Source organism: Aquarana catesbeiana, linkage group LG03 (assembly GCF_042186555.1).
Source record: "Aquarana catesbeiana isolate 2022-GZ linkage group LG03, ASM4218655v1, whole genome shotgun sequence".
Classification (NCBI taxonomy): Eukaryota; Metazoa; Chordata; class Amphibia; order Anura; family Ranidae; genus Aquarana; species Aquarana catesbeiana.
This window is the reverse complement of record NC_133326.1, coordinates 486,312,472-486,600,829: the sequence shown is the minus strand read 5'-3', so window position 1 is coordinate 486,600,829 and position 288,358 is coordinate 486,312,472. Positions and strand designations below refer to the sequence as shown.

At 43.2% G+C, this 288,358-nt stretch overlaps 2 long non-coding RNA genes across 2 annotated transcripts; one reads left to right on the top strand and one right to left on the bottom strand.

Moving 5' to 3' along the window:
- Positions 1-119,781: 119,781 nt before the first annotated feature.
- On the top strand, positions 119,782-279,599 carry LOC141134597 (uncharacterized). Its single transcript, XR_012243228.1, has 4 exons — positions 119,782-119,862; positions 275,033-275,225; positions 278,022-278,118; positions 279,198-279,599. It is a non-coding gene; the product is annotated as an uncharacterized lncRNA (long non-coding RNA).
- Positions 192,319-218,388, bottom strand: LOC141134596 (uncharacterized). Its single transcript, XR_012243227.1, has 4 exons — positions 218,269-218,388; positions 218,110-218,161; positions 214,686-214,840; positions 192,319-192,470 (listed from the first exon to the last, which is right to left on the bottom strand). It is a non-coding gene; the product is annotated as an uncharacterized lncRNA (long non-coding RNA).
- Positions 279,600-288,358: the final 8,759 nt, after the last annotated feature.

Here is a 288,358-nt window from a genome sequence, read left to right as displayed (position 1 = left end):
GTATCCATTCAGGGACGAATGCCCTGAACAGTCACAGAGTATTTTAGTCAGTCATTGATTTTCACTGCCATACACTGCCCCTTGTTTCGGAAATATTTATACCTCACTTAAACGATTAACGATACAAATATAAGTGATTAAACCTTTGTCTATATAAGAATAAAAACGAGCGATAACAGGGAAAAAAGATAAACAATTACATTTATTTACACAGAAAAAGAAAGTTAGAATTAATTAGAATTTATCATATATCTCTAGTGATGGCATAAGTACAGTGTTTGCTCTAGGCTGCAAAGTTAATTTAGGCCGAACTCATAAATGTTTGCAATGGACATATACAAGATATACAAAGTCATAAGACAAATCCTAGGATACAAAAAGGTTAGAAAGAAAGATAGACATAGATTCCAATATACTTTACGCAGACAGCATATCCCTCAGATGTTCTCGGGCTGGACTCCTTGTAACATAGGTGTGCGCAGCCTATTGCATTAGGGTGTGCACCCCAAAGCTCAAATACATATGCATGTGTATATGTACTGATGGTGTCAGTAGGGCAGTGGACAGTGTCAGATGTTGTATTTTTATTCTTTTAAAATTATTTTATTTTGTAACATTTTTTTTTTGGATGAAATATCAGTGGTCTAAACAGGGGGGAATATGCACCACACAAGGCGATTAGGGTGTGCCCAGGCACACCTGGCACACCCTGTGCGCATGCCTATGCCTTGTAACCATTTAGCCCTCTCCCTTTTATATGCATTCTGCACCAATCAACAGATGCAACATATTGATTGGGTCAGAGATGTCTCAAAGTCTGGTTGGCTACATTTGAAGCCCCTTTGCAAATTCATGCTCGGACATTGCTGTTACATTGCAACCCCCTCGGTGCCTATCAGTCTATGAATTAATGAACAATCTCCTTTGATCTCCCAGCCCAAACAGTCCCGACAGTAGTATGTTAATGGCCCCCTGGTGAGTTGATTACCACCTAGGGGACCTTTCCTGGTTCCCACCAGTGTATTGGAAGCATGTTAATGGCCCCCTGAAGAATGAATGCCTTAAGGCAGGGGTCTCAAACTGGTGGCCCTCCAGCTGTTGCAAAACTACAATTCCCATGAGGCATTGCAAGGATGACAGTTACAAGCATGACTCCCACAGGCAGAGGCATGATGGGACTTGTAGTTTTGCAACATCTGGAGGGCCGCCAGTTTGAGACCCCTGCCTTAAGGTCTGCCAATACCCTTTGATCTAATCAACACCTGTAGGGCTTCTCGGGTTCACATCAAGGTAACTACATTCCTTAAGTTGAGCTACATTCTATCATGATATTAAGAAACATACCCATATATAAATATATATACCCACACATAGCTAGATATATATACACATATATATATATATGTATATATATATATATATATATATATATATATTTATATATATTTATACATACACACACATACATCCTATGGGGCAAGGCAGTTTAATTTGAGTCCTTGCAATGGTCCTCTTGAACCTCATTGATATAAATATGAAATTCAATATCTCCATCACATTTCCCCCTGAAGTTCATTCTTGAACTTATGTCCTCCTTCAATTATCTTGCACCCACCCACAACAGCCCAGAAGCCCCGACCCTTCCCCACCACCACTGCGGCCTCCTCTTCCTTTCTTGAACACGCCGGAACTCCTCAAGATAGGCTTAAGATAGCAAAGAAATCCTGGTGCTTTTGAGACTTCACATCCAAACCATGAGTGTCTGTACTGCAATGTTTCATCGCCCCTCTGCCTTGGAAGAGCGGAACTCCAACATTGATGGCGGGATCCTGGCATATCTAGTCCTGTATCTTTGTAAGACCATGTAACGGTTGCATCGATTGGATCGGACCGCGAGACAGCACTTTTCAGCTTGGTGAAGGAAAGTCCAGGAAAGTCTTATTCGTGACACACAAGAAATAACTTGGTTGTCGCTGCTTCTTCAGGTGGGTCGGGCGGGCCTCCAGACAGTCGTGCATGAATACAAAAAAAGAGAGGAGAACGTTAGTGTACAGATATTGGAGAAATGCTGGACAGGAGCAGAGTGTTGGCCATTAAGACTAAATACTCATAAAGGGTGTAATGTGGACGAGTAGAGTGGGTTCCCCACAGGGTACAGAGTCTGAGCAACAGCCAGTATCATCCACGGCCCTTGATGGTAGGGATAGACAATACTGTCTGTTATTGCCAGGTCCCTGGGTTCGCCACACCTGCTCACGGGGCTCAGGTTAAAGTAGTAGGTAGACCAGGGGAGGTGAAATTACATTAAGACATAAAACTGGATGTCCAGGGATACTTTAGTTAAAATATGGTACTTGCGGGCAGGCAAAGTCTTTTTTTAAACAAAAATGATATGACTGATGTCTTAGTTACATTATCTTGAGAAGATAGATGATAGAAATCAAAGGAAAAAAACTCAGAGAGCATAATATTAAAGAAGAAAAAGGAAGGGAAGAGAGGTGAGTAATGAAAATGAACAGGAAAAATAGTGGAAATGGAAAAAAAGAACAAAAAAACGAAAAAAACTACAGATTGAACGCTGCTCCAACCAAGACTGTTAAAGAGCCTTGAATCTGTATAAAAAAAATGAATACATTGGTTAAAAAAACATAATAAAAAAAAATAAAAAACAAAACAAATGCTTTTCTTAAAAAAAAAAAAACCTCCTCTCCCATTAACAGTATTTTTGCAGGTCAGGTACGCAGATATTAACAACAAAAGGGAGAGAAAAATAATTTAAAAAATAAAAATGATTAAAACTTTTGGAATTTAGGTAAACCTGACTGCACTTTATTACTAAAAATTGAAGAGGCTTATCCCTGGAACAAGAAAAATATAGTTCTAGGGTCCTCTCTTACATGCGCAACTTCTTAGTACTGGTCTGGATTGGATCTGGCTTCCTTAGAGATTTGTTGCTGAGTTAATGGCCTTTCTGTTCCTTGAGAGAAGATACCTTGTTGAGGTACACATTCTCATAGCTTTGGCATTCATTCTCCTGATAGTAAAGCACATTATTACCTGCATCATGAAAAGCAATAAGGCTGCACAGGTTAGGACAACAACAGGGTGGAGCAAAATGTTTAGGAAAGCTGTAGCGTTCGGACTATACCCAAATAAACTTTCCCACCAGGAAATCTTAGCGTCTGCGTCTAAAGCGTGGGATACTTGGATCAGTCTATTTTGATCATGGGTGAGTCGTATGGTGGCTTGTTTTTCAGCATCTCTTAGTACATTTAATATTTCATCCTGTTGTCCGAAATCCATCAGCCAAGCTTTTAACTCAGCCCTAAATCCCATAGGAAGTTTCTGTAGGTGTAAGGGGATGTCAGGTTTGCTATAAAACCTTTCTTCAGGGGTGATCAGGATACAACCCGGTGTTCCTGCTATATCCATGCCACGGGTCAGAGGAGGTGTACTATAGACTCCCCCAAGGTAGTGTATCCTGCTGAGTACCATTTAACCTGATGCTGAAAACAGTGCATCATTAGACATGTGATACCAGCACCAGTACCCTGGTCTCCAGTCTCAAGTAGTTTTAACTTTGTTTAGGACCAGTTAGGACACTACCCCGGCATCCATTAGACATGACCCCCCCCCCGTGCCAGCATTATTGCCTTTTCCCATAGCACAACCCCTACCTTCCTCTAGCACTCATCAGTACGAGTCATCTGAGGCTGTCCAGACTCAAACCATCAGAATAAGATGGACTCCAGGGTGTAACCCAGTAGAGTCTGATAGGATAGTACCCAGATTGACCGTGATATCTGCACAATGTTCCATCCCTGCCATTAGGGAGGAGAACAGTGCAAGTAAGATTTTAGATGATCCTGGAACTGAGTCATCCACCGATCTATTACGACTCATAGGCAACCTGGATACTATTCCCACCTGTCTGTCCCTGCAAAGTGATGCTGGACAGAGCAAGTTGGCTTTCCTAACCCCTTCCCTGATATGTAGCACAAGACCCCCCCCCTAATGTGATCCTGAGTATCTCTAGGTCCCTAGTGTTTTAAGGTACCCAGTGCCCCACCTCCAGCTCCAAAGACCGTCTCCATTAAGCCTCTCTTTCCTAAGGATGGGAAATAGTCAGAATACCCGGATTGAAAACCACCTGCCACCAGGTACACAAGTTTCTTTATAGAGGCTGCACACCTTATGGGGCACTGGTCTTCCTGTCATGCAGGACACAGACCACTAGTTAAGGTACGCAAGGAGTCTAGGACAGGAAGGACACCTATGGGTATCCACTGAGGAGAATACAGCGTGCCCACACAACTCCATCCCTGTGCCTGGATTTCAGAGACCATGCCCAGGGTATACAATGCACCTCTACCCATGGTTAGGTTCAAGGAACCCTCTAGTTCCCTGATTAACGTTACATTGGTATTCCTTAGGACACAGAAACAAACTTGTCTATGTCCCAAATAATACCCAGGTGCTTCCTTCCCAGCAATGACCTCTCCATCCAGAACACAGAGTGCAATATACACAATCTTCCTGCACAACTCTTCTCCAGGCTCTCCCAAAACTATACACTCTCAACTTGTATGCCATCAGGCAGGCCCTCATACTACACATCTGAAGGTAAATCTGAAGGAAATTGGAAAACAAAAATTGCATAATGTGTATCCAACTCGAAGAACTTCTGCTACCAAACACAACTGGCCAAAGGGCAAAGAAAAATCCCTTGCAGCACTGAGGCGCCGGGATCACTGAACAGTAGTGGGTACACGAGCCGACCGATGTGTCCTTTAAAGCCAGGAAACCCAATTATCGAATCTGAAGAATAAAACACCAATAAAATTTAGTAATAAATATTCCATTTTCCTCCTAGAAATAAAATAATCCAATGGTTATATACCTGTAACAAGACATTAGCATATGAAACACAAATATACATTACATTATATTACATAAACAGTGCACCCTTTTTTAAGATACCAAAAAATTGTTGAGCTCAACTTATCATTAATATGTATTACTTAATACACATTAATACCACGTGGATTTTTTTGTTTTATGGTATACCGATAATTCCCAAGAAAAAAAAAAAATGTATTCACCATGGTTGAAAAAAAAATTAGCAATCCGTAAAAAACCTTTTAGCAGTACCATTTGTCAACAGATCATAATACCTCACCACAAAGAACCTCTCCAGTACTGTTTTCCTGAAAAACAAAGTCATTTTAGTACATGTATCTTTCAATTTACTAGTACAGATAATTATCTTGGCTCAGGTCATTTGCATGTCAATACAGTTCGCTGTATCTTTTCACAGACCTGGTGAGAAAGAAGGGGGGTCATTTGGGTGGGCTGTCAGCAGCTGAGAACAAACGTCACACAACACAAAATATATTGCATACTCCACGCACACTCACACAATTGGCTAGGTTAAAGATGACCTCTAGACATCACACATATCAGCATGTTTTCTATAATACCCTGTACTTCTTCTTAAACCCATAACATCTGTTTGGTAAGGTTGAAATTCTTTCAGAGACCCATCCCATTTCTCAGCCTGTATGGATGCATTCTCAGGAGTTTGGAATGGGACCCCTGACCCAGGTGGTCCATACTTCCTACACCTAGGCCATGTGGCGAAGCGTGCAGAGTACACTTCAAAATCACATCTTGTGGTCCTATATGGATTATGCTTACCGACTTTTTGACTGGAACTGGATAGACAGAATCTCGCGATGTGACCCAGTAAACCGCATAAGTGGCATTTTATCTTATTTAAAGTGGTACAACATCTCTTAACGAAGGGCTTTGTTTTAGATGACTGTGGGATGGCCTTTTCTGGATTAGTAGCTTTTACCTGCGGCTTACAAAATATAGGGGCAATTTTTAGAGAGCTCTTACCTTCCTGGGATTTATTCTTGTTGATACATATATTAGGTGTGGAGGATGTCCCCCTGAATTCAGACCTACCCAAATCAGTTACTTGGTTATCTTCTCTATCTGAAAACTGAGCCAACGGCTCCTGGCAGCTGACAGATAATGGTTTCACCCCACCTTCTGCATCCTTCAGTCTTTTTCCCAACTGATGAACGTCCTCCTGTAATCTTTTGTTTTCTAGTACTAATTGCTGGTGGATAGCCTCAGAATTTAACATAGAAGCTTCTAAAGTACTGATGTTACCTTTGGTTATTTCTAGCGCTTCTTTTAGGGATGCGTTTTGCACTTTCAAATGTTCATACTGTTTCGCTAACCACCTGGCCGCAAAGATTAGCGGCGGTTTTCCCGTGCGCTTACTACAGCTTCTTTCAGTGACATTTAATTTCACATCCTCTCCAGTCAGCGGGACAGAAAGTGTCCCTTCTGCCTGGAGACCTTCCTCCCTTAATGCCAGCATGGCCATTTTGTCTCCTTGTCCTGCTACTCTGCCTTCTTCTTCCTGTACCTCCCAATCCCCCTGTAATCCACATTTTACTGAGGTATCAGACTTGTGTTGTGGCTCTACCTTTTTGTCCACCACTGAAAGGTGACAATTCATGTCAGCCCCTGAGCATTCAGCTGACCAGGACAGGGCAACTGCATAAGGCCCAAGTCCTGACAACTGCTCCTTGTCTCCCTGACAATCACTGTCACCCCTTGTTGTAGCTTGTGATGGTTTCCGCTTGTCCCTACGTTCAAGCATTGTTTGGAATGATTTCTCCTTAAATCCCATAGTAATAACATTCACTTCCTCTGTTTTATTTGCTGACTCCAGCATCCATATAAATAACGTATCTTTTTCATATGGTCGTGTCATCTTTCTGTGATGAGCACGGTACAGATCTTCCCAAGCTTTTGGTTTAAAAGTACCTCTTTTAAAATACTTCTTCCCAGTCCAACGATCCCAATCTTGCAAATATTTCACAACCCAAGGTCCATATTTATCTATCATCTCTTCCCTTGGGGTCATTTGATAGGGTTTACCCCATTCAGACCCCCTCTTTGAAGCGATTAGATTACCCATCCTTTACAGACTCCGGACCTTGAACTGATTCCCCCAACCTTTTTACAGGTTGCCTTTACTTCAGAGGTAGCTACTCTCTGACCAAGAATTGGGTTGACAGGTACCGCCCCTGTCATCCTTGCCGATTTTTTTTCACTACTTGTCAGGCCAATTCCCTGTCCTAGCTATAGTCCTTCAAAAAATTAGCCTGGAGATTTCCCAAACTACATAATAGTTTAATCCCCCCGTGTACTTTTCTGAAGTACTCTAAAAGAAATGCTTAACGAAAGGCTTTTACTTCTGTTATATCAAGAATTATTAGCATGAACTTGGATAATCAGGACCCTATGCGTGCTTGTAGTACAGGAGGTAGTTAACTGATGCACACCTAATTGCAATACAATTTGTAGGAGTTACAACATTACAGATCTAATCACAAAGCTTATGATCCCCAGTTAGTAGTTTACACAGAAAGATAGATACATACATCGAAGATCATTCAGTGTGTACTAGGCCCACAGGTGCAATTCGATCTCAAAGACCGGGAAGCGTCTTGACCTAGACTCATGCAAGGGTCAACCAGAAGCGCTTGTTGGCAGAAAGGCCCAGATCCTACTTCTTTCCACTGCCTTCAAGCGTCCAATCGGAGCCCCTTATCATTCACGCAGACACCCTCCTGCAGTGTTGGCCCAACCGAGCAGGATGCCTTCTCATACACTCTCAGTACAATTTTATTTCACTTATACTGTTCATATCAGTCTCATCAAAGTATTAGTACAGACAAAAGGTTATATATATATAAACAATGTTCAAAGAAGCTTGCTAGTTTGGGTGTTCATACAGGGGAGACAGACATACAAACAAAGACATAAAAATGCTTACCGTTTCTGGAGTTAGACTTGTCCTTCACCCGCAAAATCACTCAAACGTGAAGCTTCCTCACACGGGGCACCATATGTTTCGGAAATATTTATACCTCACTTAAACGATTAACGATACAAATATAAGTGATTAAACCTTTGTCTATATAAGAATAAAAACGAGCGATAACAGGGAAAAAAGATAAACAATTACATTTATTTACACAGAAAAAGAAAGTTAGAATTAATTAGAATTTATCATATATCTCTAGTGATGGCATAAGTACAGTGTTTGCTCTAGGCTGCAAAGTTAATTTAGGCCGAACTCATAAATGTTTGCAATGGACATATACAAGATATACAAAGTCATAAGACAAATCCTAGGATACAAAAAGGTTAGAAAGAAAGATAGACATAGATTCCAATATACTTTACGCAGACAGCATATCCCTCAGATGTTCTCGGGCTGGACTCCTTGTAACCATTTAGCCCTCTCCCTTTTATATGCATTCTCCACCAATCAACAGATGCAACATATTGATTGGGTCAGAGATGTCTCAAAGTCTGGTTGGCTACATTTGAAGCCCCTTTGCAAATTCATGCTCGGACATTGCTGTTACATTGCGACCCCCTCGGTGCCTATCAGTCTATGAATTAATGAACAATCTCCTTTGATCTCCCAGCCCAAACAGTCCCGACAGTAGTATGTTAATGGCCCCCTGGTGAGTTGATTACCACCTAGGGGACCTTTCCTGGTTCCCACCAGTGTATTGGAAGCATGTTAATGGCCCCCTGAAGAATGAATGCCTTAAGGTCTGCCAATACCCTTTGATCTAATCAACACCTGTAGGGCTTCTCGGGTTCACATCAAGTTAACTACATTCCTTAAGTTGAGCTATATTCTATCATGATATTAAGAAACATACCCATATATAAATATATATCCACACATAGCTAGATATATATATACACATATATATATATATATATATATATATATACATACACACACATACATCCTATGGGGCAAGGCAGTTTAATTTGAATTTGAGTCCTTGCAATGGTCCTCTTGAACCTCATTGATATAAATAAGAAATTCAATATCTCCATCACACCCTATGCCTACTCTGCACCAAAAACACTAATTTCTTCGGTTGCACAGGCCAAACTACCCATGCTCATGATCCCTTAAAGCCCAACTCTGAGAAACTTGAAAACTGTACCTTGCAGAGGGGCTGCATCTGCACTGCAAGGATTAATTGATTATTTAGGTCTAAGGGAAATGGAAAAAATATATTTACCTGATTCTCTGCATTGCAAGAATGGTCCCCACAGCATCTTCTCCCCCCATGCTACAACGGTCTATTGATCTATCAATCAACTTCAGTACAACTAACCTTCTGGGTTTTTTTTTTTATGTATGATCACTGTGGGCAGCTATAGCCACCAGCAGTGATCATTGTGTTTTGATGGCAGGGAAACCACCTGCTGCCAGAGTACAGTAGCACAGTGGGAGAGAAGGAAAGAAACTTGCATAATCTATGGCCAGCCTTATTTCATCTTTACCCCCCAAAAAAACTGCCTATGCAGATAGAGGCATCTGTAGATTAAAGCAAACCGTGAAGCTTTGACTAAAGTTGTATAATACCTATTGGTGCAGGCCAATTATGTACTTTATGAAGCCTAACTGGAATACTCCGAGGACGTTGCTAAGGACATTGCTACGAGAGGCCCAGCTGTTATTGTTCACCTTTGCCATCATAGAAGTGAGCTTCCAAACACTGAGCTGAATGATACTGGGGAGAGAAAGCACATGTGAGGTGGTTTGAATAATAGAAAGAGCTCACTCCTGTGATGGTGAAGGCGAATAGTAACAGGTGGGTCTCTCTTAGCCACTTCCTGGGAGTGTTCCAGTCAGGTTTCTCAACTTGTTTTTATCTACAGACATCCCTTATCTGCACAGGCAGTTTTTGTTAAAAGTGAACTATGCCTTTAAGGTTTGGTTTAAGCCAAAAATATTGTATATAGTTATATATTAAAAAGATGGTTTGCCAGTAAAGCATTGGAACATGCTGGTAGTAGTTTTAGGATATCCTCCATGGCCCTGTTTTGGGAACACTCTACACCTCTTGGCACCATATAGAAACTTTAATAAAGTGTCTATGAATAGCCCTCTTCTGCCCCAACAGGTTTGTTGTAATATGTTGGCCGATTTATGTAGGATATTATATTATTATATACGTGTACACATACAGTACAGTATTTAGGTATGTGAGGCATGGCCTGTTAATCTAATTACGCATTTCAAAGGGGACTTGTTGATCAAAGGGGATACTGACCAAACAACATTTACTCCACATATCAAAGGGGACAGATAGTGACTCTGTGCTATGTTGATGTTAATATGCAAGAATACAAATTAGGGCAGTTTATGACTGCAGCTGTTTACTGCAGGGGCCCCCCATGCAGCTGGGGCCCCTGGGCAGTGCCCAGGTGTGCCCTCTCATTAAGACAGCCATGCACATCGCTAGATATTGTTTGGTGGCTAATAATGATATGCAAAGGAAATCACACTACCCTAAAACTACACCAAGGCGTTATGAAGTTTATTCTGCGAGATGGTGTAGCAATCCAAGGCATAGAGGCCATTGTAATCAAACCCGTTTCCCTTTTAAGACCCAAATGCTGAGACTACAAACCTAAAATAGTCAAATAGTCAATGAAGACAGGAAAGGCATCACTATGTAGAACAGTTGCATAAACTCAAAATGGAGGTAGCCACATGTTCATTTAAATATAGTACGGGGGGAAATAATGTTAGCAGCCCTTAGTGAGCTGCATGGATGGTAAGAATTTTCTGGTTAATGTTTCTTTGCTATGAACACGTTTTAGATGTGAGTTTCAAAGATGTGCCCTTCATGTTTAGAATATTATAGAGGACCTTGATAAATGTTTAATATTTTCAAAGATAAGCCTCTGGATTTTTATTTTTTATTTTTTTCTATTATTATTATTTTTTTTTCTCTTATTTTTATTTAATTGTTTTTATTTTTATTTCTTTTTTCTTTTTTTTTAATTAGTTTCTTTTTTGTTATTTGTTTATTCATTCATGTTATTTTTGTTTTGTTCAGGTGGAAAAATTCCAAATTGTTAGGTTTAGTCCACCTGAAAGGGGGGGGGGGGTCATTGGATATGTCCTCAATTAGCAGCTGAATACATTTTGTTTAAGAGAAGAGTTGATAAAAAGCCATTTTAGCAGCTAGAGTTATTGTAGGTTTTTTTTTTCTTTGTCTTTATTTTCATTCAAGTGGAAAAAGATCCAAAAGGTTTAGGCTTTGTCCACCTGAAGAGGGAGTTAGTGCATAGGTCTTAAGGTACAGATAAATGCATTGGGTTTTTTTAGCTTTAAAATGAGAATTTTTGAGAAGCAACATCCATGTTCATTTTTTTAAATTTTTGCTCGTACCATGGGGATCCATTTTAGAGTGGGTTCATCCTAAAGAATTCATGGTTGTTTTGATAATTTGTTCAGAGTTGCAGAAGCCAGGAATGCTAAGTTCCGGGGTTTCAAGGAGGGAACTATAAGTAAACATAGCAAGCAAGTAGATACTGTGGAAAAGAATTTGATTCTGCTCTTGTTTTTCACTTCCAGAGTCCTGGTGGAGCGAGATTGGAGAGGTTTCTGGAACAGAGATGAAAAATGTTCATCTGGTTGGCAGTTTGTCTGTGCCATACCACACAGCAAATTTGTTCTGATAAACATTCAGGAGAGAAGGGACAAACGAAAAGATTCAGGTTAATACTTGCAATATAAGGTTTCTTTTTCTTATGGACAATTTTGTGCTAATGCTGAATCTGAAAGACTGTGTCCATCAACAAGACTTAGGAAACATTTTTGGTCCTCCTGCAATTTGATTGTGATGTGAAAGACACACATCACAATCAAATTGCAGGAGGACCAAGAGGCCAAAATTGTAAAGATAAGGGAGCCCATAATTTAGGTGGGATCTCTGCACCAATGATAAAGACCAGCTGCCAGCTCCACAGCCTTAGACTCATACAGCCCACACAAGAAACCTGCTACTTATCAGCTTATTACAGTGTCTCTATTCAGCAAGCAAGACCAGCAAGCAGCTTCTTTGGCAAATATGTTACGGCACCGGAGGGCTCCTTCCTCCCATTGATTGCATATCGATCCTGGATCAGTGTTCCCTGGGAGTCTGTTGCCTGACACTTCCTAGAAAGGCCCTGGCTGGGTTTAAGCTGCAAGCTTTCTTTTGCTTGCCTCTGGTAAGTGTGCATTTGCTTTGGTGTTCTAGCACTGGTGACAGAAGATTGCACTTTTGTACCTTGAATTCAGCACATCATATATTGTTTGGACTCTCTTGCCAATATTTTTCTTTTTCATAATTTTTGTGCACTTTATTATCATTATTATTTAATTGGTATATGTGTGTGGTATATTTTCACTCAGATCACTCTTTAGCGCAGCTGTTTTTTACCTATTTACAGTAAAGTGTTATAGGAGGTTGGAAGTGGGATGCGTCATTTGATGGGTCACATATATATGCATATATTATGGTAATCGGTTGATTTATGTTATAGTATAGTGGGTAGATGATTATTATTTAGCTATTATTGTAATGTGAGTAATTTCCCACAGCAACTCGATTCTTCCAGAGAGATGCATTTATTGAAACTTCAGACAGAACAAAGTCCATAAGATACAGTACTTGCAACAGATGACAAAATCCAACAGAGTAAATATGACAACGAACAGTAGTCTTCAGAGAACCCACTTCCTTCTGTCACCTTCATGGAAAATGAAAAAACTGATTGCCAGCTTATACACCTTATACACCGAAGGGCTGACCAATTTGATTGGCCATTTCCATTAGGCCTTTGATCCGCTTCTGTCTTTCAGATTGACAGATAATGACCCCTAGCCGTAAACAGCTGCAGTCATAAACTGCCCTAATTTGCATTCTTGCATATTAACATCAACATAGCACAGATTCACTATCTGTCCCCTTTGATATGTGGAGTAAATATTGTTTGGTCAGTATCCCCTTTGATCAATAAGTCCCCTTCGAAATGCGTAATTAGATTAAGAGGCCATGCCTCACATACCTAGGTACTGTAATGTATTGTACTGTATGTGTATACATACAGTATATAATAATATAATATGCTACATAAATCGGCCAACATATTACAAGGTTAATTAGTGCAGCATGATGGTAACCCTCTGAATATGGAAGCCAATAGTTTTATCATTGTTCCTACCAGAAGACTATCTGTTCTGCACATTAAAATGTATGTATAGCCAGAACAACTAGTGTTTGCTATGGGTACATTGTGGAAAGCTTAAAACGTGCCAGTTTGTTTTCCGTTTGTGTACTATTGGGGGAATTTTGCCTTTAAATTCCTGTCTCAGAAACACACCAGGAAGTCATAGTAAATTTCTATTATGTGAAAGGATTTCCTCTTTCAGACAGTTGTCACCAGAACAGGTGTCCCCCATTGGAAGATTTGCCCTCATCTTTTATTCTGGTGACAATTCCATTCAAAATTTCAATTTCCCCCTTACTTTCTGTTCCAGTGACAATAGTCACGCAGGAGAGTAAATCTAACTTGCAGGGACACAGAACTTCCCCACTCTATCCAAAATGTAAAAAAAAAAAAAAGTCACATACACTCAACATATCATACATTAACTGTGTCTGTGTTTATTAGAAAAAAAAAATCACACACATTGTAGCAGATGTACCTAATTACAACGAAGTTAATACATTAAAAGTATCCCCATAGTGGTATGTAAATTTATCGAACATAAAAAGATTCTGTGCTCTAAACCACCAAATGAGAATTAATTGAAACTGTTGCATCTATATCATAAATCAGTGCTAAAGAAGTGAAAGGCATAAATAGGCTTAAATCATTTATCCCAATAAAGATCAAATACCAATCAATATCATAAATATGCAACTCTGTTGAATAAATGTCATATGTAATGATAATATTCTAATTAATAAGTGCAGTGCATTAACATCCATCCGGCACTATTTGAAAAGGGTCTTCTTCAAACAATTAAAGTATAACTACAGACAAAACCTTTTGTTTAGAGTGGAGAGGGATTAGAACGCTTGTCAATTTTTTATTGCTGTCTGTGTCCCCGTTAAGGAGATTCTCCCTCTCTATTTACCTGTTTACCATTATTATTGAAAGTAAAAAGTAAAAGAAAATCCCAAATTTTGGGTTGTCCCCAGAAACTTAATAGAGGAAAATCTTCCAATGAGAAAACTGGTGACCTGGGGGTAATTCCCTTAATTTGCAGGGATTTCCCTTCACTTCCTGTTTTGGCTATGGGGACTGGAAGTGAAGAGAAATCTCCGCAATGGGACACAGATGGTGGTAAAAAAAAATCTGAAAATTGTTATAATTCTCCCTTGCTCTATTCAAAAGCCGGCTTTGTGTTTTTTACCTACAGGTAAGCCTATAATAAGGCTTACCTGTAGGCAAAATGAATATCTCCTAAACATGCACCATTTAAGAAATATTTACCCTAGATGCAGCCAGTGACATCACCGGTGCATGCACTCTGAAGGTCCAGCATACTGTGCTGGAACTAAGGGGCTCCCGTGCATGCACAGGAGTGACGTCATCGCGGCTCCGGCCACTCACGCCGCCGGAGCCTGCAAACCCCAAAAAAAGGCTGAGGGAAGATGTCAGCCCTATCAGCGGTGACCGCACGCCGCTGGATGGACTTCATTCTAAGGTAAGTATTTCATACTAGTATGAGACGCATATCAGCACATTATGCTCTACCTTACAGGTGTTTTTTTTTTTTTTTTTACTCTGCTGCGATTTACTACCACTTTAAATGCAATTTCCAAATGGTGCTGTAAAAGTAGCCACAAAGTTACTTTCAATAGTACTTAAAGTGCTGGACCCATCACTGCTACGATAACCTGTAAAGTGACCACATGCACTCACCAGATATAGATGACTCTTAGCAAAAAAAAAGCCTAAATGCGCTTGAACACGAAAACCCAGTAATGGAATGAATCCTTCCTTAAAATTAGATAGGAACAGCTACAGTATAATCTTACTACAAGCCCCAAGATGAATTTCATGTTATTAATGAGGATTAGACTGAAGTAGTACTGTTACACATGATCTTTAGGCCGGGTTCACATATATGCGGCTGCGGTTCCCAGCATGGGGTCCGATGCGTTTCTGTTCACCGGTTCAGGTGTGAATCAGGTCCAAAATTTTGCCTGAATTCGCACCTGAATTGGACCCAAACACGCACAGGATTTGATTTGGATCAGAATAAAAATCCGATATTATTATATCTACCCCTGATCAGATTGAATATAAAAGCATCAAGCATGCATGCTCAAGTAAACTCACACTGAGACTTAGTTCAGAGTCAAATTACTTTCTGTCTTTAATTTCCTCTTTTCCAGACTTCTATACAATTTTTGTTAAAGTTTAAGATACGTCAATAAGACTAGGGCATGCAAACCACAAAGCAACCACAAATATAAAATTACATGTAGTGACAAAGTATGTGACAAAGTTTTGGCTTTTAGTTGGGACGTCCACAAGGAAGTGGCCGTGTTCTTGCTTCTTTTTTAAACCGTTGGTATTATATTGTTATATTTTGAATGTATTCTCAGAAGCAAGCGCAAACTTATGTTAACTGTTGCAGTCAGTCCAGTTCCTAAGCAAGGGAAGGGTGAGCTTTGCATATGTCTAAGGCTTATTAAGCATAGAAGCTGAGATATATATATATATATATATATATATATATATATATATATGTTAGGTATATAAAGCATGTATTGGAATAGACAGTTCACCATGATTACATTTCTTAATCACATCCATTACAGTATATAGATATGTATATAGAGAAGAGCAGTGACTAATTCACTACCCCCCTCTATACAGCTTGGAGAGGGGCAGTCAGGTGCTGTCTGTCCCTGTAATCTTATGGCGTTGCATCTCGGGGGAAAGTGACTGTAACAGAGCGTAACACATAATCATCATCAAGTCTTACATAATGTTCATCATCATCATCTGGTATTTCCTGGTTCACAAACATGGGAGTAGATTGATCAACAGCTTTTTCTACACACTTCTTAAAGCAGGGAAGAACACAGCAGACCATGATGGCTAGGGTCACTAGAATTATCAGAATGGCTATTCCAATCTGTGTTAAAATTCCATGCCATCCTCCCTTGATCCAGGTGAAGTACTGATCCCAGGGGTCGGAGAGCCCTGAATTCTTCTTTAATTCTTTGGACAAATCCTCAAGTTTCTGGATGGCTAAAGTCACTTTACCATTTGGGCCTGTGTTATCTGGGATATAAGTACAGCATGTACTCGTTTCAGGTAACATCTTACACACACCCCCTTTTCAGCTAGGACCATGTCTAAGGCCCTATGGTTTTGGAAGGTCATATGTGAAGCGCCTTCTAGTTGTTCGGCTCAACCTCGGAGTGCATCTCTGGTGTAATTAACAAACCTTTGTTGGTTGTAGTAGATGTAGTTTATCCAGTCTACATTCTTGTTTACAGTGATGATGGGGATCAGAGATTCAAACCCTACTGCTACTTGGTCTCTTGCTTTGAACTCACCTGGGACCCCTCTAGGGACCCCTATGGCGTCTATGTATACATGAGGGTCAAAGCATCCTGCTGGGGCACTCCTACGCCTCCTGTTAGGCCTGGATGTGTTGTTTGCATTTGGCTTTGGGTTCTCCGAGAGAATATGTAGAGGCATTATGGCCTTGGCCAGTGCACATTCTCCTGTCTACTGTCCTGTCAATCTGCTTCTAATTTTCATGCCTCCGCAGATCCAGTACACGTCTCCCAAAGACTGGACTTGATTTTTCACCAGATCTGCAGACACCTTACTATAAGATTCACAGTAACACTTAGTGAAATTCCCAAGAGGTTTCCCCACTCCCTGATACTGTCCATAGCATGTGTATTTGCCAGGATATATGGTGATACCTTCTTCTGGCTTGGGGGTCTTGGTAACTATGGGATATTCCTTCTTCCAATGTTCACATAGGGAGTGGTCAGTGGTTGTGTTGATAAATAGGCTGAGGAAACATGTCTCATGTTCTAGAGGTATGTTTAAGGGTACCGTTCCTAAGTGTGGTCTAGCCCCCCCACATACATAGCAAATGGTCTTATTGTGTTTCCCTGCACTGTACCTCATCCACTCGAGCCACAAGTTAATCTCTGAGAACCTGGTTTCTGCAGCCATAGTATCCTCAAAGGTAGGATCTGTTATGGCCACCATGTCCTTAACGTCTGTATATGGGGCCTCAGGGGGTTTGAGCTAGATGTAGATTGGGGTACTCCCCACTCTGGGTTATTGGACATATCTTTCATTTGGAAAGGCTTTCTAAAACCAGGATAGTCACTTCCCCACCATAGGCCCAGAACATAGGTCCCGCTGTCTCCTGGGCTAGGATTCTCAATGGTCAACCTGAGCTCTTTGGTGTAATACAGATCTGTGTGCTTGTTGATTGTCATTCTAAGAGTGACTTCCCATTTTTGTCCTTTCTATTTTGGGCGGTTTCAGGTTTGTACCCCCAATTTGTACCCCCAGTGTTCCAACCCACTGCTCCCCAGGAATCACAGTTGTTACCCCAATAGGAATCAGTAATTCATACATACACAGTCATGGGCCTTACTGCTTCATCCCAGGACCGGATTTTGTACATAGTACCTGGAATTATCTGTTCATAAGAGGATATAAAAGTGGCAACATGTGTATTGGATGAATTATACCAGAATTGGGTTATACCATCTTTTTGTTTGATGGCTACCTCTTGTGCCTGAGCAATGATTATAATGAAAAGGATATACAGAATCATTTGGTCCCCTCGGCCTCTTCCTCAGGTACAGGGACTTTCTTGCAGTGGGAGGCGTGTATCTACGTGTTCTTCCCAGCCACTTTGACTGATGTGGCAGTTGTTGGGAGAACCTGGAAAGGACCATCATATCTGGGTTCAAGAGTGTGCTTTCTCACAATTGTCAAGTCAGGATTCTCAAGGGCTGTTTCACTGACTGTCGGTAGGTGTGATGTCTCCATCTTCATCACTTCGAAGCAGTCATGAGCGGTGAGATGAGGATCATTCTCCAAAGAGGTTCCCCCCTCGAGAAGAGAAAGCAGAGTGGATGGATTGAGGGTATCACATCGGAGGATGGTGATGTTATCGGGGAGAAGCAAGGCACACTGGAGTCTGAGGTGCCTCTGCGAGGACAGGTGTTTGGGCTATACTTGGTTTAGTATGGCAGTTATGTCATGAGGGGCAAGGAGGATCAAAGGATGGCCCAATAGGAGGTCATCAGTCTTGTCCAAGAGGGCTTGGGCTGCAAAGACGGCCCTGAGGCAAGAGGGTCCCCCCCTGGCCACTGAGTCCAGTTGACAGGAGTAAACCCCAATGGGTCTGAGCCTGTTGCCATGGGCCTGAGCAAAAACTCCTGTGGCATGTCCTTGTCTCTCTGAGGCAAACAATTTGAAAGTCTTTTCATAGTCTGGGAGGGCCAAAGCAGGGGCTGTTGAGAGGATCTCCTTCAGAGTTTCAAAATTGTCCACAGCTTCTGGAGAAAGCAGGAAAGGGTCAGATTTCAGGGCATCATAGAGGGGGTTGCATCAAGAGGGAGGCTTCTGGGATCCAAGAACGGCAGTAGGAGATTAATCCTAGAAAGGCGTGAAGGGGCTTTTGACCTTGAGGCAAAGGGATGGCCTTGATTGCAGCAACTCTTTCTTCAGTGAGATGTCGGGTGCCTTCGGAGATGCAGTGGCCTAGGAAGATCACCTTCTCTCTGCACCACTGGACCTTTTGCTTCGAGGCCTTGCATCCTTGCTCAGCCAGGTAGTGGAGAAGGCTTTCAGAGAAGATTGAGGCAACACCAAGGGTATCTGCACAAAGCAGGAGGTCATCTACATACTAAAAGGAGTACAATGTCTGGGTGTAACTTCATCCAGGTGTCCAGAATGAGGGCCATTGCCTTGGCGAATTGGGAGGGGGAGTTCTGAGCACCTTGTGGCATAACAGTGCAGGTGTAGCGGGCAGGTGACACAGGCTTGCCTGAATCCTAGCGGAGGAAGTCCATGTGATCCAGAGAGGAGTGGGGTGCCATGTTTCTGACACTGAGCGCTTTCATGTAGACCACAGCTGGGGCTTGGTTGACTGTGTGTGAATTTCTGAGGGCTTCGGCATTCCCTTCTGAAGTTGTAGCAGACATATGGAGTTTTTACTGGTGGGCGCAGATACGGTGTGTCAGAGGCCATCATGAGAGGAGCTAACTTCTTACTGCTCTGTGCAGATTCTAGGCCTTTTGCTACTAATAACAAAGTCTCAAGATCCATTACTCTATACTCTGGGCGTGATAGGATCAGACCCTTTCGGATTGACTCTTTAAGACCTGAGACCAATGCTGCAGCTAACATGTGTCTATGTGCTTTGGTCAGTGTGCTAAAACCCAAATCAGTGAACATTTGTGCTATTCTATTGTGATATTTCTCAACAGATTCGCCCTTTTCTTGTGTGACCTCTTGTATATTAGTCGCTTGGTCTGCCAAGCGCTCGAGCCCACTTTTTTAATTGATTCACAAAGTCACATCCTGAATCATAAGCATCGTCAAAGTGGTACTGATCAAAACATTTTTCCATCACCGGCCAATAGGCATCTCCTGCCTTTATCTCACACAGGCTCACCAAATCCCGCCACGCAGCCGCGTATGTCTTTTGGATTTGTGTGATCTTTCTGTAGAATGGCATGGGCTGTTTTTCGGGGTCTGGTAGGCTTGCAACAAGAGATGCAGCCTGAGAGGGGTTGAAATTTACGTACATCAGGGGAGCCCCTGGTGCCATAGGCATTCCTCTTGGTGATGAAAGGAAGGGGCCGTATTGGGGCCATTGTTTTTGGTGGTGTGAGGGTCCATGGGGAACCCATTCAAGGGGGGGTTTAGGGAGAGTACTGGGGGGTGGCTGCTGGATTTGTGAATTGGATTGCGAGGGGCGTAAGAGGGACTGTATGTGTGTCATTATCAAATAGGTGGTCAAGAAGTGGGTTGTTGGACGGTGGCACGAAGGAATCCATTGCCCCTGCAAATGATGAGTCATACAGGGGAATGCATCCAATGCGGGGTGTGCCTTGAAATGTAACAGTCTGTTGTTTTGGGATTGTACCTGTTCCGGCATGTCTGTCAGCTTGGAGCAGTGTCTACTTCCTGGGAGTGTCTGGCAGTGTCAGTGTCTACTTCCATTTTGATTAGTTTCTTGCTCTGTCCACCCCTCCTCATGAATAGCCTTTGCAACTTTGAACCAAGAGTCTGCTGCTCATAGCAGCCCGTGATCTGACAACAGACCTTTTTTATGTTTCAAAACAGTACGCCATTCATCTACCTGTAGCCTTCCGCCCAAATGCATATCAACCCCACACACTTTCGCCAACTTCTTTCCCTTTTTGACAGCACCCTCTCCTTCCCGCTCTAATACCAAGTCACAGGCCAAACTGCCCTCTTTGGACCTCACTAACTTTTGCCCCATCATTTCGTTAGCTATTGAAGAGTTTATGTGTCCGGGCTCAAGGTTTGTATGGCGGTTTTATGAAGCTGTCTTGGACTCAAGGGGTCTGACAATCCTCTGACTGCCACCTGTCCTCTTTTCGGACCCCCCTCCAATATATAATGCTACCTTGTGTTCTGTCTTGACAACTGGGATATTTATGTGTCTGCCCAGGATTTTCAGCTGGGTCACAAGGCTGTCCCGGACTCAAGGGTCCGACAATCCCTCTATCCGTCACCTGGTACCGGTGCAGACCATATCACAGTCTCAAGTTAACGAGAACAAGACAGATAGAGAGTGGGAGAGAGTGGGAGAGAGTGAGAGAGAGAGAGAGAGAGAAGGTGAGAGAGAAGGAGAGAGAGAGGGAGAAAGAGAGAGGGAGGAGAGAGAGAAGGAGAGAGAGAAGGAGAGAGAGAGGGAGAGCGAGAGAGAGAGAGAGAGAGAGAGAAGGAGAGAGAGAGAAGGAGAGAGAGAGAGAGAGAGAGAGAGAGGAACGTCTACAGTGTTCAGCTGCCAAGCAAGCCTCCTTCCAAAACGTAGACCAGTCACAGCCCCGTCCACCCCCGAGGTGGCCGCAGGTAGGGGAGATGAGTAATATGTGATCACTTATTACTCTCAACAAGACATTTAACAAAACAAATAAGGAGTACAGTAGTAATATTCAATGCACCACTTCAAATGTCATTTACATGTCCCAGAACCATGCCCAAATTCCTCACTCTATCTTTTTCTACCTCTTCAAGCCCTTCCGGTTGTTGATGTTGTAAGGGGCACCTTTCGACTGCATGTCCTGTTATCCTAGCCTGAGCCTCAATGATTTCCAATGATTTGCCAACCTCAAGTTTAACTGGGTAATGCACATTTAATCTGAATACCAATACATGTGTGGTCTCTGGGAACAGGGGTTTATAACCAAGAGACTCAGCCCTGTATCCTGGCTCTTCCACTTCAATCAGCCCCCAACCCTCTTCATGTATTCCAAATATCAGACCACAAACACACTTAGGACATGAGATTACCACCAACAACAAAATGTGACCAACAACCAACAACAAGTAACAAGATGTGTGACAACCGTAGAGGAATACAGGATTGTTCAGATCTCACGGGATCCCCATGCCACCACTGGGCGTATTCCTGACCCCCCCTCCTGGTTTTTCCATGCTTCCTTGCACCCGTGCTTTGCCGCACAATTATTTATTCCCCAGGAGGCGTTTAAACCATGTCAACTAATTTCATCCGTGACTATATAAGCAATCCCTCATTCCCAACAGCCACCACAAAACACAAGATCAATCAACAAAACAGAACAGAACACAACAGGCGGCTGATATAATTGCAGGTTCTTTATTATATCAACAGACTTGAGGCAAGAAATATACCTGTCTTTGAGGGCCACAGGAAGCTGATATGGACACAGAGGTTGACCAGCCACGGATACAGGATAAATAGTAGACTAGATATAAGAGATATCAGAAGTGTCTTACCGTTTTCAGAGGTGATCAGTCTCCATCCTGTCTCCGTGTTGGCTTGTCCCGGTCCCTTCTCGAACGGCTATCCCTTGGGACCCTAGCCTCGAGCCCCACGTTGGGCACCAAAATGATTTGGATCAGAATAAAAGTCTGATATTATTATATCTACCCCTGATCAGATTGAATATAAAAGCATGGAGCATGCATGCTCAAGTAAACTCAAGCTGAGTCTTAGTTCAGAGTCAGATTACTTTCTGTCTGTAATTTCCTCTTTTCCAGACTTTTATACAATTTTTGTTAAAGTTTAAGATATATCAATTAGACCACAAAGCAACCACAAATATAAAAATACATATAGTAACAAAGTATGTGACAAAGTTTTGGCTTTTAGCTGGGACGTCCACAAGGAAGTGGCCATGCTCTTGCTTCTTTTTTAAACCGTTGGTGTTATGTTGTTATATTTTGAATGTATTCTCAGAAGCAGGCACAAACTTATGTTAACTGTTGCAGTCAGTCCAGTTCTTAAGCAAGGGAAGGGTGAGCTTTACAAAATATCTGAATATGTCTTAAGGCTTATTAAGCGTAGAAGCTGATATATATATATATATATATATATATATATATATATATATATATATATAAATATGTTAGGTATATAAAGCATGTATATGTAAAGCGCTGCGTAAATTGACGGCGCTATATAAGTACCTGAAATAAATACAATAAATAAATAAAGCATGTATTGGAATAGACAGTTCACCATGATCACATTTCTTAATCACATCCATTACAGATTCTTTTAACCGCTTGCCGACCAGCCACCGTCACTTTACTACGGCAGGTCGGCACGATCCCTCGTGGGATCAGGATAGCAGGAGCGCGTGCACCGCTGGAACACACCGGGAACACAGTTAACCCCTTAATCGCCCCCTAGTGTTAACCCCTTCCCTTCCAGTGACATTTTTACAGTAATCAGTGCATTTTTATAGCACTGATCGCTGTATAAATTCTAATGGTCCCAAAAATGTGTCAAAAGTGTCCGATGTGTCCTTCATAATGTCGCTGCCATTACTAGTAAAAAAAAAAAATAAAAATGCTATAAATCTATCCCCTATTTTGTAGACGCTATAACTTTTGCGCAAACCAATCAATATACACTTATTGCAATTTTTTTTTACAAAGATATGTAGAATAATATATATCGGCCTAAACTGAGAAAAAAATTGCTTTTTTTTAAAAAAAAAAATGTGGATATTTATTATAGCAAAAAGTATAAAATATTGTTTTTTTTTCAAAATTGTCGCTCTTTTTTTGTTTATAGCGAAAAAAATAAAAACCGCAGAGGTAATCAAATACCACCAAAAGAAAGCTCTATATGTGGGAAAAAGGATGTCAATTGTGTCTGGGTACAGCGTCGCACGACTGCGCAATTCAGTTAAAGCGACGCAGTGCCGTATCGCAAAAAATGGCCCGGTCATTCAGCAGCCAAATCTTCCGGGGCTAAGTGGTTAAAATGCGCCTCAGACCTTTGTGAACCGCTTCATTGGGAGCCCGGTCACACTTGCAGTCATGCAAATTGGATGCATCAAATTCGCACATATGTGAAACCTGCCTTAGTCAAGGGAGTGTTATATTTTTTAATATTGATTTATATTTGATTTATCGGGATGCATATTTTCTATGCTCACTTATGCATTTCACTTTCTTTAGCACTGCATATGGTTTATTTCATATATAAATGTATGGTTTAAAGTTTGGAATACAACTTCTAGAGCATTTTTTATGAAGCCTAATAACACAATATATGTCTGTCTATACATCATCCTAATCTAATACGAGACAACGCTATTGTATTAGAAATTTAAAATCATTTAAAAAAATCGATGTGTTGAATGACTCACTGGAATTCAGTTACTTTTACTGAAGAAGGATGAGGCCTTGAGATGGTGGCATTCAGCTTAAAGTGGAACTACATCCATCGTTGAACTGTTTTTCATTACAATTAAGATGGCCAGTGGCCATACATGGTTCAGTTTTTCCCGTTCAGCCAGCGGGCTGAAGTTAATGTTTCCCCCCCATTCACACATTCAAGGTATTCTGACAGCTAGGGGTATTCCTCCACTGTCAGAATACACATATCAGCACTGCAGCCTTTTGTCTGAAGAGCTGATTGAGTGGCTTTTATTCCATAAGGCGGTTGAACAGAAGTTGGTAGATCGATTTCTGTTCAACTGCAGTGGCCACACATGCATTGAAACTCAGCCAGCCTCCACTGAACTGGCCACATTTCAATCAACCTATGACCAACTTTATATTTAAGCCATCCCAGATAGCAAGCAATTGAGCTGCAAGTTTGAAAAATGATTTGCTAAGCTATTGCTAGACTTGCCAGGCTTCACAAGTTTGTTGCACAATTGCAGCAAGTCCGCATTGCATGACTCCAGATCAACTTTCTTTGCAAGCATTTTGCAAGCCTGCTGCAAGTTCTGGTTCAGTTATGTTGTGCAATAGTCATCCCACCACAGGGGTCACTGTGACTTACAGAGCTCATGCTGAAGATTCACCTTTGCAACTTTGCTCTTGCTAGAGACTTGCCACACACATTTGCTACAAATTGGAAAAGTATCAACTAGAACTTTTGCTTTAAGTGCTCTGCAAGTGTACAACCTGCCAGTGAAAATGTGTACGTTAACAAGATTTACAATTCAACTCTGCCACAAATTTGTGGCAAGTTATCCTTGTTATCTGGGATGAGGGATGTATAATCATTTGGGGGAGGCCATATGCTAACTCTCTTGCCTCAGGCTCATTCGCTAATGTCTTCCTGTTTCTCCTCCTGGCCAATCAGGAAGCAGGTCCTGAGATCTGATTGGCCAGGAGTCCTATGACCCAATTGGCTGCAGGTCCTAAGTCCTGATTGGCTGGGAGGAGAAGCGATCACCGGGACTTGAGAGAAGATGCAGAAGGGTAAGCCACACCCTGGATGGGGCAAGTGCAGGGGCTGGCGGGGGCCTGACGGGTGATGGACGAGTGATACTATGACCGAGCGACATGGGGAAGCGATGACTGATCAAGCGAGCGCCGGGGGGGGGGGGGGGTGGTGGTTGTTTGGTCGGCTGTCTGGGGGGGTGGCTGGCTGGCTGGGGAGGCCACGGGCCGCCCCTCCCCCCTAAGAAAATTGAGCACCATCTGCCACTGCTCTTTACCATCAGTATACTTCTGTCAGCCTCTCCTAATCATGTATTTTCTCTCCTAAATATCTGCAATATCAGTATGTTATATTTCATTGCAGCACTATATAAAACACTGAGAAGGTTTCAGGTTTTTCACGTAGGAAGATAAGTAACCCCCAGAGTTCAAAAACATATTCGGAAACCAAACATTATCTTCCTCTGACATTTCCAACAAAAGGTATGTAATCTGCATACTAAGAAAAAATGCTATATATTTCTTAAAATTCTATAGTTTAAGTCTTTTATGAGTTCCATTGGAAAGATCTCTGCTCTGCTTTGATTTTCTCAGGTCTCCACTCCTGGTATGGAAATTACAAACCCATAGTAACATTCACTTTTTTGTGTGAGAAAGCCTTAACTATAAACTTCTATTTTCTCACTTTTGGTCTGTTAAATATATAATTGAAAGCATTTTGTTACATCTGCTTGAGTAAAATACCTGTTTTTATTCTGCAAGAAATATAATGCTATATTGTGTCCTGTGCACTCTGCAATGTTATCCACTTGCCGATAGCCTAACTGGAAAAATAAGTCATTTGTTTTAAGTCATGGAAAATACCAGTGGCAGCCCGTCCATAGGGGGCACCTGTGCGGTGCAGAGGCTGCTGCAATTTGGTGACACATACTGCTGCAATTTGGTGACACATACTGCTGCAATTTGGTGACACATACTGCTGCAATTAGGTGACACATGCTGCTGCAATTTGGTGACACATACTGCTGCAATTTGGTGACACATACTGCTGCAATTTGGTGACACATACTGCTGCAATTAGGTGACACATGCTGCTGCAATTTGGTGACACATACTGCTGCAATTTGGTGACACATACTGCTGCAATTTGGTGACACATGCTGCTGCAATTTGGTGACACATGCTGCTGCAATTTGGTGACACAGGCTTCTGCAATTTGGTGACACATGCTGCTGCAATTTGGTGGTGACACATGCTGCTGCAATTGGTGGTGACACATGCTGTTGCAATTGGTAGTGACACATGCTGCTGCAATTTGGTGGTGACACAGGCTGCTGCAATTTGGTGGTGACACAGGCTGCTGCAATTTGGTGGTGACACAGGCTGCTGCAATTGGTGGTGACACATGCTGCTGCATTTGGTGGGACACAGGCTGCATGTAAGGAGGTACTCCGCTGGGGACACCTGATGGCATCTGGTGGCAGGCGAGGTGGCTAGTGACACGCTCAGGGCTCCCACTGATTCTGCATTATGGTGATTTGGGCCTCTCTATGTGGCTAGGCTGTGAAAAAGTCCCACACATGTGGTATCATAATACTCAGGAGGAGTAGGAGAATGTATTTTGGGGTGTCATTTGTGGTATACACATGCCATGTTAGAGAAATAACCTATTACAATGACAATTTTGTGGAAAAAAAAAAGCCCTTAATTTTGCAAAGAATTGTGGGAAAAAATTACTACATCAAAAACCTCACCATGCATCTTACTAAATACCTTGGAATGTCTACTTTCAAAAAAGGGGTCATTTGGGGGGGTATTTGTACTTTCCTGGCTTGTTATGCCCTGTACACATGATAGGATTTTCCGATGGAAAATGTGTGATAGGACCTTGTTGTGTAGGCTCCATCACACATTTCCATAGGAATTTCTGACACACAAAGTTTGAGAGCTTGCTATAAAATTTTCCGACAACAAAATCCGTTGTCGGAAATTCCGATCGTGTGTACACAAATCCGACACACAAAGTGCCACGCATGCTCAGAATAAATTAAGAGATGAAAGCTATTAGCTACTGCCCCGTTTATAGTCCCGACGTACGTGTTTTACATCACCGCGTTCAGGACGATCGGATTTTCCGACAACTTTGTGTGACCGTGTGTATGCAAGACAAGTTTGAGCCAACATCCGTCGGAAAAAATCCATGGATTTTGTTGTCAGAATGTCCGATCAATGTCCGACCGTGTGTATGGGGCATTAGGGTCGCAAGAAATTAGATAGGCCATCAGTTCATCAGGTGTGATCAATTTTTTATGATTTGCACCACAGCTTGTAGACTTTCTAAAGCTGGCCATACACCTATAGATTATCTGCAAATTTTCTATGTTTAGATGGAAAAAGTGCAACAGATTTCTCCATGTTCGCTAAACTGTGTGGATGGAGGAATCTTTCACTTTTTCCATCTAACCATAGAAAATCTGCAGATAATCTATAGGTGTATGGCCAGCTTAACTTTCACAAAGACCAAATAATATACACTAATTTGGGTTATTTTTACCAAAGATATGTAGCAGTTTAAATTGTGGCCAAAATTTATGAAGAAAAATGAATAATTTGCAAAATTTTGTCACAGAAACAAAGAAAAATTTGTTTTTCTTCAAAATTTTCGGTCTTTTTTCATTTATAGCGCAAAAAAGAAAAAAACCCAGGGTGATCAAATACCTACAAAAGAAAGTTCTATTTGTATGAAAAAAAAGGACAAAAAATTCATTTGGGTACAGTATTACATGACTGAGTAATTGTCATTCAAAGTGTGAGAGCACACAAACATCAGAGCGAGAGCAATAATTCTAGCACTGGATTTCTTCTGTAACTCTAAACCAGTAACCTGTAGAAATTTTTAAAGCGTTGCCTATGGAGATTTTTAAGTATCGTAGTTTGGCGCCATTCCACGAGCATGCACAATTTTAAAGCATGAAATGTTAGGTATCTACTTACTCAGCATAACATCATCTTTCATATTTTACAAAAAATGGTGAATATATTGTGTTTTAATTTTTTGTTTTTATTCATTAAATTGTACTTTGTCCAAAAAAATGCATTTTGAAAAACCGCTGCGCAAAAAATGTGTGACATAAAAAATTGCAATGACCGCCATTTTATTCTCTAGGGCCTCTGCTTCTGCTAAAAAAAAAAAAAAAATAGATATTTATATATATATATATATATATATATATATATATATATATATATATATATATATATATATATATATACACACACAGTATCTCACAAAAGTGAGTACACCCCTTACATTTTAGTAAATGTTTTATTATATCTTTTCGTGTGACAACACTGGGGAAATGACACTTTGCTACAATGTAAAGTAGTGAGTGTACAGCTTGTATAGCAGTGTAAATTTGCTATCCCCTCAAAATAACTCAACACACAGCTATTAATGTCTTAACTGCTGGCAAGAAAAGTGAGAACACCCCTAAGTGAAAATGTCCAAATTTGCCATTTTCCCTCCCCGTTGTCATGTGACTCGTTAGTGTTACAAGGTCTCAGGTGTGAATGGAGAGGAGGGGGTGTTAATTTTGGTGTTATCGCTCTCACTCTCTCATACTGGTCACTGGAAGTTCAACATGGTACCTCATGGCAAAGAACTCTCTGAGGATCTGAAAAAAAAAAGAATTGCTGCTCTATATAAAGATGGCCTAGGTTATAAGAAGATTACCAAGACCCTGAAACTGAGCTGCAGCACGAGAGCCAAGACCAAACAGCGGTTTAACAGGACAGGTTCCACCCAAAACAAGCCAAGACCAAACAGCGGTTTAACAGGACAGGTTCCACCCAAAACAGACCTCGCCATGGTCGACCAAAGAAGTTGTGTGCACATGCTCAGCGCCATATCCAGAGGTTGTCTTTTGGAAATAGATGTATGAGTGCTGCCAGCATTCCAGCATTGCTGCAGAGGTTGAAGGGGTGGGGGGTCAGCCTGTCAGTGCTCAGACCATACACCGCACACTGCATCAAATTGGTCTGCATGGCTGTCGTCCCAGAAGGAAGCCTCTTCTAAAGATGATGCACAAGAAAGCCCGCAGTTTGCTGAAGACAAGCAGACTAAGGACATGGTTCCAGTAATTCATGTCCTGTGGTCTGATGAGACCATGATAAACTTATTGGTTCAGATGGTGTCAAGTGTGTGTGGCGGCAACCAGGTGAGCAGTACAAAGACAAGTGTGTCTTGCCTACAGTTAGGCATGGTGGTGGGAGTGTCATGGAAAGATATGATAAAACATTTACAAAAATGTGAGGGATGTACTCACTTTTGTGAGTTACTGTGTATATAGAATATATATATATATATATATATATATATATATATATATATATATATATAATGTTTGGGGGTTCTAAGTAATTTTTTAGCAAAAAATACAGATTTTTACTTGGAAACAAAAAGTGTCAGAAAAAGGCCTGGTTCTTTAAGTGATTATCTTAAAGTGGTTGTTAAGCCACTTCTATAAAAAGCTCCCATCCCCTCTGTAATATAACAATAAGTTCCTCTGTGTCTGTGTTATATAATAAATTTGCTTATCTGTACAGATAACACATTGACTCCCTGCGATCAGGTGCCTCCTCTCCTCTCTCCTGTCCTCTGCCTGGCTGACAGTTCCAGTGAGTGGGGCCGAGCACTGCCACTGATGTCAGCCAGGGAGGAGAGGAGAGAGAAGAGAGAGAGCCGAGGAGTCACATGATTGCAGGGAGCCACTGTGTTATCGGTACAGTAAGCATATTTATTATATAACACAGACACAGGGGAACTTATTTTTAGAAAAAACAGAGGGGATGGGAGCATTTTACATTAAAATTGAGAGCAGCAGGAGCGGAGGGGGCGGGCGCTGATACAAGCAGACAGCCAGGGAGGAGAGGATGGAGAAGCACACACAGGAGACAGAGAGCAGAGCTGCGGATAACGGAGGCAGGTAAACTGACCACGGTGTCAGGGCTCAGCAGCAATGATAAACCGTGGTCAGTTTACAGAGGAGAAGGCATAGCCAGGCAGGATCAGCCAGGTATTACAGGTGTTACGGGGGGCCAAATTACACAGCACAAGCACTGTGCTATATAACATGCTTTAGGGGAACAGGATCTGTTTTTTTTTTTTTTGGGTTAACAAACATTTTAAGCATTGTTATTAGGCTTTCCATTTCACTTCTGTGCACTACAGAACACCTTTTTTTTATGCTATAGAGATCAGGAGAGGGGTGATGTTCTGTAGACCTAACACACTTCTTGACAATCCTGAATAAATACAGCGAGTGAGCATTTTAACTCCTAAGACGGGATGTGTGTTACTGGCAGGATCACCAGGTGAAAATAAGGGAAAGCATGGCTGAAAACCTCCACTAATGCCTTGAGGTAGGTATATGTCATATGTGAACCTGAAACATTGTATGATAAATATGTGGCAATATCCCTGCTTTTGCTCAAAGCTGTATTGGATTACAGAAACCTAGAGATGGGTGAAACCATCTCCTGTGAGACTGGATTTGAACTGGTGATGTCATATAAATTAAACACAAGGTTAAAGGATAAGAATCCTTATTTTATAGTCCAACTGTTTTCCCATGCAGTGGGGCTGTGCTAGCACTGCATGGGTCAACTGCTCATTTAGTTTGGGGGAAGGAGAAAGCTGTATACTCACCCAATCCTCCACCTCATCAGTAAACGGCACTCCTCCACGATCCAGTGTTGGACATCAGAAACAGTCCACCACACTAGACTGCGGGGGTCAGGAGCCACAGGGATTGGTTTTGTGTGGAGAGTATTGGAGGATTAGGCAAGCATATCTCTGTTCCCCAACTCCCTATACAAAAACGAGTAGTTAACCCATGCAGTGCAGGTTTGTTTTGCCCAGAATTGGGCTTTAAATATTTGACAGTTGTTTTCAGCTGAGATTTGAAAATTACACTCATGGCTGAGAAAATAAATTCTTATCCTTGTGTTAAAACTGTAGAGGAAACGAAAATCTCTTTTTACAATATACCCCCAGCCCCAATGACTTAGCTAAAACTCCAGTCACATGACAGGCTGGATACCAGGTCTTCTTCCTTCTGGTTAGAAATGCTCAAGTTGCTTCTTTATGATGTGGATGCTGCCCATTGGATGTAGGAAGAGTCAATTACCCAGTTCTCACAGGGTCCTGAATACTTCATATATGGTCTGACATAAGACCACGCACCCAAGCAGCAGAGTGCACAGAGAGGAGCTTCTGATCAATGATAATAATTAATTGTCACCATGACTGGAAGAGGCACTATAAGGGAATAATGGACAATGGATTCAGATCCATATTTGGATTGAAAAGCTCTGGTGCCAACTTCAAAGCCAGAGCTACACCCCTGCTAACCTTAAAAATGTGTTACTATGAGTCTACCCTTTGTCTTCTTTCTTTTAAGCGGGTAGTTACCCATGTATAAATGTTCTCCCTTAATCTTTGTACCCTTCGTGAAAATGAAAAACAGTACTGAATGTTGTAGCAAAACACATATATTACATCAACAGAATTACCATCACCTAGATATAAAGTGGTTGCATACCTTCCGTGTGCTGCTCCACCCCCCCCCCCCCCCCCCCCATAGCCTCCTCCTAATACTTACCCGAGGCCCCTATCTATCCAGCAATGTGCATGGGAGCTTCGGCTGTCCCAGATCTCTCTCTCCTCATCGGCTGAGAAAGCAGTGGGAGCCATTGGCTCCTGCTGCTGTCAATCACAGCCAGTGAGCCAATGGGGAGAGCGCAGGAGGCAGGGCCGAGCCGCAGCTTTAAGTGTCTTATGGATGCATAGATCAGGGTTTGGGAGCGAGCACTCACTAGTGCCCCATAGCAAGCGGCACTTGTCAAGGGGGAGGAGCCAGGAGCATCGGCAGGGAATCCGAGAAGTGGAAGATTGGGGCTGTTCTGTGCAAAACCATTGCACAGAGCAAGTAAGTATGAAATGTTTAAAAAAAAAAAAAAACTGAGCCTTTAATATCAACTTTAAAGCCCAATTCTATTTTCAATGATTATCTAAAATATAAGTACTAGCATTTGTAAAAATAAAGACACAGCTTTTACTGCAAAATGCACCTTCTTTCGGACACTGTCCCTGGTAGGCTCACCCATCTGTGGTTCATCGCCGGACCTCTTATGATTTAAATCTTTTGAGACCCCAGAGTGCCGTGAACACACACCCAAAGTACAGTGTTGCAGACAGCAATACTGAGGTCATTACGTTAGTATTGCTCTTTGCTGCATTGAAGATCAACACTGCTGGAGGAGAAGAGGAAGGACCTTGAGATCGGACATTACCAGTGCAGCCAAAAGAAAGTTGGTGAGAGGTGGGTGACTGGAGTTGAACATTAAACCTACTACTCATAAATCACGTTCAGCCAAAAGGATTTAACTGAGAAACTCATTTTTTGGGGGATATGAGAACAGTGGCAAAGTAACAGTTGAAGTCCTAGTAAAGAATAAACGAACAAAAAAAAAGTAAATAATTTCAGGTTAGACAACTGTATATGTTAGCTTGTTTTTTTTTTTGTAAAATAAGATGGATGTTATAGTTCATCCAGTATTATTAGTGTATTGTAACCTTTATAAAATGACTTGAAATGTGGCTTTTGGATTTCATAGTTTTACAAAACGCCTCTGTAACCTCTAATATCAGTACATTCAACAGTTCGCTACATTACCGTTTTTATACCCAAGCATAAAAGTTTCTTATTTGTGATAGCTAAGGCACTTAAGAGCGATTCTCTACCTATACGCCATTTTTTGAAAGAGCAGTGAAAGGTAAGGAACTCAGAATCTGCTTAATCTTTGTTTTGCTACCTCAAATGTCTGCACTTTCATTTAAGGCTTAAATAGTGGTCTCTGATGTCCCATTCTAGACAAGTCAATGCTTACCTGAAATAGTTGCCTTTACATTTTTCTCTCTGTTGCTCCCTCTCCTCAACTTTATGATTGTTCATTTATGTAAGCACTGAGCATTCTCAACTAGCATTATCAGATCTAGCATGAACGCCCAGTGCAGATGCATTGCCCATCTTGCAACAACGGCAGGGCACTTCATGTGCCAACACTATTCATTGAAACTAGCTGACATTCACCAAACATATTTTATATATATGAGGATACATTTCAAGTTTCAATTTGTATAAATAAAGTATAATAAATTTCAAGTTGTGTGCAAATGAACATAAACGTTAAAGCAGTATTATTCCCAAACACAAACATTTAAAATTGTAGTTTACCAATCCTTAAAAGTGGTGGCTGCATTTGTTTTCTTTTTAGGCTTTTTTTTAACCTTGTGATTTGGCCAGTGTAACAATCCGGGGTGATTAAAGCAGGGTTCCACCCAAATTTTGAACAATATCTGTATGTATTCTCTTCCTTGCCTAGATGCTGACATGCCGCTGTAATTACCTTTTATTTTTCTATTCTTCTTTGCACTTCCTGGTTCTCCTCCCATGGGAGTAGGCGTGTTTCTAGCCTCTCACAGACTCCTGGGAGCTAGTCTCAGGCTTCCCAGGATGCCACTGAGCATGTGCGGGAACGAGCGGTGAATGCTGGGAGCACAGCATTCACCACATCCAGGAAATAAATGCTTGTGGGCTTCAAATGCCCGCAATGAAGATGGAAACCGCCTGCAGTGAATAATATAAGTTATTCTTTCCGACGAAATCTGACACAGGCGGACATATTACACACAATATGTGAGTATGTAATGCTGAGAAGAAAAGTTTGTGAATGAACTCAAAAAAAAAAAAATACGATAGATAGGTGGACCCCCGCTTTAAGCTCTAGTGGTGCACCTGAGTTGAAGACATCGCGTCAGTCCCGATTGCATTTTCAAGGGCATGGCAGCCCATTTTTATTCAAAAGAAACAAAGTTCAAAAATAAACATCAGATTCCCTCGCAGGGGTATTCAGCATTACAGTTCTGCTTCAGAACAACCAGCATTCAGCCTTCCTGGCTAAACACAGCACTCCTGCTCAGGCTTTACACCTTAGGCCTTGGTCTGTGTTCCCCAGACCTGATGTTTAGCACCTCTGAGCTTGCAGCTTCATGCTGCACTGGCTCCCTCCTGACTTCTAGGCCAGAACTCCTGTCTGCTGGGCGGCGTCCTCTCCTAGGATGAGCACTGACCTCTATTCCTGGGATGATTATGAAGCCAGCGCACAGGTGTGCAATTAGCAAACCTACCAAAATCAGGCATACACTGCTCATATGCACCTGTGACACGGTGTCGCATCTCCACACCAGTAACACATATCCTGTCTTATGGCCCGTACACACGATCCGAATATCGTATGAAAACGATTGTCCGAGGAAGGATCATACGATATTTGGATCGTGTGTACACTACTTTCGACAGCCGATCACGACCGTTCATCCGATATTATTCGATCGGACATACCCGGAAATTTTCCTTGTACGATTCCAGGTCGTGCGATTTTCGTTTAGTTAGTATAGTTGTCGTCCAAAAATACAATACAAATACACCACAACACATGACATCACTTCAGATTTTTTTTGTCTGTCGTACGAGAATTTTCGTGTCTTTATTTACCTATTCAATTTCTACTTGCGACTATTAAGCGAGAACGGTCGTACGATCGGTCGTACGATATTCGGATCGTGTGTACGGAGCATTAGACTGTCTACATTCAGGTGGAGGAACAATGGAGATAACCTTGTACAGCAACCTCTGGTGAGGGTAGTGTAGTATTACCCTCTCAGGTGCCGCTGGATTTTTGGGTACCCCTAACATCCACAGCCAGTCAACAGGAATTTTCCAGCATTTACTCAGTAGTCAAAAAACACTCCAGGGTGCGTTGTTTTGTTTTTAGTTTATTAGAGCATGAACTTGGATATGGATGGGAAGGTATGGGATGCCCAGAACTGTAATGTGATTCTGAACTGAGGATTTGCTAACCTTCTGGTTGCTAAAAGTCACTTTGTTGTCCAACAGTGGCATAAACATGAACATGAACTGATAAAAAAAATAATCCAAACACTGAATGCAGATGCACTCTTTCTGTAGAAAATGCAGAGGCACCTGGCTGCTCGTTAGATTCTCCATGCAAGAGGTGTAGGGTAGCTGTATTGGCTTCAAGTGGCTCTAAGCTGTACCTTGATAGTAAGCACGCTGGGTATTGCAACTGGCAACTTCTCCTCTAACAGGTTCTGGGGTGTAGTGGTTGAAGCTAATTACTCAGTCCCTTTGGTGGATCCTGAAGCACATGTGACTGCTGAACAGGTCGATGGCTCCCAGGATAGCTTCAGCTAAGCCTAGCTGAGGCTGAAAGGGTATGAGGCTTCAGCTGTTTCTCGCTCGCTCTCTCTTTCTCTGGCTCCTTCCTTCTGCCCAGGGGCAGAGCCCCACAGCACAGGGGTACCCTCCAGGCAACTGGACCCTGGACACTCCTCCCACATGGCCAGGCTTCTAAATATTTATGGCGTATCTCCCCACCTTCTGGGCGTTCCTCACACAGGGATTGGAGGAGACTCCACAAATATTCAGGCATAATCTCTGCGTAATCACACTGGTTTGGGTGCAGAGTGACTGTATCTGCGTTTTATACGTGGTTTTATGTGAGAATGCATGGTCTAATGGAAGTCAATGAGAGTGCACCTAAAAACCACATGTAAAACGCGTATAAATTGTGCTGCACCCAAACCGCAGCACACAATAGTGAACCTAGCCGTAGACTTTTATTATTTAGTATACACTCATATGATAGTCACATTGATTAGGAAAAAAAAAGGGGGTAAAAACTGCGCTAAATCATAGATTGTAAACCAAATGTACCTAGAAAATGTGATAATACATCAAAATGAATAAATATAGTAAAGAGAGCAGCAACTCTGATTATATGACACCCATATATCACTTAAATGTAGAAACAAAAAGAATCGCGCTAACCTGAAATTGAAATAAGAATGAATGTGTAAAGGTACATGACACAATAATAGGTGAGACCAATCTCAAATTGTGAAATAAACTAGAAACAATCAATAACTAATGGTCTCAATGTATGGCGGCATCCAGTGTTGACCACCCATGCAACATAAGAGTCAATAAATTGAATTATAGTCTCAATATATGGTGGCATCTGTGTGTGACCACCCGTGTGAAAAAAAAGTCCATATAAATAAATAATATTCACTCCGTGAAGTATAATCCACCACCAGGAATAGAAGGGGTTACTCCTTACCGGAAAGCCATGATCCCCCACCACAGGGGATCATAGCTAGCAAAACAGCTGAAACTTGAACCTTGCATCAATAACGATCTACGGGGTCTTCAGATCATCGCATGTTGTAGACCGACTCATGAGAGAAGTGTTAAACCTTTTTAAACTTTAATAAGATCACATAAAAAACACTTACAATATCCCTGATAAGTAAAAGCCTTAAGTTCGGTCTGTTGGCTGTACAGACTCGGAGAGACCCGTCCTGCTGGAGATACGAGCACAGATTGGAGGTGACGTCAGCGCGTCGTCCTGCTCCACCCTGCGTGTTTCGTGACAACATCACGTCTTCCAGGGGCACGGGCGGCGCACTACGTCACCTCCCTAAATAGCATAAGAACGTAACCAAGCCTCGCTTTGAGCCCCGGTCCATAAATAGACCAACAGCAACCACTGAATGAACCTGGACTTGCGGTTCATTCAGTGATGAGTCATTACTTGACTAACAAAAGGGTTAGTTCACCTTTACACTTTTGTAAATGGCCTGCACCTATAACAAGGGCACTATTCAACTTTAAGCCTCGTACACACGATCAGATTTTCTGACGGGAATTGTGTGATGACAGTTGGCGGAAAATCCGACCGTTTGTACGCTCCATCAGACAATTGTTGGCCAACTTTCCGTGTACAAATGTGGCAGGTTTGTAAATTTTCCACAGACAAATGTCTGTTGTCGGATTTTTCGAGCGTGTGTACACAAGTCCATCGGACAAAAGTCCAGAGTACAAAAACACATGCTCGGAACAAGGACAAGCCGTAAGTGGTCGGTCTTGTAAACTAGCGTTCGTAATGGAAAATTAACATTTGTGACGTGGCAAATTATGAAGTCTAGAAATGCAGTGCACAATTCTCTTCTTCTTTAATGGGATAATAATGAAGCTGCTTTGCTGTTGATACCGATAGAGTTCTGCCAAATGTATTTTCAAAGGCTTTTTTTTCTAGTTATATCAAGAATAATATTATTAAGCTTGTTATTTTTTATTTTTTTGGGCAAGTTACCACAACACCATTATCCCGTATTTTGTAAGATCAAAGATACAGCTATGTTGGTGTCCCTTGTTAATTTTACATTGTATTTTTTAAAATGTAACTGCCTACTCCCAAACTGTCATTTGAAGTAAAACACATAGCCAAGTATTATTCTCCATATTTTTTTTATTGTGCATTAAAAAAAAAACAAATAAAATTAGACATGCTATCTGCCAATAGAACTTAACCAAAAAGTGCATCCTATGCATCCAAAAATATAGAAAATTAGGGCTGTTACTGATTAAAATTTTCGTGTTTGATTAATAATTTTTTTTAGCTGATTTTGCACCATTGTTATGGCAACGGCCGAAGCCGGACATAGCGGGGCATGGCTAGGACGTCACACGTCATAATCTCAGCCTTACCGTGCCCATAATCTCAGCCTTAGCGTGCCCCTAATCGCAGCCTCACCATGCCCATAATCGCAGCGTTACCGTGCACATAATGCAGATTTACCTTGCCCATAACCACAGCCTTACTGTTCCCATAATGCAGTCTCACCGTGCCTACAATCGCAGCCTCACCATGCCCATAATTGCAGCCTCACCATGCCCATAATGCTGTCTCACCGTGCCCATAATCACAGCCTCGCCGTGCCTATAATCGCAGCCTCACCGTGCCCATAATGTTGTCTCACCGTGCCCATAATGCTGTCTCACCGTGCCCATAATCGCAGCCTCGCCGTGCCTATAATGGCAGCCTCACCGTGCCCATAATGCAGTCTCACCGTGCCCATAATGCAGTCTCACCGTGCCCATAATCGCAGCCTCACTGTAGTCAGTGCCTGTGCCTGGATTACACAGTCTCCCGCTGTGTGTCTCGGAGCTGAGTGTGAAAACTTTGGCCACGCTGTGAGAAAAGTCCCGCCCTCCTCCTAGATCAGCTCGTGTGGTAGACAGAACACTGCGTCTACCACACGAACTGATCTAGGAGGAGGGCGGGACTTTTCTCACAGCGCGGCCAAAGTTCTCACACTCAGCTCGGAGACACACAGCGGGAGATGCCCGCAGACTGTGTATGACATAGTAGAGGAAAAGGAGGAGGGAGCGGAGGGCTGCAGCCACAACTTGGACCAAAGCGGCCCCAGGGCAGGCAGCCTACTGATCAAAAAAATTTTGATCGGTCAAAAAAATGAACGATTAATCGAGGAATTAATCGTTAATTTCCGCAGCCCTATAGAAAATATACCAAATCAAATCATTATTCAACCAAAAAATAAAATAAAAGCCTCATGCATGTGTCCTGCTTCTTAATATAGGGGGTCAACAATGCCAAGAGTTGGTGAAAGCAGGGGTTCGTCATCCAGAGATAATTCCAAAAATCATCCGGATTATTCTTCCGGAGCTCCCGCAGCAAAGGCATATGACATAATTGGTCACGATTAATAAAGCAACCAGTTTTTGGACCAAGAAATCCTCCTCCTCCTGTTCCTGGACTGGGCTTGGGTCAAAGCAATAACGCCAAGGACAATAATAAATAACACGTTATCTCCTCCGATTCCTCAACATGTCTGGTTGACGAACGGCCGATCAGAAACGAACTGAAAAGCGCGAAATGAAAAGTGCAAAACAGCATTCACCAAACTTCTACTAACACGAAATTAGCAGTGGGAGCCCAAAGGATGGCACATGACTATTGAACTTCCTCTTTGTAGTCTCGTAGTACGTCACTACGTTCGTGTTTGTTGGCCGACAATTCCTTGCCGTTTGTATGCAAGACAAGTTCCTGGCCAACGCCCTTCGGATAAAAGTCTGACGTTTTGTCTGCGGAAAATCCAATCGTGTGTACGAGGCTTAAGTCAGAGCTGCCCAGATGTTTTTGTCTGCAGAGGCCCCTTATCTGCATAGGCAGCTTTTTGGTTAGGTGAACTTACCCTTTAAAGTTGAACTCCAGCTAACACTTTTTAAACTGTTACAGCAACAGTATTTTCCTTTTGAGATCAAGGTTTTACACAAATAAATAAAAGCTGATAATTGTAAGCACCCCTGTAAGTGGTATATGAGCTGTCTCAACCCTCTAACTGCCACTTTTGCTGGACAGCTTAGCCTGTAAAGGAAGTTGAAAAATAACAAACATACTTTTCACATCACCAGGTGCACCCTGCCCATCGCCGCTAAATGTCTGGCCCGTCACGCACGTGATGAATTCACATGCACACGGCCCGCGGACATTTTAACCCTGGTTGGCTTTCTTGTTATAACAACCGATGCGACCTAAGAAGCCGCTCGGCTGTTATCCCAAGCAGCGGGAGGGGACGCCCCCCCCCCCGCCCGCCGCCTTCCGTGGCTCACCCGGGCTCTCCTGTCCCACCGGGAGGCCCAAGCGACCAGCTGGAATCGGTTATGATCAGGTCTCAGATCTAGTAACCTAGAAGCGATGTCATGACATCCCTTCTGGTTTAGAAGACTTAAAAGTGCCAAATTTTAAAAAATTATAGTATTCAAAACAGCCAAACTTGGTGTTTTGAATGCTTTTAAGTGCAAAGGAGGGATTTGGGGTCTTATAGACCCCAGATCCCTCCATAAAGAGTACCTGTCACTGCCTGTTACTGTCACAAGGGACCAGCAATAAAAGTGATCAGTTTTTTTTAAAGGAACAGTGTAAAATGTAAAAAACTTAACTAAAATATAATAATAAAAAAAAAATTTAAAGCATCCCATCCATCCGTGCTTGCGCGCAGAAGCGAATGCATATGTAAGTTGCGACCGCAAATGTAAACAGTGTTATAACCACACATGTGAGGTATCGCCACGATCGTTAGAATGAGAGCAATAATTCTATCACAAGACCTCCTCTGTAAAGCTAAACTGGTAACCTGTAGAAAAATTTTAAAGCGTCGCCTATGGAGATTTTTAAGTATCGTAGTTTGTCGCTAGTCCATGAGTGTGCGCAATTTTAAAGCATAACATGGGTGGGGGAGGCTGTGTAACGTGCAGGGGGGGGGGGGCTGTGTAATGTACAGGTGTCCAGAGGTGTGGGGCTGTGTAATGTAATGTAAAGGGGTCCGGGTTATTATCTTCATTTATTAGCAAGTGAATGAGGCCCTCCATGCATTCACATATATTGAATCCAGCCCTTAACTGGAAAAAGGTTGCTGACCCCTGCTCTATGCCCTGGCCTACACTATTTTTTTATGTATTCTGTCATTTAATTCTTTAATTTACATTAACATTATTTAATGTAGGTTTTGGTCTTATTGTCTTCTTCTAAACATGCGACACAGGTTTTTGAACATTTTTACACCTCCTCCCCACCTATAGAACTGCTCTGCTCCCCTTGCCCAGTTCAGGAAACAAATACCTAAAGTTTGATACACATGTAAAAAACACCTGTAGTATGACTGAAAATACAATCTAAAAATCACAGGAATAAGCTTTTCTTATGCTCTACTCAGATGTGACAGCAGGCAAAGAATTTGTAAACCACAATATATTACATTTTTAGTTTTAGTTTTAATACTGCTTTACATTTCTTCTATCTGTAACATATTATATGGCATTCTTCTTTCTAAAAGTGTATATAAGCTAAATCACTAAAATCTCATATACTGTAAGATTTAACATGTTAATATAATCTTGAGTCATTTTAAACCTTTTTAAATGTGTAGCTACCTGGGATCCTGCCATGAAGGCCTTTATTTAAGCACTTCTTGCTATAGGGCGACAATACTCTGTCCCTGTCTCCTAATTGCTCTCCTGTGTTGTCACTCTGTCACATGCACTTCTATAGGAGACCATAAGGCAGGCATGTTCCATTGTCACTATCAGAAAGACCGACCTGAGAAATGGCATGCTGCTCCCCCAAGTACATGGAAGTTGCTATAAAAAAGGCTGGAATAGGTCAACAGCATCAAAATGCAACAAAGGAGCAACAAAGATAAAAAAAAATGGTATTTTCTTTAAAACACGGCATTTCGATACACAGTGCTTTAGAAAACAAAGTCAGTCACGTAAAGAACTCAGAGCTAGTAAGGGGAGAGAATGGTCTGGAATGTAAACAATAGTTACAAACATTCATGTCTCACAAGTGGATCTGACAATATACAGGATGTGCCTTGAAAATAACTATATCTTTATATACTGTATATATACAGTATACATAATAAAAGCATACAGTTATTTTCACAATACATCGCCTGCATTTAGTATATTGTCGGTAGGGTTGCCACTTTTTCTTCTAGCCAAACCCAAACATTTTAGTGGGCCACAGCAATCATTTTTTTAACTTATTTTTCGTATACACTATAGGATAACATACTTGGGACACCTTTAGGTGCTCCAAAGAGAATAGTAATGTGGCGCGCATAGTGCCCCCTCACCCTTCTGTCAGGCCCTGTTCCAAGCCACATTCCTGTCTTAATAATGTGTCTGGGTTTCAGGTGGTCTGAAACCCGAACACTTTGAAAGCCTGGACTGTCCAGGTGTCAGGGCTGGCTCAGCCCTTCCTTCTCTGAGCTGGCCACTCAGCTGTCGGCTAATTGCCAGCTCCTATCTCTCCACAGTTACTCAGCTGTTGATGATATCCTGCTCATCAGTCCGGCCTACTTAAGCCGTCCAGTCGAGAGGAGCTCTTCCTTCGCCTTGGTCACATCACAGAAATCTCCTGCGATCCTGTTCAAGACTTGCTTTGCTGACATCCCTTCTGCCTCCAAATCCTGCTTGCTGTTCCACTACATTGATCCCTGACTTCTGGCTTGGCTGACTATCCGTTCCAGTTACTGAGCTTTGGCTATGTTTTGACTACGTTTGTTCTTTTTACTTTTTTTATTAAACAAGTGTGATTTAATTGCACTTCTGTCTCGGCCTGATTTCATGGTTTCTGACACCGGGGGAATCCTGGACAGGTGGCAACCCTAATTGTCAGGCCAGCTACTGTGACCTTATGCAAACTGGACATTTTTCTATCTCCCCTAGACACCCTAGGTGCCTTTTCTCCCTGCAGCAGCATTTTGGCAGAAAACAGAAAAAGCTTGACGTTTGTAAACTTGTGTAACATGTTTACAGGTATATAGGGTTGTCAAGCGCTTGGGCGCTAATTCATTTCATTGGCTAGAATATTCATTCATTGCTGGCATCATCACGTACAATACAAGACCCACAGTCCACTGCAGGGGTAGCTTTTAAATGTAAGTTCACCTTTTATGAAAAAATAAAGGTGAACACCGTGCCATAACTTCCAACTACATACATTCTCAGCCTTCTGGCTAACAGTATGCCCCTCACATACAAAACTTTATCTTTCTCATTCAAATCATCTACTGGCTTTAAGGAGAAGGATGTAATGCTTGTCCCTCCCATTCCATCCAGGATATTTCAGGAACAGGCTCCCGAACAAAGCAAACAAAAAAAAACTGCAATAATAGAGCTGCTACAGCAACATCACAGGGACTGCCAGATCACTTTTACATTTAAATATCATCCATTTTAAAGTGGAACCCCAGGCAAATGTAAAAAAACACTGTTTTATGCAGAAATTTCTTAATTTAAAAATATTACTAATGTAAGTACCTGAAATAATTTTTATAAAAGCCTCATAATCAGTTGCAAATGAGAATGGAAAATGAAGCTGGTCACACATTAAAATCTAATTGAGAAATGTAAATTTATATTTGCCAACTATGCAGTGTGAGGTCCTGTTTAACTGGGTATAATTTGATGGACTGTATTTGTATGCTCTAAGGCTCGGTTCACACTGGGGCGACTTGGGATCCGACTTGTACGCCCTCAAGTCGCCCCAAGTCGCCCCAAGTCGCTTTGCATTTAGATTACAATTGTAGTGAATTGAACCGTCTTAACTGACACTACTGAAGTCGCTCCGACTTCAAAAAAGGTTCCTGTACTACTTCTATCCGACTTGTAGGCGACTTGTACCCATTCAACTCAATGTAAGTCGCCTGCAAGTCGGATCTCTCAAGCGACTTTGCAGAGAAAACCCCTCCCTCCCCCCTCCCTCCCAGAGAGGTGATTGGCCACAGGCGAAGTCGCCTGTCATGGAGGCGACTTCAAGTCGCCTCATAATTTGCCGAAGTCGCGCTGAAGTCGCGCTAAAGTCGCGCTGAAGCCGCGTTGAAGTCGCGGTACAAAGTCGCGCTAAAGTCGTGTTGCCCATGTGTGAACCGACCCTAACACTACATAGTTGTTGGTAAATCTACCAGAGATTGTACAGTGATGTTGCACTGTGACCATCATGATAGAAGGAGAATCTGCACTGTCACTGTTTGTTTTTATTTTCGCTTGTTGGGTCATTCTTTATGATCGCAATTCGGATATTCGTAAATTCGAAAAATTGTAAATCCGATAATAAGAAAGAAATTCCGAAAATTTGAAAAGAATAACTAATAATAACTAACTATTAAATTACAGGTATTGGAATTTCCTTTCAAATTTGTCTGTTAGTGAATGTAACTAATACAAATTTATCTGAAGTTACAAATTATCCGAAATAACGAATGCCGCATCTAAACAAATGGAACGGAACAAATTAATAAGAAATAATAATAATAATAATATGTTTTTATTATTGTTATTTATTAGAATTAATTCATTACATTCCATGTGGCATTCGTTATTTCAGATATTTCGCAACTTCGGATAAATTCTTATTCGTTATGTTCACTAACAGACAAATTTGAAAGTAAATTTGTTAAATGGGTTTTTGTTAATTCGAATATTTCCGAATTAACAAATTTGTCGAAATTCGTTAAGGAACTAAACAAATTGCACATGTCTACTGACTGGAAAGTATAAATTAAAGATGACATCATCAGTGTGTTACTGCTCTTTCATAGTCAAAACAGTAAGAGTAGGTGACCAAGGATGCCATTTTTTTTTAACCACTTGCCTACTGGGCACTTAACCCCCCCCCCAGACCAATTTTCAGCACTCTCACACTTTGAATGACAATTACTCAGTCATGTAATACTGTACCCAAATTCATTTTTTGTCCTTTTTTCATACAAATAGAGCTTTCTTTTGGTGGTATTTGATCACCTCTGGGTTTTTTATTTTTTGCGCTATAAATGAAAACAGACCTGACAATTAAAAAAAAAAAACAATTTTTCTTTGTTAATGTGATAAAATTTTGCAAAGTATTAATTTTTCTTCATAAATTTTGTCCACAATTTATACTGCTACATATCTTTGGTAAAAAATAACCCAAATTAGTGGATATTATTTGGTCTGTGTGAAAGTTAGAGAGTCTACAAGTTGTGGTGCAAATCATAAAAAAAATGATCACACCTGATGTACTGGTGGCCTATCTCATTTCTTGCGACCCGAACAAGCCAGAAAAGTACAAATACCCCCCAAATGACCCCTTTTTTTGAAAGTAGACATCCCAAGGTCTTTAGTAAGATGCATTGTGAGGTTTTTGATGTTGTAATTTTTTCCCACAATTCTTTGCAAAATGAAGATTTTTTCCCCCACAAAATTGTCATTGTAATAGGTTATTTCTCTCACATGGCATGTGTATACCACAAATGATGCCCCAAAATACATTCTGCTACTCCTCCTAAGTATGGTGATACCACATGTGTGGGACTTTTTCACTGCCTGGCCACATACAGAGGCCCAACATGCAGGGAGCATCATCAGGTGTTCCAGGAGCATAAATTACACATCTAACTTGTTGACTACCTATTACACTTTTGAAGGCCCTGGAGCACCAGGGCAATGGAAACGCCCACAAAATGACCCCATTTTGGAAAGCAAACACCCCAACGTATAATCTATGAGGCATAATGAGTCTTTTGAACGGTTCATTTTTTTCCAGTTTTTGGAAAATGTGGGGAAAAAAAATGAAAACGCATTTTTTTTACACAAAGTTGTCCATTTATAAGATATTTCCAACACACAGCATGTACATAGCAAAAATGATATCAGGTGGCACTGATTGGTGGCATTGATGGGCAGCACTGAAGGGCACTGATAGGTGGGACACAAGGGCACTGATAGGAGGCATTAATAGGCGGCACTGATAGGTGGCACCGATGGGCACTGGTAGGTGACACTGATAGGCAGCACTGATAGGTGGTACTGATGATGAGGCACTGATTGGCAGCACGGATGGGCACTGATAAGTGGCACTGGTGGACATTGATAGGTGGGCACTGCATAGCAGCAGTGGCTCTCCCTGTTCAGGACCGATGTCCCTCTGACAGAAGTTGGTAGTTGGCCAATTACGATCTTCTGTTTACATCACATGATCAGCTGTGGCATCAGGTGGCATTGATGGGCACTGATGTGTGGCATTGATGGGCAGCACTGATGGGCACTGATAAGAGGCACTAATATGCGGCACTGATGGGCACTGGTAGGTGACACTGATAGGTGGCCTGATGATGAGGCACTGATTGGCAGCACAGATGGGCACTGATAGGCAGCACTTATATGCACTGGTAGGTGGCACTGGTGGGCACTGCATAGCAGCATTGGCTCTCCCTGTTCGGGACCGATGTCCCTCTGACAGAAGTCGGTAGTCAGCCAATTACGATCTTCTGTTTACATCACATGATCAGCTGTCATTGGCTGACAGCTGATCACGTGGTAACGGGCCGGGTTCGACCCCTTACTCCGATCCATGATCAGCCGAGTCTTATTGACTCACTGATCACAGAGCATGCCGCGCGTGCCCCCACAGGCAGTGTGATCTCGGGAGGACGTACATGGGCGCCCTCCTGGAAATTAAGTCTCATGCTGTAGCCATCTTTCAGCTATAGCGTGGGCGGGAGGTGGTTAAACCTCCTGTGGATAAGGTAAATGAGAGAAAGGCACATTGGCATGGCTGGGCAAGAAATGGCATTGAAAAACACTTCTATGTAATATGAAAAGTGAAATTCTGCCTGAAAAGGTGAATATATCCTAGGACCGGAAGGATTTGCTCCCTTAATAACCAGACCATTTTTTGTGATACGGCACTGTGTCGCTTTACCTGACAATTGCGCGATCGTGCGTCGTTGTACCCAAACAAATTTTTTTTTCTCACAAAGCTTTCTTTTAGTGTTATTTGATCACCTCTGCGGTTTCTATTTGTTGTGCTATAAACCAAAAAAGAGCGACAATTTAAAAAAAATATATATATATTTTTTCTTTTTGCTATAATAAATATCCAAAATATCCGCGCTTAGTACATAAAAAAGCCAGCAGCTGAGCACTATAACCCAGATATCGGGCACAAAAATGTTTAAATAAAACATGCAGCGCTAGGGCAAAAAGTGCAATTCATGATGCGACTCACACAACACATGTGATGTGCATACATCCAAAAATGGTATAATAAAGTGCAATTGTGCAATAATTAATACAGTTTGAAATTAAATAAATCATAGCATATGTGCAATGTAATATCACAAGTTCAAACAAAAAAAAAAAAAGTTCATATGCAGCTGATTTTCATCAGAAGGAGTCCCATGAAGAGAGGTTGCATTGAAAGTGACGATCAAATGCTTGGCAGCGTGATACCCATCACCACAAATAAAATGAAGGCTTAGCTAAAAGCCAGCGACCCCCCCCCCCCCTCCCCCCTTATTCAGGGAGCTCACAAAGCACTTTGTTGAATCTGTGATCCACAGAAAAGATGTCCTGACGTCTCTCCCCAGTAGCGCATATGCGGGGAGGGGACAGACATGTACACACGCTACTGCGCATATGAGTTCGCTGTCTGGATTTTAAGGAAGTTTTAACAAATTGTTTGGATTGAGACATGCTCTCAGCTTGAACTTTTTGCTATCCTGTGTATATGCACTGCTACTAATAAACTGCTAAGAAGAGACAATGGGAGTTATTTACGAAAGGCAAATCCACTTTGCACTACAAGTACAAACTACAAGTGCAAAGTGCACTTGAAATTGCACTGAAAGTGCAGTCGCTGTAAATCTGAGGTGTAGATCTGAAATGAGGGGAAGCTCTGCAGATTTTATCATCCAATCATGTGCAAGCTAAAATGCTGTTTTTTATTTTCCTTGCATGTCCCCCTCAGATCTACAGCAACTGAACTTCCAAGTGCACTTTCAGTGCAATTTCAATTGCACTTTGCACTTGTAGTTTGCACTTGGAGTGCAAAGTGGATTTGCCTTTCGTAAATAACCCCCAATATTTTACTATGTGGAGTCTTTGTCTCTCTATATACTCCGACTCTGATGCTTTTCTAAAACACCACGCCCTGATTAGTGAAGTTCCTGGTGTGAATCTTCTGAGGGTAATGGGGAGAGACGTCAGGACATCTTTTCTGTGGATCACTAATCCAACAAAGTGCTTTGTGACCTCCCTGAATAGGGGGGGGGGTCGCTGGCTTTCTGGTAAGCCTTCATTTTATTTGTGGTGATGGGTATCACGCTGCCAAGCATTTGATCTTCATTTTCAATACACCCTCTCATCATGGGACTCCTGCTGCATAAGAACTTTTCTTTTTCTTTGTGTTTGCACTTGTGATATTGCATTGCACATATGCTATGATTTATTTCATTTCAAACTGTATTAATTATTGCACAATTGCACTTTATTATACCAGCCGCTCCGTGGTGTCCCCCAACAGCTAACAGCCGCTGCACCTCTCTCTCCATACTCCCATGATCTCCACCGAGCCTCGCCCCCTCCGCTGCACTCCCACAGACCCACAGGCTGCACCAGAGGGACAGGCTGGAGTAAAGGAGTCCCGAAGCGGCCTGTGTGAGGAGATGTGACAGCAGGGCACTCAGCGGGACACATCGGGAGATTGCTGGCATGCAGCGGTTGTGTTCCTGGGACAGCCGGCCCAGCACTGAACGGGGGCAGGCAATCAGCAGAGGAGAGCCAAGCTCACACACGCCTGGAGCTTCACCGGGACAGAGGCTGTGGCTGCGCCCTAGGTGGTAGTGCGCCTTAGGCGGCTGCCTACTTTGCCTAGTGCTAGCGCCGGCCCTGACCGCAGCTGATGTTTCCATCAGCTGTCAGGTGCTGCCGCCACCATTATGAGTGAGGGAACCCAGCAGTGTAGCATTACGGCTTCACGCTGGGTCCCTACTGCCCATGCGCTAGGCACCGATGCACTCTCCTACTGGCCCAGCTGTGGGGGAAGGAGGAGGAGGGAGCCGAGCCCCTGATGTAATATGGAAGTGGGGACAGAATACATGTCAAAGACAGGTATCCACCCCCCCGAAAGGTGCCAAATGTGGCACCGGAGGGGGGGAAGAGACAAATGAGTGGAAGTTCCATTTTTGAGTTGACCTCCGCTTAGCCCCTGGGTTCCCAATCCCTGCTAACTGCAGTCTGTCAGAGAAGGATTGGAAGAAAGTGCTGTGGTCAGATGAGACCAAAATTAAGCTCTTTGGCATAACTCGACTCGCTGTGTTTGGAGGAAGAAAAATGCTGACCATGACCCCAAGAACATCATTCCTACAGTCAAGCACAGAGGTGGAAACATTATGACTTTGCCCCATTGTAGGGCCAATGGACGGGGCCATGTATTGTAAAATCTTGGATGAGAACCTTCTTCCCTCAGCCCGAACACTGAAGATGGGTCATGGATGGGGCTTTCAGCATGACAATGACCCAAAACATACCACCACGGCAACAAAGGAGTGGCTCAAGAAGAAGCACATTAAGGTCATTGAGCGGCCTAGCCAGTTTCCAGATCTTAATCCTATAAAAAATTTATGGAGGGAGCTGAAACTTCAAGTTGCCAAGCAACAGCCAAAAAAAATGGATTTAGAGAAGATCTGTAAAGAAGAGTGGACCAAAAGCCCTCCTGAGATGTGTGTAAACCTGGCCACCAACTACAAGAAAAGTTTTACCTTACCTTGTGCTTGCCAACAAGGGTTTCTCCACCAAGTACTAAGTCATGTTTTACTTGGGGATCAAGTATTTATTTTACTCACTGAACTACAACTCAATTTATAACATTAGTATTATATGTTTTTTTCTGGATTTTTGGTTGATATTCTGTCTCTATCATTTAAAATACAACTATGATAAAAAAAAAAAAAATGATAGACCCTTCATTTCTTTGTAAGTGGGCAAACTTACAAAATCTGTAGGGGATAAAATAATGATTTTCCCCACTGTATTTGAGTCTTTCAGCCAGATTTGACAGACTGGAGGCAGAGGGGTTGGATACTGTTCCTGTGCCTCCTGGGCACACAACATCATTCTAATTGAATCCACAGGGGCTAAACCCCCAGTATGTATGTGGCCTTTAGCAATCTTATCTTCTTGGTAAGCTGCAATATATAACATTCATGTTTTTGAGTTCAGATATGCTTTAATGTCTCTGTTACCGTATATAGCACAAGCTGTGTTTTTTTATTTCTGGTTTACTATGTCGAATCTGTCTTTCCTGAGAATGACATAACCATCTTAGAAAACAAAGTCAATTGCATTATGAACTTCACACTCAAACTTCTGTGGCTTCCCAACTGCTACATCCTCAATTCCAATAATCCTTTGCTGCACGAAAGGTCAACTCTGGTTCCTAAAACCTATAGTACTTTGAAAAAAATTGCATACCGCATGCCCTTATGCTAGTTTGCATTAAATCCTCTAGATTCTATTACACGAGAAAACTGTTATCAGAAATGAAATTTCATTGTAATCGCCATAAAACCTTGAAGATAAATGCTTGTCTTGTAATAGAATCATTTTTACGGTGTCCCCATTTGTATTCATTCTCATTGTATCTCTTGGCTCTCCTCGATACGTTATTTTGAATACAAATGTAGCCAGTTTCTTGTCCAGTATGTGCTTTATACAACAAGATAATAGATGCATTGATAAACCGTGTGATTAAAATAACGCTATTGTTATTATTACTAAAGCTGTATAGTTACACGCGCTCCACTATTTCTCGATGACGGCAATATTAAGACTGATAACACAGAATGGAATCTGGCAGGAAATGTAAAACAGGAAATAAGTTTCTCTAAAAATGTCAAAATAATGTATGGATCCTACAGGCTGAATCAAAAGGAAACAAACCAACAAAGATAGCAAAAGTGGGGTGTAGTCTGCCAACTGCCACCATTCTCATTTTAGTGGAAAACTTCAGATTTTCTCGATATGAGCAAAATGGTTGTTCATTTTCAATATAGAAGGGAATAAAACACATTACACACATACACACATCATCTTACGGATCATTTGTTTGCAGCTTATAGATCAACCACTGCTCTGAACAAAGCATACATTATAGTGACAATATAGGTTCATTTAAGAAAATAATAATAACATACTGACCTGCTCTGTGCAGTGGATTTACACAGAGCAGCCCCAATCCTCCTCTTCTCGGGTCCTCCGCCGATGTTCCTGGGTCCTCCTCCTCAGCCATGTCCCCAATAGCAAGCCGCTTGCTCTGAAGGCACTGGTATGGGCTCGCTCCTAAGCTCCTCTCTATGTGTCCATAAGACACAGAGCTGCAGCTTGGCCCCATCCCCTGCAGCTCACACTTTATAATCAACTACAGGAAACAGTGTTTTTCCCTTTTGGGATAAAGGTTTTGCATGAAAAAATCTGATTTTAAAAGCATTTTATTCACCCCTGCCAGTGTTAGTGGTTTTTCTCATCCCTGTAAACTGATACATTCTGCTGGAGAGCTTGTGCTTTTGAAAAACTGTTTTGCTGGCTGGATCACCAGTTAAAAATTGAATGAAGCCCAAAAAAGGAAGTTAATACAGTCGTCATATCTAAGAATTGGTAAGCTGCGATATAATAAATGTTTGCTTTTGGGTTCAATACTGCTTTACCAATTAACTTCTGTTATGTACTCCCTTTTAGTCTGTTAACCAGTTCAGTACCAGGCACTTTCCCCCCTTCCTGCCCAGGACAATTTTCAGCTTCCAGTGCTGTCACACTTTGAATAACAATTGCGCGGTCATGCAACACTGTACCCAAACAAAATTTTTTAGTATTTTCTTCCAACAAATAGAGCTTTCTTTTGGTGGTATTTGATCACCTCTGGGGTTTTATTTTTTGCTAAACAAACTAAAAAAGACCAATTTTTTTGAAAAAAAAAAAGTTTATCTTTGTCTCTGTTAAAAAAAAATTGGGTTTTCTCCTTCACTGAAGGGCACTGATGAGGTGGCACTGATGGGCACTAATGAGTTGACATTGATAGGGTGGCACTGATATGTAGAATTGATGGGCACTGATAGGCGACACTGATATGCAGCACTGATGGGCACAGATAGGTTGCACTGATATGCAGCACTGATAGGCACTGACAGGCAGCATTTCTGGGCACTGATGGGCATTGAAAGGTGGCACTGATAGGCGGCACTGATAGGCAGCATTGGCACCGACAGGTGGCATTGATGGACACTATTGGGTGGCAGCACTGATTGGGCAGGTACTGACAGGTGTTAATGCTGGGCACTGATTGGCACTGTGATAGACACTGATTGGCACTATGGTGGCCACTAATTTGCACTGTGGTGGGCACTGATTGGGCAGGTACTGACAGGTGTTAATGCTGGGCACTGATTGGCACTGTGATGGACACTGATTGGCACTATGGTGGCCACTAATTTGCACTGTGGTGGGCACTGATCGGCACTTTATTGGGCACTGACAGGAGTTAATGATGGGGCACTGACTGGCAGCTGCTGGGCACTGATTGGCAGATAATGGGTACATTTGATGGGGGCTGTGCTGATAATCAATGTGCTGCACAGACCCCCCCCTCTGATAGGGAGAGCCGGCTCTCTCTGTCAGCGTGAACCGAGGAATGTCATTTACCGGCACTTCCTGGTTCACGCAATGATCATCTGTGATTGGTCACCTCCTTTAGAAGCTCCTTACCATGATCGGAGATGTGGCATGTCAGACTGACACGCCACACTCACGATCGCCGCGCTGCGCATCCCCCGTTATCCTGATGGACATCATATGACGCCCAGTCAGGATAACAGAACCACCGCCCGGCCGTCATTCTGCTATAGGCTGGGCGGGAAGTGGTTAAATATACCATTGGAAGTGTTTTGTTATATTTGTTCGAAAAGCGCAAAAAATACTTGTTGATCATGTCAGAAATTATTGTTATCGCAAAGGTAAAAGGTTTATCTCAGCCCTCTAACTGCTAACTCTGCAGGACAGCTTGTGCTGTTCAAAAACAACAGACTTACTGGCTAGGTCACCAGGTGAAATTAAAAGGAAGAAAAAAACATGCAATCATCACATCTTTGAATTGGAATTGGTAAGCTGCAATTTAATAAACATTAGCTTTTGGATTTAATACTGCTTTAAGGTTTAGAAGCAGGTTAAGAGTTAATGGCTCATTTTTGGGATTGGGTTAAGGCTGAACTGTGGTAATCTAGTGAAATGCGGCTGTTTTTGACAAGAGAACCCGTCCCAGGATTCTCCCCTTGCCTTGTAGCAGAGTTGTCACTGCTCTTCATCAAATATGACATTAGCTGGCTTCTGTTTCTATATCTGAAATCTCTGATATTATGTATTTGCTGATATTATTTGACAAGTAAAACAAGCTGCTTTTTTTATCAGCAATCCTATAAAGAGCAGACAAGAAATGTATGCTCACACATGGGAGGTCCCTTCACCTCCTAGACACCTGGAAGAGGGCTTCAACCGCTGCCCTCTTGCCCCATCTTACATGAATAATAGGCAGCTTGAGAGCCAAACTCATCATTTCCATTGCAGATCCAGCTGAGCTAGGAGTTGATAAAAGCTTTTCCAGCAGAGATGTGAGCATGTGGCCCACCCTGATTTATCACTGGCTTAATGTTCTATCCTTCTCCATTTATGTGTTGTTTATTTTTTTCAACAAAGACAAGATGGTAAAAAAATATACACATATTGTGGAGGACAGCATTGAATCTTGAACTGACAGAGCAGGAATCCTCCTAGATATAAGAAGACATCACTGGTCATAAAAAAACCAGATGCAGACTTTTATTTTGGAGCATTAAAAAAAAAAACTATGCACAATATAAATCCAGCTAATTTCAAGCCCTAAAACTAGCCATGTACGTGGCAATCTTCTGCCATTTTCAACCATTTTGAAAAAGTTTTTTTATTGCAAAATTAATTGAGTAGATTAAAGTAAGTCTATCCAGTTCAACCAATATAGAGGAAAAAAATAGAAAATCTCCATATACACTATCCAATACCGACAGTTTTATCAGAGGAATGCAAAAACCCCCAATAAAGCATCATCCAAATCTCTCCAGCAGGGGAAAAAATCCTTTTTGATCCCCCCAAAAAGGCAATCAGATATTGCCCGGATCAACGTTACCTATAAATTTTAGTATCCAGTCATATTGTGTGCATTTAAGAAAGAATCCAGGCCTTTCTTAAAATAATCTACTGAGCTGGCCAGAACTAGCTCTTAAAAGGAGTCTATTCCACATTTTTCACAGCTCTTACTGTGAAGAAGCCTTTCCATATTTGGAGATTACATCTCTCCAGACATAAATAGTGCCTCCAGATGAAACTTTTGATGGAGGGGTCCCATGATCCCTTTAGTCACATCAAGTGGGTTGAAAGTGTTAGAAAGTTGCTGTGTTTATGGCCAGCATTACAGCTAACCCATGCCTTTACAAGACAAAGCTACCCTTCCCAGCAGCACATACTCACCATTCTTTCTTTGCTCCCTTGCCAGCCCATTCAGCTTTAGAGAGAGAAGACAATAACTGCTAGAGCTGGGCTTGGGCATCCTCCAAACTCATCTCTAATGCCCTGTACACACGACCGGTTTTGCCGTCGGAATAAACTCGGAAGGTTTCTCAGACGGAATTCCATTCAAGCGGTCTTACCTACACACGGTCAAACCAAAGTCCGACCATCCAGAACTCTGTGACGTACAACACGTACGACGGGACTAGAAAAAGGAAGTTCAATAGCCAGTAGCCAATAGCTTCCGTCTCGTACTTGCTTCAGAGCATGCGTCGTTTTTGGGCTGTCGGACCAGCATACAGGCGAGCGGTTTCCACGATAGGAATTGGTTCCATCGGAAATATTTAGAACATGTTCCATTTCTAGGTCTGTCAGAATTTTCGAAAAACAAAAGTCCAAAGAGGCATACACACGATCAGAATAGACGATGTAAAGATTCCGTCTGACTTTTTCTGTCGGACATTCCGCTCGTGTGTACGCGGCTTTACTTGAACTTCAAACTAATTTTTGTATTCAGGCTGGGTAATTCTTGGCCCTGTAGGTTCAATGAGGCAGCGAGTGACCCAGCCCACAGCAGTTGGAGTGCAAAAAAAAGCGGCAGTTTGGAGTTCGGGTTAGAGATGGATTTGGAGGACACCTGAGCTCATATAGTGCTTTGAAAAAGTATTCACACCCCTTGAAATTTTCCACATTTTATCATGTTACAAACAAAATCATAAATGTATTTTATTGGGATTTTATGTGATAGACCAACAAAAATGTGAAGTGGAAGGAAAACAATAAATGGTTTTCAAAATCTTTTACAAATAAATATGTGAAAAGTGTGGCGTGCATTTGTATTCAGCCCCCCTGAGTCAATACTTTGTAGAACCACCTTTCGCTACAATTACAGCAGCGAGTCTTTTTGGAGCTGTCTCTACCAGCTTCTAGAGAGTGAAATAGTTGCCCATTCTTCTTTGCAAAATAGCTCAAGTTCTGTCAGATTGGATGGAGAGCATCCGTGAACAGCAATTTTTAGGTCTTGCCACAGATTCTCAATTGGAACTAGGTCTGGACTTTGACTGGGCCATTCTAACACATGAATATGCTTTGATCTAAGCCATTTCATTGTAGCTCTGGCTGTATGTTTAGGGTTGTTGTCCTGCTGGAAGGTGAACCTCTGCCCCAGTCTCAAGTCTTTCGCAGACTCAAATGCCACGTACACACGGGCGGACTTTTTGACCGGACTGGTCCGACTGACTTTCCGATGGACTTTCAACGGACTTTTGACGGACTTCCGACGGGGTTTTGAACGAATGGACTTGCCTATACACGATCACACCAAAGTCCGACGGATTCGTACGTGATGACGTACGACCGGACTAAAAAAAGGAAGTTAATAGCCGTTAGCCAATAGCTGCCCTAGCGTGGGTTTTCGTCCGTTGGACTAGCATACAGACGAGTAGATTTTTCGACCGGACTCTAGTCCGTTGGAAAGATTTGAAACATGTTTCAAATCTAAAGTCCGTCAAATTTTTGACCGAAAAAGTCTGCCGCAGGTCCGATGGAGCCCACACACGGTTGGACTGTCCGCCGGATTCGGTCCGTCGGACCAGTCTGGTTGAAAAGTCCGCCCGTGTGTACACGGCATAACAGGTTTTCTTCTAAGATTGCCCTGTATTTGGCTCCATCCATCTTCCCATGAACTCTGACCAGCTTTCCTGTCCCTGCTGAAGAAAAGTATTCCCACAACATGATGCTGATACCACCATGTTTCACGGCGGGGATGGTGTGGTCAGGGTGATGTGCAGTGTTTTCTCCACACATAGCGTTTTGCTTTAAGACCAAAAAGTTCAAGTTCATCTGACCAGCGCACCTTCTTCCAAATGTTTGCTGTGTCCCCCACACAGTTCTCGCAAACTGCAAATGGGACTTTTTATGGTTTTCTTTCAACAATGGCTTTCTTCTTGCCACTCTTCCATAAAGGCCAGATTTGTGGAGTGCACGACTAATAGTTGTCCCATGGGCTGATTCTCCCACCTGAGCTGTGGATCTCTGCAGCTCCTCCAGAGTTACGGTAACAAAATGTCCCACACTCCACTTGAGTGCTTTCATCATATACCGCTTCCTCCCAGTCTGAATATAGATATCAGTTATTCCAACCGCTGACACCAAACAAAACAAGACAATACTTGTTTGGTTGCTGAACATGGACTGATTTATTTGAGATGACACACAAATATATACAGCAGGATGACAATACAAACTCTAACAAGAAACCTAATTAACATGAGCTAGTTTACCAATTATTTACCCAGACTTGGTGACTCAAAGATATGACCTTTCAGGGTAGACTCGCCGTCTCCTCATTCACAACTTACAATACACATAACTATAAACACATCCCCCAATAGTTTGCTAGGAGACAAAGGTGTATTAATGAGCACAATAAACTATTGGGTGAAAGACCCGGGCTTTCTAGATCTCATTAATCAGCATTCCTTTCACATACATCTGTCCACTGAGTCCCAAGCTGGCAGAGACCATCATGGCCTCCTTAATAATGTCCTTTTGCATTATATAACAGAATATATCTTCCTAAATGCTTGTAGCTCCCTCACATGCCAGGGCCCATAGTCGGTAGGCAAGAGGCTAGCATTCAGTCTCCTCCAAAAGCCTCTGTCCCTGGTGAGTCTATCACAGTTACCATGTGCTTCTTGGCTGCTTCTCTGATTAATGTTCTCCTTGCTCGGCCTGTCAGTTTAGGTGGACGGTCATGTCTTGATAGGTTTGCAGTTGTGCCATACTCTTTCCATTTTCGAATGATGGATTGAACAGTGCTCCGTGAGATGTTCAAAGCTTGGGATATTTTTTTAACCTAACCCTGCTTTAAACTTTTCCACAACTTTATCCCTGACCTGTCTGGTGTGTTCCTTCGCCTTCATGATGCGGTTTGTTCACTAAGGTTCTCTAACAAACCTCTAAGGGCTTCAAAGAACAGCTGTAGTTATACTGAGATTAAATTACACACAGGTGCACTCTATTTACTAATCAGGTGACTTCTGAAAACAATTGGTTCCACAAAATTTTAGTTAGGGGTATCAGAGTAAAGGGGGCTGAATTCACATGCATGCCACACTTTCCAGGTTTTTATTTGTAAAAAAATTTGAAAACAATATATAATTTTTCTTCCACTTCACAATTATGTGCCACTTTGTGTTGGTCTATCACATAAAATCCCAATAAAATACATTCACGTTTTTTGTTGTAACATGACAAAATGTGGAAAATTTCAAGGAGTGTGAATAGTTTTTCAAAGCACTGTATCTGACAACTGTAATGTCCTAAAATGGAGGGCCAATCAGCAAACACCAATGTTGTCACAAGGATCCACAGCTCATTGAAATATATGACATGATAAATTAGAAATCAAAATAGGGTGGCTTCTCCACTGAGGAATGTAGGTGAGCCTGTTGCTTTAGCCTAGCCTTGTACAGATGACCAACATAAAAAGAATGCTGAGCAGTGCTTGCTGAAGGATACTTGTATTAAAAGAGATGACAGAAATATGTAGGCTGTCATAGCTGTTCTTCTGAAAATGCTACTTGCTTATTCCTCTCTGGTGTGACTGGAAAAATCCACAGGTGTTTTGTAGCAATCTGTCACCGTCCTGCTCTTACCTGGTTCAGTCCTGCCATCTTGCTCTCTGATGCCACGGGAGACAGCTATCACTTTCTGGTTCTTATAGCCAGCCCCCCGATGACGTGCATGCCAGGAAGAGACAAGCAGCCCCACACAGCAGTGCATATGCATTTTCGATTGCTAGCCCAAAGCCTCCTGGGATTCATGACATCAATATTCCTGGAGGTTATGGGAACTTGGTGGCTATGTAAATCTCACCTAGACGAGAAATCAAGAAGTGGAAGTCCACATGCAGAAAAGGGGTATTTACGTTTTTTGGGTTTTTTTAGGATTCCGCATAAGGATGGGGAAGGATTCATATTTGGGGAAGTAGGTGGGGGAGTGAACGTCCATTTTAAAATAAAAACTGACTGAAATCAGTGCTGCTTTCACCATTTAACTGAATCGCTTACCTAGCGCCAGGATGGGTGCTGAAACATTTAGCACAGGTGCTGGATGTACGCTGGCTGCAGGGACGTGCAGTCAGGGGAGGCAGCTATGGCAGAGCCATAAACATAAAAAAAAAAAAAGCGACCGAGCTTTGAGGGTCATAGCTTGGCGACCTGAAGTCCTACCCCACCACTGGTCAAAATTTGGGGCTCCTGCCACCTATAGTTCCGGAGATACCGGGCTTCTTGTGCAGCCTGTCAGAAGCTACAGTACATACAGAGCGGCCAGTTTAAATACAAGCTGGCACACTCTGTTTGCAGCAGACTGAGAGGATGAGCTTGTCAGAAGCACTGAGCTTAATGGACAGTTTGGAACCTTGAACCAATGGTAAAGCACCATTTAAACAAGCTGTCCAATAAAAATGCTGCAGTGGAGGCTGTCGTCTCACTGCAGTGCCATAGAAGGGGGCATGTGTCTAAAAGACAAGCCCTCTTAACTAGAAGGAAAAAATATGGGTTTATGGATATAAGATTTACCCATAATCCCATGTTTTTCTCACACAGTTAGTGCCGGTTCACACAGGGGCAACACGACTTACAGAGCGACTTTGCAAGGCGACTTCAGCATGACTTTGAGCGACTTACAACGCGACTTCAAGTCACCTCCAGGACAGGGGACTTTGCCTGTGGCCAATCAGAGCTAATCAGCTCTCGTGACATCATTGTTGTACCTGGGTAAATTCTTTTCTTCTTCCTTTTAAGTCGCTTCACTATAGACGAGGATCCGACTTCAAGGCAACTTCAATTGAAATCTATGGGTACAAGTCGCCTAGAAGTCGCCTTGAAGTAGTACAGGAACATTTTCTGAAGTCGGAGCGACTTCAGTAGTGTATATTAAGCCCTCATTAACTATAATGGAATTTCTGATGTCAAGCGACTTGGGGCAACTTGAGGTCTGACAAGTCGGATACCTAGTCGCTATAGTGTGAACCGACAGGGAGAATGAGAATCTGCTGCCTGCTGAAAAGGTACCGTTTTACAGTTTTTCTCCATTGTTTTGGCTCATTTCTTGAAACAGAAATGACATTCTCAAAACTCTAAGTTCATTTGGCAAAACAGTCTTACAGTTCAGCACAACTCTATAACTCACGTGCAAAAGCTCATATCTCTCCCAAAACTGTTCACTCATGGTTCAAAACCATATTCCTTTCCCATATAAAGAGTCAGTGCTACCAAAATGGCAAAGATTCTTCTCAATTGCTTTGGCTCATTTCTTGAAACAGACCAGACATTCTCAACTCTCTTGGTGCTTTTGCCAAAATAACCTGGATGGTTCAGCACAACACCATGGTTCACCTTCAAAAGCTCATATCTTTCCCAAAACAGTTCACTCATGTGTCAAAAATAAATTTCTTTCTCATTCAAATAGTCAGTGCCCCCAAAATGCTTCATCCCTTTGGCATTGTGTAAGCACTGCAAGTCAAAATGTTTAGATGTTTTGTCTCTAAGGCAGAGGACCATTGAAATATCCCTCATGTCCACCTTTCAGTCTTAGCCCAGTCCTTCATTGACAATGGTTACTGTACAGTTTTTGTCTAGCTAACTGAATACAATTGTGTATAAAACTGAAAAAAAAGAAAAGATTTTAGGGTAAGAGTAGCCTCCAAGGTTTTACATCACACATTGCACTCATACTGCCAAGGAAAAATTACTTTACAGTATTGTAACCATTATCATTCACACACAAAGTAACTTCCATACATCAGAGTAAAAAGAAAATGTATACAGCATAATATACGGAAATATAAACACACAAACAAAAAACAAGGAAAATTACATTTAGCCTACAATGCTGTAAATAAAGCTGGAGTTTCACAACTACTGTAACATCTCTTCACTGGCCACCGTCCTCACCCTCCTGCCCATCCACACGCTGCTGTCTGTCTGGCCACAGATTCTCATCAACATTGCAGTGTATATCCTCCCTTGCGTTGCAACGAGGGAAGAAGCTGCGTGCATGTCGCAACCATCCCCTACAAAAAACAAAGGGAAAGGTAATTCATCAAGGAGGAACATGCAATGGTCAAAACGTATATGAAATGCTTTTTATTGAAAGTACACTATAAACACCAATCAAATAATATACTGTAAAAACAGGTACCATCACCAATATAAAAATGACAATGTTGTCATTGACAGACACAGATGGCCACCACTCACATATACCACACACACAGGGGCGGACTGATAACTCATGGGGCCCCCGGGCAATAGGAGATTATGGGGCCCCCGGGCAATCAGAGATTATGGGGCCACACAGTATACACAGACAGATGTAAAAAAAACACAGATTTATACATACTGTCCCTGGTTTTACTGAGGCTGGCAACCCTGATGGGGCCCCCTAGTGGCCCAGGGCCTTTGGGCAGTGCCCGAGTGGCTCAATGGTCAGTCCGCCCCTGCACACACACCTCATGTGAATTCATTCAAGATAGATATACAAGAATGAATTCAGATTAGATACTAAATTTTCATCTGCTGGATAACTGAAAGTCCTGGTAAATCAAATGATAACAGCAGATGGTAAGTGAAAGGAGAGATATGTGGGGTTGTGGATGGTATTGCAGTAGCCCTAGATATCAGGTCCTCATAGATGTAGGAACAAGAAGAACCAGGGGGATAGGAGGGGAAGATGGGGGTACGGAAATGGGAAGACCCTGTACTGACTCAACAGTAGCGTGGTCACTGGATACTGCAGTCCTGGTCAGTTACTGTAAGATCACCCTGGGCCATCAATATTTCGCAGCGCTGATGACAGGGAATGGGAGTTCCTGTTTGCAGGATATGGTGAGCCGTAGCGGATTGAATCAGGCTGAGCAGTGTAACTCATTTAGTGAATCATACATACTGGGTGGATGCACTGATTGAGACAACTGTCCCCTGTCCAGGACACAAACAGATTAGATCTCACCCAGTGTTGACTCTGTGGTGCATCAGGACACATCACCGGACCGAGTTCAGGCTCATGCCGTCTCCAGCTGGCTAGTTGAGTTGTCTCTCATCCTCCGCCGGGTCCTCAGCTGTGCATATCCTTTGATGGCATACTGAGGGTAAGTAGAAGGTGTACGCCCAGGGAGATGCGGTGAATAAAGCAGGGTTTTCTAAAGCGTTCAGTCCTCCGCTCGTTCCGTTTCCCGGGAAGTTTCAAATGGCCATGTTACTGTAATTACAGGCCAGTGATGCCTGGGCTGGTGGGTGGATCTGGAGGTCTGTGGGAATGCTATGGGTAGCGTGATGGCATCATGCTGACGCGTTTCATCCGCCAATCGGATTTCATCAGAGCATCCCCTACACTGATCTCCTGTAATATCCTTACAGGCAGCATCCACTGAATGGAGCAGGGACCTCTGATCTTGAGCTCGATGCTCATACACTCTCCACCTCCAAGCGGAGAAAAACTCCTCAATAGGGTTGAGGAAAGGAGAGTAAGGTGGTAGGAACACCATATCCATCCTTGGATGAGCAGTGAACCAGGCCCTCATAAGCAGGCCACGGTGGAAATTCACATAGTCCCATACAATTATATATTGTGGTAGGTGAGGCCCTATGAGACCTCTCTTATTTTCAGGGATCAAATCCAAATGAAGGCGGTCCAAGAAGATAAGGAGCTTCTGTGTATTCTATGGGCCAAGACTGGGGATGTGAGTGGCCACACCATTCTCAGAAATGGCAGCACACATAGTTATATTGCCCCCTCGCTGGCCTGGGACATCCACCGTGGCCCGGTGGCCAATAAAATTTCGGCCACGTCTTCGGCCCTTGGCCAGGTTGAAGCCAGCCTCATCCACATACACGAGTATGTGAGAGGTCTCATTTCCTTCCAATGCCATTATTCTCTACAATAGAGTAAAAAAAGAAAACATCAAATCAGTCATACAGAAGAGTCATACACTACAGTTACAGACAGTTACATAGGAATGTTCTAAACAAGTTCAATATATTACTGGCCAGTATTCCAGTGGTTCCAAACCTGGGGTACATGTACCCTATGCAGAGGTACTACAGGGGGTATTTGACAGAAAGGAGAGGGGAAAAATTATCAATGAGTAGACTTACTGAAATGTTACAGTAAAACCCACAGTATTAGATAGATTTACATGGGAGGCACTACTGTAATTGCAGCTCTTTGGCCCTTTTTCTTACTGTATTGTATGTTATATTCTTCAAAATAAGGATTATAATGATAATTGCATCATACAGTAAGCTGCAGTTTTTAGACAAAATGTTTATAAATCAGATACGTAAATCAAATACTTTCATACCTGGATTACCTAGATTCAGAAATCAGGTAAAGTGGGTACTGAAACCAATACATTTTGGGAACCACTGCTTATGGTACTCGTAAAAAGGTTATCTTGATGGACAACCAGTGACTGACTTACATGTACATACTGGTACCGCAGCTCTTTCACTCTGTCAGATTTCCTCTCAAATGGTACCCTGTAAATTTGCTTCATTGTCATCTGATGCTTCTTCAATATGCGGGCTATTGTGGAGATGCTTATAGAGTGACATTTTGGAATATGGCTTTGTCTTGTAGGATTGCAGTGCGGATCTGTCTCAATGTGATGGCATTATTTGCCAACACCATGTTACAGATCTCTTGTTCTTGTTGTTCATTGAGAAGTTTTCCTCAGCCACCCGTGCCAGGTTGTCGTCCAATCCTAAACATAGAATTCAAAGGACAACACTCCATTCGTAATTTATACCTTATGTATTCCGTACAGAATGAGTTACCAATGTAATCGTATTGTTGTTTTACTTACAGTAACTTTACCACAATTCCAATGCATCACTGCACAGTGACTGGAATACTACTGTAAACTGTATCATCAATATTGTAGAAAATAAACTATTCCATACTATTCCATAGTTTATTTTCTACAATATTTTTCTTGTCATTGTTAGTATCATACGTAACATCCCACTGAGGTAAGATACTGTAATACTGTAGGCCTATCACACACACATACACACTAAATGAATACGTAAATGAGTAAATAAACATATTTGTTGCTCTATGCACAGTGTCCTGTCCTATACATTATATAATTCCATCATTGATTGACTACATACCTGTTTTCCCTGCGAAAGGTTTGGATGATAGAGAAGACTGTAGAGCGAGGCACATTAGGTTGCACTCGGCGACCTTCCTCCGCCATTGTGAGGCCATGGTTGATGACATGATCTATAATTGTGGCCCAAATTTCATCAGGGACAGCATGGTGTCTTCGTGCTCCTCTGCCTCTTCCCCCTATTCCACTGCCACTCACCCTTACTCCTCTTCCTCTTCTTCTTCCTCTTCCTCAAGCAGGCAGTTTCCCTTGTTCATTTACTTGGCCAGGTGCCTCCATGTTCAGAAATTGTACTGGTCCTGCATGGTCAAGCTCTATATCTACATGTTTGGCAGCATTTACAATCATGGACAGCACCTGTCAGGTAACTAAACATACTGTTTGATTGGTCATCTGAGACCAACTCCGACTCCTCCTTTGTTAGGCTCCTTTCACACTGGGGCGGGAGCGTTGTCGGCGGTAAAGCGTCGCTATTGTAAGCGGCAATTTACCGTCGGTATGCGGCCGCTAGCGGGGCGGTTTTACCCCTGCTAGCGGCCGAGAAAGGGTTAAAACCACCGCAGAGGCGCTTTCCCATTGATTGATTTCAATGGGCAGGAGCGGTAAAGGAGCGGTATACACACCGCTCCTTCACCGCTCCGAAGATGCTGCTGGCAGGACTTTTTTTACCGTCCTGCCAGCGCATCGAGGGCTTTCACACTGGAATGAAAGCAGCGGCACTTTAGGGTCGGTTTGCAGGCGCTATTATTAGCGCAATAGCGCCTGCAAACCGCCCCAGTGTGAAAGGACCCTTAGTCAAGTTCTAGTTGCACCTGACTGTCAATTGCTGTAATCATTTTATCAAATGTTCCAAGAGATTCATATATGGTATTCATGGTATTATGTTCCTGAATAATTTTGACAATTGAACAGACTATTGTGCATGTGATGACTTAAACAATGAAATGACGCTGACACGTTTTGGAGAGGACAACCATTAGACTGAGAATTGACAATCAGTTTAGATCAACAAGATCTATTCACTTGGAAATTGTGCTAAATGTAGGCTACTTGTACTTAATCATTTGAAAGATGTACTGAGACATTGAGACATGTACTGAGACATTTGCAATTTTGATGAAATGAGTGAGAAATTCAATTCAGTTGTGAACAATTGCCAAGTGGTTTGGAGATTTGTCCATGTTGTTTTGAGAATGTCATTTCTGTTTCAAGAAATGAGCCAAAACAATGGAGAAAAACTGTAATCAAGCTAAATCGTATATTATTATGCTATATGTCAGTGATGGCGAACCTTGGCACCCCGGATGTTTTGGAACTACATTTCCCACGATGCTCAACTACACTGCAGAGGGCATGAGCATCATGGAAAATGCAGTTCCAAAACATCTTAGTTTCACCATCACTGCTATATGTTATAACATAATAATTTATTATTTATCTATTTACTGTGAAATTACTGGTTTGAGTTATAACTTCAAACTTCAGTAATTTGTCCGTTAAGCCACCTGCTTGAGTACAGTTTTTGAAAATATAGTAAATTACCTTAAAAACAATATATAATAATTATTTGTATATTACTTACTTGGTTATTAACCAATTGCCACGCATGCCAATTCTGATACTTCTCTCCTATATGTAAAAATTATCATTTTACTCAGAACCCCCAAACATTATATATATTTTTTAAGCAGACACCCTAGGGAATAAAATGGTGATCGTTGCATTTTTCTAGCAATTTTTCTAACACGTTTTTGTTTTTTGTTTTTTAAACTTTCATGAATATAAAAAAAAAAACACTAAAGCTAGTCTGATTTTTTTGTATAATGTGAAAGATGATGTTACGCCAAGTAAATAGATACCTAACATGTCACGCTTTAAAATTGCGCACACTCGTGGAATGGCGCCAGCCTTCTGTACTTAAAAATCTCCATAGGTGACGCTTTAAAATTTTGTACAGGTTATATATTTAGAGTTACAGAGGAGGTCTAGTGCTAGAATTATTGCTCTCGCTCTAACGTTTGCGGCATATGTAACCTGTGTGTATCTGGCTCTGATGCTAGCCAGTGCCTCACCAGCCACTGACCTCACCATACGTCCCAGGCTGGCTGTACTTAGCCTTGCTAAACAGAAACTAATCCCTTGTATACCAGTGCCATAATACAGTACAGCCAAATGCAGCAATGTATGGCAACATGCTACACATAGATCAACAGCAAGACCCAGCTTCCATCACATCGTTCTGAATGTCGGGTGGGCTGCACAGCCTTGGTAACTTATGTTCTATTGCACCCCAGTAATTGGATTGTTAGTCCCGAAATGCTCATGGGCTTAAGACTATTGATCCTATTTTATTTTTACATAATCCAGACTCCAGGCATGCATAATGTGAATTCCTGTAGAGCACGTTCTTCACTTATCCTTTACTTTACTAATCTTCTGGAAGATTTCCCCTCCTTCCTGACCAGGCCATTTTTTGCGATACGGCACTGCATTACTTTAACTGACAATTGCGTGGTCATGCAACGCTGTACCCAAATAAAATGTGTATAATTTTTTCCCCACAAATAGATCTTTCTTTCGGAGGTATTTGATCACCACTGCGTTTTTTATTTTTTGCGCTAAAAATAAAAAAAGACTGACAATTTTGAAAACAAAACCAATATTTTTTACTTTCTGCTATAAAACATATCCAATAAAAACATTTGAAAAAATCTAATTTTCTTCTTAAATTTAGGTCAATATGTATTCTGCTACATATTTTTGGTAAAAAATCTCAATAAGTGTATATTAATTGGTTTGCGCAAAAGTTATAGCATTTACAAACTATGGTATATATACTGGATTTTTTTTTCTTTTATACTAGTAATGGCGGCGATCAGCAACTGATAGGGGGACTGCGATATTGTGGTGGACAGTCGGACCTAACTGACACTTTTGACACTTTGGGACACTGTGGGAACCAGTGACACTAATACACTGACCAGTGCTAAAAATATGCCCTGTCACTGTACTAATGACACTGGCTGGGAAGGAGTTACAAATCTAGGGCTGTCAAAGGATTAACTGTGTGCCTAGCCAGTGTTTTACTGTACTGTATGTGCTGCTTTTACTCAGGGAAGTGATGGATTTTATTCCCTGATTTGCAGAGACACAAAATTCATCCCTTCCTCCCTGTCAGATCAGAACAGAGATCTGCCTTGTTTACATCTCCATTCTGTGTCTCTGCCTGACTATCGGCGGTTGCCAGCAGACATCCAGTGCTGGACACCAGCAGATCGGCTTCTGCTGTAAGTCATCACAGCAGACGCAGGCTGCCGGCAGCGCGCATGCCCCCTAGGCAGAAGTGCAGAATCACATATATATATATATATATATATATATATATATATATATATATATATATATGTGATTCTGTACAGGAGGCCGCCCTTGTAGCAGTAAATGTGCTATAGGGCAGTCCTTAAGCGGTTAATAGCTGAAAGAGAAAAAATATCTTTCTGACCACAACCCTCCTTTTTCTAAGGATAGATAGAAAGATAGATAGATAGATAGATAGATAGATAGATAGATAGATAGATAGATAGATAGATAGATAGATAGATAGTTCAACGCTATATACTATGTGAATTTGAGGGTCACCCACTGATCAGATATCAATTGGTTCATCAGTAATGTTGGGTGAACAGTTTGGCCCAAACATCGCCTGTTTGCCCGTTCAGCGAACACTCGAATAGGTGTATATTTGCGTGCTTCACAATGCATTCTAGGACCCTAATTGCATCCACTCACACATTTCCAAGTTTCTATTAAATTTAGCTAACAAGCACCCCCATCATGTCTGGGAGGCAAACGTTACTATGCCACTATGAGGGGCCCAGCAGGATCTGTGTCCACAGGCAAAGGTGGACATGATCCGTCCTCAGGCAGGGCACATTTGTCTCTGTTTAGCGATGTTGCCTGTGCTATCCAGCCACAGCATGTAGAGGAGGTGGTGGACTGGCTTACTAAACCATCCTCATCCTCCTCATCCTCTATGACCCAAGCTGACACTAGTGTGCAGTCCACTGCAGCTGCCAGAGCGGCTTTTTCTGCCTTCTTGTCCACAGCTACTCCTACCATAGCCCCAGCATTATACATGGAGGAGTCAGCTGAATTATTTCAACACAGAGTCAGCCACTTGCTTCTTGAGGATGCACAGACATTACTTGATTCTGATGTTGGTTCTAAGGTTGAGGACGGGAGTAACATGAGCCTGCGTAGAGTGCAGAACACTGATAAACAAATTGGCTGTCATGTTCCCCTAGCCGCAGCGTATTGACAGATTGGCTACAGTGATGTTGAGGATGGAGGGGATGATGATGATGAGGTCACTGACGCAACTTGGGTTCCGGATAGAGCAGAGGAGGAAAGTTAGAGGGAGAAACAACCCCAACGTGGCAGGTTGTCCTCAAGAGGCAGCCATCATGGAAGAGTAGAGAGCAGCCACCCTATTCCATCAGATTGTGGAGCTGTTATCTCCCAGCACACTTCCCACAGCTCAGCTGTGTGGACCTTTTTTAGCACATGTGCAGTCGATCGCATTGTTGCAATTTTCAATCTTTGCCACAAGCAGGTCAAGCGTGGCAAAAACACCAGCCATTATGGGTATCACATGCCCAACATGGAATTTAACCTCCCACTACTCAGCCCATTGGCAAGAGCACCTGAAAGACACACACAAGGAACACAATTCTTCTCCTCTTCACTCTCCACCTTTCATGCCTACCCCCCGCTATATCTCATGACCTCTCAGCAGCCTCCACTAACAGGGACGATGGTGTAGCAAAGGGTGTCACAGGTCTTCCACCAAAATTGTTGGTTGAACAACAGCTGCAACCAACCAGGTACAGAGACTGTTCAGGTATTTTGACAACCAGCAGAACAAGCTGTTAAAAACAGCTGTAGAGTATAGCAGGCAAATTTGTCTGCCCCAGCTGCTGCAGTGGAAAATAAATAAATAAATACACTCCCTGACACCCACATCCCCAGCATTTAAATTCCAAATTGCTGGCTTTGCAACTCCTGCCTTTCCGTTTGGTACATTCTGCCCCTTCTGTGAATTTGCAGCATGTGCTGTTGCTATACCTTTTCATGTAAGGCCATTCCAGCTCTTGTCCATCTTATGTAAGGCAATGTTTTGGCATCATTGGGCAAGTCAGTCAGCCGCAAGGTCCATATTACTGCTGACACGTAGTCCAGCAAACATAGCCAGGGACGCCATATTACGTTCACAGCACACTGGGTAACTCTGCTTGCAACTAGGAAGAATGCAGGGCGGGGTTCAGTGCTGGAGCTTGTTTTGCCACCACATCTCCATACAGCTGATGGTAATAATGCAGGACCTGTCAGCTCCACCCACTCCTCCTCCTCCATGCCCTCCTTTGCTGGATTGTCCTATGAACCACCAGTACCCCTAAGCGTTCAAGGGGTCATTTAACAAGTCAGGCTAAAAGATGTCATGCAGTGCTTCAGCTGGTCTCTCTAGGGGACAGGAGCAACACCGGAGCAGAGATTCTTTCAGCTTTGCAGGGGCAGGTCCAGAGGTAGTTCATGCCACAGAAGCTTGAGTCAGGAATGGCGGTGTGTGATAATGACACTAACCTTCTGTCTGCCCTTTGACAGAAAAAGTTGACACGTGTGCCATGCCTGGCACATGTCCCCAATTTGGTGGTGTAGCGTTTCTTAAACAGGTACCCAGGTTTCCAAGATCTTCTAAAGCAGACCAGGAGAGTCTGTAGCCATTTCAGGTGGTCATACACAGCCAGTGTTCAGTTGGCTGAAATTTAGCAGGAATTCCACCTGCCCGTAAACCGCCTGATTTGCAACATGCCCACCAGGTGGAACTCACCTTTGGCAATGCTGCAGCGGCTGTACATGCAGCAGAGGGCCATCAACGAGTACCTGTGTGAGTATGGCACAAGGACAGGCTTGGGGCAGCTCTGCTTTTTTCCCCCAGGCCAATGGCTGCTGATAAAGGATGTATGCACTGTACTGTCACCATTTGAGGAGGCGACAAAGATGGTGAGCTAGGACAATGCATGCATCAGTGACACAATCCCTCTTGTGTTCCTGCTGGAGCATACTCTGCGCGGCATTATGAACAGGGCACTCTAGGCAAAACAGCAGGTGGAAGAGGAGGCCTTCCTTTTCTCTCAAGGCTCGCTTTATACAGACACCATTCTTGCAATGCCACAGAACATACAAGAGGAGAGAAGGGTTCTGGCAGTTTTGGAGGCATAGAAGCAGAGGAAGGTATACATCAAATCTTAAGAGTTTTTAGTCCCCAGAAACCTTCATAGTAGTACATGGCTGGGAGGAGGCAGTTCCAGATAGTGTAATCCTCAGTGACCTCAAAGACTCTGCTTCTCATGCCTCCACAAACTTGCATGCATGGGCTCCCTTATTCTTCAAACCCTGTGAAAGGACCAGAGAATTTGTGGCATCAAGGAGAAGGATCATTGTTGGTTGGCAACCCTCCTTGACCACCGTTACAGGTGGAAAGTCTCAGAACTCATCGTGCCCTCACAGAGGGAGCACAGGATGAAATATCTTGAGGACACTTTAAATAGGAGTTTATGTAATGCCTTTCCAGACTCTGGTAGGTTACTGTCTCATGGAAAAGCTAGTTTTGAGGCTTCTGTTGGTCAAAGGAGGAGCGTTGGAGATAGATGATGCATTTCAAAAATTTTTTAGTCCCCGGTGTCCAGGACTGTCAGATTCAAGATCCCATCAGCAGCGTCTACATCATATGGTGAAAGATTATCTATGGAGCAAAAACAGACACAGAAAGCTTTCCAGTAGACGATCCATTGGGTTTCTGGGTCATGAGAATAGACCACTGGGCAGAACTTGCCCAGTATGCAATTGAGCTGCTGGGTTGCCCTGCATCCAGCGTGCTTTCCAAACGGGCATTCAGTACTGCCGGAGGTTTTGTGACAGATAAAAGAGTGCGTCTGTCTTCGGAGTCCGTTGACCGGCTGACATTTATCAAAATGAATTAGTCCTGGATTAGTAGAAGCTATCAAGCCTTTGATGCCGATGTCGCTAATTAAGTGTTATTGTGATCTCAAATTTATGCAAGAATGTCTAGGCTGCCTAGCTTTGTGGGTGTTGATTTTATCTTGAAGTCATTTTTTGGTATAGGTTTCATGGGCACAATTAACACCCAAGGACCAATTTTTTTGCACCCGTTTGCCAGGTGCATCAAATTTCTGTTTTTTTACAACAAGGCCACTTCTTGCTTTCATCAAGAGTACCTCTAGAAGGTTACGGGGTGAAGGCACCACCAGCACCCAAATACCAATTTTTCCGCAACTGTGTGACAGGGACATCAAATTTCAATTATCTACAGCAAGGCCAATTCTTGCTTTCATCAAGAGTACCTCTATAGGGTTTATGGTGTAAAGGCACCACCAACACCCAAAGCCAAATTTGTCCGCACCTGTTACATCGATCCAAAGTCTGTGAAAGAGACACCAGACTTAAAAAAATAGTTAATCTTGGCCTGAGTGTACTATAATTTTGCTTCTTCACGTAAGGCTTGCTCACTGTGGTACAATTTGTTATTTCCATCCAAAGTTTGCCAAAGAGACACAAGAATATATCCAAAGAATCTCTAATCTTGTTCCGAGTGCATTAAATTGAGGCCTCATCACACAGACTGGCTCCCCAAGCCGTTGTTTACAAAATAAAGAAAGATTGCAGAGTAAATCAATTTAAATGTCTTTTATAAATGTCAGTTTTGCTTCAGCAGGTTTCTATACACAGTACAGATGCACCACTTTACTGGCAGACTAAGGGGTTCCCCAGGCACTATATTTAAATGAATTTTTCATTTTTATTGTTTCATTAAAATCACTGCTCCTTTAAAAACAATCTTTTTTTGCATTGGTACATGTGTCCCAGGGCAGTAGCCGGGACCCCATATCCTTTTTATGGCCAATAACTTGCATATAAGCCTTCAAAATAGGGACTTTAGATTTTTCAAGTTTGGGTCCCTTAGACTTCAATGGGGTTCGTTGTTCGAGAGTTCTGGCGCAAACTGAACCGGGGTGAGTTTGGCCCATCTCTATTCATCAGGAACTGGCTGAAATTTGATCAGTGGGTGATCCTGTCAGCCCCCTCCTGCCTAACACCCTTCGACTAAAGAATCAGGAAAGCTGGGAAATTGTTGGCTGAACAGCAGCTGCAACCAACCAGGTACAGAGGCTGTTCAGGTATTTTGACAACCAGCGGGGCAAGAGATAGATAGATAGATAGATAGATAGATAGATAGATAGATAGATAGATAGATAGATAGATAGATAGATAGATAGATAGATAGATAGATAGATAGATAGATAGATAGATAGATAGATAGATAGATAAGTGAAGTTAAACCATCAGCTTTTTCTTGCTGTGTATGTCCCCACTGGAGGGATCTATCCCAACTTTTTATCTTAGTAGAGTAGTGGGGATAGATTCCAGCCACTGAGGCTTTTATATCTATCTGTGCCTTCCTGTTTTAATGACAAGCATGTCCCCTCATTTCTTGTCCTGGTGTCATGGATAATATGAAGTGAGAAGAAATCTCCCCAGTGGGGGAGACTCAAACAGGACTTAGCAAGGATAAATTGGCCTGAAGTTTCATTTTAATGTGCTACCTTTCTACATTTATGCACTATTCCATTTTTTAGGAGAGGCAAGATATTAAAAAATCCATCATGGAGTAATGTATTAAATCTTAAACTGGTGGAGCAGGAATGGTTTCAGATATTGTGGCTTAAAGAATAACTGTTAGGCTCGGTTCACACATGGGCGGCACGACTTGCAGGTCGCCTCAGCGAGGCGACCTGCAAACGACTGCCGGGGCGACTTGCGAGACGACTTCTGCATAGAAGTCTATGCAAGTCGCCCCAAGTCGCCCCCAAAGTAATACAGGAACCTTTTTCTAAGTCGGAGCGACTTGCGTCGCTCCGATTAGAACGGTTCCATAGCACAGAACGGGAGGCGACTTGTCAGGCGACTAGGTCGCCTGACAAGTCGCCCCAGTGTGAACCGAGCCTAACTTTAAGTACAAGGTGTCTTTAGAGACATGCCCCCATCCCCCGCAGAGTTTAACTCACCTGGAAAAATGCTTACCTTCATCCTCAACCCAGTGATCTTCACTGTGAGACTACCTGGAGCTGTACAGCTCTGCTTCAGAAAGTATCCCTTTTCATCCTGTGCATGCACTGCAGCCCAATTCATTCCTATGGGAAGCCTTTTTTATGGAGGTCCTCAGCAATCTTGCAGAGGCTCTCCCCATAGGGATGACCATGGGTCACTTAGGCCCCATTCACACTAGCGCGTTTTTTGATGCATTTTGCATTTTGCAGAAATGCACGGGAATTTTTTAACATGGGTTCCTATGGAACATGTTCACATCAATGCTTTTTTGTATCTCTGCGTTTTTTGAAAGGGTCGGGGACTTTTTTTCATGCAAAAAGCAGCGTTTTGCATGTAATGGTTTTCAATGGACAAGCATCAAAAACGCAAGTGCACCGTTTTTGCAGCGTTTTTGATGCGTTTTTGGTGCGTTTTTGGTGCGTTTTTGCCGTTTTTTTTTTTTTTTTTTTTTAATTTTTTTTTTTTGTATTTTTTTTTTAAGACTGTAAAAAAAAAAGAAAAAAAAAAAAAAAAAACGCAAAACGCAAATCGCGGCAAAAACGCGGCAAAAACGCGGCTCAAAAACGTGCCAAGCATGAAAAAAAAACCTCCAAAAACGCTCAAAAGCAACGTGCATAGGTGTGAATCGAGCCTAACACAGGTTGAAGAAGACCTGGTGGGGATGCTTTCTGAAGCAAGGCTTTGTGGCTCTGGGCAGGGTGTTGAAGACCAAGATAAGTATGCACTTAGGGAAAGCTTCCCTTAATGCTGGGTTCACACTAGTGCAAATTGGATGCGGGTTTCCTGCATCCAATTCGTAATAGCATGAGATTGTGACCAGCTCTCTATGGAGCCGGGTCACATATCTGTATTGCGGCTCTGCTGCCAATTTGCATTGGGTCCTGTGCGTCTTTTAGTTTGTTTCAGGTCAAAATTCAGCCAAAAATTCGGGCAGAAATCGTCCCTGAAACGGTGAATGGGGACGCACCGGACCCCTGTTGTGAGCAGTATGCAGCTTAGATGTGAACCCAACCTAAAGGACAACCTGTACCAAGCTTGTGCTTTAACAAGACTTTGGTACTGAATGACAAATTTCAATGCAGAAATCTGTTTTTTTATGCATTTATCAGGTTGGAAGTAAAAACATTAAAAAAACATAAAATTTGGCATGTGCAAGCATTATGATTTTATTCCCATTTGTGTATGAATTTCCAAAATAATCTGAAAGGGGATATTGAAATGCATTTCCAGCAACCTTGCGTTATTTGTAGCATTGCAATTCAGTAGGCTGTTACTGTCTATACTTTGTCACTTTCCAGAAAAATGAATGTTTATTTTAGAAGGGAGGCAAAGCAAGTGAGTTATGTCTGCAGCACCTCCTGTGCATGAAATAAGTGAATGAGAATAAGGAACAGAACTTACAGTACATAAAGTTAGCTAAAGCATTGCACAGAGATCCAAAGGAAAAATAAACACTAGGATGAACATGAAGGCCATAAATGATCATGATAATTATTATAATAATAACCACAACAATTGTAATTAAGAATGCCATGCCACTGGACTTTATTAAAAAAGGAAAATGTGCTCTATTAGATTACCACTCCCTTTTATTTATTTGTTTTATTACAGGTTATTTAAATAGCACAGGCAATTTCCACAGCACTTTACCTATACAGTAACTCACAAAAGTGAGTACACTCCTCACATTTTTGTAAACATTTTATTATATCTTTTCATGTGACAACACTGAAGAAGTTACACTTTGCTACAATATAAAGTAGTGAGTGTACAGCTTGTATAACAGTGTAAATTTGCTGTCATCTCAAAATAACTCCACACACAGTCATTAATGTCTAAACCGCTGGCAACAAAAGTGAGTACACCCCTAAGTGAAAATGTCCAAATTGGGCCCAAAGTGTCAATATTTTGTGTGGCCACCATTATTTTCCAGCACTGCCTTAACCCTCTTGGGCATGGAGTTCACCAGAGCTTCACAGGTTGCCAATGGAGTCCTCTTCCACTCCTCCATGACGACATCACAGAGCTGTGGATGTTAGAGACCTTGTGCTCCTTCACCTTCCATTTGAGGATGCCCCACAGATGCTCAAAAGCGTTTAGGTCTGGGGACATGCTTGACCAGTCCATCACCTTTACCCTCATCTTTTTAGCAAGGAAGTGGTCATCTTGGAGGTGTGTTTGAGGTCATTACTATGTTGGAATACTGCCCTGTGTCCCAGTCTCCGAAGAGAGGGGATCATGCTCTGCTTCAGAGGCGGCTCTCTAATTAGACGAATTAGGCAGTAGCCTCAGGCCTCGCAGTCACAGGGGCCTCGCACAGCTGGCTAGTTTACCTAATTAGAGAGCCGCCTCTTCCAGCTGCAGAGATTTCCGCCATCACACAGTCCCGAGTCCCCTCGCTCTGCTACAGGGAGAGATAACAGGCTGCGAGTGAGACGTGTGATCAGAGCTCACGTACATCTCCGGATCACAGACAGGGAAAGCCGCTCAGTAGAGCCTGTTCTGACAGACCCCCCCCCCCCCTTCTGCCCGCACAGCCAGACAGAAGAGGAGAGAGAGCTTCTGCTCCTCCTCCTCCCACCCTCTTCTCCTGTGTCTGCCCCGCCCACTCTCCTTGGCTGTGTTCTCTGTTCTGCCTCAGAGAAGGGGATTCTTTCTTTCTTTCTTTCTTTCTTTCTTTCTTTCTTTCCATCCTTCTCTCTTTCTCTTTCTTTCTTTCCATTCTTTTTCTTTCTTTCTCTCCTTCCATCTTTTCTTTTTTTTTTTTTTCTTTCTTTCTTTCTTTCTTTCTTTCTTTCTTTCTTTCTTTCTTTCTTTCTTTCTTTCTTTCTTTCTTTCTTTCTTTCCATCTTTCCTTTTCTTTTTTTTTCTTTCTTTCCTTCCATCTTTCTTTCTCTCTCTTTCCTTCTTTCTCTATCCCTCTCTCTTTCTTTCTCTTTTTCTTTCTTTCCTTCCACCTTTTCTTTCTTTCTTTCTTTCTTTCTTTCTTTCTTTCTTTCTTTCTTTCTTTCTTTCTTTCTTTCTTTCTTTCTTTCTTTCTTTCTTTCTTTCTTTCTTTCTTCCTTTCTTTCTTCCTCTTTCTTTCCTTCTCTCTTTCTTTCTTTCCTTCCACCTTTTCTCTTTCTTTCTTTCTTTCTTTCTTTCTTTCTTTCTTTCTTTCTTTCTTTCTTTCTTTCTTTCTTTCTTTCTTTCTTTCTTTCTTTCTCCCTCTTTCTTTCTTTCTTTGTCCCTCTTTCTTTCTTTCTCTCTTTCTTTCTCTTTTTCTTTCTTTCCTTCCATCCTTCCTCTTTCTCTCCTTCCACCTTTTCTTTCTTTTTTTTCTTTCTTTCTTTCTTTCCATCTTTCCTTTTCTTTCTTTCTTTCCTTCCATCTTTCTTTCTCTCTCTTTCCTTCTTTCTCTATCCCTCTCTCTTTCTTTCTTTTTCTTTCTTTCCTTCCATCCTTCCTCTTTCTCTCCTTCCACCTTTTCTTTCTTTCTTTCTTTCTTTCTTTCTTTCTTTCTTTCTTTCTTTCTTTCTTTCTTTCTTTCTTTCTTTCTTTCTTTCTTTCTTTCTTTCTTTCTTTCTCCCTCTTTCTTTCCTTCTCTCTTTCTTTCTTTCTCTTTCTTTCTTTCCTTCCACCTTTTCTCTTTCTTTCTCTTTCTTTCTTTCTTTCTTTCTTTCTTTCTTTCTTTCTTTCTTTCTTTCTTTCTTTCTTTCTTTCTTTCTTTCTTTCTTTCTTTCTTTCTTTCTTTCTTTCTTTCTTTCCTTCTCTCTTTCCTTCTCTCTTTCTTTCTTTCCTTCTCTCTTTCTTTTTCTTCTTTCTTTCTTTCTTTCTTTCTTTCTTTCTTTCTTTCTTTCTTTCTTTCTTTCTTTCTCTTTCTTCTTTCTTTCTTTCTTTCTTTCTTTCTTTCTTTCTTTCTTTCTTTCTTTCTTTCCTTCTCTCTTTCTTTCTTTCTCCTTCTTTTTCTTTCTTTCTTTCTTTCTTTCTTTCCTTCCTTCCTTCCTTCCTTCCTTCCTTCCTTCCTTCCTTCCTTCCTTCCTTCCTTCCTTCCTTCCTTCCTTCCTTCCTTCCTTCCTTCCTTCCTTCCTTCCTTCCTTCCTTCCTTCCCCCTTTATTTCTCTCTTTGTGACAGCCTCCCAGAATAGGTAGGATCTGTGAGAGCAGCTTCCCTGTGCAGCTCTGCTTGAGGAAAATATATCTTTATTATGCCCACTTACCTACCCCCTGTACTGTCCACTCCCCTATACTGTACCCTCCTAATACAGTTCATTTTCATGCCTTGAATTATTTTTCCCATTATGGGAGTGAGTGGGGCATCATGTCTAAGTTTTGCCTAAGGCCTCACAAAGTCTAGAGCCGCCTCTGCTCTGCTTCAGTATGTCACAGTACATATTGGCATTCCTGGTTCCCTCAATGAACTGTAGCTCCCCAGTGCTGGCAGCACTCATGCAGCCCCAGACCATGACACTCCCACCACCATGCTTGACTGTAGGCAAGACACACTTGTCTTTGTATTCCTCACCTGGTTGCCGCCACACACGCTTGACACCATCTGAACCAAATAAGTTTATCTTGGTCTCAGCAGACCACAGGACATGGTTCCAGTAATCCATGTCCTTAATCTGCTTGTCTTCAGCAAACTGTCTGTGGGCTTTCTTGTGCATCATCTTTAGAAGAGGCTTCCTTCTGGAACGACAGCCATGCAGACCAATTTGATGCAGTGTGCAGCGTATGGTCTGAGCACTGATAGGCTGACTCCCCACCTTTTTAACTTCTGCAGCAAGGCTGGCAGCACTCATACGTCTATTTCCCAAAGACAATCTCTGGATATGACACTGAGCACGTGCACTCAACTTCTTTGGTCGACCATGGCGAGGCCTGTTCTGAGTGGAACCTGTCCTGTTAAACCACTGTATGGTCTTGGCCACCGTGCCTCAGCTCAGTTTCAAGGTCTTCGCAATCTTCTTATAGCCTAGGCCATCTTTATGTAGAGCAACAATTCTTTGCCATGAAGTGCCATGTTGAACTTTCAGTGACCAGTATGAGAGAGTGAGAGTGACAACACCAAATTTAACACACCTGCTCCCCAGTCACACCTGAGACCTTGTAACACTGAGTCACATGAGACCAGGGAGGGAAAATGGCCAATTGGACCCAATTTAGACATATTCACTTAGGGGTGTACTCACTTTTGTTGCCAGCTGTTTAGACATTAATGGCTGTGTGTTGAGTTATTTTGAGGGGACAGCAAATTTACACTGTTATACAAGCTGTACACTCACTACTTTACATTGTAGCAAAGTGTCGTTTATTCAGTGTTGTCACATGAAAAGATATAATAAAATATTTACAAAAATGTGAGGGGTGTACTCACTTTTGTGAGATACTGTATATTGTACATTAACATCAGTCTCTAAGGAGCTTACAATCTAAGGTCCTGATCTCACAATTATACATGCACATACTAGAGCCAATTTAGACAGGAGCCAATTAGCCTACCAGCATGTTTTTGGTGTGTGGCAGGAAACCAGAGTACCCGGAGGAAACCCACACAGGCACAGGTAGAACATGCAAACTCCAGGCAGATTGTGTTGTGGTTTGAAATCAAACCAATGACCCTTCAAGGCAGACGTGCTAACCACCAAGGGAGAGCCAAAAAGTTCAGCTTTAAGAAAATAAATGGTTCACTATTGGTAATCCTATAGTATAAAAATATTCCTGCGTAATGTGGATGGAAATATACTACTGTGTTCCAACTGTGTTTGGAAAAAAGAGGGGACCTCCTTGATGAAGGGATCAACCCAAAAAAACTGGTTTTGGCAGTTTTTCCAACACCCTGGTTTGCTATTGTGGGTGTTTCGTATGCTGTTAGCATGTACTGTATTGCATAAGCTAATATTACTCGGTATATGTACAGTATGATCTACAGACAGGAGTGAGTTTGGGTTCAATGCTACCATGGATTTGGGGAGAATCCTGTCAGTTCGACAATCTTGAGCCCAGCCAATTTATGTGCACATTCGCCTGGGAGAATTGTTGTTTTTTAAACCATCATGCAATGCATGGCTTTGAACTATAGCTATCAGGCCAACAAGAGGACTTAAAGTGGTTCTAAAGGCAGAAGGTTTTTTATCTTAATGCATTCTTTGCATTAAGAGAGAAAACCTTCTGTATGCAGCAGCTGCCTTCAGCCCCCCTAATACTTACCTGAGCCTTATCTTGATCCAGCGATGTTGCAGAAGAGACTCAGCTGTCCGGGACTCTCCCTCCTCATTGGCTGAGACAGCAGCGGGCGCCTTTGGCGCCCGCTGCTTTCAAAGTCAGTGAGCCGATAAGGGGAGAGAGAGAGAGTTGCTTGCTGTGGGGGCACTCGGCAGGAGGAAAGGACCAGGAGTGCTGGCGAGGGACCCAAGAAGAGGAGGATCTGGGCTGCTCTGTGCAAAACCATTACACAGAGCAGATAAGTATAACATGTTTGTTATTTTTAAACCAATAAAATGAGACTTTAGTATCACTTTAAGCCGTCTTGCTCATTATAAAAAAGCAGGCTGTGTCAATGAATTGGTAGCAGGGAAAGCTGGCAAACTGCATCAGGAGAGATTAGGGTCAGTTGAAAATTGTACTTCAACCGGCTGTGGACATCAAGAGTGCTTTACATGCCCAAAAAGGACCTCATCATAGTACCCAGGGTGTGTGTAGTATGTATTGTCCTTTGTCCCCTTGCACTTACCAGTAATTAAATTGATTGTAGTCAGAGGTTGTGACATCATCAGCCCACCTCTCTGACTCTCTGCCAATCAGAGGAAGCGTTGCATCCATTGATAAATAAATTGTTTTTTCTGAATGGCTCCGAGCCGATCAGATTCTATTGTGTTCCGGGTATGAGACAGGAAGCCTTGGCTTGAACCCTGAACAGTGTAATATGCTGTACATAGCCTCAGCTACTGTACATACAGTTTATACCTCACATCTAGCAGCCTAACATGTTAGTGGGGGACATAGTTTGTTTGGGCCAGCTTGGACCAAAAGAACTATGTAAAGTGTATCAAAAGCTGGAGTTCAGTTTTAACAACTGTCAAAATTATAGCTGGGACTTCCTATGTAAATACAGCAGCTGTAGAAGCTGCTGCCATCAGAAAAACAGACTGACACAGTGTTTTTAATAGTGAATTTGGGGTGGAGGAACTTGACTGGCCTGCACGGTGTCCTGACCTCAACTGTCACCAGCCCATCAAAGTACCTGTCACAGTCCATCTGAGTAACTTCACTCATCTGAGTACCCGAGTACCTGTCCCCAGCCCAGAGTACCTATCGACAGACCATTCCCCTCCCTTTGAAAACTGGGTCACAGGGCAGTATTCCAACCTAGTAATGACCTCAAACACACCTCCAAGATGACCACTTCCTTGCTAAAAAGAAGCGGGTAAAGGTGATGGACTGGTCAAGCATGTATTCAGACCTAAACCATTTTGAGAAGCTGTGGGGCATCCTCAAATAGAAGGTGGAGGAGCACACGGTCTCTAATATCCACAGCTCCGTGATGTCTTCATGGAGGAGTGGAAGTGGACTCCATTGGCAACCTGTGAAGCTCTGGTGAACTCCATGCCCAAGAGGGTTAAGACAGTGCTGGAAAATAATGGTGGCCACACAAAATATTGACACTTTGGGCCCAATTTGGACATTTTCACTTAGGGGTGTACTCACTTGTGTTGCCAGCGGTTTAGACATTAATGGCTGTGTATTGAGTGATTTTGAGGGGACAGCAAATTTACAACGTTATACAAGCTGTACACTCACTACTTCATATTGTAGCAAAGTGTAATTCCATCAGAATACCAGAGTACCTGTCTCCAGCCCAGAGTGCCCGAGTACCTATCTGCAGACCCCCAGAGTGACCGAGTACCTGTCTCCACCCAGAGTATCGAGTACCTATCTGCACCCCACCAGAGTACCCGAGTACCTGTCTCCAGCCCAGATTACCCGAGTACCTATCTGCAGCCCATCAGTGTACTCAAATACCTATCTGCAGCCCATCAGAGTACCCAAGTACCTATCTGCAGCCCATCAGAGTACCCGAGTACCTATCTGCAGCCCATCAGAGTACCAGAGTACCTGTCTGCAGCCCATTAGAGTACCTAAGTAGCTGTCTCCAGCCCAGAGTAACCAAGTACCTATCTCCAGCTCAGTGTACCCGAGTACTTATCTGCAGACCATTATAATACCCAAGTACCTATCTCCAGTCCAGAGTACCCAAATACCTGTCTCCAGCCCATTAGAGTACCCGAGGATCTATCCGGAACCCCATCAGAGTACCCAAGTATCTATCTGCAGCCCATGCCTCATAGAATATATGTTGGGGTGTTTGCTTTCAAAAATGGGGTCATTTTGTGGGTAATTTCATTGTCCTGGTGCTCTAGGGCCGTTTAAATGTGTAATGTATGCTCATAGAACACCTGATGGTGCTTCCTGCTAGGGATGGGCAAATGGTTTGGCCAGAGCATAAGTTCTGGCTGAACTTTCTTTGTTCAGAGGTTTGGCGAACATCCAAACAAACGGGTCGTCCGACCATTTGTTCTGCCCCCCGAACCGACCACAATGCATTTCAGCGCTGAACAGTGCATTGCAAGCCCTGATTGGCTGAAGCAGTGAAATCTTCAGCTAGTCAGGGCACAGAGCATTGTCAGAGTCACGATTGGACACTGTCATCATGACTTTATCCAATGATGGCTCATTCTTGCCCCACAGTATAAAAGTATTCTTTCAATGGCAGCCATTTTCAGTGTGATTTTGGCGTGGAGAGAGATAGAACAGGGCTTTGTTCAGTGCTATTAGTTTACTATACTGTGATATTTTGCTTCAATTGTCAGTGTAGAATATTAGTTTAGTGTCAGTCTAGGGATAGTGTGAGTGTAATGAGGAGGACCATCATTCAGCTTGCATAGTGTGCAGCTAAAGTAGGGACAACTCAGATAGTTTCACTGTAGTGTAGTGAGACCGTGTCATTCATACATACATACATTAGTGTAGAGTAGGGACAGCTCAGATAGTTTCAGTGTAGTATAGTGAGACCGTGTCAGTAATCTTTATATTAGTGTATAGTTAGAGTAGGGACAGTTCAGATAGCGTCAGTGTAGTGCCGGTTGAACACCTTCCATTTGATTGCGTTACTGCCAGTTTAACGCCATTTACTTCTGTATGTGTTACTGCCAGTTTATTGCCATATAGTTCTATGTGCGTTACTGCCAGTTTAACACCATATAGTTCTGTGTGCATTACTGCCAGTTTAACGTCATGTAGTTTTGTGCGTTACGGCCAGTTTAACGCCATTTATTTCTGTGTGCGTTATTGCCAGCTTAACGCCCTATAGTTCTGTGTGCGTTACTGCCAGTTTAATGCCATATCGTTCTGTGTGCGTTACTGCCAGTTTAACGCCATTTACTTCTGTGTGCATCACTGCCAGTTTAACGCTATATAGTTCTGTGCGTCATTCTATGTTTGGCGCACTATATTGCAGTATATTATAGTGTATCCGTGGAGTGTGTCTGTGGAGTGTGAGTACTCAAATGAAAGTGCACCAAACACCACTTTACATTGATTAAAGTGCAAGGTGGACGTGGTGGTCAGTCCGCAGGCAGGGCATCATTTCCTCTGTTTAGTGAGTTTGCCTGTGTTATCCAGCCACAGCATGCAGAGGAGGTGGTGGACTGGCTTACTAAACCTTCCTCATCCTCCTCATCCTCTGTCAAGCAAGCAGAGACATGTGTGCAGTCCCCTGCAGTTGCCAGAGTGGATAAACCTGCCTCCTTTTCCACATCTATTCCTGCCAAAGCCCCAACATCACATCATCCATTGAGGAGTCAGCTGAGTTATTTGACCACAGCGTCAGCCACTTTCCTTGATGATGCCCAGCCATTACTGGATTCAGATGTTGGTTCTGAGGTTGAGGATGACAGGAACATGAGCCTAGAGAGAGGGAGAAACACTGGTAGACAAATTGGCATTCATGTTCCCCAAGCCGCAGCAAATTGCCAAGTTGTCTCAAGTGGTAATGATGAAGAAGGAGGAGATGGAGATGATGATGATGATGAGGTCACTGATGCGACTCGGGTGCCAGATAGAGCAGAGGAGGAAACTGAAGTTGAGGCGGCACAACCCCAAGGAGGCCGACATCAAGAAAGAGTAGAGAGTAGTCACCCTATTCCATCACATTCTGCAGCTGTTATCTCCCGGCCCACTCCCCAAAGCTCAGCTGTCTGGGCCTTTTTCAGCACATCTGCAGCAGATCGCACTGTTTCTATCTGCAAACTGTGTCTCAGGCACATCAAACGTGGCAAAAACACCAGCCATTTGGGTAACAGATGCTTAACAAGGCATTTAACGTCCAACCACTCAGCCCGTTGGCAAGAGCACCTAAAAGACACACAAAAGGGGCACAAATCTGTCCCTCCTCCTCCTTACCCACTTCAGTCTGTCCCTGCTATACCGAGTCATTACCTCTCAGCAGTCTCCACTGACAGGGATGATGGCATAGCACAGGGTGTCCCAGGTCCTAGCAGCACATCTGCCACCAGCACACCACCAGCTGTAGACTGTAGCTGGCAAATTTCTGCCCCATCTGCTGCAGTGAAAAAAAAATACAGTCCCTGCCACCCACATGCCCAGCATCTAAATGCAAGCTTGTCAAAGCTGTTGGCTCCTGCCCCCTTCCGTGAATTCGCACAATGTACTGTACCATAATGACAGGTTTCCAGTCGCTACTACTTTTCACGTAAGGCGGTCATACACAGCCAGTGCTCAGTTGGCTGAAATTCAGCAGGAACTCCACCTGCCCGTAAACCGCCTGATTTGTGACGAGCCCATCAGGTGGAACTTGTCTTTGGCAATGCTGCAGCGGACATCAACGAGTACCTCTGCAAGTATGGCATGACGACAGGCTCAGGCCACCTCAGCTTCTGTTCCCCACGCCAATGGCTGATCATTAACCGATTCAGCCCTGGAAGATTTTACCCCCTTCCTGACCAGAGCACTTTTTACAATTTGGCACTGCGTCGCTTTAACTGACAATTGCGCTGTCGTTCAACGCTGTACCCAAACAAAATTTGCGTCCTTTTTTCCCCACAAATAGAGCTTTATTTTGGTGGCATTTGATCACCTCTGCATTTTTTATTTTGTACGCTATAAACAAAAAAAGAGCGTCAATTTTGAAAAAAAAAAACAATATTTTTTACTTTTTGCTATAAAAAATATCCTCAAAAAATATATATAAAAAAATGTCTTTCTCAGTTTAGGCCGATATGTATTCTACATATTTTTGCTAAAAAAAAAAAACAAAAAAAACCCAAAATCGCAATAAGCGTATATTGATTGGTTTGCGAAAAAGTTATAGTGTCTACAAAATAGGGGATAGATTTATGGCATTTTTTTTAATTCATTTTTTTATTAGTAATGGCGGCAATCTGCGATTTTTATCATGACTGCGACATTATGGCGGACACATCGGACACTTTTGACACTATTTGGGGACCATTGTCATTTATACAGCAATCAGTGCTATAAAAATGCATTGATTACTGTGTAAATGACACTGGCAGGGAAGGGGTTAAACACTAGGGGGGCAATCAAGGGGTTAAGTGTGTCCTAGGGAGTGATTCTAGCTGTAGAGGGATTGTTTCACTAGAACATGACAGAGATCACTGCTCCCGATGACAGGGAGCAGAAGATCTCTGTCATGTTGCTAGGCAGAACAGGGAAACGCCTTGTTTACATTTTCCTGTTCTGCTGCTCCGTAACACGATCGCAGTCCCCCGGCGGACATCGAGTCCATGGGACCCGTGGGCACACTCACAGAGTACGTGGCATGCGGGTGCCCACTATGCCGCGATTTAAAGGGGACATACCTGTATGCCCATTTGCCCAGCTGTGCCATTGTGCCGACGTACATCGTCACGCGCTGGTCGGCAGGGGGTTAAGGATGCATGCACTGTATTGTCACCATTTGAGGAGGCCACAAGGATGGTGAGCAGTGACAGTGCATGCATCAGTGACTCAACCCATATTGTGTTCCTGCTGGAGCAGACTTTGCGTGACATTACGGACAGGGCACTAGAGGCAGAGCAGCAGGAGGAAGAGGAGGACTTCCTTTCCTCTCAAGGCCCACTTTATCCATACACCATCATTCCTATGTCACAGAACACACAGGAGGAGACAGGTGTTTGACAGGTGCATATCATTGCGATTTTTTTTTGCCTTCATCAAGAGCACCTCTATAGGGTTACGGTGGGAAGGTGCCCATGACACCCAAAGAGTAATTTTTCTACACCTGTTTGACAGGTGCATATCATTGCAATTTTTTACAGCAAGGCCAATTCTTGCTTTCATCAAGAGTACCTCTATAGGGTTATGGTGGGAAGGCGCCCACCGACACCCGAAGACCAATTTTTACGCACCCATTACTTCTATCCAAAGTCAAAGTGACACCAGAATGTATCCAAAAAAATCTCTAATCTTGTTCACATTGCACTACATTGTGGCCTCATCATACACATTGGCTCCCCAGCTTTTGCTGAGCAAAATAAAGGCAGCTTGCAGGGAAAATGTCATTTTTTTGGCTTTATAAATGCAATTATTGCTGCAGAAGATTCTAAACATGGTACAGATCTGGCACTTTACAGGTAGAATAAGGGGACCCCCCAGGCACTATATTGGAAGGAATTTTTCATTTTTATGCTTTCACTTTAAAAATCAAAAAAATCACTGCTCATTTAAAAAATTAAGTTTTTCACAAACTTTTTTTTATTAATACATGTCCCTGACCCCTATAGCCATAAAAGTCTCACACATGTGATATCGCCATACTCGGGACGAGTAGCAGAATGTATTTTGGGGTGTAATTTTTGCTATCTACATGCTATGTGTTAGAAATATCTTATAAATGGACCACTTTGTGTAAAAATGAAATAGGTTTTCATTTTCTTTCCACATTTTTCAAAAACTTGTGGGAAAAATGACACGTTCAAAAGACTCATACTGTAATGCCTCATAGAATATATGTTGGGGTGTTTGCTTTCCAAAATGGGGTCATTTTGTGGGTAATTCCACTGTCCTGTTGCTCCAGGGCCTTCAAAAGTGTAATGGGTCGTTAGGAAATTTTATGTGTAATTTATGCTCCTAGAACGCCTGATGGTGCTCCCTGCATGTTGGACCTCTCTATGTGGCCAGGCTGTGAAAAAGTCTCACACATGTGGTATCACCATACTTAGGAGGAGTAGCAGAATGTATTTTGAGGTGTAATTGGAAGTATGCATATGCAAATGCTGTGTGTGAGAAATAACTTGTTATTATGACAATTTTTGTGTAATAAATAAATAATAATTTCCTAATTTTCCCAAGAATTGTGGGAAAAAATGACAACTTCAAAAAACTCTTGCCTCTTACTAAATACTTTGGACTGTCTACTTTTCAAAACGGGGTCATTTGGGGGGTATTGTCCTGACATTTCAGGACCTCAAGAAATGAGATAGGCCATCAGTGCATCAGGTGCATCAATTTTCAATGAGTGCCACCATAGTTTGTCAAATCTATAACTTTCAGACAAACTAAATAATATGCAGTAATTTGGCCCAAATTTATGAACAATAATTACTTATTTGCAAAATGTTATCATAGAAACTAAAAAAAAGTGGTTTTTTTTGCTCTTTTTTCACTTATTTCACAAAAAATAAAAAAACCCAGTGGTGATTAAATACCACCAAAAGAAAGCTCTATTTATGTGAAAAAAATTATAAAAATTTTGTTTGGGTACACTTAGTGTACTGAGTAATTGGCATTCAAAGTGCAAGAGCACTAAAATCTGAAAATTGGTCCGGGCAGGAAGGGGGTATAAGTGCCCTGTATTGAAGTGGTTAAAGTTCATGTGTGTGTAAAGGCAGGCGTCCCATTTTTTTTGACAATATAGTGTATCTCCTTATTAAACTTTAGTTTACTCTAATTAGCCCCAATTATCTTCTTCTTCCCCTTCGCCCCTTATTTTCCTGATGATTTGTTTAATGACTTCTATTTTTCAAACCATTAATATATAAGTCCCATTTTCACTTGTAAACAACTTTGCACTGCCATGTACCAGAGTCCTAACTTTAGTGTCATTTTAACCCCTTTCTGCCATCAGGTGCTGGCCCTTAAAGGGGATCCTAATGCCAGGCTTCCTAATTCAATGTGATTCAAGCATCCCATAGCAAATGTAAAAAACTATTCTGGTCCATGGGGGGTGTACATGTGTGAAACCCTTTGCTACCTGTTTATGGGAGCTTTTTGTGTTTCGTTAAATTGTGTGGTTGATTGGACATCAGCGGATACTTCTTGCTGCTCTCCGTAACAACGTTTTTTTTTCTGCAAGGCTTTTCTTTTGTTTCAGGGATGGCATTTTGAGATTTTCACTTCTTTTGCAGATTTTTTGTTGATCTGCATCAAGGGAAGAAAAAATAATTAAAGAACAGTATGCATCTAAACCACCTCACATTGACCACACCCACTCACATTCAACGCCCCACCCTCATCCTCATAGATAAAATAAAAGTTAGGCGTACAACATTAAGGCCTACTATCTCTAATTAAACATTGGCCCACTGGGGCAATTTTAAAAATTTTCACATACATGCTCCTAGAAAATGCCCAGACATTAAATATTATCTTAAAGCAGAGGGCCTGGAGAATAAAATGGTGGCTGTTGCAATTTTTATGTCACGCGGTATTTGTGCAGCTGTTTATCCAACTCAACTTTTCAGGAATAATAAACTTAAATGAATTTTGATGCACACAAACACAATATAATACTCAATTTTTGGTAAAATACAAAAGATGATGTTGTGTTGAGTAAATAGATACCAAACATGTCAAGATTTAAAATTGTGCACACCTGTGAAATGGCAACAAACTACAATGACAGAAATTCTCCATAGGTGATACTTTTAAAGCCTTTACAACTTAACACTCCTATTGCTATCACTCTGACATTTGTGGCGATTACTCACATGTGAGGTGCAATCACTTTATATATACATTATATATATATATATATATATATATATATATATATATATTACATATATGTGCCAGATCTATGTTTCAATTGCATTTGCGTGCAGTGACAGGTGCTCTTTATGGATAGATATGAGGGTCTATTAGACCTCTGATCCCTCCTCTACCCTCCAAGGCAGCCAATCAAACAGAGATCTGTTTGATCGGCTATCTCCCTGGCTGTACCAGCCAAGGAAACACAGCATCAAAACCAAAAGCGACAAAATCCTCATTGATTCCAGCTTTTATCATCACAGAGGATATGTGGAACAGATAATTCTCCATCTCCTCTGTGCGTCTGACCACTGACAGCAATCCCAGGCTCCCCAGTGGAACCGTGGTTTGGGGGGTTCTTAGTGCTATAAAATTTATTGGGTGGCTATATAGCCGCTTGGATTTCTTTTACAGTAAACCTGATCGCCGGCTCCAAAAAAAAAAAAACTAGGATCATCACTGCAACTACAGCTGATTTCTCAGCAAAATAAAACATGGAGACGCAGTTGGATGGGTGAGTTTGCTTTGAACACTAATAATGAATTAAATAGTGTTTTCCTTCTGTTGTGCTCAGGTACAGTTTCCTTTGGGTCAGTAACTCACAAATGCACATTAAAAACAGAAGTCACTTTTCTGCCCTGACATGTTCCCTCTGTGCCCTAACATGTTCCCCTTGAAGAGTGCCTGTGGCAATTAACCTTAATGATGGAAAGGAGGGAAGTGGGTGAGGTAGACACTGTGGCTGGTTGTTCCATTGAATAAAGTTTTAAAGTTAAGTTGTGAGCAAAGTGAGGGGTTTAAATTAAAGCTGACCTAAGCTGAAAAAAAAAATAAATTTGCTATGTTATACGGAACATCTAGAAGTGTAAATTGTGCGGGCTTTTTTGCCCATACTTCTCTTGTGGGTCACAGCTGTGCACTTACTTTTGCTCTCCTGTGACCCAGAATCAGACAACAGAAGGCTAAAACCCACTGTTAGCTGACATCACAGAGGCACTCCAGGCTCTGGAAAGATCCTAACAATAATGTCTGGATCCACTCAGATTCCTGATGGCAGCTGGCTCAGCTTCTCAACACACCACTTTGAGCCTGAGCCAGCCGCTCCCGCCCCCTCCCTAGCCGGGCACTCCAGTGAGCTGACAGTCACCTCTCTCTGCTCAGAACAGACCAAAAACTGAGCAATCAGCGATCATGTGATTGTTCAGTTCTCAGGCTTACAGCTGGTGGTGGAGGGACAGCTGTGGCATCACAGGGATGCTGCAGCATAAAGGTGGGTATGTGTGCTTGTTTTTTTTTTTTTATTCCCACACTTCTTTATTTCCTTCTAAAAAAAATAGTGCACTTTCTGTACCTAAGCACCCTTGTTCTGAAGCCCCATAGCTGTATATCTTGAGTGTGTGATCATCTATGGCATTGCCTTCTCTGACTGCTAGTGTCTTGAGATTTGGAGTGAGATTTGGTGATTAGCTGAACTACAATGCGGTTCACGTTTCCCTCTGCTGGAGGAGAAGCTGTACCTGAGGACCCACAGTACAAGGATTTTCATGCTTCTGGTTTATTCATTCTGTGAATCAGGTCTTCCTCCATCTCTGTTGCTGTTTCTTAATTATTCCTTGGAATAGTCATCAGCAGGGCAGATCTGTCGTGAAGAAGCAAACCCTTCCTCCACCAAGGTGGCCAGCTTCACACAAAGACACAGTACAGAACAAAGCATGGTGAGTCATAATTGGTGGAATGATCAGTTGCACAATATTGGTGACCAGTCCATTGCCCTCTGCTTGCCTTTTTTTTTGGGTGCAGCTTTCACAGTAAGGGTCCACTGCTCATACTCACCTTCCCAATATGAAGCTCACACAAGGCTTTTTCACGTCACTCCAGCAGTGAATAAGGAAGGTGGGCTGCATAGAGAATGAACTGCTGTACTTATGTATATGTAAAATGTCTTAAAAATGGCTGCCAAAAAAAACAAAACATGAGTACATGACTTTGGTAAGGGAGCAGAAAGCAGACTGGGGGAGTTATTTACTGAAGACAAATCCACTTTGCACTACAAGTGCAAACTACAAGTGCAAAGTGCACTTGAAATTGCACTGAAAGTGCGCCTGGAAGTGTAGTCACTGTAAATCCGAGGGGGACACGCAAGGAAAATAAAAAACAGAATTTTAGCTTGTACATGATTGGATGATAAAAATCAGCAGAGCTTCCCCTCATTTCAGATCTACCCCTCAGATTTACAGTGACTGAACTTCCAAGTGCACTTTGCACTTGTAGTTTGCACTTGTAGTGCAAAGTGGATTTGCCTTTTGTAAATAACCCCCATAGTCTGTGACATGCTCTCCTCAGCTACATCTGCGGTAATTCATAGCACAGGATATGACTTTGCTGCAAGTTATTAATATAGTTATTATTTCTATAATAAACAGAGCAGAAAAAGGAATCAATCATAATCAAACAGGGGGAGATCAATACCGCCTCTCAGAATCTGGCTGCCTCCAACGCTAATTTGTTTAGGAATAACATATTTGATTACATTTATAAAAAACTGATGGGCTGTAGGACAGAAGGGGGGGGGGGGCAGAGAAAAAGGGTTAAGGGGGCTCCGTAGCCCCTATAACCCACACGCAGTTGTTTTGTTGTTGCGCCTTGCTTTAAGTTTGCCGTGGTAAAAGCAGCTAACCCCTTGTATGCTGGGGAGTATTAGTGGTTTTAAACATAAGCAGATTAGGGGGAAAAAAAAGCTTAGTGCCGTAAGCAAGTCATAATGATTTAGATACTCAGACCCATTTTATTATTGTTATTTGGCATGGTTTATGTAGTAATTCTCTTCATGTAATCGTGTATTGTTTTTTGCAAAGCAATACAATATATTTAAACCCTCTAAGACATACTTAGAAATTAACATGCATAATGAGTTTTGTGCATCCTCACAGCTCCTATTCTCCCTAGTTAAATATACTCTAGTATCAAGTTTTCAGCACTAGGCAATGGATATAATGCATTTAATTGGTCAGATATGCTTTAATTTAGTAACAGTATTTTTTTTTTCAAGGTGAGATTTCCATGCCCTGATGTAATAAAAGTAATCATACTTAAAAAAAAATCCTTTATTGGTCAAATTAGGTGACGATTTGATGTTGTGTTGTCTTGCGCATGATTGCCAGTTCACTGCACTTTGGGGGAGCAATGGATGGGGCAGCTTATAAATCTTTCCTAATCACTATTGTCCCTCACTGTGATGAGTGATTCCATTTCTTGTTCCCTCTTCGTATAGCAACAAAAACATTGCTTTGCTGAGACGCTTATGTTTATGCACCCTGTGGCCCAGAGCGGTGCCTGAGTGCGATCAGATCATGTCTGTGCATCTAAAAAGCTTATGAAATCTATGGGCACTTTGAAATGACTCTTTCACCACAGTAAGTAAAACAAAAATCTAAATTCCAGCAGGTGGTTAGTTAAATCTTCACTCTTATAGAACTAACAATGCCACTGCTATCCAACTAAAACTTTGCGGTATGTTAGCTTTTCCCTGGCTGGGTGCTGTAGTTTCTCCCGCTGACCTCTTTTAAAGAACGGGGTCTGGCAGAAGGAACCAAAGCACCCAGCAGGGACACACTATCTGACAAACCCAAAAGTCTAGAATAGAAGTAACGCCAGTAGTTCTACAGGAACAAAGATTTAATGTAATGCCAGCCAGAAAGGTAAGTATTTAACAGTTTTTTTTTTCTAACACAGTGTCTCTGCTTTATTTATTTATGTACCTATTTTTTTTAGATACAGGGTCACTTTAACCGCTTCAGCCCCGGAAGATTTTACCCCCTTCCTGACCATTGCACTTTTTGGGTTTCGGCACTGCATCGCTTTAACTGACAATTGCACGGACGTGCAACATGGCACCCAAACAAAATTGACGTCCTTTTTTTCCCACAAATAGAGCTTTCTTTTGGTGGTATTTGATCACCTCCGCGGTTTTTATTCTTTGCGCCATAAACAAAATTTTAAAAAAAACTGAATATTTTTTACTTTTTGCTATAATAAATATCCCCAAAAAATATATTAAAAAACAATTTTTTTCCTCAGTTTAGGCCGATATGTATTCTTCTACATATTTTTGGTAAAAAAAAAAAAAAAAAAATCGCAATAAGCGTATATTGATTGATTTGCACAAAAGTTATAGCGTCTTCAAAATAGGGGATAGATTTATGGCATTTTTATTATTCTTTTTTTTTTTTTTACTAGCAATGGCGGCGATCTGCGATTTTTAACAGGACTGCGACATTATGGCAGACACATCGGACAATTTTGACACATTTTTGGGACCATTGGCATTTTTACAGCGATCAGTGCTATAAAAATGCATTGATTACTGTAAAAATGTCACTGGCATGGAAGGGGTTAACACTAGGGGGTGATCAAGGGGTTGACTGTGTTCCCTAGTGTGTGTGTTCTAACTGAATGGGGGAGGGGACTGTGTGGGGGAGGGGACTGTGTATGGAAAGAGATAGATCGCTGTTCATACTCTGTATGAACAGACGATCTGTCACTTCTCCTCTCAGAGAACCGGAAACTGTGTGTTTACACACACAGATCCCGGTTCTCCGTGTGCCCCGAGCGATCGCGGGAGCCCGGCGGTGATTGCGACCGCCGGGCACTCGCATCGGCTCCGTGGGCGAGCAGGGGGCGCGTGCGTGCCCCTAGTGGCCACAGGGCGAAGCGACGTTACATAACGTAATTTCGTCCAGCCGTGCTATTCTGCCGCAGTGCAACTGCGGCAGCTGGTCGGCAAGTGGTTAAAGTGTTAGTTCACCTTTACAGAAAAAAAAAATATGGGAACACCCTCCCCACCACGCCCCCCAGTCCCCACTGACCGGGTCAATTCTGATTGGTCAGCACCGTCACATTGACAGCACTGACCAATCAAAATCTATCTGGTCCGTCCCATCTTCTGTAGTAAAGGTGCCTGCACCTACCCCTGCAGGAGCAGCTGGATAACACTGATCCTTTCGTTCTGTGCCTCAATCTTCTCAAGAACCTCAATCCCTCTGACACACCTAGGTAAGTGTACAAACCAACGCCACAGAAACTCACTGAAAGTAGTAAATAGTACCCTGTGGTAATACTATACCAGGGAAACAGGCACCAAACTAGGTAGTAAAAGTAAACCTAATATATTATCACTCAATATGATTGCTAACAAAGCAAGCTTAACCACTTATGGAGCGCCCAACGTCGTTATACGTCGGTACTTTGAAGAGGAATATCGTTGTTATGGCAGCAGCTAGCTGCCATAACCCCAGTATCCTCTTTTTCAGCGGCGGTCCACTTCAAGATAAAAGTGGTCTCTTCGGCGGATTCACTGCGAGGTCACTTTTATCGAGGGTGGGAGAGGGGCCCCCCTCCCGCCGCCCTCCAATGCCCTCCTTCGCTTACCAGAGCCGATCTCTCCCTAGCCTGACATGGAAACGAGTGAGGGGAAGATGGCCCCCACCCATCTCCATATCATTTCTGGGGCAGAAGCGACGTCAAAACGTCGCTTAGCTCTTAAAGGCCATTTTTTTTTAAAGTGACAACATTTTTTTTTTTTTTTTATTGCATTTTAGTGTAAATCTGAGGTATTTTTGAACCCAGATCTCATATTTAAGAGGTACTGTCATGCTTTTTTTCTATTACAAGGGATGTTTACATTTTAAAGAACAGTGTAAAATAAAAAATAAAAGGTAAAATAAATAAGAATTTATTTTTTTTTTTTAAACGCGCCCCGTCCAGCTCGTGTGCAGAAGCGAACGTATACATGAGTAGCGCCCGCATATGAAAACGGTGTTAAAATAACACATGTGAGGTATTGCCGCAATCGTTAGAGTAAGAGCAATAATTCTAGCCCTAGACCTCCTCTGTAACTCAAAACATGCAACCTGTAGAATTTTTTTAAACGTCGCCTATGGAGATTTTTAAGGGTAAAAGTTTGTCACCATTCCACAAATGGGCGCAATTTTGAAGCGTGACATGTTGGGTATCAATTTACTCTGCGGAACACTTGGCTACATTTCCATGACAGGTTCTCTTTAAGTCTAGATCTTTAGTGACATTTATATCATTTTACGAAAGTAATAAGTGTAGTCACACTTTGATACACAGTTTAAAAGGCAATCTTTGTTCTTGTGAACGTTGGACAGAACAGTAATTTATTTCTGTTCTATAATACAGACCGCAAGCCACAGTGAGAAATACTACACTGACGTTCGACAAAATATATAAGTATTAAATGACTTTCTAAAGGTAGTTCATCAGTGCTTAATAAAGCAATCTAATACAAATGTGGATAGATAGGATCATACATTTTTGGACAGAAAGCGCTTTGCCTAGACTCCAGATACAATCAACTGGGAATCGTGGAGTCCCAAATCTTTTACTCGATCAGCATCTGCCTGTCTATAGTATGGCATCCTTCATGCCTAACTGATTAGGATTACATAGCCTAAAAATGCTGATACCATAACCAAAGACACTTACAAAAAGAAAGCAATTAACAAATATTGGAAATGCATTTGCTGTATTGTAAAGATACATAAACAATAAAGACAAAGGTCTTGAGAAATCAGATAAGGCATTAAATTATTTTAAACAATTACAATTACATGATAGAAGTCTTTACATACAGGACATGCATATAAATGTTTTAGGTCACTCTGACACAGGCAGTCATGTTGATAAACTCTAGGCTAGCAAAGAACAAAGCAATGTGTTGTCTTTTCTATGTTCACTGTATTACCAAAAGATTTGTGGACCTCCACACTTCGGGGAAGGTTTTCGTCAAAATATTGGAGTGTGTCTGTAGGAATCGATGCCCATTCAACCAAAAAGACATTTATAAGGGTCAGGTACTGATATTGGATAAAAAGACCTGGCTCATATTCAGAATGTAAATGGAGCTTCCACCAATTAGATGCTAGAAACCCAGCAGGGATTCCTGGCTCATGGAGCGATTACCCGCAAATGAGCAGCCCAAGATGCAGACATTCTGTGCTCTGGACTGATCATTTACAGGTATTTGATGCTTTAGCAATTACACATGAACAGTCGCAGTTAGCGGCAGGAGTCGTCAGCCTCCCATTGCTTTCAATGGAGCTTCTGCAAACCGCCCATCACCGGGAAACCCTACTGGGTCTTCCAAACCTAATTTCTGAAGCCCCATTAGCAAGTTTGAATGAGGCCCAAGGGAAATTGGAGCCCTAGGCAAGATAGCAGCTTTGATTGCATCTGCGACCTTTAGCTTTGATTGACATTGTTAAGAATTGTAACAGACTCAGAGAAGCCTCTCTGGCTGAGTTGTCAGTACTGGCATGGCCAAACCCGCCAGACACCATCTACATACAAGTGTATAGTCATTTGTGAAGTAGCAGAAGTGACCAGTATCACTATTTCTCTTGTTTACTGCAAGAGAATGAAGGCTGTAGCCAAGCCCCTGCACATCCAAGAAGCCCCAGGCTTCTGCCTAGGTTTTCTTGTGGATGATCTGGCTCTGTGCAGGCCACTCAGGTTCCTGCACACCAAACTCATCAAACCATTTCTAAATGGAGCTGGCTTGGACACAGAGGCACAGTAGTGCTAGAACAGAAAAGGGCATTCCAGAAATGATATGCTCATGGTTGGAATTAACAATTGAATACATCTTTGTATGCAGTAGCATTAATAGTACCCATTACCGTGTTAATGTTTTGTAATTTTATATGAATATGGGTCAGCCAGATTTGCTTATTACAAGTTTCAGCCAGATTTGCTTATTACAAGTTTGTATACCCATTGAGGGGATTTCCTCTCAATTTTTCCTGGTGACAGTGAGGCAAAAATCTAAAAATGTACAGATGTCACTGACCGTAAAGGGGAAATTTCCCACTGCAACCAATCCGGCTCTCAAAGGTGTGATTCCCCCCCACTTTGAGAAGATTTTCTTTCGCTTCCTGTTATGCCTCCATGACTCAAAGTAGATGTAAAGTGTACATCTAAAAGGTGCAAAGATGTGTAGTCCCAATTGGGACACATATAGCCAAAAAAATAAAACGGACAAAGTTTCTAATATCTCACCATGCTAGTGAAAAAGGCTTTTACTGGAGCTTAGGTTTAAATGCATATCTCATTCCTGTATTATTTCTCCATATACATTATTTTGTCCCTTTCTTTCACTTCACATAAGATTTACTAGTTATATATAAAAAAAAACATAGGTTTCCTATTTGATTTATTTTTTTCAATTATTAATTTAATATGTTGGGTCTGATTTGTAGCCCTGACGAAGGGGAGGCTCTATTGCCCCTAAAGCACGTTAGCTATTTTATTGGAATCAAATTTGAACAGATAATTTAATTTTTGGGTTTTGAGCCCGTACAACTGATTTAATGTTTTTTCTCTGGTGTCTGTAGACCATACAACAACATTCCCCGCTTTCCTTTCTTAGACTTTTGCAATTTATCTGTTGCTGTCACTGAGCATGCAAACTCCAGACAGTTACTGATGAAAAACATTATGGGGCTTAACATCAGACTGACATCTAAAAATGTATGGCAGTATGGTCTGTGATATGATGAGAAATCATAAAATGACCCTTGCAAATGACCAGAATCAGACAACTGATCTTGAAAATGTAGAACATATTAAAAAATATGTCTAAACGTGGAGTATTCTTTTTAAAAAAAAAGCTATTGAAAATACCCCGCGTTTCGTTTTCTGTGTGTGGCGTGTATGTTTTTTGTTTTTATTCCTGTTCAGGATCTCAGCAATATGTATATACTGTAAATAAATGTGAATCTTTCCTTAGCGTGGCTTATAATGGCTTCGAAGTAGCAGAAGGGAAATAAGTTGCAAGGGAAATGGGTAAGAACTTTAATCTGTTTTCTATCTACACAAGGAATATATTGAAGTCTGACATACGGGACTCGGCAATCTGTAGCCGTTAGTGAGTGGGTCCGCTCTGAGCACCAGCTGCCTATCACCGTCTTATAAAGAGTGGGATAGAATCTGAAGGAGATAAAGGAGAAAGTACATTACGGACTACTCTCCTCCCGAAGTTAAGAAAATCCAATTTCACTTGCAGTCAAGTGTGTGCGGAGATGCCCTAAGAAGTGATAGAATATGGAGTGAGATCTCAAGGCGCACAGGAAGAAAAATAACTCCGAGCCAGAGTGAGATTTAGACAGTCCAGTGGCTTAAGGCCAGTAGCTGTATAGCAATGCGTGGGATGTGAAATAAACATATATGAAAGCCGATATACTGAATTTTTCATTATTCCTTTAACAAGGCAGAAAACCCTATAAAATCCTGCATGCTATTTACAGGACAAAAACGTTATGTACAGCGTAAGCATTAAAACAAAGCACTGCGTTTGTTAAGTTTTCAGTTTTTTAATTTTGAATTGGGCAGCACATCGATGTATATCACATTTGCAGTGCCGCCATAATTAAGGGTTACACAAGTACGATACCAAAGATTATATAATCAAGTTATGTATTTATTAAAGTGTTTAAAACCACTTTTTTTTTTTAATACAGTAAGAAAAAATATCTGTTTTTTTTTTTTTTGTCTGCTTTGTTTGTCTCCTGCTAGAGAAATTACCCTTTACTTTGTCTTCTAGGGACGCAACAGGAAGTGGAAGAAAATATCCTCAAACCCCAGGGAGTTCACCTCCGGCATTTAGTTATTTGCTGTATTTAAACCACATTTTTGTTTTTAAATAGTTACATAGTAGGTGAGGTTGAAAAAAGACACAAGTCCATCAAGTCCAACCTATGTGTGTGAGTATATGTCACTATTACATTGTATATCCCTGTATGTTGCGGTCGTTCGGGTGCTTATCTAATAGTTTTTTGAAACTATTGATGCCGCTCTTACAGTAAAGAACCCTCTACGTAGTTTAAGGTTAAACCTCTTTTCTTCTAATTGTAATGAGTGGCCACATGTCTTGTTAAACTCCCTTCCGCAAATTTTTTTTTATCCCTATTGTGGGGTCACCAGTATGGTATTTGTAAATTGAAATCATATGCCCTCTCAAGCGTCTCTTCTCCAGAGAGAATAAGTTCAGTGCTCGCAACCTTTCCTCATAACCAATGTCCTCCAGACCCTTTATTATCTTTGTTCCCCTTAGTAAGAAATGGTTAAAGGAGTTGTAAAGGCAGAAGGTTTTTTATCTTAATGCATTCTATGCATTAAGATAAAAAAAACTTCTGTGTGTAGCAGCCTCCCCAGCACCCTCTAATTACCGTATTTATCGGCGTATAACGCGCACCGGCGTATAACACGCACCCCAAGTTTAGGAGGGAATTTTAAGGAAAAAAAACTTTTAGGAGGGAAGTTGAAGGGAAAAAAAACTTACATTTAAACGCCCATCATTGCAGCCTTCTCAGTGCAGCCTTGCCCCAGTGCAGCCATGTCAGTGCAGCCTTGTCAGTGCAGCCTCCCCAGTGCAGCCTTGTCAATGCAGCCTTCCCCAGTGCAGCCTTCCCCAGTGCAGCCTTCCCCAGTGCAGCCCTCCCCAGTGCAGCCTTGCCCCAGTGCAGCCTTGTCAGTGCAGCCTTCCCCAGTGCAGCCTTGCCCCAGTGCAGCCTTGTTAGTGCAGCCTTCCCCAGTGGAGCCTTCCCCAGTGCAGCCTTGCCCCAGTGCAGCCTTGCCCCAGTGCAGCCTTGCCCCAGTGCAGCCTTGTTAGTGCAGCCTTCCCCAGTGCAGTCTTGCCCCAGTGCAGCCTTGCCCCAGTGCAGCCTTCGATCCTGTGATCCCCTGCCATCCTGGGCTTCAAAATTGCCGACCGCGATTTGAAAATGGCGCCCCCGGCGCCGAAATACACAAAGCCGGTCCTCGGCTCTTCTCGACGGCTCTCGTTCACTTTCGGCTCCACTCGTAGTCCCGCCTGGGATGGACGTGACTGTGAGCGGAGCTATCCGAACCTAGCCGAGTACACTCGGCTAGGTTCGGGCGGCGCTCGAGTGAAGCCGAAAGTGGCCGAGAAGAGCCGAGGACCGGCTCTGTGTATTTCGGCGCCGGCGGCGCCATTTTCAAATCGCAGTCGACGATTTTGAAGATCTGGCAGCTCAGGATCGCAGGGGATCGGCGTATAACACGCACCCGCGATTTTCCCCTGATTTTAAGGGGAAAAAAGTGCGTGTTATACGCCGATAAATACGGTACTTACCTGAGCCCCTTTTCTCTCCAGCGATGTCCACAAATGTCTAAGCTGTCTGGGACCCTCCAACTGATTGGCTGAGACACAGCAGCGGCACCATTGTCAATCAAAGTCAGTTAGCCAATCAGTGGAGAGAGGGGGCGGGACTCCAAGAGGAGCTGAGAAAAGCCGACAGGAGCCGAGATACACAGGACCAGCTTGTATTTAAACTGCAGTGACACTGACAAGCCCGAAAGTGACTCAAGCCCAGGGGCCCCCACCACCCTAAGTCCTGCCCTGCCTCCAGCATTTTGTTATTTATTGTTTGCTTTCTGTGAACATGGGAAATAGAGTCCGTTTAGTTTCTCCAGATTATACAGATCAGCCTGTACTTCCACCACTGACCGGGGGGGGTCTAATCACAGACTGCTTTGTAAATGGCAAAACGCACTGTTGGGGTGGAGACATAACACTAGCATTGGAGTCGGTCATAGCAGTCTTGCAGATGTAAGCGGGGGTAAGTACACCCACTGTCTAGGTAACCTAAAAGGACTCTTTTCACTTGTGTGAAGAAAGCAAACCACAATAAACTAAAGGGAAGAGGTAAACCCGTAGGTAACACTTAAAAGCTATAAAAATCAAGGTGCTTGGAGCTGGGCTTTAAATTGGTGGATTGACATGATAAAGAAGGAGACAATGAGAACCTTCCTCAAAACACTTTTTCAGGTTAAGCTGTCAAGGAACTACAAGTCTCATCATGATCTACAGTTCTCTAACAGCCAGAGTGATGTAATTTGCTCAACTTTAGATTAGACGGCAAGTATCAAACTGGCTTAACCGGCTTTGTAATCAAGCTCTAAAGCTAAATTTTTTGGAGATCTTCCAAATTCATGCATTTATGTGTGTTAAATAATATAACTGCAGAGGAGGCAGAGAACAAAGCAGCAGTGAACTAAAGCTCTGTTTTTAACCATTTAAAGGACCATTGCTGCAAACAATATCGTATTGTGAGAATTGTATGCATGTTAGGAGAGTATTCAGTATACGGAATATTTTTTCACATGTATTTATTTAAAACCACTTGACCTCCGGAAGATTTACCCAACTTCCTGACCGGGCCATATTTTGACATACGGCCTTCACTTTAACTGACAATTGCGCGGTCATGCGACGCTGTACCCAAATATAATGTATGTTCTTTTTTTTTCCCCACAAATAGAGCTATGTGTTTTTTATTTTTTGCGCTATAAACAAAAAAAGACCGACAATTTAAAAAAAAAAATATTTTTTTTTCTTTACTGCTATAAAACATATCCAATAAAAGAAATGAGAAAATCAAGTTTCTTCATTAATTTAAGTCAATATGTATTCTGCTACATATTTTTGGTAAAACAAAAAAATCCCAATAAGTGTAGATTGATTGGTTTGCGCAAAAGTTATAGCTTCTATAAACTATGGAATATTTTTATTTTTTTACTAGTAATAGCGGAGAAAAGCGACTTATAGCGGGACTGCGATACTGCAACGGACATTCTAACACTAATTGACATCTTTTTTGGGAACCAGTGACACTAATACTGTGATTAGTGTTAAAAATATGCACTGTCACTGTACTAAGGACGCTGGATGGGAAAGGGTTAACATCAGGGGGATCAAAGGGTTAACTGTGTGCCTAGCTAGTGTTTTTGTGTGCTGTGGGAGGGTTTTTTTTTTAGGGGAAAGTATGGATTCATGTCCCTGCTTTGCAGGGATACGGGATCCATGGCTTCCCTACTGACAGAACGGCAATCTGCCTTGTTTACATAGGCAGACTGGCGTTCTGCCTGTGTAACGAATGATTGGCGTGTGCCGGCGGACATCGAGTCCGCTTCACTCGCTGATTGGCTCCCGCTGTGTATAATCACAGCCGGAGCAAGGCACCGGTGGTGTGCATCCTACCCGGAAGAGCCAAATCACGTTTATATGTGTGATCCGGCGCACACTTGCCACCCTGTAGTAGTAAAACTGCTATGGGGCGAACAGCAAATGGTTAATCTCTGTTTTCACGTGTAGCCCTAGCTGCCCAGCAAAAGTAACATGATGAGGTTGAGACAAATTATAACATTGCCATTGATTTTTTTTTTTTTTTTTTTTTACATTAATTTGACATTATCTATTTTAAATATATTTTTTTAAGTTACTGTACATTGTTAACTGTTGTGTATGTAAAGTAAAATGTGTAATTTTAACTTGCAGTTTTTACTAACAGTGGGAACTTCTATAATACCATCAATGTTTGGGGTGTAAATTATTCCTCCTATTCCTTCTGTATTAAACTGTATTGTAATTGTACTGTCCCCCCTTTGCGTAAACTGTCGGTGCTATATAAATCCTGTAATAATAATAATAATAATAATATTAGGGATATTATCCTTGCTTGAGGTCCCTTGCACCTGCAATTATCCTTATTTTTTTGTGAGCAGTGTGTGACATCTCCATTTACAAAGCTGCCAGAAAAGTGACAGTGCAGTGGTAGGAGAATAATTCAAAGTAAACTTGTAAGTACCATAAAAGTAAGTGAACAAAAACTTAAAAGAGAAGGTGTTCAATTACCCAGGTCATGGTATAACTAGTAGAAGTACTGCATGTCACAGCTGACCTTTTTGTGTGATATGGAAGACAGTTCACAACAAAGGCTTCCTCAGTTCAAAGTAACTTCAGGAGTATACCCTAGCCTTTTTACCCACATGGAGTCACTTTAACCCATGGGTGTCATGGGACTATGCATACGACCCCTGCTCTCCTCACCACCACTACTATTCCCACAACAGCAAAATCAGCAAAAACCAACTACATAAATATCTCTATGGGAAATGTGAATTTCATTAGCTTTTTTATTGGCTAGAAAATATAATACATATAAAAAAATCATAACCACCAGATGGCTTGAACTGCAGTGGGCTACCTTGCCCAATGCAATCCCAACACATAGGCAAGGCAAGAAGCCTTGTTCTTTATCATTGCAGCTCACACCAACCCGCTTAAAAAATAAGACATGCAGTACTTTTTTCAGTGTTGTGTGGCTTGACGCAATCCAGCATATCGCACCACACAGTGGCCCAAAGAACTTTGTGAATTTTCAATAAAGTTCTGAAAAAAGAAAGTTACTATGTGATGCACTCTTCAAAGCGCATTGACACCCCTGCCACCTGTGTGCTATTGGTGTGAATACAGCTATTAAGGCTCCTGCACACAGAGCTTGAAAGAATGCAGCTTTCACAGGTGTTGAACGTTTTGTTTTTCTTCAGCCTGTAAAAGCACCTCTATGTAAGCCTAATGCCGTGTACACACGAGCAGACTTTTCGACCGGACTGGTCCGACGGTCTATCCGACGGACTTTCGTCGGACTTCCGACGGACTTTCCCCAACGAACGGACTTGCCTACACACGATCACACCAAAGTCTGACAGATTCGTACATGATGACGTACGACCGGACTAAAATAAGGAAGTTGATAGCCAGTAGCCAATAGCTGCCCTAGCGTCGGTTTTCGTCCATCAGACTATCATACAGACGAGCGGACTTTTCGACTGGACTCGAGTCCATCGGAAAGATTTGAAACATGTTCCAAATCTAAAGTCCGTCAGATTTTCGACCAAAAAAGTCCGCTGCAGGTCCAATTGAGCCCACACAACGGTTGAATTGTCCGCTGGACTCGGTCCGTCGGACCAGTCCGGTTGAAAGGTCCACTCGTGTGTACCTTCATGTACACTGCTGCTGGTAAACGGTCATTCAGAGGCAGTTGGAATGCTTTTTTCAGTTGCCCCTGAACTCATCCAATGTTATCTTATGTGTACATGTACACAGGTTCATTTAATGTCATTTTTAGGCAGTTGAGTTTAGAGGCTTTTTTTGGAAAGCAAATCGCCAAACGCTTCTAAACGGGTCTAAACATGGCTAAACGCGGTAACTCGCGTTTAGCCGTGTTTCGTTTACAGGCGTTTTTCATTTTTGGCTATTTTGAAAGAAAAAATGTTTTTGTAAACACGGCAAAAAGAGTTGATTCACTAAAGGCAAATCAGCTGTGCACTATGCGAGTGCAGTTGCACTCATTTTCCCCAGAGCTTGGTAAATCCGGTCAAGCTTGGCTGATTTCGTCCGGCTGGTACAACATACCTCCGACATTGGGCGCACATGTCGCATGACATGTGTAAATCAATGGATCCCTATGAGAGCCATCTTAACTGGTTCGACACAAGTCAGTCCGATTTTGAAAAAGGTTCCTGCACTACTTTGGTCCGACTTCAGCCCTATTGAATATCATTGAAGTCGGATCCTTGTCCTAACCATCCGACTTGTGAAATCTGACATGGTGATTACTGCAGCAGTAAAAGGAATTCATGTCACTCTGGGATTGTTTTGATTGGTCAAAGGTCAAGTGGTACTATCTCAAAGTTGGAGCAAAATCTTATCTTGTTCATGCAAGTCAGATGGAAGCAGGACCAATGTAGGACAGATGTAGCAGGGCAAAGTAGGATGACAGTCATACAACAGTCATGTGGTACCAGTGTGAACCCAGCCTTCCAGCTGATTTCCAGCATCCAGTCATGGGCAAGCAAAAAAAATGTATTTTTTGATTGGGTATTCCTTACAAAATGAACCTTCACCCGCATTCTTTAAGCTCTGGGGAAAATGAGCGCAACTGTGCTTGCAAAGTGCACAGTCTGTTTGCCTTTAGTAAATCAACTCCTGTGTGACCATGCACACAGACATTAACAGGCATATTAGATGAGAAGCATTTATAAGCGGGGGAACGCCAAAAGTGCAGTCGGGAGAGAAGCTGAAGAGCAGAAAAAATGTGGAGCGCACTAACCGTGCATAAATGCTAGACATGTCTAGCATTACAGTGTTAATGCATTCCAATGGCCAGCATAAATTTTTGTTCTGGCCAATAGAATGCATTAGCGCTCAAATGCTACACACACCTAAACACGTGTGCAATACGCAGCTCTTTTGCAATTTTTAAACAGCAGTATTTTCCTGCCAGGAGTTCTGGCTTTCAGAGGGGCTTTTATAGATACCCTGTGTTCATGAGGCCTAAGCTCAGGGTTAACCATTAACATTTAAATAATTCCAAAACAGATGAATTGAAAAGCTAAGCTTCAACATTGTAACATATCCACCACTGTCCAAAATCATCAACTGTCTACCTACCAGTACCGGCCCGTCCATTAGGGGTGCATGGGTGCTGCTCCCCCTGTTCTGTCCACCAGATGTCTTGCTGATTATTTGTACCTGTGTTGTTAAATTTCCATGCAAAATGTGAAATTTTCTTAAGACAATCATATGTGGTGTGCAGGCTCCATCTAGTGTTCCTTTTTGGTATTGCTGCAGTTCTGTTTAATTGTTTACTATATGTGTAGTTAAGGAAGTTGTCAGCAAGCAGGGAATTCTGGGTAGAATCTTAATAGAAAGTGAACCAGTCACCATTCTTTTCAACACATTGCAGGAAGCAAGACATGTCTTTCTCAATCTATTGTCATCACCCCTTAGAGGATTTAAAAAGTATGTTTTTATTATCTCATCTTGTACTGTATATCGTTGTTTATGCAATGTATGCTGTATTGTATGCAATATTATACTTATTGAGGTCTATTTCTGTTATTTTGTATATTCACTTGGCTTGTTCTAATAAAACTGAGATTAAAGAAATATGGTATCTACAATCACTGGGATAAGAAGGTTTAGCTAGCAGTCCCAGAGACAGAACAGTGACATTTTTAAGCTGACCTCTGAAGGGAAGATAAGCCGACTTCGGAAGTCTGTATAGCCCGGGGCTACGCAGTATCAATACAGTCAGAAGCCTTAAAGATACAGGCCTGCGACAGGTGAAGCAAGCAGCCACGCTACATAGAGACGCACTCTGTCAAGCAGCAACGACACTAGAACAGTCTCTATACAGCAAGACAGCTTCTTCCTCGCAGCCATGTCTCACAGTGGAACATCTTCTTACAAAATACGTTCACGAGCAAGCTCATCTAAGTCATCTGTCGCAAATGCAGCAGCTATCGCCCGTTTGAAAGCCAAAGCAGTGAAAGCCAGGACCGCATTCGCAAACCAAGAGTTGCAGATGAAAAAAGAAAAGGCCCACCTTGATGCAGAAAAGGTGAGACAGGAACAAGAAAGAGCTCAGCAGGAGGCATCTCTGAAACTGCAGCAAGCTATTTTAGGAGCTAACATGGAGAAGCTGGTAGTGGAACGAGATACTGCCGCCGCCATTGCAGAAGCATTAGAAGCAGCCGTCTATGATGAGCCAAGAGTAGGCAGCAGCATACCGGGTCTAGAGGAGGACCAACAAGATTCTTCGCAACGCACGTCAGATTATGTCTACCAGCACTGTGACCCAAGCAGCATCCCACAGCAAGAAAATTCTGACAGAGATCCAGACTACCCAGTCCCAACCAAACCTTCTACTCCACGAGGTACCCAGCCTTCATACAAACAGCAAACACCTGTCTTCACTCCAAGAAGGTATGCAACAAACAGGTACGAACTGCCAACCTTATGGAAGTTTGAACCCAGCGCGCCAAAAGAAGAGACTTTTACCAGGTATGCCTTTTTACCGCACCACAATACACCAGCAGCTTATCCCAATGCCAATCAGGCTACTGTAGACTATGCCAAATTCCTGGCCAAAAGAGAGTTAGCTACCCAAGGACTTGTCAAATTTAGTGATCGTCCTCAACACTACAGGGCGTGGCAATCCGCTTTCCAGAGTGTCATTCAAAGTCTAGATCTATCCTGCAGGGAACAGATAGAACTCCTCGTAAAGTGGCTTGGCAATGATTCTGCTGAACATGCCAAAAGGATCAGAGACATTAATATAAACCACCCTGAGATAGGCCTTACAAACATCTGGAACTGACTGGATAGATGTTATGGCTCACCAGAGGCTATAGAGAGTACACTGTTTAAAAGAATAGAAGACTTCCCAAAAATACATAGCAGGGGTTACCAAAGACTCAGATAATTCAGTGACCTGTGTATGGAGTTACAAGTTGCTAAAGCAGAAGGAGACTTACCTGGCTTTTCTTATCTTGATTCTGCTAGAGGTATAAACTCCTTAGCAAAAAAACTTCCTTATGAGTTACATGAAAGATGGATTACTCATGGCTGTAACTACAAACGAAAACACAATGTGCCTTTTCCACCCTTTAGTGAGTTTGTGGATTTTGTAGACAGACAAGCAGGAATTAATTGATGACCCCAGCTTCATTTTTCCAGTGTCTTATACCATTTCTTCTGACCCTAAACAACTCAGAGCTCCAGTAGCAGTGCACAAAACTAACATTTCTTCCCACAGATTTGCAGAGTCTCAGCCAGAGGATCAAGACAGCGACCCTACTAAGTTCTGCCCTCTACATAAGATGCCACATCCTCTTCTGGAATGCAGAGCCTTCAGGACAAAGACCATCCAAGATCACAAAGCTTTCCTCAAAGAGAATAACATCTGTTACAAGTGCTGCTCTTCGTCCACACATTTCGCCAAGGACTGTAAGGTCAGTGTCAAATGTACAGATTGTGACAGCACAGAGCACAACACAGCTCTACACCCAAGGCCTACTCCAAGAACTTTCCCACCTGTACATAGGGACAAGGAGCAAGACGGGAAGACCAAAGACTCTAGCACAGACACCATAGCAATCACTTCACAGTGTACTGAAGTCTGCAAAGGAAGTACAGGTAGCAGGTCCTGCTCTAAAATCTGTCTCGTGAGAGTTTACCCAAAAGGACGCAGGGACAAAGCAGTCAAGCTCTATGTCATCTTGGATAATCAGAGTAACAAGTCACTAGCTAGATCTATGTTTTTTGACATTCTAGATAAAAAGTGCATTTTAAAGACATCTACAGGCATACCCCACTTTTAAGTACACAATGGTGTTTATTTACTAAAGCTGGAAAGTGCAAAATCAGGCTCACTTCTGCATAGAAACCAATGAGCTTCTAACCTCAGCTTGTTCAATTAAGCTTTGGTAATAAAACCTGGAAACTCATTGGTTTCTATGCATAAGTGAGCCTGATTTTGCACTTTTCAGCTTTAGTAAATAAACCCCATTGTGTACTTAAATGTGGGGTATGCCTGTATATGGATAAGACCAAAATGAGGGACAAATGAGGGGGAATGAGGGACAGAGCTCTTAAACAGGGACAGTTTGGGAGCTATGACACAATGTACCCTCCTTGATTTCATTCCTCTGACAAACCACAAACATGGTTAGACTATCTGCGTCAGTTATAATTGTATCCCCCCTGATAAACTGAAACCATCCACTACCTCTGTATCTCCCTTTCTGCTTTCTCAGCTGACATACAGTACGTTGTGGAGCATGTTTCATTGCTTGCCTTGGGCAAGTTTAGAATATGACTGTGTAAAGTCTATGGGAAACTTTACAGAAAGGCTATCTAAACCAAAACTGACCTATCTTTGTGCCCGGGCCCTCTCGAGATCTGCACTGCTGTGCTTTATCATTTACTCAAGGTAGTGTCCAGCAGAATGGAAATGCTGAGTACTAGGCTTCAGGGACACAAGTCACTGTAATTTAAAAGTGAATGCATACTTACCAACTGCCCCGGATTTCCCGGGACATTCCCAGGATTTGGACTCTTTTCCCGAGTTTATTGTTTCCCGGGAAATGTCCCGAGAAATCAGTTTTTTTACGAATTTTCGCCGCCGCCGCTAGAGGTCGGTGGCCGGCGGAGACATTGTCGCCATTTTTAAGGAGACCAGGAATGGCTGGGTGGCTGGACGAAGCTCCTGCGTCGCCACCCACCCTGCACCCCACTCCACCTTGCCCCGCCTACCCCCGGCTCCGCTGGGGACATCTGATGTAAGGTGGCTCCGCTGGGGACATCTGATGTAAGGGGGGCACCGCTGGGGACACCTGATGTTGGGGGGGCACCGCTGGGGACACTTGATGTTAGGGGGGGCACCGCTGGGGACATCTGATGTAAGGGGGGGCTCCGCTGGGGACATCTGATGTAAGGGGGGCTCCGCTCGGGACACCTGATGTAAGGGGGGGCTCCACTGGTGACACCTGATGTAAGGGGGGGCTCCGCTGGTGACACCTGATGTAAGGGGGGCACCGCTGGGGACATCTGATGTAAGGGGGGCTCCCCTGGTGACACCTGATGTAAGAAGGGCTCCACTGCTGACACCTGATGTAAGGGGGGCTCCGCTGGTGACACCTGATGTAAGGGGGGCTCCGCTGGGGACATCTGATGTAAGGGGGGGCTCCGCTGGGGACATCTGATGTAAGGTGGCTCCGCTGGGGACATCTGATGTAAGGGGGGCTCCGCTGGTGACACCTGATGTAAGGGGGGCTCCGCTGGAGACATCTAATGTAAGGGGGGCTCCGCTGGTGACACCTGATGTAAGGGGGGGCTCCGCTGGGGACATCTGATGTAAGGGGGGCTCCGCTAGGGACATCTGATGTAAGGGGGGCTCCGCTGGGGACACCTGATGTAAGGGGGGCTCCGCTGGGGACATCTGATGTAAGGGGGGGCTCCGCTGGGGACATCTGATGTAAGGGGGGGCTCCACTGGGGACATCTGATGCAAGGACGGACTCTGCTGGGACACGTGATGCAAGGACGGACTCTGCTGGGGGCACCTGATGCAAGGACGGACGGCTGGTGGCAGGTGACACGCTCAGGGATCCCACTGATTCGGCATTATGGTGAGTTGAATGATTTCATTTTATATTACAATGTAATAATAGAAATAATGCACTTCAATCATCCAGACACCATAACAACCGTGGTGCTGGGCTGATTGAAGCGCTAACACCAGGTGTTTGGAGTATCTTTATCTGCTGGTTGTTAAACTTTCTAGAATACACATATTTCCATTGTTGTGTAGGATCTGGGCCTGCTGTCCCTCCATCCCTCTCCCCCCCTTTCCCTCTCCATCCCTCATTCATCTCAGACTCTAACCACACCCCCTCTGAGTCACGCCCACTTAAGACAAGCCCACTATTTTGTGTAAACGACGCCTGTTTATGCCACACCTACAAACGCATGCCCCGCCCCCTAATTATAAGGCTCCGCCTGCAGCCAAAAAAGTGTCCCCAAAAATTTTTTTTCAATGTTGGCAACTATGTGAATGCATGTACACAGGCAGATGCATTCTCCAAGTGGGTGCTGTATTGGGTAACAATGCGATGCAGTACAGCACAACAAAGGCAAAACAATACCAGAAGCACTGTGCCTATGCAGCTCTACAATGCTGCTTGCTGTCTTACATACTGCTGCCCTACACTACTAGCTGCTGCTCTACTGCTTACAGTCTTTTGGTACAAGTCACTGCTCCACAGTATTGTTTGCAGAGGTACCTGCTGTCCTAACCTACTACCGGTAGCTTTTTACATCTGCTTACTGCTCTACACTCCAGTCTGCCATGGTACACTACTACCTGCAATCATGCACTACTGTCTGTGTTGCCCTCCAATACTACCCCACACCGAAACCTGGAGCCTTCAATTACTGCCTACTGCTCTACACTGTTGCAGGCCTATACTGTTGCCTGAAGTCCTGCATGACTATCTCTACACTGCTAGCTGCTATAAGGCCTGGTTCACACCTATTTTTTTTTTTTGGTGCTTTCACACCTATGCAGTTTGCTTTTGATCCGTTTCTGCAGTGGTTTTTGCTGTGTGTTTTGCATTTTTGCACACGTGATTATACCACGATTTTGCAGCGATTTGCATTTTTTATGCTTTTTTTTGTGCCAATTTGTTGTTGGGCAGTTTCTGGGAAAAATTGCTGTAAAATCATGGAGAAAACACACATTACATGCTTTTCTGCGGCTTTTCCATTGAAGTTTATTGAGCCAAAAAAGCAAAAAAAGTACAGTTTTGCATTTACAAAAGTCCATGACCCTTCCCAAAAACAAAGCGGCTGAAAAAAGCATAGATGTGAACGTGTCCCATAGGAAAATGAACTGTAGCGCGTTTCTGCAAAAAGAACCAAAAATGCATAAGTGTGAACCAGGCCTAAGGCTAGGTTCACACCTGTGCGGGTGATGCCACTGCGGGACCCGCAAAAATTCCACCCACACAGTGAAACGTGGGACCCGTGGGCAGGTGCCATTCTAATTCTAATGGCACGCCTTCCACACTGGAAATCACACCCACACTGGGAACCACGAGTACAGTGTACTCGTAGATCCCATGCGGGTTGCGATTTCCAAAGTAGTGCAGGGACTTCTTTCCTGCGTGTCACAGGGCATAGCAGCCCATTGACATGAATAGGCTCTTGTGTCTAGCACAGCCGCACATGTATGAACCTAGGGTAAGGCCTGGTTCATACCTATGCAGTTTGCTTTTGATCTGTTTCTGCAGTGCTTTTTTGGTGCATTTTGCACATGCGTTTTTGATGCATTTTTCACATGTTTTTTATGCATTTTGTGTTTTGCATTCTTTATGCTTTTTTTTGGGGGGGGGGGGGGGTAATTTGTTTTGGGTGGATTGAAAAATGCAAATTGCAGCAAAATTGTGGTAAAATCACTGCAAAAACACACTACATGCTTTTCTTAAGCTTCTCCATTGAAGTCTATAGAACCAAAAATGCCCCACTTTGCTGTTAGAAAAGTCCCTGACCCTTTCCAAAAACGCAGTGGCTAAAAAAAGCATTGATATGAACATGTCCCATAGGATACCATGTTAAATGGACTGTATTGCGTTTCTGCAGAAAGCTTTAAAAAAACGCATAGGTGTGAACCGAGCCTTAGGTAGGGTTGCCACCTCATCCCTTTAAACCTAATAAAATGCAGATAAGGCACCAAGTGAGTTTAATTACTATCTTAATCAGCCACAGAACCTGAGCAATTAATATGTGTTTGGGTCTCAAACTGTCGGCCAGCTGTTGCAAAACTACAAGTCCCATGAGGCATTGCAAGGCTGACAGTTACAAGCATGACTCCCACAGGCAGAGGCATGATGGGACTTGTAGTTTCACAACAGCTGGAGGGCCACCAGTTTGAGACCCCTGGTTTAAAGAGATGAGGTGGCATACCTCCCAACTCTTTGAGATGGGAATGAGGGACACCTATAAGCAAAAGTATGTAGGCATAGGACACACCCCCTGGCGTGCCCTCTTAAAGGAGATTTATACAAAAAAAAATATTAGTTAAACCAAAAAGTGATCCCCTTAAAGGAGAATTGTACAAAATAAACAAGATTGGTTAAACCCACAAGTGCTTTTTACCACTTCTATTCCTTTATATTGGCTTTTGGAATTTACAAATGCAGCTATTAAGAAATCAGATGAAAGGTTTAGCACTGGAAAACCCTTTTTGATTGATAAAAAGTGCATTTTATATACATCTATATGGATCAGACCAAAATGAGGGACAAATGAGGAGGAAAGAGGGACAGAGGCTCCAAATCAGGCACAGTTCCTCAAAATCAGGGACAGTTGGGAGCTATGGAGGTGGCAACCTTAGCCTTAGGGCTTGTTCACAAAGGCTTTAAAATTGTGAGCAAAATGTACGTCTGAGAATCCAAGGGCTTCTCTGAGTCTGTAAGCAAAAGGGTGTATTGAGCTAAATGGTGCAGTATATACAATCGTTCAGCAAAGTAATTACTTTATGCTTAAGTTTATGCTGCATTGAGGTGCCCCAAACATTGACTGATATGTCTGGCCCCTATCAGACATAGCAAGCCCAGTGATTTCCTCCTCTTGATTTGAGAGCATTAGAAAGGTGGGTACAATGCCATCCAAACTCTGCTCTTAATATGCCTTTGCATTTAAGACCTTGTGAACTTATAGCCTGCAGTGTTTTACTGCTACTACAACGTACCTTCAGAGCTTATTCCATCCCAATACCATAATATACATTTAAATTAAGCTATACAATTATACTGTGTAAGTAAGAAACCTTTATGCAGAAAAGACAAGGCTGTCAAGGCTTACCAATATTCTTGTGTAAAAAGGTTTCTGAAAGTCCTTTGTCAGCTGCTATATATAAGCCAGACTGCTTGTGTCAGCTGCAAAATCAGTATTAGAAAAAAGGGCAAAGTATGGAATGGTTTAAATCTTAAACAAGTGTAATTAAGCATTAGGGAGCCAAAGCCATTATTAATATTTATAAGAATGTTATGGGTAGAAAGAACTATCATTTTTGTACATTGACTATGTAAAATCAATATTAACACAGACAGCATTGCTCTGCCTAGCTGTAAGGAAGCTTTATTTTGCAAAAAGAGACACAGAGGCTTGAGTCTGTGATGGCACTGACAAAAAAGTTAAAAACTTTTGTTATACTATATAGTATACATGTAATAGACTGAGAGCAAGAAAGAAAGAAAAGATGTACTATTAGGCCATCGACCCAGGCAAGTGCAGAGTGTAGCATACATAAGTAGATCTACAGCAGTGTTTCCCAACTCCAGTCTTCAAGGCCCCCCAAGTGGTCATGTTTTCAGGACTTCCATTACTTTGCACAGGTGATTTGATCCGTTTCACTGCCTTGGAAATGACCACAGCCGTTTCATCTGAGGGAAATCCTGAAAACATGACCTGTTGGGGCGCCTTGAGGACTGGAGTTGAGAAGCACTGATCCACAGTGGCCCCTGTAACTTTGGCCCTGGCATGGAAAGCCGCCGTCATGCCAGGGCCGATTACCCTTAACAATCACCTGCCATACACGCCGGGTGCCAGGACCATAAGGCACTTATAAATATGAGTGGAATTATTTTAATTTGTGTATTGAATAAAACCGTTTTAATGGCATTAAGCAACAAAGGATTTTCTTTGTCATTTCCATCCATCCTTATGAGGTGTATCTTTGCATGAGACGTCATTTCAACAGGCTCCCATAGGGGTATTCCCACATGCTTAAGAGACCATACTAGCGATAGTTGTTCAACATCCAGGGTGAGTGTACATCTATGTGGGGCACCCAGTCTGAGCACCATTGCACAGGAGATGTCGATTTAAGCACGAGCACTTTGTATCATCACCTAATGGGACGCTATTAGTCTCTTGTGTGTTCTGTATGTTTATATGAATCTGATCAACCCTAAGCACAGCAAACTGTTTTTATATTTGTTCTTTGCTCTTTTGCTTCTTGGCAAGTTTTTTTACGGCAGCTGGTGTTTGATGATCAGTTCTTTCATCCAAAGGCGTTAAGGTTTATATATTTTTTCTGCTTGGAGTGTACAGCTGGTTTAGCTGTGAAAGAGCTCAGGGGATCCAGCAGGCGGCTGGGATCTGAAGGTCTGGTGAGAAGACCGGAGCTACAGCGTGAGGCTGTGAGATGGAAGCCAGGTCCTACACAACAGGGATACCAAGTCTGGTATGTATACAGATCTGTGTTGAAGTCAACCTACAAGTTCATTTGCCATAGGAGACAGCAGTTCTACAAATACAGTGCTGCAACCAGCTTAAAGGCCTATTAGCTGTCTGACTATTTTGTCTGGGAATATGCCAATTGCTATTGTATCTGCCTAAGGGTATTCAGGCCCCCTCTCTCCCCCAGTTCTTGGTAAGCGACAAAAAAATCTCTTTTGTTTGCATTTGTTTGCATTCAAAAAGTGACAGGCACCCAATCCTTCCATCTTGCATTATACCCACTATGCCTAGTAACCCACTCTACAAAGGATGTCAGCTTTCCCTGACTCTGGAGGTCACCATTAGGCCTCTAGGGGTCGGGGCCATGGCTACACTAGCTTCTAATTCTTACTTTCCCTGTGCTCCATTGCCACTATGGAACCAAATAGAAAAGCCCTGTGTAAGCTTCAAGTCAATCTGGTTGGAACTTAAGCTAGGCTAAGGACTCTCTTCCTGCCCTCATAAGAGAAAGCTGGGGTCTGCCCACCAGGGATGAGTACAGCCGTGTTCAGATCTTAGTCCAAACCCACCTGAGCTATCCTGACAGGAAGCTGTCACTGTACAGAGCGAATGGTAAGTGGCCGGGGCATTCTCCACCCTACAGGCACACGTATACAAGGGGTGTGTATACATGCCTTGGCCACTTATTATTGACTCTGTACAGTGACAGCTTTCTGGTGGGATAGCTCAGGTGGGTTCAAACTAGTATCTGAACACACCTGAGCTTATCCCTGATGCACCCCTGAATGCTCAAGTACCTAGCACTGCATTATAGGAGGAAGGAGAGCGGGTCACGTGGTGACCATACCTGGATGTACCAAGTAGGTCCTTTCCTTCCATTTGGCGACACTAAACCACAGGGGGCATATAAGTGAATATGTTACTTTATCCTGCATGGTTAAAACACAGGTTCACTAAAGCAGTCCATAGATGATTCAATTTTTATTCCTTCCATTATGAAAAACAAGAAAATTGCTTGATTCCCCTATCAACACAATCAGTGTTGATGGAGGAATGCCTCCTGCAATGCTATTGTGTTTTGCTGGCAGGGGGATGCAGGGAACCTTCCTGGTCTGCAGAACACAATGATTATGGCTAGCAGTTATAGCCACCGGCAGTAATTGCATGTAAAAAATTCAACAGGCTAGTTGTACCCAATCAGCCTGTCCATAGATGGATTGAATCTCGGCCAGTCCCCCCTGAACTGGCTGAGATTCGATCCATCCATGGCCAGCCTAAAGTGTAACTCCACTTTTGTTGAGAAAAAAACATTCCCCTCTGGGTGATCTATGTATATTGCAAGGATTTTAACAAACTTTGTTGCAGATTCCTACCTTTTGTTATTCTGAATAAATCATGGTTTGTTCCTCTGTGCCCCTGTGCTGAGTGAGTCTAATGGGAGTGGTTTCATATTTATCAACCAGCTGTGCACCTGCAGGCCTCTAGTGAGGAAAATTGCAAGGTCAGCATCCCTTTACCCGTGATTTCCTATTAAGAGTATCTCAGCAAAAATGTTTTTTGCAGGGGATGCTGAAAATCTAACTTGTATCTTAGTGCAAACTTCTGGGAAAATCGGAGAGCCAATCACACAAGCAGGAAATGATGTTTCTCACTCTTGTGTGCAGAACACCTCCAGGTAGCCATATTGCATTGCGTTTTCAGAAAACTACAGAGCTGCAGATTAAAAAGGAAAGGTAATTTTTAATAACATTCAATTACAATATGACTTGTGTTGCAATTGTATACGCTACATTATTTTTTCTTTATTTGCTATTTTTTTCCCCCACGAAAGTGGAGTTACCCTTTAAGCAAGAGGCAAACGGCTACATGTACAGTTCAAATACATATGTTGTATACAAATTGATGTATCTGCCAAAGGATTATAAATTCAGGCCTACAAGTCTTGTGGTTATAAAACCCTTGTTTGTTTTCCTTGACATACTGCATAGCTAGGTAGTGCTACACATCTCAGCTGAGCTTTGCAGCTTTCCACTTCACATTTCCATCTCTGCTGGCTGGACAGTCTGAATCATTACCTCTGTCCAATAAATCGGAAGAAGTGTCCTGCTACAGACCAGACAAAGAAGCTCTGAAGTCAGGCCAAAAGTTAAAACCAGCCTGGCCTAGTAAAATTAAGAGGTTTGCCAATAAATATCTTAAGGTATACAGTTGTAGGGTCTCAGCAAAAAAAAAAAGCCTGAGAATGGAAGCACCACCACAGTAAACAACCCTTATAAAAGATTCCCAAAAGAATGAGAAAATGGGCCAAAGGGAACCAATAATCCCTTCCTCTCAACAAGGTACGGCATGCCTTCTTAAAATAAATGTATGTACATGTCACCACTTTCAACATCAATCCAAACGGCAAGGTTTTTATTCCTCAATTAAGAACAGTGGGATAAGCCATGGAAATGGTTTTTGTATGCCCTTACAGCTAGTTACATCCAGATCCATTGGTACAGTGCATCTGGAAAGTAATCACAGTGCTTCACTTTTTTCCACATTTTGTTATGTTATAGTTTTATTACAAAATGGATTAAATTCATTATTTTCCTCAAAATTCTACAAACAATACCCCACAATGACAATGTGAAAGAAGTTTGAAATCTTTGCAAATGTATTAAAAGAAAATAAAAAAACATGGACATAATTATTCATAGCCTTTGCTCAATACTTTGTTGCACCTTTGGCACCAATTACAGCCTCAAGCCTTTTTGAGTATGATACTACAAGCTTGGCACACCTATTTTTGGGCAGTTTCTCCCATTCTTCTTTGCAGGACCTATCAACCTCCATCAGGTTGGATGGGGAGCGTCGGTGCACAGCCATTTTCAAATCTCTAAAGAGATGTTTGTAGCAAGGTCCCAGGCCTCCTTTGATCTAATGAGAACCTCCAGGGCCAGGGACATCTGACATTCTTCTGTATGTAGTGGGTTGTTAGGCATGGTGGGTGCAGAGTAGCTAAAGTTATTGGGCATCAGACAGTTCTTGAATGCAAAAGAAAATTTTAACAAACTTTTTTGGAGGGAGAGAGGGTTAAGGCCAGGACACCCTTAGGTAGTTGCAAGATTAATTGGCAGACTCCGAGACTTCAATAGGCCATGCAGGGAAAAGCATCCAGCAAGATGCCACATCTGCATGTGTAGGAATGCTGTCTCCTATGGCAACGGTCTTTAACAGCTCCTAAAACAAAGCTTAACAGTTCCTTCACCTTCACTACAATCACTCCTTGTAGTTCTTCAGCACACTGAGCTCCCAGTCTCTCACTAGACCCGCTGATTCACTGCCACTGAATCCCTTGAGCTCCTTCAATCTTCACGGTGGTATCTTCCTCAAGCGTCACCCCCGCCTCTCTGCTGGGTCCCTAGCTTGGCACTCTACATACCTCTCAAGCTTCATCCCCCGCTGGCCTGCTCGGTCCCTGGCTAGACACACAAGGCTGCTCTGCAAGCGTCACCTCTGCTGGCTGGGTCCCTGGCTTTGATTCTCACTGAAGTTTCCCGATTCTTTTACCGTCTCCGGTTGGTGAGAATACTGCTCCAGTACTTGCTTCAGTTACTCACTGTGGTCCCTGGTAATAAGGTGCATAGTCCCTTACTGGTGACAGATTCTCCTCTACCTCCGACCATGACAGGTTCTCCGGCCGACAGAACCGTCACTTCTGGTTGGACTGCAAGCCACAGCCCCTGCCCTGCGCTGCTCTCTTGCTTCTGGATAGGCCCTCAGACAGCCTAGCAGCCCAGGCAATACAACACACATCCACCCAGACTGCCGTCCAGGTGGCACAGAACACAGATCACCTGACTCCACCCAAATATATAGGCTTTCCCAGCAGGCCAAGGGATTCAAGAAAACCCCTGCCCATTGGCTGAGATACCATATATACCCATAACCTGACCTTGCGTTGCCCTTCTCGTATCTACATACCACCAAGTACCTGGCAACCTAGTGGTAGAAGAGAAAAGTGCAACAAGGCCAAACTTAGGGAGAAATAAATAGATCTTTACCAATCAACCAGGATAACTACTCCTGGCAACTAAATTTGTGAGGAGCAACCCTGCCAAAACTCCAGGGTGCTACATGTTCAATCGGATTCAATTCTAGGCTCTGTCTGGGCCACTTAAGGACTTTCACAGAGTTGTCCCGTAGTCACTCCTTTGTTATCTTGACTGTATTCTTAGGGTCGTCGTCCTGTTGGAAGATAAACCTTCACCCCAGTCTGAGGTCCAGAGCACTCTGGAGCAAGTTTTCATCAAGAAAAACCTGCTTGATTCATCATTGCGGCATTCATCTTTCCCTCGATCCTGACTAGTCTCCCAGTTCCTGCCACTGAAAAACATGACCCTTGCCATTCAGGCCAAAGAGTTCAATCTTTGTTTCATCAGACCAGAGAATTTTGTTTCTCATGGTCTGAGAGTCCTTCAGGTGCCTTTTGGCAAACTCCAGGTGGGCTTTCATGAGCCTTTTACTGAGGAGTGGCTTCCGTCTGGCCACTCTACCATAAATGTCTGATTGGTGGAGTGCTGCAGAGATGGTTGTTCTTCTGGAAGGTTCTCCCCTTCCACAGAGAAATGCTGCAGTTCTGTCAGAGTGACCATCGGGTTCTTGGTCACCTCCCTGACTAAGGCCCTTCTCTCCCGATCACTCAGTCTGGCCAGGTGGCTCGCTCTAGGAAGAGTCCTGGTGGTGCCAAACTTCTTCCATTTACGGATGATGGAAGCCACTGTGCTAATTAGGTTGTTCAATGCTGCAGAAATGATTCTGTACCCTTCCCCAGATCTGTGCCTTGATACAATCCTGTCTCGGAGGTCTACAGACAATTCCTTGGACTTCATGGCTTGGTTTGTGCTCTGACATGCACTGTTAACTGTGGGACCCTATATAGAAAGGTGTGTGCCTTTCCAAATTATGTCCAATCAACTGAATTTACCACAGATGGACTTCAATCAAGTTGTAGAAATACCTCAAGGATAATCAATGGAAACAGGATGCACTTGAGCTCAATTTTGAGTGTCATGGCAAAGGCTGTGAATACTTATGTACATGTGATTTATTTTTCCTTTTTATATTTTTATTAAATTTGCAAAGATTTCAAGCAAACTTCTTTCACATTGTCATTATGGGATATTGTTTATAGAAATTTGAGGAAAATAATGTATTTATTCAATTTTGGAATACGGTTGTAACATAATAAAATGTAGAAAAAAATGAAGAGCTGTAAATACTTTCTGAACACACAGGTATAAACAGGTCCTTATGATTATTTGTTGTGTTTAGCCTCACTATGAACTGATTAGCTCTCCTAGCCAAATTCTCATCTAAGCCCAACTTTACAAGGTTACGAGTTACATTCCATGCTCTAACAAGGACCAAAATGTCAGAAACAACTGTAGGCAAGTGGAAATAACAAGCTTTGTATATTGAGGTTGTGTCTGTGCTATACACCATTGGTTCTACATGCATGGTTGTCCCAACACATTATGAAATGATTCGAATGGATCAACCCACTGTCCTAAAATAAGCAAGAAACCCCTTTTTTTTGGCTTTGAGTTGGAAGTAATAACATGTAAATGCCTTTAATACAGAAAGCATGTAATTAAGAAATATATAGTCTGCAATTGCCCTCTTTGTATGAAATTACTAGCTGCCATGTTGATCCAGTGTCTTAGAAATATTTGGAGGCAGGGAACGCTAGGTGACTAGCATTAAAAAAAAGTAAACAATTTCAGCCACAATATTTTTCTTTTAAAACCCAACTTCAGGTGATTTCTTTTCCCCAGGCAGTGGTTAAAAAAAAAAGCTCTGACTTGCCTTCAGATTAGTGCTGTCTCTCCAGTACCTCTTTTTTTGCCACAAGATGTCCTCAGTTTTCCGGGTTGAATGACCCCAGTGTCACTTAATATGGAAGACTGAGGAAAGAATGAGAGTGCAGGGAGTCATGGCTCCACCCTCTGAGCATTGCACCCTGCACTTACAGTGTAATAATGCGGGGAGTGGGGATGACATGATGACATCATCACATCTCTCTACATCAATACACCTGTGAGTTGACCAGGGAAAAAAAAAAGAGAGCCTAGGAAATCACATGACCAGTCAAAAGACACCTAGAAAAAAAAGTTAAGAAAAAAGCATAATATACTGCAGGCTGGAGACTTAATGGGTAAGCCCAAAGCCTAGAATTGGGCATTATAAAACCATAATGTACCTTAACAAAGAGGAAACGCACTTTAATAATGTTATAACATCTCGTATTTCAGTAGTGCACTATTTTTGCATTTTGTTCCTCTTTAATCACAAGGGAACATCATAAGCAAGCACTTACTACAGAATAAAAATAAGATTAATGTCTGTAACATATTTATTGAAGGCAGCTGCATATTTTCACATATAAAATATTAATTTCAGACGAATGAGAAAGCTTGGGTCCTATAAAAACTTTGGTCAGGCCGATATAAGAAAGAAAAAAAATTAGCTGCAGAATACAAAGTTGTTGAAAGGGTAGGAATTAACCGGAATTGTTTACACTGGAGGAATAAGGTTTATAACATTTGTTTTTATAGCTCAAAAGTATATAAAACTGAGAGCAAAATATGAATAAATGATGGCTTGTTAGAGATGAAGTGAAATCAAACACAAAAGCTGTCAATGAGCCGCACGATTCAGCAACAAATGTTCCTTTTATTTTTTGCGACTGCAATAAGATTAAAAAATTTATTTCATGATGCAACTGCAATTCAGTATGGAAATGTAATATGAAAATGGATTTTACATGAGGGATGTTATTGAAATCTATATGTCAAGCTGAGGTTACGCAGCAATACGTATATTAAGCTAAGTTATAGTGAAGTGTGTTATTGCTGTAGTCCAGAGTTTTGGTAATTGTTTAGATACAAGGTCGTATATTCAGTAGTATTTGAGGAGTGGTATTTGATTTCAGTGGTATTAAAAATTCAAAATAAAAAGAACAAGGGCGAGGGAAATAAATATCCGTTTGCAAACAGATTAAGAAAGAACAACGGTCAGGATAAACAGTCACTAATAAACTGATATCAGAACAGTAGATTCTGGTGCCAACATCCTGGCACTGGTATATTTCATCACAGAGGGCTTAGTCTTCGGTGCAAAGGATTTCAGCACAGGAAAGATGTGTATGCTAACAAGGAGGTAAGTTGTATAAGCAAGGGTGGTTGGGGATACAAGAAGGCTTAGTGTTAAGGTTAAGTTACAGGGAAGGTTAATATGAGGGATATTGTTAGTATTAGGTATGCAGAGGGATAGCGTTAGGGTTAGTTGTAGGGAGGGCTAGTAAGATAGTATTTTAAGTTAGTTTTGGAGAGAGGGTTGGTATGATGAGAAGTGTCACGTACCAGGTCGAGGCCGAGCTGATGAGAGGGCTTCCCCTTACACCTCCTGTCCTGTTTCTCCTGGAGGTGATGACAGGATATAACAGGGCACGGAGTGGCATGGGTGCCTTGAAGGAAATGCTGGCCGGAAAAACCTTTAGGCAGGTACCAAGCAACAGGCGGACTGATGAGCTAGCTGATACACAGACACAGCAGCAGGTGCAGAATCACAGACAGCAAGTAGGCTGGCCAGCAGGCCAATGTATGATATTCTGGCAGATGCGGAGACGCTGTAGCAGGAACAGCAGGCGGAAAATGGGTTTGAAAGCAGGAGAATGCAGGATCTCGGGTGGTCAGACAGGCAAGAGTCGGCATCAGTCAGGCAGCAGAGGTGTAGAATCAGGAACCCAAGCAGAGTCAGGACCAAGCTGGGGTCGATTTTTGGACAAGCAGAGAAGGTACAAAAATAGCAGGCAGAAGGCAGGGTCAGGTCACAAGCCAGAATCAGCAAGAGGATTTCAGGAACAAGTAGGATCAAGACAAGCCAGGAAGTACAGGATCAGGTCACAAACGGTAGAAGCTGATGACCACTCAGCAATCCTCTGGTCTCTGGAGCCAGTTTAAATAGGAAAGTGAGTGCCAAGTATTCACGCATGCTAACATGCATGCGCACGTGCACAGATATACGCCTGTGAGTTAGGGCACGTCTTGTTGTCATTCAAGAATTATTATGTGCATGCACGTTAAAAAGTGGACTTTACTTCCACTTTCACTCTTCAAGATGTTCCCTATAACATAACAAATATTCACTTTTTTTAGATCTTGTTACAATATTATTAGTGGCAGCAGGTTCTTCAAACTTCTGATATCTACACTGGTTTCCGAAATTCTTCTGCGTTTGAACCTGTGTAATCCAAATCATTCCAGCAGACTTGCTCATCCCTTAAATATTGCCTTTTCAGTGAGTCAATAGCACAAACGTCCACATAAAGAACTGGCACAAGCATTACCTGTTGCCAATCAACTAACTACCAGAGCAACATTACAAAGCTACTTAAAAGCCACATAACAAAGGAGTTTAATTATCACATAAAAAGGGACGCCACACCTATAAAAACACAGTGGTTGATCTGTTAAATCTACATAGACATGTGTCCTAACTGAAACACATCAGTTCGGTCACACCTAGTCAAACAAGCACACAGAGCGTATTGTGCAAAAACCCACAAAGCACATTCCCAGGCTCATACACATTCGCGATATAGCCTGGTGTCAGAGCAGTGCTAATGGTTTATCAAGTGACTGAGACATTTCATGTGTCCGAGGATCTCAGGATTCTGTCTGTGATTACAGTGTGTGGATTAGCACAGAACTGCAAGTTTAAAGCACATGACATAGTTATTTATATTGAGTATGTTACATAGATACCTTGGAGAAAAGCATCCATCCATTATTTTCAGCCTTTCACAAACGCCAGTATTCTTGGTCCAGTAGAAGAAATGGCACCATGGACAGCTGTAGCAAAAAAATGCTCCTTAATCCAACAAAGGCAGTCAAATCAATTTCTGGATCAATATTTTCATGCTTTAGCAGTTATAACTGTCAACATTGGCTGTGAAAAAAACTTGCGGTCATACTAGCCCTGGTCTTAGCTGTGGCGGGCATCAGGGCCATTCACCTGACCTGGCTACAGCGAGGAGCCCAAGAAACACCCAACATTATCAGTAACATGATCATAAAGGGATAACCTTGTTTGGGCCTGTATTATAAATATGTGCTGCAGGTAAACAGAAAGATTTGATACAATTATTGGCTTTCCATATCAAAATTTAAATTTTATTGCAGTGCCATAAAACAGAGGTCCCTGCACATTTTGTTTTGCAGCAATGCACTTTAAAGAAAACCCATGCTTTGGTCATAGCAACAGGTTTGTTTTAATGTCCCCATACCCAGCTCTATATACACACCTTTCTACTCTATTCACAAAATACCTAGTACTTCTAGGTACGGAGGTACATCTGACTTGTTACCTCCTTCTCTCCTTAGCACCAGTGCTTATATCCTCAGCCATGCAAATGCCCTGACTAGACAGAAGTAGGATTCAAAGGGGGACTGAGTAGGTGCTTATTTGTGCACCCACTTTGTTATTGTGGGTGTTCGAAACACAACCCCAGAGTGTTAGGTCTTCACCAGGCGGTGTAGATGTTACACAGCTAACAGTTCAATCCTCAATTCATGGAAAGACCAGCTGTGAGAGCCATAGCTCCCAATTGTCCCTGATTTCGAGGGACTGTCCCTGATTTAGAACTAGGTCCCTCTGTCTGTCTTTACTCCTCATGTGTCCCTCATTTTGGTCTGATCTATATAGTTGTATATAAAATGCACTATTTATCTTTCAAAAAGTGTTTCCCGGTGCTAAACTTTTCATCCAATTTTTAAATTGCTGCATTTGTAAATGTCAAAAGCCCATATAAAGGAATAGTAGGGGTAAAAAAAAAACACTTTTTGGTTTAACTAATATTTTTTTTTGTATAAATCTCCTTTAAGAGGGCACGCCAGGGGGTGTGTCCTATGCCTACATACTTTTGTTAATAGGTGTCCCTCATTCCCATCTCAGAAAGTTGGGAAGTATGTGAGAGCTGACAAGTGGCCAGAGCAGACCCTGGAGTGGTTCAGGTTCAAGGCAAGAGCTCCCCATATTGCTGACACCAAAGACTGAGCAGATGCAGACTTAGTTCAGCATTCCAGGCAGATATGGAAATAGTGCTGAAATCTCACAAAGCCTTTATGAGTAATCCAGATTGGCCCAGACAGAATAATTTCTGACAGAATCTGTTGATAAAGCACAGGCTTAAAGCTTTGGTTCCACTGTAAAGACTGCTAATGAGACCAGGTGTGAAAATATGCAGAGTGTTATGCCCCGTACACACGGTCGGACTTTGTTCAGACATTCCGACAACAAAATCCTAGGATTTTTTCAGACGGATGTTGGCTCAAACTTGATTTGCATACACACGGTCACACAAAGTTGTCGGAAAATCCGATCGTTCTAAACGCGGTGACATAAAAGCCGTACGTCGGAACTATAAACGGGGCAGTGGCCAATAGCTTTCATCTCTTTATTTATTCTGAGCATGCGTGGCACTTTGTCCGTCAGATTTGTGTACACACGATCGGAATTTCCGACAATGGATTTTGTTGTCGGAAAATTTTATATCCTGCTCTCAAACTTTGTGTGTCGGAAAATCCGATGGAAAATGTGTGATGGAGCCTACACACGGTCGGAATTTCCGACAACAAGGTCCTATCACACATTTTCCGTCGGAAAATCCGACCGTGTGTACGGGGCATTACAGTGCAGGAGAATGTTCAAAGGATGGCAATGAAGGACCAGGTTCAGCAACAAGGCAGAGATTGCTAACTGGGAGTTTTTTTGCTAGGCCTCCGGGGGGGTCCAAAATGTCATACAGGTATGACAATAAAATGGATAAACGTTACATTTTTTAATCCCTAACAGGGCCCCTTGACTACTTTGGTTATTTTCTAAAAAGGTGAACCTGGCCTTTGCGCTGAAGGTGCTTGTTTCTCATTACAGCAGGGGAAGGGTTCTGCATTGTCTGTACTGGCAAAATTTGTTTATAGCTACCCAGGAGCATCTTTATGTTAAAGATTTCATTTTTTGTTTTAGGCCAAAAACTTTAAAGGATTGTTATCTTTTATTCCATAAAATGCATCTACTGTGGGATCTACCTGCTGTTCCCACATAGGTTTGCTGATCTTCTGATGACATTGGTAAACCAGGTTGCCATTTTCATCCTTTCCTCCTTGTGAGAATTTAAGAGATTTCCCTGTCTTTTCATTCCCTTTCCCGCTGTATTCTCTATACTGACCATTTTAAGCTGAACAACAAGAACAATGGGAAATAGGAAGCCTGTCATTATTCCCCAATTACGGCTGTATAAACTGAGATGAGGCAAGCCAAAGTGATTTGATCACAAATGGCATAGTTTATTCTAGCTGGATTCAAAGCACCCCTGGCCTTGTGATTCTAAATAATACCCTTTTATCATCAGACCAGTACCGTGTGACATGAGCCATGCGAGATGTCTGTGATATGACTTCCTGGTAACGGTAACAAGGCCAGGCCAAGATCAGCTTTTCCCTGACAGCTCTTCTGTCACGTCAAGCTGGAACCTGTACAATTCCTGTGAGATAATAGCAGAACAAATACAGGGGAATATGTGGCGATGAGAGGATTACATGGGAAAAGGGGCCTGCAAAGAATGGAATGATGCCTGAGGGAGAAACCCGGGGAAACTCAACCTGACAGAAACAACACGAGGCCTACGTTGTTGTTTTTTTATTCATACACTTGAGTCTCTTAGAACAACATTGCTCTGGTATGTTATCCTAGTAGAACGCAGGAGACTGGGTGAGGGGATGAATGGAGTACAGGGGAGGAGAACGAATGCCTTCAGTACATGTGGTTTGAACAAAAAACAAAAGGCTCAGTGTGTGGAGTTGATAACAGCTTACAAAGTTCATGCATGTTTTTCTCAAAGTGGTTTGCAGGTATAGGTATTTTAACAAGATTCAGCAAGCAGTCCTTAGCACCTTTTTAAAGTAACCGCTGTGGAGTTAGTGTATCTCTAATAATATTTCTTTTAAAGGGTAACTCCAGTAAAACATGTAACATTCTTAGTGGAAAAGATATACAAAAGCTATTTTCCCTGCCAGAAAGATTTTTTTTTTTTTTTTTATAGTTCAGTAATTCGCCAAACCCTGCTGTCCTACATGGCTGCTCAGGATAATGAGTTTGGCTATGTTTTTTGGGCCTTAAGTTCTGGCTTTGTGTCACTGATCCACCTTCTGTCTGCTTTCTGGGCTACTGGTTAACATTAGCATTAGAGACGGTGCAATGATTTTGGCTAAATTTATTTCACAGTCGATGATATTTTGCCGAACTGGCAACCCTCAATTCTCACTCACTTAGCTGTTTAGGTGAAACTTGACTGCAAAAAAAACAACTTTTTCACCAAGTTAATCATACCCACTTCTGGTAAACCACCGGCAATTTTCAACAAGGGACACTCATTGTGATGCTTATATCAACCTATAAACTACTCTTCTAGGTCAATATCTCTGGCCTGCCTGATTTCATCTGGCATGCAAATCTATGCAACAAGAAAATGGCAACGGATTCTTATAGTATATAGATTGCAAGGAAGGTGCATGTGAGATGAACTTAGCAGTAGTAGGGTCAAACAGAGAATTCTTCATGAGCGGATGCTTAAATGAAAAAACAGACACTACTTTTACCAGTCATGTAGACTGGTTTGTATGGTCCTTAGTGTGGTGTGGTATTGCCTGAAGGGTTGTTATCGCTAGGAACCAGGGATCCCATAAATCAGCAGCTCCTCCAAGGGTAAGCACTACATTTTTATGTAGCTGCTGAGGGAGAAATGAAGGGGGATACTATAAAGTGTCATCTGAGTCTGCTGGACCTGCCGACATCACATCCAAAATACTGGCACTCAGAAGCAGTGTCAGTGCCTTTGTATGGCTATACAAGGGAGGCTTTACAAGTAAATAACATGCATAAACTACATTAAATGCACATATAATCTTATAAGAACAATATTGTTAATATGAAAAGTCTGGTGATAGAAATGTGTAGCTTAGCCACTAGAGGACATTTTATTTTGACTCAGCCTCATTCAGCTCAGTCTTATTAATAGGGATGAGCTTCGTGTTCGAGTCGAACCCATGTTCGACTCGAACATCGGCTGTTCGATCGTTCGCCGAATTGCGAACGTTATGGGCCGTTCGCGCTAAATTCGTGTGGCGCGTCACGGCCCATAATTCACTGCGGCATCGCAGTGCATTGCTGGCTGATGATTGGCCAAGCATGCACTATGACCCGCATGCTTGGCCAATCACAGCGCTGTCAGTAGAGAGAGCTGTAATTGGCCAAAGCCAGGGTGGCTTTGGCCAATTACGGCTCAGGGCATTTAGTACACACCCCACACTATATAAGGCCGCCTGCACGGCGGCCCTGTGTAGTGTGTGTTCCGGTGTGCTGAGAGATAGAGAGAGAGAGAGACAGTGTCATTTGATTTGAGTTAGATAGATTAGGCAGAACAGTCAGTCAGTTAGCTGCACTTACAGTGTATTGTGTATATATATGCATCCCAGGTGTTGCATATATATATATACACTGTATTCAGTTTAGCTAGATCCGTTCCTGTTATCTTCTATCTAGACTATTTACATTTAATGCAGTGCGTCCTGCTCACAGTGTTCAGCTAGATCCGTTCCTGTTATCTTCTAGACTATTTACATTTAGTGCAGTGCGTCCTGCTCACAGTGTTCAGCTAGATCCGTTCCTGCTATTTACATTTAGTGCAGTGCGTCCTGCTCACAGTGTTCAGCTAGATCCGTTCCTGTTAAATTCCTACTGACCGGCAGGCTTGTCTGGTTACAGTATATAAAGCTACCTGAAGAAAATTACAGGTGTTCTATTTGATCCTATTAGTACCACGGTCAGGCAGCTAGACTATTTACATTTAGTACAGTGTGTCCTGCTCACAGTGTTCAGCTAGATCCGTTCCTGTTAAATTCCTACTGACCGGCAGGCTTGTCTGGTTACAGTATATAAAGCTACCTGAAGAAAATTACAGGTGTTCTATTTGATCCTATTAGTACCACGGTCAGGCAGCTAGACTATTTACATTTAGTACAGTGTGTCCTGCTCACAGTGTTCAGCTAGATCCGTTCCTGTTAAATTCCTACTGACCGGCAGGCTTGTCTGGTTACAGTATATAAAGCTACCTGAAGAAAATTACAGGTGTTCTATTTGATCCTATTAGTACCACGGTCAGGCAGCTAGACTATTTACATTTAGTACAGTGTGTCCTGCTCACAGTGTTCAGCTAGATCCGTTCCTGTTATCTTCCTACTGACAGGCAGGCTTGTCTGGTTACAGTATATAAAGCTACCTGAAGAAAATTACAGGTGTTCTATTTGATCCTATTAGTACCACGGTCAGGCAGCTAGACTATTTACATTTAGTACAGTGTGTCCTGCTCACAGTGTTCAGCTAGATCCGTTCCTGTTATCTTCCTACTGACAGGCAGGCTTGTCTGGTTACAGTATATAAAGCTACCTGAAGAAAATTACAGGTGTTCTATTTGATCCTATTAGTACCACGGTCAGGCAGCTAGACTATTTACATTTAGTACAGTGCGTCCTGCTCACAGTGTACAGCTAGATCCGTTCCTGTTATCTTCCTACTGACAGGCAGGCTTGTCTGGTTACAGTATATAAAGCTACTTGAAGAAAATTACAGGTGTTCTATCCCAGCTTAGTGCAGCTACAGGCCATTAGTATGTCTGGAAGGCCAAGAAGGAGAGGCAGACAGTCACAAGCCAATAAGAGAGGGCAAGCAGGCTCTGTGTCTAGTGCTGGTCGTGGAGACGGTGCATCCTCATCAGCACGTGGCCATGGGACACGCTTGGCCTTTTTTTCGGCAGCTGGCCATGTTGAGCCGCAACATGCGGAAGACTTGGTCGAGTGGATGACCAAGCCGTCCTCATCCTCCTCATCCTCTCTCACCCATGCCCAGGGTGCTTTGTCTGGCAAAGCAGCGGCCTCTTCCCTCAGCTCAATGTCATCAGTGACTCCTTCCCTAGCTCCACCATGTCCTCATGAGGATTCCCTCGAACTGTTTGACCACAGTGTTGGGTACATGCTCCAGGAGGATGCCCAGCGTTTGGAAGGCTCTGATGACGATACTGAGCTCGATGAAGGCAGTAACATGAGCGCGGACAGAGGGGGTGCCCAAGAAGGACAGCAATCTGGCAGTCATGCTCCCCCTGCTGCAGCATACTGCCAGGTTTGCTCCAGTGATGAGGAGGGAGGGGATGATGAGGTCACTGACTCAACGTGGGTGCCTGATAGGAGAGAGGAGGAGGAGGAGGAGGAGGAGGAGGAGGAGGAGGAGGAGGAGGAGGCGGCAGCACATCACCAACGAGGCAGGATGCCCTCCAGGGGCCAGCCTAAGGGCAGCACATTGACTGCATCACACCCCAAAGCTCCACATGTGCAGGGCGCTGCAGTCTCTGCGCGTTATTCAAAAAGTTCTTTGGTGTGGGCCTTTTTTGAGACGAGTGCATCAGATCGCACCGCTGCTATTTGCAACATATGTCTCAAGCGTATCTCGCGTGGCCAAAATATCTCCCGCTTGGGTACCACATGCTTGACCAGACATATGTTGACCTGCCATGCAGTTCGTTGGCAAGCGTATCTAAAAGACCCACACCAAAGAACAAAGAGGATCTCTCCTTGCTCCTCATCAGCTGAGATTTCCAACCCCACTAGACCTTCAGTCCTCTCTGAGACCTACAGTGAGAGGAATGAAGGTGTAGAATTAGGTGTGTCACAGCCAAGTACTTGTGGGCAATCTGCTTTTGGTACACCGACGTCAGATTGTACCAGGCAAATTTCCCTGCCCCAGCTGCTGCACCGCCGAAAGAAGTTTGCTCCCAGCCATCCACATGCCCAGCGGTTGAATGCTAGCTTGGCAAAATTGCTAGCACTTCAACTGCTGCCTTTTCAGTTGGTAGACTCTGCCCCCTTCCGTGAGTTTGTGGAATGTGCGGTTCCTCAGTGGCAGGTACCCAAACGCCACTTTTTCTCACGGAAGGCGATTCCGGCTCTCTACCGGCATGTGGAAGGCAATGTCCATGCCTCGCTGGACAGGGCGGTCAGCGGTAAGGTGCATATTACCGCTGACTCATGGTCCAGCAGGCATGGACAGGGACGTTACCTAAGTTTCACGGCGCATTGGGTGACTCTGCTGGCAGCTGGGAAGGATGCAGGACAAGGTGCAGTAGTGTTGGAGGTTGTTCCGCCACCACGCCTCCAAAATGCTGATTGTGACACACCTCTCTCCTCCACCCCCTCCTCTTCTTCTTCCTCCATGGCCTCTTCCTCGGAACCAGCGGTGCTCCGTAGGCGTTCAAGGGGCTACGCAAGTACGCAGGCCAAAAGATGCCATGCGGTGCTTGAGCTGGTGTGCTTGGGGGACAGGAGCCACACTGGGGCAGAGGTTCTGTCAGCTCTGCAGGGGCAGGTTCAGAGGTGGTTGACGCCACGCCAACTTAAGGCAGGAATGGTGGTTTGCGACAATGGCACCAACCTCCTCTCTGCCCTCCGACAGGGACAAATGACCCATGTGCCCTGTTTGGCTCACGTCCTTAACTTGGTGGTGCAGCGGTTCTTGGGCAGGTACCCGGGCTTACAGGATGTCCTGAGGCAGGCCAGGAAAGTCTGTGTGCATTTCCGCCGGTCATATAATGCCAGTGCTCGTCTGACGGACCTCCAAAAGGAGTTTAACCTGCCCAAGAACCGCCTAATCTGTGACATGCCCACCAGGTGGAACTCAACGTTGGCCATGCTGCAGCGGCTGCACACGCAGCAGAGGGCCATCAATGAGTACCTGTGCGACTATGGCACCAGGACAGGGTCAGGGGAGCTTGGTTTTTTTTCCCCACGCCAGTGGGCCATGATCAGGGATGCATGCACTGTCCTGTCACCATTCGAGGAGGCCACGAGGATGGTGAGCAGTGACAGTGCATGCATCAGTGACACTGTCCCCCTTGTCCACCTGTTGGAGCACACGCTGCGTGGAATAATGGACAGGGCACTTGAGGCAGAACAGAGGCAGGAAGAGGAGGACTTCCTTAGCTCTCAAGGCCCCCTTTATCCAGACAGTGTTCCTGCGTGCCCGCCGATCACACAGGAAGAGGACGAGGAGGAAGAGGAGGAGGAGGAAGATTGTGTCAGTATGGAGGTGGAGCCTGGCACTCAGCATCAGCAGCAGTCTTTAAGGGATCAGTCCCAAGAAACACATGGACTTGTACGTGGCTGGGAGGAGGTGGCTGCGGACCATGTCGTTCTTAGTGACCCAGAGGACTCCGGACCGAATGCCTCAGCAAACCTACGCTGCATGGCCTCCCTGATCCTGCAAAGCCTGCGTAAGGATCCTCGTATTCGTGGTATCAAGGAGAAGGACCAATACTGGCTGGCAACCCTCCTTGATCCACGTTACAAGGGTAAGGTTGCGGACCTTATCTTGCCATCGCAGAGGGAGCAGAGGATGAAACATCTTCGGGAGGCCTTGCAGAAAGGTCTGTGCAACGCGTTCCCAGAGACTGGGAGGTTACAAACTCCTGTTTCTGGACAACGTGTTGCTGAGGCTTCGGTCAGTCAAAGAAGGAGCGGTGGAGAAGGTGGCCGTCTGACCGATGCGTTCAGACAATTTTTTGGTCCGCAGCCCCAAGGTATGATCGGTTCCAGCAACCATCGCCAGCGTCTGTTTTACATGGTGCAGGAATACCTAGGGGCAAGATCAGACTTGGACACCTTTCCCACCGAAAATCCTCTGGGTTACTGGGTCTTGAGGATGGATCACTGGCCAGAGCTTGCACAGTATGCAATTGAGCTACTGGCCTGTCCTGCATCCAGCGTTCTTTCGGAACGCACATTCAGTGCTGCTGGAGGCGTGGTAACCGATCACAGGGTGCGTCTGTCCACCGACTCGGTCGATCGGCTGACCTTCATAAAAATGAATGAGTCTTGGATCACCACCAGCTACCAAGCACCTGATGCTGATGTAACCGAATAATTTTTTTTGAAATCTCAGATCCCTTCAAAGACTGCCTATGCTGATGCTGAGTGACTATCCCTGAGTAATTATCCTCTTCCTCCTCAATCATCACGCTGATAGCTTGTAAGAACATTTTTGGTTCTGGGCGCCACCACCAGTGCCTAAGGCCCAATTTTTCTGCCCCTGTCTAACAGGGGCGTGTAATTACAATTTTTGAAGCAATCATTTGCAGCAGGGCTCGTTCCTGCGTTCCAACTAGAGTGTCTGTGAGGGGTTGCAGTGTTGTGGCACCAGCACCAGTGCCTAAGGCCCAATTTTTCTGCCCCTGTCTAACAGGGGCGTGTAATTACAATTTTTGAAGCAATAATTTGCAGCAGGGCTCGTTCCTGCGTTCCAACTAGAGTGTCTGTGAGGGGTTGCAGTGTTGTGGCACCAGCACCAGTGCCTAAGGCCTAATTTTTCAGCTGCTGTTCAACAGGGGCATGTAATTACAATTCTTGATCTAATATTTCACAGCAGGGCCCTGTGAGGGCTTACAGTGTTGTGGCCACAGCAACACCTAAGGCCCAAATTTCTGCTGAGTATATAGGGCAGGACCCTACTTTCAAACATCTAACTTACAAACGACTCCTACTTGCAAACGGAAGGAGACAACAGGAAGTGAGATGAAATCTACCCCTAGGAAGGGAAATTCTCTCCTGTAAGAGTTAATATGGGAAAACAAGTTCTCCTTTCCACTGATGCTTTCCAATCCTTGTTCCACAAAAAAACCCAAATTTTCAAAAAACATTTTTCATTGGGACAAAAAAGTGAGGTGAAATCTTCTGAAGAGGAGGAAAGACAGCAAAACAAATGTCACAGGGGTGATAACCCTTCCCTATGTTTTCCAAAAAGCTTAGAAAAGATTTTTTGGCTGGAGCTAAACACGTTAAAAATGTTCAAAATTACAAACAGATTCTACTTAACAACAAACCTACAGTCCCTGTCTTGTTTGCACCGCCTGTATACTGCTGTTCAGAGTATATAGGGCCTGGTGGCCCCACACCTTTCCTTATTTTAATTTGGGTGCGGGGTTCCCCTTAATATCCATACAAGACCCAAAGGGACTGGTAATGGACTGGGGGGTACCCATGCCGTTTGTCTCACTGATTTTCATCCATATTGCCATGACCCGACATGACATTAAACCCGCAAGCAGTTTTAAATGAGATTTTTTCCTTTAAAAATGACATTTGGTGCAGGGACTGTTCTAAACATGGGAAACACGCGTCACTTTACAGGCATACTATAGACACCCCCCAGGTACGATATTTAAAGGAATATTTCACTTTTTTTTTTTTACTTTAAGCATCATTAAAATCACTGCTCCCGAAAAAACGGCCGTTTTTAAAAGTTTTTTTTGCATTGATACATGTCCCCTGGGGTAGGACCCGGGTCCCCAAACCCTTTTTAGGACAATACCATGCAAATTAGCCTTTAAAATGAGCACTTTTGATTTCGAACGTTCGAGTCCCATAGACGTCAATGGGGTTCTAACGTTCGTGCGAACTTTCGGTCCGTTCGCGGGTTCTGGTGCGAACCGAACCGGGGGGTGTTCGGCTCATCCCTACTTATTAACAGCTGGTGAGAAAAAGTATAAGCCACACATGGAGGGTATTGTTTTTAAAGAGTTGTCTGACTTGTAATGTGAGAAAAAGTACAGCCAATGTGTAGACTGCAGGAATCAGTGTCTGAGTATGCAATGAGCAAATATGGCTCCTCTGTGTATACAATTAGTTCACAAACTATAAAGCCTACAAATTAACACAGATTCATAACAATATATTTGCATGCATATCTAGCTTCTTAGTCACAAGCCCAGAACAATCATGGGGATCAGGAAAATCAAAATAATGTCAACATACTTTTCTGTATATTTGTATTGGGTTATAGCCCAAGGCTAAAACTATTACATTTTTGCCCCATCTGATGAAGAATATAATCTTCCTTATTCTAGGATTACCTTAATCTACAGTCCAGCAATCTTCCTCCCTACAAGTTCCAGTTGAGAAGACCAGTCCCCCATTTTCTTTGCTAGTCTATGACTGGTCATGTCATTGCTCCTCTCACCAAAGTTATTACATACAATGCAGGACCAGCAGCCACCACTGGTCCTGCATTGTATGTGATGAGGTAAGTGTGCTTACTCATATTCCATCACTGGAGACAAGAGAATCAGGCAGCTTGCGGTTGCAGAACTCTGGATTAGGGTAAGTAATCCTTTGTTTTACTGTAGATCGTCCCCTAAGAAAACAAGCATTAAATTCTTTATCAGTTTGGGTGGGAGGCACAACTTTATTTGTTTTATCCATGCCCAGAGCTCTACTTTAATGACTTGTTCTGGTTCTCTAGCTTTGTTACTACGAGTCATTAAAGCAGAGCTCTGGGCATGGATAAAACAAATAAAGTTGTGCCTCCATCCTCAACTGATAACGAATTTAATGCCTGTTTTCTAAGGGAATGATCTACAGTAAAACAGAGAATTACTTACAGTATGCTGTGAAGGTCCTTCTTGCACTGTCTAAGGAAACTTTTCCTAAAAGAAATATGGAACCTACCTTGGCTGGCTTTTCATTCTGAAAATGCTACTTGCTTGGTTGTTGTGCTGGTTCTCTAGCTTTGGTACTACAACAACCAAGCAAGTAGCATTTTCAGAATGAAAAGCCAGCCAAGGTAGGTTCCATGTTTCTTTTAGGAAAACTTTTCCTTAAACGTGTGCTAGACAGTGCAAGTCATCAGTCTACCCAGCCAGTAGGACCTTCACAGCATACTGTAAGTAATCCTCTGTTTTACTGTAGATCATTCCCTTAGAAAACAGGCATTACATTCTTTATCTGTTGGGGTTGGAGGCACAACTTTATTTGTTTTATCCATGCCCAAAGCTCTGCTTTAATGACTCGTAGTACCAAACCTAGACAACCAGCACAACAACCAAGCAAGTAGCATTTTCAGAATGAAAAGCCAGCCAAGGTAGGTTGCATGTTTCTTTTAGGAAAGGTTTCCTTAAACGTGTGCTAAACAGTGCAAGTCATCAGTCTACCTAGCCAGCAGGACCTTCACAGCATATTATTTGTACCCTACACTCACTGCTGCAGAGAGTGGAGATACGATTAGTAAAATACAATCAATGTAATATATTGTATGTTGATGATATTATTTTTTTCTTAGTAACAGAAAGTACAAGATGTGCTCTGGTTTAAAGTTTGAAGGTTTTTTGGTTCTTTTTTTCTGAAATAGGCATCAAGTCTCACAAAAACATGTTAGTCCCTTTCTCTTGGAAATAGAGAAGGCAGAAATAGAGGAGATTATGGAAAGCTGCAGAAATATATTACATTACTCCGAATGTGAGGGGGGCACAGCCTGAGCTGAACACTGAGACTGATGCAGCTTATTGCATTAAAGAGCTGGAGAAAGCACTTGATTTGTAATATAGATCGCATGCGTAGGGCATCTCGGCTCCAGCTTTTACTGCATGCCCTAAATTGGTTTTAAATATTACTTTAGCCCCCTGTGAAATGTTGATATAGGCTGAGCCTGTTTCTCTTGTTCCCTGAGCTTAGTCTTGTTCACCAGCTGTCAATGGAAGCTATACAGCTCTGATCCCTATCTCGCTCTGCATCACCTCCTTTCAGCAAGGAATAAAATTCATGATTACTGGGATTTCTGTGCAGCAGACAACCCCCTCCTGTAATTTTATAAATACAGTATAAATTCAGCCTAGACTCCATGTAAAACGAATCACATATCTGTTGCTATGGCTACACACAAGTTTTCTTAGTTTGCTCAAATTAATATTTTCATTATAAATGGACGTTGATGGGTTAAATTCATACAAAGAAGTTCCCTAGCACTTTATTTTGCCAGCTAGCAAAATGAGCAGCAGTTAAATACAGATATGAAAAACATGAGAGCTGTTTATCTGACAAAAGGGTTTGCATTCTGTCCACCCAGTCCTGAGATATACACAATTTTGACACAGAGTACAGTCCTGCTTTACAGGTGATGGGATCTGATTTTTGTCTGCTGAAGTTTCACTTAAACTTCCAAGTATCCTCTCCACTTTGTGACTGAACAGTGAAAGGAAAAGCTGCAGACTGATTAACTCATCTCTTAGTCACTCTGCTCTCTCCTTCTATCAGCGTGCTCCTTCTATCAGTATGCTTCTTGAACTGCAACACATCTGCTCCTTGTGCTGCTTTTCTCTCCCAAAACTCTGCAGCACAGGGACTACAAGAAACCGATACCTAATTAAATTAAAGTACTTGGGCTGCTTGCATGTTAAAATATATTTAAAGCGGGATTCCAGCCGTAAAAAAAAAAAATTAAAAGTCAGCAGCTACAAACACTCGGCTCTCGGGTCCCGGCACCGCCATCCTAGGTAAGGGAAACAGGCAGTGGAGCCTTGCGGCTTCACTGCCAGTTTCCTACTGCGCACGCGCTAGCGGCGCGGCGGTCTGTGAATGGCCCCGTGGTGTTCTGGGAACACACATAGTTCCCAGAAGACAACGGAGCCGCTCACCGAGGAGCAGAAGACGCCGCGGAAAAGGAAGAGGCAGATTAGGAAGACTGCCTAGCAACAAGGGTTTAGGCAAGTTTTAAATTTTTTTTTTTCAAATGTTTTCTTTTAATTTTTTTTAGGATTTTTGGTGTCATTTTTTTTTTCAGGGTGGTCCTCCACTTTAAGGTGGATGTGCACCCTCACATATACCCAATGAAATGAACAGCCTCAGATGATACACATGGATGAAACAAATCCTCCTACATAAGTTTTACATGTATATCTGCTGTCTTCAGCTTTCTATATTTTTTGGAAAGTGCACGTGTTAGAAATCTTGTTTCCTTTTCCAGCACTGGGTGTGGAGTCTAGGCTTACACTATTTGTGACAGTGGCAGCTGGTGGTTTTTTTGTTTGGGGAATGGCAAACAACCCCCCCCCTCGCTGTCTGCCGGTCCACTGGCACTTACCCCATCTAGGCAGCGGGCACATCGGCCAGTGGTGGGGATCGGGCAGCAGTGGGGATCGGGCAGCGGCGGGCACATTGCACAGCGGCGAGGTTTGGGGAATCGGGCAGCGGCTCCTGTGTCTTCTCCTCCTTGCTTCCGCCATGTGTCTTCTCCCCTCCTCCTAGGCGTCCAATAGGATCGCCTGTCCTTTTAGCCAATTGGGTGACGGGTATCAGATTAGCTGCCTGGGTGGGCTCCAGACACAATGCTCTGCGCCCCGAGCCCACGCTATTTTGGAGTCTATTAGAGCCTCTAGATCTAATCAAGTGCTTCAAAAAACACCCCCCCGCCCACCCCCGCCATAGGAATTCATGCACCGGTGTCCTTAAAGGTGGCTGGGCGCATAGATAGGGAGGGCAGCGGCAGTGGATAGGGAAGACGGCGCCCATGCACCCACAATGGACAGGCCGCCCCTGGTGTGTGAGCTGATTGGAGGAAAGTAACACACCTCCACTCCACATAGGCAGAGGAATGAAGGAACATGCTGAGCTGTACTGTAAATAGACAAGCTCTCTGCTTATCTACTTCTAAGCTCCCTCCCCAACACAAATTTTCAGCTGCTGTTATCTCCTGTGTCAGAGAGCCTGTCAGAAGTGACTCATGCTGATAACAGAGGAACAGAGCAGCAGAAAGAAAGGACACTTAGCGCTTTGGAGAGAGACAAGTAAACATTACAGATATATGTGCCCAGGGCAGATTTCATGAATGGGGTTTACAACCACTTTAAGGATATATTAATGAGACTGGAGCTGCATAACTTTTAATAAATTTTTTTGTGTAAATAAATATCTGCCTAGAGTTCAACTTTAGAGCAAGCCACAAAATTAACCCTTTGGTGCTTAACCACCTCAATACCGAGCACTTTTACTCCCTTCCTGCCCAGGCCAATTTTCAGCTTTCAGCACTGTCGTACTTTGAATGACAATTGCACGGTCATGCAACTACATTTTTATCACTTTGTTCACACAACTAGAGCTTTCTTTTTAGTGGTGTTTAATAACCACTGGGTTCTTTATTTTTTGCCAAATAAACTAAAAAAAGACTGAACATTTTGGGGGAAAAAAATTAAATTTTTTACATTTCTGTTATAAAATTTTGCAAATAAATAATTGTTCTTCATAAATTGAGGCCAAAATGTATTCTGTAATATTTATTTGGTGAAAATAATCCAAATCAGTGTATATTATTGAGATATCATTTCTTGAGGCCAAAAAATGTCAGGACAGTACAAATATTCCTCAAATTACCCCTCTGACCAGAGCACTTTTTACAATTCGGCACTGTGTCACTTTAACTGCTAATTGCGCGGTCATGCAATGCTGTACCCAAACAAAATTTGCGTTCTTTTTTTCCCACAAATAGAGCTTTCTTTTGATGGTATTTGATCACCTCTGCGGTTTTTATTTTTTGCGCTATAAACGGAAAAAGACTGAAAATTTTGAAAAAAAATTATATTTTCTACTTTTTGTTATAAAAAAAATCAAATAAACTCAATTCTAGTCATACATTTAGGCCAAAATGTATTCGGCCACATGTCTTTGGTGAAAAAAATGTCTATAAGCGTATATTTATTGGTTTGCGCAAAAGTTATAGCGTCTACAAACTAGGGTAAATTTTCTGGAATTTACACAGCTTTTAGTCTATGACTGCCTATCTCATTTCTTGAGGTGCTAAAATGGCAGGGCAGTACATGGAATATTGAATATTCCATGGAATATTTTATATTTTGCCACAAATTGCGGGAAAATGAAAAACTTTTTTTTTTTGCACAGTTGTCACTAAATGATATATTACTCAAACATGCCATGGGCATATGTGGAATAACACCCCAAAATACATTTTGCTGCTTCTCCTGAGTACGGGGATACCACATGTGTGGGACTTTTTGGGAGCCTAGCTGCATACGGGGCCCCGGAAACCAATCGCCGCCTTCAGGATTTCTAAGGGCATAAATTTTTGATTTCACGCCTCACTACCTATCACAGTTTTGAAGGCCATAAAATGCCAAGATAGCACAACCTCCCCCCCCCAAATGACCCCATTTTGGAAAGTAGACACCCCAAGTTATTTGCTGAGAGGCATGGTGATTATTTTGCAGCTCTCATTTGTTTTTGAAAATGAAGAAAAACAAGAAAAATGTTTTTTTTTTTCAATTTTCAAAACTTTGTGATAAAAAGTGAGGTCTGCAAAATACTCACCATACCTCTCAGCAAATAGCTTGGGGTGTCTACTTTCCAAAATTGGGTCATTTGGGGGGTTTTGTGCCATCTGGACATTCCATGGCCTCCAAAACTGTGATAGGCAGTGAAGAGTGAAATCAAAATTTTACACCATTAGAAAGCCTGAAGGCGGTGCTTGGTTTTCGGGGTCCTGTACGCGGCTTGGCTCCCAAAAAGTCTCACACATGTGGTATCCCCATACTCAGAATCAACAGAATGTATTTTGGGGTGTAATTTCACATATTCCCATGGCATGTTTGAGCAATATATCATTTAGTGACAATCAGGGCTTTTTTTCTCAGAGAATAGGTGCAGGAACCCACCCTCCCCAGTCAACTCTCCGCCCCCTCACCCCCCAACTCCACCCTTATTCCCGCCCCCAATACCGCCATTCCTTGGGAAAGAGACATAAAGTGTTCTTTACCTTATCCCTCCCTGTCCACAGCTCACCTCCCCATCCACAGGTCACCTTCTCTTCTCTCATCAACAGCTCAGCCCCCCCCCTCCCACACAGGTTACCTTTCCCTCTATTCACAGCTTACCTTCTCTTCTCAGTTTACCCCCTCCCCTCTCCACAGCTCACCCCCTCCTCCCTCTGGTTACCTTCTCTTCTCTCGTCCACAGTTCACCCCCCCACAGCTCACCTCCCCCCCCCCCCACAGCTCACCCTCTCCCCCTTCCTCTCCACAGTTCACCCTCTCCCCCCTCTCCACGGTTCTCCCCCTTCTCCACAGTTAACTCCCCCACAGCTCACCCTCTCCCCCTTCTCCTCCACAGTTCACCCCCCACAGCTCACCCTCTCCCCCTTCCTCTCCACAGTTCACCTCCTCCCACAGCTCACCCTCTCCCCCTTCCTCTCCACAGTTCACCTCCCCCCACAGCTCACCTTCTCCCCCTTCCTCTCCACAGTTCTCCTCCCCCCACAGCTCACCCTCTCCGCCTTCCTCTCCACAGTTCACCTCCCCCCACAGCTCACCCTCTCCCCCTTCCTTTCCACAGTTCTCCTCCCCCCACAGCTCACCCTCTCCCCCTTCCTCTCCACAGTTCACCTCCCCCCACAGCTCACCCTCTCCCCCTTCCCCTCCACAGTTCACCCCCCACAGCTCACCCTCTCCCCCTTCCTCTCCACAGTTCACCTCCCCCCACAGCTCACCCTCTCCCCCTTCCTCTCCACAGTTCTCCTCCCCCCACAGCTCACCCTCTCCCCTTCCTCTCCACAGTTCACCTCCCCCCACAGCTCACCCTCTCCCCCTTCCTCACCACAGTTCACCTGCCCCCACAGCTCACCCTCTCCCCCTTCCTCTCCACAGTTCACCTCCCCCCACAGCTCACCCTCTCCTGCCTCTCCACAGTTCACCTCCCCCCACAGTTCACCCTCTCCCCCTCCACAGTTCACCTCCCCCCACAGCTCACCCTCTCCCCCTTCCTCTCCACAGTTCTCCTCCCCCCACAGCTCACCCTCTCCCCCTTCCTCTCCACAGTTCACCTCCCCCCACAGCTCACCCTCTCCCCCTTCCTCTCCACAGTTCTCCTCCCCCCACAGCTCACCCTCTCCCCCTTCCTCTCCACAGTTCACCCCTCACAGCTCACCCTCTCCCCCTTCCCCTCCACAGTTCACCCCCCACAGCTCACCCTCTCCCCCTTCCTCACCACAGTTCACCTCACCCCACAGCTCACCCTCTCCCCCTTCCTCTCCACAGTTCTCCTCCCCCCACAGCTCACCCTCTCCCCCTACCTCTCCACAGTTCACCTCCCCCCACAGCTCACCCTCTCCCCCTTCCTCTCCACAGTTCTCCTCCCCCCACAGCTCACCCTCTCCCCCTTCCTCTCCACAGTTCACCTCCCCCCACAGCTCACCCTCTCCCCCTTCCCCTCCACAGTTCACCCCCCACAGCTCCCCCTCTCCCCCTTCCTCTCCACAGTTCACCTCCCCCCACAGCTCACCCTCTCCCCCTTCCTCTCCACAGTTCTCCTCCCCCCACAGCTCACCCTTTCCCCTTCCTCTCCACAGTTCACCTCCCCCACAGCTCACCCTCTCCCCCTTCCTCACCACAGTTCACCTGCCCCCACAGCTCACCCTCTCCCCCTTCCTCTCCACAGTTCACCTCCCCCCACAGCTCACCCTCTCCCGCCTCTCCACAGTTCACCTCCCCCCACAGTTCACCCTCTCCCCCTCCACAGTTCACCTCAACCCACAGCTCACCCTCTCCCCCTTCCTCTCCACAGTTCTCCGCCCACAGCTCACCCTCTCCCCCTTCCTCTCCACAGTTCACCTCCCCCCACAGCTCACCCTCTCCCCCTTCCTCTCCACAGTTCTCCTCCCCCCACAGCTCACCCTCTCCCCCTTCCTCTCCACAGTTCACCCCTCACAGCTCATCCTCTCCCCCTTCCTCTCCACAGTTCACCTCCCCCCACAGCTCACCCTCTCCCCCTTCCCCTCCACAGTTCACCCCCCACAGCTCACCCTCTCCCCCTTCTTCTCCACAGTTCACCTCCCCCCACAGCTCACCCTCTCCCCCTTCCTCTCCACAGTTCACCTCCCCCCACAGCTCACCCTCTCCCCCTTCCTCTCCACAGTTCTCCCCCCACAGCTCACCCTCTCCCCCTTCCTCTCCACAGTTCACCTCCCCCCACAGCTCACCCTCTCCCCCTTCCCCTCCACAGTTCACCCCCCACAGCTCCCCCTCTCCCCCTTCCTCTCCACAGTTCACCTCCCCCCACAGCTCACACTCTCCCCCTTCCTCTCCACAGTTCTCCTCCCCCCACAGCTCACCCTCTCCCCCTTCCTCTCCACAGTTCACCTCCCCCCACAGCTCACCCTCTCCCCCTTCCTCTCCACAGTTCTCCTCCCCCCACAGCTCACCCTCTCCCCCTTCCTCTCCACAGTTCACCCCCCCCACAGCTCACCCTCTCCCCCTTCCTCTCCACAGTTCTCCTCCCCCCACAGCTCACCCTCTCCCCCTTCCTCTCCACAGTTCACCCCCCCCACAGCTCACCCTCTCCCCCTTCCTCTCCACAGTTCACCTGCCCCCACAGCTCACCCTCCCCCCCTTCCTCTCCACAGTTCACCTCCCCCCACAGCTCACCCTCTCCCGCCTCTCCACAGTTCACCTCCCCCCACAGTTCACCCTCTCCCCCTCCACAGTTCACCCCCCACAGCTCACCCTCTCCACAGTCCCCTCCACAGCTCACCCTCTCCCCCCTCTCCACAGTTCCCCCCCAGCTCACCCTCTCGCCCTCTCTCTTTACAGCTCACCCCCCTCCCTCCACCCACAGGTTACCTTCTCTTCTCTCGTCCACAGTTCACCTCCCCCACAGCTCACCCTCTCCACAGTTCACCTCCCCCCCACATCTCACCCTCTCCACAGTTCACCCCCCCCCCACAGCTCACCCTCTCCCCAGTTCACCTCCCCCCACAGCTCACCCTCTCCACAGTTCACCCCCCCACAGCTCACCTCCCCCCACAGCTTACCCTCTCCACAGTTCACCTCCCCCCTGCACAGCTCACCCTCTCCCACCTCTCCACAGTTCTCCTCCCCCCCCACAGCTCACCCTCTCCACAGTTCACCTCCCCCCTGCACAGCTCACCCTCTCCCACCTCTCCACAGTTCACCTCCCCCCACATCTCACCCTCTCCAGGGCCATCTTAAGAGCATTACAGTGCACTGGGGCTCTGTCTACACAATCACGCATGAGAATAAAAATGCAAATGATCAAAAAGGCTATATTTATTGGTACTTCCAACAAAATTAGTGTTTAAACATTAACACAACGTTTGGACAATATAACATGAGTTTGATGGGCACAGTGGCATTGTTTGATGGGCACAGTGGCAGCGTTTGATGGGCACAGTGGCAGCGTTTGGGCACAGTGGTAGCGTTTGGGCACAGTGGCAGCTTTTGATGGGCACAGTGGCAGCTTTGATGGGCACAGTGGCTGTGTTTGGCACAGTGGCAGCTTTTGAGGGGCACAGACAGTGGCTGTGTGTAATGCACAACTTGAACGTACTTAAGTAGACAGTGTTAGACTTACTTGAGGCCGCCGGCGTGGTGCAGTACAGTGTGTCACTCACAGCAGCAAGGAAGCGCCAGCTATCAAGGGCCATCTTTCCGCTCTGCTCCCTCTCCACACTGTCTGAAGAACATGGCAGAGGTGGGCGGAGCTTGTTCACTAGCAGCTGGGGCAGCCGCGGTGTGCTATGAATGCTGGGGCAGCCGCAGCCTCTGACTGACGTCACTGGTTGCTAGCTAGACGCCAGGCAGCCAGTGATTCTAGCAAGTGAGCAACCAGTGCAGTCAGTCAACTTAAGCAGAAGATTGCAGCACTGAGGGTCGGCCCTGGATGGGGCCCTCCAGAGAAGTGGGGCCCCCGGGCAACTGACCAGCGTGCCCAGTGGAAAAAACTGCCCTGACCCTCTCCACAGTTCACCTCCCCCCCACAGCTCACCCTCTCCACAGTTCACCTCCCCCCCACAGCTCACCCTCTCCACAGTTCATCCCCCCCACAGCTCACCTTCTTCCCCCTCTCCACAGTTCACCCCCCTCCATCCACAGCCAGCTCACCCCCTCCACCCCCACATTTCACAATTCACATTACCACGCGCAGTCCCCTCCCCCCATCCACAATTCCCCTTTTAACCTCTGTCAACATATCACCTCTGCACACCCCCCATCCACTGCTTACACCCCCAGTCCACAATCACCTCTGCACTCCCATCCACAGCCTATCTTCCCCCCTCCACATTTCACTTCTGCGCCCCCATCTACAGCTCTGACTCTCTACAACTCCCCATCTTCCACCTCTGCACCCCAAGCCCCTCCCCCAGCATTCTTGACCCTGTATACATTTCCCCTGCTCACAACTCTCACTTTGTACAATCTAAACCCCCAGCTCTGACCTCTGCAGAACATCCACAACTTCAGTCTCTACTCTCTGCACAACCAGCCCCCCTTCCTTCCACCTTCCTTCCACAGCTATCTCACCTTCATTAGAGCCGTGCTGAGCAGACTTCCGTTCTGTCAAATCAGCCCCCCCCCCCCCCCCCCTCAGCTCACTGTGCAGTCTCCTCCGTGCAGCTCCACCTGTCAGATCAGTGTCGCAAAGAACCGAGGAGGAGTTTCAGAGAGCTTCAGGCTCCGTGCTACACTGATCTGACAGGCAGCAGGCGGGGATAGCTGTCTCTGAAATCTGATCAGTCAGCTGTGGAGCACATTCCCTGGATGCCTAGCATACAGAAGCTGGTGGAGGAAGTGACTGGTATAGAAAACTTCCTCTACCGGCTTCTGTTCTATGTGACAGACTGCAGAGGAGAGGGCTGCCTGAGGTGACGGAACTGTGTTACGGTAAGTTCCGGCAGAAAAAAAGCCCTGGTGTGCAAAAAAAAAAAAAAATTTCTTTTTCCCGCAACTTGTGTCACAATATAAAATATTCCATGGACTCGACATGCCTCTCAGCAAATAGCTTGGGGTGTCTAGTTTTCAAAATGGGGTCATTTGGGGGGATTTTGAACTGTCTGGTCTCTGATCAGCTCTATGGTCAGCTGGCCGAATCACCAGTTGCATTCTCAGGTTCCCTGTTGGGACAGGAGAGCCAGAGAAAAACATGGAAGATGGTGGGGGAGGCATTCCCTCCCACTGCTTATAAAAGCAGTCTAGAGGCTAATTAGCCACTAGGATTGCTTTTACATAAAAGCCGACAGCTGGCTGAAAAGAATGATACCAAGATGATACCTAAACCTGCAGGCATCATTCTGGTATAACCATTCAAAGTCCAGTAACATACCAGTATGTTGCTGGTCCTTGTTGGGCATATATTTTAAACTTTTTTTCATGCAGCCTGTGGGCTGAACGAAAAAAAGAGATTGATCAGTGGGTATGCCCACCATTAGAATACCTCCCTTCATCCACCCACTTCTAATGATGGGCATACATGCAACGTTTATATATGCCGAAGCATGGGGGCATCCGCCCCAAAAGGTAGGAGCAAATCGCTCCTCCGCCCCTGCTGCCCCCATGCTTCAGCATATATGCTCTTTTTTTTAACTGTGGCGGTGAAATCACCTCCTACAACGCTGGAGTCACGGCTTTATGTATTGTGGGAGCAAACGCTGTTGCTGTCAAGATAAATAAATCCGCGCTGCAACTGAATGGCGTACCTGCTAAGCAAATGATGGTTAACAATAAAACAAAGTAACATTACAGTATTGTACAGTACAGTAACAGTAATGCCCTGTACACACTGTCGGACTTTCCGACGGAATATGTGCGATTGGAGCTTGTTGTCGGAAATTTCGACCATGTGTGGGCTCCATCGGACTTTTTCCATCGGAATTTCTGACACACAAAGTTTGAGAGCAGGCTATAAAATTTTCTGACAACAAAATCCGTTCACCTAAATTCCGACTGCGTGTGGACAATTCCGACGCACAAAGTGCCACACATGCTCAGAATAAATTAAGAAAGCTATTGGCTACAGCCCCGTTTATATTCCCAACGTACGTGTTTTACATCACCGCGTTCAGAACGATCAGATTTTGTGTGACCGTGTGTATGCAAAATAAGTTTGAGCCAACATCCGTCAGAAAAAATCCATGGATTTTGTTGTCGTAATGTCCGATCAATGTCCGATCGTGTGTACAGGGCATAAGACTTACCATACCTGCAAAGCAAATACAAAAAAAACATACTAAAAAATAAAACATTTTTTAACGCAACCTGTGCCTAAAATATATATATACCGAAACATGGGGGCATCCACCCGCAAAAGGTAGGAGCAAATCATTCCTCCGCCCCTGCTGCCCCCATGCTTCGGCATATATGCTCTTTTTTTTAACTGCGGTGGTGAAATCACCTCCGACAGCACTGGAGTCACGGCTTTATGTATCGTGGGAGCAAACGCTGTTGCTGTCAAGATAAATAAATCCGCTCTGCAGCTGAATGGCGTACCTGAAAACAAAAAAATGGTTAACAATAAAACACAGTAAACAGTAAAGTATAAAAAAAATGCATACCTATAAAGCAAACATGATAAAACATAATAACAATAAAACATTAGAAAAATAAAAGGTTGCGCTAATGCTAGTAGTGCTTAATGTAAAATCCACAGTGCAAAAGGTTTATACCGTGATCATACATAACAAATAAATAAATATAAAAATAAACCAATGTGCAAAACATATGGTAATGGTGAAAGAAAACAGTCCCATCCAATGAGGCATCAAAAAAGTATCATAGTGAGTTTGGATCACCAAAAAATAAAAAATAAAAGTCCAAGTGACAATAGGTATATTTCTGTAATAGCGAAGAGAAGTCCACCACCAGAGAATAGAAGGGGTTACTTCTTACCAAAAGGCCATGACCCCCCACCACAGAGGGTCACAGCAAGCAGAAAACTTTAAAAGCCAAAGGATAAGAACTGCCAGCGGTGTCCACCAGAGGTCATCTCAACATCAGCCACACCAACGAACCCATATCAAAGGTATCATGGAATATAAAAGGGGCTCACATAGTGTAAAACTGATAAAATTTATTGAAATGTGATAAAAAATAAATGAACACTTACAAACGTAATAGATAAAACAGCCTTAAGTCCGGCTCCGTGGCCACCGGAGCTCGGACAAACCCGTCCTACTGGAATAAGCTCGCTCGGGGGTGACGTCAGCGCGTCGTTTGGGCGGAGCCAGACGACGCGCTGACGTCACCCCCGAGCGAGCTTATTCCAGTAGGACGGGTTTGTCCGAGCTCCGGTGGCCACGGAGCCGGACTTAAGGCTGTTTTATCTATTACGTTTGTAAGTGTTCATTTATTTTTTATCACATTTCAATAAATTTTATCAGTTTTACACTATGTGAGCCCCTTTTATATTCCATGATACCTTTGATATGGGTTCGTTGGTGTGGCTGATGTTGAGATGACCTCTGGTGGACACCGCTGGCAGTTCTTATCCTTTGGCTTTTAAAGTTTTCTGCTTGCTGTGACCCTCTGTGGTGGGGGGTCATGGCCTTTTGGTAAGAAGTAACCCCTTCTATTCTCTGGTGGTGGACTTCTCTTCGCTATTACAGAAATATACCTATTGTCACTTGGACTTTTATTTTTTATTTTTTGGTGATCCAAACTCACTATGATACTTTTTTGATGCCTCATTGGATGGGACTGTTTTCTTTCACCATTACCATATGTTTTGCACATTGGTTTATTTTTATATTTATTTATTTGTTATGTATGATCACGGTATAAACCTTTTGCACTGTGGATTTTACATTAAGCACTACTAGCATTAGCGCAACCTTTTATTTTTCTTATGTTTATTTACAATTGATGTTTTTTGTTGGGATTGCTGCTTTATATATATAATCTTTGGTTTACAGCGCAGTTTTTTTCTATTTTTCTATAACAATAAAACATTGCAGAATAGAATACAGTAAAAAAGAGCAGAACAATAGAGAGAGAATAGAGAGAGAACAATAAAACGACAACTATTTTTGTATTTTTTTATTTTATATATTTTTTTGTGTTTTTTTTTTTTTTACTTTTTTTTTTAAACCCTCTTTTTTGTAACTGTAACTTTTGTAACTGTAACCGGTTCCAGGTTCGGGTCTCTCAAAATGCGATGGCATCTTGGGAGACCCTGTGAAAGTGTGCTTAGTCTGTGCAGTGCTGTACCCTACGCTAATACTCAACTAGTGTATGGTAGCATTCAAAACATTCACCAATGCAAAGACCAGGATTGTCAGGACAGGAGGGACAATAATAGCGGGTGTCACGCCTATATCCGCGCTTGCTGCAGACACGACATCTTTTTTGGGGGGTTCGTTGGGTAGGGGTACTTAGGAGGACATAAAGAAAATGCCTCTCATGCAGCCGGCTTACTGCATTTGGTTGGGAAAGGTGAGGTGGAGCACCGTCTGGAAACAGAAGGGCTCTGACGATCTCTTCCTGGAATTTAAGGAAGGATCCAGTCAGTCCTGAAGCTCTGTATAGCACCTGAGCGTTCAGCAAAGCCAACTGAAATAAATAAGCAGACACTTTCTTGTACCAGCGTCTGGCCTTATGGGCAATTAGGTACGGCATAAACAACTGGTCGTTGAGGTCCACCCCTCCCATATTTTGGTTATATTTGTGGACACAGAGGGGTTTCCCCACAACACCATTCGCCGTAGTAATTTGGACCATCATGTCTGCATGAAGGGAGGTAAGAACGAAAACATTCTTATTATCCCTCCACTTCATAGCGAGCAAGTTATTACTCTTGAAGCAGGCTCTCTCCCCCAGCCTAAGACGGGAATCTACAAGCTGCTGGGGAAAGCCCCTGCGATTAGGTCGCACGGTGCTACATGCTCCAATCTGCTGATCAAACAAGTGACTAAAAAGTGGCATGCTCGTGTAATAATTATCCACATATAAGTGGTACCCCTTTCCGAATAAGGGTGACACCAAATCCCACACAATCTTGGCAGCGCTTCCTATGTAGTCAGGGCAGTTTGTCGGCTCTACGTGGCTATCTTTTCCTTCGTAAACCATAAATCTACATGTATAGCCTGTGGCCCTGTCACAGAGCTTATACATCTTGACCCCGTATCTGGCACGCTTGCTGGGAAGGTACTGTTTGAATGACAAGTGACCAGAAAACTTAATCAGGGACTCATCAACGCAGACAACTTGATGGGGGGTAAACAAGTCTGCAAAATGTTGGTTGAAGTGGTTTACAAGGGGCCGAATTTTGTAGAACCGATCGTATCCAGGGTCTCCACGAGGATGATATACTTCATTGTCATTGAAGTGCATGAACCGCAAGATCTGCTCGCATCGTGCCCTGGTCATGGAGGCAGAGAACAAGGGCATATGGTGAATTGGGTCAGTGGACCAATATGACCGCAACTCACTCTTTTTAGTTATGCCCATGTTGAGGGAAAGGCCCAGAAAGAGCTTAAATTCGGAAACTGTAATTGGTCTCCAATCTCTGGCAAGGGAGGACTGGGGAATAGTGGCGATGTGTTGACCAGCGTATAAATTGCTTTGGTACACAATAGATCTATAGAGATCTTCGGTGAAAAACAGCGAATAAAAATCAAGTGACGTAAAATCAACTGTTTCCACCTGAATGCCGAGTTGGCCAGTGAATGGGGGAAGTACAGGTGCGGCAGAAGTGGTGGGTTCCCAATTAGGATTTGCAAATGCAGCAGGAAGGGCACTATGGGCACGACGGGCCTGTGTTCGTCTTCTTGGTGGCAGCGGGACACTACTTGTGCTTACAACCTCACCAGCTTGAACTGCACTTATGGGACTCGCCACGTCACCACGTGATACTGCAGTGCTGGATTGACTACCAGGGTGTACTAGGCCGCTGGTGCTTGCCAGTTCTCCAGAAGAAATAGCGGCACTAGTACTGCTCTGCTCCATATGAGGGACCTGCGGTTCTTGCACATCAACGACAGAAGAAGTTCGGGGTCTGGTACGCCTGACCTTGGCAGGGACCACAACTCCGTCGTCAGAGCTATCTGTCATGGAGCCGCTGTCCTCTACAGGATCGTATTCTGAGCCTGAATCTGACAGATGAGTGACTTCCTCTTCACTATCTGTCATGCTCAGAAATGTGTAGGCCTCTTCCCTAGTGTACCTTCGATTTGCCATTTTGGTCTCTACATTTAGTGATACACTAGTGAGACTCACAGGTAAAAAAGCTCCTGACTGTTAGTGACTGTATCAAAATGCTACCAAAAAAATTGTTAGCGATCGCAGGGATCAGGCCTAACTCTGCGAACGCTGCAGTTATGTGTTTAGTGTTTTGTAAGTGACAGTGATCGATCGATACTGCACTTGGGTGGGCTGGGGTGGGCTGGGAGGAGGGGCAAAACGCAGGTGCTAGCAGGTATCTGGGCTGATCCCGCTAACACTGTGTTTTTGGGAACCCTAAACTGCTGGGGACGCTAGTATAGATCTGATCAGATCAGATATTGATCCATTCAGATACTATACCACTAAGGGAGGTGTATGCTGCGAGCCTGCGTGTTAGCGGTACTGGCACTAACCTGACACTGCCTGGGGCGACGCAGACCCTATCTGACCCTAAAACCTAACTTGTATCACCCGCCAGGTGATCAGGGGGTTAAACCTTTATAAGGAAATAAACGGCGGGTTCCCTGACACTATAAAAAATAAACTAACTAACCAGCCTCACCCGTAACAGTAATACTGTGATCACTGGTGAAAGGGTTAACTAGGGGGCAATCAAGGGGTTAAAACCTTTACTAGGTATTATATGGGGGTCCCTGACGCTATAAAACGCTGACGGCGAACCTAAATACTTACCTCCCTAACTAGCGTCACCTGTAACACTAATACAGCGATCAGAAAAACAATTGCTTAGTGACACTGGCGACGAGGGGTGATCAAGGGGTTAAAACTTTATTAGGGGGGGTTAGGGGGGTACCCTAGACCTAAAGGGGCCTACCACTAACTGCCCTACCACTTATAATGGTCACAAATGACACCAATGCAATAATCAGAAAAAAAAAAAGCTATTGGTGTCACTGTGACAGGGGGTGATGCCTAAAGTGTTCTACTGTAATGTGTAGTGTTGGTACACTTACTTGGATGTCTTCTCTCCTCAGTGCCGGAACGAAAAGACTGACACGAGGAGAGATGACATCACTTCCTCTGTCGCTGTTTACATTAAAGCAGCAGAGGAAGATTTTCATTCGTTGGGAGCGATCGCGAGGGGGTGGCCACAAATGAGTGGCCTCCCCCTCAGCACGGATCGCTCCCCTAACAATGCTGACCACCTCGGGCAGGGGGCATGGTGCGCCCCCCGCCCGCGGGAGGCAACTCAAGTATCAGATACGTGATTTTGCCTGCCCGTGACATTCTGCCGCAGTATTTCTGCGTTAGGCGGTCAGCAAGTGGTTAAAGCATTGAATTTCATTGCTATAAGCAAACATTTCACTGAATGAAACTGATTCATTCAGTTTGTTTTGTTGTGATTAGATGTGATTGGCCCAAGCTAATCACATGGTACAGATGTGCTGTGATTGGCCAGTCTGTACCATGTGATCACATTGACCAATCACAGCTAGCAACACAATTATACACAATGGATGGCATGAAAGGAAGTGAACTGGTACACTGATCAGTCATCGACTGGGTCCAGTGGACACAGCCGGTGACAGATTGCGCCGCTGAGTCTTACCTTCGGAGAGAAGATCATATGATGTCCGGTTCAAAGGAGAAAGCACCCGACCAGTCGTCAATCTGCTATAGACCGGGCGGGAAGGTGTTAAGGTCAGGCTGGAAGGCTCTGCAGTTCAGACCTCTATCGCCTCCCCCTGGTTCTGGGAGGTCCATGGAAACTTCCAGAAGCTAGTGGGTGGGTGAAAGATGGAGTGCTGGGTGGATGTTGTGAGGCCTGGGAGCTGACCCTGGGGATGGGGGGGCTCTGCCGCCAGGCTGGAGCTGAGAAAGGAGAGAAGCTAAAAAGAGGGATCTCCACTACCCTTCAGTCTCATCCAGAATACACCCTGTCTAGCATGGTAAGACCTGGACAGCAGGAGGCCTGAACAGAAGTTTTATCCAAAGCAGCAGGATTCAAGGGACAGTGTGAGTACCTCTCAAGCACTGGGGCTTTGTGAGATTCTACTAAGAGGAATGCTCCTGCATACAGTTTGGGATTTTGCTATTTCTACCAAGGGGACACAGTGCTTCTGCATACAGTTGATACTCTACTAGCTTGACCAAGGGGACATAGAGCTCCTGTAAGTGTGGGATCTTTGCTATTCACCCCAGGGGACAAAGAGCTCTTAAAAAGAGGAAACTTTGCTAGTGATCCTGATACTGATATTATTCCGAAGGGAGTACAGTCCAGGATCCATTTTTGTGTACATAGTGCAGTAAGTTTGTCTTCAAGTTGTTCCACCAAATCATAATCCCCATCCAAGTTGTTTTCCCTCAATAAAACAACAAAAGCAGGTCCATGCACTGGTTACTGTCTCAGTGTGGTAGTTGGAAAATGCATGCTGCCTGGCTGTGCAGGAATAGGGGGGCCCAAAATCCATCAGCCCGCTAGGGGGTAGTGCTATACTTACATTCAATTTTAGAACCATCTCAGTAACTGCCATGGTACTGCATGTCACCAGTGGGAACATTATCTATTTGATATGGCTATTACTGCCACTCCCCCAGTGCACTTGCACTTCTGGGTATGGTGCAGCAGATGACACTCCACCAGTTTCCCCACAAACCAGGGCTGTGGGCCTAAGCAAACAACTGCCAGCTAGGATTGTCAAAGGGAGGCTGAGGACATGCCATTCAGGGTGCAACTGCCAATAATATTAGGTTGACAATAGTTTGCAGCCCAGCACAAGCTGGGTTTTGAGAATCAAGAAAGTGATTGTTAGGCATTGTCACATTGTGGTGCCTAACACATGGGGTAGTTGGGGGCTTTTAAGGAGCGCAAGAGTCTTATATCTAGCCAAACCAAGGTAATCTTTATATCTGCCAGTAAGTTCACCTTTGAGGCATATCTACTACATAAGCCACACTCTAAAAGTAGATGAACATGAACTGTCATAAGCATACAGTACTTGATTGCAGCACCTGTTATGAAATCAAAACAGGCACTTTAAACTTACTATCTTGCAGGACCTGTAATAAAATCTATTTAGTAGTATACTACAACCTTAATGGATAACTTTAATATTAGAAAAGGCCAACAGTCATGTATGCATACAGGGAAAGGTTAATGTAAGCAATAATAAAACAGACTTTTCTGCAAGGTTACCAAAACCCTTCAAGGTAGGCAGTAATAAATAACAGGAGTGAACATAGAATATATTTTAGTAAAATGCAGGCAGGGTAAAGCAGCATCAGACTCCTCTAATACTTACACCCAGGTAAAGGGCACTTAATAAAAAATAGGGTAGCCTTAAAGAAGGTAAATATACTATACAGTATGTACAGTGAAAAGAGGCACTATAGACTATGACAGCCTTTTTCAGCCAGCGTTCCATGGAACCCCATGTTTCCTCCCGAGGTTGCTAGGGATTCCTTGAGCAGTGTCTGTCTCTCAGATAAATAACCACTGACTCTAATGATCTTTACAGGTACCCATAAATAGGACATTCTCCCTACTGACCACCAGTGTAAGGGGCATTTTTCCAACTAACCACCAATGTAAGGGGCATTCTCCCAACTAACCACCAAAGCAAGTGTCATTCTGCAATGGGCATTCTACCGTCTGACCACCAGTGTAACGGGCATACTTCTCACTGACCACCACCAATGTAAGGGGCATTCTCCCAACTGGCCACCAATGTAAGGGACATTCTTCCCATTAACCACCAATGTAAGGGGATTCCCTACTGACCAACAATACAAGAAGCATTCTTGATCACCAATGTAGTGGGCATTCTCCCCATTGACCAAGAATGTAAGGAGAATTCTTCCTACTGACAAACCAATGTAAGTGAAATTCTTCCCACTGACCACCAGTGTAAAAAGCCTTTATCCTACTGATCTCCAATATAAGGGGCATTTTCCACTAACCACTAGTATACCAGCCATGCCCTTCACTGACTATCAGTGTGGGAGGAAACTTGTCCATTAACCACCTATGTAAGGAAGGGGGGTCACTTTTCCAGTTAGCAACAATGCCATTGAAGAAGTCCGCTAGGTTTAATTAGCATGCAGAGAGAACATACAGCACACACTGAAAAACCTCCCACCTGAGGCTACTGTGAGGCAGTAGTATATACAATTTTCACTAAGTTTCTTTTCTGGTTATTATCATTATTATTATTTGTTTCATTTCATTATTATTACTGAAAATACTGTTATACAGCGCAGTCCGGAGTTGTCAAATATGCTAAGAGTGCCACAATCCTTATTCCTTTATTTATTCCTATATCTTCTACAACTTACTGTTCATGCTAAGGTTTTGTGACCTGTAGATATAATAATTATTTGCAGGGGGTTCCTTGAGCAATTAACGTTGCTTCCAGGGATCCAGCCATATTAAAGAGGTTGAGAAAGGCTGGTCTATGTCTATGTTTATGTGGCTCAAGCAGACATCAACAGTGCCTAACATTCATTATAAGAAACAACAAAAACATTCAGCAGCACTCTCAAGTGGAAAGTCACGTTTAGATGTTCAGATTATAATTATTATTATTATTAGACTTTGCCACAGTAGAATTGCATGCTTCCTCCGACATGTTCTATAAATTTGTTGAGAGCTGCTGGGTCCATTTTTCTTCATGTTAATCTGACCTATCTAAGGTCTTTAGCAAATCTTCAAACCACAGTTCCAGTGTCTTATCTTGCCTTGCTTAATCAAGATGCACATACTCCATCCTGCAAAGCAGACAACGAGGTGCTACAAAAAAACTAAATGGAGTTAGAACATTAATGGAAAACATAGTCTTAGAACTACCAATGTCTGCAACCAAAAGTCAACAGGGCAGTGAGTAATCCAAGACTATACTGTTTACTAAAAAAGGCATTTAAATAGATAGAAAGATGCCTTATAGGCACCGAGTAATTTAAACCAAATGCATTGATATTCTCTGAAAACATCAGAGAAAACCAGATGTGATGGAAATAAAAATTTACATCATCAGACAAATATTTTTGATGTTATAGAAACATACTATATGAATATAGTTATTGGAAATATGTGGAAAAGAAAAAAAAAGAAAAAACTGTGCTGCTTTGTGTCAGAATATGATTAATAAATGTTCAATAAATAGTGAGCACCGACAGCTGACCAAGTGGGATTGATTATGTCACTGCTAAGCTTCAACCGATGTGTTTCATCACCACAGGCGGTGTCCAATGCCCCTTGATGATGTCTGTGGTGATGAAATGTGTTTGAAGGTGCTTAGCAATGGCATCATCACACCAGCTCGGTGAGCGGCACAGTTCGGCTGTATTGATATGATGTTTTCTTTGTTACATACGTATGTGAGTAGCTTTCTGTTTTAATACATTTTTTGCCAATTCATGCTACACTGTGGAGTTCCTCAACTGTATTCCCCATGTGGATTATCCCCTGGCTTAACCTGTATGGAGTCTGAGCTGAGATGCTGGTTGTATTAGCCCTGGTTAATCTTGGTGCAATGAAGCCTTTTAAGACCTCCTATCATCTGGGGACAGAACCTCTGGTACGCTGCAATTGTGCACAATTGATGGTGGAGCACAGAGGTTATGACTCAGATTGTGATGGGATGTTTAGTTGATGGACCCTTTTTTATTGTGCTTTATTTTTACAAGATGGAAGCATTATATGCCTGTTATCTTTATTGCAAATCTTTGATATTTTGTACTTGCACTTTAATTTTGTATGCACTTTAATATGCACTTTTATACTTTTGGTGGTGCTTATTTGTATTGACACGTTATTTCATATTGTCTTAAAGGGTCAGTGCAACACATTTTCTATTTCATAGTTATTGGAAACCCTAGTTAATCTTAGACATTTTACAAACCTACAAAAGAAAGCTACAGTGCCTTGAAAAAGTATTCATATCCCTTGAAATTTTCCACATTTTGTCATGTTACAAGCAAAAACATAAATGTAATTTATTGAGATTTTATGTGATAGACACAAAGCAGGTCCATAATAGTGAAGTGGAAGAAAAATGATAAATGTTTTTTAAAACTTTATACAAATAAATACGTGAAAAGTGTGACGTGCATTTGTATTCAGCCCCCTTTACTTTGATACCCCTAACTAAAATCTAGTGGAACCAATTGCCTTCAGAAGTCACCAAATTAGTAAATAGAGTCCACCTGTGTGTAATTGAATCTCTGTATAAATACAGCTGTTCTGTGAAGCTCTCCACCCCAGAACACACCAGACAGGTCGGGGATAAAGTTGTGGAGAAGTTTAAAGCAGGGTTAGTTTATAAAAACATATCCCAAGCTTTAAACGTCTCACTGAGCACTGTTCAATCCATCATCTGAAAATGGAAAGAGTATGGCACAACTGCAAACCTACCAAGACATGGCTGTCCACCTAAGCTGACAGGCTGGGCAAGGAGAGCATTAATCAGAGAAGCAGCCAAGAAGCCCATGGTAATGCTGAAGGAGCTGCAGAGTTCCACAACTCAGGAGGAAGAATCTGTCCACAGGACAACTATTAGTCGTGCACTCCACAAATCTGGCATTAATGGAAGAGTGGCAAGAAGAAAGCCATTGTTGAAAGAAAGCCACAGGGAAGTCCCATTTGCAGTTTGCGAGAAGCCATGTGGGGGACACAGCAAACATGTGGAAGAAGGTGCTCTGGTCAGATGGGACCAAAATTGAACATTTTGGCCTAAAAGCGAAATGCTATGTGTGGCGGAAAACTAACACTACACATCAACCTGAACACACCATCCCCACTGTGAAATATGGTGGTAGCAACATCATGTTGTGGGGATGCTTTTCTTCAGCAGGGACAGGGAAGCTGGTCAGAGTTGATGGGAAGATGAATGGAGCCAAATACAGGGCAATCTTAGAAGAAAACCTGTTAGAGTCTGCAAAAGAATTGAGACTGGGGCGGAGGTTCACCTTCCAGCAGAACAATGACCCTAAACATGCAGCCAGAGCTACAATGAAATGGTTTAGATCAAAGCATATTCATGTGTTAGAATGGCCCAGTCAAAGTCCAGACCTAAATCCAATTGAGAGTTTGTGGCAAGACTTGAAAATTGCTGTTCACAGACGCTCTCCATGCAATCTGACAGAGCTATTTTGCAAAGAAGAATGGGCAAAAATGTCCCTTTCTAGATGTGCAAAACTGGTAGAGACATCCCCAAAAAGTCTTGTAGCTGTAATTGCAGCGAAAGACGGTTCTACAAAGTATTGACTCAGGGGGGCTGAATACAAATGCATGCCACACTTTTCACATATTTATTTGTAAAAAAAAATTTGAAAACCATCTATCATTTTCCTTCCACTTCACAATTATGTGTCACTTTGTGTTGGTCTATCTATAAAATCCCAATAAAATACATTTACATTTTTGGTTGTAACATGACAAAATTTGGAGAATTTCAAGGGGTGAGAATACTGTACTTTTTCAAGGCACTGTATGTGTTTCAGAGATATCAACTTTGGACACAAATAGTGTCTGACAATGACAGTTAAGAAAAATTATTAATGAAGCTAAAAGCCGATGGCTGTATTTTTTAAGACACTGGAATCCTAATGATTAGAGATAAAATTGTAGTCAGGATTACCAACTCTAAAAGCAAAGATCCTAGATGATATTGATCCATTAGCTGTATCAATCTGAAAAATCAAAGAGGCAACACTAAAGTGCCCTGAAAACAGAACACAGGGCAGAGAAACATGCTATAAGTGTGGAAGAAATCATTATTTTGTAAAATGCTACAGGACCTAGATTACTATGGTAAAAACAATTAAAGAAAGGTCAGAGGAAGTAGACTCTCTGTTAACAAGTGTTTTAAAACAATCAAAAGACAGGTGATTCAGGAGGTTACTACAACCTTCCTATATTACACATTTAAGCAGTTGTAGCTAGATAGTCTGGCACTAGGTGACTCTGTCCAAAAACAGTGTGTGGTAACAGCAAAAAAAAAAAATGTAATTGGGTGTTGGGCCGATTTTAGACAAAGTCCTTCTGCCCTTATGTAATAGGTGAAGTTAGTGCCCATATATACAGTTATACCAGGTTGGGAGGAGCCTAGAGCAGTTGGGGCATGGGAGCCAATTACCCACACCTATGCAGATGTAGTCAGCACAGCCAAGGCCCTGCTCAAGGCAGAAGTTCCAGAAGAAGTATACAGAGTTCAGTAAGAGCAGCTGTAGCAGTCCTAGGGTTGCCACCTGTCTGGGATTCACCTGGACAGTTCGGGTTTGAAATCATGCATCCGGGTTTCAGACTGTCTGAAACCCGGCACATTATTCAGACCGGACTATGGCTTGTGTAAGCCAAGAATGTCTGTTAGCCCCGGTTCACACAGGGGCGGCACGACTTGCAGGTCGCCTCACCGAGGCGACCTGCACACGACTCCCACGGTGACTTGCAAAACGACTTCTGTATAGAAGTCTATGCCAGTCGCCTCAAGTCGCCCCCAAAGTAGTACAGGAACCTTTTTCTAAGTCGGAGCGACTTGCGTCGCTCCTATTAGAACGGTTCCATTGTACAGAACGGGAGGCGACTTGTCAGGCGGCTAGGTCGCCTGACAAGTCGCCCCTGTGTGAACCGGCAGTTACACTCTCTTTCACGCTGCCCAAAGCCAGTACTAACAATTCCCCCAACACATACAGACGGGAGAGGAGATCTACTCCTCTTCTTCCCGCCCTTACCCCCCTGTGTCTGCCCACATTCCAATCCCCTGCGCCGTGCCTCAGAAAAGCAAAGTGGGGGCCGGGAATTTGACGTCCAGCAGCCTCAGATACATCTGGATGAGAGGTGCTGACTGCCAAGGGGTGAGTGAACTCACCATCCATCCCGGTCTGTGAAAGTCACCCTTCCTTCTCTCTCCTGCCTTTGAGTGAGTACACTGAGGTAAATCAGGGTTCTCAGAGCACCCCTTACATCAGAGTTCCCCTTTACACCAGAGGCCACAGTGTCCCCCCTTACATCAGAGTCCTCTCTGTACATCAGAGTTCACAGTGTTCCCCCTTAAATCAGGGTTCGCAGAGCATCCCTTATGTTAGAAACCCCAGCTTTCTCCCTTACATCACAGTGTAAGGGAACTCTGTGGATTCAGATGTAGAAGGGGAACTCTGTGGATTCAGAAGTAAAAGGGGAACTCTGTGGACTCTGATGTAAATCGGGACTCTTGTGATTAACTTCATATGATTAGAAATGTTATTTAATTGCAAAATATATGTATAGTTTATGCTATAAAAAAAATTGCTGTGCACCGCTAAAGTGTTATGCCGCGTACACACGGTCGGACTTTTCGTCTACAAAAGTCCGACAGCCTGTCCGACAGACTTCCGGCGGACTTTCGGCGGACTTTCGGCGGACTTGCAGCAGACTTTCTAACGAACGGACTTGCCTACACACGACCACACAAAAGTCCGACGGATTCGTACGTGATGACGTACACCGGACTAAAATAAGGAAGTTCATAGCCAGTAGCCAATAGCTGCCCTAGCATGGGTTTTTGTCCGTCGGACTAGCACACAGACGAGCGGATTTCGGGGTCCGTCGTAGTTACGACGTAAAGATTTGAAGCATGTTTCAAATCTAAAGTCCGTCGGATTTGAGGCTGAAAAAGTCTGCTGAAAGTCCGGAGAAGCCCACACACGATCGGATTACCAGCCAGCTTTAGTCCGTCGGCGTCCGTTGGACTTTTGTAGACGAAAAGTCCGACCGTGTGTACGCGGCATTAGGGTTTGACTTGAAGAAAAGGTGGCAACCCTAAGCAGTCCTGTTCCTGGAACGACTAGAGGAGGGACTAAGGCAAAGTCAGAGCCCTCTGAGTGAGTACTAATGACTCTGGGACTAGGAGAGTAACTTCAGGGATTGTGCAAGGCTGAGTAGAGCTATGGAGTGGGACTTCAAAAGAGAGACTGGTATACTTTAGAAGGTGCCTTGTTAATCTCGGCTGACAGAGTGAATCTTGGTTTGAATAGAGCAGAATGCTGCAGATATAGCATACTATGCAAAAGGGAAGATGGCTTAAGAGTGCTAAGTAATGTGCTGCTTTCACATAACGACCGCTACAGTACGTCCACCATATGTGCGATTGGCAAAGTAATGCCAAGCGACCCAAAATAGTATGTCTGTGTGATGTGATGGGTCTAAAGACACCAGTAAAGTGTGGAAACTATATATTTTGTGTGGGCAACCAGTTTGTTTTAAGCACCGCATCCCAAAATAAAATATTTAAGCAAGCAAGAAACATAGGGATTTTTAAGGTGAGAATCAATTGGGTAGATATCAAATATATTGTATAAAATTTTTTCTTTTATTTTAAAATTACACATAAAAATATAAAAAGGAGAATAGATACAGAGATGGCACGTTTGGTTAGTTACAGACACAGTAACACAGCAAAAGCGATGTACTTCCTAACATGTTTCACCCATATTTCGGGCTTCCCTCTGGCCTAAAACAAATTGTTTATTTTGATTATTTTGATGTAAACATCTCAAATAGCAATTTTTATTTATATACAAAAAAGTTGATGTACCTTCATCATAATTTGCAGAACTAATAACTTAACACTATTATTTCATATTTGCTGTTGCTATTAAAATGAAATTACATGTTATTTTACTATCCTGTTTACTTTCCCCTTTTTGAGCTACTGTATTATTGTTTTGATATGTTTTGTAAATTATTTTGTAAATGTATTTGCGTCCCCCTGCCTAGGTTTTTTTTTTTATTTGATATCTACCCAATTGATTCGCACCTTAAAAATCCCTATGTTTCTTGCTTGCTAAAATATGTCTATGTGATGTGATGGGTTTAAAGACACCAGTAAAGTGTGGAAACTATATATTTTGTGTGGGCATTCCTTTCTTTGAATATAAAGGCTAATGGCCAGGGATATCATGGGAAGGAGACTGGCACAAAGGTAGAGGGCCAAAAGTGACAGGTGGGTTGTTGTTCTATTTTAGAAGAAGTGGGGTGGGGATTTGCACCAGCTGGCACCAACATCCAGCCAATCAGAAGCCCCATTTCACACAGTCATCCATACTTTCCAACAGGCCTAAATGTATTGAACCAAGGAGTGATGCAAGACGTCAGTGTGACCTTTCAACCTAATTTTTCTTAAATTGGAAATTCATCATAGAATTACTCAGTGAACATTAAACAGCTATTCAACACATTAATCTTTATAAATGCATAACACCATGTTTAAATTCTGTCTGTGCTCTTTTTGTCCAGCAATCAGCATTAGGAAACTGCTGGCTATTGCCAGCAACACCATGCAATTCATGCTGTCACTCAGCGCCCCTAGATAGTATGAAGGGAGCTTGAGCAGCACTGTAAGGCCCCTTCCTCACAGGACGGATCCGCTTAGCGGACTCCGCTAGCTCAGAGGGAGATTGCTCTGTTGATCCCTGCTGAGCTGGCAGATGACAGGTCCGTCTCTGCTCACTGTCCAGGGACAGACCTGTCAGAGCCCCGCTGTTCTCTATGGGAGATCGTATGAAAACGGATCCGCCTGTCCATTTTCATCTGATCCGATCCGCTGGACGGATGGCGATCATATTGGCATCCGTCTGTTTCAAGCGGATCTTGTCGGATCTGATGGCAGGCGGGTGTCAGTGGACACATCTCCGCTGACATCCGTCTGCCCATACAAGTCAATGGGTGGCCCGCTCGGATCAGCCTGAAAAACGGACAGGCAGATACGAGCAGGCCTATCATGTGAAAGGGGTCTAAGTTGTCTAGTGTAGCTGGTAGTAGCCAACAGTTTCCAAAGGTGATTGCTGGACAACTAAAGAGGAGACCGAATTGAAATATGGTGCTATGCATATATTAAGGTACATGTTGTATATGGCCATTCCATGTGCATTTAGTAATTCTATGTTGAACTTCCACTCTAACCCAACATGACATTCAACCATTCTCGCCTTTAAGAAGGGGTGGGCTCCCTCCAGTCACCTACCCTTCATCTTTTTATCAGAATACATGTTCTCCCACTGTGAACACTCTTAAAAGTTATAGGTAGGACCTGCAGGATACAGGGTGCCTTGCCAGGGCCTGCAGCTTATGCATGTATTTGCAAATGTGTGCAACTAAACCCCTGTTTTTAACGCATACTGTTAGACAGGTCAATTCGGTTGGTCGCAGGCTGGTTGGTATGCTGAGCTTGGAAATTCCTTGGTTTTATTTGACATGTGTTTGCCCTTCCGGTGCTTCTTGCTGTGAAGACCAGTTTCAGGTGGGGGCAGTGACCTTTTTTTTCCTTGTTGACATATTGGTCAGGCAACGCACTGACACCTTTGCTGCCAAAGTGCAATGTGCTGGGTGTTCAGTGTGTTCCTGCGCCTTTAAGGAGGGGTGGACTCCCTCCAGTCACCTGCCCTTCATCTATCCATAAGAATACATGTGCTCCCACTGTGGAGACTCATAAAATTTAGAGGTAGGGTATGCAGGATACAGGATGCCCTGCCGGGGCCTGCAGCTTACACATGTATTTGCAAATGTGTGCAACTTAACCCCTGTTTTTAATGCATACTGTTAGACAGGTCAATTAGGTTGGTTGCAGGCTGGTTGGTAAGTTGAGCTTGAAAATTCCTTGGTTTTATTTGACATGCCTATCCCCTTTCAGTGCTCCTTGCTGTGAAGACCAGTTATAGGTGGGGGCAGTGACCTTTTTTTGTATGCAACCAATCTCAGTCTAGTTCAAAAAAAGTTTGAAAACCAATAAAATGTGCAACACCAAAAATTAAAAAGGTAAAGCAACTGGGGCAGAAAGTGCACACAAGAGCTAAACACTTGGGAAAAGAGGTAAGTGGGCACGGACAGGGCAACAAAGAGGACACATGGAGGAAACAGAGAGAGCTACAAGGAAAGGAGAGTAGATGGATTTGAGTTTGGGTTATAACGGTGCCCAAATACATTTGGAGATACAAACTTACTTAAAAAATAAAATTTTTATTACATGAATAGTATGACAAGAACAATCAGGGGTGCATAAAAGATAGACAGAGAAAATGAATAAACATTAATACTGGCCAAAGTATCCATATACGTAGGGTGGTTATTGGTACATAGCGGGTCCCTACACGTTTCGCCAATCAATGGCTTCTTCAGGGGATTATGTGATCAATGTATCCAATGGCTCTTGTAACAATGAATACAGAGACAACGTTTCAATAATCAAACGTAACAAATTTATATAAAAAAATAACAAAACAAGAGAAGAAAAAAGGAACATAATAAGCAGATTGTGTATCTCCCACCCCGCAAATCCCACCCTACTTACCAAAGAGACTCCCACAAGGGGTGTGCACCCAAGCAGTCCAGCAGCTGCAGCAATGGGGGTTGTAATCGTGTAGCTACAGGCGGCATACAGAGACCAGGCTAAATTAAAATTGGTAAAGAAGGAGAAGAAGATAGTCTATATTAATGGACATAACATAGTCCAGTGTTGTGGGCTAACATAGCCTCGATACTTACATAAGCTCTGCTATGGAAAAATATTGGTACAGGGGCACCACAGAAACCAGATTAACAAAGGTTAGGGTTATGACATTGTCATAAAACCCTCTGTAAAAAAGAAAAAGGGGGATATGAATAAGAATAAAAAATGAGATAAGAGGAATGTAATCAGTCAATGAGTGGGGATGGAGGGAAAAGGAAAAAAAATAAGAAGAAATTTAAATGTTGGTAAAAATGGTAAATACAAAGAGTTTGTAAGGAATAATTGTAGATATATAAATAAAAGCAAAAGGGGGAATTAGGTTGGGATTAGATTAGTAATAAAATAAAAAAATATATTAAAAAATGAAATAATGAAAGCACACTAGCATATGTCCCATTGTGGGCATATGGCAGAGATAAAGATAAAAAGAGAGGAGAGAGAGGGGAATATGGACACTAATGTAAATATGAAAGCTGGGTTGTAAGGGAGCATGGTGGCTCTTAACGATGACCCAAAATGTCAGGTATACAAGTAGACACCCTAATACAATACTAAACAAGGCGAGTTCAGTCAAACAGCACAGTCCCACAATGATAGGAACAAAGAAAGTGTAGATATACAAGTTTACCTGGAATCAGTTGGAGTCACGAAATGGCCGCCCCTGACATTCAGCTGATGGAGAGCTGGACAAGCCAGCCCTATATACCCCCCACTTGGTCGGCGTCTGATGTCACCGACCGAGTGCAGACGAAAAGAGGTGCCTTGTATGGGATGTGTAGTCTCGAACTGTAGAAGAATGGTGGCTTCCAACCATACGGTCACTAAGAGATGGTGCGCGTCGATAAGTGATTTCTGGATAGGATTTAATACATTTATTTAATGGTTGTATCTGCTGTAAGCAGAGGCCAAAATTTAGTTAAAACATTCCTCATTTGTGTGTGTTGTCTGGAATACTGGGTAATGATTCTGACTGATTGTTCATCATTACAAGGCTTTGCAGAGAAAATAAGACCCTTTTTCTCTTGTATATTAGCTTTATTGTACGTTTTTTTCCGGAGGTTATGACTATACCCCCTGTCTCTTAATCTGATATAAAGTTCCCCTGCAGCCCTATGAAAATCCTTATCTAAGGTACAATTTCTTTTAAGTCTTATGTATTGACTGTAGGGGATACTTTTTAACAATGGCTTAGGGTGCGCACTACTGGCATGTAGGATAGTGTTCCCAGCAGATGGCATTTGGTATAATGAGGAACACAGAACTCCATCTGCCTTGACATAAATCTCTAGATCGAGAAAACAAATTTTACACTGGCTGCATTCCATTCAAGGAAAGGAGAGTGTTGGCACTCCATTTTTGCATAAACTATAAACTGTCAGTCCATGATATAGTTACATAGTTACATAGTAGGCGAGGTTGAAAAAAGACAAAAGTCCATCAAGTCCAACCTATGTGTGTGATTTTATGTCAGTATTACATTGTATATCTCTGTATGTTGTGGTGTTTATCTAATAATTTTTTTAAATTATCGATGCTCCCCGCTGAAACCACTGCCCGTGGGAGGGAATTCCAGATCCTTACCGCTCTAACAGTAAAGAACCCTCTACGCAGTTTAAGGTTAATCCGCTTTTCTTCTAATTTTAGTGAATGGCCGCGTGTCTTAATAAATTCCCTTATGCGAAAAAGTTTTATCCCTATCGTGGGGTTACCAGTACGGTATTTGTGCATTTAAATCATATGCGCTCTCAAGCGTCTCTTCTCCAGAGAGAATAAGTTCAGTGCTCGTAACCTTTACCTCATATCTAATGTCCTCCAGACCCTTTATTAGTTTTGTTGCCCTTCTCTGGACTCTCTACAGTTCCAGCACATCCTTCCTGAGGACTGTTGCCCAGAACTGGACAGCATATTCCAGGTGAGGCTGGATCAGAGTCTTATAGAGTGGGAAAATTATCATTGTATCTCTGGAGTTGATCCCCTTTTTAATGCATGTCAATATTCTGTTTGCTTTGTTAGCAGTAGCTTGGCATTGCATGCCATTGCTGAGCCTGTCATCTACTAGGACCCCCAGGTCCTTTTCCATCCTAGATTCCCCCAGAGGTTCTCCTACCAGTGAGTAGATTGCATTCATATTTTTGCCACCCAAATGCATTATTTTACATTTTTCCACATTAAACCTCATTTGCCATGTAGTTGCCCACCCCATAAATTTGTTCAGATGTTCTTGCAAGGTTTCCACATCCTGCGGAGAAGTTATTGCTCTGCTTAGCTTAATATCATCCTCAAATACAGAGATTGAACTATTTATCCCATCCTCCAGGTCTTTTATGAATAAATGAACCACTTGATTCCCCACCCATAGTCAAATGATGTCCGCAGGAGAGATCTCCCATCATGGCCGGGCGTCATATGACGTCCTTGGCTTCCTGGCTTCCTGGCTGTCTAGGGGGTGGGAGCTGGTGCGCGAGACACGCGATGTCCACCGGGCACCTGCGTTTGCCGGTAACAGAGCAGGGACGTGGATCTGTGTGTGTAAACATACAGATCCACATCCTGTCAGGGGAGAGGAGACCGATCGTGTGTTCCCAGTACAGAGGAACACTGATCGGTCTCCTCCCCTTGTGAGACCCCTCCCCCTACAGTTAGAATCACTCCCTAGGTAACACATTTAACCCCTTGATCGCCCCCTAGTGTTAACCCCTTCCCTGCCAGTGACATTTATACAGTAATCAGTGCATTTTTATAGCACCGATCGCTCTATAAATGTAATAAACTTTTGACACTATTTTAAAACAAAACAGTGTCAAAAGTGTCCCATATGTCCGCCGCAATGTCACAGTCACGATAAAAATCTCAGATCGCCGCCATTACTAGTAAACAAAAAATTAATTAAAATGCCATAAATCTATCCTCTATTTTGTAGATGCTATAACTTTTGCGCAAACCAATCAATATACACTTATTGCAAATTTTTTTAACCAAAAATATGTAGAAGAATACATATCGGCCTAAACTGAGGAAAAAAATTGTTTGTTTTTTTTTTTTAAATTGCCATATTTATATATATTTATATTTATTATAGCAAAAAGTAAAAAATATTGTTTTTTCAAACTTGTCACTCTTCTTTTGTTTATAGCGCAAAAAATAAAAACTGCAGAGGTGATCAAATACGACCAAATGAAAGCTCTATTTGTGGGGAAAAAATTATCCAAATTAATTCATTTGGGTACAGTGTTGCATGACCGCGCAATTGTCATTCAAAGTGCGACAGCGCTGAAAACTGGAAATTGGCCTGGGCAGGAAGGGCTTGAAAATGCCTTGTATTGAATTGGTTAAATAGGATTGGTCCCAGGACAGAACCCTGATGGACCCCACTTTCCACCCCTGCCCATTCCGAGTACTCCCCATTTATCACTACCCTCTGAATTTGCCCCTGTAGCCAGTTTTTAATCCATGTACTCACCCTATGGTCCATGCCAACTGACCTTACTTTGTACAGTAAACATTTATGGGAAACTGTATCAAATGCTTTTGCAAAATCCAGATACACCACATCTATGGGCCTTCCTTTATCTAGATGGCAGCTCACCTCCTCATAGAAGGTTAATAGATTGATTTGGCAAGAACGATTCTTCATGAATCCATGCTAATTACTGCTAATGATAGCGTTTACATTACAAAAATCTTGTATATAGTCCCTTATCATCCCCTCCAAGAGCTTGCATACAATTGGTGTTAGGCTAACTGGTCTGTAATTTCCAGGGATGTATCTCTGCCCTTTTTTAAATATTGGTGCTACATTGGCTTTTCTCCAATCAGCTGGTACCATTCAAGTCAGTAGACTATTTGTAAAAATTAGGAACAATGGTCTGGCAATTACTTGACTGAGTTCCTTAAGGACCCTCGGGTGCAAGCCATCTGTTTCCGGTGACTTATTAATGTTAAGTTTTTCAAGTCTATTTATAATTTTGTCCTCTGTTAGCCTTGAGGGTGCTTCCTGTGACGTGTCATGAGGATAAACATTTCAGTTTTGCTTACTGAGGCACCCCAATTCCCTCATGAAGACTGAGGAGAAAATGAATTCAATACCTTCGCCATCTCTCTATCCTTAGTAACCAGATTCCCTTCATCATTCTTTATGGGACCAATATGATCTGACCTCCCTTTCTTATTATTTATGTAATTAAAGAATTTCTTGAGATTTTTCTTACTCTCCTCCGCTATGTGCCTTTCGTGTTCTATCTTAGCTGCTGTCAGGGCTGGCTCAGCCCTTCCTATTCTGAGCTGGCCGCTCAGCTGTCGGCTAATTGCCAGCTCTCATCTCTCTCCACAGTTAACCAGCTGTTGTGGATCTGCTCGTCAGTCCTGCCTACTTAAAGATATCCAGCTCACTTCATTCCTGCCTTCGCCTTGGTCACATCACAAGAAACCATCTCCTGCATTCCTGTTTAAAGACTGGCTTTGCTGACATCCCTTCAGGTTCCTTATCCGGCTTGCTGTTCCTCTACTTGGATCCCTGACTTCTGGCCTGGCTAATTACCCGATCTGGTTACTTAACTCTGGCTTGGCTTATTACCTAATCTCGTTGCTGAACTCTGGCTTGGCTGACTACCTGATCTGGTTACTGGACTCTGGCTATGCTTTGACTACGCTTACTCTATTTACCTTTTTATTTTCATTAATAAACAAGTGTGATTTTACTGTACTTTTGTCTCGGTCTGGTTCATGGTTACTGACAGCTGCCCTGATTGCACCCTTACATTTCTTGTTGCATTCTTTGTAAAGTTGGAATGCTGATCCCTCAGCCTTGTATTTTTTGAAGGCCTTCTCCTTTGCTTTTATATGCATTTTTACGTTGGAATTAAGCCACCCAGGACTTTATTTGCTATGAAATCAACACAGACAACAAAAATTACTAATAATTTATCAAATACTAATCTTCACTTGTCACTTTACTTTTAGGAATAAATAAAACCCAAATTACATTTTTTATCTAAAGACATGAAAATTACACCTGATTAGACAATATTTTCTTTTTTTTTTTAATTCTTTTTATTGAGTTTTACATTTTAAGACACAAAACAGAGCCTATTGAGCATACCCAGGCTTGGCACACAACATTGCAATAAAACAAACAGTATAAAAAATAAAACATTAACAGTAGTACCGCTATTGGCACTAGGACAAAACTACATGCTCCAATAACTTGTGAAGTTGTTGGTATATTGTAGGTATCAGCTACTCAGGGATAGCATTGATTAAAATTCACAAAGTCACAACTCTTAGACATGCAGATTAGATGTGGGTTCACCTATGCACATATGTTCACCTGTTTCTTTGTTAGGTAGTCTACTAGTTCGGAGGTTCAGGGTCAGTGTTAGTAGACAGGTCCTCCACCCAAATGTCACTAACCTTGTGGAATGTTTTAGGGCATCCTCTCACTAAATAGGTGGCCTTGTACAGTGGTAAATTAGAATTAACAAATTTTTTCCACAAGGTTAGAGTTGGGGCAGATGGAGTATTCCATTGGAGAAGAATAATTTTCCATGCATAGAATAATAGTAATCCTATCAGAGTCCTGGAGGCCCAAAGATGAGCCAGAGTATCCACCAGACACAGCAAACAAACCTCCACAGTCCAGGACACCTGGATAGTGGTTACAGAGAGTATTACTGAGACCACCGCTTCCCAAAAAGTTTGACTATGTGGACATTGCCAGAAAATGTGAACAAAGTCCGCTGAGTCTGCTGAACACTGTCAGCACTCCACGGGAACAGAGGGGAATATTCTGTGGAAACGTGTAGGCGTGCGGTAGATCCTGTGTAGGAGTTCGTAATGAATCAATCTGTCCCTAGCAGAGACCAGCTGTAGAAAGGCACATTCCCACATCTCCTCCCAATCTTCATTATCTAAGCTAGGGACATCTAGTGCCCATTTAGATTTAAGCGTTTCCAACCCCGAGTGGACAGAGGGAGACATGGTCTTATAAATATTGGAAAGAGGTTTAGTGAGGGTATCATCTCTAAGTACATCCTCTAGGGTTGAAGTATAGAAGGCTACTGGTTGCTGTTTAAATTGTATTTGAAAAGCATGTCTCAATTAGAGATATCTAAAAAAATATACATTAGGTAGGTCATTTTTAAGGTATCAAAGGTCTTTTAAGGTATCAAAGGTTCTCTGGCTAAACATATCTGCTCTAAATATTTATTGTCCTTCACCACCCAGACCTGCGGGTCAGGTATAGAGGTGAATTACGGTAATAATGGATTAAGCCATAAGGGAGTATGTGGCGAGATATGATCAGGGGGGGCTAGGACATAGGGTTTGGGCCATCAGCCAGGCTTTCAATACAGCTTTCATGGCTGTAGTCAAATGAAGGGAAGTCCCTTCACCATCTCAAATGGTACCAGGCAAGGCTGTCCTTTGTCACCCCTTCTCTTCGCCCTATTACTAGAACCCTTCCTATGCACGATACGTAAGAACTCAGATATAACGGGAATCACTATAGACCAGACCCAATACAAGATCTTAACATATGCAGATGATCTCTTATTTTTCCTTACCAACCCTGTTGTGTCCTTCCCTAATCTAATTGAAGAATTTAAGAGATATGGGAACATATCTAATTTAAAGATTAACTTTGACAAATTCGCAGCTATGGGCATTAACATGACATCAGACAACCTGTCCCCCCTGAAAACGAAATTTAAATTCAAATGGTCAGATAGCCACCTTAACTACCTAGGGACATGTATACCCAGCGACCTAACAAGCACATTTGAACTTAACTTCACCCCAATGTTGACAAAGGCAAGAGGGCTGCTCGAGGAGTGGAACAAGGGACTCCACTCCTGGTTCGGCAGATGCAATCTTATCAAAATGCAATCTTATCAAAATGTGCATCCTCTCGAAATTTCTTTACCTGTTTCAAGCACTGCCAATCAGGATCCCATCTTTATACTTCAGACAGGTGCACTCCCTCTTTACCAAATTTATTTGATCACATACGAAACCACGACTGCGTAAATGATACCTGACACTCTCAAAACAATATGGAGGACTAGCTCTTCCAGACATAAAAAATTACTACAGTACCTAGCGGTACACTTAGGAAGAATTATCAATTGGAACAGACATGTACATTCCAAACTGTGGACACAGATAGAACGCAACCAAGTAAGTATCCCGCTAAAGGGAGCGATATGTGCGAGTGCTATAACCGACTCCCTCCGGACATGACAACACAACACATCCTATCATAGGCGTCACGTTACGTGTGGGCTCAATAATGATAAACACAACCTCCCTGACATCAAGACATTCCCCACTACTCCCAATTCTAGGCAACCCGGCAATTATGCCTGGACTGAACCAGAGTATGAGACGCTTTTGACGGCTGGTAAAGACTGTGCTCTACGCTACGTAGACGGAGATCAATGGACATCGATCCAATTACTGCCGAGCGATACCGGTAGCTTCCAGCTTTCGTTCTGGGGGCTATACGGTTACATCACTTCATCCACTCAATACCAGACTCGGTACAATTCAAACGCGATTTGACAATATTTGAAGACTACTGCAGAGACGAAGGAGTACTACCCCAAGTACTGACGAAAACATACACCCTACTTAACACACCATTGAAACAACCAGAACTGGTGTTCCTACAAAAATGGGAAAATGACCTACAGCGCACTTTCACCGATGTGCAAACACAAAACTTCCTCATATTCTCTTTAAAATTGTCCATCTGCACACGAATACAAGAAACGAACAATAAGATCCTAACAAGGTGGTACTGCACTCCTCAGTTACTACATAGACTCTTCCCTTCCACAATTGATAAATGTTGGAGATGTCACACAGACAAAGGGACACTTCTCCATATCTTTTAGTCTTGCCGACTACTACTACACTTTTGGACAACAATAGAGACAGTTATACAAAAATTTACGGAACGCACAATTCAGAAAGATCCAGCGTTCTTCCTGCTGCACGCCACCAGAATCCCAGCGCAATCATACAAGAAATCTATTGTGAGACACTTGCTCAATGCCACAAAATCTTGTATTCCAGCTACTTGGAAACAAAAAATACCCCCATCCATTGGATTGTGGCTGCGTAAAGTAGAGGAAATTAAAAAATTAGAGAATCTAGTGCTCACAGCACAAAACAAACAGGAAAAACACTCTAAAGCCTAGATGATGTGGAACTTATTCATATTTTCTGATGAAGGGCAGTTATTATTAAATTCTTAAAAGATATTCTGATATACTGGCCGACTGAAAAGTGACACTGTCACTACATCCATCACTCTCGTGCTGAACAATACCCCCCCCCCCCCTTTCTCTGCTCTCTTTATCTTTCACCCCATCAACTGTTGGCTCTATGTCCAGATATTCTGATACCGTGCCTCCGCTTTATTTTTATTCTTTTTTCCTTTCTTACTATGGTGATCGGAGCACGGACAATCCGATTACATATGCAGTTCAGTAACTAAGACAACTTCACATATGCTAACATACAAGATCAGAAATGTTTAATGTCAAATTGTATGAGCACAATACTGCTTTATTTGTCTTTCTTGACATATTATGTACCCCATGTTGCAGATAGAAATTTCTTGAAAGCCGACATGTATGTTTTATTGCCTATTATGGCCACAACTGTATTGTACCCTTTTGTACCCCCCCCTTTTTTTTTGAAAAATTTTATAAAAATCTATATTTGGAAAAAAAAAGTTAGTTCACTTTATAGATATCTCAGGTTCACTTTGCTGACCATACAAAAAAGTTATTTGTTTATATGCTACCTGTGTAACCAGCGCTACTACAAAGAGGTTCCCAAGGATATATAGTTAAAGCAGACCTTCAGTCATTTTTTCAACTTTCCATCTATTAAATCTTCTGCCCTTGTTGTTTTAACTTTGGATAGTAAAACATTTTGTTTCTGACAGTAAATACCTTATACAGCCCACTTCCTGTTTCTTGTCTGGTCATTAGCCTAGGCTTATGACATCATGCTCAGCTCTCTCTCTCTCACTCTTGTGAGAGTTTGCCAGGAAGGGAGGGGGGCAGGGGTGAGTCATAAGAGGGTCAATGAAAGCTGCAGGGCGGCAGAGCTGGAGGTGTGCTTTTGTGTATCTGTGTAAATCCAAAAAGTGAACATGCAGCAGCTTCAGCTGCCCACAGTTAAAATTGATGTAGTCAGACTTAGTGGAGGGAGATTTCTGAAGCATATTTGGCAAGTACAGGATCACAGTATATATGAAATAATATACAAATAAAAGTGTAGCGCTATATAAAGGTGGGTTCAAAACCCAAAAACATCAATGAAAGATGAAATTATTGCGAACTGACACAGTGAATGAATATAAAGAGTAGTGTCCATGTATAAAAGATACAAGTGAAGTTATTAATGATGATATCACATATGAATTAAATTATTGCAAACTAACACAGTGAATGAATATAAAAAGTAGTGTCCATATATAAGTGATACATGTGAAATCACATAACAAAAAACTCCAGTTTAATGAAATCCAAGTCTGTGGAAATAAAATAGTGGAATCTAACACCAGAAAGTTCCAATCGGAAAATGTGTAAATCCGTGAGAAAATTAGTGACTGTAATCAAACCACCACCATGAGTAGAGGAGGCTTACCAGAATGTTTAAACACGCCAGGGCATACGCTCTGCGTGTCAAACAGGCTTGTATTGCGGTGGGTGGATTGAGGTGGTGCTGGTTTCTGTAGACTGAAGATACCCTGTTCACAATCCAATGAGGACGCGTGGGGAATGATCTCTCAGAAATCCATAGGGGCAAAGGTGGCAGAGGAGAAAGCAAAAAGGGACCACATAGCGTAATTCCGTGATATACAGTAAAATTTATTAAAATAGAAAAACACTCACATGATACTGAATAAAAAAGCGCTTGTACAAAGTCAATAGGCAGCAGTGGGGACCTTCCCGTCGTCTTTCATCTCCAAGGATGATGTCCTTAGCACCATCCATCTTTCCCTCAACCCTGACCAGTTTCCCAGTCCCTAATGCTGAAAAACATCCCCACAGCATGATGCTGCCACCACCATGTTTCACTGTGGGGATGATGTTCTTTGGGTGATGTGTTGGGTTTGCGCCAGACATAGCGTTTTCTTTGATGGCCAAAAATTTTAGTCTCATCAGACCAGAGCACTTTCCTCCATACATTTTGGGAGTCTCCCACATGCCTTCTCGCAAACTCAAAACGTGCCATTTTGTTTTTTGTTGAAAGTAATGGCTTTCTTCTGGCCACTGCTGTCTGCTGTGGAACTCTGCAGCTCTTCCAGGGTTACCTTAGGTCTCTGTGCTGCCTTTCTGATTAATGCCCTCCTTGCCTGGTTCGTGAGTTTTGGTGTGCGGCCGTCTCTTGGCAGGTTTGCTGTTGTGCCATGTTCTTTCCATTTGGGTATGATAGATTTGATGGTGCTCCTAAGGATCATCAAAGATTTGGATATTTTTTATAACCTAACTCTGACTTGTACTTCTCAACAACATTGTCCCTTACTTGTTTGGAGAGTTACTTGGTCTTCATGGCAGTGTTTGGTTCATGGAGCCTCTTTCTTAGGTGTTGCAGCCTCTGGGGCCTTTCAAAGAGGTGTGTATATGTAATGACAGATCATGTGACACTTAGATTGCACACAGGTGGACATCATTTCACTAATTATATGACTTCTGAAGGTAATTGGTTGCACCAGAGCTTTTTATGGGCTTCTTAACAAAGGGGGTGAATACATACGCACATGCCAATTATCAGTTTTTTATTTCTGAAAAATAGTTTATGTATATATTTTTCTAATTTTACTTCACCAACTTAGACTATTGTGTAACAAAATAGATAAAAAAAGCCAAGGGGGTGAATACTTTTGCAAGGCACTTTATGCCTATTATGGTGATTCACCGTCTCTATTTGTCCTGTTTACCATTATCATTGAAAATGAAAGTGTAGCCAGGAGCTGGCTATTATGCCTTCAATTCAGAGACATTTGCCGTGTTATTAATGTGGGGTTGGCTCCCTCTAGTGTTGGCTGGACTCTGAGTCATTTCCTTTTTCTTGTGATAAAACTCAGAGCAAAGCATCGTGGGATGTGTAGTTCAGAACTCTTAAATTTCCATTCCAGTGGGACTGGCTTGAACTACAACATCCAGAGTGCTGGGAATAGAAGAACAGACTGCTGGGTGAGGTTATAAAAAGGGCTGGAGAGGCCTGCATCGCTCTCTTGGGAAGCCAGATTTACTCTGCCAGCAGGTCTGTGTGACAGTGAGCTGCAGTGATTTGCGGCCTACACAGTGGGGAGCCGTTCAGCTATACCCAGAGGGATCTCTGTGGACAGCATCGCTTCTTCCCTACAGTGGACCGGAGGTTGTTTCAGAATTTCCAGTGACGCCTGCACTTCAGATCCAGGTAGGCCGTAGCATGGTGCGTCGGGCGCCCATTTGCCAGAGCCAGGATACAGAGAGAGAGTTCCTAAAAGAGTCTTCTTCTTCACCTACATCGTTGCCAGCTGTTTCTGTGTTCAGTGTGGAGAGCGGGCATTGCCCATTTAGATGCTATAAGACACTGCTTACAGACATCATTTATTCAGCTCAGCACAGGGCCGTAGATATTTTTTTCTCCTGGGGGGGGGTTCAGGTCTTTCAAACTCAAAGGCATCATTTAAACTTTTATGTTAGGGGAGGTACTGTAAAAACATGTGACAGCAGAGTGGGGCCATGAGGCTTTGCAATGGAGTGCAGCAAAAATTATCCCCATTTAACAGAATAGAACGTAATGCACTTAGTTGTGGTGCGGTAGTGTACTCTTTAGTACAGCAAGCTCCTCCTAAGCTCCTCCCTACAGTGGACCGGAGATTGTTTCAGAATATCTAGTGACGCCTGCACTTCAGATCCAGGTAGGCCGTAACGTGGTGCGTCGGGCGCCCATTTCCCAGAGCCAGGATACAGAGTGAGAGTTCCTGAAAGAGTCTTCTTCATCACCTACATCGTTGCCAGCTGTTTCTGTGTTCAGTGTGAAGAGCGGGCATTGCCCATTTAGATGCTATAAGACACTGCATACAGACATCATTTATTCAGCTCCGCACAGGGCCGTAGATATTTTTTTTCCTGGGGGGGGGTTTAGGTCTTTCAAACTCAAAGGCATCATTTAAACTTTTATGTTGGGGGAGGTACTGTAAAAACATGTGACAGCAGAGTGGGGCCATGAGGCTTTGCAATGCAGCGCAGCAAAAATTATCCCCATTCAAATGAATAGAACGCAATGCACGTAGTTGGGGTGCGGTAGTGTACTCTTTAGTACAGCGAGCTCCTCCTAAGCTCCCTAGTTTTTTTTTCGTTCAGTCCGCTGGGTTGAACTAAAAAAACTCACCGTGTTAATCATGCTTTACAACTCATTCATATGTTCTAAATAGCCATGGAATGGCAAATATACCATGAATAGTACAGCCAGGATCCCAGATGTTCCAATTTTTGTCAGCTGCTCAGCCTGTTCACCTGAGTGATGGGCTGAAAAGAGCCACTGCTGTTAACATGTATCTGTACATCCAATGGTCCCCATGTTTAAGCTCCGGGGGACAAAGCAAAACACATTGGGGTGTGGCCTGGCAGGAACCCAGGCTGAGGTAGTCTCTCCCATCACTACTACATAACCATAGGACTCCGTGGATGTGTAGCACCAGGGATGTTCTTTTCTCTCTTTCCTTCAGTGGCTACAAGAGCTGGGATGAGCTCCATTCCTTGCCAGCACTCCTGCAGCACATTTGGTATCATCTACATTAATTCCCACATCGATTGAGCCTGAGCGACACACTAGCAAACCATGGGTTACCTGCTGTTAAGGACAAATTTCTGACCCAGGATACAGAAACATTTTATCCAAGGGCAAAAATGTATCCCTATCTGCAGGTAACCACTGGATGTGCAGATACATGTGAATAGTGATACATGTTTATAGCAGCAGACAGCCTTGGCTCTTTTCAGCCCATCACTCAGGTGTACAGGCTGAGCAGAGATTGGAACATCTGAAATCCAGGGTGCAGGTATTTGCAGTATACTTGCTGCACCATGGTCATGTAGGATGTATGAATGAGACCCAAGACTGGATTTTAGCTAACCTTTGTGCAAGTTGAGCAGGTGTAAGGCGCAACATATTGTGGTAGGCAGTAAATTCAGTGATTTATTTAAACCTTAAAAAACTGTGTCCTAAGAAATTTTATGAAATATTTTAAGAGATTAAAAAAAAAAAAAAAAGTGTGCACTGCCTACCACAGGATGGTTGCACCTGGCCAATGTGGTTGGCTTTTATTCTTAACCTCCCTGGCGGTATGATTATTTCAGATTTTAGGTGCTGAAAGCGGTACAATTATTTTGCACAGAAATTTGGCGTTTCATATTGTAGGCCTGTAATTCTTAGGAATAGTTCACTTAAATCTGTCCAAACAAGAGTCTAGTAGACATCCCGGGTATGATAAAGTTTGAAAAACGAAATAAAAAATTATAATATAATAAATAACTATAAATAATTAAAACACATAATAATATAATAATAATAAAAATTATATAATAATGTAATCAAATCAAAAACACTGAAATTTGCACAGTTGCAGAATTTTAGCTTTTATTACTTTTAGTGTTTGATGACGGATCTCCCCACAAATCACTATCGCTCAATTCTGCAAGTGATTATAATTTATTATCGCTTTTTTCTAGCTGGTCTAAAACCACTTTTGATGTAAAGAGACAGTTTTGGTTGCTATGGACAATCTCCAGTTTCCTGGCAGAAAGAACAGTTTTATATATATAAAACTGCATGCAGGACACTGGACAGACCACTAGGGACAAAGGGGATGTGTAGATATTTGATACAGTACTGTAATCAGTAAGATTACAGTATGCTGTATCTATACTGTGTGTTTCACTTTTGAATTTACCGCCGAACTCCGTCCCCGTGCGTCGCAACGCTCGCAGGGAACGGAGCTCGGCACTGTGAATCGAGCGAGACACAGCGGCTCGCCGATCACAGCGGGGAGACATCGCAGGAACCAGGGGACAAGGTAAGTAATCTCTTCCTGTATCCTGCGATGCAAGCCCGAGTCTGGCTCGGGGATACCGCTTTTGGTATGTAAAATCCACCCCGAGCCAGACTCGGGAATACCGCCAGGGGGGTTAAACTGTAGTAAACCTAGCTTTTGAACTTGTAAGCCTATAATAACACTTATCTGTAGGTATAGTGAATATTTCCTAAACTTGTGGTGTTTAGGAGATATTCACATGGAAAGTAGCCGGTTATGTCACCGGTGCATGCGCTCTGAAGGAACAGCAAACTGCTTGGTTGTACTTCTCCTGGGAAGGAGTACAGTTCGATCTGCACTTTTGTGACCCATTTTTAGCTGACAGCCAGCTATAGCCCGCTGTCAGCTGACATCGATCAGCAGGTCCAGGCTGTGGAAAGATCCTAACTTTAAAGTCAGGATTCACCCAGATGCCTGGACCAGCAGCTCACTCAGCCGCTCAGTGAGCCGCTGAGACCCTGAGCCAGCCGCTCCTGCCCCCTCCACAGCCTGGCATTCCAGTGAGCGTTGGAGAGGGGGGGCAGAGCCAGGGACTGACAGTCACCACTCTTTGCTCACTGAAGGCTGAGAACTGAGTGATCAGCGGCCTTTGATGAATGAATGAATGAATGAATGATTTGTAAAGCGCTGCAAATGCGAACTGAATCGCCTCAAGGCACTGATGCGTTGTGTTGTCAAGCTTCACTAGAAGAGGTAGGTCTTGAGTTTTTTCCTGAAAGCCAGATGGTTTTCTTCCATGCGGATGTGAGTCGGAAGAGAGTTCCATAGCCGAGGTCCCTGGACTGCAAATCTTCGTTCTCCCCTTGCTTTGTAGCGGTATTTGGGAATGAGGAGGAGGTTTTGGCTAGATGATCGCAGATTGCGATTTGGTGTGTAATGTTTTATTTTCTCTCGGAGGTATTGAGGGACGTTTCCATGTATGCATTTGTGGGTGAGGCAGAGCATCTTGAAAGTGATCCGATTCTTTACTGTTAGCCAGTGTAGGCTCCTCAGGGATGGGGAGATGGACTCCCAGTGTTTTTTTCCTGTTATTAGTCTTGCCGCCGCATTTTGAATGGCCTGTAGGCGCGTAAGCTGATATTGGGGTAATCCTAGGTAGAGTGAGTTTGCGTAATCGAGACGGGAATTAATGATTGTTCCAATGATTGTGATCGCTCTGTTGTTGGTCTTAGAAGCAGCTGGGGACAGATGCCACATTGGATCGATGCTCCATCCACCTAGGTAAGTATAATTAAAAAAAAAGGCATCTCTTTTAAAGGGTAAAAAATCCCCCTCTCCCTCCTAAGAACCCTCCCTCCCCAAACAAATATTCTCACTGTAAAATATCTCCCTCCCTCAAATATCCCCCCAAAAATTAAACCCTCTGTCTCTAAACCGACTCCCCAAAGAAAAAATATCTCCCTCAGTCAACGCCCTCTCCCCCAGCAAAGATTCCTAATTATGAAGAAAATCTACCTTCATCAAATCAAACTCCCCTCCTAGAAGCAAATCCCTGCCATTAACCACCCCCTGTAAACTTCTCTACAAGAAACTCTCCCCTTCTCCAAAAGCAAACCTATCCCCCTTTCCTTAACCCCCCACCAAAAGAAACTCCCCCAGGCTGGAATTCTCACTTTCTCATTCCCAAAACAGAAAATTGATGCCTCCGTACATACCAGACCTCAGATTCAGCATGGCACAGAAGCAGGAAAATTTCTGCATCCCCAGTCTCCCTTCGGCTGTGTCATATGATACCTTGAGGAGGAGTCTAGGAGTTTCCACAACTGTGCACTGTCAATTTCCGGCATCTGAGACCTCACAGTAATTTCATGCATTTCAGGGGGGCCCCTTATTAAACTGAGAGGATTGTGCACAATAGAAGGGGGGCTGGCTGCTGCACTCCGAAACTCTGATTGCTTCAACTGTGCTGAGGCTAAACAGCAGGGACACTGTCTGGGCATATTGCCAGGATGCTCGGGCGGGGGGGGGGGGTTGAACACCCCTAACCCCCCCCATCTACGACCCTGGCTCCACATTGTGGTACTTGTAGTGCCATTGGAAGTCAGTTCCTACATTATAACAAACACTGTTTGCAGACATCTATGCCTTGTTCACACTATTGCTTCTTGTAGTCTTACTGGATGTAACACCACTAGAATCATACAGGAGTTTAAAGTATTAATAAGGATACCCTAAAGATCTGCCAAATTTGCTATACCCTATTACCTAGGATTACCTTAATCACATTACATCAAAGACAGCTGAAGACTTCTGGATTTCAAGGAATAACCCTTCCACCCCTTTTTTTATCCTTGCTTCAGCTGCTCCAGTCCCTTTTGACTTTTTTTGAGGGAGCCAGCAAGAATATTATAGTTTGCATATTGTTCTTTTCATGTTGTGAAATTCTTGATGACCTGTGGACTGAGAAAACAGAAGGGAGCGAGCCTGACATAGGAAATAAGGTGTCAGTTCCCTACCCTTCTGCTAACCTGTTCACATAGGTTTCTGCGATTGGGTTAAGATCTAATTAAATTTGAATCATACTGTGTTGATCTGTGTTCACTTAGAGTTGAAGAGTTTTAAACCACTATATTGCCTTTTTTATAAATAGAGCCATAGTGTTCATATAAGTGTACCATTTCTTGTTGCAGTGTTGAAATCTACTTCCTGTGTTCTCACTGATACAGTAAGCAAACTTGAGCTGTTTCCTTAATATTGTGTGATTCTCTTATTATTAGTACAGCTGGTGAGATGACTGAACCCAGGGTGTCAGAGGTGATGGAGGCAACCAGTGGGGTACAGATTCTATTAGCAGCCTGGGTGTCCCCAAGGAATTCCCTTAATTTGCAGGGATTTCCTCTAACTTCCTGTTTGGCTATGGGACAGGAAGTGAAGGGAAATCTCTGCAATGGGACAGAGATGGCGAAAAAAAATCGAACCCTTCCTTACTCCATCAAAAAAAAAAAAATTTCCTATAGTTTTAGTTGAAGGCTTTCACATATAGATTTTTTTTTTTTTTTTTTTTAAGGTGTCTGTTGCAATGACTCTTAGATGGTGACAAATAAGGTATTGTTCGGTTTGCTAGCCATTATAAAGGGCCAAAGTTTTAAAAAGTGGTAGACAATGTGTCATGACTTCCTGGCCAGAAAGGAAACAGAGGGAGTGATCCAATTAGTGAGCTCAATATGCAGACAACGGGATAAACAAAAAGGTTACTGACCCCCACTTGCAAGCCCAAAGCCTTACTTTCATAAATTACTTTGCTGCTTCAAATGCAGCTGGATTCTGAAACCAGGAGAAAGAAAATTACTATTTCCAGCATCTTACATACAGTTGTACAAGGTTAATTCTCTCTCCTATTTCAAGGGATTTGCAAGGATTTGAGGTTTATCTGTAACAAATTATATGTGTTTTTCTTTTCTTTCCGCTGTACTGTTCCAAAGACAATGTTGGGAGGGAGGAAATTGGAGCTGTTAAAGAAAGGAGGAAATCAAAAGAACATTTGGATAAAAATAAAGTAAAAAGAATAAGCATAAAAAATGCCAGCTGACACAGAAGTATGCAGGAAGGAACAAAATGAGGACTTGATCTGTATAATAAAAGTAAGAGGTATGTAGGCATTGATTTTATTGTTCATTATCAGGTTGGACCCAGCAACATACTATGTGCCTACACAAGAATCAATGGATTATAGATAAGGCTCATTATTTCAGAAATACATGTGTTTCTTTGCTTTGGTAGCTGTTCATGTTTTCTGGCCCTTTCATTTTGTTCTTACTTACATTTGTATGGTGATAAGAAGAGTAATCAATGTGATAAGAGCATTCTACAGAATGGGTATACAGCACCTGAGCCAAATGTTTAGCGTCCACAGCATGGCAGGTATGATGGTTAGTATTTTGCATGACTAACACTGTAGGAGCTTTTGGTTTGATTCCTAACAAGCATGCTTCCAGCATGCAGTTTGTATATTATTATTATTATTATTATTATACAGGATTTATATAGCGCCGACAGTTCAGCTCTTTACAACATTAGGGCAGACAGTACAAGTACAATACAATTCAATACAGGAGGAATCAGAGGGCCCTGCTCGTTAGAGCTTACAATCTAGGCGGGAGGGTCAAGATATATATTAGGTATATAAAGCATGTATTGGAATAGACAGTTCACCATGGTCACATTTCTTAATCACATCCATTACAGATTCTTTTAACCGCTTGCCGACCAGTTACTTTACTATGGCAGGTCGGCACATTCCTGCGAGCCGTCGTAGCTATACGTCGGCTCACGGGATCGGGATAGCAGGCATGCGTGCACCACCAGAACACACTGGGAACACAGTTAACCCCTTGATCGCCCCCTAGTGTTAACCCCTTCCCTGCCAGTGACATTTTTACAGTGATCAGTGCATTTTTATAGCACTGATCGCTGTATAAATGCTATATTCTCCCTACATCTGTATAATAAAAAAATAAATATGGGATTACTTGTAGTCTTATCTTATGTCATTAAGGTTGTGAAGAGTGTCTGCCTTCAATAGAACTAGCAGAACTAGCATAAGATACGTTTTCATGTAAGGCTTCATTCACATGGGCGCTGAAGGCCATATAGTGGGAGTGAGGTGTTTGTTTACATGTTTGGAGCTGCTTGAAGCTGTGTTTAGGCAACCCCTATCCATCCACTTTTGGAAAGCAGCTTTACATCCAGACACAGCCGCTCACCCAAGTTTGACAAGTGTATAGTTGAAGCGGGTGGAGGGGGGGGTAAGGGGTTAGGATTTTGTCCTGAAGTGGGGCTTTAGTAATAAAAGGCTCAAACTTTTTCTGGAGAAATTATATAGTTTCTATAAATACCACGTCATGTGTCAAGAATGTATTTTTGTAGGCTTGATAGGTCTACTTTAAATATTATTATTATTATACGCAATTTATATAGCGCCAACAGTTTAGGAGGCGCTTTACAATGTATAGGAGGACAACACAATTACAGTACAGTTCAATACAAAAGGTAGAAGAGGGCCCTGCTCGTAGAGCTTACATTCTAAAGGGAGGGGGTGGTGGTACAAAAGGTAATAGCTGCAGAGAATGATTTGATGGGGGTGACTCGGGGACAGTTATGTGGGTGTGGGATAGGCTTCCCTGAATAAATGAGTTTTCAGGGATCTCCTAAAGGTGGACAGGGTAGGGGCTAATCGGACATACTGGGGCTGTCATATTAATGGTCATGCTGCTATACCAGATAACATCCCTTGAAAATCTTGATGTTTCCCTTGAAAATCTTATTAAGCCAGGTTTGCAGCCTACAGAAACCAATAACCAAACAAAAAAATGTATACAGTATATAAGTGCATCATTGTTTTAGCATATTAAAATAATTGTTCTTTTGCCAAATGACAAACGCAGGCTAAGGAAGTTGTGTTTATATTGAAGCATGGAGTCCCCACTTGTGATCCTTTTCACATTAGTTGTGCAAAAAACAAATCCATTATCGTTCAGGGCAGAAATAAAAACAGAAAGCCGGGTTATGTGCAAGCTGTTATGCCATGAATTGGGCCAATATAAAATATAGATCCGGTAATAAATAAAAGGCAGGCTTGGTTAATCTCTATGGAACTTCTGCATGTTTAGTCTTTAGTTTTTCTTTTCTTTCCTTCTGTTTTGAATTTGACCTCACTTTTATTTAGAAAGCATTGAAGTCCAGTAAGAAAATGTGGAGTCACAGATTAGATTGGCTCTAGGAGGGGTTAAAACGAAATAATCAAGAGGGATAAAGTCACCCTGTCAGTCACTTACAAATATTGAAATGGCTGTTCCTTGCAATAAAGCAGGTATTATATTCATCTCTCTGATGGCCCGTGTGCAGGGCAGCCATCAGAAATTTTTAGGCCCCTTACACAGCTTTAGGCCTGGGCCCCCCCCCCTGGGCCTGACCACCAACATTCCCTAGGGCCTACCCACTGGCCGTATCACCGAATGCTCACTGACATCCCATACTAAGTCCCCCCTCTTCCTCCTTCCCATGTCCTTTTCTTCCTCTTCCTCCTCCTTCAGTCTCATCTTCTCATATCATGTCCTCCTCTTACAATCTCATCTCCCTCATCCCATGTCCTCCTCCTCCATCCCATGTCTCCTCCTCCTCCTCCATCCCATGTCCTCCTCCTCCTTCCCATGTCAGTAGGGCAGTGAACAATGTCAGTCAGTTTTTTTTACTATTGTTTTTTAGAGCCCCGGCAGCAGAAAAAAGTGATAAATCAGCAGAAAGTAATAGTAGCAAATGCTGATATCCAACATGGAAAATAGATCAAATGCAGCAATCTATAAGAACCACAGTCCCTCCACAAGGCATTAGGCAATCACAATGATGTCATCCAGACTTGATATTCCTTGCTGGAATATCTGTGCAGCACACTGTAGTGATCACAATACTGAATCAGGTTCACATAGATTATAAACATAGCAGCAACTATAGTGAAGGGAGATTAGATGTGAGCATGAAGGCCACAGACAGAAAGCAATAAAGCCACTTTCACACTGAGGCGCTGGCCGCGTTGACGGTAAAGCGCTGCTAGTTTTAGCGGTGCTTTACTTTAGTTTTAGCGGCGCTTTTCTGCCGCTAGCGGAGCGCTTTTAACCCCCGTTAGCAGTTGAAAAAGGGTTAAAAGCGCCCGCAAAACGGCGCTTTGCAGGCGCTTCGCTTCAGCAGCACTTATATAAAATTAAGAGAATACCGCTCTAGAATCAAACAAAAAGCAGCAACAAAAACCATCTAATATCTAATGGTGCTAGTGTACAAATTATAAATATAGTTGCGCTAAATTTAAACACTCTCTCTTAAAGAGAAAATTAACCAAATAAACCAAGTGGAAGTGAGGCATACAGAATACACTAATAAATCAATCAAAAAATACAAACATATGCAGTGAATTAAATGAGTAATAAAAATAAGTGTCCATATGCATCAATAGTGCATCATAAATGCATAAATAAAGTGAATGTCCATATATACCAATAGTGCAGGAAATAGTGTCCTTAAAGAATGTATACACAATTGATAAGTGTATGGAGGAATGGGTATATTTGGACAATGAGGTCCACAGCAGGTAGAAATTCCGGGTCACCGTCCTCGCTCTTTGATGCCACAACTGACAGGAAAAGGGGTCTCAACCTGGAAGTGAAGCTCTATATATGGGAACCCTTACCAGAGCTGGTGGACCCCCTAAAGAGCAGGGTCATAAAATCAGACAGATTGAGCCCTCTGCGGGGACCCGTGGATCCTCCGATGCCTCCGATCCCTCGATTGCCTCAGATAGTTGGTGGAGATAGTTCGCCAAATTGCGATGATATACTCATCAGGTGGATGTTCGCAATCTGGAAAAAAACACACTTGGGAGGTTAAATCAGATGAGTTCAGTATGTGGTGAAAATCGCCAGTCCTGGAGTCTCATAAACATCCTATTTAGGGTTCTGTTTTCCCTTTGCAGCTTGTGGCACTGGTGTGATCTTACAGGGATCCAGAGAATGCTGGTAACCAGGTAGCAGGAAACGAAAAGCAGCTGGTCGTGACTTCACAGGAACAGGAAATGCAGCACTGCCAATTGTTTTCAATGGTAGGGTCGGTTTAGGAGCAGTGTATTCACCGCTCCTGCACCGCCCCAAAGATGCTGCTTGCAGGACTTTTTTTTCTGTCCTGCAAGCGCACTGCCCCAGTGTGAAAGCACTCGGGCTTTCACACTGGGCTGCAGAAGAGGCAGTTTACAGGCGCTTTTCAGGCGCTGTTTTTAGCGCACAAAAAAAATCCTGTAAAATGCCTCAGTGTGAAAGTAGCCTAACAGGACAGATTCTATAATTAGCAGACCCACACGAAACATTCCCTGGGGATGCACTTCTGTCTGTGATTGGTGGAGGGGGAGGTGGGCGGAAACTTTTCCATCCACCTCCCCCTCCACTATTCACAGCAGAAGTGCATCCCGAGGCATCTAATGAGAAGCGCCTGTGAGGAGTGAGCTTGGCATTGCCCCAGCAACCGGGAAGTGTGGCAGAGTGGCTGAAAGTGGCTCTTCCAGCCTTCAGGCAGTGGGTAGAAATAGCTTGGGGGCCCAAGCCGCTCTGGACATCCGGCTAATTGGGATGCCCGTGTAGGCTGTACCCCCCTGATGGCGGCCCTGCCTGTGTGTTCTACCTTTGCTCTGTTCCAGTGCCGAAGCTTTGGTCAAAATCTTCAGCATTCAACCATTTTGCTACTGTTAAATGCTTGTCCTCCCAACATTGGTCACTACAGAAGTGAGTATAACAACTCTTCTATTGCAGAGGATTTGCTCCCTATGGGTGATACGGGGGTCTAATTCAAAATCGCCCAACATCACCTTTCTAAGATAACCCTAAGCAGCTTGATCCTTACCTGAGGGTAGCATTAGAACGCTGAATTGGGGATGGGTTTAGGCCATTTACGGCCGGCCTTTCTAAAAGAAAATATTGATTGAACCAGTTTTTCAGTACTGCTCTTTTAAACGAATACACGTTATCATCAAACATTTGTGGACACCTGATCATCACACCTATCTTTATATCTATCTATAGATTGTTGGATACTTCTGGTTCCAAAATCATGTGCATTAATATGGAGTTGGAGGAGGTCAGTACTCTGTACATGTTATGCAAGTTGATCCACACCAAGCTCATCAAACCATGTCGTTATTGACCTGGCTTTGTGTACAGTCATGCTAGAACAGAAAATGACCTTCCCCAAACTGTTCCTAATGCCGCGTACACACGGTCGGACTTTTCGTCTACAAAAGTCCGACAGCCTGTCCGACATACTTCCGACGTACCTTCGGCGGACTTGCGGCAGACTTTCTTACGAACGGACTTGCCTACACACGACCACACAAAAGTCCGACGGATTCGTACGTGATGACGTACACCGGACTAAAATAAGGAAGTTCATAGCCAGTAGCCAATAGCTGCCCTAGCATGGGTTTTTGTCCGTTGGACTAGCACACAGACGAGCGGATTTCGGGGTCCGTCGTACTTACGACGTAAAGATTTGAAGCATGTTTCAAATCTAAAGTCCGTCGGATTTGAGGCTAAAAAAGTCAGTTGAAAGTCCGGAGAAGCCCACACACGATCGGATTACCAGCCAGCTTTAGTCCGTCAGCGTCCGTTGGACTTTTGTAGACGAAAAGTCCGACCGTGTGTACGCGGCATAAGAGTTTGGAAGCACACAATAGTGTTTGTATGCTGTAGCATTAATGGTACCCTTCATGGGAAACACCCAAACAAAGTAGTTTGGAAGGGCGTCCACATATTTTTGGCCATAAAGTGTAAAGCTGAATAACCAATGCAATAATTTATTGAATCGACCAGTAAGTGACATCCTGTATACCCATTTACAAGGCTGTGTATCTGATATACTAAAATGAAGAGACTTGAAGTGACATGAACCTGGACCTACTGCAGTCTTTAGCTGATCAGCTTTTAAACATGAGTGCTTTTCTAATGACCCCTGCATTTAAAAAAAAATGAAAAAACAATTAACTTAAAAAAAAAAATGTTCCCCTCCCCGGCAACCCACAAGTACCTTTCCTCCACTCCACTGCTGGTCCATTTAGGAGTGAGAAAAGGAAGCATTGGTGTAAGCTCTAAGTCACTTTAGTCAGGGCCTACACAGTTATATAGTATAACTATATATAGTTGTATACCAAAGTCTCCCACGCTACCACACAAATTGAGGTGAAAGATGCATTATTCATGCATTATTCATGCATTTGAAAGTGATTTATATGCTATGAATTTGGTTTAGTGTTGAGTTTTGTTAATTTTTATTTCAGAGCTTACACAGTGCTGAGGACTTTCTTATAATTATCACATGAAAGTACTGTGGCAATTACCAAGCATCAGCATTGTCACATAATAGGAAGGAGAATTAGCCACATGCACCTCTGTACCCAGAAGTACCAGATACTTTCTTTGCTTCTAGAGGCTAAGGGAGTAAAAAGATGAACTGTATACTGCTGAGGAATGGCTATTAATGCCAACCTATTTTTCTTTGCACGGGAAAAGCATAGATGTGCTTTAAAGCCTCTTGTACACTAACATAATAATTTACTGAGGTTTATACACAGTGTCTTGCTGGCATAGGCTAGTGGAAAGAGTAAAAAATATAAGTTATGTTCCGTAAAGACCTTGTGTACCTACAGTAGGCATTTACAGGTACGTAAATGTGTGTATGCATATACTGTACATGCATAGAATTCCTCTTTACCCTCTTCTAGTTGCCAGTGCTGCAAGCTACTTAAGTATCCATGCGTTTATGCATTAATAACTGCACTCAAACATAAAATGTTCTATTTTTTTTTTTTATGCAGCAGTGTACATTGTCCCATAGACAGCAATGCACCTGTGTTAGATCTGTTAAAAAAAAAACTCTTTTGCGGTAACAAACATGGCATTCTTTTCAGCTGTGTAAATTAGACCTAAAGATGATTGAACACAAAAGAAAATAGGAAAATCATTTGTTTTTTTTAATGGTTTCTTATAAATAATTTTCTTTTCTCATAAACACTGGTACTGTATTTCGTCATATGGGGAATTGGTCTTATTTCGAGAGTGACAAGTAAAAAGTAATTACTCTGACAACATCTTTCAGGTAAATATGAGGATGGTAGATTTCATTTAGCAAAACTAATACAGAACAAAAACAACTATTAAAGTATAAATATACTCTTTTCACAGTCAGCAAGAAAAAACACAGGAGAAAAGAAAAGCGGGAACAAAAGTGTAGTTGTTATTTAAACTGACCAATTAGGTATCATCTTTTACTGTCTAGGCAGATGAAACAGGGGATCTGAATGGTCACAATGGGCCATAGTTCCCAACTTTTATAAATAGCCTGTAAGCTTTGATGTAGATAAGGGCAGGCAAAAAAAAAAATTAACAAAGATTTAGTGAAATGAAAAGTTAAAGTACATACAGTATCTCACAAAAGTGAGGACACCCCTCACATTTATGTTCTACATTTTATTCTATCTTTTTATGTGACAACACTGAAGAAATTACACTTTGCTACAATGTAAAGTATTGAGTGTACAGCTTGTATAACAGTGTAAATTTGCTGTCGCCTCGAAATACCAACACACAGCCATTAATGTCTAAACCGCTGGCAACAAAAGTAAGTACACCCTTTAGTGAAAATGTCCAAATTGGGCCCAAAGTGTAAATATTTTGTGTAGACACCATTATTTTCCAGCACTGCCTTAACCCTCTTGGGCATGGAGTTCACCAGAGATTCACAGGTTGCCACTGGAGTCCTCTTCTACTTCTCCATGATGACATTGCGGAGCTGGTGGATGTTAGAGACCTCCGCCTTCCATTTGAGGATGCCCCACAGATGCTCAATAGGGTTTAGGTCTGGAAACATGCATGGCCAGTCCATCACCTTTACCCTCAGCTTCTTTAGCAAGGCAGTGGTCATCTTGGAGGTTGTGTTTGGGGTTGTTATCATGTTGGAATACTGCCCTGCGACCCAGTCTCTGAAGGGAGGGAATCATGCTCTGCTTCAGTATGTCACAGTACATGTTGGCATTCATGGTTCCCTCAATGAACTGTAGCTCCCCAGTGCCGCAAGCACTAATGCAGCCCCAGACCATGACATTCCCACCACCATGCTTGACTATAGGCAAGACACATTTGTCTTTGTACTCCTCACCTGGTTGCCACCACACACGCTTGACACCATCTGAACCAAATAAGTTTATCTTGGTCTCATCATACCACGGGACATGGTTCCAGTAATTCATGTCCTTAGTCTGTTTGTCTTCAGGAAACTATTTGCGGGCTTTCCTGTGCATCATCTTTAGAAGAGGCTTCCTTCTGGATTGAAAGCCATGCAGACCAATTTGATGCAGTGTGCGGCAAATGGTCTGAGCACTGACAGGGTGACCCCCCCACCCCTTCAATCTCTGCAGCAATGCTGGCAGCACTCATATGTCTATTTCCAAAAGACAACCTCTGAATATGACACTGAGCATCTGCACTCAACTTCTTTGGTCGACCATGGCAAGGCCTGTTCTGAGTGGAACCTGTCCTGTTAAACCGCTGTATGTTCTTGGCCACTGTGCTGCAGATCAAAGTTTCAGGGTCTTGGCAATCTTCTTATAGCCTAGGCCATCTTTATGTAGAGCAACAATTCTTTTTTTCAGATCCTCAGAGAGTTCTTTGCCATGAGGTGCCATGTTGAACTTCCAGTGACCAGTATGAGAGAGTGAGAACGATAATACCAAATTTAACACGCCTGCTTCCCATTCACACCTGAGACCTTGTAAGACTAATGAGTCACATGACACCGCAGGCAGGGAAAATGACTAATTGGGCCCAATTTGGACATTTTCACTTAGGGGGGTACTCACTTTTGTTTCCAGCGGTTTAAACATTAATGACTGTGTGTTGAGTTATTTTAAGAAGACAGCAAATTTACACTGTTATACAAGCTGTACACTCACTACTTTACATTGTAGCAAAGTGTCATTTCCTCAGTGTTGTCACATGAAAAGATATAATAAAATATTTACAAAAATGCGAGGGGTGTACTCACTTTTGTGAGATACTGTAAATGTGTAATTTTTCAGGTTTTGAATGCACCATTTGAAAGGAAAATTGCTTTCCATGAGGTCTGTGATCAATGGCTGGAAATAAGCCTTTTTTTTGTAGGTTTGGACACCATATTTGCCATTACACACATTCCCTGGGTCTCTGTCATGTGTTCACATGACAAATATTGGTGCGGGCAACAGATCTATGTACCTATTTAAAACTTTTACATACATTTGTCAGAAAGATGTGTCAATTATGCCGCGTACACACGGTCGGACTTTTCGTCTACAAAAGTCCAACGGACGCTGACGGACTAAAGCTGGCTGGTAATCCGATCGTGTGTGGGCTTCTCCGGACTTTCAACGGACTTTTTCAGCCTGAAATCCGACGGACTTTAGATTTGAAACATGCTTCAAATCTTTCCGACGGACTCGAGTCCGGTCGAGAAATCCGCTCGTCTGTATGCTAGTCCGACGGACAAAAACCCACGCTAGGGCAGCTATTGGCTACTGGCTATCAACTTCCTTATTTTAGTCCGGTGTACGTCATCACGTAAGAAATCGACGGACTTTTGTGTGATCGTGTGTAGGCAAGTCTGTTCGTTAGAAAGTCTGCCGCAAGTCCGTCGAAAGTCCGTCGAAAGTCTGTCGGACAGGCTGTCGGACTTTTGTAGCTGAAAAGTCCGACCGTGTGTACGCCCCATTACAGTCTTCTATAAAGTGTTGAAAAGTAAAAGAAACCCCTCAAAATTGCCATGCCAGCATGGCAGGAATTGAGTGGCCAGCACAGTAAGGCAGGCCATACATGATTCATATCTTTCATTCAAAAAGAAAAAAAAAACGAACCGACTCCCTCATCCACACATTCATGTGGATGTGGGAATAATTTCCGTTGAGCTACTGTATGTGTATGGGAGGTGGGATCCCTCCCCTTTTCCCCCTTCTTGTCCGCTTTGGTGGGCGTGGGGGATCGGGGGGGCTTCCCTCCGTGCGTCGGCGTCATGCACGTGACATCCGTACGGCTGTCCCGGCGTTGTTCTTCCATTCCATGCAGACAGGTGGACGGTGGCATCTCCAGCAGCTGTGGGCGGCAATTTGCCGCTGCGCTGGAGGGGGCCTCCGTTCACCGTTGGGGGGAGTTTCTTTTCTGGGGGGGTGGCCGGCTACACATATAAGGCACTAACCTTTTGCTAGCCTGTTTCTGGGCAGCACATCCATCACTGGGCTAGACACGGTTGGTCATCACTCATCACCTATAGGTAAGGACGACAACATATGGGCATCCATGTGTGTGTCGGGGATGGGGGCTCTAGCATACTTGGGGCCTCACCTTGCATATAGTACTCTCATTACTACAGAACCACCACCCGCAGCCACCAACAGTATGGACATACCATTCAATGGGGACTCCTATGTGTGCTTGGCCCTTTTCCCTCCTTCTCTTGAGCTCCTCCCTCAGCTCCCGGACCTGACATAGTTGGTGGCCCTGTGACCGTGCACCTCATGGAGTTCACACCCCGTCGGCATGTGAGTATCCATTTAGGGCAGTGGCGTTTCTGCCTCCCCATATGCATATTTACCCTATATGCATATTTCTTTTCTCACTATGCATATTGTATTTTATCTCCACCTAGAATACCCTTCCTTTTTCTTTTGTCTTTAGATATTGGTGCTTAATCGCCCCTGAAGAGTGTTCTGATACACGAAACGCGTCGGACTTACGATATGCACCCAACAATTACTTTCCCTTTTACCGGGTCTACAAATCAAAAAGTTTTTTTACCTATTTACCTTGTGATGTTATGCATTTTATGGATGTTTCACCTTTTATACCATTCGCCCTGTGCTCGTTTTAGGGGCTTGTCATTAATGTTTACAATGTACCAATCAGGGTGTATCTGTACATGACGTGACAGTGAACCCATATTGGGACCATTATTATGTCACTATATTACTATGTATAAATAAAATGGCTTGTTTTTATGGTGACTGACCTGCTGGCCTCATTTGCCCACCCCACTCAAAGTCCCAACCTTCCTGTTTCCTGTATGTGCCTGCAGGGAGCCTTCCCCACCGGCACAATACAATGGTCAGTGTTGCCAGCTATATCTGATGGCACTGATCGTTCAGGAAAAACCCAAAAGGATGGTTGTACACAAGTCCATCAATAAATGGACTTGTGTATAACCAGCTAGCCCATACATGGATCGAAATTCAGCTGGTCCCTGCTGAACCGGGCGCATTTAGATCCATATATCTCCCTGGTCATCTCTCGCCTCGACTACTACAACTCCCTCCTCATTGGCTTACCTCTAAATAGGCTACCCCCCTTCAGTCTATCATGAACACTGCGGCCAGGCTTATCCACTTTATCCACCTTACAAACTGCTCTGGCTCTGTTACCCCTATCTGCTAATCTCTTCATTGGCTGCCACTCAACCAACCAATTCAATTTAAGATACTAACAGTAACTTGCAAAGCCATCCACAACCTGGCCCCCAGCTACATGACTAACCTGGTCTCAAAATACCAACCAAATCATCTTCTATGCTCCTGGTCTCTAGCTCCCTTGTCACCTCATCCCACACTCGCCTCCAGGACTTCTTCTGAGCCTCTCCCATCCTCTGGAATGCTCTACCCCAATCTGTCCGACTATCTCCTACTTTATTTACTTTCAGACAATCCCTGAACTGTACATTTATTTTCTCCACCAGCACATCCCCCATATTTATTACCTCTTGTATCTCTTGACGCTCCCTCTTAGATTGTAAGCCTTAATGAGCAGAGCCCTCTGCTTCCTACTGTATTAAAGTGTATTGTATCTGTACTGTCTACCCTCAAGTTGTAAAGCGATGCGTAAACTGTTGGTGCATATAAATCCTGTATAATAATAATAATAATAATATATGACCAGCTTAAGGCTGCCACACTACAAGCCTCTCTCCCCAATTCTCTACATACCCCAGCAGGATCACACAGCTCTCGTTAGACTCCCCAAATACGCAACATGCCAGGCAGCAGCAGCTGTGTGAAGCATACCCCCAACAGTCTGGTCAGTGGCCTCCATTCCACACACAGATGGCAAGATTTAGGGAAAGCTATCATAGGAGCCATTGTTCGACACAAATTACTCTAATGTGACCCAATTATAGGAGGGTGCTGTGGTTAAATGGCCGATAGTGTCGCCAAAGCAAAAGTCCAGTCCAAGATGTTGTGAATAAGAATTTTCCTAATTCACTTTACGCGTTGGAATTACCTAAGGAAATGTCACACTTCCTTTTTGAATTTGGCGCAAGAGTTCCTTGTTCAGTCATAATGTCTGAATTGTGTCACAAAGCCTTTCTTGAATCATTCTTGGTGTGCTTGATTACTGAACACCTCCCTTCCTGCAGATAATTTCTAACTAACACGCTTCTATTGATTGGAAGAAGTTGCTTGCAATAGATTCATTTGCGATCAGAAAAGGAAACAAATACAGACAATCTGATATTTTATGAGTTTACTGGTGATTTTTATTCTGATTGTAGTTCTCTTTTAACATCAGAATTCTAATTTTATCACTTAGATCAATTTAATTCTTACATTACAATGCATAGCTCAGGCATCACTTAATATGCAAATGTGATATATCAAAGACATCTCAGGAATATCCGCCAGTGATTAGAACAATGCAATCATTAAATCTCCCCTATTGATCCTTCTGAAATGCTTATATCGAATATACCTGTGTCACTTACTGATCCAAAACCAACTGAATCTTTTTCATTCTTCTTCCTGCCAGTTAAAACAAAGACAAACAGGAAATTGATTAGACAGTTGGTGCCGTTTATCGCATCGATAGCTCTGCTGCTGTAATACATCAATAAACAGACCTCGATTGACAATAAAGAATGCATAATATAAGTGACTCCTTTATTGTCTGCATAATGACAAGGTGCCTACTGGTGCTAGTTTTGATGTATTGCCTGTAGGACTCCAAGAAGCAGTTAATTAGAATTCTGTAACTTCCTTTTATACATAAACTCCCTTTTTTATGTAATCCCATCACAAGTGATTTTAGAAAATCTCCCATTTTGATGAAGAAGAAAGAACAGACTAATGCAAGGCAATGACCTGTAATTTCAAGCAACTGAATTAAAATTGGCCATTTCCTAGTTCCTCTCTCATAGTTCTGTAGATTAGAATGTTACTGCAGTATAATTTTGTTAAGGAATAATGAATTGATTAGCCTGATTAATAATGGGTACTGTATAAGGTTAGGGGGGTATGCTAGCTGCGAGGTTTGTGGGCTTGCATTGCAGCACTGAGGCCTTGGGTTTTACTGTAGGCAGGGACACTATCTGCACAAACACTGTGCCATCCCTTTTGACTGAAGGACCTTTTAACATATCAAAGCAAATATGAAAGTCCTATTGCTGGGAGTGTTTGTAATTTGACTTCAAGCTTTGCATACATCTCTAACAAAAGCAGTGAGGCAATCACATACATTATAAACAGACAGTGTACAGAATTTCCCTTGATTGCCATTGTTGGAAGGAAGTGACCTTTACATTTTTTGGCAGTTTAAGACAATCACAGCAACTGCAGATTGAAATAGAAAGGTTATTTTAATAATATTAAATCACAATATGCCTTGTACTGCTATTATATCAACTGTGTAGTTTTTATGTGAAGCAAAGTTTAAAGTGAAACCCCCCCCCCCCCCAAACCACTTGTTGGTAATATTTTTTCCAGATTGGATAAGCAGGATCACCGCATGGATCAGTTTGCCATGGCGTTACAAACGCTCCTGAGTCGCACGGCTCACCTGGAATCTCCCACTGTGGCTGCTCTGGTACAACCTGTGTTGCAGGCCATCCCTGCTGCTGCTCCAGTCTCTGTGCACGCACCCGCCTTGAGTATTATCTCTATAAGAGGAATGTCTGGTTTCGCTCCACTTCCCCATCGATTTGGGGGTGATCCTGTCCAATGCAGGGGGTTTCTCAACCAGGCTGAGATATACTTTTAGATGCTGCCCCAGGCATTTCCCATGAACAGATGCAAAGTAGGTTTCGTGATATCTTTGCTTTCTGAGAGAGCCTTGACCTGGGCAAACCTTTTATGGGAGACGCAAAAACCTGTTGTCTTGAGTTTCCCAGAGTTTGTGGCTTCTTTTAAAAGGGTATTTGACGTTCCCGCATGCTCCGCTTCTGCTGCCAAGTGCCTCGTGTCCATCAAGCAGAGTATAAGAACTGTTGCCGATTATGCCATTGAATTCCGTACTCTGGCAGCAGAGGTTGCTTGGCCCTCGTAGCTGCTTTTTCTTATGGTCTCCCGAATACCATCAAGGATGAGATAGCAGCCCAAGATATACCCACTGAGCTGGAGAAGTTGATCACGTTTTCCATCTTCATTGACTCCAGAATCAGAGAAAGACTTCCTTTTAAGGAGCGCTTGTGGAAGCCTCCTGTACATTTGTCTCCGAACTTTGCAGTCCCACCCTTGCCCCCCTCACTTCCCATGCCTTCTGGTACCGAGTCGGTCTGTGAAAATGAACCCATGTACTCAGGCTTCATGCATCTCTCTGCGGATGAGAGAACCCTTAGGAGTAGGGAGAGATTGTGCCTTTATTGTGGCCAGGCAGGTCACTTTTTGAAGTCTTGTCCTACCCGTCCAGGTAACGCCTGAACCTTGAGTTCCTGTCACTGACGGACCTTAGGTGGCGTTGTTTTGTCCCCAGTTATCCAGAAGGATAAGCTACTGGTTTTGGCTACCCTTTCTTGGGCTGAGTCGTCTGTGGAGATACAGACTCTATTTGACTCTGGAGCTGCAGGCCTGTTCATTAATGCTGCCTTTGTATGGAAGCACTCGATTCCGCTGCAGCTGCGTGACACTCCACTTGCCATTGAGGCTCTTGACGGGAGACCTCTACAGCCTGCCCATGTGACTCCTGAGACGGTTTCATTGTTCATGGCCATAGGGGCTCTTCACCATGATGGTCACCACAATGCAGTAAGACATGCTTCCAGAAGGTAGCCAAGGTCCTGTGCACCTCTTCACTCTCCTCCCTGTCGGAGGAGTACCGCGATTTTAGCGATGACTTTGACAAAAGTCAAGCCGGTAGTTTGCCTCCACACCAGTCGTATGATTGCACAATTGACCTTCAACCTGGTGCCATACCCCCTCGTGGCCGGGTTTATCCTTTGTTGGTCTTGGAGGATAGGGCCATGGAGGAGTATGTTGCAGACGCACTTTCTCCAGGTTTCATGCGCAAATCCTCCTCTACTGCTGGTGCTGGTTTCTTCTTTGTGAAGAAGAAGAGTGGTGAACTGAGACCTTGTATTGATTATAGGGTTCTTAATCTTTTCACGATTAGGAATACCTATCCGATTCCATTGAGTCATTTGACCGCCTCAAGGGAGCAACGGTTTTCACGAAGCTTGACTTGAGAGGGGCATACAATCTCGTGAGGATTAAGGAGGGCGACGAGTGGAAAACTGCATTTAATACCAAAACAGACCATTATCACCTCTGCGTTTTTTTTATTTTTTGTGTTATAAACAAAAGAAGAGCAACAATTTTGAAAAAAAAAAACACAATATCTTTTACTTTTTGCTATAATAAATATCCCAAATTTAAAAAAAAAAATTTTCCTCAGTTTAGGCCAATATGTATTCTTCTACATATTTTTGGTAAAAAAAATCGCAATAAGCGTATATTGATTGATTTGCGCAAAAGTTATAGCGTCTACAAAATAGGGGATATGGCACTTTTATTATTATTATTTGTTTTACTAGTAATGGCGGTGATCTGTGATTTTTATTGGGACTGCGATATTGTGGTGGACAAATTGGACACTTCTGACACATTTTTGAGACCACTGACAATTATACAGTGATCAGTGCTATAAAAATGCACTGATTACTGTATAAATGTCACGGGCAGGGAAGGGGTTAACACTAGGGGGAGATCAAGGGGTTAACTGTGTTCCCTAGGTGTGTTCTAACTGTAGGGGAGGTCTGACTGACTAGGGGAGGAGCGAGATCGGTGTTCATACTTAGTATGAACACACATTGTGTCTCCTCTCTCCTGAGAGAACTGGGATTTGTGTATTTACACACGCTGAGGACGCGCGCGCCTCCTACAGCGTCTTTAAGGGCCGACGTACAGTTATGGCGGTTCACCCAGGGGAGCCAACTTGCCGCAGTGCAACTGCGGCGGCTGGTCTGGAACTGGTTAAAAAGTCATACAAAAATAAAGTTTTCCCAGAAAAAAAAAACTCAGCCCTGCGTTCCAATGCAGAAGGGGGAGGTGCAGGTCATATCAAAATGCGCTTCAACATATTGCAAGAGTACATTCTCGTGGAAATTTGTGCACCTATCTGTGACATCACCCACCCCTCCCAGAAGTGTCAGAAGCAGGACTAATGCACACAAGCGGACTTTTTGACGGGACTGGTCCGACGGTCTATCCGAAGGACTTTCAGCGGACTTCCGACAGACTTTCCAAACAAACGGACTTGCCTACACACGATCACACCAAAGTCTGATGGATTCGTACTTGATGACGTACACCAGACTAAAATAAGGAAGTTGATAGCCAGTAGCCAATAGCTGCCCTAGCGCCGGTTTTCGTCCGTCGGACTAGCATACAAATGAGCGGACTTTTCGACCGGACTCGAGTCCGTCGGAAAGATTTGAAACATGTTCCAAATCTAAAGTTCGTCAGATTTTCTACCCAAAAAGGCCGCTGCAGGTCCGATGAAGCCCACACACGGTCGAATTGTCCGCCGGACTCGGTCCATCGGACCAGTCCGGTCGAAAAGTCCGTTCGTGTGTACGTGGCATAAGGCGTTTTGTTTTGTTGGTAAAACTTTACTTTTGTATGGCTTAATGGGGTAGAGGAAGGTTCACTTTCATGGAAGGTTCACTTTAAGGAGGAACTATATCCTCCTATCCTTTACAGCCAAGGAAGCTGCCATCTTAGCTTTAGCTTGTCCTGCAATTGTCATAGTGTTGCACATGCAATCAGTTATGACACCAGTCATTTGATGACTTAACATTTTGGTTGAGAGCACAAGCAACTGTGACAGTTATCATTCACAAAATGCCTTGAATGTAACTTTTTTGGGAAACTGTTACATTTATCGGTTTAGTTCCATTGTAACTCCTTCTGTAGATCTAGTTACATTTTAACTGCCTTGTGAATATTTTCGCACCTTGTAACAGGGTGATACAAGTTCTGTATGTCCTTAAAAGAATAAAGGAAGGTCATTTTGGTTAAAAGCATATTACAAAGTTAAACAATCCGTAATTGATTGACTGCTTAACCTACTTATTGATCAGTTGATTGATTGAGCAAAGATGGCTGAGCAGTGCTGAGCTAAGACTCAGACAACTTTCATTTTCTTCAGTCTTATTAGATTAGTGCAAAGAACACACAACTTCAAACGGAAAGATTAATTTAAGCCCAAAATTGGATACTGTGCTGTTTTTTGGGGGGTTTTTTTCTACTCTATTTGGTTAAAATTACTCAGCTTTGAAAACCTAAAGGCCTGCTTATACCAAAACCTGTGCTTTGGTTTCCTTTTTTAATGTATACCATGCTCACAGGGCAGATGACTTCTTTAGTATTGTTAAGGCAGTTATACTATGCTAGATGGCTTGGAAGCAGTTTATTGACCATGACCTAGACTGTAAACCAAGAGTTGTGCAGACCTGATTTAGCCCTTCTATGCCCAAGTTTTCTGTTTCAAATACTGTTTTATGCATTGACATACCTCCTTAGACCCAATCTGTCCAGACAGTATGGGCACCTGCTGACTTAGCACCATCCAATTTAAAGTACAACTGAAGGCAACATTTTTTTTTTTTAGCTCTGGATAGAGTGGAGAGGGATTAGAACAGTCAGTTTGCTGTCTGTGCCCCCGTTAGGGAATTCACTCTCTCTATGTGTCCTGTTTACCATTATCATCGAAAGTGAAATTGAAAGAAAATACCACATTTTCAGACACTAGTTCTGGTGACCTGGGGGTCCCCAAGGGATTCCCTTCATTTGCAGGGATTTCCTCTCACTTCCCGTTTTGGCTATGGGACAGGAAGTGAAGGGAAATCTCCCTCTATGGGAAACAGATGGCAAAAAATAGACTGACACGGGTAATGACCCTCTCTTACTGTATTGCAAAATGAAAATGAAAAATAGTTTTGCCTACAGTTCTACTTTGACTCTTCAATAAGACACATTATTTGAATTCAGTGCAATTTTACTTCAGATAATTGCAGCACAGAGGGTGATTTTCCAGTCTTTTGAAATGTAAGTAGACAGTAACCTTCCAAAACCCTATCTCTGCAAAAGCAGGGGAAATCTAAAATGTAAGAGATGTCACCAGAGCAAGAGGTAGCGAGAAATGATCCAATAATAAACAATGATAAATGTTCCAGTGCCCATTGTCTAAGATGGGAAATCACATCATTAGCCAGAAATTGTGTTTCCTGTTGCGCTGCCAGGACAAGAAGTAAAGGGAAATCTCTCCAGTGAGACAGAGACAGCCAAAAAGGAAACTGATAGAAGAAAGTGGCTGCTGAAATTTTATTTTTATTTTTTTACAGGCAGTTATGTAGCATTATACAGATACACATGTTAAATAGATTCTACATATACAACTATACAATTCATGTGTTTAAAAAGTCCAATCCAAGTGAAAATGTATGCAGTCCTTAACCACTTGCCAACTGCCGCACGCCGATATACATCGGCACAATGGCAGCAATAGGCAAATGGGCGTACCTGTACGTCCCCTTTAATTTGCGGGGGTTAGTGTACGCACGTGCCACCGGCGGGGCGTATGCACCCATCGCGTTTAGCGTGACCGTGCCTGCGGGTCCCGCTGACTCGATGTCCGCCGGTGTCCCACGATCGTGTCAGGGAGCGGCAGAACGGGGAGATGCCTATGCAAACAGGGCATTTCCCTGTTCTGCCTAGTGACATGACAGGGATCTACTGCTCCCTGTCATCAGGATCAGCAATCGCTGTCATGTCAGTGGTAGCCCATCCGCCCCACAGTTAGAATCACTCCATAGGACACACTTAACCCCTTGATCGCCCCTTAGTGTTTCACCCCTTCCCTGTCAGTGTCATTTACACAGTAATCAGGGCATTTTTATGGAGCTGATCGCTGTATAAATGACAAAGGTCCCAAAATAGTGTCAAAAGTGCCCGATGTGTCCACCATAATGTCGCAGTCATGATAAAAATCGCAGATTGCTGCCATTACTAATAAAAAAAAATAATAATAAAAATGCCATAAATCTATCCCCTATTTTGTAGACGCTATAACTTTTGCACAAACCAATAAATATACGCTTATTGCAATTTTTTTTTTTGCCAAAAATATGTAGAAAAATACATATCGACCTAAACTGAGGAAAAAAATAGTTTTTTTTTATATTTTGGGGAGATTTTTTATATTGCTTTTTTTTCAAAATTGTCGCTCTTTTTTGTTTATAGCGCAATAAATAAAAACCACAGAGGTGATCAAATACAGGTGATACTGGAAAAATTAGAATAAAAGTTCATTTATTTCACTAATGCAACTTAAAAGGTGAAACTAATATATGAGATAGACTCATTACATGCAAAGCAAGATAGTTCAAGCCGTGATTTGTCATAACTGTGATGATTATGGCTTACAGCTCATGAAAAACCAAAATCCACAATCTCAGAAAATTAGAATATTGTGAAAAGGTGCAATATTCTAGGCTGAAAGTGTCCCTCTCTAATCAGCTAATTAAGCCATAACACCTGCAAAGGGATCCTGAGCCTTTAAATGGTCTCTCAGTCTGGTAGACTACTGACCTGACAGTTGTGCAGAAAACCATCATTGGAACCCTCCATAAGGAGGGAAAGCCTCAAAAGGTAATTGCAAAAGAAGTTGGATGTTCCCAAAGGGCTGTATCAAAGCACATTAATAGAAAGTTATGTGGAAGGGAAAAGTGTGGAAGAAAAAGGTGCAAAGCAGCAGGGATGACCGCAGCCTGGAGAGGATTGTCAGGAAAAGGCCATTCAAAAGTTTTGGGGACTTTCACAAGGAGTGGAGGAGGTTGGAGTCAGTGCATCAGGAGCCACCACACATAGACGGATACTGGACATGGGCTTCAAATGTCGTATTCCTCTTGTCAAGCCACTCCTGAACAACAAACAACATCAGAAACGTCTTACCTGGGCTAAAGAAAAACAGACCTGGTCTGTTGCTCAGTGGTCCAAAGTCCTCTTTTCTGATGAGAGCAAATTTTGCATCTCATTCGGAAACCAAGGACCCAGAGTATGGATGAAGAATGGAGAGGCACACACTGCAAGATGCTTGAAGTCCAGTGTGAAGTTTCCACAGTCTGTGTTGATTTGGGAAGCCATGTCATCTGCTGGGTTGGTCCACTGTGCTTCATTAAGTCCAGGGTCAACGCAGCCATCTACCAGGAGATTTTGGAGCACTTCATGCTTCCTTCTGCAGACGAGCTCTATGGGGATGCTGACTTCATTTTCCAGCAAGACTTGGCAAATGCCCACACTGCCAAAAGCACCAAAACCTGGTTCAATGACCACGAGATAACTGTGCTTGATTGGCCATCAAACTCGTCTGACCTGAACCCCATAGAGAATCTATGGGGCATTGCCAAGAGAAAGATGACAGACATGAGACCAAACAATGCAGAAGAGCTATAGGCCACTATTGAAGCATCCTGGTATTCCATAGCACCTCAGCAGTGCCACAGGCTGATAGCTTCCATGCCACGCAGCACTAAGGCGGTAATTGCTGCAAAAGGGGCCCAAACCAAGTACTGAGTACATAGTTATACTTTTCAGAGGTCCGATATTGTTCTATGTACAATCCTTGTTTTATTGATTGCATGTAATTTTCTGAGATTGTGGATTTAGGCTTTTCATGAGCTGTAAGCCCTAATCATCACAATTATGACAAATCACGGCTTGAACTGTCTTTCTTTGCATGTAATGAGGCTACCTCATATATTAGTTTCACGTTTTAAGTTGCATTGTTGAAATAAATTAACTTTTGCACGATATTCTAATTTTTCGAGTATCACCTGTACCACCAAAAGAAAGCTCTATTTGTGGGGAAAAGAGGATGTCAATTTTGTTTTGGTGTAACGTCGCAATCCTGCGCAATTGTCAGTTAAAGTGACGCAGTGCTGAGTTGCAAAAAGTGCTCTGGTCAGGAAGGGGGTAAAATTTTCCGGGGCTGAAGCGGTTAAATAAAAGTGCAAATGTGCAAATCTCCAAGATGTGGGAATTGCAGTGCCGTGCTCCCCTCCTGTGTGCCCCCACTCACCGACGGTGTTTAGTTCTAAACGTTTAGAGTCATTATGCGCTTGTATCAGAAAATTCTGGTCTCGGGTTCTGTATTCCTCAATTCTCCTCTGCTCCTCCGGCATAATGGCAGGATTTAGGCCGGGTTCATATGTGTGTGGCCGTGGGTTTGTGTCTGGGGTCAGGTGCGTGTCTGTTCACCAGTTCAGGTGCATTTCAGGTCTGATTTATTGCCTGAATTTGCACCTGAAGCGGACCCAAACACGCAAGGACCCTTCTGCAATCTGGACCCCGGCCGCCCCAGACCTGTGTGAACTGGCTCCATTGAGAGCCGGTCACACTTGCCTGTCATTCTAATTGGATGCGGGGAAACCTGCATTCAATTCACATATATGTGAACCCAGGCTTAATGTTGGATAACCATTTCATATAATGAGGAACATAAAGAGATCTACATAGCGCAATTCCATCTTTTATTATGATTAAAATAAGTTACACTCCTGAAATGCCAGACTGGAAGCGCCGCCACGGCGTGCGCTTCACTGGTTGTATGTGACATCACCGTAAATCCGGGGAAGGCGGGGATTTCCAGTGGTGTCACATCCGGCCGGTAAAGCACAGGCCACGGCGGCGCTTCTGGTCTTTACTCCTTGTTTGTGCTTGTTTCCATTGATATATAGGGAGTGACCACAGCACAGGTATATAAAAAGAATTAAAGTATAACTAAAGGCAAACATTTTTTTTTTTTAGTTTTGGATAGTGCAGCGAGGGGTGGGAACACCTGTCAATTTTTATTGCTGTCTGTGCCCCTGTTAAGGAGAGTCACCCTTCCTATTTGTCCTGTTTACCATTATCATTGAAAGTGAAAGTAAAAGAAAATTCCAAATTTTGGGTTGTCCCCAGAAAAATAATAAAGGGGAAATGTCCCAATGGGGACACTAGTTATAGCGACCTAGGGGTCCCCAAAAAATTCCCTTAATTTGCAGGGATTTCCTCTCACTTCCTGTTTGGCTATGGGACAGGAAGTGAAGGGAAATTTCCCCGATGGGGCACAGGTGGCTAAAAATAATTTGATAGGAGTTATAACCCTCCCTTACTCTATCCAAAATGAAAAAAAAAAAAGTTATGCCTATAGTTCTACTTTAAGTTATGTAGCATTGACAATTTACATAGTGTACATTAGGGATGAGCCGAACACCCCCCTGTTCGGTTCGCACCAGAACATGCGAACAGGAAAAAAGTTCGTTCGAACATGCGAACACCGTTAAAGTCTATGGGACACGAACATGAATAATCAAAAGTGCTAATTTTAAAGGCTTATATGCAAGTTATTGTCATAAAAAGTGTTTGGGGACCTGGGTCCTGCCCCAGGGGACATGGATCAATGCAAAAAAAAGTTTTAAAAACGGCCGTTTTTTCAGGAGCAGTGATTTTAATAATGCTTAAAGTCAAACAATAAAAGTGTAATATCCCTTTAAATTTCGTACCTGGGGGGTGTCTATAGTATGCCTGTAAAGGGGCGCATGTTTCCTGTGTTTAGAACAGTCTGACAGCAAAATGACATTTTGAAGGAAAAAACTCATTTAAAACTACCCGCGGCTATTGCATTGCCGGTCCGACAATACACATAAAAGTTCATTGATAAAAACGGCATGGGAATTCCCCAAAGGGGAACCCCGAACCAAAATTAAAAAAAAAAAATGACGTGGGAGTCCTCCTAAATTCCATACCAGGCCCTTCAGGTCTGGTATGGATATTAAGGGGAACCCCGGCCAAAATTAAAAAAAAAAAAAATGACGTGGGGTTCCCCCTAAATTCCATACCAGACCCTTCAGGTCTGGTATGGATTTTAAGGGGAACCCCGCGCCAAAAAAAAAAAAAACGGCGTGGGGTCCCCCCAAAAATCCATACCAGACCCTTATCCGAGCACGCAACCTGGCAGGCCGCAGGAAAAGAGGGGGGGACGAGAGTGCGGCCCCCCCTCCCTCCTGAACCGTACCAGGCCACATGCCCTCAACATTGGGAGGGTGCTTTGGGGTAGCCCCCCAAAACACCTTGTCCCCATGTTGATGAGGACAAGGGCCTCATCCCCACAACCCTGGCCGGTGGTTGTGGGGGTCTGCGGGCGGGGGGCTTATCGGAATCTGGAAGCCCCCTTTAACAAGGTGACCCCCAGATCCCGGCCCCCCCCTGTGTGAAATGGTAAGGGGGTACCCCTACCATTTCACGAAAAAAGTGTCAAAAATGTTAAAAATGACAAGAGACAGTTTTTGACAATTCCTTTATTTAAATGCTTCTTCTTTCTTCTATCTTCCTTCATCTTCTGGTTCTTCTGGTTCTTCTGGCTCTTCTGGTTCTTCTGGTTCTTCCTCCGGCGTTCTCGTCCAACATCTCCTCCGCGGCGTCTTCTGTCTTCTTCTCCTCGGGCCGCTCCGCACCCATGGCATGGGGGGGAGGCTCCCGCTCTTCTCTTCTTCTCTTCTTCTCTTCTTCTTTTCTTCTCTTCTTCATTTTCTTCTCCGGGCCGCTCCGCAATCCATGCTGGCATGGAGGGAGGCTCCCGCTGTGTGACGGTGCTCCTCGTCTGACAGTTCTTAAATAACGGGGGGGGGGCCACCCGGTGACCCCGCCCCCCTCTGCGCACGGTGACTTGACGGGACTTCCCTGTGGCATTCCCCGTGACGTCACAGGGAAGTCCCGTCAAGTCACCGTGCGTCAGAGGGGGGCGGGGTCACCGGGTGGCCCCGCCCCCCCGTTATTTAAGAACTGTCAGACGAGGAGCGCCGTCACACAGCGGGAGCCTCCGTCCATGCCAGCATGGATTGCGGAGCGGCCCGGAGAAGAAAATGAAGAAGAGAAGAAGAGAAGAAGAGAAGAGCGGGAGCCTCCCCCCCATGCCATGGGTGCGGAGCGGCCCGAGGAGAAGAAGATAGAAGACGCCGCGGAGGAGATGCTGGACGAGAACGCCGGAGGAAGAACCAGAAGAGCCAGAAGAGCCAGAAGAACCAGAAGATGAAGGAAGATAGAAGAAGCATTTAAATAAAGGAATTGTCAAAAACTGTCTCTTGTCATTTTTAACATTTTTGACACTTTTTTCGTGAAATGGTAGGGGTACTTATGTACCTCCTTACCATTTCACACAGGGGGGGGCCGGGATCTGGGGGTCACCTTGTTAAAGGGGGCTTCCAGATTCCGATAAGCCCCCCGCCCGCAGACCCCCACAACCACCGGCCAGGGTTGTGGGGATGAGGCCCTTGTCCTCATCAACATGGGGACAAGGTGTTTTGGGGGGCTACCCCAAAGCACCCTCCCAATGTTGAGGGCATGTGGCCTGGTACGGTTCAGGAGGGAGGGGGGGCCGCACTCTCGTCCCCCCCTCTTTTCCTGCGGCCTGCCAGGTTGCGTGCTCGGATAAGGGTCTGGTATGGATTTTTGGGGGGACCCCACGCCGTTTTTTTTTTTTTGGTGCGGGGTTCCCCTTAAAATCCATACCAGACCTGAAGGGTCTGGTATGGAATTTAGGGGGAACCCCACGTCATTTTTTTTTTTAAATTTTGGCCGGGGTTCCCCTTAATATCCATACCAGACCTGAAGGGCCTGGTATGGAATTTAGGGGGACCCCCACGTCATTTTTTTTTTTTAATTTTGGTTCGGGGTTCCCCTTTGGGGAATTCCCATGCCGTTTTTATCAATGAACTTCTATGTGTATTGTCGGCAATGCAATAGCCGCGGGTAGTTTTAAATGAGTTTTTTCCTTCAAAATGTCATTTTGCTGTCAGACTGTTCTAAACACAGGAAACATGCGCCCCTTTACAGGCACACTATAGACACCCCCCAGGTACGAAATTTAAAGGGATATTACACTTTTATTGATTGACTTTAAGCATTATTAAAATCACTGCTCCTGAAAAAACGGCCGTTTTTAAAACTTTTTTTTGCATTGATCCATGTCCCCTGGGGCAGGACCCAGGTCCCCAAACACTTTTTATGACAATAACTTGCATATTAGCCTTTAAAATTAGCACTTTTGATTTCTCCCATAGACTTTTAAAGGGTGTTCCGCGGCATTCGAATTTGCCGCGAACACCCCAAATTGTTCGCTGTTCGGTGAACTTGCGAACAGCCAATGTTCGAGTCGAACATGAGTTCGACTCGAACTCGAAGCTCATCCCTAGTGTACATAATATCAGTCCCTTCCCTCGTCTATGGTGCCTCACATGCAAACACAGAATATGGCCAATGAACCTACCTTTGGTTCTGATTGGGATTTGAAGTGAGGACCCTTGTGCTGTAAAACAGAAGTGCTAACCACTAAGCCAATGTGCTGTCCCAATCAAAATCCAGGAAAATCTCTAGAGAGCTCACATAGCTGAGCTGAAACCACAATCATTACCTTGTAAGATAGTTACATACAAACTTTCTGATAATCTGGCTAAACTAATATTTTATACATTTACTTTTTCTTTTTTTTTTTGTTTCCTAATATTGTATTTTTCCATGACTCCTACAAGGAAGTCCGTCACCAGAATAAACACATGGATCATTTATACTGGTGTGCCAAGGAGAACATAATATTTCCTCTATAGCACTATTGTGATGCAGACTTACTGTCAATCTGTCATCAAGACGCTCCACAATCCTATTGTTACTTAAAATCTTAATTTGCTCACTGTAACTTTCTGTTCATTGGAGAAACACTATACCACTTTACATTTTATTCTCAAAATAAAGTTTTCTCTAGCCCCTCTCATTATATCTCTATGGAGTATCATTTTACCATATGTTGTCAGCAATTCTTGCTTTAATTTAATTTCTTCTGTGAGAATACCTCTCCCAAAGAATGGTATTCACAGAGGTAACAATCACATCAACCGTTCCAATGTTTAAACAGCAGTTTGTAGATAATAAGTTAACTTTACAACATACTGTAATAGTCTGCCACAGGCAGAGTGAATTTGCTGCATGGCCAAAATCACTCCAGCCATATTGTAAGTGTCATCTTACAATATGGCTGGAATATTTGATAGAAATACTATAACAAATCACTAGGATCTGTAACAATTGTGAGCTTCGTAAAGTGTGCATTTGAAGCTGCCTCTTTTCCTGGCTGGAGGATGTCCAACGTCATCTAGGTCTTTCATCCCCAAGCCTTACTGTCTCTGGCCTGCCCCTTTCACTCATTGGCATTTAGCTCTTTCAATTACAGGGACTTAACATCAAATTTGTGCCTTGCTGTGGCTGGATAAGCCGCTTATGCGGTATTTTCAGTATACCTCATATGCATTAATGATCTCCAGATTGACATTTTCACCTTAGCGCAGCTTATCTTTTGTATACAACATCACATATGGGCATTACCTAGGGCAGTCTGCATGTAAATACACCCTAACTAGGAATGCCCACTACTCCAGAATGATATCCACCCATCAAGGCATTTTGATTATTGCATAACTTTCACCAAAAGCCAGCCCACTGCTTGCATCAGGGCTAAAGAATCTTGAGAGGCGTGCTGAGGCAGGGTGCTGTAATTTTTCCAGCTGTATACAGCACCCTGCTGTCTCCCTCCAGCTACGATCTGTCTGCATTGCATAGTGAAACACAGAGATCCAGTAATGGCATCACTAGATCTTAAAAGAGAACTATGTTTTTTTTTTCAAAATCATACTTGCCTAGGTGGATGCAGCATTAGTCTAATGCTGCATCTTTCCCCTCTGGCTCTAATGTCCTGTACACACGGTCGGATTTTCCGATGGAAAATGTTTGATGAGAGCGCGTTGTCGGAAATTCCGACCGCGTGTAGGCTCCATCGGACATTTTCCATTGGAATTTCCGTCACACGAAACTTGAGATCTGGATCTCAAATTTTCCGACAACAAAATCCGTTGTCGTAAATTCCGATCGTGTGTACACAATTCTGACGCACAAAGTTCCACGCATGCTCGGAATCAAGCAGACGAGCCGCACTGGCCATTGAACTTCATTTTTCTCGGCTCGTCGTACGCGTTGTACGTCACTGCGTTCTTGACGTTCGGAATTTCCAACAAGATTTGTGTGACCGTGTGTATACAAGACAAGTTTGAGCCAACATCCGTCAGAAAAAATCCATGGATTTTGTTGTCGGAATGTCCGATCGTGTGTACGGGGCATTAGACTGAGAGCCGAGTGATCAAACACCGCCGTTCTCAGGGCTCCGTGAGCAGAGAGCTGGTGACTGTCAGTCACGGCTCTCTGCTTTGCCCTCCCCCCCGTGCTCACTGGAGTGCTGGGCTGTGAAGGAGCGTCTGGCTCAGGCTCTCAATGGCTGAGCCAAGAGCCGGTTCAGGGTTGTGGGCGGATCCCGACCATATTGTTTCAATCTTTCCCCAGCCTGGATTGGCTTTGTGATGCCAGCCAACAGAGGGCCTCAGTCTGCTGAAGACGGGTCACAGGAGTGCAGAACGGACTGATCCAAACAAGCTTTGGCTGTACTTCTCCTGTAAGGTAACAAATGAAAAGAAAAAGCTTTCGGTATATTTTCGTTACTTTGTGATGTAGGGGCATTGGTGGAACCAGGATGCATATTAAACTTTAAAACAAGCAATCAGATACTTTCTAAAACAACCCCAGATAATCAAGCTACAGAGAGATGCTTTTTGGTTGGCCACCGGGGGGGTGGTGGAGGGTTGACTTATGTCATTGCCCTTTGCATCATGTTATTAAATAAAGCTCTACGTTCAATCAATACGTATTATCTTAACATTTTGTTTGGCATTTCAAAACATGTTTTTTTGATCATTTTCCTTTAAAAGTTAAACATTTTTACTGTCATTTCATCATTTTTTTCGTGGCTTTATTATCAGACCATTTTTCTCTGGGGTGTACGGTTCAGCTCAGGTCACAGCTCGAGAAGTGCCTATCATTGCGGATTAATGTAAAAGGTCAGGAGTGACATTAAAAAGCAAGAGTATAAAAGTACAGCAATTAGCCTTAGATACGCTAATCCCGTCATTGCCACAGGGAATGTTACTGAGAGACCGTTACTGGTCCTCTTCACAGGTTAAACAAACACAAAGTACGTTCACAACAATTCCTAGCTTGCATATCATTAGAAAAGCACATAGAAAAATATATAAACATTGCAGCAGCACAAACAAAATAAGAATTGCAAATTGGGAGCTGCAAAGATTTACAAGACATACAAGGCCTTTTTTATTCTGTTACATTGTGTATTGTGAGGAGTATTTGTTACAGAGAGTCACAGAAAAATACATTTTTTTTATTCAGAAAGACAAAAAAATATTTTAAGATGATCCGTGTTATATTGGTTAATTCCAGACTACACACTATGGCACTTTGTCTCATTATGCCGCCCCAGGCAGTGCTTCTCTGCCAACTTACCATTTTCCCTACTTGGCTTTACCCCATCACAATTTAACATTTGACAACTGCTTGCTACAGTGTATAGGTTAAATCCCAAGCAACTCCCAACAAACGTTGGATATATTACTTAAAAGATTAGTCCCCCGAAAAGAGTATTTTATTTGTAGGTTGAGCCTAGTTGAGTCAGTCTTTTATGACTTGGATATGGATATTTCAACAGTGAGAATTCTCTGAATGAAAGTCCTACTCTACTTCTGGCCATCTAACTTTTTTGGTGCTCCCATCAATTTTTTTGTTTTTAGCTTTCTCTATAATATAAATGTAGCCAGGCACCTGGGTAACTAATAGGAAAAATTTAGGACACTGCGTTGCCGTTGCTATTAGTGCTTCCACCAGACTTTTGTGCTGACTAAGAAAACATTATTCAAATTCAGCATCCAATCAGGAGAGCGAGTCATTGGGCATGAGGATACTTGAGAGACTTTGGTGCAGGCCGCACTGAACTGTGGGAGATGAAGTTTGGATGAAGGATCCTGGTATTAAAAATTATTAGAGTAATGGACTACAATTCCCAAGGAGAGAATGTTAAGAGGAGGGGAGAGAAGTGGTATTTTCTCAGGATGTGGAGGGAAGGATTTCCTCATGTTGCGAGGAGGTGGGGGGGGGACTTGCTGTGATTGACTTTTAGCACTGCTAGCAGAGACTAAGAATAGAGGATATGACCATTTACCTAGTATTTTAAAATCACTACATGCAGAGCTTAAAGAGGTTGTACTCATGTGCACCACCTTAAAGACTGGTCCCCACCATTAGCTGGCTGAAGCTTTAGAGATAAAAGCTGCCTACCCACTAACTGTTCACAGAGACCTTGCATTAGTTGCTCTTACCTAGAAGAGATACCGCTCTAGGAATATATATATATATATATATATATATATATATATATATATATATATATATATATATATATATATATTCAAAAGTATTGAGACACCTACCTTGAGTTGGCCCACCCTTTGCAACTATAACAGCTTTGACTCTTCTGAGAAGCCTGTCCACAAGGTTTAGGAGTGTGTCTATGTGAATGCTTGACCACTCTTCTAGAAGCGCATTTGTAAGGTCAGGCACTGATGTTGGATGAGATGGCCTGGCTTGCAGTCTCCACTCTAATTCATCCCAAAGGTGTTCTATCAAGTTGAGGTCAGGACTTTGTGCAGGCCAGTCAAGTTCCTCCACCCCATACTCGCTCATCCATGTCTTTTTGGACCTTGCTTTGTGCACTGTTCCAAATCATTTGGTGGAGCCGGGATTATGGTGTGGGGTTGTTTTTCAGGGGTTGGCTTGGCCCCTTAGTTCCAGTGAAGAGAACTCTTAAGGTGTCAGCATACCAAGACATTTTGGACAATTTCATGCCCACAACTTTGTGGGAACAGTTTGGGGATGGCCAGTTCCTGTTCCAACATGACTGCGCACTATTGCACAAAGCAAGGTCCAATAAGACATGGCTAAGCGAGCTTGGGGTGGAGAAATTTCACTGTTCTCTGTGCACAGGGTGACCAGTCCTTAACTCTCATTAAAATTTTACTTTTGGTGTTATAGCGTCAGTAGCCATTTTGAAGAGGTATGCAGAGTGTATACAGCACCACCTGCTCCGCATATCTCCGCCCCATATTTCTCCTCAGCATAAAAATCTGTGATAACATCTTCAGTAAACTGGCAACTTGGAGCTGACGAATTACCTTAGTGCCCCATTCTGATCTGACAGTGTATCTATGTGTACATGTTAAAACATGTTCTATGAATAATGGGCTGTCCTCAATAGAGAGTGTAGGTAGGTGTAATTTGTTGTCTCCACTGCAGGTGGCGCTCAGCCGCAGCGACAGTGTAGAGGGAGAGGAGGTCAAGAGGAACATGATTCCTCTATGGCTTCCTGAGTCGCTGGGGCATCGATTCGATTGGATTCTGGCCACCCATGTGATTTTGGCAGCAATCTTAGGAGTGGAGGAGTCTATTTAAGACCCTGGCCCCTGGGTTTGATGTACAATCTCATGTGGGTAGTGTAGGGACGGGTCACCCTTCTGTCAGGGATAGTTTTAGCAGCAGGGAAAGGTTCCAGATGACTAGAGAAAGTTTAGGGCTCCACAATCTCCATGGACATCTTCCCATTTAGGCATGGAATGGCGGCATTCCACCTCTCCAGACAGACGCTGATACCTGCTCTGCTACACATTGTTTGCATCCGTGAGTGTTCCTGGTTGGGCCTCCTCCCATGGGTTTGTTGTGAACTGTTTTGCCTTTTCTTCAATAGAAGTTACAATTTTTTACACCTGGACTTTGTTTTTGCCTCAACACCACGCTGCACCCACCCACAAGCATCCACTACACCCTGCATCATAAAGTGTATAGATTTTAAAACACACACTTAGCAGCACTCATTTAAACTCCTTCATCTGTAAATCATTTTTAGGGCTCGGTCACACCAGAACACGGTGCATGAAACCTGTGTTCCGTGTGCGTTTCCTGCACCATGTTCAAAACACACTGGGTTTGAGATCTGTTTCAGGTGTCAATATAATCCTAATCACATCCGAAAAGCAGGTCGCAAGTGCAGTGTGTTTGCCTGTACCGGATCACATGGTACTGCAGTACTAACTGCAGTGCATGCACCACTTTTGGTGTAATCTAGTGCAGCTTTATCACAGCTTTACCCGCTCGTAAACGAATAAAGATCTGTGAAAGTAACACTAAATGATATCATTATTCTCTATACATAATCCATACTCATCTACTACTAATGGCCTTGTAACCTAATTTTATTAAATTAATCTTTTACTGTATTTTTCTGCCACCTTGCAACATCCTCTATGACAGGGATATGCAATTAGCGGACCTCCAGCTGTTGCAGAACTACAAGTCCCATGAGCCATAGCAAGACTCTGACAGCCACAAGCATGACACCCAGAGGCAGAGGCATGATGAGACTTGTAGTTTTGCAACAGCTGGAGGTCCGCTAATTGCATATCCCTGCTCTATGAGCACCCAAAGCTCTCCTCTTCCCCGCCGCTAGTTGCAGTCATGTGCACTGCTCTATGTACGCAACACATCCCATAGTTCAAAGTCCTGACTCATCTCGGGAGCAAACAGAAGAGGACAGCTACGTTCCTTCATATAGTGAGACCATGGAGAATAAACTTAGCCTCCCTCTAACAGGAAGTCAGATCACAGCAGCTAAAAAAAGTAATTTGGAGATTTTGAGGAGGCTGAGAGCAATAGAAGGTGCTTTTTTGAGTTAAAGACATTGTAAAGGTAAATAAACAAAAAAAAACAAAAAACAAACGTGTCTATACTTACCTGCTTTGTGCAATGTAATTGCACAGAACGAACGTGAACCTCCTCTTCTTGGGTCCCTCACCAGCGCTCCTGGCCCCTTGTATCTGTCCAGTGCCCCCATGGAAAGCCGCTTCCCATGGGGACACTCTTATGTGCTTGCTCCTGAGCCCCGCTGCTGCATCCATTGACACAGACAATGGGACTTGATCCTGCAGGGAATGCATTAAAATAAAAAAATGTTTAGACTTTAGAGCCACTTTAAGACTACACACTAGAATATATTTTTTTCGTGTCACTTTAATTGTAGTGGAGAAAAAGCAGCACTCCTGTCCTGCCAGATAGAGCTGTGCTGTGTGGCAGAGCTACTGTAAGTGAACCTCAGAAATGGATGAACAGAAATGCCTATCCTTTGGTAGCTAAAACAGCTCCTATACTGTATATGTATTGTATCTGTGCACTTATGTGTTTGCCTAGAGTTCAGATTTGAGCTTATAACTTTCATCCAGCCAGTCCTTTGTTAAGGTGAATTGACTGAAAATGTTATTTTTATGTGTCCTGTGTCATTCGGTCAGGTAATTTTGTATGATTATAAGGTCTTGGATTTCTAAGACCAGAAACAAATATAATAATCGCAGTTCCAGACACCACCTGTGATTGGTTGTCCTGTGCTAATTTTGTACTTCCTCTAATTTTTGGCAGCCATTTAACAGGAAATTCAGACGTAGAACAGTGAAATATAGTTTACTATATTTAATTACTAGTTAATGGGAAATAATGTCTGTATCATGAAGAGTCATTTTAGGACAAAGTCAGAAGGCACTTCTGCATATAACACTTTTCTTACCAGCAAAGCAGAAAGTCCACAGTAAGCATTAACGCAGTATTAAACCCAAAACAAACATTTATTATATTGCAGCTTACCAATTCTTAGGTGTGATGGCTGCATTCATTTCTTTTTAGACTTTCTACCTTTTATTTTCATCTTGTGATCCAACCAGTAAGTCTATTGTTTTTCAAAAGAACAAGCTGTCCTGTAGATGTGTCAGTTTATAAGGATGAGACAAATCATTTGCCATTGACAGGGGTGTTTGCAATCGTTAGCTTTTATCTATTTATGTAAAACGTTCATCCTAAAAGGAACAAACTGTTTGCTGTAACTGCTTACAAAGTGTGAGCTGGAGTTTGGCTTCAATTTGTTACTATGCCTAAATCTGTTAGTGTATTTAACACCATACCTTCCCCCATGCTGACAATGCTGCTGTTTGCTGTGCTCCCTGTGTTGCTCCTTCATCCAAAGAGGTGTGGCACTCGAATCATAGGTGTGTGCAGCCTATAGCATTAGGGTGTGCACTGCAAAGCTCAAACACACATGTGTGCCTACATATATATGGCACCGGCAGGGGGACTTCTCTCCCTGCCAGCATGGTGAAAGAGAAGTATGTAAGCACTTCTCTTATGGCAGAGCCGGTAAAATGGAGATCTTTCCCATCTTCCTGCTGACACACAGAACAATAATGCTAATGTGCATGTGGTGATTAGGGTGTGCCTAGGCACATCCAGCACACCCTGTGCGCACGCCTATGACTCTAATACAGGAGGTGTGTTATGCAGCGTACACACGGGCGGACTTTTTGACCAGACTGGTCCGACGGTCTATCCGTCGGACTTTCGGCGGACTTCCGACGGACTTTCCCAACGAAAGGACTTGCCAACACACGATCACACCAAAGTCCGACGAATTGGTACACGATGACGTACGACCGGACTAAAATAAGGAAGTTGATAGCCAGTAGCCAATAGCTGCCCTAGCGTCGTTTTTTGTCCATCGGACTAGCATACAGACGAGCGGACTTTTCGACCGGACTCGAGTCCGTTGGAAAAATTTGAAACATGTTCCAAGTCTAAAGTCCGTCAGATTTTCGGCCGAAAAAGTCTGCTGCAGGTCCGATGAAGCCCGCACACGGTCGAATTGTCCGCCGGACTCGGTCTGGTCAAAAAGTCTGGTCGTGTATACACGGCCTTACTGTCCAGATCATTATAATAGGTACAGTATAAGACCCTTCTGTTTTTTAATATTTTTTTTTGCACTGCCTCATTTTTATCTAAAATACTTTTTACCACAACACTCTATGTTTTGTTTTTTTTTTCCCAATCTACAGTCTGTGTTATCTATAGCTCATATCCAATATAAAGGTAACCCAGCTGACTACTCAGTTTCCTCACCTACTGCCCCAGGTGCTCAGCCCTGCTGAAAGCTGGGCATTCACAATGTAATCACATCCGTTCTTTATGAATAAACTAAAGTGAAACTTCAGTTTTGTTGAGAAAAATATAATCCCCCTCCAGGTAAACTACATACATTGAATTCATACCTTTCTCCTTCCTAAAGAAATTGATCTTTTTCTGTCCATGTCTTTTCTCCAAAGAACTGGAGGTGTAAGATTTTTTTCTGTCATTAGTACCAGAAAATTATTTTCATCCCTTCAGCCATGTATAGTCTTTGAAAGTAGAAAAAAACGTCAACTTCAGTTGCAGGGGATGCCTCTGATTTAATGTCCAGCTGTGTGCACACTTCCATTTAGGAAGTTACATAGTAGGTGAGGTTGAAAAAAGACTCAAGTCCATCAAGTCCAACCTATGTATGTGATTATATGTCAGGATTACATTGTATATCCCTGTATGTTGCGGTCGTTCAGGTGCTTATCTAATAGTTTTTTGAAACGTTTGATGCTCCCCGCTGTGACCACCGCCTGTGGAAGGGAATTCCACATCCTCGCCTCTCTTACAGTAAAAAACCCTCTACGTAAATTAAGGTTAAACCTCTTTTCTTCTAATTTTAATGAGTAGCCATGAGTCTTGTTAAACTCCCTTCCAGGAAAAAGTTTTATCCCTATTGTGGGGTCACCAGTACGGTATTTGTAAATTGAAATCACATCCCCTTCTCCAGAAAAAATAAGTTCAGTGCTTGCAACCTTTGCTCATAACTAAAATCCTCCTTACCTTTTATTAGCTTTGTTGCCCTTCTTTGTACTCGCTCCATTTCCAGTACATTCCTTCTGAGGACTGGTGACCAGAACTGGACAGCATACTCCAGGTGCGGCCGGACCAGAGTCTTGTAGAGTGGGAGAATTATCGTTTTATCTCTGGAGTTATCTCTAGAAGTTTCAGAAAATCATATCAGATGTAGGTAGAAATGTAAAGTGAATTTGCAGGTACATTTAATTACAAAATAATCTGTGTAGCAATTATATTTGTAATTTATTTTACAAATTATTTGTAATTTTATTTTACTAAAATTAGAAAGTTACCTAACTCCAATGCTGACTACATTCAATTAAAGTGAAAAATAACACCCTTAATACTTACTATGACCAGGGCTCGACAAATCCCAGGCGGCAGGTTGCCATGGCGACTAGAGATTGCATCCTGGCACCCGGGCTTTTGACAGCCTATTCAAGGATTCCTAAATTACTGCATATCTCCCGACGCCCGGGACATGCAGTGCCGGGCGCCAAGCGCTGGGCAGGGGGTTTTCTTTCACATTTAGCCCTGCTCTGGACAAGCAGCAGGGTTTACTTTTGTGATCTGGCGTATGGGAAGTGCAGGCTGCTGGAAGAGGATCGAATGAAACATCCCTCTTTCTGTGATATAATAGTACTGCTGGTTACACGGTAGGTGTGGGGTTATTGCACACGGTAGGTGTGGGGTTAAAGCGCTGCGTAAACTGTTGGCGCTATATAAATCATGAATAATAATAATAATAATATTGTATAGCTTCCTGGCAGCTATCAGGTTATTGTGTGCGCCGCTCAGCTCTCGCTCACTCCCCTGTGTGCAATCTGCCCAGCCGATTTAATGTTAATAGTTTAGCTTTGCCTCCTCAGACCACCGCCCAGAGCACTGTGCAACATTACAGGCCTCTCAGACCATCGTCCCGAGCACTGTGCATTACAGGCCTCCTCAGACCACTGTTCAGAGCACTGTGCATTACAGGCCTCCTCAGACCACTGTCCAGAGCACTGTGCGTTACAGGCCTCCTCATACCACCATCCAGAGCACTGTGCATTACAGGCCTCTCAGACCACTGCCCAGAGCACAGTGTGCACTACAAGCCTCCTCAGACCGTCCAGAGCAGCTAAATCTGTGGCTGTGAGTTTATTCAAACCTTAATAATAATAACAACATAATATTAGATTATTTTTTTTTACTCCAGGAGTATATAATGAGTTTGGAAGTTGTAGAGAAATGCTTAAATATTGCATTACAATTTAACCACTTCCCGTCCGGCCTATAGCAAAATGACGGCCGGGCAGTGGTTCAGTTATACTGACTTGACGTCCAGCAGGATAAGCAACGATAGCACGTCTGGGGTGGCGCGCAGCGCGGCGATCGGTGGTGCGGTGTTTCAGTCTGACACACCACAACACCGATCTTGGTAAAGAGCCTCCGTCAGAGGCTCTTTACCACGTGATCAGCTGTGTCCAACCACTTTTTTGTCATTTAAAAAGTGACAGTGCTGAAAGATGAAAATTGGCTTGGGCAGGAAAGGGGGGAAAGTGCCGGTATTGAAGTGGTTAAAGCAGACCTTCAGTCATTATTTCATCTTTCCATCTATTAAATCTTCTGACCTTGCTGTTTTAACTTTGGATAGTAAAACATTTTTTTTTTTTTTTTTGCCAGTAAATACCTTATACAGCTTGCTTCTTTAAATGAATGGGCTGCTGTGCCCGCACAAATGCAGGAGCCAAACCCATAATAGTGTGAACCAGGCCTAAGGGAGATTCACCCTTTCTGTTTGTCCTGTTTACCATTATAATTGAAAGTGAAAGTAAACAAAAATCCCACATTTTGGGTTGTCCCCACAACAGGCCTCATGCACACTGGACGTTATAAAAAAAAAAAGCAGTAATGTTAACTGTAGAGTAAGTTTTTTCAGCGTTTCTGTAGTAGCGTTTTTCAGCACTTTTTGGCGCTTTTTAGCTATCGCTTTTTTTAGCAAAACTATACTCCCATAAAAGCTTATGGCTCAAAAACAAAGATAAATGCAGAATAGACACATTTTTCAGAGTTAGAGCATTTTTACAACTGAAAAACTCCTCTCAAATCCCACTAGTTCTGGGATTCTTTTTCCAGCTGGATTATGCCCCTGCCCAAAACTGCTGATAACAGCCTATGTGTGCATGGAAACATAGGTTAACATGTTGGGGAGCATATTGACTGCAGAAAAAACGTCTGAAGCCAAAAACAGAAGCTGTAAAAACGTCCAGTGTGCATGAGGCCTTATAGTGGAGAAATCTTCTAATGGTGACACTAGTTCAAGTGATCTTGGTGACACTACAGGATTCTCTCACTTTGGAGGGATTTCCTCTCACTTCCTGTTTCGGCTATGGGATAGGAAGTGAGGGTAAATCTCCCTAATAAGACAGAAGGTGAAAAAAACTGACAGGGGTTATAATCCTCCCTTACTCTATACAAAGTGAAAACAAGTTTTGCCTTTAGTTCTACTTTAAGTGACCAAAAAAACATAGTGTTTAGACATTTTATGGGAACCTCATTACCCTAAAGTCCATATTCTACTTTGATTCCATATTACCCATGGGGGAGCTTTGTACCGTTTGCAGTCAAACTGCTACATGACCTGACATAGTCCTAGTACCAAGTCTCAAAGCCAACTACCCTTCTTCTGAAAATATAGGCTCCCCACGTGGAAAAATTCCAGAACTGATAACTCTTGTTCATTGTTATTGTTTATTAACAAAAATCTATTTTTTTATGCCCTTCAAGGTTTAAAAGCCCAACTCTGGACTCGCAACCGCCCTGCCCTCCCACAATTGAAGCATCTTTTTTTCCAGCCATCTTAGGTCCAGTTTGGTAAAGTCACAGATCATTTTCACCTTCCTTTTTCTCCCGAGAAGCATGGATCCTTAATGTTACAGAAAGTCGTGCCACAAATTGCAGTGGCACCTCTGTCTGCAGCATTGTCCTGTGTGCCCAGGGTGAGGCGTATGGCCTTGACACCCTGAGCTCACAGGAAATGGATTGAATTACACTGGGCGTCATTCAGTCCAGAGAATGAGCAAAGCTGGGTCATTAAACTGGTATGCCTACGGTTGATAGCTGTTTTTATAACAGATGCTAATAACAAGGTTTAAGTGGATCTCTTTTGTTTGCTAAAAAGGTTGAGTGCTGGCAAATCTTTTTTTTTTTTTTTTTTTTTTTTTAATACAATCGTAAAGTTATGACGACCTTTTGGCATACATCTCCATTGCTAAATATAAACTGACTGAAATGCTTGTCTTTTTCTCTGCTTGTGATAATGTAGCAAAACATTCACCATCAGGTAATATTACTGACTAGTCGGTGCTTGTACTTGTGAATACGTAAAGACAATTCATCCATGCAATCTAGGATTTCCTTTACATACCTTTTGTTCCACAACATTTCCCTCACCCTTATGTTTTTGACATGGCATCATCCTGTTGAAAAATAAATTGTAACCTTTAAAATACTTTCAGTGGATTAACTTGCAGAACATTGAAAACAAGCAGATCGAGTGACAAGTGAAACACACAAACATACACACCTATAGTTGCTCCGGGGCACTCTTACCCTTGCTGGTTAGGTCACAGCTCTGAGTGTAAAGAAAAAGTATTATATTGAGGAGGCATGACTTATTTCACTGGGCCGCAGTTTATGAAATGTCATCACATGCTCGAGTGTTGTATTACAACTGCTAAAGAAAAAAACTATAATGCCCTGTACACACGGTTGGACATTGATCGGACATTCCGAAAACAAAATCCTAGGATTTTTTCCGACGGATGTTGGCTCAAACTTGTCTTGCATACACACGGTCACACAAAGTTGTCGGAAAATCCGATCATTCTGAACGCGGTGACGTAAAACACGTACGTCGGGACTATAAACGGGGCAGTAGCCAATAGCTTTCATCTCTCTATTTATTCTTAGCATGCGTGGCACTTTGTGCGTCGGATTTGTGTACACACGATCGGAAATTCCGACAACGGATTTTGTTGTCGGAAAATTTTATAGCCTGCTCCCAAACTTTGTGTGTCGGAAAATCCGATGGAAAATGTGTGATGGAGCCTACACTCGATCGGAATTTCCGACAACAAGGTCCTATCACACATTTTCCGTTGGAAAATCCGACCGTGTGTACGGGGCATAAGGCTAGATTATGAATATTCTGATAAACCAAATAAAAAGATACAAAAAGAAACATTATGCACATTTTATGTGTCTTGTTTACCTGGATTTTGAATAGAACCTATTTGGTAGAATAATGCCCCGTACACACGATCGGATTTTCCGACAACAAATGTTGGATGTGAGCTTGTTGGCTGAAAGTCCGACCGTGTGTATGCTCCATTGAACATTTGTTGGCGGACTTTCCGCCAACAAATGTTGGCTAGCAGGTTTTTAATTTTTCCAACAACAAAACTTTGTTGTCGGAATTTCCGATCTTGTGTACACAAGTCCGTCGCACAAAAGTTCACGCATGATCGGAATCAAGCAGAAGGAGCCACACTGGCTATTGAACTTCCTTTTTCTTGGCTCGTTGTGCGTCTTGTACGTCACCACGTTCCCACGTTTGTAATTGTTGGCCAACATTTGTGTGACCGTGTGTATGCAAGACATGTTGGAGCCAACATCCTTCAAACAAAAATCCACGGTTTTGTTGTCGGAAAGTCCGATCGTGTGTACGGGGCATTAGAGCCACAGTTAAAGAATCACTTTTGCAAAAAACGTTGCCTTCTGGTAACTGTGAGTGGTTAAAGCACAACTCCAGACGCCAAAAATAGCAAGATAAAAATGAACAGCATATTAAAATATTTTTAAAAAATCAGGCTTTGGTAAAATCAGGGAAAATAGATTTATTTATAGTTTAAATTTCAACCTTATGATGAGCAAACAGTTAAAAAAGATACGATTCAAACAGTAAAGCAATCCATTTTAAATGGCATGGAAAAACCACCAATATTGTAATAAAAGATAAAACGAGTGCACCAACCTACTCCAGCAAAGTTAGTTAAATCAGTTGAAGTGGTTGTAAACCCTTACATATACCCAGTGAAGTTACTAGCCTCAGGTGTAAGGATGAGCTCCGGCGTGTTCGCATGGCGCACGTGCCGAGCCCGCCAGGAAGTCGGCACGGCGCAGCGCTAATCACAGGCAGGGAGACATTTCCCGATCTCTGCAGCCGCACATCGGGAAATGTCTCACTGCTTGTGATTAGCGCTGCGCCGTGCCGACTTCCTGGCGGGCTCGGCACGTGCGCCATGCGAACACGCCGGAGCTCATCCCTACTCAGGTGATACAATGAGCAACTTTGGCTACCAGTGCCTATTAGGACTTGAGAAATAGCCTGATTACAACAACTGATGCTGAAAATGGAATCTTCATCTGTAGTAATGACACCATCCATGAACATTTTGATATATTTGCAGCTTAGAAAAACAGATCCCGCATTCTCATAAAAAAGGTTGAAAATAATGGCCCTAAACAAACCCAGTTTGCGTTAAACTAAGTTATACAAAATATACTTGCATTTGCATATAAAACATGTCATTAAATTTAAATATTGTGAAAGTCCATTCTCATTTGAAATTCCATACCTAATGCTGTCTGAAAAAAAAAAAAGCATAAGTGCTAGGTCTGCTTATTGTAACTACCCAGAATTCCTTGCTAAAAATATTTGTTAGGATAATTTTAAGTGTGTCAGCATGCAGCAAAGGCAACGGATGTCTTTATGATCATTATTGAGAGGTTTATGTTAATCTTCGAGAAATACACCAATTGTGACTTCGCCCACCTCAGTATCACCAACGCTAAATGTACTCAGTGCTTCAGAAAATGGACAGGCACATTGATTGAATGAGACAGTGGGTCAATGTAGGTGTATGCTCGTAATGTGATTGAAAATACATGCAGTTTCTGGGACATAGCACATAATGGTCTTGTACATGTAAATGTGATTGCTATGCTCAGCTGGTGAAAATGGAAGCTCGGATAACATAGCTGGAAAACTGAAATATATACAGTACAAGCACTTGCAGAATACATATAGTTATATAACATATGGATGGTACAGCAGATGATAGAAATAGATAAAAATGAACTAGCAGGCAAGATCTCCTAAAACATTATATTTATTTATACATTTTGTGCTCTTTGATGAAACCCTCTGTTTTTGTGTGTATTTGTTTGGCCCAGGTCTGGTCACCTCCACCTGTAACCAATTAATGGGTTGATTTTTTTAATTAAGTGATTTTTGCCCTTCATACCTCACAAGGGCTGCTTCCCTTATATATACTTGTTTTTAATGTCATATTTTTATGCTTTTGATGAAGGACTAAGGCCGAAACGCGTCAGCATTTTTGGATGATGTTATTGCTGTAATGCTTAAATAAATATTTTCTATGGAGAAGCTGTCGAGTTGCCGGCCTGTACTTTCTATGGATCTTTTGTGAGCTTAATTAGCCAGAGCACCGACTACTCTACACACCAACTATACTATATAGCGGTTGAGCTTGGGTGTGTTTTTCTCTTGCTACTTTGTCCTAAAATAATGAATTATATAGACCCACGTTTACAAAGATATATATACTATATAGAAAGCAATAAAAACTATATTAATAATAATAATATTAGCATATTGTTTAGGGTATGCTACATAAAGATGGAGTAAGGGTGTCACTCGTTGTGCGCTATTTGGTCTTTGTATTCACTCGGGTTAAGCTATTTAAAATTAAAAATCACTTCTAATGTGTATATTGATACAGCCCGTATGAAAATACTGAATATCATGTGTATTAACCGCTTGCCGACCATCTCACAACGATATACGTCGGCAGAAGGGCTCGTACAGGCAGAATCACGTACCTGCACGTTCCCCTTTAAGAGGAGGCCAGTGGGCGCGTGCCCTCAGCAAGCTCCGTGACTCAGGCCGCGGGTCCCACGGACTCAATCACCCGGGGATACCCACGATCGCCTCACGGGGAGGAAGAACGGGGAGATGCTAATGCAAACAAGCATCTCCCCGTTCTGCCTAGTGACAGTGTCACTGATCTCTGCTCCCTATCATCGGAGCAGAGATCAGTGACATGTCACACACAGCCATGTCCCTCACAGTTAGAAACACGCCCCTAGGACACACTTAACCCCTACACTGCCACCTAGTGGTTAACCCCTTCACTGCCAGTGTCATTTACATAGGAATCAGTGCATTTGTATAGCACTGATTGCTGTATAAATGACAATGGTCCCAAAAAATGTGTCAAAAATGTCCGATGTGTCCGCCATAATGTCGCTGTTGCGATAAAAATCGCTGATCGCCGCCATTTAAAAAAAAAAAAATTATTAATAAAAATGCCATAAAACTATCCCCTATTTTGTAAACGCTATAACTTTTGCGCAAACCGATCAATAATTGCTTATTGCGATTTTTTTTTAACAAAAATATGTAGAAGAATATGTATCGGCCTAAACTGTGGAAAAAAATGTTTTTATATATATTTTTGGGGGATATTTATTATAGCAAAAAGTAAAAAATAACAAGTTTTTTTCAAAATTGTCGCTATTTTTTTGTTTATAGTGCAAAAAATAAAAACCGCAGAGGTGATCAAATACCACCAAAATAAAGCTCTATTTGTGGGAAAAAAAGGACGACAATTTTGTTTGGGAGCCACGTCACACGACCATGCAATTGTCAGTTAAAGCAACGCAGTACTGAATCGCAAAAAACGCACTGGTCAGGAAGGGGGGTAAATTCTTCCGAGGCTGAAGTGGTTAAAGTCTTCAGTCACTTTTTTTCCATCTTTCCATCTATTAAATCTTCTGCCCTTGTTGTTTTAACTTTGGATAGTAAAAAAATCTCTTTTTGCCAGTAAATACCTTATACAGCCCACTTCCTGATTCTTGTCTGGTAAAAAGCCTAGGTATATGACATCATGCACAGTTCTCTCTCACTCTCGTGAGAGTTTGCCAGGAAAGCAGGGGGGATGAGTCATAAGGGGACCAATGAGAGCTGCAGAGCTGGAGGTGTGCGTGTGTGTGTGTGTAAATCCAGGAAGTGAACAGGCAGCAGCTTCAGCTGTCCACAGTTAAAATGGATGCAGCCAGACTTAGTGGAGGGAGATTTCTGCAGCATATTTGGCAAGTACAGAATCACAGTGTATTTAAAATAATATGCTAAGGCTCGGTTCACACTGGGGCGACTTGTCAGGCGACCTAGTCGCCTGACAAGTCGCCTCCCGTTCTGTGCTATGGAACCGTTCTAATCGGAGCGACGCAAGTCGCTCCGACTTAGAAAAAGGTTCCTGTATTACTTTGGGGGCGACTTGGGGCGACTTGCATAGACTTCTATGCAGAAGTCGTCTCGCAAGTCGCCCCGGCAGTCGTTTGCAGGTCGCCTCGCTGAGGCGACCTGCAAGTCGTGCCGCCCATGTGTGAACCGAGCCTAAGTGGTTAGAGGGAAGTTTCAGAATGGCAAAGATGTTTTTATTACAAATGTGAGCAGATTGCAATTCCTCTTTAATAATGTTTCGCCACCTTGTGAATCTGAATAGCCACTTGATATATACATTATTATAGCACGTAGGTAAATATGCCAAATGTATTATTATTAATATAATTAGGTTTCTTTGGCTATCTGAGTGTTGTCTCCAACATGTCTTGATAATTTATGAGTGGTTTGCAAAGTTGTATGGAGGCCACTGTATTCTAATTGTTGTTTCTGTGTATATTGTAAGGACTTTTACGTACAGCATTACAGCGTTTATTTTGGGAGCAACATCATTGTCCAGTAGGCTTATCCAACAAAGCTGCATGTGTTGTCGTACCTGAAGAACTTCATTACAATATTTAGGAATTAACAACTAGCAGACAATGTTGATACAATGAACACTTTGGTCAAGAGCATGTAATGTACAGCACCAATTGCAGTGTACTGTGCGCAGGACTATATCATGTACGGCACAAGTTTCAGAAAACAGGTCAGTATTTGTGATCAGCAGCACAGCTTACAGAATGCATAGGTCAGGAGAATGTGATACACAGTGCAGCTTACCAAAGACAGAGGTCAGGAGTATGTCAGGCGTATGCACTGTGTGGAGCTGTTAGGATAGGTGATAAGCAAAACTCTGAGCAAAATCCCAAATTACTCTTGTAGTAAGGCTCTCTCTGAACAAAGATTAAATGATCGTTTTGACTAGGGTACTATTTAAAAGCAGTTTTACTAACCTTCATCCCCAGCTTCCTCCACTCCACTTATGCTGCTAGCATTTGTATAGATAGGAAGGTATATTATATTTGCTTGTTTTAAACTATTTTTACAATTCTCCAGAAATGTAATGTAAATGTAGACCAAAATGATGTCATACATCCCATGAGTATTCGAGTATTCAAGGGTTTTTTTTTTTATTTATCTGGAGGAGGGGCGTTCTCAGCTAGGCACACCCTCCTGCCTGTATGCCTAGATAGATTAAAGGAAGTAAATGTAGCACCATCCTAAATAAGTTGCTAGGAAAGCTAGGTCATTTTTTCAACAAGTGGAGCAGTTTGTAATTGCTTTGAGCTGTTCTGGGCTCTGCATGCTGCAGGTTTGATTGCTTTCCCCTGTCTTCTGGAGAATTCCAGAATATAGTGGGTTGGGAGGAGGCAAATCAGCAGTCTGAATATTTATGTTGTCCAATACCTGGGGGTGGATGCCCAATAGGTGGCCGGAGAGTCCATAAATAGTCTGGGGCTTGAGGCAGCCCTGTTCTTGTCCAGGAGTGGAGGTTCCCAGCCTGAAGGGCTGCTTCCCTTTTGGGCAGTCCGGCTGAGAAACTCTACTTGGGCTCATCGAGGTCCTAGCTCTGGCAGAGCTGGGGGCCTATTCTGCTAAAATCTTTAAACCTAAGAGAGGGGTTTCCTACAGGATCTGGTCTGGAAGATTCACTGAGGAATTGTCTGTCTGATATTGGAAGGAGGAATCCAAGTATCCGGGGACATTGTGAGTACAGACCTGAGTGACAGATCCCAGCGACTGTTCCTGCTGCCATCCCTGGCATGTCAATACTAGTGCTTGCCTGCCCTGTGACATTTCTGAAAGTGTCTCGGTGCTGTCCACTTCTTTTTGGGCCTTTGGTAGAGGAACTGCCCTGAGAATTTCAATTTATTGCTCAGCATTCATTGAGTATCCCGCAGCTCCCCCTGCCTTATCCAAGTTATTAAGTGTTCTTGCATAGCAAGACCACTTACTGTTATCTCACATATATATTATTATTGTTATAGCCAAATTTTCCACCCTAACTCCTCCCACAGTTTTTACACTACATAGACAAGTAATATACCGAAACGTGCGGATTGTTCCTGATTGGTGTGCTATTACTTTGTGGAACATTTCGCCAAATGGTTCATGAAATATCGTCGTTTTTGCGGTGAAATTGGTCCCATAGGAATGAATGGGGAAATGTTCAAAACTAGAGTGGGAGGTGACAAAAGCTGAAAAATCAGGACATGATTTCTAAACTGCCACCACTCCCTCATTTTCAAGCCCACCTACACAAATCTTATATCAAAACGTTCAGCTATCCCTGCTGCCACTAAACATGTCCACGGCTAAGCCATAGTCCTGATAGTTTTCACAATATGACCATTTGTTTGTAACTCATGCCGTCCATTGACATTCATTGAAACTCTACTCTAGCCCCCTCCAAATTTGAAGGGCAATATCTAAACTGCGACTGTGCCTTCATTTTTAATATTTCAGAGACATACTATGCAAATCTAGGTCTGGGTCTTGTGATTCTCACAATATAAAGATCTTTGCTGTAGGATTTATAGTTTTTAAAATACGACCATTTGAAGTACTGCACAGTTATTACAGCTACCATGATCCTGTGTATTGTGTATTGAGCACTGGTTGTGAAGCATAAACAGTGAATGTAAACACTGATTATCATCAAACTGATAGCACACCTTCACCTCCATTCTACGTCAAGATGCTGAGACTCCCCAAATGCATGTGGTCATACCTTCATCTGCTAGGCTTGATTATGCTTGTAGACTACTGGTGGAGGCAAGAACACTTCACATAATTTCCCCAGAAATTGTAGCTTTTCTAGTTCAGAAATACATTTTTAAAAGGCAACCCCTAGACTGTTTATTGAGCCAGAAGAGTGACTGTTGCTGTGAGACAGGCTGCAACTGCACTAATCTAGGAAAGGGACCTGGGATAAATCAGTGGCCCCTTTTTGGGGGTGAGTGCTACAGGAATGCTACATGAATCATCTGTCCTTGCTCAAGATGGCAATGGCTAGAAATGCTAGGGGATGTTTTTCAAAGTGATTTCTCAAAAAAGGTTGGGAACATGGATGGATGGATGGGTGAGTTTGCTTTTGAATATTAAAAATTAATTGCAGTTTGTGGTGCTGAGATACAGTTAAGTTCTGCTTTAACAGCTAAATACACATTTGTAATACATATATTGGAGCTGTTTAATTTGCCAATGAATTTGGGCCAGCTTGTCCTACCAGACTGCACAGCTAGGGTAGTGAGTTTGGTTTTCCTACTACAGTAAAGCAATATAGATTGGTCACCTCCCTTTGCCTAGACCAGTGATGGCGAACTTTGGCACCCCAGATGTTTTGGAACTACATTTCCCATGATGCTCAACCACACTGCAGCATGCATGAGCATCATGGAAAATGTAGTTCCAAAACATCTGGGGTGCCAAGGTTTGCCATCACTGGCCTAGACTATGATTGGACAGCGAAAGGAGCAGAAATAAACTTTTAATGTCATCACTGTGTACTTTTTCCCCTGTCAGCATGAACTTTGTCAGCACATGACCATATACCAGAACCTTATTGGCTCCTTATGCTGCCCCTCCCTCTCCCAGTCTGAAGTCTACTGTTTAGGGAATACAAAAGGTTGACAAATTCAGGTGCTGGCATACAGGAACAAATGAGCAGCTGTGCACAGTAAAATGCTTGTTTTCCTTTTTTTACAGTGTCTATCCCTCTGCACCCATGTGACCGTGCCCTAAGCTTTTGGAAGCCAAATTAAACCCATCTGCAGTCTGCAGTGTGTCTATTGTGATCTTAGAGGATAAGTTAATTCACAGTACTTGTAGTTAGAAAGGTCAGGGATATCTTGTTTTAAAGTTATTTTACTACTAGTTAGGAATATGTAAATACTTAAATGCCCATAGTCTGGTTATAGGTATACTTTAACCCCTTGTCTACCAAGGTAAGTGTCCTGGTATTCAAGGGGCTAAAAGAAGCTCACAGCCATCAGCGTGATCTTTTTTTGTCACCTGTCTCCCAGCTTTCATAAAAAAGCGACCTGGGCAGCTGTAAAGTTGCCTAGTCACTATTATGGTACCTGTCCCCTGTGGTTTCCAGACTCGTGCTCCTCCTGGGGGCATGGTAAACTGTCTCAAGATGGTGAGCAGGAGTAGCTTGAGGAACATCCCTACTAGGGATGAGCTTCGCGTTCGAGTCGAACCCATGTTCGACTCGAACATCGGCTGTTTGATCGTTCGCCGAATTGCAAACGTTATGGGCTGTTCGCGCCAAATTTGTGTGGCGCATCACGGTCCATAATTCACTGCGGCCTCGCAGTGCATTGCTGGCTGATGATTGGCCAAGCATGCACTATGACCTGCATGTTTGGCCAATCACAGCGCCGTCAGTAGAGAGAGCTGTAATTGGCTTTGGCCAATTATGGCTCAGGGGGTTTAGAACACACCCCACACTATATAAGGCCGCCTGCATGGCAGCCCTGTGTAGTGTGTTCCAGCATGCTTAGATAGACAGACAGACAGTGTCATTTCATTTAAATTAGCTAGATTAGGCAGGACAGTCAGTGAGTTAGCTGCACTTACAATGTATTGTGTATATATATGCATCCCAGGTATTGTGTATATATATATATATATATATATACACTGTATTCAGTTTAGCTAGATCCGTTCCTGTTATCTTCCTACTGACAGGCAGGCTTGTCTTGTTACAGTATTTACAGCTACCTGAAGAAAATTGCTGGTATTCTTTTGATCCTATTAGTACCACAGTCAGGCAGCTAGACTATTTACAGTTAGTGTAGTGTGTCCTCCTCACAGTGTTCAGTTAAAGCTACAAGTTAGTTTAGTGTGACCTCTGCACAGTGTTCAGCTAAAGCTACAAGTTAGGGTAGTGCGTCCTCCTCACAGTGTTCAGCTAAAGCTACAAGTTGGTGTAGTGCGTCCTCCTCACAGTGTTCAGCTAAAACTACAAGTTAGTGTAGTGCGACCTCTACACATTGTTCAGCTAAAGCTACAAGTTAGTGTAGTGCGGCGTCCTCACAGTGTTCAGCTAAAAATACAAGTTAGTGTAGTGCGACCTCTGCACAGTGTTCAGCTAAAGCTACAAGTTAGGGTAGTGCGTCCTCCTCACTGTGTTCAGCTAAAGCTACAAGTTAGTGTAGTGCTTCCTCCTCACAGTGTTCAGCTAAAACTACAAGTTAGTGTAGTGTGACCTCTGCACAGTGTTCAGCTAAAGCTACAAGTTAGTGTAGTGCGTCCTCCTCACAGTGTTCAGCTAAAACTACAAGTTAGTGTAGTGCAACCTCTGCACAGTGTTCAGCTAAAGCTACAAGTTAGTGTAGTGCGTCCTCCTCACAGTGTTCAGCTAAAACTACAAGTTGGTGTAGTGCGACCTCTGCACAGTGTTCAGCTAAAGCTACAAGTTAGTGCAGTGCGTCCTCCTCACAGTGTTCAGCTAAAACTACAAGTTAGTGTAGTGCAACCTCTGCACAGTGTTCAGCTAAAGCTACAAGTTAGTGTAGTGCGTCCTGATCACAGTGTTCAGCTAAAGTTATAAGTTAGTTTAGTGTGACCTCTGCACAGTGTTCAGCTAAAGCTACAAGTTAGGGTAGTGTGTCCTCCTCACAGTGTTCAACTAATGCTACAAGTTAGTGTAGTACGTCATCCTCACAGTGTTCAGCTAAAACTACAAGTTAATGTAGTGCAACCTCTGCACAGTGTTCAGCTAAAGCTACAAGTTAGTGTAGTGCGTCCTCTGAACAGTGTTCAGCTAAAGCTACAAGTTAGTTTAGCGTGACCTCTGCACAGTGTTCAGCTAAAGCTACAAGTTAGTGTAGTGCGTCCTCCTCACAGTGTTCAGCTAAAACTACAAGTTAGTGTAGTGCGACCTCTGCACAGTGTTCAGCTAAAGCTACAAGTTAGTGTAGTGCATCCTCCTCACAGTGTTCAGCTAAAACTGCAAGTTAGTGTAGTGCGACCTCTGCACAGTGTTCAGCTAAAGCTACAAGTTAGTGTAGTGCGTCCTCCTCACAGTGTTCAGTTAAAGCTACAAGTTAGTTTAGTGTGACCTCTGCACAGTGCATCCTCTGAACAGTGTTCAGCTAAAGCTACAAGTTAGTGTAGTGCGTCCTCCTCACAGTGTTCAGCTAAAACTACAAGTTGGTGTAGTGCGACCTCTGCACAGTGTTCAGCTAAAGCTACAAGTTAGTGTAGTGCGTCCTCCTCACAGTGTTCAGCTAAAACTACAAGTTAGTGTAGTGTGACCTCTGCACAGTGTTCAGCTAAAGCTACAAGTTAGTGTAGTGCATCCTCTGAACAGTGTTCAGCTAAAACTACAAGTTAGTGTAGTGCGACCTCTGCACAGTGTTCAGCTAAAACTACAAGTTAGTGTAGTGTGACCTCTGCACAGTGTTCAGTTAAAGCTACAAGTTAGTTCAGTGTGACCTCTGCACAGTGTTCAGCTAAAGCTACAAGTTAGGGTAGTGTGTCCTCCTCACAGTGTTCAGCTAAAGCTACAAGTTAGTGTAGTACGTCATCCTCACAGTGTTCAGCTAAAACTACAAATTAGTGTAGTGTGACCTCTGCACAGTGTTCAGCTAAAGCTACAAGTTAGTGTAGTGCGTCCTCTGAACAGTGTTCAGCTAAAACTACAAGTTAGTGTAGTGCGACCTCTGCACAGTGTTCAGCTAAAACTACACGTTAATGTATTGCGACCTCTGCACAGTGTTCAGCTAAAGCTACAAGTTAGTTTAGTGCGACCTCTGCACAGTGTTCAGCTAAAGCTACAAGTTAGGGTAGTGTGTCCTCCTCACAGTGTTCAGCTAAAGCTACAAGTTGGTGTAGTGCGTCCTCCTCACAGTGTTCAGCTAAAACTACAAGTTAGTGTAGTGCGACCTCCGCACAGTGTTCAGCTAAAACTACAAGTTAGTGTAGTGCGACCTCTGCACAGTGTTCAGCTAAAGCTACAAGTTAGTGTAGTGTGTCCTCTGAACAGTGTTCAGCTAAAACTACAAGTTAGTGTAGTGCGACCTCTGCACAGTGTTCAGCTAAAGCTACAAGTTAGTGTAGTGCGTCCTCCTCACAGTGTTCAGCTAAAACTACAAGTTAGTGTAGTGCGACCTCTGCACAGTGTTCAGCTAAAGCTACAAGTTAGTGTTGTGCGTCCTCCTCACAGTGTTCAGCTAAAACTACAAGTTAGTGTAGTGCGACCTCTGCACAGTGTTCAGCTAAAGCTACAAGTTAGTGTAGTGCGTCCTCCTCACAGTGTTCAGCTAAAACTACAAGTTAGTGTAGTGCGACCTCTGCACAGTGTTCAGCTAAAGCTACAAGTTAGTGTAGTGCGTCCTCCTCACAGTGTTCAGCTAAAGCTACAAGTTAGTGTAGTGCGACCTCTGCACAGTGTTCAGCTAAAGCTACAAGTTAGGGTAGTGCGTCCTCCTCACAGTGTTCAGCTAAAGCTACAAGTTAGTTTAGTGTGACCTCTGCACAGTGTTCAGCTAAAGCTACAAGTAAGGGTAGTATATATATACTGATACTGCACCCATGCTCAGGGTACTTTGGCAAAGCAGCTGCCAACGCGGCCTCTTCCCTCGGCTCAATGGCATCAGTGACTCCTTACCTAGCCCCACCATGTCCTCCTGAGGAGTCCCTCGAACTGTTTGACCACAGTGTTGGGTACATGCTCCAAGAGGATGCCCAGCGTTTAGAAGGCTCTGATGATGATACTGAGCTAGATGAAGGCAGTAACGTGAGCACGGACAGAGGGGGTGCCCAAGAAGGACAGCAATCTGGTAGTCATGCTCCCCCTGCTGCAGCATACTGCCAGGTTTGCTCCAGTGATGAGGAGGGAGGGGATGATGAGGTCACTGACTCAACGTGGGTGTCTGATAGGAGAGAGGAGGAGGAGGCACATCACCAACGAGGCAGGATTCCCTCCAGGGGCCAGCCTAAGGGCAGCACACTGACTGCATCACACCCCAAAGCTCAGCATGTGCAGGGCGCTGCTGTCTCTGTGCAGTTATTCCAAAAGTTCTTTGGTGTGGGCCTTTTTTGAGACGAGTGCATCAGATCGCCGCTGCTATTTGCAACATATGTCTCAAGCGTATCTCGCGTGGCCAAAACATCTCCCGCTTGGGCACCACATGCCTGACCAGACATACGTTGACCTGCCATGCAGTTCGTTGGCAAGCGTATCTAAAAGACCCACACCAAAGAACAAAGAGGACCTCTCCTTGCTCCTCATCAGCTGAGATCTCCAACCCCACTATACCTTCAGTCCTCTCTGAGACCTGCACTGAGAGGAATGAAGGTGTAGAATTAGGTGTGTCACAGCCAAGTACTTGTGGGCAATCTGCTTTCGGTACACCGATGTCAGATTGTACCAGGCAAATTTCCCTGCCCCAGCTGCTGCACCGCCGAAAGAAGTTCACTCCCAGCCATCCACATGCCCAGCGGTTGAATGCTAGCTTGGCAAAATTGCTAGCACTTCAACTGCTGCCTTTTCAGTTGGTAGATTATGCCCCCTTCCGTGAGTTTGTGGAATGTGCGGTTCCTCAGTGGCAGGTACCCAAACGCCACTTTTTCTCACGGAAGGCGATTCCGGCTCTCTACCGGCATGTGGAAGGCAATGTCTTGGCCTCGCTGGACAGGGCGGTCAGCGTTAAGGTGTATATTACCGCTGAATCATGGTCCAGCAGGCATTGAAAGGGACGTTACCTAAGTTTCACCGCGCATTGGGTGACTCTGCTAGCAGCTGGGAAGGATGCAGGACAAGGTGCAGTAGTGTTGGAGGTTGTTCCGCCACCACACCTCCAAAATGCCACTACTAATGATTGTGACACATCTCTCTCCTCCACCCCCTCCTCTTCTCTTTCCTCCATGGCCTCTTCCTGTGCTTTGTCCTCGGAACCAGCAGTGCTCCGTAGCCGTTCAAGGGGCTACGCAAGTATGTAGGCCAAAAGATGCCATGCGGTGCTTGAGCTGGTGTGCTTGGGGGACAGGAGCCACACTGGGGCAGAGGTTCTGTCAGCTCTGCAGGGGCAGGTTCAGAGGTGGTTGACGCCACGCCAACTTAAGGCAGGAATGGTGGTTTGCGACAATGGCACCAACCTCCTCTCTGCCCTCCGACAGGGACAAATGACCCGTGTGCCCTGTTTGTCTCACGTCCTTAACTTGGTGGTGCAGGGGTTCTTAGGCAGATCCCCGGGATTACAGGATGTCCTGAGGCAGGCCAGGAAAGTCTGTGTGCATTTCCGCCGGTCATATAATGCCAGTGCTCGGCTGGCAGACCTCCAAAAGAAGTTTAACCTGCCCAAGAACCGCCTAATCTGTGACATGCCCACCAGGTGGAACTCAACATTGGCCATGCTGCAGCAGCTTCACACGCAGCAGAGGGCCATCAATGAGTACCTGTGCGACTATGGCACCAGGACAGGGTCAGGGGAGCTTGTTTTTTTTCCCCACGCCAGTGGGCCATGATCAGGGATGCATGCACTGTCCTGTCACCATTTGAGGAGGCCACGAGGATGGTGAGCAGTGACAGTGCATGCATCAGTGACACTGTCCCTCTTGTCCACCTGTTGGAGCACACGCTGCATGGAATAATGGACAGGGCACTTGAGGCAGAACAGAGGCAGGAAGAGGCGGACTTCCTTAGTTCTCAAGGCCCCCTTTATCCAGACAGTGTTCCTGCGTGCCTGCTGATCACACAGGAAGAGGAGGAGGAGGATTGTGTCAGTATGGAGGTGGAGCCTGGCACTCAGCATCAGCAGCAGTCTTAAGGGATCAGTCCCAAGAAACACATGGACTTGTACGTGGCTGGGAGGAGGTGGCTGCGGACCATGTTGTCCTTAGTGACCCAGAGGACTGCCTCAGCAAACCTACGCTGCATGGCCTCCCTGATCCTGCAAAGCCTGCGTAAGGATCCTCGTATTCGTGGTATCAAGGAGAAAGACCAATACTGGCTGGCAACCCTCCTTGATCCACGTTACAAGGGTAAGGTTGCGGACCTTATCTTGCCATCGCAGAGGGAGCAGAGGATGAAACATCTTTGGGAGGCCTTGCAGAAAGGTCTGTGCAACGCATTCCCAGAGACTGGGAGGTTACAAACTCCTGTTTCTGGATAACGTGTTGCTGAGGCTTCGGTCAGTCAAAGAAGGAGCGGTGGAGAAGGTGGCCGTCTGACCTATGCGTTCAGACAATTTTTTAGTCCACAACCCCAAGGTATGATCGGTTCCAGCAACCATGGCCAGCGTCTGTTTTACATGGTGCAGGAATACCTAGGGGCTAGATCTGACTTGGACACCTTTCTCACCGAAAATCCTCTGAGTTACTGGGTCTTGAGGATGGATCACTGGCCAGAGCTTTCACAGTATGCAATTGAGCTACTGGCCTGTCCTGCGTCCAGCGTTCTTTCGGAACGCACATTCAGTGCTGCTGGAGGCTTTGTAACTGATCACAGGGTGCGTCTGTCCACCGACTCGGTCGATCGACTGTCCTTCATAAAAATGAATCAGTCTTGGATCACCACCAGCTATCAAGCACCTGATGCTGATGTAACCGAATAATTTTTTTTTAAATCTCAGATCCCTTCAAAGACTGCCTATGCTGATGCTGAGTGACTATCCTGAGTAATTATCCTCTTCCTCCTCAATGATCACGCTGATAGCTTGTAAGAACATTTTTGGTTCTGGGCGCCGCCACCAGTGCCTAAGGCCCAATTTTTCAGTCCCTGTTTAACAGGGGCATGTAATTACAATTTTTGATGCAATACTTTGCAGCAGGGCTCGTTCCTGCGTTCCAACTAGGGTATCTGTGAGGGGTTGCAGTGTTGTGGCACCAGCACCAGTGCCTAAGGCCCAATTTTTCAGCCCCTGTCTAACAGGGGCATGTAATTACAATTTTTGATGCAATACTTTGCAGCAGGGCTCGTTCCTGCGTTCCAACTAGAGTATCTGTGAGGGGTTGCAGTGTTGTGGCACCAGCACCAGTGCCTAAGGCCCAATTTTTCAGCATCTGTCTAACAGGGGCGTGTAATTACAATTTTTGATGCAATACTTTGCAGCAGGGCTCGTTCCTGTGTTCCAACTAGAGTATCTGTGAGGGGTTGCAGTGTTGTGGCACCAGCACCAGTGCCTAAGGCCCAATTTTTCAGCCCCTGTTTAACAGGGGCGTGTAATTACAATTTTTGATGCAATACTTTACAGCAGGGCTCGTTCCTGCATTCCAACTAGAGTATCTCTGAGGGGTTGCAGTGTTGTGGCACTAGCACCAGTGCCTAAGGCCCAATTTTTCAGCCCCTGTTCAACAGGGACATGTAATTACAATTCTTGATCTAATATTTCACAGCAGGGCCCGTTTCTACGCCCACCAAGAGCAAGAGAGGACTTACAGTGTTGTGGCACCAGCACCACCACCACCACCAAAGGCCCAATTTTTCTGCCCCTGTTGGGCGTGTATTTACAATTCTTGATCTAATATTTCACAGCAGGGCCCTGTGAGGGCTTACAGTGTTGTGGCCACAACAACACGTAAGGCCCAAATTTCTGCTGAGTATATAGGGCAGGCCCCTACTTTCAAAAATCCAACTTACAAACGACTCCTACTTGCAAGCAGAAGGAAACAACAGGAAGTGAGATGAAATCTACTCCTAGGAAGGGAAATTCTCTCCTGTAAGAGTTAAAATATGGGAAAAACATTTCTCCTTTCCACTGATGCTTTATCACCAATCCTTGTTTCACAAAAAAAACCCACATTTTCAAAAAACATTTGTCATTTGGACAAAAAGTGAGGTGAAATCTTCTGAAGAGGAGCACAGGCAGCAAAACAAACATCACAGGGGTGATAACCCTTCCCTATGTTTTCCAAAAAGCTTAAAATAGATTTTTTGGCTGGAGCTAAACACGTTAAAAATGTACCAGTTCAAAATTACAAACAGATTCTACTTAACAACAAACCTACAGTCCCTATCTTGTTTGCACCGCCTGTATACTGCTGTTCAGAGTACAGAGCCTGTATACTGTTGTTTCCTTTTTTAATTTGGGTGCAGAGTTCCCTTTAATATCCATACAAGACCCAAAGGGCCTGGTAATGGACTGGGAGGTACCCATGCCGTTTGTCTCACTGATTTTCATCCATATTGCCAGGACCCGACATTACATTAAAGCCGCAAGCAGTTTTAAATGACTTTTTTTCCTTTAGAAATGACATTTTGTGCAGGGACTGTTCTAAGCACGGGAAACACGCGCCACTGTAAGGCATACTATAGACACCCCCCAGGTACGATATTTAAAGGAATAGTTCACTTTTTTTTTACTTTAAGCATCATTAAAATCACTGCTCCGGAAAAAAACGGCCATTTTTAAAAGTTTTTTTTGCATTGATACATGTCCCCTGGGGCAGGACCCGGGTCCCCAAACCCTTTTTAGGACAATACCATGCAAATTAGCCTTTAAAATGAGCACTTTTGATTTTGAACGTTCGAGTCCCATAGACGTCAATGGGATTCTAACGTTCATGCCAATTTTCGGTCCCTTCGCAGGTTCTGGTGCGAACCGGGGGGTGTTTGGCTCATCCCTAATCCCTACTTGCTCTGTTAATAATGAATCCGAGTTCAGAGCTGTCAAACTCCTGGTAGAAAAGTTGGGTCAACAGCTGACCAAACACAGTCCTGTAATAATAATTCTAGGGCCATCACTCATGGTTAACTCTAAACTGACAACCTGTTAAAAACATTGCATGCAGAAAATTTTAGGTGCCATTGTTTTTGTCATTTTGCAGGTGCACACAATTATAAAGCATGTTTGGTATCTCCTTACTTGACTCAACCTCATTTTATATTTTACCAAAAAATGGGTAATATATTGTGTTTATCATGTGTATTTAATTATCTGACAAAAAATGCAAATTTTAACATGCATGCGAAAAATTGAAAACTTGCCCTGATAAAGAAGTGGTTAAAGCAGAACTCTAGCTTTTTGTTTTAAAGCTTATTTACTGCTTATTGTAGTCAGTGACCTGATTTGTTGATGGCTGTGAGCCATGCCTGGCATTTCCGCAGCCTCAGTCCATGGTCTATGTTAGCTATATAAAAATCTGGCCCTGTGAACAAATAGAATGTAACTTAAAAAAAGCTCGATGTAAAGATGGCAGCGAATTATGTATTGAATTTACAGGCTAAAGGCTAAATATGATGTTTGTGACAGAGCACGTTCTGTGTCTGAACTAAAAAAATTTCAAGAGACCGGATAACCATATTTCCTGTAACAATTATTGCTATGCCTATAAGGAATACATGATATATTGTCATAGAACCCCAAAGGATTCAATACATAAATGATGGAACTCAGGAGGGAGTCAGAAGAAAAATACAAAGCACAAACGAGAATCGAAGTAATATTTTCATCGAGATGCAAAGCACAAACTTAGGTGTCCGTGATTGTGCTTAATAGACTCCAGACCCCTCTTTGACATGCACACCCCGCTGTTACGTTTTAAATTTGCATTCTGCATTTCCTTCTACTCCCACCACTTTTTTTTTGTCTTTTTGCTTCATTAGTTATATTCATTTTCTAGGAGAATAAAACAGGCTTTTCATCTCCTGTTTCACTTTGTTTAGGAATAAACACTTTCTACCTTTAGTTTTCATATTTAATTTGCAGCTCTAATGTAGAAAACTGTTATTTGCTTAGTAACCCCTTCATTGACAGCGTAGAGATTAATAATAAATGACTGTATTAGTCAGCCATGGTAGAATATACCTTGAAGCTCATGAGTAAATGTATGCAAATAAACTTTTATGTTATTATGTAAGCAACCCTATGCAAAATGAATCCATTCTGAGCAAAATGTAGGTTATAATTTCCTGTTAGGGTGTAAATCCCAATTCTGGATTTTTTATATGATCCCCCATTAACAAAAAAATCCTAGCTCAGGCTGCAATATTCATCTCTTTTCCAGTGCTGTCCCCCACAGACCCAATCTGTCACCCTATTCTCTTGACTGACACTGGGTGTCATTCAACCTACTTCTCGCAACTACAAAGCATCCTGAGCCTGCTCCATGGGGAGTTGTCACCCTGACCAAAACATTTTAGATGCATGTTTTTAGATTACATGAGTGGTATTGCTGGGCACTTGAATATTAGATATTTGAATATATATTAAAATCTTGGAGTGAAATCAGGTTTTTGTGATAATATTGTGTGTTAATTGAATTACACCTCAATGGCTGTAGCTATAGAGATGGTGGTGGCATGTTGTAAAGCAAAATGTTGTAGGTAAAAAGTGTTGGCGCTTCTCCCTGCCTGCAGCTTGAAAAAGCCCGCAGATACAATTGAAAAGGCAAGGCAACAATTCTTAGAGCCTGCTGCTAACACCTGCCCTTTTACATTTCTGTTGACCCATTATTATGATGGGCTGCTTCCAGGGCCGATCCTAGGGTCACAGATGCCTGGGTGCAGAAATATTTCTGGCGTCCCCACATGGGCGTGGGCATCTTAATAACTCCTCCCCTTGTTGAGAATGAGGGAATTCTGGGGAGAGAGTGACCTGCGGCACGCGCAGCTTATATCAAAGTCCCCATCAGAGTCCCTCCTTACATCAGGGTTCCCATTAGAGTCCCCGCACAGCAGGTGTCCCCCATCAGAGTCCCCGCACAGCAGGTGTCCTCCATCAGAGCCCCCCCACAGCAGGTGTCCCCCATCAGAGCCCCCCACAGCAGGTGTCCCCCATCAGAGCCCCCCCACAGCAGGTGTCTCCCATCAGAGCCCCCCCACAGCAGGTGTCCCCCAACAGCAGGTGTTCCCCATCAGAGCCCCCCCACAGCAGGTGTCCCCCATCAGAGCCCCCCCACAGCAAGTGTACCCCATCAGAGTCCCCCCACAGCAGGTGTCCCCATCAGAGTCCCCCCACAGCAGGTGTCCCCATCAGAGTCCCCCCACAGCAGGTGTCCCCCATCAGAGCCCCCCACAGCAGGTGTCCCCCATCAGAGCCCCCCACAGCAAGTGTCCCCCATCAGAGCCCCCCCCACAGCAGGTGTCCCCCATCAGAGCCCCCCACACCCCGTGTCCCCCATCAGAGCCCCCCCCACAGCAGGTGTCTCCCATCAGAGCCCCCCACAGTAGGTGTCCTCCATCAGAGCCCCCCCCACAGCAGATGTCCCCATAGATCAGTACCTGTCCAATAGATCCCGGTAGCTTGGGCGCGCTGGGAGTAGAAGCACGTTGCAGGGGGGCGGGGCATACGTGGCATCTTTGGTTACTAGGAGGGCGGCACTCGAAAAGCATTTCTAGGAGTGCACTGGATGATTGGCAGCAGCTCCGGCCAACCCAGAAGCCTCTCATCACACTGCCTATGGGAGAAGAGCCGACACACGCAGAGGGGGCGGAGCAGACAGGAGACTGCTCCATGCGCACCAGACAGAAAGATTAGTGGAGTCTAGTACCGGAACATGTTCCGGTACTAGGCTCCACTGCGGTACCCAGCACGGATTCCGGGGACAGCGGCTCTTGTCAGTTCCGGCAGAGAGAGCAAGCGGGATGGGGAACCGCAGCACCCGCTACATGCGCTCCGCCGCTGGACACAGACGAGGAGGAGGGGGGAGCACTCTGGAGCTTTGGCGCCCCCACCTCTGCGGCACCCCGTGCACCCCACGCACCCGACTAGGATCGGCCCTGGCTGCTTCTTTGGCCAACAGGAATATGCAGTGGGTAGATACTGGCAGCCAAGTGTCAACATTGTGAGGATGTGTCAGAGCTTTACTTATTGTCCTAGAGGCTAAATTCACAAAGCTCAGACACCAGGATAAGGATCCTTTTTTTTTTCTTTTTTAAACAGTTATTTGTAACAATAATTTTCAGCCAATGCATCCAATGACATTTAAATATTGTAGTCATATGGGTGAACATAAAGATGCTTATCCTTCAGCTGTAAAACTTTGTAAATTAAACGCTCTTCAAGTTTTAATAGAATTTTATCTCCTGCACTGATCAACATGTTCTGGCTCATAGACAAAAAAAGGCGATTTAGAGGCATATATAATTTAATATTTTTAATCGCCTCTAAACGCCACTCAATTTCAGCCAATGTGCCCATGCACATTGTGACATTTTGGTTCCTATTTTAGGTTCAATAAGTTTATATTGTTTTATAACACATATTTAAACAGAAAGAAGCAAGAACAGGACCAGGTGCCTGACATCAGGGGTTCTGGTCTACAAATTTGAACTATACATAGAAAAAATATAGTGCATTCTGTTGCATATGCATAGGTAACTTGAAATTGTGTCTTTGAGGTAAAATTTCAAACATAGTGCTGACATTCGTCTGAGTCCATTTCTATCGGTTTGGACGACTCTATGGGAACCTGCTGTGTCCAGAGGCCGAGGAAATCAATGTGTTTAAACTGGAACATTGGGAGTTATCAGAACCATAGTGGTGATGTATTTCCAAATCTCCTGAGTGATTGAGATGCTCGTGTTGGGAGATCAGAATACATGTGATTTTGTGGTGTGGCTATAAATAGCCGAAAATAACAAGTTAGGAAAAGATAGAAGCAATAGTAAAAGAGGAGAAAGGAACTGAGGAGAGGAAAGGCTGTAGGGGTACAAGATGGGGGGGGGAGAAGGGGGTGGAGAGACAGCGAGCCTCAACCTCCTGGGGGGCTTACATTCCAGGGTGCGAGGTCATGATTATGGGGTTATTTGGTCTCTCAGGGAGTATTCGTCGCTCAAAGTCTATGCTTTAGTTTATCCGAATTAGAGTAATGCCTCCAGATACTCCAGATGAAGGAAATCTTTGGATGTTTGTCTAGTGCTTTGGCTTGCATCTCCTCCATAAGCATAATATTATTTATCTCGCCTACCCATTCTTTAAGGGATGGGGGGAGGTAGTTTTCCAGGAGGTTTAGGAGGTTGTTTTTTTGTGATTTGACAGTACCAGGTAATATGGAAAGGAGGGCAATAGAAGGGGAGGGCGTGAGTGGTTTATCTTATATTTCTGTATAGATCTGGAAGATTTGTGTCCAAAATGGGAGGAGCACATCGCATTCCCACCAGATGTGAATGCACGTACCCTTTGCTGAATTGCATCTCCAACAGATGTCGGTGGTTGATGGGAACATGATCCTGAGGTTGGCTGGCACACGATACCACCTTGACAGCAGTTTAGAATTTTTTACCTAAGTGTAGCTCGAGATGGATGATTTGTGAGTAAAGAGAAAGGCTTTACCCGACTCTGCCTCTGTTATGTCTCTCCCGAGTTCCTCCGACCAGATTTTAGTGTATTTAGTTAGGGAGCCATGAGTATGATCCAGGATCAGTTTATAGATCAGTGATAGGGTGTGACGGGCAGTTTCTGAAAGTGTGCATAGCTGTTCAAAATCAGTCAGGGGCCTGTGGATCTGTTTGGAGTCGTGAAGTCTTTTACAGTAGGAAGTCAGGTATATACGTTACCTTGGAGGTTGTATTATTTTGGTTAGTCACGAAGGTACCAAGGGTGTTAACAAATTGTTGTGCTGTGGGCCAGGAGGCTCTGTTGTAGTCATCTATGATGTGGGTTGAACTGCCTTCTGGGAGGGCCGGGTTGTCAAATAGGGGGGTGAGGGGGCTCAGTTGGGAGGATAGCAAGTAGCTCTCCTTTTAACAGTACCAGATTGCCAAGGCATCTCTAGTAAGGGGGGACAACATTGAAAGTGATTTGTGAATCTGATCATAGCCCCATAGAAGTGCTCAAAGGTCGACCGAGGACAAGTCTTGTTCCACCAGGGTGGAAGCTTTGATCAGAGGACGGGGGAACCACTCCAGGATGCAGGAGACCACTGCTGATGTATGATAAAGCTCAAAATTTGGTTCCTATTTTAAAGCAGTATTTAGGGGCATAAAAATGCCCCAAAAGTGCATTCGGTGATAAGCTTACTAGCATAATTTGTGCACATACACGCATAACTGTGTATAAATGTGCAGAATATTTCCATTGGCCAGTATAGATGAATATTCTAGCCAGTAGAATTAATTTACACACATACACCTCCAAACAACATGCGAAAGTATAGACATATGAGCATTTTTTACGTCTGATTTTCTGCAAGCTTCTGGCAGAGAGATCCGCCATGGATAGAAATATTTTAATACGTCTGTAAGCATGATGCCTTTATGTAACAAGAAGTGCTGGTAGACAAAGATTTTCCTTTATAACTCAATGTTGTAAAGCTTTATATATGCAGTCAGTTATAGCAACCAGCCAGAGCGCATCCTTCAAATATACAGCATGGTCCTATTAATGATATTTTTACAGGTAAAGGGAACCTGTCAGCTTACAGCAGAAATCAAGATGAAAGTGTCCTACAATAGAAGAGCTTCATTTCATCTTCCTGGTGGCCTGCTTCTACAGCTTCTATTTTTAGGGGTATTCCTTTTTCTGGTAATAAATACTAGCATTAGGGTATCTTTGCTATTAATAACATTGCCTGCAAGTCCCATTTTTAACACTGAAGTCTCCATCAGTATCTTTAGCATTCGACACTTCCAGGAGTGTTGGATGACTGTGTACCTCTCCACCCACTGTGGTTTCAATCTCTGACCCCTATATCACTGCTATGCCTGATGTGACACTGTGGTCGAAAGATGGAACCATAATGCATGGCAGCAAATGATGAAGACAGCAATAAAAGCTGCAGTGTTTGAATTGAGAGGAGGTAAGACACACAGGCTACTGCAGAGGTGATTATAATGGCTTTTTTACATTTGCTTCAAAATGTGGACACACTTTTTAAAGCACTCTGAATGTCAATCAAAGCACCTGTCATTAAATAAAATGGTAAGCTTACAGTCTTGTTTACACATTGTGTTTGAAGCACCAAGAAAGTGACATGGGGTATAATTTTTGAAGCAAAGCATCTTCAAAGCCTCCATAGAAGTCTATGACAAAGCTTGCTTACAGCACCTGAAGCTTTTGAGAGGCTTTTATTCTGCTTTAGCTTCTCTTTGTTTTGAACATATTGCAGGTATGAGATATCCCAGGATGCACTGGGAAACCAACAAGGGAACTGGAAAGACATCATTAGCAGTCACTTCAGGTCCATGTGTATGTAGCACTAACTCACGGTGGAGCTGCTGGTTTAAAGCGGGCTGTTACCGTCACCTTTGTTACCTCAATTTCACCAGAACCGGGGTCCCGGTGAGTTTAATACCAGACAGTGTAGACACCAGACACTTGAGTATCTTTTCCGATGCTTTAATAAAGAGTAACTGAAGGAAGTAGCAGGAAAGAGGTAGAAGAAGAGTTGCAGGGAAGTTCAAATACCTTTTCTTAATGTAGTATTATGAATTGGAATCTTGTAGATGAATGTACTCTCCTTTTAGAGTTGAATCTTTGCCCGCCCGGATAGATTTCTCTCACTAACCTAGCAACCGGCACGCAGCACGAACAAAAGTCTCTGCCACAGACTTGAATGGAATAGAAACCCGTACGATCCTCTGCCACAGGATGTAATAGTTTACGATGAACAGCAAACACAGCACTAGAACCCTTAAGCCGACCCAGCAGTACTATGCGGTAGGTTAACTTTAGAATGCGGAGTGTCAAAAAACTAAAAAATGGGACTTTTAAGGCACAACTGTAATGGACTACAAAGGGTATATAAAAAAGTTGAATTTTATTTATTACATACAAAGAACATGGGGAGTAGACATGGACATTTAAAAACACATCAGATATAGACATACAACATATGTAGTGACACCATTGAGGATCCTATCCTGCAGTCTCCTAAGTAATTCTAATACTCATAACAATGCAATAAATTCCAGGTAAAAGAAAGAGGTAGACTTCCCCTAGAGAGTTAGGGATTGAAGGAGCACTGCAGGTCTGGTATTCCAAAGTGGTGTATTCTCCAATTGCTCTACATGTTTCACGTTGACAAGGAACGCTTCTTCAGGAGCTAGAGGTTCTATTAAAAAATACATGCAAACACAGAAAAACATATATCAAAATCACAAAAAAAATTTTTGGGTTGTTCTCAGTAAGTATACTGTAAAAAACACTGTGAAAAAAAACAGTGCAAGTAACCACTTTATTAGAAAAGATAGGGAAATCCGATCCCTAGTGGCGAGGCATGGCACGTGCCCTATGAAAGATTAAGGTCTCAGATGGAAGGGCAGCACAGACCAGCGGTCCCGGACAGCCCATACAGAAGGAAGTCTACAAAAACATTAGATATCATAATTGGAATAAGTGATTTAAAATCGGGCTGATGGGTATATAAATAAATAAAGGGTGGCAAATAAAGAGTGACAAAAAAAAAAAAAAAAAGGAAAAGGAGATACGGAGAGGGTGACTGGATTAGCAGAATTTATAAACAAAAAATGGCTTACCGATTGAATATGAAAAGGCAAAAAAGTATTCACAAAGATGGGTTTAGTCAGTAGATCGCTGAGAACGATCAAAAGTGGAGGTGTCTCTGAAAAAGATCAAACTGGCAGCAGACAGAGACCGGGGCATCCGAGATAAATGTAACATCAAATGATTGTAGGCAAGGGGAGAGCTTGTGTAAGCTGCAGTTCTGGTGTATAAAAGAAAGCATAGATACAGGTGACGATAAGCATAAATATAGATGCTAAGGTCAATACATGTCTATGTGTAAAAGCCTTGCCAGAAACGGCAGCCGTCAATTAGACTTACCCCACGATAAATGACCAAAGGATCTGGGAGTGCACCGCTCTGCTGGGTTGCTGCCTGTTGTATGTCCCACCAGGATAGAAAGAGCAGCCCTATATATGGGGGAATCCGAGCCAAGAGCAGCCGGTCTAATCAGAGCGGCGTCTTCCGGCCCCAAAGCAGGCAACTGCGCGTGCGCCGAGCGACGCCATCGCCCGGACCACACAGCGCATGCGCGGCAATGGAAACTCCGCGGCTGCGCTGTGTGGTCCGGGCGATGGCGTCGCTCGGCGCACGCGCAGTTGCCTGCTTTGGGGCCGGAAGACGCCGCTCTGATTAGACCGGCTGCTCTTGGCTCGGATTCCCCCATATATAGGGCTGCTCTTTCTATCCTGGTGGGACATACAACAGGCAGCAACCCAGCAGAGCGGTGCACTCCCAGATCCTTTGGTCATTTATCGTGGGGTAAGTCTGATTGACGGCTGCCGTTTCTGGCAAGGCTTTTACACATAGACATGTATTGACCTTAGCATCTATATTTATGCTTATCGTCACCTGTATCTATGCTTTCTTTTATACACCAGAACTGCAGCTTACACAAGCTCTCCCCTTGCCTACAATCATTTGATGTTACATTTATCTCGGATGCCCCGGTCTCTGTCTGCTGCCAGTTTGATCTTTTTCAGAGACACCTCCACTTTTGATCGTTCTCAGCGATCTACTGACTAAACCCATCTTTGTGAATACTTATTTGCCTTTTCATATTCAATCGGTAAGCCATTTTTTGTTTATAAATTCTGCTAATCCAGTCACCCTCTCCGTATCTCCTTTTCCTTTTTTTTTGTCACTCTTTATTTGCCACCCTTTATTTATTTATATACCCATCAGCCCGATTTTAAATCACTTATTCCAATTATGATATCTAATGTTTTTGTAGACTTCCTTCTGTATGGGCTGTTCTGGGACCGCTGGTCTGTGCTGCCCTTCCATCTGAGACCTTAATCTTTCATAGGGCACGTGCCATGCCTCGCCACTAGGGATCGGATTTCCCTATCTTTTCTAATAAAGTGGTTACTTGCACTGTTTTTTTTTCACAGTGTTTTTTACAGTATACTTACTGAGAACAACCCAAAAAATTTTTTTATGATTTTGATATATGTTTTTCTGTGTTTGCATGTATTTTTTAATAGAACCTCTAGCTCCTGAAGAAGCGTTCCTTGTCAACGTGAAACATGTAGAGCAATTGGAGAATACACCACTTTGGAATACCAGACCTGCAGTGCTCCTTCAATCCCTAACTCTCTAGGGGAAGTCTACCTCTTTCTTTTACCTGGAATTTATTGCATTGTTATGAGTATTAGAATTACTTAGGAGACTGCAGGATAGGATCCTCAATGGTGTCACTACATATATTGTATGTCTATATCTGATGTGTTTTTAAATGTCCATGTCTACTCCCCATGTTCTTTGTATGTAATAAATAAAATTCAATTTTTTTATATACCCTTTGTAGTCCATTACAGTTGTGCCTTAAAAGTCCCATTTTTTAGTTTTTTGACACTCCTAATACATTATCGGGGACGTTGGCACAAGTGACCATTAAGTACCTACAGAGTCACCCTGTATACTAGGTACTTCAGTACTAGGATCTCTTTTTCGCCTAACTTTAGAATGCGTCCTCCAACTGAGTCACCAGGCCCCTCTCCAGACCAGCACTCTGCATGATCCTTCCATGATGGGTCCTGCCCCGGGATCTTCTCAGGATCTTCTCTGTCGGCAGGCCCCAGACAGGCTTCTGGGCCCACCCATACGCTGCAGCAGCGTGGTCCTCCCGGTCAGAGGACCACGCGGTAGTACTCCTAACACATACCTGTCGGCCAGGAGGGCCAGCAGGTGGAACGAAACAGACCCTAGAACATGGCGTCTGTCCCATAAATACCCTCTCCCAGAATGCAACTCTGAGGACCACCTCCACCGAGTTATCTCCGGGACAGAAGAGCATACCAACGCTTCAGCGCGTTGCCTTTCCAACACTGACCCATGGTGACAACGACACCCACAGGCACAGTGTGAAACTACATGCAACACAGCCAAACTGGAACAGAGGCTAAATCTGACTATGTATAAAACAGATAACCCACTAAATTTACCTATAAGCGGTAGATGAAAATCTACTAGCGCTACATACTCCCCCCACTAGAATAGAAGTTGTCCTCAACGTCTGTCAAATAACTCCCAAGCCTGAGAGTAGGTATTTGAACTTAGAACTTGAATAAGGAAGAAGGAAAGACAGTATAGAAATATTACAGTTTCAACATTTATACAACAACATGTTCACATCCGCAAGAGACATCACATTAGAACTGTCACAAACCCCACTATCTATCTAGCTGAAAAGCCTAACAGCTTGATAGGAGATCCAATTGTTTCTGAAAAAAAAACAAAGTTAAACACACTCTAGATATGTACAGTATCATCACTAAACAGTTTAGGAGCAAAGCCTCATTCCAGAAGAAGAATGACACTCTCTTCCCACATATTTTCCTTTTAATGGAAACAAACTAAAGTAACTTGAAAAGTCCATCCCTATCTCTGAGTGGATTACATCCTTTCAATAAACAAAGTCCAGCTAGCAAAGAATCTTTGAATTTGAAAACGCTGAGATGAATATTGTCTCTTGACCACGGAGATCTCTAGACACTGACACTTTCTAACTACACACCCCAGAGTTCCTTTTCATAATCACCAATAAAACCGAGGATCTGACAATGTCAGTTTCTTTCCTAGTTTATCCATGGTAGTGATAAAGTACACAACATCATCTTTTCCGGGTCTGCAAATGACCACTTTGTCAGCATAGATGTGCTGACCATAGTTCCAATGTAGGAAACATCCATTGAAGCGTTCGTCCATGGCAACAGAATACCCAGCTCTCCGGAAAGGTTTTGACACAGACTTATAGTCCCAAACAGCTTCACTGTACCACTGTTCCCGGTTGGCCTCAATTTCCTGCATAATGTTCTAAGTAACATAGGGAAATTCCAGACCATATTCTGTAGCAACTCGCTTGGTGAGCACTCTCTGTAAATGAGCAAGTTTAGGCAAAGGTCTATTTTTCCCCAAACTAGGAGGCACACAAGAATTTTGTGATTTACTCACCATAGATCCGACGGGTGTCGGAAGTAAACTAGCAACTTTAGACAATGTCTCTTTGGTAGTACTGTGCGGCTCCACACAAGGTGATGTCTTCCCAGAATTCAGGGCTGTCCACTCTGAGAAGGTTAAAACAGAAGCAACATCTTCACCCTGGGCCCACAACAGTTCCTGTGACATTGTTTCAAACACATCATCATCACCGGAGAGATCCGACATAGAATCTATCTCCGAGTCTCTCAACTCTTCTGCTGGCAAATATTTACAAAGAGTCCCAGATATGTTCCCCTTTGAACTCTCACCAGTTCCTGACGTGGACTTCTCCGGATCCATGTATTTCTCCAGCTCCGGTTCGGGTAGTCTCTGGGGTAGGCCTCGACCACGGCTGCAGGAAGCCTTCACATATCCCACCTTCCTTGGAACAGGTGCAACAGGGATAGGTGTAGTAGACGTGGAAATAAAAGTGATGTCTGCTGAGGAAGCAGTAACAGCAACATCTTCCTCGGAAGCACTCACGGTAGCAGACGAGATCACGGCCTGTTGCTCTCCAGCAGCAATGGCAGTAGTTTCCACTGTAGCAATTCCTGTAGCCCAATCCACACGATAAGCATGGGGCGACATGGTAGGTTGCTCCACCGTAAACAAATATTCTCCGCACTGCAAACATCGGACAAATGGACGGAGATGTATGGCCAGTCCTTCACACTTGTGGCAAAGCATGCCCAGCCCTTCGATATCTCCAACAGTGTATAGCACAAACCTCCCCTGCGGTTTCAAACGAATGCCGGTATCTGTCAGCAGGGTTCCGGTCAGCATAGAACCAGCAACGGTACTTGTAGGGAACATCCTAGATCCCACAGTCGACGGTACCAATGGAAAAGAAGACATGGCTGTACTCTGATCCTCTCAGCACGATCACGAGGCCTCTCTTCTCCTTTGGCGCCAACACACACGCGTCCCACGCAGTAACAAGTAGGTTAAGCTCCTCCCACTTGTTCTTCTGATTATGTAGCTCCCGGGCTTTTACTTCTCACCCGCAGCCTACGCAGTCAGAAATAAAGTCCTGCAATTTAACCCCTTCTTTTCCTGGAAAAAGTGACAAAGAAACCGCTTTTAACATAAACTCCTGGTGAAATACTTCTCAGGGTTGCAGAAGGTTGACGGCTAACAATCCCGGACGACGCACCCACATGTAGCACTAACTCATGGTGGAGCTGCTTGTTTAAAGCGGGCTGTTACCGTCACCTTTGTTACCTCAATTTCACCAGAACTGGGTCTAGGGTCCCGTTGAGTTTAATACCAGACAGTGTAGATACCAGACACTTGAGTATCTTTTCCGATGCTTTAATAAAGAGTAACTGAAGAAAGTTGCAGGAAAGAGGTAGAAGAAGAGTTGCAGGGAAGTTCAAATACCTTTTCCTAATGTAGTATTATGAATTGGAATCTTGTAGATGAATGTACTCTTCTTTTAGAGTTGAATCTTTGCTCGCCCGGATAGGTTTCTCTCACTAACCTAGCAACCGGCACGCAGCACGAACAAAAGTCTCCCCCTGTAAACTGACCACGGTGTATCATGGCTGCTGAGCCCTGACAACGTGGTCAGTTTACGTGCCTCCATTATCCGCAGCCTGCTATTTGCTCTCCTCTCTGCTCATTTGTCCTCCTCCCCCCTTCCCTCCCTGCCTGTCAGTTGTGTGTGTGAGCCATGTCCTCCCCTCCCCTTCTATCACAGTTCCGAGCAGTTTACACATTACTGCTCCCAATCACTGCCAGCCCCTCTGCCAGGATTACATGTTGTGTATATACTATATGCCATTTTCTAAAATTCTTTTTATAAATACAGTTTTTCTTATCCCTGATCAGCATGTCATGTGACTGTCTTCCTCTGATGTTTGTACTACAGATGGAGGTCACGTGACTACCCGGCAGATGTCAGAGGGAGATCTCGGGCCCCTCCCTCTGTAATACATACAGCGGAGGAAGGCAGCGCTGGGCGGTCACATGACCACTAAGAAAAACTGTATTTATGAGAAGAATTTTAGAAATGGCTTATAGTATATACAGCATGTAATCCTAGCAGAGGGGCTGACAGTAGCTGTGTGCACTGACTTAACAACCCCTTTAATGTGTGTTAAAGTTGAAGCAAGTGAGCCCTAAGAGCTTTTCTTTTGCATATCATCTTGATTTCATTTGGAAGCTGACAGGGTCACTTTAGCAATTAAAGTGACACTTTAGCAATTAAAGTGACACTTTATCGCTATGAGGCCAGTATTATTTAGGTTTTGATAGAGATCCAGTATGATGGCTTTTTTAATTATTGTCAAATCCATGGTACAAAAATATTTATTTGACCAAATCAAATAAATATGAGGTTTTTTTTTCTGATTAAGCAATAAAAGGACCGCACTTTATTGTTATTAGGCAATCGTCATTTGGGCTTTGATATAGACATAATAGAATGTTTTTTTAGGTATTGCCAAATCTAAGCTATAAAAATAGTTATTTGATCACATACATTTACGTTTTTGATTGTAACATGACAAAATGTGGAAAATATCTATCTATCTATCTATCTATCTATCTATCTATCTATCTATCTATCTATCTATCTATCTATCTATCTATCTATCTATCTATCTATCTATCTATCTATCTATTTATCTATCTATCTACCATGTTGTATAGTCCTTTACGGAACAGATAATGAATGGAAGTGAGGTGTGGCACTGCGGTGCATGTGGGTCTGCTGGGGACTCCTCCTGTCACCTCACAGCTGACTAAGCCCAATAGATTTTCTTTCCATTGACATCTACTGGCAGATAATGCCTCAACCATAGCCCTATTCCTCCTGCGGCTTGGAATGGAGTACCACTACATCCTTCCAACCGAATCAATCGATAACAGTCTCCATGGCAACTGAAGGTGGCCTGCACAGGCACAGAGCCTCATATTTATAAAGGGATCGAGAACTGAAGGTAGAGGTTTCTGTGTGGAATCCTCTATGTATACAATGCTGGTGGAGAGTGTTAGCTAATAAGCACAAAAATATGCCACAAATCCCCCCCATCCCCAATTCTTTTATGCCTTAGTAGTTAGAAGTGGGTGGCTAAAATCAAAAGTTAAATGAAGTTCTAAGCACACACCTACACACATACACGTTTCTTTTAATCTTCTATTCCCTGCTGGAGTTTATTCTCAGATTCTTTATTTTTAACTGATTGTTAGATCTCCTAAGTAATGTGGAATACCACAGCGCCGCTGAAAATGCTTCATGCTAATTTACCTTTGTGTTTTCCATCCCAGGCCTTGCCCATATTTTATTCACCGTATCACCCCCTCACCTCCCTCTGAGCTACTGTACTTTCTTAAGGGCCATTTTATTGTCGTCATTACGCAGCGGTTTACAGTTCATTTAGAGTCATGGTTTATATATTTTGAATTATGACAGGTTTTTCTTTTTTAAATGGGTGAAATAGACTGAATGTTTGCCTATGTATTGGACCTGAATTTTTTTAAAATTTTTAGAATGCTGCATTAAAAATGTGAGATAGGTAACCTTCAGGGAAGACCTGAAGAGAGATACAGCTCCTTGAAAAAGTATTCATACCCCTTGAAATTTTCCACACTTTGTCATATTACAACTAAAAACGTAAATGTATTTTAATGGGATTTTATGTGCTAAACCAACACAAAGTGGCACATAATTGTGAAGTGGAAGGAAAATAATAAATGGTTTACTAATTTTTTTACAAATAAATATGTGAAGTGTGGCGTGCATTTGTATTCAGCCCCCCGAGTCAATACTTTGTAGAACCACCTTTTGCTGCAATCACAGCTGCAGGTCTTTTTGGGGATGTCTCTACCAGCGTTGTACATCTAGAGAGTGACATTTTTGCCCATTCTTCTTTGCAAAATCGCTCAAGCTCTGTCAGATTGGATGGAGAGCGTCTGTGAACAGCAAGTCTTGCCACAGATTCTCAATTGGATTTAGGTTTGAACTTTAACTGGGCCGTTCTAACATGAATATGCTTTGATCTAAACCATTCCATTGTAGCTCAGGCTGTATGTTTAGGGTCGTTGTCCTGCTGAAGGTGAACCTCCGCCCCAGTCTCAAGTCTTTTGCAGACTTTAACAGGTTTTCTTCTCATGGCGCATACACACGAGCGGACTTGCCAATGGGCTAAACTCCGTCGGCATTTCCGACGGAAAGATTTAGAACATGTTCTATATCTGAGTCCGTCGGAAATGCTGACAGAAAAAGTCAGATGGGGCTTACACACAGTTGGAATGTCCGACCAAAAGCTCCCATTGGACATTTTCTGTTGGGAAGTCCGGCCGTTTGTACGTGGCATAAGAGTACCCTGTATTTGGCTCCATCCATCTTCCCATCAACTCTGACCAGCTTCCCTGTCCCTGCTGAAAAAAAACATCCCCACAACATGATGCTGCACCACCATGATGGTAAGTTCAGGGTGATGAGCAGTGTTAGTTTTCTGCCACACATAGCTTTTTGCTTTTAGGCCAAAAAGTAAAATTTTGGTCTTTATCTGACCAGAGCACCTTTTTCCACATGTTTGCTGTGTCCCCCATATGTTTTTTTCACAAACTACAAATGGGACTTCTTAAGGCTTTCTTTCAACAATGGCTTTCTTCTTACCACACTTCCATAAAGGCCAGATTTGTGGAGTGCACAATTAATAGTTGTCCTATGGACAGATTCTCCCACCTGAGCTGTAGATCTCTGCAGCTCCTCTAGAGTTACCATGGGCCTCTTGGCTGCTTCTCTGACTAATGCTCTCCTTGCCCAGATTTGCTTTTGTGCCATACTCTTTCCATTTTTGGGTGATGGATTGAACAGTGCTCTGTGAGATGTTTAGAGCTTGGTATATTTTTTTATAACCTAACCCTCCTTTAAATTTCTCCACAACGTTATCCTTGACCGGTCTGGTGTGTTCCTTGGCCTTCATGATGCTGTTTGTTCACTATGGTTCTCTAACAAACCTCTGACGGCTTCACAGAACAGCTGCGTTTATACTGAGATTAAATTACACACAGGTGGACTTTATTTACTAATTAGGTGACTTCTGAAGGCAATTGGTTCCACTAGATTTTAGTTAGAGGTAGCAGAGTAAAAGGGGCTGAATACAAATGCATGCCACACTATTCACATATTTATTTGTAAAAAATGTTAAAAACCATTGAACTGAACTGCCGGCTTCTGTCGGACCGGCTGGAGTACACACAGGCCGAATGTCATCAGGTTACTTTTGAATCGGCTGATGCTACCCGACATTCAGCCCATGTGTACTAGGCTTAAGGGAAGGGCGAGTGGGACAGTTGGTCTTGATTAAAGATCTAACTGCTAAAAATCACCTCAGGAGAAAGATTTTTAAAGGTGCATGAGAGTCTTAATTGGGTGGAGGTTTTCCCTCTAGAAATCCCTCACCAATCCGTGATTGATGGGCAACTAGCTGATCTGCTCAGCGATAGCTGATAACTGGGCATCTGCCTAGATACAGTAAAGGGGTAACCCAAAACAGACAAAAGAAGCTGCCCAGTACCAAAATACCCTATCAACTAAGCCGTCTTTAATTTACCCTTAACAAGGGGTGCAAGGTCTCGCAACTCTATGGGGCCAACTCATGATGTTTGTGGCCCTGTCAAGAACTGTGCAAAAAGTGCAGGAACCAAAAGCAATCGATCATCTAATTGGGCACCACATTTAACTGAATGGAAAATTGTCCTGTTTAAAACCCCAAAAATAAGGAAGGGTAAGATGTAACATATTACATTTTTTCATTTGTTTATATAAACATTCGTGTGAAAAGGTAAATGTACCCAATGGAAATTATTGCAATTTCTTACATATCTAAACAAGCAATCATTAGGTCTTCAATCAAAACAGTGCCTACAAATTCAGGTGATATACATAAATAAAAAAGAACAATAAAATTCACCATTTCAACAATTTATTCAACAAAAACATCAACAGAAGTACTGATGTACTGTGAAAAAAGTAAGTACACTCTAGGCCTGAAAAGCTGATAACAGAAACTCTAGTCCTCAGACTCTCGTATCAGAAACTCTAGAGCTTTGAAGCTCAGAACCCTTTACCAGAAATGACCTGTAGGCATTTTGCATAACAATCAACTGAAAATTAAATATTGATAACTCCTTCTTCAGTTGTAAGATATTTGTGGGTTTCCTTGCATGAACATTTTAACGGGACTGAAATTAGAGCTTGGATCAGGCCATTTCATAGCCCTCCATGTTTTTGCTTTTGAGTCATGCCTTGGTGGAATTGCTAGCGTGCCTTAGCTCATGATGGTGTTGAATGATTCATTTAAAGCAGATCTCCACTCTTTCGAAAATCAGAAATTTTGTGCGTTTTGTGATCCAATTGTGCCATTGTTGATTTTGAAATTCGACCAACCAAGCCTTCAATTTCACCTAAGGTTGCTACAGAAAATAATTTTCATGGCCGGGAATCTTCTTTTCTTTCCAGGTCACAGCTCATGCGCATTTTTTTTTTCGATTATTTTTCTCGCATGACTCTCCCATCATTGATTAGAAACTCATTCATTTTTCAAAATATTTCCAACATGCCTGATCACTCAAATTCGATGGCAGCACGAAAATCATCTGTTTCTGAAGCCCACTAATGGTGCTAAATTCGAACAAGAAGTCTTAGTTACGATTTTCGTAAGAAAATTATTTTGGAATTTGACCCATGCATGGCCGGCTTTAGGGGGGGGATTTACTAAAACTGGTGCACTCAGAATCTGGTGCAGCTGTGCATGGTAGCTAATCAACTTCTAACATCAGCTTGTTTAATTAAGCTTTGGAAATAAAACCTGGAAGCTGATTGGTCTCTATGCAGAACTGCACTGATTTTGCACTCTCCAGTTTTAGTAAATAACCCCCTTAGTGTCACAGTTGGTAGTTTATTCCCACTAGGGAGCAACCTGTCCAATTAGGATTTGGATGTAGTAGATGGGTCATAGGCCACAGAGGAAGAGACACAGAGCATCAGTGGAGTCTCGGAGAAGTAGATTACTTGGTGGCACTGACAGAATAGGACTCGCTGTACCTGCGAGGGCCCTTAGAAGGACCAGGGTGCAAATCCTAAGATGCCACCTGATTTTCACCAGTGCACCTCACAAAGAGGGATGAGCTTTGCTGCTGAGGCTCCCAGGTTGCTGCCCCTGACTCAACTAAACAGACAGCTACAGGAGATTAATTACGGATATGCAGGAAATAATCTCTTGCAGTGCAGGTACCCTGGGAACATGAGTTAGTGGAGGTTTACAGTCTATGGCAGGCAGGGTTGCCAACTTAGAGACAAGAGCTTTAACAGTGGAGCAGGATAAAGGCTGGAGTGCACAGGGTCACAGTACAGGGTACAGACTCAAGTGTACAAAGTCACACTGGTACTGGATACAGGCTGAACTGCATGAGGTCACTGTACCAGTATATAGGCTGGAGTGCACAGGGACACTGGAGCAAAATACAGGCTGGAATGATGCTGGGACACACAGGAGTGAAACGGAGCCCAGGAGGCAAAAGACAATAGGGATCACTAGGAACATACTGGAGCTGGTACCAGGGACACTATAAATACACTGTGTCAAATGGCATGTGTTCTTTGTTCAAATATAGCACATTTGTCTTTAAGAATTGCTGGAATAAAAGATCTAGTGTTTGCCTTTCAAATATGTTGAAAAAGTTAACAATTTCCATGGGTGTTTGGGATGGGTGTTTTCACATGACAGAAAAGCCTGTAGCAAAAGAAAAGAAGAAATAAGCGCAGGGCTACATGAAATGGGACCCTGTAGGCTGGGCTAGTGGGGGTTAAATTATTTCCTGAAGTTAACTTGAACTCACAGGTGATTGGTCAGAGCGGTGTGAGGGGAAAGGTGGTCAGAGGTGCAGACTTCCTGTCAGCACATGAGGATAGGAAAAGCTCCCGCCTGCCCTAATTATTTGAGATTGGTTGCATGGAAAATTGATAATATTGGTTTGTTTTTCTGTGTTTGTTGTTTTCTTTTTATGTTTTCTTTTCTTTTAGGAAGGCAGTTGGGTCTTTGGAGGCATTTGGAAGTAAAATGATGGAATTAAAGGTTTGGGACACATCTGAGGTGTGGGTCCCCAGTGAATGCCAGTTACATGGTTAACTGGGAGTTTATGGTTGGGACACATCTGAGGTGTGGGTCCCCGGTGAATGCCAGTTACGTAGTTAACTGGGAGTTTATGGTTATCTGCTGAAGGTGGTTCGTCCCCGGGTCAGATGCAAAACGTCAGGGACCATAAATGGTTAAGCAGATATAAGGTAAAGAGTTGGATACGTAGTGCCTCTAAGGATCGGCAACCAAAAAGTTTATGCTTTGTTTTGGTTTATACTGTTAATTATTTTATTTAATAAAGGGGCCATAAACTGACAGTTTTATCCCAACCTTTGGTGTCAGACTATTTTTAATAGCAATAATAAGGGGCTACAATATGGGTCAAAAGTTATGGGTATTAGTGGTAAAATATAAGACAGTATACATTATTATTATTATTCAGGTTTTATATAGCGCCAACAGTTTGTGCAGCGCTTTACAACATGAATAGGGGTTACCTTTTCATGTACTTTTAAGGCCATACTACAGTTGAAATACTTTTATGGCTACTGTTTACATACCAACTGATTCATAGTTTTCTACAGCTTGGGACCCATATAACCCTTCCACACACCGTAGCCATGTCAGTGTCCTAACTTTTCTCCACTTCAGGTTTGGCACTACAATAGGACCTCAGACACACCTCAGCAGCACACTGATAAAGTCACCCCTCTGTTCACTCAGTCTCCTTCTGTTTCCATGATGCACCCAAGCTGGTTAAAGCTGTGCAGGAGAAATTAAAGGGGGGTGATATTATGACAGTTTTGAGTAAATACAATAGTTGTATATTAACAAATATATATATATATATATATATATATATATATATATATATATATATATATATATTTATTTATTTATTTTTTATTAGCCACTTCAGCCCCGGAAGGATTTACCCCCTTCCTGAACAGAGCACTTTTTACAGTTTGGCACTGCGTCGCTTTAACTGCTAATTGCGCAGTCATGCAATGCTGTACCCAAACGAAATTTGCGTCCTTTTCTTCTCACAAATAGAGCTTTCTTTTGATGGCATTTGATCACCTCTGCGGTTTTTATTTTTTGCGCTATAAACGGAAAAAGACCGAAAGTTTTGAAAAAAAATGATATTTTCTACTTTTTGTTATAAAAAAAATCCAATAAACTTAATTTTAGTCATACATTTAGGCCAAAATGTCAATAAGGGTATATTTATTGGTTTGCGCAAAAGTTATAGCGTCTACAAACTAGGGTACATTTTCTGGAATTTACACAGCTTTTAGTTTATGACTGCCTATGTCATTTCTTGAGGTGCTAAAATGGCAGGGCAGTACAAACCCCCCCCAAATGACCCCATTTTGGAAAGTAGACACCCCAAGGAAATTGCTGAGAGGCATGTTGAGCCCATTGAATATTATTTTTTTTGTCCCAAGTGATTGAATAACGACAAAAAAAAAAAATTACAAAAAGTTGTCACTAAATGATATATTGCTCACACAGGCCATGGGCATATGTGGAATTGCACCCCAAAATACATTTAGCTGCTTCTCCTGAGTACGGGGATACCACATGTTTTGGACTTTTTGGGAGCCTAGCCGCGTACGGGGCCCTGAAAACCAAGCACCGCCTTCAGAAATTCCTAAGGGCGTAAATTTTTGATTTCACTCCTCACTACCTATCACAGTTTTGAAGGCCATAAAATGCCAAGATGGCACAAATCCCCCCAAATGACCCCATTTTGGAAAGTAGACACTCCAAGCTATTTGCTGAGAGGCATGTTGAGTCCATGGAATATTTTATATTTTGACACAAGTTGCGGGAAAATTACAAACTTTGTTTTTTTTTGCACAAAGTTGTCACTAAATGATATATTGCTCACACAGGCCATGGGCATATGTGGAATTGCACCCCAAAATACATTCTGCTGATTCTCCTGAGTATGGCGATACCACATGTGTGGGACTTTTTGGGAGCCTAGCTGCGTACGGGGCCCCGAAAACCAAGCACCGCCTTCAGGATTTCTAAGGGCGTAAAGTTTTGATTTCACTCCTCACTACCTATCACAGTTTTGAAGGCCATAAAATGCCAAGATGGCACAAATCCCCCCAAATGACCCCATTTTGGAAAGTAGACACCCCAAGCTATTTGCTGAGAGGCATGTTGAGTCCATGGAATATTTTATATTTTGACATTTTGAGCCTAGCTGCATACGGGGCCTCGAAAAGGCCATAAAATGCCAAGATAGCACAAACCCCTCCCAAATAACCCCATTTTGGAAAGTGGACACCCCAAGCTATTTGCTGAGAGGCATGGTGAGTATTTTGCAGCTCTCATTTGTTTTTGAAAAGACCAGAATTTTTTTTTTTTCTTTTTTCAATTTTCAAAACTTTGTGACAAAAAGTGAGGTCTGCAAAATACTCACTATACCTCTCAGCAAATAGCTTGGGGTGTCTACTTTCCAAAATAGGGTCATTTGGGGGGGTTTGTGCCACCTGGGCATTCCATGGCCTCTGAAACTGTGATGGGCAGTGAAGAGTGAAATCAAAAATTTACGCCCTTAGAAAGCCTGAAGGCGGTGCTTGGTTTTCGGGGTCCCGTACGCGGCTAGCTCTCAAAAAGTCTCACACATGTGGTATCCCCTTACTCAGGAGAAGCAACAGAATGTATTTTGGGGTGTAATTTCACATATTCCCATGGCATGTTTGAGCAATATATCATTTAGTGACAACTTTGTGCAAAAAAAATAAAAAATTTGTCTTTTTCCCGGGTGTCTACTTTCCAAAATGGGGTCATTTGGGGGGGGGGGGTTTGAACTGTCCTGGCATTTTATGCACAACATTTAGAAGCTTATGTCACACTTCACCCACTCTTCTAACCACTTAAAGACAAAGCCCTTTCTCACACTTTTTGTTTACATTAAAAAAATTTTTTTTTTTTGCAAGAAAATTACTTTGAACCCCCAAACATTATATATTTTTTAAAGCACATGCCCTACAGATTAAAATGGTGGGTGTTTCATTTTTTTTTTTTTCACACAGTATTTGTGCAGCGATTTTTCAAATGCATTTTTTGGGAAAAAACACTTTTTTAAATTTTAATGCACTATAACACACTATATTGCCCAAATGTTTGATGAAATAAAAAAGGTGATCTTAGTCCGAGTACATGGATACCAAACATGACATGCTTTAAAATTGCGCACAAACGTGCAGTGGCGACAAACTAAATACATTTTTAAAAGCCTTTAAAAGCCTTTACAGGTTACCACTTTAGATTTATAGAGGAGATCTACTGCTAAAATTACTGCCCTCGATCTGACCTTCGTGGTGATACCTCACATGCATGGTGCAATTGCTGTTTACATTTGACGCCAGACCGACGCTTGCGTTCGCCTTTGCGCGAGAGCAGGGGGGACAGGGGTGCTTTTTTTTTTCTTTATTATTTTTTTGCTTTTTTATCTTATTTTTAAACTGTTTCTTTCATTTTTATTTTTTTTTATCATTTTTATTGTTATCTCAGGGAATGTAAATATCCCCTATGATAGCAATAGGTAGGTTTCTTTTTTGAAAAAATTGGGGTCTATTAGACCCTAGATCTCTCCTCTGCCCTAAAAGCATCTGACCACATCAAGATCGGTGTGATAAAATGCTTTCCCAATTTCCCAATGGCGCTGTTTACATCCAGCAAAATCTAAGTCATAAAATGCTCGTAGCTTCCGGTTTCTTAGGCCATAGAGATGTTTGGAGCCATTCCATTCTCTGATCAGCTCTATGGTCAGCTGGCTGAATCACCGGTTGCATTCTCAGGTTCCCTGTTGGGACAGGAGAGCCAGAGAAAAACATGGAAGACGGTGGGGGGGCATGGGGCATTCCCTCCCACTGCTTGTAAAAGCAGTCTAGAGGCTAATTAGCTGCTAGGATTGCTTTTACATGAAAGCCGACCGCTGGCTGAAAAGAATGATACCAAGATGATACCTAAACCTGCAGGCATCATTCTGGTATAACCACCCATACCAGTACGTTGCTGGTCCTTGGTGGGCATATATTGTAAACTTTTTTTTCATGCAGCCTGTGGGCTGAACGAAAAAAAGATATTGATCGGTGGGTATGCCCACCATTAGAATACCTCCCTTCATCCACCCACTTCTAATGATGGGCATACATGCACCGTTTATATATGCCGAAGCATGGGGGCATCCTCCCGCAAAAGGTAGGAGCAAATCGCTCCTCCACCCACTGCTGCCCCCACGCTTCAGCATATATGCTGAAGTATGTAACTGTGGTGGTGAAATCACCTCTGACAGCGCTGGAGTCACGGCTTTATGTATCGTGGGAGCAAACGCTGTTGCTGTCAAGATATATAAATCCGCGTTGCAACTGAATGACGTACCTGCTAAGCAAATGATGGTTAATAATAAAACAAAGTAACATTACAGTATAACAGTAAGACTTACCATACCTGCAAAGCAGATACAAAAAAAACTAGTAAAAAATAAAACATTTAACGCAACCTGTGCCTAAAATATATATATGCCAAAGCATGGGGGCATCCTCCCGCAAAAGGTAGGGCAAATCGCTCCTCCACCCACTGCTGTCCCCACGCTTTGGCATATATGCTGAAGTATGTAACTGTGGTGGTGAAATCACCTCTGACAGCGCTGGAGTCACGGCTTTATGTATCGTGGGAGCAATCACTGTTGCTGTCAAGATAAATAAATCCGCTCTGCAGCTGAATGGCGTACCTGAAAACAAAAAAATGGTTATCAATAAAACACAGTAAACAGTAAAGTATAAAAAAATTGCATACCTATAAAGCAAACATGATAAAAACATAATAACAATAAAACATTGCAGAATATAATACAGTAAAAAAGAGCAGAACAATAGACTGAGAATAGAGAGAGAACAATAAAACGACAACTATTTTTGTTTTTTTTATTTTATATTTTTTGTGTGTTTTTTTTTTTTACTTTTGTTTTTTTTTTTTGTTTTTTTACGCTTTTTTTTGTAACTTTAACTTTTGTAACTGGTACCAGGTTTGGGTCTCTCAAAATGCGATGGCATCTTGGGAGACCCTGTGAAAGTGTGTCCTAGTCTGTGCAGTGCTGTACCCTACGCTAATACTTAACTAGTGTATGGTAGCATTCAAAACATTCACCAATGCAAAGACCAGGATTGTCAGGACAGGAGGGACAATAATAGTGGGTGTCACGCCTATATCCGCACTTGCTGCAGACACGACATCTTTTTTGGGGGGCTCGTTGGGTAGGGGTACTCGGGAGGACATAAAGAAAATGCCTCTCATGCAGTCGGCTTACTGCATTTGGTTAGGGAAGGTGATGTGGAGCACCGTCTGGAAACAAAAGGGCTCTGACGATCTCTTCCTGGAATTAAGGAAGGATCTAGTCCGTCCTGAAGCTCTGTATAGCACATAAGCGTTCAGCAAAGCCAATTGAAATAAATAAACAGACACTTTTTTGTACCAGCATCTGGCCTTACGGGCAACTAGGTACGGCGCCAACAACTGGTCGTTGAGGTCCACCCCTCCCATGTTAAGATTATATTCGTGGACACAGAGGGGTTTCTTCACAACACCAGTCGCCGTAGTAATTTGGACCGTCGTGCCTGCATGAAGGGAGGTAAGAACGAAAACATTCTTATTATCCCTCCACTTCATAGCGAGCAAATTATTACACTGCAAGCAGGCTCTCTCCCCCAGCCTAAGACGGGAATCTACAAGCCGCTGGGGAAAGCCCCAGCGATTAGGTTGCACGGTGCCACATGCTCCAATCTGATGATCAAAAAGGTGACTAAAAAGTGGCATGCTGGTGTAATAATTGTCCGCGTACAAGTGGTACCCCTTTCCGAATAAGGGTGACACCAAGTCCCACACAATCTTGCCAGCGCTTCCTATGTAGTCAGGGCAGTTTGTCGGCTCTACGTGACTATCTTTGCCCTCGTAAACCATAAAACTACATGTATAGCCTGTGGCCCTGTCACAGAGCTTATACATCTTGACCCCATATCTGGCACGCTTGCTGGGAAGGTACTGTTTGAATGACAAGCGGGCAGAAAACTTAATCAGGGACTCATCAACGCAGACAACTTGCTGGGGACTAAACAAGTCTGCAAAACGTTGGTTGAAGTGGTTTACGAGGGGCCGAATTTTGTAGAGCGGATCGTATTCAGGGTCTCCATGAGGATGACAGAGTTCATTGTTGTTGAAGTGCATGAACCCCAAAATCTGCTCGTATCGTGCCCTGGCCATGGAAGCAGAGAACACGGGCATATGGTGAATTGGGTCAGTGGACCAATTATGACCGCAACTCACTCTTTTTGGTTATGCCCATGAGGAGGGAAAGGCCCAGAAAGATCTTAAATTCGGAATCCGTAATTGGTTTCCAATCTCTGGCAAGGGAGGACTGGGGAATAGTGGCGATGTGTTGACCAGCGTACAAATTGCTTTGGTCCACAATAGATCTATAGAGATCTTTGGTGAAAAACAGTGAATAAAAATCCAGTGACGTAAAATCAACTGTTTCCACCTGAATGACGGGTTGGCCAGTGAATGGGGGAAGTACGGGTGCTGCCGAAATGGTGGGTTCCCAATTTGGATTGGTGAATGCAATGTACAAATTGCTTTGGTCCACAATAGATCTATAGAGATCTTCGGTGAAAAACAGCGAATAAAAATCCAGTGACGTAAAATCAACTGTTTCCACCTGAATGCCAGGTTGGCAGTGAATGGGGGAAGTACAGGTGCTGCAGAAGTGGTGGGTTCCCAATTTGGATTGGTGAATGCAGCAGGAAGGGCACTATGGGCATGACGGGCCTGTGTTTGTCTTCTTGGTGGCAGCGGGACACTACTTGTGCTTACAACCTCACCAGCTTGAACTGCACTTATGGGACTCGCCACATCACCAAGTGTTACTGCAGTGCTGGATGTACGACCAGGGTGTACTAGGCCACTGGTGCTTGCCAGTTCACCAGAAGGAATAGCGGCGCTAGTACTTCTCTGCTCCATACGAGGGACCTGCGGTTCTTGCACATCAAGGACAGAAGAAGAAGTTCGGGGTCTGGTACGCCTGACCTTGGCAGGGACCACAACTCCATCGTCAGAGCTATCTGTCATGGAGCCGATGTCGTCTACAGGATCGTATTCTGAGCCTGAATCTGACAGATGAGTGACTTCCTCTTCACTATCTGTCATGCTCAGAAACGTGTAGGCCTCTTCACTAGTGTTCCTTCGATTTGCCATTTTGGGCTCTAAATTTAGTGGTACACTAGTGAAACTCACAGGCAAAAAAGCTCCTGACTGTTAGCAACTGTATCAAAACGCTACCAGCAAAAACTGTTAGCGATCGCAGGGATCAGGCCTGACTTTGCGAACGCTGCAGTTATGTGTGTTTAGTGTTTTGTAAGTGACAGTGATCGATCGATACTGCACTTGGGTGGGCTGGGCAGGGCTGGGCCGAGGGGCAAAACACAGGTGCTAGCAGGTATCTGGGCTGATCCTGCTAACACTGCGTTTTTGGGAACCCTAAACTGCTGGGGACGCTAGTATAGATCTGATCGGATCAGATATTGATCCGTTCAGATACTATACCACTAAGGGAGGTGTATGGTGCGTGCGTGGGTGTTAGCGGTACTGGCGCTAACCTGACGCTGCCTGGGGCGACGCAGACCTTTTCTGACCCTAAAACTTAACTTATATCACCGCCGGGCGATTAGGGGGTTAAACCTTTATAAGGTAATAAACAGCGGGTGCCCTGAAACTATAATAAACAAACTAACTAACCAGCGCCACCCGTAACACTTATACGGTGATCACTGGTGAAAGGGTTAACTAGGGGGAAATCAGGGGGTTAAAACCTTTATTAGGTAGTATATGGGGTCCCTGTCGCTATAAAACGCTGACGGCGAACCTATATACTTACCTCCCTAACTAGCGTCACCTGTGACACTAATACAGCGATTGGAAAAACGATTGCTTAGTGACACTGGCGACGGGGGGTGATCAAGGGGTTAAAACTTTATTAGGGGGGGGGTTAGGGGGGTACCCTAGACCTAAAGGGGGCTAACCCTAACTGCCCTACCACTTATAACTGTCACAAACTGACACCAATGCAAAAAAAAAAAAAACTGCTATTGGTGTCGCTGTAACAGGGGGTACAGGGGGGGTGATCGTGGGGTGATCGGGGGGTGACTGGGGGGCGATTAGTGTGCCTGCGTGTTCTACTGGAAGTGTAGTGTTGGTGCAAACTTACTTGATGTCTTTTCTCCTCGGTGCTGGAACGAAAAGACCGGCTCGAGGAGAAATGACATCACTTCCTCTGCCGCTGTTTACATTACAGCAGAAGAGGAAGATTGTCATTCGTTGGGAGCGATCACTCATTCGTGGGCACCCCTTCAGCCTGGATCGCTCCCCTAACGAAGCCGACCGCCTCGGGCACCAGGGGGTACGTGATTTTGCCTGCCCGTGCCATTCTGCCGCAGTATATCTGCGTTAGGCGGTCGGCAAGTGGTTAATGTATAACTGTCTTAATTTTTGTTAAAATCTGCCTGGAGTTCAGCATTAGAGTGTTAATACACCCACAACAGTGAAAGTTGTCTTTATATGTAGTAAAACATGCTTGTTATACTCACTGTGAACCTAAGGGGTTAATCCTATTGTGTAAAAAGGCTGTTTGATCCTGTCTTCTCTTAACCTCCCCTTCTTCCACTGTCCCCAATCTATCTGCTGATAGAACAGAGGCTAGAGGACAAGCTGCGCATGCTCAGTTTGGTGTGTATCGCTAAATTGTTTTTTCTTTCTAGGGAGGGTACATGTGATCAGCACAGGGCCAATCTGCACTGTCCAGTCAGAGGGTCAGGGGTCCTGCAGCCTCATGGGGTTTTTATTGCTTATTCTCACTCTATTTGTCCTGGTGAACATTTTTTTGGGAAGGAAAATTTACCATTTTGGGTTGTCACTGGGTTAGGAAACAAATAGCGTCTTCCGATTGTAACAAGATTAATTACCCTTACTCTGGAGAGATCTTAGCTAGCTTCCTGTTTGTCATGAGACAGGAAGTGAAGGGACATCTCCTCTCAATTTTCTGTATAAACAACCTAAGCCAATAGTGACATGATCTGAAGTGTTGGGGGTAGGTTGTCTTGATTCATTCAGCAAAAGTTCCAGGATATCTAGTTCAATTTCTGGAAAGCTTTTGGTTATCCATGCTAAAGCGAACACCTCAAATGCCCAAAATAATGTTGCACCAGCTATATGTGTGTCAGCGAAGACTAGAGGGAGCAGAGCAAAATACAGAAAGCTCCATTCATTTTACTAACAGCCACCATTACATGTGAATTGATTATAACGTGCCTTTCAGATCATTTAATACATTGCTTTTTCTTCTGCTGCAAAATCTCTATAATCAATTCATAGACAGAAGCCATTGGGCTTCATGTGCAATTACTGTAACCCCTGTAAATGTCTGTAGCTTACCAAATATAGTACCTTGTCATTCTCTTCAGATTTGAAGTTTTCTGTGAATCACTATCACGCTGTTAAGCTTAGAGTTTGTTGACAGGCTTATTGCAAATTTAGAACAACATCTGTCTTCCAAGTACACAATTATTGAAGCACCAAAAAAAGTATTTAAAAAGCAGTATGAATGAACCCAGTTTTCAAATAGGTCTCAGCTGAGTCCATTAGCAATATGGCACCACGTTGAATATTCATATGTATTTTTCATTTGCCAAAAGAGTGTGCTGGTTGGTGACATTTTTTTGCTAATAAAGACAAATTTGTCCCACTCATTTCTTCATTTGGTTGTCAATCTGAATAGTCACTTTGTAACATTTTCACTGAAAACGTTCTAACACCGAAATCAAAAAACAATGTCCTAGTATAATAATAATTTAAAGGTACAGCGAGTTGAACAAAAAAATGACTCAATTCCCCCATCCACAAACTCATTATGGATGGTGAACATCTCCCGCTGAGCCATTATATTCTGACAATACCTGGAAATTGGAAATGCAGCACTAAAACCAATGAGGATGACATGAACTAAATATTCCAAGGATTCTCTTTTTCATTCTGACCAGGGCCATCTTTAAGGCAAGGGAAAAAAGAGGCAGATGCCCTGGGCCCCATCATTGTTGTGGGGCCCAAAGCAGATGCCTCATATTTGCAAACTATCCCAATTTAATTTGTCATGTCCCTTGAAGTGCTGTGTCCCGATATCTCAGTGTGAAGTTCTGTTACTAATGCTGCCCAGCTCCATCCTATTACCATGTACTAGATGACTCACCTGCAGACCCTGTGTTTACATGTAAATAACCGGCAATAATACGTAAATAGTGGCGGCATTGATATGTAAATAGAGGCGTCATTCATATCTATTTAATGCCCCCTGAGGTCATATCCACCATCACTTCTGCTGAATGCTGCCCACTGAGGAGGTAAAAGGGCATGCTTGAAAGTTCTGCCTACAACTGGTAATTAAGCCTAACATCAGCCTGTTCTGCAAGGGTAAGCAAATTGACAATGCTTGAGTACACCTGACCACTTGCAACATTACAGTCCTATTCTTGCCAGTAACTTGGGATTTTGGGAACACCTAATTTTGAGACAATTGCTCAAGACAGGGATTCTCTACTTCATCCATTGCCATGTCTCTGCAATCTAATAATGCTCATCCATGATCATTCAAGCGAATGTTCTCTTGCCACTTTAATCAGCAAAAAGCATTTATTGAGATATGAAGATGTGAGAGAGCGAGGTTTCCAGATAGATTAATGAGAAGTCACAGCACTGAGCCTTTCTGATAGATCGTCTGGTAATAGGTACATTTTGCTCAAGATAAAGTAGAATTGTGGCCAGGCTATGGAAATTCAATTATTTACTATTATTAACAAGCAGTAAATTAGCTTTAAATCAGCCACTCATTGACCTTTCTAGCTGAAGGAACTATGGAGCAATTTATACTCAAATTTCGTAAAAGATGCAGTGAAGCTGTCCAGGTCAGAACTCTGCACTCTGTTCTTTCACCTGTTCCTGTGCTCCTCCTCTGTGTTTACATTAGAAATTAAAAGGTTGGTACCCTGTTTCCACAAAAATAAGACCTAGCGTGATTGTCGGTGATGGCTGCAATATAAGCCCTACCCCCCCCCAAATAAGCCCTAGTTAAAGTTCTTGTAGGTCTTATTTTCAGGGTAGGGCTTATTTTCGGGGAAACAAGGTAGGGCTTATTTGGGGGGGTAGGGCTTATATTGCAGCCATCACCGACAATCACCCTAGGTCTTATTTTCGGGGAAACAGGGTAGGATGACAAGTCACCACTGGGAGGGAAGCACAAAGTACATTGAATTATAGAAAACAAAAGAGAAAATGTCTATGCTGTAAATTTGAGGAGGAATCCATAATGCCTGCAGCTACAGAGGTCTGTAAGGATCGGTTTCAGCCCACGTTCACATTGGGCCGATTTGACATGTCAAATCACATGCCAAATCGGAGCCTATTGCTGGCAATGGCACTCCCCCAAAATTCCCAAAAGTAGTTTCTGCACTACTTTTGGCGACTTTGGGGGCGATTTAACAGACCTCTGTGCGGGTTTATGCACAGATGTCTACTGAAATAGCTCCCGAAGTCAGACTGAAATGCTGGTTTGAAATCGCGCGAGTTCAAACCCGTCATCAGTGTGAACCTAGGCTTAAAGTGAATGTATTGCAGTGTTGGAGTACAGAAATAGCTGATTGGCTACAGTTTTACTTTATGGCAACTTAAGTAGGATCTTCTAACTTTAGGACAGTGGCAATGTGCCTTGGATTGTACTGGAGCTTAGAGTGGAAATAAACCACTTGATGTGAGTGACAGCAAGTCCAGGTAAAATTCAGGAAACAAACAAAAATATAACTTGCTTCCAACTCCTACTAGTGCAATCAATCAAGTTTAATTATCTGTATCAAGCAATGTTGATAATGGCAGAGCATAACCCATAAACTGTTACTCTATTTCCATAACAGCTTGAAACATTAGGATTGAGTTACTAAAACTGGAGAGTGCACAATTTGGTGCAGCTCTGCATAGAAACCAATCAGCCTGCAAGTTTTTTTGTCAAAGCTTAATTGAACAAGCTGAAGTTAGAAGCTCATTAGCTACCATACACAGCTGCACCAGATTTTGCACTCTCCAGCTTTAGTAAATCAATCCCATTGACAGCTCCAATTCTCCATTACTATGTCATAGCACCTAAGTGAAACCTGTGGATTTACATTATGATGAAAAGCAGGAACATTGCATACTTGCATGTCATTGAGTGCTTACATGAACTGATTGGCTCCTTGTGCAGCTTCTGCCTCTCGCACTTTAGTTCTGCTGCACAGGTACTGCAAGAGTCTGATGATACCAGATTAAATTCAGGTGCGGTAGGCGGCTTAAATACCGCCTACCGAAGATATACTGCGGCAGGGCAGCTCTACTGTGCGTAACGATGTGCCTGTCGGAGACGTGCACACACACTGATTGGCCAGAGGGGGAACCAATCAGTGGATCCCACCGATCATTCCCTAGAGAGGCAGAATGGCGATCTGCCTATGTAAACAAAGCAGGTAACCATTCTGACAGGGGAGAACACAGTGATCTTGTGTTCCTGCCAAGCAAGAACACGTATCTCTGTGTAACCCAGTCAGTCTATCCCCCACACAGTTAAAAAGCATCCCCATAGGGACACACTTAACTCTTTGATCACCCCTGGTGTTAACCCCTTCTCTGCCGGTGTCATTAGTACAGTAACAGTGCATACCTTTAGTACTGATCACTGTAATAATGTCACTGGTTCCCAAGAAAGTGTCAAAAATGTCAGTTAGGTGTCCAATTTGTCTACCGCAATGTTGCAGTCCCGCTAAAAATTGCTGATCACCACCATTACTAGTTAAAAAAATTAATAAATATAAATGCCATAAAAATATCCCATAGTTCGTAGACACGATAACTTTTGCGCAAACCAATCAATATACGCTTATTGGAATTTTTTTTTACCAAAAATATGTAGCAGAATACATATTGGTCTAAATTGATGAAGAAATTATATTTGTTATATTTTTTTATTGGATATGTTTTATAGCAGAAAGTAAAAAAGTATTGTTTTTTTTTCAAAATTGTCACTTTTTTTTTTTTTGTTTATAGCACAAAAAATAAAAAACGCAGAGGTGATCAAATACCACCAAAACAAAGCTCTATTTGTGGGGAAAAAAAACCCAATTTTATTTGGTTACAGTGACGCACAACCGCGCAATTGTCAGTTAAAATAATACAGTATAAAGAAAAAAACTGCGCTTAGAAAAAGAAGAAAGAACAAGCTGCGGTCATAAGTGTGGCCCACCAAAATAAATCAAAAAGAGAAAACCGCGCTATAAGTGATATAAACAAAAGTCCAATTGTGAAGTCCCATATAACATGAAATAAATGGTCCCAATTACAGTCCAGGCAAGGAGGATAAGTATATGATATAAACTTCTTCCAAAGGAAACAGTAATGGCGGACACAGTTAGCAGAACACTCCAATATATATTGCGCTTACCAGAAGTAAGACATAAAAGGGCGAGTGGCTTAAACCCAGCCTGGGCCTTTAGATGTACACTCCAGATGAGGCAGGAAGGCCGCCCTCGTCCCGTGTATCCACAGATTATGATCCAAAAAAGATATAACAAAAATATAGCGTAATATTGTTTACAAAAACACGCCAAACCAAAAAAGGAAGTGACACTCAATTAGCCTTAAATCACGTGTTATCATATAAAATCCTATGCTGAATAGCTAGGACAATGTGGTGAGTATCATGCAATCATGCAGAAATACGTGGAATCAAAGAATTAAATATAAATGTAAATTATATACGGGTGAAAAATGCAACGACTTCCAAAATCTGCTTACCAGATATAATTGGACAGTCGACGTATGTAAAACACCCCAAAAATATGTGAAAGATTGTGGAGAGAACTCCCACCAGGTGCTGAGAAAGCTAATAGTACGAGCTGCTTACCAGAAGACAGACCCTCGTATGCAGATATAGTGAAAACAGGAACCAAACACCAAAAGAACAGATATTAAACGGACCTTAGGGATTGTCCCCTTACCAGACAAATAAAGCAAAAAAGGCAGATGTATTACGATCCCAGCCAGACTCCGACCGGAATGGTGTACCTCGTCTAGCCCTCTCAGTCCGGACTCAGCAGCACATATATAATGAAGAGCCAATCGTGTGATACTGCATATAGTAGGTTTTATTATAAAAGGAATAGCACTTACATAGATACGAGATTTAAAAGCTGAGAAGACAGTAAAAACGAAGCCGGCCGGCCTCCAGACACACTCCCGTCCTCAATCGAACGACGTGGTGACGTCAGCACGCCCCTCCCAGACGCGTTTCGTCATACGTTTGACGTTCTCAATGGGGAACAGGCAGCGTGCTGAGCCACCACGTTATAAGCCCAACTCAAGCCTCGCTTTGAGTCCCATTAGGGAGACAGGCGGCGCCATCTTAAGTATGGGCATCATTCTCTATTGACAAACATACAGCGCCATCTTGAGTATGGGCACCATCATCGATTAACATATAGAGCGGAGTCATATAGACATCCCACAGAAAAGGTGCTCACACCTCTAATTACATAAGGACAGCTTAAATAGCATATGATTAGACTAAAGATTATAGCAGAGAAAACAACACATTTGTATCCCTCTCTGACAGGAAGCGTATAAAATAACCCATGTATGCTGTATGAAGTATAATAACTCTAAACCTTTTCAAGGCAAGTAAAACATAGGGCTATATAATCATATGGAATAAAAACATGAATATTAATAGATAATCCTATGTTTCCAAAGGACTAGAAGCAAAGCTAAAGCCAAAAAACGGCCTCATGGACAAAGTTTATCTTAACGACGTTAATCCCTAATTCCAGTCTATACTATTCTCCCTCCATTGAATGGTCACAAAAATAGCACATAGCACAATATAAAAATATAAAAATAAAATAAAAAATTTTATGAAAATAAAATAAAATAAAAATAAAAATAAAAAATATAAAAATATAAAAATATGAACATGAATTATAATTGGAAAAAACTATGTTTCAAAAAGGCAGGAGACGACATAGATTAGAAGTGAAACTAAAGTTAAAACAGCCTCATAGGCAGAGTCAATGCCTGTTTTGACGATGTTAGTCCCCAATTCCAATATATGCTATTCCCCCTCAATTAGATGGTCACATAAATAGCACATTAGGAATTGTCTATAAAGGCGTTAACGTCCACATCTATATTCAGTCCATGTGGCGTATAACTTTTTATTCTATGGACCCAAGACATCTCTAGTTTTGAAATGTCTCGTACCATAGAGCTCCCTCGCCAATACGGTCTATACCGATCGATACCAACAAAAAGAGTGTTGGAGGGATCTCTGTCATGTACCAGACGGTAATGCTTTGAAACTGAATGCTTTTTGAACCCTGTCAGAATATTGGTGATATGCTCGTGGATATAGTGGAATGGGTTTGGCCAGTTGCTGTAGACACAAAAGTCTGGGTTCTCCTGTTCGAACAGGAATTAAAGGAACATACACGACATCGGTTACATTTATAGAAACCGGTCAACTGGTCAAAAAAAGTGGTTCTTACAGTTGGAGGATCTAGGACACTGGGGGCCAATTTATTTCTAAAGGTAGGTGCCCCTCTAAAAACAGTTATGGGTTTTGACGGTAAAAATTCCCTCAAAACCCTGTCATTAGTGATAATATGCCAGTGCTTAGAAATTAGTTGTTTTACCTCCTTGTGTTGAAGGGAATAGGTGGTAATAAAGGGAACTCCCAGATTTTGATTTAAGTTATTAGGCCGTGGTCTGTCCTGTAATAAGAGTTCTCTATCCATACTCCGTACATTTTCCAAAATAGGCAAAAGATTTTCTCTGGTATATCCCTTTTCAAGGAATCTCTCAGTGAGAGTATTGCTTTGTGTTAGAAAAGTAGCGGAGTCTGAACAATTTCTGCGAATTCTCATATACTGGCTTTTGGGAATTCCATTAAGCCAAGGTCTGTGGTGACAACTTTCCAATGGGATATAAGAATTACGGTCACTTTCCTTGAAGAAAGTGGATGTGGACAAACGATTACCCTCTATATTTAAAGTAAGGTCCAAAAAATAGATCTGGGTTTGGCTCAACTCAAAATTCAGATGAATACCTCGGTTATTAACGTTGAGGGAGGACAGGAACTCATGGAGCTCCTGGCCATCACCGTCCCATAGGAGGAGGATGTCATCTATATATCTTGCCCACAGGACAAGATGGGGACTCCTGTGGGCATAGATGACATCCTCCTCCCACTTGGCCATAAAAAGATTCGCCAAGCTGGGGGCATACTTAGCCCCCATAGCGACACCACAGCTTTGGCGATAAAAGCGATCTGAAAACCAAAAGTAATTATGGGAGGCCGCAAAGCCAAGCAATTCCATAATAAAGGAAATCTGATCAATATGAAGGTCATTGACCGCCTCCAAACCCATATCGTGGGGGATAATGGTATATAGGGAAGTGACATCAGCACTCCCCATCCACATACCGGGTTTTATGGAAATATTAGAAAGAAGGTTTAACACATGGCGTGTATCCTTAATGTAGGAGGGCATTCTCTGCACAAGGGGCTGTAAAAAGAAATCAATATATCTGCCCACCCGGGACGTAACCGAATCGATCCCACTCACAATGGGACGTCCCGGGGGGCAGACCGGGTTCTTATGAACCTTTGGTAAATAATAAATGATGGGAGTCTTAGGAGCTTTGGGAATTAGAAATAAACTTTCCTTTTCTTTAAGGATTCCCAGTGCGGAGCCCCTAGAGATGATCTTACGGAGCTCCCTCATATAGCCATTTTTTGGATCGGAAGGGAGGGGAGTATAGGTGTCAGTAAGTGAGAGGAGGATGTCATCTATGCCCACAGGAGTCCCCATCTTGTCCTGTGGGCAAGATATATAGATGACATCCTCCTCCTATGGGACGGTGATGGCCAGGAGCTCCATGAGTTCCTGTCCTCCCTCAACGTTAATAACCGAGGTATTCATCTGAATTTTGAGTTGAGCCAAACCCAGATCCATTTTTTGGACCTTACTTTAAATATAGAGGGTAATCGTTCGTCCACATCCACTTTCTTCAAGGAAAGTGACCGTAATTCTTATATCCCATTGGAAAGTTGTCACCACAGACCTTAGCTTAATGGAATTCCCAAAAGCCAGTATATGAGAATTCGTAGAAATTGTTCAGACTCCGCTACTTTTCTAACACAAAGCAATACTCTCACTGAGAGAGTCCTTGAAAAGGGATATACCAGAGAAAATCTTTTGCCTATTTTGGAAAATGTACGGAGTATGGATAGAGAACTCTTATTACAGGACAGACCACGGCCTAATAACTTAAATCAAAATCTGGGAGTTCCCTTTATTACCACCTATTCCCTTCAACACAAGGAGGTAAAACAACTAATTTCTAAGCACTGGCATATTATCACTAATGACAGGGTTTTGAGGGAATTTTTACCGTCAAAACCCATAACTGTTTTTAGAGGGGCACCTACCTTTAGAAATAAATTGGCCCCCAGTGTCCTAGATCCTCCAACTGTAAGAACCACTTTTTTTGACCAGTTGACCGGTTTCTATAAATGTAACCGATGTCGTGTATGTTCCTTTAATTCCTGTTCGAACAGGAGAACCCAGACTTTTGTGTCTACAGCAACTGGCCAAACCCATTCCATTATCCCATTTATTACTTGTTCTACCCTTGGGGTAGTTTACATGTTGCAATGCCCTTGTGGCTTGCAATATGTGGGACGAACTAAACGCCCCCTTCAGGTGAGGCTCAACGAGCATATCACCAATATTCTGACAGGGTTCAAAAAGCATTCAGTTTCAAAGCATTACCGTCTGGTACATGACAGAGATCCCTCCAACACTCTTTTTGTTGGTATCGATCGGTATAGACCGTATTGGCGAGGGAGCTCTATGGTACGAGACATTTCAAAACTAGAGATGTCTTGGGTCCATAGAATAAAAAGTTATACGCCACATGGACTGAATATAGATGTGGACGTTAACGCCTTTATAGACAATTCCTAATGTGCTATTTATGTGACCATCTAATTGAGGGGGAATAGCATATATTGGAATTGGGGACTAACATCGTCAAAACAGGCATTGACTCTGCCTATGAGGCTGTTTTAACTTTAGTTTCACTTCTAATCTATGGCGTCTCCTGCCTTTTTGAAACATAGTTTTTTCCAATTATAATTCATGTTCATATTTTTATATTTTTATAATTTTTATTTTTATTTTATTTTATTTTCATAAAATTTTTTTATTTTGTTTTTATATTTTTATATTATGCTATGTGCTATTTTTGTGACCATTCAATGGAGGGAGAATAGCATAGACTGGAATTAGGGATTAACATCGTTAAGATAAACTTTGTCCATGAGGCCGTTTTTTGGCTTTAGCTTTGCTTCTAGTCCTTTGGAAACATAGGATTATCTATTAATATTCATGTTTTTATTCCATATGATTATATAGCCCTATGTTTTACTTGCCTTGATAAGGTTTAGAGTTATTATACTTCATACAGCATACATGGGTTATTTTATACGCTTCCTGTCAGAGAGGGATACAAATGTGTTGTTTTCTCTGCTATAATCTTTAGTCTAATCATATGCTATTTAAGCTGTCCTTATGTAATTAGAGGTGTGAGCACCTTTTCTGTGGGATGTCTATATGACTCCGCTCTATATGTTAATCGATGATGATGCCCATACTCAAGATGGCGCTGTATGTTTGTCAATAGAGAATGATGCCCATACTTAAGATGGCGCCGCCTGTCTCCCTAACGGGACTCAGAGCGAGGCTTGAGTTGGGCTTATAACGTGGTGGCTCAGCACGCTGCCTGTTCCCCATTGAGAACGTCAAACGTATGACGAAACGCGTCTGGGAGGGGCGTGCTGACGTCACCACGTCGTTCGATTGAGGACGGGAGTGTGTCCGGAGGCCGGCCGGCTTCGTTTTTACTGTCTTCTCAGCTTTTAAATCTCGTATCTATGTAAGTGCTATTCCTTTTATAATAAAACCTACTATATGCAGTATCACACTATTGGCTCTTCATTATATATGTGCTGCTGAGTCCGGACTGAGAGGGCTAGACGAGGTACACCATTCCGGTCGGAGTCTGGCTGGGATCGTAATACATCTGCCTTTTTTGCTTTATTTGTCTGGTAAGGGGACAATCCCTAAGGTCCGTTAAATATCTGTTCTTTTGGTGTTTGGTTCCTGTTTTCACTATATCTGCATACGAGGGTCTGTCTTCTGGTAAGCAGCTCGTACTATTAGCTTTCTCAGCACCTGGTGGGAGTTCTCTCCACAATCTTTCACATATTTTTGGGGTGTTTTACATACGTCGACTGTCCAATTATATCTGGTAAGCAGATTTTGGAAGTTGTTGCATTTTTCACCCGTATATAATTTACATTTATATTTAATTCTTTGATTCCACGTATTTCTGCATGATTGCATGATACTCACCACATTGTCCTATCTATTCATTCTTTTTTGGATCATAATCTGTGGATACACGGGACGAGGGCGCCCTTCCTGCCTCATCTGGAGTGTACATCTAAAGGCCCAGGCTGGGTTTAAGCCACTCGCCCTTTTATGTCTTACTTCTGGTAAGCGCAATATATATTGGAGTGTTCTGCTAACTGTGTCCGCCATTACTGTTTCCTTTGGAAGAAGTTTATTTCATATACTTATCCTCCTTGCCTGGACTGTAATTGGGACCATTTATTTCATGTTATATGGGACTTCACAATTGGACTTTTGTTTATATCACTTATAGCGCGGTTTTCTCTTTTTGATTTAAAATAATACAGTGCTGTATCGCTAAAATGGCCTGGTCATGAAGGGGATAGAACCTTCTGGGGCTGGAGTGGTTAAACTGCTTGAATTTAAAAATACATTCAGCAATGTATTTATGATTAAAAAGCTGCCTTAATTTGTGTCTTTTATATCTGCCTAGATTTCAACTTTAAAGGTGAGCCTCAGAAATTGAGGAAAGTATGGGTGTTTTTTAAGAACAGAACCAGAAACATTTCACAACTTTGGATAAAGTCCTTACTGTCTGGCATATAAACTGCAACCTAAACATTCCGAAACATTGTCTTGCCATCTCTTCTTGAAATTTGTCTAGTTAGACTCACATTCATTTACAGGTAAGCCATAAAATCTAATTTGTATGATACATTTTTATTGGGAGTCAAACTTAGCAAGTTTTTAGAAGCTGGATGTGTCTTCCCATATGAAGATGGATCTTCTAGCTACACTGTTTGTTATAAAAAGTCTCCTGAAAGATGACAGATTTCTTTCACTTATCCATTTCATAAGCAAACCAGCTTGCTAGATTGAAACAGTCATAAATTCTCATAGTGATTCGGAAATGTTTGCCTGTTATGCTTTTCTGGGAATTTCATGACATCATTTAACATTAGCATTGTTTATTATGTGACATGGAAAAGCATACAAGACACTAAGAGGATATTCCATGATAAGAAAGGGGTATTATGTTCCAAATACTAATTTGAAAAGAAGAGGCAAACTATATTAGATATATCTATCAGGCAACATAAAAATGTAACGTTTATACTGTCTAAAAAAACAAAGCTTAACTTTGTGCAATAGTCTCTTCTGTACCTGTCAACTTTAATATGTTAATCACTTCAGTAGCTGGTATAGTGGTCTTCTGAGTGGCCTTAAGCTGAATCCTACAAAAATGCATGGCCTAATGATATGTTCTGATTACTAGAAATCAAACGGGTTTTTTATGCCTATCTGGCCATCCCTGGTGCCAACATCTCTTTGTCCAGGCCAAGTGCTCAGTTATTTGGTTAATTCCCTCCCCACCTGCGGAAAGCACTGTCATCAATGTCAATTCTGCATAGGGACGAAATGGTTCCTCATGGTCCCCTAGCATTTCAGTACTTGATCTGTGACTTTACTATTTTAGTTATGAATAGCTTGCCTTTCTTCTGGATTCTGTTCGTCTGTCTGCTGCCTGACCTGACCTGTGCCTTGTTAGGAATTCACTGAACATCACTTGTCCTGACTACTGTATCTACCAACACAGCACTTTACTGAGAATCAATCAAGTGCTTGCATGTCAGCTTTTGTCAATGCAGTGAATTTAATGGCTACTAACTTGGAAAGTCGTACAGCAAAAACCTTCTTTTAAGGGTTCCTTAGACCAGAGGTCTCAAACTGGTGGCCCTGCAAAACTACAAGTCCCATGAGGCATTGCAAAGCTGACAGTTACAAGCATGACTCCCACAGGCAGAGGCATGATGGGACTTGTAGTTTTGCAAAAGCTGGAGGGCCACTAGTTTGAGACCCCTGCCTTAGACACTGCAATTCACAGAAGTCCACTTCTTGGTGACATACAGAGACCATAGCAATCTGTTGCAATTTCTTTGTTTCCAGGATAGCATTAGTAGTTACATTTTTGACTTCTTGTCTGAATCAATTGTCCTTTTAAAGTGGTTCTAAAGGCAGAAGTTTTTTTTTTTCATCTTAATGCATTCTATGCATTAAGATGAAAAAAAACCTTCTGTGTGCAGCAGCCCCCCTCAGCCCCCCTAATACTTAGCTGAGCCCCATCTTGATCCAGCGGTGTTGTCTGAGAGCATCAGCTGTCCGGCACTCTCCCTCCTGATTGGCTGAGACACAGCAGTGGGTGCTGTCAATCAAAGTCAGTGAGCTGATGAGGAGAGAGAGGGGAAAGGCCGTAGCGTGGCTCCGGTGCCCTCATAGCAAGCTGCTTGCTGTGGGGGCACTCGGGGGAGGGAGGGGCCAGGAGCGTCAGCGAGGGACCCAAGAAGAGGAGGATCGGAGCTGCTCTGTGCAAAACGCAGGTAAGTATGATGTTTTTGTTATTTTAAAACAAACAAAAAACAAGACTTGAATATCACATTAAGTTTTTAAAAGTTTATGAAAGAACCCTATTTTGTTACATTAACCCTTCCATACCATTTAGGTACTACACAGGCTTTGGCTGTACAATGCAGATACCTAATCTTGCCTTTACTAATATTTAGGCTCCCACTTAAGTGCCAAGATAATGCTGAAATTGAGAACACTGTACCACTTCTTTAAAATGCTCACCCATTCCCTCCTGCCTCTTCATATTGATCAGTCACTATGATGGGTGGCCTTACTGGCCAGTAGAAACAGCCAGTATGGCTGTGTCTGAGAGCATCAGCCTTCAGCACTATCAGGAAAATATTGATCAGTTGAATCAGTTCAAATATTGATCAGTTGAAACTATTGTGTTACAGCATCCTGATTTCGGGGTTGGCTTTGCCACTGCAGTGGTCACCTAAATTTATGTGATTGCCCTGCTGAAGCATGTTCAGTATCCTAAGGGGGGTATTGCAAGGTTTAATTTAAAGCCAACTAAAGTTTGATTTAACAAATATAAAAGGCTCACATGAATTCAGCCCTGCATTTAATATTTATAAATATAACTTAAATGTATTTTTTTTACATGCAAAACAGTGTGAGTACCTGAATTAGACCTATAATTAGACTTGGTACAAGCTCCTTGCAGCCCACTGTTCAGCAGAGCTCAGAGATGGGGGGGGCAACACAATGAGCCAAGCAGTTGTGATACAGTGCAAGGAGCCTGCTGATAGGAGAAAAAAGTAAAATGATTGCATTAGTGTGCTGCTTCTTCTTTAACTGTCCAGTCACAGGGTAGGCATGTAAAAGATACAGTACCTGTAAGTCAAAGTGCGGCAGAGAAAGATCAGGTCTGTGCTGTGTGGCAGAGCAGTGTAAATCTCAGGGCTAGATGAACAGTAAAAATAAATGTATTTGTCAAAACAAAAAAAATTTAAAAAACTGCTTTCATATATGTATTTCATCAGTGTGGTGTTGTTTGGTGTTCTCCTTTAATATCCAGACAGAATGACATAACAGAATTTGTTATTGCTTTCCTTGTTTCTCCATATTTGCAGAATTTAGATGACCCATTAATGCTCACACGGATGCCAGACATGTCAGTTTTGCTCAATATACAGTATTCTTCACAGAAAGGCCACACCACAAAGCTATGTAAGTGTCAATTGTATCCTACTTCTTAAAGACTGACAGCTGAACAGTCAGCAATATAAAGGGATTATGAGAAGAACAATGAAAATAGAGGTGTACACAATAAGTGATAAACTAACCAAACTGTCAGTTTTAGATAATAAAAAGGGGGTCTTTACAGATCACATTAACTGCCACAGACACCCGAGAGACAAATCTGTAGAGTAGAGCTTGCAGGTCTGACTGGATTATTATGTATAGATAGTTATCTCCCAAAGATGACAATCTAGGGACTTGCCTCTCAAAGACACCAATCCAAGGGTTTCTGATGAGTACATCCACACAAACTTGATACACGTGTGAACCTATATGTACGAGCATATGTCATCCATACATAGTCACTTGGTGGTTTCATCAAATATAAATGTTTGACAATCTCATAATATCAATATAAGTTACATAGATACATAGTTAAAAAAAAAAAAAAGACAAATGTCTATGGAGTTCAACCAACAGAAAATGAATAAAAAAATAAATTGAAAACCTGTATATAAACAACCTACACCCACAGTTGATCTAGAGGAAGGTAAAAAACATTATATGCAAAAAAAGGGAGAAAGGTGGGTGCCATGGACGTTGGCTAAGACATTGTTTTATTAAAAAATAAATAAATAAAATAAAAAACAATATAAGATATGTTCCAATTTGCTCCAACAAGGGAAAAAAATATTGTTGCCTGATTCTGATCAGATATTTCCTGGCACTACAATCTATGGTGTTATTTTTATAAATAGCCAGTGATCAGAGATACATCCAGCTTTTTTTTTTTTTTTTTAAGACAATCAGCTGAGGAAGCCTACACCACATTTTTATGTACCTTATTATGAAGAAGCCTTTCCATATGTGGAGCTTAAACGTTTTTCCTCCAGACTTAAACAGTGCCCCCTTGTCATTTGCAATGACCTTCAATTAAAGGTTAATTCCACGTTCGTGGAGAAAAAAAATAGCAAATAAAGAAAAAATAATATAGCACATATAATTGCGACACTAATCATATTGTGATTGAATGTTATTAAAAATTACCTTTCTTTTTCAATCTGCAGCTACTGTAATTTTCTGAGAATGCATTTCGATTTGGTTACCTGAAGTTTTCTGTACACAGAATGTGTACTGACCACTCCCCAGAAACATCATTTCCGGCTTGTGTGATTGGCTCACCAATTTTCCCAGAAGTCTGCCTAAGATACAAGTCAGATTTCAGGCATCCCCGACAAAAAAATGTAATTTTTTGGAGAGATACTTTCAACAGGAGCACATCTAAAAGGGATGCAGGTCCAGCAGATTTCCTCATTAGTGCCCCGCAGCTGCACACCTGACAGTTAATTATGAAACCACTCCCATTAGACAAACTCAGTACAGAGAAACATGCATGAATTTCTTCAGAGTAACAAAAAGGTAGGAATTAGCAACAAAGGTTGTTATAGTTCTTGCAATGTACATCGATCACCCAGTGTCAGGAGCCAGGGAGCGTCTCCGCTCGCCGGGCTCCGGTGCGCATGCGCACGGGAAGAGCGCTTCGCCGCACACCCGTCCGCGGCCTGATGGTGCGGCGCGCGCGGGTGCACGGCGGTCCTCGTGTGCGCGCCGTAGCCCGTGCGGGTGCCCGGTAGCGCGTCACACTGACGCGCTCGCTGGGCAGGGAGGCTATATCCAGTGCCCAGTCGGGTTGCTGGTTTGTCGTCAGCTCTCCCTGTTCCCTGAGCCTGTGTTACCCTGTGATCTGCCTGTCTCTGTGTACCGAACCTTTGCTGGACTGTTAACCACTACTCTCCCGGATTGCCCCTGTACTTATTGCCTGATCTGTGTACCGAACCTCTGCTGGACTGTTAACCACTACTCTCCCGGATTGCCCCTGTACTTACTGCCTGTCTCTGTGTACCGAACCCTGGCCTGTTTAACTACCACTCTGCTGGACTGTCTTGATTATACCTGCCTGATCTGTGCCGAACCCTGGCCTGCTTAACCACCGCTCTGCTGGATCTTGTGATACCCTGATTACTACCTGCTTGTTCCCTAACCTCTGCTTGTGTTTTCAGCTCTGCTTTCTGCGGATCCCAAGACACCCGCTTCCAGCTTTGGTACCTACTATCCTACCGGAAGCCCGTGCCTCCGCGTGCCCTCAGCCTTCTGTACCCATTTCGGGGGTCTGGGTGCGCGTGGTCGTAAGGGCGAGCCGCTCTCGGCATCTCGGCCTCGGTGAGTATTTGTCCGTGACAGTACAAACCAGCCAGATGTCCGAGGCCGACAGAGCGCGCTCTCCTCTGGAGATCCTGTGCCAACAAGTATCTACCCTCGCTGACTCCGTACAGAAGTTACAAGAAGGTTATACACAAATTGATAACCGTCTGCAGCAGATCACCGGGTTACTACCCTCCGCAGCCGCAGCTCCTGCACCCAGCAGTGGGGGTTCACTTCCCCAAGCTCCGGCCAACCCCACTGTGGTCATGGCCCTTCCCGAGCCCAGGGTCCCTACACCTGAACGGTTCTCGGGAGACCGCAAGAAGTTTAGGGCTTTTAAAAACGCATGTTCCCTCTACTTCGCTCTACAGCCGAGAACCTTCTCGTCAAATCGTCAAGGTGGGGTTTGTGATTTCCTTGCTATCCGAAGAACCCCAGGCTTGGGCCCACAGCCTAATGGAACAGAGCAGTCCTGCCCTGAACACTATCGAGGCCTTCTTTGAGAGCATGACCCAGCTCTATGATGATCCGCAACGTATGGCTACAGCCGAAGCTATCTTGCACCATTTGTCCCAAGGAAGAAGACCTATTGAGGACTATACTGTGGAACTCCGTAAGTGGGCGGCCGATACAAACTGGAACGAGCCGGCCCTACGTTATCAATACCGTCAAGGCTTGTCTGAATTACTCAAAGACGAGTTAGCTAGGATGGAGACCCCTGCTTCACTAGAGGAACTCATTCAAGCAGCTACGAAGCTCGATCGGCGTCTTCGGGAGCGGCGCTCAGAGCGGTTTCAGTTGCCTCGCCCCGCCTGGGCGTCGCCAAGGCCTCACTCCACAGTATCCTCAACCTCATCTTCAGTTACCACTGCATCGGTCCCTGAGGTCAAACCAATGCAGCTCGGCTTGGTCCGAGGTCCGTTAACCTCCGAAGAGAAGCAGCGCAGGCGGCAGTCTAACCTATGCCTCTATTGCGGAGGAACCGGACACTTCCTACGCAGCTGTCCGATCAGGCCCAGTAAGTTCCCTCAGTCAAATGTATTGAACTTTCCAAACAATAACATTCCCAAGGCTTATGTGATGTTGTTTATTTCCCTACAGCTTCCGGAAAGGGAGACTCGCCTGCAGGCCATCGTTGATTCCGGAGCCTGCAGTTGTTTTATAGATTCCGCCTTAGCACACAGGTTGAAGATCCCTTTACAAACCAAAGAGCAGGATCTACAAATACATTTGGCCGACGGATCCCTTCCTTGCTCTGGTCCCATCACCCAGGAGACCCAACCTATTCCAGTAATCACAGACTCCGGCCACCGGGAGTTTTTACGGCTTGACTTAATTCATTCACCAATCTTTCCCGTCATACTTGGCCTACCATGGTTACAAGCTCACGATCCACTAATCAAATGGAGTACCAAGACAGTATCCTTCTCTTCTCCGTATTGCTCTCAGCACTGCCGGCTCCCGGATTCCAAAGTTTGCGCCACAATGGTGGCACCACCAGGCAATCTCCAACACGTCCCCTCCGAGTACCTCGAGTTTCAAGAGGTTTTCAGTAAACAAATGGCTGACCGCCTACCACCTCACCGGGCCTACGACTGTCCAATTGACCTTCTTCCTGGATCCGAGATTCCATTTGGCCGGATATTTCCTCTTTCTGAAACCGAGCTGGAGGCTCTAAAGCAGTACATAGACGAAAACCTTGAGAAAGGTTTCATCCGCCCTTCATCCTCACCCGCCGGAGCGGGTATCTTTTTCGTTGGGAAGAAAGACGGTACCTTAAGACCCTGCGTAGATTATCGACAGCTTAACAACATCACAATTAAGAACCGGTACCCGTTACCACTCATTCCCGAGTTATTCCAGAGGTTCCGATCAGCTAAGGTGTTCTCTAAACTTGATCTCCGAGGGGCCTACAATCTCGTCAGGATCAGGGCTGGAGACGAATGGAAGACGGCTTTTTGATCCAGATTCGGGCACTTCGAGTATTTAGTGATGCCATTCGGACTCTGCAACGCTCCAGCCACCTTCCAACATCTAGTGAATGACATATTTCGACAATATTTAGATGACTTCCTTGTGGTATATCTGGACGATATCCTTATCTTCTCCCCTACGCTAGAGATGCACAAGAGGCACGTTAAACGGTTCTTGCCATTCTTCAACAACACAAGCTATACCTGAAAGCCGAAAAGTGCGAGTTTGAGAAATCAACCATACAGTTCCTGGGATTCATACTTTCTACCAATGGGGTCGCAATGGACCCACAGAAGATTCAGGCAATTCAGGAGTGGCCGGCCCCATCTAATAAAAAAGGGGTACAGAGGTTTATAGGATTCGCCAATTTCTATCGGAAATTTATTGTTGGATTCTCGGCCATTGTGGCACCTATTACCCAATTAACCAGGCAACACAGTTCTTTTCAGTGGTCCGCAGCTGCTCAAGAGGCTTTCCTTAAGTTAAAAAAATTGTTCAGTTCCGCTCCAATCCTCTGCCATCCTGACCCGACCCAACCCTTCGTACTGGAGGTGGACGCATCGGAAATCGCAACTGGACAATTCTCTCCCAGAGACAGGGACCAAAGGCCATCCTACACCCAGTAGCTTTCGCTTCTCGGAAACTCAGTCCACCGGAACTCAATTACGATGTGGGTGACAGAGAGCTGCTGGCTATAAAGTTCGCTTTAGAGGAATGGAGGTATCTGCTGGAGGGGGCAGTTCATCCGGTGATGATCTTTACGGATCACAAGAATCTCGAGTACCTCAGAACAGCAAGACGGTTAAAACCCCGCCAAGCCCGTTGGGCCCTCTTCTTTTCTCGCTTCAATTTCCATATAGCATACAGACCTGGGGCAAAGAACGGGAAGGCCGATGCCCTTTCACGGATGTTTTCCGCAGACTCTCAAATACCAACACCCAGCACGATCCTCTCTCCTCAAAATTTCCTCGGACTAACTCAGGCAGACTTAATATCATCCATCAAATCTTCATCAGGCGCATGTACAGAACCAGCTGTGCATTCCCTGAAAAGATACGAAGATCTTTTCTGGATTAAAGGAAAAATATTTGTACCACAAGTGACGCGGCCCTTAGCCCTTCAGATGTGTCATGATCACAAGATGGCAGGACATTTTGGGAATAAGAAGACGGCTGAACTCCTTTCTCGTTCTTTTTGGTGGCCAGGATGGAGAAGGGATTGTAAAGAATATGTGGCGTCCTGTTCCCTGTGCCAGAGAAACAAGGGCCAAAACACCAAATCCTGGGGTCTGCTCAGACCTTTGCCCATTCCGGAACGACCATGGGTTGATGTGTCCATGGACTTCATCGTTGACCTACCCAGCTCAGAGAATTTTTCCACCATCCTTGTTGTTGTCGACCGCCTTTCCAAAATGGCCCACTTCCTGCCCATGAGGGGTACTCCCTCTGCCGTAGACACGGCCAACATCTTTCTAAAGGAGGTTGTTAGGCTCCATGGGATACCAAGGAGCATCGTGTCGGACAGAGGCGTCCAGTTCACGTCCAAATTCTGGAGGGAACTATGCAAGGCACTGGGTATCAACATTTGTCTTTCTTCAGCTTATCATCCCCAAAGCAATGGCCAGACGGAGAGGACCAACCAGACGCTAGAGCAATACCTCCGCTGCTTCTGCTCGGGTTCTCAGGATGATTGGGCGAGCCTCCTCTCCTACGCTGAATTTGCGTACAATAACTCAATCCATGCCTCTACCAACCAGACTCCTTTCTGGACCAATTGCGGGTTCCATCCCACGTCCTTTGCTAACAATATCCCCGAAACGGCAGTCCCTGCAGTCCAGGATAGGATAATTTCGTTACAATCTAACTTTCAGAGAATTCAAGACACACTACGCAAAACCCAGGAGGACTACAAGAAACAGTACGACCGGGGCAGAAAGGCAAACCCAAGATTCGACGTAGGAGACGAGGTCTGGCTGTCCACCGTTAATCTGAGATTACCACTGCCATCTCGAAAGCTCGGGCCTAAATTCATTGGGCCTTTTCAAGTCAGGAGGATCATCAACCCTGTGGCTGTGGAGTTGGCACTTCCCAAGACATATCGGATTCACCCCGTTTTCCATGTGTCACTATTGAAGCCTGTGGTGCCCAGCCCTTTTCCGGGAAGAAGAGAACTCCCTCCTCCGCCAGTCAGAATCGATGGCGAGAATGAATTCGAAGTGGAATCCATTCTTGGTTGTAGAAAGAGGGGCAGGCAGCTACAGTACCTGATTCAATGGAAGGGGTATCCCCCCGAAGATAATTCCTGGGAGCCCGCCAGGAATCTGCACGCCCCACAGTTAATTCAAACGTTTCATCAAGATCATCCGGAATTGATGGCCAGCCTTGGCGTCCAGTGTCCGCCCTTAGGAGGGGGGCACTGTCAGGAGCCAGGGAGCGTCTCCGCTCACCGGGCTCTGGTGCGCATGCGCACGGGACGAGCGCTTCGCCGCACACCCGTCCGCGGCCTGATGGTGCGGCGCGCGCGGGTGCACGGCGGTCCTCGTGTGCGCGCCGTAGCCCGTGCGGGTGCCCGGTAGCGCGTCACACTGACGCGCTCGCCGGGCAGGGAGGCTATATCTGACGGCTCCAGTGCCCAGTCGGGTTGCTGGTTTGTCGTCAGCTCTCCCTGTTCCCTGAGCCTGTGTTACCCTGTGATCTGCCTGTCTCTGTGTACCGAACCTTTGCTGGACTGTTAACCACTACTCTCCCGGATTGCCCCTGTACTTATTGCCTGATCTGTGTACCGAACCTCTGCTGGACTGTTAACCACTACTCTCCCGGATTGCCCCTGTACTTACTGCCTGTTTCTGTGTACCGAACCCTGGCCTGTTTAACTACCACTCTGCTGGACTGTCTTGATTATACCTGCCTGATCTGTGCACCGAACCCTGGCCTGCTTAACCACCGCTCTGCTGGATCTTGTGATATCCTGATTACTACCTGCTTGTTCCCTAACCTCTGCTTGTGTTTTCAGCTCTGCTTTCTGCGGATCCCAAGACACCCGCTTCCAGCTTTGGTACCTACTATCCTACCGGAAGCCCGTTCCTCCGCGTGCCCTCAGCCTTCTGTACCCATTTCGGGGGTCTGGGTGCGCGTGGTCGTAAGGGCGAGCCGCTCTCGGCATCTCGGCCTCGGTGAGTATTTGTCCGTGACACCCAGAGGGGAATGTTTTTTTTCTTAACAAATGTGGAGTTATGCTTTAACAATTTTGCAACAAGTTTACTATATGATCATTTCTGTATTTATACGGGAACTCCACATTCATGAGGAAAAAAATAGCAAATAAAAAAATCTATATAGCGTATATAATTGCTACACAAGTCATATTGTAATTGAATATTAATAAAAATTACCTTTCCCTTTTAATCTACAGTGCTTTACTTTCCAGTAAAATGCAATGCAATATATGGCTACCTGGAGGTGTTCACAGTGTGCACAGAACTCCCCCAGAAATGCCCCCAGAAATGCAATGTCCTGCTTGTGTGATTGGCTTACTGATTTTCCCAGAAGTCTGCACTAAACAAGTCAGATATCAGGCATCCCCTGCAACAAAAATGTAATTTTGGTGAGATACTGCCAAAGGGAAATCACCTATAAAGGGATGCAGACCATGCACATTTCCTCATTAGAGCCCTGAAGGTGCGTCAGCTGATTGATAATTATAAAGTCATTCCCATACAGATTCACTCTGACATGGATGCAGACAAACAGCTATTTCTTCAGAATAACAAGAGGTAACAACAAAGCAAGAAAGTTTGTTAAAATCCTTGCAATGTACATTGATTGCCCAGAGGGGGAATGTTTTTTTTCTCATCAAATGTGGAGTTGCTCTTTATACCTCTTCTCAAGGTAGAATCAGTTCAGTTCAGCTAACCTTTCTCCATAGCTGAGCTCCTCCATGCCTTTTATTAGTTTGGTTGCCTTTCTCTGCACTTTCTCCAGTTTTCCAATATCTTTTTTGGGAACTGGTGCTCAAAACTGAACTGCGCATTCTAGATGAACACATTCAATGATTGGTAAGCTGCAATATGTTACATCTTTGTTTTGGGTTTAAATACGTTATAAAATGCCTTTAACGTAGAAGTTAAAGTAAGTAAAGTCTGAGCAGTGGTTAGCAGTGGGAGCAGGTTTTCTATTCTGAGCAAAAAGAGAGTTTTTTTTTAAGGACATTTCCTATTATTATGAGTAATTCTTTTACCCCCCCCCCTTCTCTCTTGTTCCCTAATTTCATTCCCCCCTTCCTTTTACTACTCCCCAATACACACAAACTTTTTTCCTTCTTTCCATTTTCCTCCCCCCTTTCCACCTACAGTATTTCCTACAAATTTGTATCTAATGTGGAAAATAAACTTGATACATTTTCCCATGCAGCATATTAGGCAAACCAATTGAACTGCACATTTAGCACTTTCATAATTAATTATGATCAAGGCCCAGGTTTGTACAGTTAAATCCTTAGACAGATTAACGTGATTAGAAACAAAAAAGGCTTTATAGAAAAACTACCTTGGGATAGAATTGCCAGTAGAATGAACAATCCTTACGGAAGCTATAGACAGTTAGCACTGCCTCACTGGGTGGTAACGGCCTCTTCCAATAGTCATTTGGTGCACCTCTACAAAGTCGAATTGCTAGTACAGTCCTTACAAAATTAGTAGATTCAAAACTAGATACACACTCTGATCCTTATCATCTCTCTCATTCCTTTCTGATTATATAGCTGTTATTTATGCAAAGCCTTAACAAGTATTTATGGACTAGACACAAGGCACTCTAATCAGAATGAAAGATCAGCAAACAAAAAGGAAACCATCAATTGGTTGCGTGGGAGACAGGGGCTTAATAAAGTACCAAATGAACTAAACAGATACAGTTTACATAAAAGATATATTCTTTATTCATAAAGTGCTAAAAATGAGGAGAGACCAGGAGACAAGTGCTTTGTACTAAAAGGAGCAGGCCATGTTGGACAGTCTTCCGGCCATGCTTGAATATGTTGCATCGCTTACTGTGACAGTGATTAAAAGACGTCATTAGGTCCTTATAGGATTACTGTCAGTTAGACAAACCCAGCCTACTGTCATTTGAGCTTGCCATGTCAAAAGAATCTAGCATTTGACAATTATCAAGGGAGTAAAAGACACCCAATGACAGCTGAAAATGAGATCTCCAAACACTGGCAAATCACTTGTCAGTTCCTGGCACCAGCCTTTCATTGATATCCATGTTGGCTTATCTCTCTAGAGAAGAGGAACAATGAAACTTCACAGATCCCCTCTCCATCCTGCAGGGATTTTTACAAGCATAACTGTCAGAAGGAAGAATGTGATTGAATATTTCATTCCTCTGGAGCCAATCGATACTCAGTCAATCATACCACACACACACATTAGCTAGCATCTGAAGCTTGAAGCTGCTCTTATAACTAGTTCAAATGTCATGGCTTTTAAATATACAAAGCAGACTTAATTACATCTAATTTTCTCTTCATGTGTAAACTCCACTAAGGGGATATGCCAATGTATTCTTCAAGGACCCTTAACCAGTTGATTGGTATAGAGGTATCGAGTTTGTAAACTACAAAGCCATAGGCATTTTAGAATACTGGAAAAGAACTCAACTCATTTGATTCTTATGGAAGGACTCTAGAGAAATAAATAAACCTTTGTTTCCCCCATATCATATAGATGGGAGCTTGCAGAGCCTATTTTAAAACTGTGCTAAGTGTGCTTTTTTGTAGATTCATGTTAAAAGAATACCCTCTTCGTGAAATGGACTAGTATAGGCACACTATCTGTATAAAACTTTAACAATTTAAAAAAAAACAATAACTTTATTATAATACCCTTAAGAAACAGAGCAACAACAATTAGATGCGGCTACATCAAACATGCACGAATTACACAGTGATGATCACAAATTATATCCTTGACCATGAATTGATGAGCCTAGAGACACTGACACTTTTCCAAAATAAAGTTGGAAGCATGTGTTGCTCCCTGATGAGTCCCCAT